We start from the raw sequence: 226,401 nt of genomic DNA, 5'->3' as shown, positions 1-226,401 counted from the left end.
ACACTAGAAAATGCTGCAGATGCTGTGGTCTCTGGTATATTTGGTGCACGCTTTCTGATTATGAAACTAATTTGCACTGTCAAAAATTCTATTTCTTTAATTACAAAAATTAAAAACAAACTGAGAAGAGACAGTCGCTCATTTGCAACTCTTGTTCCCTGTCACTGGCACACGATGGTGGGATAAAAGTAGAGTTGCTAGGTATACCTAGAGCACTGGCACTGAATTGATAACGGCCAGTTGATCCAATCCCAGGAGAACCAAAGTTGCCTGATGGGCCTCCCATTCCAGAGTCCAGTGAGCCGGTAGATGCTGGAGCACATATGGATGAGAGACCCTTCCTTCCACACTGGCTGGAAAGTGAGTCAATATAAGAGTCTCTGTGCTGCTATGGACAACCGTGCTCCAAGTGTTCAGCCTACTTTTGCCTCCAGTCAGTGCACCGGAGGAATTATCCTCACCCACTGGCGCAGAGCTGTTCTGATCAGTCAGTCCCAGATGCAGCTTCTCTCTCTCAGCCAAAGGCTTATGGGCCTCCACCTGTATCCAGTGGTTTGGAACTGGTTGGGGCTACGTGAAGGAGAACTGGAAGTCTCCTGCCTCATTTGTTTCGGACCAGTGAGGTAAAAGTGCACAAGCCATGCTGTTCAGAGGAGACTTTCTCCCTAGCCTTTTAAACAACAAGTGTGATGTGTGTCCACGCTGGCGAAACACCTAGAACCTGACCTTTCCCCCCAATCCTCCCTCTTGGGGCCAGAGAGAATATCACAGGTGCAAACTGACTTGCAAGTGAATGCCCTACATTTTATCTTCATGCACTGACAACCAAATGACCTACAAAGATGGTTAATGAATTCCTGCTCACCAACCTGATCCAGGTCCCACTGAAGTCTGTGTGCCTTTCAACTGACTTCACAGGGAGATGGGTCAGCACCAGGTGCTGGGAGCCGCTGCGAACAGAGAACCAAGGGACGGGGGGCTCTCACACCAAGATAGAATGCTCAGCTCTGCAACTGGTGGAGCTTCATAGATTCCAAAGCCAGAAGGGACCACTATGATCATGCAGTACTAGCCCGGCCAGAGAACTGCCTCGAACTAATTCCTATTGCAAATCTTTTAGAAAAACATCCAGTCTTGATTTAGTAAATTGCCAATGATGGAGAATCCACCACAACCTTTGGTAAATTATACCAGGGTTAATTACCCTAACTGGTAAAAAGGTACTCCAGCTTTCCAGTTTGAATTTGTCTAGCTTAAACTGCCAGCCTGCCTCACCAGGGCTTCTCACTCCCTAGGCTCCAGGTGCCTTCATTTAAGCCCAGTTAATTGGTCCAATTGGCATGTATGGCTAAGAGCCCGGGCTGGTGTCACCCTGTGACAGGGAGATGCGCATCCATTCTTAGCCACAAGCCCAGGGGTCTTAGTCACTTTTCAGCTGGGCTGAGGATGCTGCCCCATGGGCCCAAAGGCAGCAGCTGGTTTCTAACTTGTGAGATGGCTCCAATGCTACTTGCATGCTCCTGACATGGTTCCATGGCTCAGCAGAGGGCTGGGAGATTCTCCTAGCTGAGGGAGACAGCATGGGGGCTGGTCTCTCTCCTGCGCTGTTCTCAGTGGAGAGCCCCTTGCTGGCAGGGGCATAGAGAGGATCCAGAGATCTTTCCTGCACCAGGGAGGACAGATCTTTGGAGAAGGGAGTCAGCTGGGGAGTGTCACTAGTCTGCCCGGCTCATCAGGCCCCAGCAACCCCCAGCACTGGCCCCACAGCACCCAGCCCCAAGTAGGGTTGGCAACTTTCTAATTGCAGAAAATCAAACCCCCTTGCCCCGCTTCTGCCTTGAGGCTCTGCCCCTTCTCTGAGGCCCCACCCCCTGCTCACTCCATGCCCTCCATTGCTCACTCTCCCCCACCCTTGCTCAATCATTCATTTTCACTGGGCTGAGCGGGAGAGGGGGAGGACTCCAGCTGGGGGTGCGGACTCTGGGATGGGGATGAGGGGCTCAGGGTGTGGGAAGGGGCTATGGGCTGGGACGGGGGGTTGGAGTACAGGAGGGGAGTGAGACTTCTGGCTGAAGGTGTGCGGGCTCAGGGGTGGGCCCGGGGGCTTGAGGTTCAGGAGGGGTCTCTGGGCTGGGGCTGAGGGGTTTGGAGTGTGGGAGAGGGCTCTGGGCTGGGGCAGTGGGTTGGGGTGCGGGAGGGAGGGTGTGAACTCTGGGGTGGGGCCAAGGGGTTTGGAGTGTGGGAGGAGGCTCTGGGCTGGGGCCAAGGGGTTTGGAGTGCAGGATGGGGCTCAGGGCAGGGGGTTGGGGTGGAGGAGGGGGTGCAGGGTGCGGGCTCCAGGAGGGATTTTGGGTGTGGGAGGGAAGGGTGTTGGAGCACAGGTTCCAGGCAGTGCAGACCTCAGGCAGACCCGGCATTTCCTGGGGATGGAAGAAGTCTGCACAGCTCCCATGAAGCGATGGCATGTCCCCACCCACAGGCGCTGCTCCCACAGCTCCCATTGGCCGCAGTTCCCATCCACTGGGTGCTGCAGAGCTGTGCTGACCGGAGCTGCCAGGGTCCCTCTTCAACTAGGTGTTCTGGTCAAAAACCAGAAGCCTCGCAACCCTAACCTCAACGGGGGGAAGAAGGGGAGGGGGTGAGTCCTGGCAGAATGCGGGGGGGCGGGAGGGACCAGCGGGTTCGGGAGGCTGGAGGGGGCAATTTTTGTGGTCTGTTGCTGTTTGCATTTTGTTACCAATCAAACAAATTTTTTTTTATTCCCCCACTTTGGAGTAGAGGGTGACTTGCTGGGCCATGAACTGGGGAGGGAGTATGACGTACTGGGGTCCAATCCAGACTAACTGTGTCACCCCAGCCCTGTAAGTGGGGTGCCCTCTACAATGCCTTGCTGCTGTAGCCTTGAACCTGGACTGCTCACAAACATCTCCAGCATGTAAGTCACACCGAGCTATGCCTGGGTGTGCTTCAGCCGGCCAGCCAGGCCTTGGCTCCTGCCAACTTGGGTTATGCTGCAAGGTGATCCCAGCACAGCTCCAGTCCTGGCTCTTCCCCCAGAAATGTATGTCCTGTACTGCCCAGCCCTCTCCTGGCCCGTCCAAATATGTTGACTCCGTTACACTTTTAAGAGCACAATATGCACACAACTTGTCACTTCCCCCAATGGAATTAGCCAGCCACTTTAACGTGAATACACTGAATTAGATAAAATACTAAAACAAGTTTATTAACTACAGAGAGATATTTTCTGTGAGTACAAGTAATGAGGCATAAACGGGTACAAGAAAATGAAAGACATAATGCTTACTGGTGCCTAACTTCGATTCAAAGGAAAGTTTTCTCACCAGATGCTTTCAGCAGCCTTTCTAACTAAACTCTTTAAGTCAAGCCTCCCTGCCCCCAAGTCCAATGGCTGCTTCCTTTATCTCTTCAGGGGCAGTGACTGCAGTGGTCAGGGAGAGCCAGAGGGGGGTGTTTGTTCCTCTTTTTTATAGTTTTAGTTCCCCTCTTGAAAAACATTTCCAGCTGAGAGCTAGCACTAGGAGTCTACGTAGAACACTGTTCCCTGCTTGGTTTTCTACCTGTTTGAACTTCTTTTTCCCCCCCTTTCCTGCTTCATGATGCTGGTTACTGCTTAAACGCAAATTAAGCAGGTGCACGCGTTCCTTTGGCTCTTTGGGCACCATACTCAGGAATCTTATAACTTCCCATACAATGTTGCCACAGATATTTTACCAGGCCACGCCTGACCTGCAAATCATCTTTTCAAGGAAAAAAAAAACCCTCATCAGGCATTCTTTGGACAACAATTATTACAGTACTGTGTAGGATGTGAATACAGTGGTATAGTCTAGCATATGGGGCTAAGGCCAGGAACCCCAAACTCTATCTGGGGGAGACAGTGGCAGCCCCGAAATCCTGCTCTATAGAAAGGGTGACAGTACTTACCCTTCCCCACCCCCATCCTCTGTTTATCTCCATTTCCCGGACCCCCTGTTCCTCCAAAGTTCCCCTGCATTGAGTCAACTGGGGCTGCTTGTTCCCCCCCCCTCCCCAGGAAACACTGAGTGGGGCTGAGAGAGGCAGCACCATTAGTTGTGAATGGTGATCCGGGGTTGGGTTGGGTGTGGGGAGGGGAAGCTAGGTGTACCGTGCTTATTCCAGCTCTTTTGAACTGGCAAGTTTTCAGTGTGCCGGCACCCAACTTCACCCTCCGTTCCTGAGTGAAAAGCCCCAGCTTTCTTGCTTGCCTGGCTGCCGAACCCCAGTGTCTCAGGCAGCCCTGATTTGTATTGGTTCAGCTCACACTTGTGTCCCGAGCCAGCTGAGACTCGGAGCCCCTTTTCCTGAGAAGCTGGTAAAGTTCCTCTTTTTGCTTTGCCTGTTTTTCCAAAAGGCGACAAAGCAGCTCTGTCTCAGCTGTTTCCTGCACTATGTGCTCTTTTCGGATGTAGAGGGCCTCTGCCAAATTCTGGTTTCATGAGGAACACGTTCCCCTAGAAGTGGGGAGCTAGCGGGGAACTGGCCACTCCATTTCTAAGCCACAGTTCATAAACCCATCCAAGCAGTTAGCCAGCTCAGCAAATGGTTCTCAGAGCACGAAGAAGAGCAGAGTGGTTAGTACAAGTTTAAAAATTAAATTGCTGTACATATTTACAGTAAATATTCTAGCTCTATTAATATTAACGTATTTCATTTTAGAAGTTTTTTTTAAGTCTTCTGCGATCTTGCTCTGCCCATTTTGAATAATCTCTCATTTGGCTATTTTGGGAAGGTCCTGGTGGACAGCTCTGCTCCCAGTGAAAGGCGAAGAAGTTACTATTTCTGATATCCCGATAAGTGAAAAAAACACCACGCTAAATCCTGTGGTTGGGGTTGGCTGGCACGGGGAGAGGGGGGGGCAGTGGGAGGGAGAGAAGGTGGGTGGGTGGGTGGGTGGGAGTGTTCAGATGTCTGTCCAGCTCCTACGCACTATGTACACATGAAAATAATAATCCCTATATGTAATATAATCTCTAGAGTGCTGGCACAATACCCAGCTGAGTCCATATGATCTAGTTAAACAAATAAATGGAGATCTTCTCATATTTGTAAATCACATTCTCTGTTGAGTTAAAGGAAGGGGGGGGATTTCATAATGCACAGCCCCAAAATTCTTTAATCCGGCCCTGCAAGTAGGGCCATGGAAACAGGCTGCAAATATTTAATGGGTGTAACCCCCAGCCGCACAAGGGAGCAGTCAGGGCAGTAAGAAGGGTTGTCGGCGCTGGAGGCGGACTACGGGAAAGGCAAGTTTAGGCTGACTATCAGGAGAAACTTCCAGCAGTGCAAGCTAACGCTGTGGGAAACAATCTCCTAAGGGCCGTGGGGGAACTCAGTCACTGGAGGAGCTGTACAGTAGAGCAGACAGAGGAGTCTCTGTCAGGAGTTTGGACTTGGGGACTTCCAGCCATACACATCTATGATTGTATCTACCCTGTTGAGACCAGTCCTGCACCAGGCCCTGGGGAAGAGGAACGGGGAATGCTAACACAACAGAGCTCCTGTGGCGGCATCACTGCTATGACTCTGTGAGGACTCGGGGCAGCCGTGGCTCTCACAGCCATTGCAGGGGCTGACCCCCAGGGAATCTAAGGTGACCTGAAGCTGTCCTAGGCATGGGACTCAGAGGCCTCCCGGTTCCTCATAAATAGGAAAGCAAAACCTTACTAACTTACTAAGTGATGCAACGTTCCCGTAGTTCTCCAGCATGACTTCTTTGGGCAGTGCCCTCTGCATCTCCTCCAGAGAGCCTGTTCTGCAGCACTGAAATGCACCACCGTCTCTGAAAAGTCCCGCAACAACAGCGCCCCCCTCAGAGCCTGCTGCCCAGTGACCATCCATTGCTCAGTCACAGGCTGGTGGGAGGCCGAGGGCTCTGCCCAGGTTAGATCCTGCTAACATCAGCTTGGCTTACTGCTCTTTTATGCTCAGAGGCGCTGAAGGAGGGAGGAGGCAATGATGGGCCTGTGGCTAAGGCACTGGACTAGGAGACAGGAGTGAGTTCCCAGCTCTCCCATGGGCTCTCTATGTGACCACAGCTGAAGCTCTCTGGCCTCATCATACAGGTGTTTAATGATGATGCTCCCCTCCTTCTGAAGGGCTGGTGAGAACATGCTGGTTAACAATGGGCCAATGGTCAGATACTACAGTGATGGGTACAAACACCTGGACAAAAGAAGCGGTGGAAGGAGAAAAGAGGTTGAGGAGCGAGCTAGACAGTGGATTTTAAGTGGGGAGGGCAGGGGAAGATTCCAATTTCACAAATGAAACAGCTGCATTAAACTAGTAAAGAACCTGTTGCTTTGGGGCAAGTTGGTGGAGGTAACATGCCTATATCACTAGCCGCCCAGTGTTCCCTGCGACTCATCTGCTGTATTGGAGAAGTGCCAGGCCATGCAGGAAACGTTTCCCACAGCTGCAGCCTCTTTTCCCTGGAGTGTCTGTGATGCCCAGGAAGGGCAGGGCTGGCGTGGCCTTCCCACAGCCAGGACATTGATAGCTCATTGCTTTTGTGTGGATTCTATGATGGGCACTAGGGGGATACACTGTGCCTGAAACATTTCCCACACTTCAGCCCATTGCTGCCCTCTCTCTGTTATACTCCAGAGGGAATTCTGTACCACTGCGCATACAGAGAATTCATGTCCCCTGCAGACCTACCCCCCACCCCCGCTCCCTGCCCCCCCACAGAAAATACATTCTACCAGGGAGGGACTGCAATTATGCATTTCACCACCAGAGGCTGCTGTAGCACCAGATAAGAGGGCAACCAGCCACACAGAGGGAGGAGGAAAGGCTGCCTTCCTCACAGCAGCCTACCAGGTGAGGCAGCACAGAATATGAGAGGACAGACAGAGTGCAGCTTTGCGGAGGGGGTCACAGACTGGGGTTCAGAAGGGCTAGTGGGGGGGCAGATTGGGACAGGTGCACTGGAGCTAATGGGTGATAGTATTGAGCCAGGGCTGAATGTGAGTAGGGATGCAGGGACACAGATGGGGGGTGGTGGTACAGGGACACGGGGAGAAGGGGAGGGAGGGAGGGTGGCTGATACATGGGTACAGGGGCAGATGTGCCTGACTGAATGGGAGAGGCTGGGGCAGGGGGGTCAGCCAGGATCTGCATGGGGGAAGCTCCCCAACAAGCCTTCCCACTCCTCCCCCCCCCCGCAACGAAACTCTTCCATACTTCGCCTACCCACACCCAACAACCCTCCAGGTTCACTCCACACTACTTCTTCCCTCTCCCTCAGCTCCTTCATTACCCCTGACTCCCCCAAGCCTTTGCACTGCTTCTGAGGGGTGTGGGAAATACATTTCAGTATTGTAGTTTAAATGACTTATAACTCAGAGTTCTGTATTAACAGGGCTGGCTCTAGGCACCAGCTTACCAAGCAGGTGCTTGGGATGGCCACACCAGAGAGGGGCGGCACGTCCGGCTCTTCAGCAGCAATTCGGCAGTGGGTCCCTCACTCCAGCGAAGGACCTCCTGCCGAAGTGCCGCAGATCGCGATCGCGGCTTTTTTGTTTGTTTGGGTTTTGGGGGGGGGGGGAAGGGGGGATGGCCGCTTGGGGCAGCAAAAACCCTGGAGCCGGCCCTGTGTATTAATATTCCCAGTAAGGAATCTATTTGTCAAAAAACATTTCCTGAAGCTTCTTTGTTGTATGTTTACAGACATACTTGCTGATGGGTATTTTGAAATAAATTACCAAAATAATTGAAACTGGCATAATTATACTGTGTTATTTTGACAACTAAAATATGCAGAATTTTAAAATATTGTGCACAGAATTTTTCATTTTTTGGCACAGAATTCCCCCAGGAGTACTGTTATGCTGGCTCTTAGATGCCCCTTCCAGCTCAGAGCATTGGGCATTGTTCCCGGCTTGCACTTTCTGCTAATACCCCAAGCCCTCAGCTGCTCCCTGCACATGCCCTTCCTCCTCACATGCACTCGCAGTCCTCTTGTTAGCTGGGAAAGAGAAAATTCAGCCGTGACTTGCTGGGAAACTCATCCATTCAGTGCGCTGGGGGTCGCCCAGTCACATGGACAATGCTGGCTGCCAGAAAGTGCAAATACCCGAATCATGGTGCATGTAAGATGACCCCCACCAGTTCCTAATGGTAACAGTTTTTCTTTGTAAACCCTTTGCCAGCCACTGCCCATATCCTTCCTGTTATAGCTACTGCTGGCACCATGCGTCACTCTGCCTGGCTCTCAGCCTTCCTGTCCCAGTCTAGCCTTTCTCTGCCACCAGCTTCCAGGCTGCTGCTCCGGTTCTCATGCTCCCTCTGAGCCTGGCCCCCTTGGGCATCACTGAGGGTCCCCCAGGATACTTTAGGCATTATGGAGCCCTCCACTGGCGGGATCCTTTCGCTCCAGCTAAGTTGGGATGGAGGGAAAGTGTCCAGTAATGAGCCAAAGTCATTACTGAGTGTTCAGGCTTCTGTGGAGCAAGCCACTGGGTTCTGAAGACCAGAGGTCTCATGGCAGGTGTATGGCTGCTCTGGATGCTATGGTGGAGAAGTTTGGGGACTGTTCTGGGCCCCAAAGAGGTACACCCCTCAGCAGGAGAGCATCTGGGAGCTGGCAGCAGGGGAAGGGAGTTGGGGGCCCCAGGAGGTCAAGAGGAAACACTGCCTGAAATTCCCAGAGAGGTGGAGATTCCGGAGGACATGTCAAAGAGGGGGCAGGTCCCTGCACTGGTGTGTTTGGGGTGTAGAACAGCAGGACACAGTGGCCCTTTACAGTCAGTGACTTTGGGAAGCGAACTATGACCTAGAGAGCGTCAGGGTCCATGTGACCGGGAGAGCCCAGAGCACTGAAGGGAAGAGTTTGCTCGTCATGAAGTCAACATTGATAGGGTCGTACCTGCCCTACTCCTACATGATACTCCCCTATTTATACATCCATGCACCATGTTAGCCCTTTTGGCACAGTATCGCACTGAGCGATGGTTATCCACCAAGACTGCTAAGGCCTTGTCAGAGTCACTGATTTCTAGGATAAAATCCTTGTCAGAGCCCCAGATAAGCATGTCCTACATTCTTTGTTCCTAGCAGGTGGCTGCATTAAAACAGACATTGTTTGATTGCACCCAACTCACCAAGTGGTCCAGATTGCTCTGTATCCATGATCTGTCCTTGGTGTTGTCAACTAACCCTCTAATCTTTGTCTCATCTGCAAACTTTATCAGCAAAGGTTTCATGTTTTCTTCCAAATCAGTGATAAAAATACTAACATTGGGCTGAAAACTAGTTCCCCCAACAGAACCAGTTGATACATCCCCATTAACAGCTCAGTTTGGAGATCTCAGTTATTCAGCTCGTAAAACATTTACCAGGTTCCATATTGATTTTGTATAATGCTAGGATTTTAATCAGAATCACTTTGCATGCGCCTAGTATGACAGACCTCCTATAGGCAAGTACGCACCAGAAGATGAAGGTTTAGAGGCTTCCTCTATTAGGTGAAAAAAGGCAGCAGCATCCACCCTCATTTACAAGAATTATAATGTTGCTTACCCATAGTTCCACATCCTGCGGTTAGATGGTTTAGTTGGAATTTGTTTGGGTTCTGATTGTGTAGATGGTTACTGTAACTGTACTCAAGAGAGGGTACAGGACTTGTGAAGATCCACATGAACCCTTTTCATCTGGGTTTAGTTTAGTGACCTCTTATAGCCAGCTTCAGGCATAAGCACAACTAGCATTTGTGGGGGAAGTGAATCCCCCCCCCCATTTCCCATCTCAGTGACTTCAACAGAGCTTTACAAAGGAGGAATCCCAGTTCCCGTGAATGAGAGGTGGCATGGTCAGGCTCCAGCTAGCACCCGGGAGGTGAAGGATATTGCAACAGTGTTGGGTTTATAGAGCAAATACTGTCATGCAAATCTTGACACCATGCTGCAGGATTAGTTGTGTAACCACCATTATCTTTGGGGAGCATATATATGATGTGGGAGGGAACTGGAGATGCAAGCTGATGCATAAATAAGGGTTCAGAGAAGTTCATTCCTAATCTGATAATATTATGCAAACCAAGCTAGTTAATAGTTAACCTTTATTTACACAGAGTAACTAAGAGCTGCTACTGGCTAAATTGCTGTCAGTTGCCATTGCACCAAGCAGTATATCAAGTCCAGATTCTGACATACCAATTAACTCCAACTAGAACCCAGAATAATTGCTACATTCTGCAATGGAACCTCCAAGAGCAAGTCTATTTCCTGGTGGCTTGTATCTCTTGTCTTCTTTTCTTTACAGCATGGAGAAAGTTGTCTAGAAATGGGAAGCTGCCACCAGGGCCTGTTCTTCTCATCATTATAGGGAATGCCCTGCAGCTGAAAACCAAGGCCTTGTCCAGAACCCTCCATGAAGTAGGGGCACCTCTGAGCGGTTTTGTTGAAGGGGCAGAAAGCTGCAGAAACCTGTGCAATAGCTGGGGTCTGATGTGTGACGCTCCCATAGTGATGGAAAAACATTGTGTGGAATTTGACTGATCATATTCATCACTGCAGGAAAGGGCCTCTGACCTCTTCTTAAAAGCAAAGACACTTGTACCCCACACCTGAGTCTTTCCAATAACAGTTTGATTCTGAAGATGATCGCTTTCCTAGTAGTCTTGCTGAGAAGGTTTAAAGACACTTTCCAGTTGCTTCTAACACATTCAAACACTGAGAAACAAGACTTAGTCTTAATAATGCCTGGCGCTTTCCCCCAGCAAATCTCAAAGCAGCTGATAAAGGAGGTCAGTATCATTATCCCTAATTTATTGATGGGAAAACTGAGTCAGAGAGGTGAAGTGACTTGCCCACGATTGCCTAGCAGGCTAGGGAGACAGACAGGAATAATCATATGATAATACGCCGCTGCACTTAGGCATTGGTGTGGGTGCTGGACTCGCAATGCCAGAAATGTCCCACCCTTACTAAGCTCATTGCCATGAAACCCACTGACAAAGTGCCTTGCTTTTCAAGTAACAAGCAAATAACTAGTAAGTGAAGAAAAGAACAATCTAAGGACGTATCATATAGAGCTGGCTTTCAAAGCCTTGTATGGTTAGCTTGGAGTGTGCACAGAGAAGCTCAGGTGTGACCAGCTTTCTTCTATAAGCTAGTTATCTTTTTGCTTTCTTAGCGGCCTATGCCATGACCTTGAAATGGTTTAATTTGTGCTGAGCACCTGCTTCCACAATTAGGCGCATGTCCCGCCGACTGGGTTTGATCAACCAATGAGAGCTTGTTCTGATGATGTAATGCTCATAACTTGAGTAGGATAACTATCTTGAAAATTAAAGCTATTCACTTGTATTTGCATGTAGAGTTTAATACCTTGAATGAGTTTTATATAGGTATATAGGTTTCTGCAGCTTATATATAGGTTTCTGCAGCTTTCTGCCCCTTCAACAAAACCGCTCAGAGGTGCCCCTACTTCATGGAGGGTTCTGGACAAGGCCTTGGTTTTCAGCTGCAGGGCATTCCCTATGATGATGAGAAGAATAGGCCCTGGTGGCAGCTTCCCATTTCTGGACAACTTCCTCCATGCTGTAAAGAAAAGAAGGCAAGAGATACAAGTCACCAGGAAATAGACTTGCTCCTGGAGGTTCCATTGCAGAATGTAGCAATTATTCTGGGTTCTAGTTAGAGTTAATTGGTATGTCAGAATCTGGAGTTGATATACTGCTTGGTGCAATGGCAACTGACAGCAACTTAGCCAGTAGCAGCTCTTAGTTACTCTGTGTAAATAAAGGTAGGATTACCATATTTTGAGTGTCCAAAAAAAGGACACTCCACAGGGCCCCGGCCCTGCCCCCAGCCCCGCCCACGCCCCAACTCCACCCCTTCCCCAAAGTCCCCACCCCAATTCCGCCCCCTTCCCTGCTTCCCGCGAACATTTGATTCGCGGGAAGCCTGAAGCAGGCAGCAGGTAAGCTGGGGGGGCGTGGGGGCAGGAGGTGCGGCCCAGTCTGCCCCCCTCCCCCAACCGAGCGGCTCCCTCCGGCGGCCGGCCCCAGCCCCAGCGTCTCCAGCCTGGCTCGGCTCGGGCCCTGGGGTGCCAGCCCCGGGCCAGCCCCCAGCCGAGCACCCCCAGGCCAGCACCGCCGGCCCCCGGCCAGCACCCCCGGCCCAGCACCGCCGGCCCCAGCCTGGCCCTGGCCCAGCACCGCCGGCCCCGCACCGCCGGGCCCGGCTCGGCCCCGGCCCTGGCCCCCGGCCCAGCACCGCCGGCCCCGCACCGCCAGCCCCCGGCCCAGCACCCCCAGCCCAGCACCGCCGGCCCCCAGCCCAGCACCGCCGGCCCCTCCCTATTTTCCCGGACATGTTCGGCTTTTGGGGATTTCCCCCCGGATGGGGATTTGAGGCCCAAAAATCCGGACGTGTCCGGGAAAATCCGGACGTATGGTAACCCTAAATAAAGGTTAACTATTAACTAGCTTGGTTTCCATAATATTATTAGATTAGGAATGAACTTTGCTCTGCTGCCACAGTATCTAAATGATTTTGTGCATGTATATCAAAAACACACACACAATGAAATGTATTTTTGTGTATATATTTTGAGGATGGAATTAAAAAGGAGATATTTACAGTGAATGAATTAAAGATTTTTTTCCTGCGAGTAAGAAATTAAAAACACAGATATATGTTATGTTGATAACCACCTTTAATAAGGCATATTAACATACATGATTTTTTTAATCAATGAGTTAAAGCAGCAGGTTCTCAACCTTTGCTACAGCATGATTCCTTTTCCATATCAGTACCCACCCCTGCGAACTGAGAATCTCTCCCTGGGATTTAGCTTGGATCCTCCTCCCATTTAGCCCCATGAGAAGAGCCTGCTGTCATAGCCTCCCGACACCTGTTCATGAGATCCAGGCTGAGAACCCTTTGAGTTAAATAGAGTTTTGCCTTCTTGAGCCACCAACTGTTTGGAAATCCAAGATCAATTAGTTACTTGCAATTGCAAGGCCAGATCCTCAGCTGGCATAAACTGGAGTTGCTCTGAGTTCAATGGAGCAATGCTGATTTACACCAGCTGAGATATGGCTCACAGTTTCCAGAAAGTTTGGAAATAAAGAGGATTGGATTTCAATAAGAATTTGGAAATTCCTCCATGTCAAAGTGCCTTCTACTTGGGTGTCTGGTTTGAATACAGAAGGGGGACGAGTTATGCATTGATTTGTACTGAGGACTTTATGCAATGTGCTTGTGTAAACATTTATTGCATTCATTTAGGAGAGTCTGGAAAGAGTTTGTGAGAGGAATCCCTGAAACTCCATACGCCTTACAAACTCTGAGGGAGTGGGGGAGAGTGGGGACAAGCGAGGTCTTAATTGGAAAGGGCTGGGTTGCTGAGACAGAGTATTAGTTCATTCGTCCTGACACTGTTCCTGCTCTAAGCAATAAACAACATGTCACATGAGAGATGATTTTATAGCACACGGGCTAAGACTATTAGTGTATTTACCAGATCCTTTGGAGAAACGGGGAAGAATAGAATATAGTGCATGTGGCAGAGCTTTTCTATCCACAGTGTCACTACAAAGGGTAAGCTGCTCTTGATTAGAGTGAATCAACTCAAATGCCATTAAAATTTGACAGATAAGCAAAGTTATCGCTTGTGGATGGCTGGGGGCACTTTGCTTCGGCGTCCTGAAAGCATCAATCCAGACATAGTCCTCCTTCATCTGCTTTCTCTTTGTTCTGTGTCAGTCCAAATATTCACAAACACAAAAGGCCCAATTACCCTCTTTTAAACAGCAGTGGAGCTGCATTGGTGGGTGCGTCCAAGCAGAGCATATGGCCAGTTGATTTCAGTTCCAACCCATACGCTTTTCCCTTTTCTCGATTATGGGGGAAGGTACGCAAGTTTCGTAGACTGCCTCCAGACTTACTTGCGAGGATTTCCGTCCTGTACGACCAGCGTCCTGCTTTATATTCCTCGCCCAGTTGGATTTTCTGGGGATGGGCGCTGGTAGCCTGCGGGGTGGTTTTTGATCCTCGTTTTCATAAGCATTTGTTGGCTCCTTCATCATGGACACACAGGAGACCTAGGAGCAAAACATCACAATAATAGTCATCTGCCACAAAGTACCCAGGCTCTGCAGGGCGCAACATGTGAGACATCCCAGTTTTTCTCTTTGGAAAGGCCCCAGCAATAGGTGGATATAAATAATAATATAGAGGGGAACCTTGGAAAAGGCACACTTGGGGAGAGCGCTTAGAGTGAGCTGTATGTTATTGGCTGTGAGTTACCCTTTAGCCAACCACCAGGGAGGACTGTGCATAATCACTAACTCAGGGTGTGTGCACTATGTTGAGGACTGGCCCATTTGCAGCATATTAGAAAGTGCTAATAAGAATTCTTACTTTCGGAAGCCTTGGAAAGGTCTGTTCATATTTGCATTCTTCAGGCACCTCTTGATTCTGCTTGGCCTGAATGAATGAACAAACAAAATGTCACAGACAGATCACACCCATAACAATTTACCTACCTCCGCGAAAGGAGCGATGGGGAATTCTAATATGATTTGTTGTGGAAAAAAACTTCAGAACTCCGGACACACCTGGGCTATGTCACTATAGTAAATAATGATACTGCGCACTTCTCTAGCATCTCTCATCCAAGAATTTCAAAGTCCTTTACAAACAGGAGGTCCAAGAAGATGCCCAAGATCACACTGGGAGCTAGTGAAAGCTAGGAACCCAAGAGTTCTGGTTCCCAGGCCCCCACTCTTACAATCAGAAAACAAGCCTTCATGCTGAGCTTGCACAAATGAACCTGAGGGCAGACTGTAGTTTACAGAATCTTTTGTTAGTGGTGATACGTGAGCCAGAAACCAGGTGGATACAAATCTATGTTTTTTAAATCAAAATAATCAGATTTTTCTTTATTTTGTTATTCAAATTATAAGAAGTTTTCCTTTAAAAAAATAAATCTGTTTAAAATGAAAATCTGAACGTAATACAAAAGGGAAACGCCAAATTTGCACATTTACATTGACAATTAAATCTCATGTTAAAATTAGGGCTGTCAATTAATCGCAGTTAACTCATGAGATTAATTTAAAAAAATCATGATTAACCGTAGTTTTAATCGCACTGTCAAACAATAGAATACCAATTGAAATCTATTAAATATTTGGATGTTTTTCTACGTTTTCATAAATATTGTATTCTGTGTTGTAATTGAAATCAAAGTGTATATTGTTTTTATTACAAATATTTGCGCTGTAAAAACAACAAACAAAAGAAATAGTATTTTTCAATTCACCTCATACAAGTACCGACTTCTTGTTTAGCCAATCGCTAAGGCACACAAATTTGTTTACATTTATAGGAGATAATGCTGCCCTCTTCTTATTTACAATGTCATCAGAAAGTGAGAACAGGTATTTGCATGGCATTTTTGTAGCCGGCATTGCAAGGTATTTATGTGCCAGATATGCTAAACATTCGTATGCCTCTTCATGCTTCGGCCACCATTCCAGAGGACATGCTTCCATGCTGATGATGCTCGATAAAAAAATAATGTGTTTATTAAATTTGTGACTGAACTCCTTGGGGAGAATTGTATGTCCCCTGCTCTGTTTTACCCGCATTCTGCCACATATTTAATATTATAGCAGACTCGGATGATGACCCAGCACATGTTCATTTTAAGAACACTTTCACTGCAGATTTGATAAAACGCAAAGAAGGTACCAATGTGAGATTTCTAAAGAAAGCTACAGCACTCGACCCAAGGTTTAAGAATCTTAAGTGCCTTCCAAAATCTGAGAGGGACGAGGTGTGGAGCATGCTTTCAGAAGTCTTAAAAGAGCAACACTCTGATGCAGAAACTACAGAACCCAAACCACCCAAAAAGAAAATCAACCTTCTGCTGGTGGTATCTGACTCAGATGATGAAAATGAACATGCGTCAATCTGCACTGCATGGATGCATATCCCCTGGAATGCTGGTTGAAGCATGAAGGGACATATGAATCTTTAGCGCATCTGGCACGTGAATATCTTGCGACACCAGTTACAACAGTGCCATGAGAACACCTGATCTCACTTTCAGTTGACATTGTAAACAAGAAGCGGGCAGCATTATCTCCTGAAAATGTAAACAAACTTGTTTGTCTGAGCAATTTTCTGAACAAGAAGTAGGACTGAGTGGACTTACAGCCTCTAAAATTTTACATTGTTTTATTTTTGAATGCAGTTTTTTTGTACATTTGTAAGTTCAGCTTTCATGATAAAGATATTGCACTACAGTACTTGTATTAGATGAATTGAAAAATATGATTTCTTTTGTTTTTTTACAGCGCAAATACTTGTAGTCAAAAATAAATATAAAATGAGCACTGTACACTTTGTATTCTGTGTTGTAATTGAAATCAATATATTTGACAATGCAGAAAACATCAAAAATATTTAAATAAATGGTATTCTATTATTGTTTAACAGTGTGATTAATCGCGATTAATTTTTTTAATCACTTGACAGCCCTAAATCTAAACTAGCAACAGCCATCAGAAAGTATGTCTCTTGGTAAGATTGTAGGTGCCCTCTCTAAGGCAGCAGGAAATCAAGGTTTGTGTTGATATTAGATGTGGTTGGAAAATGGAGTTTTGGGGGGGTTTTGTGGAAAATTTCAATTTTGCAGCAAAAATTCAAAACCCAAAATATTTTAATTCTAAAAGTGCTGCCATAGTATCTCATGGGAGTTGTAGTTTGGGTGTCTCATGACTGCATTTTCCTCTAGGGGTTGGGCTCCCTGGTTGTACTACCTCTCCCATGAAGCACCAGGGTCTCCCCTCTTGGAAAAAGGACGTGATCCATCATGGCAGTCCCTGATTATGGTGCATCATGGGAAATGTAATCCAGCTGGGGAGCCTGGTCCATGGGGGAGAATGGAAAATGAGGAAACCAAACCACAATTCCCATGAGGCACCACAGCAGCATTCCTAACTCAAAATATTTCAAATTTGGGGCATATTTTTCTTTTCAAAGCAGATACTTTCTGCAAAAAAAATAATAATTTAACAAAAAACTCCATTTTCCACTGAAAATTGTGACCCATCCTAGTTAATATCTCATCCTCTCCCTCATTTCAAGCCTTTTCCTCCTGGATTTTCACCATCAACACATCCTTTAAATGTGAAGTGGCCCCAAGCCATGAATCTGAGCTCCAACTTTTCCATGAGTTATGGAGTGTTTGGATCTGGGGCTCCTTCTAGGGTGGGAGCATATGGCCAGCAGTGACACTTGGATCTGGATCTGAATCCAACTTTCCCCAAAGCTCAATGGAGTTTTGAACCAGGATTCCAATGTGAGCCCATCACCATTTGAAATGTTACAAAGCCAATAGCAATGTCATACAGTCACCTTATTACAGCTGCAGCGTGTCCTTTGTCGAATGCAGGTCACAGCCAGTATGATTCCGAGGACCAGGGCCACAATGCTGGGTATCCCTGCTGCTAGTCCTAACACCAAGGGATTTACCTAGCTCATGAAGAAAGAGTGCAAGGTCAAACACACACACACAGTGGCATCCTCTCCTTCTATCAGGGAAGTGGTGGATTCTCTGTGTCTTAGGCCTTGGCTACACTTACCGGCAAGTTCGACGGCTGGAAATCGAACTTCTGGGTTCGACTTATCGCGTCTAGTCTGGACGCGATAAGTCGAACCCGGAAGTGCTCGCCGTCGACTGCGGTACTCCAGCTCGCCGAGAGGAGTACCGCGGAGTCGACGGGGGAGCCTGCCTGCCGAGTGTGGACCAAGGTAAGTTTGAACTAATTCGAAATAAGGTACTTCGAACTTCAGCTACGTTATTCACGTAGCTGAAGTTGCGTACCTTAGTTCGAATTAGGGGGGGTAGTGTAGACCAAGCCTAAGTGTCTTCAGAGCCAGACTGGATGCTTTCCTGGAAGATGTGTTAGCTACACAAGTTATTGGGCTCAATCCAGGAGTAATTGTGAAATTTAATGGCCTGTGATTAGGGTGGCCACTGACATCCCCAGAACACAGGACAACATCCCCTTAGCTGTCCCCACGCCTGCTGGCGTGACCATGTCACATGGAGGATGCTATTTTGCAGAGCATGCTGCACTGCCAGCATGACCTCACACACACAGCGTGTGCAAGGTCACTCCAGGGGGGGAGGGCCAGAGCAGTGCGCTTTGCCAAATGGCACCCTCCATGCGTGATATTGGACTAAACCATGTCCAGTTTTAATATCTGTACTGGATAGGGGACAAACCATACAACAACAGGACTGGCCGGCTTAAAACCAGATGAATGACTTGCCTACCTGTGTTATACAGGAGATCAGAGTAGATGATCTAGCCTTCCCATCTCGCCTTAAATCTATGAATTATTGAGGGCAAGTTATTAGTATGCACGCATGCCTAAGTCTGGCTGCTGGGTTCCCAGAGCTCGGGCCCTGGCCCTGTTTATAGAACAGCTGACAAAGAATATCACCACCTTGCTCTTATATAGCACTTTTCATCTTTTGCTCGCTAAACACTTTATAAAGGAAATCGATATCATCATCACTCTGTATGGGGTAACTGACACCAGTGCCCCTGCCCCCTGCGTTGAGATTCTTGGGGGCTGACCCCACTGCAGCATTGGGACCAGCATAGCCCAGGGGGCATTCACCACTAGCTACAAGTAAACGCGGCATATTCCTTTCGGCTGAAACTACGCCACAGTGAGCAAAAGACTGAAACTCTGGGTGTTTTTACTGCACTGTCTCTTTAAATCTGGAACTCTGTGCCCAGGTGGGGTTTGATCAGTTTAGCTCTGGGGAGCAGGAAGGTCAGAGCTGTTCCTGCATGGAGCTGCTACTCCTAGATTTTTGCAGGTACTGTAAACTGACGACTCTGCTCAAATGCCATTGTTATTCTAATGTATAAAGATATTACAAAGCTTAAATATTAAAGGCCACATTCTGTTCTCAGTAATATTGGATTTGCACTGGAGAAATCAGTGGAGTTCTGAGTTTACACTGATTGAGCACAGCATTTGCCTTTTAGCATAGAAGTGAACTCTACAAATTCTGGCTTGATTTAACTGGATGAATGTTTCCTAGCCTGAGTAAATGGCTGTGGGTATAAACTGAAGCATGTGTTTGCAACCAGGGAATCAAACTGCCTTTTAGTGGCCTGAAAAGCAATTGTTGCACAAAACATGCGGTAGAGAGACATTTCATTTGGTATAGAACTGCAGTTTCCTAACATTTCTTAGACTTGGTTGCAAGGCCAAATTCTGAATTTCTACACTGCAATTAAACAGTCCCTTAGCCCAAGCCCTGCAAGCCAAGTCAGCTGGCATGGGCCAGCTCTGGGTGTCTAATTGCTGTGCAGACAAACCCTGTGTGTCTATTGTGAGTGTAATACCAGCTATGACCTGACATGGTCGTCACCAATGAGGCCCAGAAAAAGATCATCCTCGTCGACTTCATGGTCTCCTTTGAGAACAGGACCCCGGCATTTCGCGAAGCCCGAGCTCGTAAGCTGGAAAAATACACCCCCCTGGCTGACACCCTGAGAGCAAAGGGCTACGAGGTGCAGATGGACGCCCTGATTGTCAGAGCCCTGGGCACCTGGGACCCCTGCAACGAGCGCGTGCTGCGGACCTGCGGGATCAGTCGACGCTATGCACGGCTCATGCGACGCCTCATGGTCTCAGACACCATCCGATGGTCCAGGGACATCTACATCGAGCACATCACCGGCCACCGACAGTACCAGGAGTCGTGAGCCAGAGTGACGTCGTTCTCCCACTACGAGAAAGGGACCAAGTGACCTTCTCCGTTGGATCATATGAACTGGAACCATAAACTCCCTGAGCATTAAAACTCACCAAATGAGGGTCAATCCATCCTCATCATACCCCACACCCGAACATAGCCACTCTATGAACTTCATACCCTCATATCTCAATGCTGTACTTTGATCCATCAACCTTTTACCCCCAATTGGGGATATTGCAGATTATGTATTCCTTATGCCACTTGATCTTAAACCACACTTTGCACCCTAGATAATCTGTACGTTATTCCCTGATAACCAGAAACTTCTATGCTCAAACGCTATTCACTTTTTTTTAATATCATCTTAATAAAAAATTTTATACCATTAGCATAGGGCTTCCTGCATCATCTAGACACAGCTACTAGAATTGTTAAGGAAACTATTTCCTTAAAAGCCTGCAAGTAAATAGTGCATGTGTTTGCCTTTTTAATCCTATACATGACAAATAGCAACTATATTTTTCAAAAGCCAATACAAGATATTAATCGCTCTTAATAGTAACTTAACTGCTAATCCTGTTACAATACAAAGATATGAATAAAAAAATGTTGCCATTCATTCTGAGGGATCCCAAAAGGCTTATAAAAATAATTGTATATGCACTTCATCAGGGATAGAAATACAGCCACCTCTGGGGTGGAACACGGCAAATACTTAACAGCTGCATCAGCACTAAACAACAGTATTTACAGGGGAAATGGAGGACTGATTCTACAGGGGGAATGTACTATTAGGGAAATGGGAGAATGTAATGAATCAAGTTCAACAGCGAACCAAATCTTACCGTAGCAGAAAGACCTGATTGAACATTTGTGCTACTACTTGCAGGAGGCTAAAAACAAGAAAGAGTTTAGAACAGTTACAATGTTTTGTAAAAATTGAACAAGGGCAGAGGTTGTACGAGCCATGACAAGGTCACATGCAGCACTGGGTATTGTCTGAAACATGGCCACATTCTGTCTATGAGCTGTAAAAATTATCTTCCTCCACTGAGGACAGAGCTGGCATCAGAATTTTAGTGCTGTTCGCATCATTTTTGCAACAAATCTAAGAGGGAATAAATATCGTGTCTGAAAACTTTAGGCCAGCTCCAAACTTGTCTTTGATCCCTTGCTCTTTTCTACAGATGAAGCCCGGATCTAAACACCATAAATATTTTTGGAAAATAAGGATTCAGATCCGAACATGCCACTTCAGGCCCATATCTACACTCTCTTTCCTCTTCTGTCACAGCATGATCATTTCCCCTCTTTACAGTTTTCCACAGGGATTTCTTAGAGGTCGCCTTGCTTGGTGAAAATGTGTGATCCTCCAGCTCTCAGAGCCTCTTGTGTTTCCAGGGTTAAATACTTATTTCCCCAAAAGTGAAATCTTCCCCAAAGTGAAATCTCCACAAAGGCAAGAGAGGAAGTTTAGTGGCTAGGGTTTAGTGGCTAGGGTGCTAGCCGGGGACTTGGGAAACCCAGGTTCACTTCCCTGATCTGCCACAAACTTTTGGCACGTCACTTAGCCTCTCTGGCCTCAGTTTCCCATGTATATCACAGGGGTGTTGTAAGGATAAATTCATTAAAGATTGTGAGGCACCAAAATATTAGGGTAATTGAGGCCATAGAGGTAGCTATGGATAGACTGGTTAATGGAGTGTTAATTTGCTGACAATGGATGAGGCCTGGAAGTTTCTGGGGTGCAGACTTAGAGAGACATACTTACATAATTGATGGGAAAATAACATTTTCCTATAATCTGCCTATTTAAAAACAATATTACTGGGTCCAGGAGACTGAGGTGCATTCCCGGCCAGACAGCTACAGCCCTGGCAGCAGCCGTGTGAACTTTCCCCCAGCAGCAGGGGCGTCCAATCTCCAGGATCCATTGTCCTTTCTCTCTCAGCTGTGACTGCCCTCCAGGGGGATCAGTTATCACCAGTTTTGTACGTGATTTTCATGGTGTGGACAACAATATGCTAGGGCCTGGGCTGAGCCCCACCCACTCACTCAATACAGGCCTCGGGAGATCGCAGTGATCTATGGTCACTACCTCCTGGGGCCAGACTGAAGCTGATTCTCTGAGGGAGATAGGCTCAATATCCTTCCACAATGGCTAACTTCTCTGAGCTGCCCTGTTCACTCACAGGTTTGTGAAGGGAGAATCTGTGGCCTTTGAGCTGCAGTGTGGATGCAGGACCACTTTCCTTGTGATGGAGAGATGCTGGCAAAGTCTCTGGGTAGCACTCAGGGAAGCATTCTGTATAGAGCTCCTTATATCGGCTCAAGGAACATGCAGGGTACCCCTCTCCCCCTCTACCCACTGCAGAGCTAGCGAGCGGGCATGGGAGCCATGACCCATAATGGTCATGTGGCATTGCCAGACACACTAGTGGCTTTTGGGGGAGATTTTTCAGCCTGAAATGGCAGATAGGCAGCTAGAGCCAAGACGGGCTGGATGCAGGAGCCACTGGGTCGGTGTTATGCAGGAAGTCAGACTAGATGTCAGTAACCATTCCTTCCGGCCTTATCCCCATGTATCTGGGACACTTACTGTGATGGTGGAAGTAGAGGTGACCAAGACGGACTCCTGAACAAGACAGAAAATGAAATGATTGAGTCTTAAAGAACAAACCAGACTCCAGTGAGAAAGCAGCATGTAGCTTAATAATATCCAGAGCGGGGAGCCGGACAGGAACATCTTTTCCACTCAGCCCCAGTGCACTGCACGGCTCAGCGCAGTTGGGATGGAAGGAGCTTCACCTTGCTCTGAAGCATCCGGGTGTGGCCATGTTTGAGGCAGGAAACAATGGCCTGGTCCAGCAGGCCAATTCCTGCACTGAGCATAGACTGACGGAGGCTTGACTCAAAAGATACCACTAGCTGATTGGATCGGGAGCGTTTGAAATTCACAGCTCATCTAGACAGATGACCCCTTTGCTGGAAGTGTGTAAAATCCAAATGGCCTGGCCAACTCCAACTGCTACTTGTTAAAAGGAGGCACAGACAAGGTATATTCCTTAAATTGACTCATTCCCAAATGGGGGCCTGGAATTGTGTCTAAGACAAGATGCGTGGAGGGAAACTAGCATGAAGGGACAATCAATACTCCTGTTGGTAAGAATACTCAGCAAAAGACACACGTCCTCATAGTAGATAAACCTGCTATCAGTTCTCATTGTAACTGGGTCCTGTAAAAGGATTCCTTGCCCACAGACTCAGAAATCCTACATCTCCTGCGTCAGCTCTCAGATGCAACGCTAGTACATCCAGCTGAGCGTGTTTGCTTCCCCAATCCACTGCCAGAGACAGAGGTCACAACAAAACCCTTTAACTTCTCTGGCCTTTGTGGTTATGAGCTGCCATGCTCAGCCATGGCAAGGCAAACTGCACTGTGAATAATGACAGTATGTGGCTGATAAACCCTCCCAGGCCGTGCTGTGCACAAGCAGCAGTAGCACCTCTCCTTGCGGCTGTAGCTACTTCTCTGTAATTCAGTAGACCAAAATATTGCCCCTCCCCACCTGCCTATTCCATTTTGGAAAGCTGAGGCTTCAGACTGGATTGTACCTAGCACCTGTAAATCAGCAGCTAACTGTGGCTGCTGGCTGGCGGGGAAAACTGCAACCGCTAAGCCTAGGAGAAAGAGAGGCCACGGTGTCAGGCCATCTTTCATATAATGGCAACTAAGGGTGGGAGGTCTATTAGGCCAGCATGCATGTGATTTTGAAAAAACAGAGGGGGGGGAGGTAAAGAGAGGGGAGATTCAAAGAAGAGGAAATGTGTGTTTTCTGTATTATCGTCAGTCCGAGTGTGCATTTAACTCGAGGTTTGTGTAACTCCCTGCCGCTGATCCCTGTTCTAATGGATAAGCTCACTCCTCACCTTGTTTCTCACTGAGATGCAAATGCAATGATGCAAATGCAAGATTCTAGGCACCCTCACATGTAACTAATATTACAAGGTAACCTCAGCAGCAATAAAACTGTCATTCAGACCGGAACTCTGCCAGCCTCTCCAGAATTCCTCTTCACCTTCATCATTTCAGGAAGCAGATTCTCAACCTTCTCAAATAACCCGAGAGTTGATAAATCACCTTCCTTTCACCCATACCCAACATACTTACAGTTGTGTTTTCAGGGAAAGTCGTGAATTTCGTAGAATTCTGTAAGGAAAAACATTGAATACAAAGGAGCTCGGTATTAAGGACTCGCAGAAAGACAGATGTCCCTGGCCATTTGCTTCTCTCTACCCTGCAATCACAGAAAATGGACTGGGTGGGAAATGCCCACTTGTGACTGATGGATAATCTTCAGTGAGTGCTCCAGCCGAAGACAGCAAAAAATAGGCCCTCAAATTATTTAGAGAAAAATACATAAGAACAAGCTGTGCTTAATTTGTAAAGAAAGAGGTGCCGGGGCTCAAGCAATAACGATAATAGCATTCCTAGAACAAAATGGGGTCCTCCACAGAACATGACCTCGCACACACCATATGTGGCAGGTCATGCCTTGCATACAAGTGTGCCACTGGCAGGAGAGGTAGCCCTGGCATTTAAGCTCTGGGAACAAGAATTAATCTGTATAAAGGCTTGTCTAAACTTAGAGTGCTGCAGCGGTGCAGCTGGAGCGCTTAGTGAGGTCGCTCCCTACACCAACAGAAGAGCTCTCCTGGACACAGCGCCGTCTACACCGGGGGTTAGGTTGGTGTAACTGCGTGGCTCGGGGCATGGATTTCCCACACTGCTAAGCGACATAGTTATGCCGATGTGAGTTTATAGTGTAGACCAGGGCTAACTTTTATACTGTCCTCATCCCCATAGTATCTGAGCACCTAGACTCCTGGATTTTAAGGCCAAAAGGAACCATCATGATCATCTAGTCTGACCACCTGTGCATCGCAGGCCACAGAACCTCACGCACACACTCCTGCAATAGACCCCTAACCTCTGGCTGAGTTACTGACATCCTCAAATCATGGGCTAAAAACTACAAATTACAGAGAACCCACCATTTACACTAGTTTAAACCTGGAAGTGACCCATGGCCCAAGCTACAGAGGAAGGCAAACCCCACCACCCTAGGGGAAAATTCCTTCCAGACCTCATTTATGGTGATCAGTTAGATCCTGAACATGTGGGCCAGACCCACCAGCCAGACACCTGGGAAAGAATTCTCAGAGCCATCCCCATCTAGCGTCCAATCATGTCACCCTCTTTAATGCATTTTTCCTCACAACATCCCTGGAAGGTGGGTCAGGGCTCTAATTGCCACTGTACAGATGGAGAAACTGAGGCACAGAGAGAAACTGACTTGCCCGAGGTCACTGAGGTGAAGCCTGTGGTGGAGCAAGGAGTTGAACCTGGGTTCTGAGCCCTAAACTAGCAAGTTTAATAACCTGACGGATTTCTCTGTCACTGCAATAGATTAAAACACTTAACCCCTTAATGACTGAATTGTTTCCAGGCCTGGAGGGAGAGGTACCCAAAGGAGCTGCTGGCTGCCTAGTGTGCTAGCTGTAGCTGCTGCTGACTAAAGAGTAGTGGGGCATCTGTGCTCAGCCAGGGTTGCAGTGAGCCAGCCAGAGAAGGGGCACTGAAAACCGTTAGCTATTCCCAGGCTTTTCTGTAATCATCATTATAATTTCTGTTGTGATGGAGCTTGTGGACGCCAGTCAGGGATCAGGGCCCCATTGTTCTAGGCACTGTACAAGTAAGTGACACCCAGTCCCTGACTCCAGTGCTCACAGTCTAAGGGGGCACCAGGGAGCTTTGGCTGTGTGTACATTAGCCTTTTCTCCTGCTAATACTAGTGCAGCTAATATTGGGAGAGCTGGTGTAGTTGGGGCTCCAGACAGTTGCTAGCAATAATTAGTGAAACATATGCACAGAAATGTGTGTTCTCTCTCTCTAACCCCCATTGCACGGCCCCTGAGCTGCCTTATGAATCACAATCCTCTGGACGGCTGACCAGGGTACACTGGGTTCCTTATTTTTATCTCTCTCTTTTCTCTGAGGCTCAATTAATTTCTTTCACTTCCTCTTTCTTGATGAATCACTCTACACTTTATGGGCTTTGCAAATGTTTCCAGGAACTGGATGCATAGGTGAGGTACAGGGTCAGAATAAGGTGCATGCAATTGACGCACATTCATATGTGCATGTCTGACTTACGCATGCGACTGAATGAGATAGCAGAAAGATGGTCTTGTGGTTAAGGAATTAGACTGGGACTCAGGAGACATGATTCAGTTCCTAGCTCTGCCACAGACTTCTTGGGCAAGTCGCTTAATTGCTTTGTGCCTCAGTTTCCCAGTAGTAAAATGTTATTCCCTTCCTCCTGTCCTTTGTCTATATCATCTGTTTAAACTGTACACTCCATGTCTGTATGGTGTCCAGCATAATGGGATTCTGATCTTAGATGGAGCCTCTGGATACTACAATAATAATAATAATAATAATAATAATAGAGTAAGGTGGACTGAATAAGGTAGAGATGTGCTGCATTACAGAGAGATTCTGGTTTTGTGGGGAGGGGAAAGAACTGAAAGAAGGTAAAATAAATCCAGGGAGAAGCAGCTAACAGAGCTGGTCAAATCGAATCCATGACTCTATTAAGTTCAGTTTCACAGGCATTTGACACATATTTTGTTGTACTCGCCCTGCTCTATAGCTGGTGAAAACTATTTGGTGAATCCAGATGAAATTCACAGAACGATGTATTAAAAATGATTTGTTCTGCGATTTGCTCAGCCCTGGGTTGACGTTCCCCATCATGCAGGGAAAGGTTCCTTTTCCTCCTCTCCCTTACATTTTTAAACAGGAGCCTCATGTGATTCAATGGCATTCATGCTGCAGGGTGGGAAATCCTCTCAGGGCAGGTGGAACTGTACAACCCCAGGGGCCCAATATTCGTCCCTGCTATAACTCCAGTGAGATCATCATATAGGGGCATAGGGCACAGGCACTAAACTCTGGAGAGGAGCTCAAAACACTCATATGCCCAGTATTGAAACAAACAAACAACTTAAGGAAGAAAAAAGACATAACAGGATGAAAAGTGCAGCTACCTTGCTCTGTTTGCTCAGCTATTGCGCTTACAGGAAGAAAAATTCTCTGTCATTCTTTTGGAGAACTAAAATGACCGAGGTGAAAGCTGCCTGACAATGCAGATGTTTTACCAGATCTTTATAATATCACAGTCTGGGAAATCTCTTTTTAAAAAAAGAATGAAAGGAGGACCTGTGTGAGAGAATTCAATTGTCAGTCGGTATCAAAGCTAGGAGCAAGCGGGCAAACACTGGTGAGGAATTTCTGCACAAACAGCAGGGCTTGCCTGTCTATTAAATCCTCTTTCATTTTCTGTGCCTGTCCGATCAGTCTGCAGTGCAACCCCTCCCCAGAGAGAAACAGAATTATTCTCACTCACCATGTCAGACTGTTACCTGAGAAAGCCTGGCTCATATTCACGCTGACTGGCCGAGTCTGAAGTTAGCACTCTTCTTGTGTGGAGCTTATTGCTCTGTCACAAAGCAAGTTGCAGGTCCAGGAAGAGAACAATCGATGGCATTAACCTAAGCCAGGGACAACCTGGCTGAATCCCGAAGTAGCTGATCACAGCAGTTCCTTAAACTGACTGACGGGGCAGAGCACCTGAAAGCCTGGGTCTCTGGGATGCTGGGAATTTGCTTCCTTCCTATCTTGCTGGTGTCTGGCCATGCTCCTCCTGGCCATGTATATGAATTTATTAGCACCAGGCCCTTCATAAATTCTGCCTCTAAAAAAACAAAACAAAACAAAACAAAAAAAACACCTGTTCCATCCCCTGCCCTTGTACTTTTATGGGGAACAATTTTTATTTATTTACTTACTTTGTATCTGCTCGTGTGGGTTGCCCAACTTTTATGATGTTTAGTGTGTACGCACTGCTAACAAGAACACATGATCCAACACTGAAGGCAACTCCTTTACCCAAAGGCCATCTTTGGGCTTGTGGACCAACGAGCCTTACCTTCAGCACACCTCACTACTTATTATTGTGGGGTTGCTCCTAAGTTCACACTTCTCTGGAAACTAAACGCAATTTCAATGATTGACAGAGGAAACACGTGGACACAGGTCCAGTTAGTGCCTGTGCTGGGTGCGCAAGGTGGGGTGGTGGAAGTTGAGGACACAGGCAGTCTCTCCCCTGTGGTACCCCTGTGACAAAGGGGGCCCCTGGACATGAGAGAGCAACTCCCATTGACTTTTCCCCTTGAGTGGGAGAACAGGGCCTGGACAGCAGGCGAAGTCTACAAGGCTAGTGGCATCTAGCCTCCTGCTAGACCTCTTTGCAGATGCAAGTTCCACACACTTTCTCTATACCTACATGGCATACACTGGCAGTGGCGTGTACGGTATGTGTAGCTACACACCACAGTGAAGAGCAGGCTGCGTCCACATGGTCCACATGACGGTGTGTAGCTACATGCAGCAGTGAAAGGCTCCAGCAATGGGAGTGGGACAGGTTCCCTGCTGCCCACTTCCATAGCTCCCCCCCAAGGCAGGGCTGTGCTTTAGTGCCACAATCTAGCCCTTTAAATTTACAAAGACATTTTCACAACAAAATATTGGGTGTATTGGCAAGTGGAGAGAATGTCAGATCAAAGATTGTCCCCATAGGCGCTGACTTCATGGGTGCACTAGAGCTGAACAAAAATTAATGGGTGCTTAGCACCCTACTGGCAGCCAGCTCCGCCCCCGCCAGCACCTCCCACCCTCTGTCAACCCTGCCAAACAACCCCCCAAGCGCCTTCCACCCACCGCGATCAGCTGTTCCGTGGTGTGCTGGAGGCAGGGGGAGGGGGTGGAACTGGGTGGAAAGAGGTAGGGCAGGGGCAGAGCGGGGTGGGAAGAGGCGGAGCGGGGGTGGGGGTTTGGGGGAAGGAGTGGAATGGGGGCGGGGCCTGGGTGGAGCAGGGGCGGGAAGAGGCAGGGCGGGGTGGGACTTGGGGGAAGGGGTGGAGTGGGGGCAGAGCGGAGGTTGAGCACCCCCGGGGAAAGGAGGAAGCCGGCGCCTGTGTTTGTCCCAACGGAAATCCTTCCTGGGACCTCAGAGTGTATCAGAAAACAGCCCCACTTTAAACTTTCCAAAGGACAGGAATAGTTACAGACCCCTTGAGGCAGTATGTACCCCTATATTCACCTCTTTTACAAGACTATAATATATTTTGTACAAAGTCTGCCTTGTGAGGTATCATTTGAAAACTCAATGTGCTGATCATTATTGTCCTGGTAAAATATGGGTGGCAATCGTGTATATAAAATTATGAAATTCTACTGTGTGACATTACTGAGACATGTTCCAAGTTCAGAAAAGCAGCCACAAACCAGTTCCTCAGAGACAAAAGGCAAATTGACACCTCGGCCAGGTGTCAACGAAATCAAATGGACTAATACCTGGTTAAGTGGCCATTCTTTGGCAGGAAAAAGGGTGTGAATGAGAAATTTCCATCTTGGCAAAGAACAGGTGGTGGTTCCTGTCCCCATAGACTTTCTGTTTCCCGAACCCCAGCTGGAGATGATTCTCAAAGAAGAAGGAAAACACTCCTGAAGTGATTCCTTCCTTTCTCTATATTCATGGCAGCCACAACACCTGAGGAACAAAGAAACAGATTTAGACTGAGGGAGGGATCCTGGCAGAAAGGAATCCAGACAGTAAGGCTGATGAAGCATGTGGTGAGACAGACCTTTGCTTTGTATTCACTTAGCTTTTTAAGTTAGACATCAGTTGCGTTTACTTTTATTTTCTTGTAACCAATTCTGACTTTTATGCCTCATTACTTGTAATCACTTTAAATCAATCTTTCTGTAGTTAATAAACTTGTTTTATTGTTTTATCTAAATCAGTGTGCTTGGATTGAAGTGTTTGGGAAACTCACACCAGGAGTGGTTGCTCTCACAGCAACGCAGTATAAAAGGCACCCCAGGTTGGAGTACTAAGGGAACACAACTGCTTACAAGTCCAGATTGTACCCTGGGGAATGTCACACCCCTGCAAGCACAGCCCGTTTCACTTGGGCTCTGATCCTGCCAATGCTTATGCATGTGCTTGTTTGATTTGGATTTTTTTTTTAAAGCTTTGGCTATTTTCTCTTCACATTCCCTCTTAATTTCCAGCTTACCTTCTACCTGCTATAGGTGGTACAGGACTTCAGGGAATTCAGAAGTGTGCTAATGAAGAAGTGTCCAAACAATTGCCTTCGAGATGCTCCCTGTTTTGAGAGCAAATGAAGATACAAGGCCAAAGATTCTGGAAGTGAAGCGCTGGCTGGGTAAGTGGAGGAGGGTAGAGGGTTTGGGTTTTGTGGAACATTGGTCCACCTTCTATAGGGAGAAGAAGCTGTGTAGTTTGGATGGCCTCCACCTCAGCAGAAGGGAGACCAAGCTTCTCAGGTACTGGCTGGCTAGAGTAGTCAGGAGGGTGTTAAACATACAACAAAGGGGAGGATAAAAAGAGGAAAGATGTGAGCACTTATTTAGCACAAAATCTATATTTTGAGAACAAAATTCATCAAAGAACCAAAGGACACAGAGAAGAAATTCTTGAATTGCTTATACACCTGATGCTAGGTGCATGGGTAACAGTCAAGAGGAATAGGAATTGCTCATTTATGAGCAGAAATTCAATCTAGTTGGTTTTACTGAAACCTGGTGGAATGGTTTTCATGACTGGAATGCAGAAATCACTGGTTATAACCTATTTAGGAAGGACTGAGTGGGCAAAGGGGGAAGAGGAGTGGCATGGTATATCAAAAATGGCATTACTTGTTTCCAAGTCACTGACAACTCAGAAGAAAATCATCTTGAATGCTTACAGATTAGTGTCTTAACAGAGAAAGGATGGGGTATTAATTGGTGTCTGCTACAGGCCATCAAATCACACTAGGGAACAGGATGACCAGCTCCTTACACTCCTATCTGTAATGTGTAAGAAAAAAAGTAGCATCAACATGGGGACTTCAGTTTGTTCAATTTATGCTGCCAGTACTAAAACATCCTCAGAATTTCTTAATGATACAGATGACAATTTCCTAACTCAAAAAATTTTGCATCCAACATGGAGGAATTTTCTATATTAGACTCTCATCTTGACAGATAAAGAGGAACTGATCACAGAACTAAAAATTAATGGTAGCTTAGGTGCAAGTGATCATGACTTGATCACATTTAGAATGTGCAAGCAGAATAAAGTTCAGGCCAGTCATATATATAGCTGATGCTTTAAAAGGGCCAATTTTACAAAGCTGAAAACAATTATGAGCCAAACCAGTAAGGGGGGGGGGGGGGGAATTTAATCAGAAAAATGTGAAATCATTTAAGAAAAATCTTTATAGATTCCCAAAAAACTACAATCCCACAATTGAGGAAGAAGGTCATGCCAGTTAAGAAAAACAATCTGGTTTAGAATGGGAAGTAAAGGCAGTTTATATATATATATATATATATAACAAATGAAATAAAGGGGAAGTTGATAGTAATGAATGTAAATCAGAAGCTAGGAATTGTAGAAAATTGATAAGAGAAGCCAAGGGACACAAGGAGAAATCTATGGTCAGCAGAGTTAAGGACAATAAGGAAGAGTTTTTAACCATATTAAGAACAAAGAGAATCCTGACAAAATATTTGTCCATTACTAGACGAAAATGGTAATGGTAATGATAATGCAGAAAATGAAAAAGTGTTCAATAAATATTTCTGTTCTGGGGAAAAAAATAGATGATGATGTAGTCATATCATATGATAACACCTTTTCCCATTCCACTAGTATCTCAGGAGGATGTTAAACAGCAACTGCTAATGTTACACATTTTAAAATCAGCTCGTCCAGATAACTTGCATCCAAGAGTTTTCAAAGAGCTGTCTGAGGAGTTCACTGGACTTGGGAATTTGCCTTGACTTTTTTTCAGCTGCTTTCAAATATTGATTTTGAATAAGTCTTGGAAAATTGGGGAAGTTCTAGAAAACTGGAAGAAAGCTAATGTTGTGTCAATTTTTAAAAAGGGTAAATATGATGATCGAGGTGACTATAGACCTGTCAGTCTAACATCAATCCCAGGCAAGATAATGGGATGGTTAATACCAGGACTCGATTAATAAAAATCTAAAGAAGGTTAATGTAATTAATCCCAATCAACATTATTTTATGGAAAAGAGATCTTCTCAAACTAACTTGATTTTATTTTACTGAGATTACAGCTTTGTTTGATAAAGATAATAGTGTTGATCTAAGCATTTGACTTGGTATCGCATGACATTTTGATTAAAAAACCAACATATTTTTATATATATGTAACTTATCCTATATTAAGTGGATTAATAACTGGCCAAGTGATGGATCTCAAAATATAACTGTAAATGGACAATGATCAGTGGGTGTGTTTTTAGTGGGGTCCCGCAGGTATCGGTTGTTGGCCCTATGCTATTTAACATTGTTATTAATGACCTGGAAGAAAACTTATACTTATCACTGATGAAGTTTGGAGGAGAGGTAAATAATGAAGAGGACAGGTCACTGATACAGAGCAATCTGGATTGCTTGGTAAATTAGGCCCAAGCAAACAATATATGTTTCAATATGGTTAAATGTAAATGTATACATCTAGGAACAAATAATGTAGGCCACATTTACAGGCTGGGGGACTCTATCCTGGGAAGCAATGACTCTGAAAAAGATTTGGGAGTTGTGGTGGATAATCAGCTCAACGTTAGCTCCCAGTAGCCAAAAGAGCTAATGCTATCCCTGGACGTACAAACTGGGGAATGTAGGAGTAGAGAGGTTATTTTACCTCTATTTGACACTGGTGTGACCGCCGGTGTAACACTGTGTCCAGTTCTGGTGTCCACAATTAAAGAAGGATGTTGATGAATTACAGATGGTTCAGAGAAGAGCCATGAGAATGATTAAATGAGTAGAAAACATGCCTTATAGTGATAGACTGAAGGAGCTGAATATTTTTAGCTTAGCAAAGAGAAAGTTAAGGGATGACTTGATCACAGTTTATAGCTGCCTACATAGGGAACAAATATTTGAAAATATTTGAAAAAATATTGGATTGCTCTTCAAGCTAGCAGAGAAAGGTATAATATGATCCAATGGCTGGAAGCTGAAGCTAGACAAATTCAAACTGGAAATAAGATGTACATTTTTAACAGTGAGGGTAATTATCCATTGGAACAACTTAGCAAGGGTCAATGGCTATTAGCCAAGGTGGTCAGGGATGCAACCCCATGCTCTCGGTGTCCCTAAGTCTCTGACTGCCAGATGCTGGGAGTGTACAACAGGAGATGGATCACTCAATAATTGCCCTTTTCTGTTCATTCCCTATGAAACCTCTGGCACTGGCCACTGTCAAGAGACAGGATACCGGGCTAGATCGACCATTGGTCTGACCCAGTATGGCCGTTCTTATGTTCTTATATTTGAAAGTGGCTGAAGAAGAGTCAAGGCAAATTCCCAAGTCCTGTGAAGTGTTGAGTGGACATGACACAGCATTTAGTCTTAATGGTTGTAGATGAGCAGAGGTGTAGGCATTTATACAAGGAGGAGCTTTGTCTGGCATGTTCCTTAGGAAATGGAGGGGGACAGAAGGCAGCTGTGTAGCAGATATAGGAGGAAAACTATTTTTGATTATAAGCGCTGACTGGCTACTGAACACCGTGCTGCCCTAGGAGAGGAACCTGTTTTGCCTGTTTGTGGAGTGGGCTGTTAGGTTGGAGAAGAATCATCTCAAGGCGCTAAATACAGGGGTAAAAAGTTTCATGGCAACCTTGCTTAGCACTATGCCTGGGTTCTTTTCACTTTGTGCTGCCACCTTAAAGGGCTGTGTGTATAAAAGAGACTTGCCTTGCCTTCATCTTGCTCTCCCATGAGCTCTGCAGGCAAATGCCCTGGCCCAAGAATAGCTTAGTTCAGTTATCTCCATCCTGGGTACTGGGTGTCAATGGTTGTATTCTGGCAGTGACGCTTTGGGTGATCAGGCCTCTTTCCCCACCTCTTCAAAGCCGCTCACGGACTAAAACCTTGTCTGGATGCAATACTGAATGTGCAAGAGGCACACTGGTGTGTTCTCTCTATTTGCAATGCTTAGGAGAGGGAGCAGCTGTGTTTTGGACCAGCTGCCTAACTTCTTCTTTGAGCCCTGCAGCCTTTCAACTGCCCTCATTAATTCAGAAAATTTAGTAATACTTTTAACATTCAAATTCAGCTTTGTTTCAGAAACTGAAGAAGGTATATCCCAACGTGGTGTGACCCAATACCCAGGTGTGACCACTGGAACTGAAATAATTGTTGACAGAGTGACCGTTGTATTAGAGAACTTACCCCAGGCCAGAAAGGGGCATATGCCCAGGCATGCACACAATGTGTAATTGAATCCACATTCTTTAATGAATTTCGAGAGATCATTCTGGGCACAAACACATTTCAGATTATTCTTCCCCTCTGACTTTTTAAAAACTGACTTTATTTCAATAAATTTAAAACTACACAAAGACCAAAATATGTATACACTTTAAAGAGTTGGACTTTTTTTTAAAAAAAGGTACCTTTTAGGCATATAGAATTATTGACTGTAAGCCCAGTCAAGACAGAAGGAAGAGAAATTTTTGCACGCATCCTTGGTGAAAGCACAGAGTAAACCAGTTGCTAATAAATTGTAACACAAAACACCTATTTGAATGCTAACAAATGTAGCAAATTGGTCAAACCACATTGCAAACTTTTGCAATGAATCAGAATATACAATTCAATGTCCAAGAAGAATCAGAAATGATGCTAAAAGGTGGAGCAAAAATACTTAATTTCAAAGGAAGCTTCTAAAGTAACTTTTCCCTCTCCAGACAGACTTCACTCCAACCAGAGAGGTGCTAAAGTATGAATTTCAGCCTGCAATGCAATTCACGACTTTGATTCTATTTTGCTAGAAGCAGAGATTATATTCCTGGCCCTGAGTTCCTTATTCATGCAACAGGCTCCAGTGTACCACAGTGAGAGATCACATACCTTGTCTTAAGCTTTCAAGAGAAGGCCACAAATAAACTTCAAAGAGAAACAAAGCAGATCCAAAAAAACCAAGCAGTAAGTAATATGGTTTCAAATGGCCTGTAGAAAAGCTATGGTCAATGATACAGTATCGTTCACACTACACTGTGTAAGGCTTAGACTACTGGTCTTTTACATGCATTTATTTTTATATATATATTGTATATATATTACTTTGCTTTTCCTGTTTTCAGCAAGAAAATATTTTCATGCATTTGCTTCACCTCCGTATTCACAATACTTGGACACCTATTTCATTTAAGACCCTTTGCAGGGGTGGCATTTTGTTTATAACACATTTGGAAACAAACCTGTCCCCCAAGAACACTTTTGTGCCTGGCATTTGACACCACGCTGCGCTTACTACAGTTCACACCTAGTGAAAAGGCGTCTCTCTGTAGCCTAACAGTACATTGGTTATGTAAACATATTAATCATTCGATTATAAATACTTCATTAAAGCTAACATACCACAGCTTTTAGCTGTAATGCCCACGTGTATCTCTTAAGGAATTGCTGTTCAGGATCAACTCTTTACTAGTCTACAGCACGATGCTTTACAATGATTTGTTAAAAGGCTCAGTTTCTCTCTGAAAGAAATGCCAAACTGTTAGTTAATTCTCCAAACCCATGGCTTGATCGCTGGTTAACCCAGTGGCTGCCATGTACATAGTTATTTTTACAGTGGTCAGATCTAGATCTCAATGTGCTTTAACGAAAATTAAAGCAGCATCAGTAACAGAGGCACAGCAAGGTTAAGTGACCTGCTTAATGTCATACAGCGACTCAGGTGGAAACAGAAGCCAGTTGACCGCCGACTTCCCAGCCAACATGCTCAGTCTGTCCACTAGAGCGTCCATGCACTTGACGTGTTGCCAGAGTTGTGTGGAGTTGAGTGTTGCTTTGTACTACAAGTTCTCTGCCTTGGATCAGTTGGGTCACCAGCAGGGCAGGTGTTGAGTAGTTCTTGAATTCTCCTACCTTGTGTTTCAAGAGAATCAAGAAAACTGGCTGGAAGCTGACAAGTTAATCACACAAAACGATGAGTCAGCGAGGGGAGTCCTTGGAAAGCACCACAGGTGGAAAGAGAAATAGAGAACTCAAAGGCAGAGGTGGTATTATAAAGAAGCAATAATTTAGCGGAGGAAGGAGGGAAGGAATCTGTGCAATAAAACCATCCTGCGTAACCAGGCGTTTTGCAAGCAAATACGGGATGGGGAGATGTGTTCTTATTTAAGAACATAGGGATTGGTAGACAGGCCAGGACAGGGAGCCACCTAGTCTGGAATCCTGGGGGGGGAAGATCGCTTCCTGACTCTGGCTAGCGAGCAGCTGGTGCAAGGAAGGTCCGGGTTGATATCCTTCCAAATTTTTATTCTAGCTAATTCCACAGCAGTTGCTATTAGTCACAACCTTAGTCCTTAGCCATCACTGCAGAGTGCTTCTGTTATGACACATACCCTGTGGGGTTTCTGCACTTGTGGCGCTGTGGACTTCCTGTTGAACATGGTGCAATTAGCTAGCAGTCTTACAGTGACCCCGTGTCATCTTTATACACCGGCAGAATAACCAAAACAATAAATAAAAATGAATCTGGCTATCTGGAGTCACAACTGTGTGGTTTCCACTTATTGCACAGAGCAGTTCGAGCTGGTGAGGAAGGGGTAGGTAGGCAGCCCCACTCCTTTAAGGCCATCCCATTTGGTGGCTATCCACGTCGTCTGTTTCACAGTACGATGTGTTAAGACAGCTATTGTGTATGCTACTTAGTAAGAGCCACCCCAACGGGAGGATACAATAGACTAAGGCTTCTTCCAGTTCAAACTCTTTCTTCATTCAGCCCAGTGGCCAGGTGCACAAAAATACAAAGTTGATGCCCTGGTAGTCACAATTAGGAGAAAATACTGGGTCCTGGGTATGTTAGCGAGAGAGGGTCATGCTAGTAATTTCAAAGGCAAGCCTTCAGGACTGCATTCAGTTTTAGTTACAGAAAAATACTGTGCATTGCTTTAGGTCAGGCGCCCAGGAGTTTAAAAACAATCCCAGGTAGATGTCTCAATCCTCCACCTGGAAATGTCTATGAGGAACATCCGAGCTACTTTCTCATGTGCAGCGCGTCCTGAAATTTGGTACTCGTGTATCGGGCATGAAAGCCTTTCTTATTGATGGTGTCATCCGTATGGAATCGGATCATGATGGAATCCCCTGCAGAGTAGATTTCTTCCAGGGGCTGCAGGAGAGAAAACAAAACACTGGTCAGTCTACATGACAAGTAACTGTTCTCACCAGGACCAGAGGGTCTGAGGTCAAAGCCCTTGTGCTTACACAGCAGGTCTGATGGGCAAGTGTTAGACCCAAATGCAGAATGTTTCATTCCCTTCTGTCCTGCTCGCATTTCCCAGGCACTTTATAAAATGCGAGGAGACATCTTATTTGACGGCTAGAAGGAAGAATCCCATGCACCGCTACAGGCTGGAGACCGACAGGCTAAGCAGCAGTTCTGCAGAAAAGGACCTGGGGATTACAGTGGATGAGAAGCTGGATATGAGTCAGCAGTGTGCCCTTGTTGCCAAGAAGGCTAACGGCATATTGGGCTGCATTAATATGAGCATTGCCAGCAGATTGAGGGAAGTGATTATTCCCATCTATTCGGCACTGGTGAGGCCACATCTGGAGTATTGCGTCAAGTTTTGGGGGACCCCCACTACAGAAAGGATGTGGACAAATTGGAGAGAGCCCATCGGAGGGCAACAAAAATGATTAGGGGGCTGAGGCACATGACTTACGAGGAGAATCTGAGAGAACTGGGCTTGTTTAGTCTGCAGAAGAGAAGAATGAGGGGGGATTTGATAGCAACCTTCAATTACCTGAAGGGGGGTTCCAAAGAGGATATAGCTCGACTGTTCTCAGTGGTGGCAGATGACAGAACAAGAAGCAATGGTCTCAAGTTGCAGTGGGGGAGGTCTAGGTTGGATATTAGGAAACAATATTTCACTAGGAGGGTGGTGAAGCACTGGAATGGGTTACCTAGGGAGGTGGTGAAATCTCCATCCTTAGAGGTTTTTAAGGCCCAGCTTGAGAAAGCCCTGGGTGGGATGATTTAGTTGGTATTGGTCCTGCTTTGAGCAGGAGGATGGACTAGATGACCTCCTGAGGTCTCTTCCACCCTAATCTTCTGTGATTCTAAGTGCAGGTGCCAGCTTTCATTACTCGAGAGCCTGATGGCTTGTACTGATATACAGCATTGACCGAGTGTTTTAGGGAGGGTTGCACAATGCACGCCCCCTCAATGTGGGCTCTATCCCCCTCTAGTGGCTGCTGGGCCACAGACGTTGATGAGCCAGTTGAAGCTAATGAACCAGCGTCTTTCAGTTCAGGCAGCAGAGACTCATGCTCTTAGATCATAACACAAGAACTAGAGGTCACCAAATGAAATTAATGGGCAGCAGGTTTAAAACAAACAAAAGGATGTATTTCTTCACACAACACACAGTTAACCTGTGGAACTTCTTGCCAGAGGATGTTGTGAAGGCCAAGACTATAACAGAGTTCAAAAAGAACTAGATAAGTTCATGGAGGATAGGTCCATCAGTGGCGATTAGCCAGGATGAGCAGGGATAGTGTCCCTAGCCTCTGTTTGCCAGAAGCTGGGAATGGGTGATAGGGGATGGATCACTTGATGATTACCTGTTCTGTTCATTCCCTCTGGGGCACCTGGCATTGGCCACTGTCGGAAGACAGGATACTGGGCTAGATGGACCTTTGGTCTGACCCAATATGGCCGTTCTTATGTTAAGTGGTGCCAGGTTCAGTCCCTGCTGCTGACAGTCCTCCCTGGGGCATGGTGGTACAAGCGATGGCTCAACATGGGGCCTCTGGATGGGGATTAGACTTGCACTGCTGCTGTCCATGTGACTCAGCTCCTCTCTGCAAAGAGGATCTCCAGAGGCAGAGGGTATTTCAGCCACCATGACCTACGCAGCCCTTGGCATTACTGCTAAGGTTGGCAGGAAGGGGGCTCATAGGGGGTACTGTGACACGGATGCCCCATGCCTTGGGAACTATAGTGAATTCCAACATTCCCTTGATAGACATTTCAGAGGTGAATTCTCTGCTTTTAGTCCATGCAATCCCATTAAACTCAATGTAGTTGCCCAACATGCAAGGCACCGTGGCCGAAAGCCTTTATTTATCAAAGGCACAAAGTCACTGCATGTGCAGTTCTACAGACCCTCTGCAGCCCTGCCTCCAGCCTGCAGCTTCCCTGCCAGTTATTTCCAAGTAAAAGTTGTCTCTTTACCTGGCTGTCCACATGCCTCTCTTCTCCCCCAGATGCTATCCTTCATTGTCAGGCTGTGTGCCTTGTTCACTATCTAATGTTTTATGCCATGCTATCCCAGCTCCTAGGCTGGGACCCATTTAAAATGCACCATTGGGAAGATTTGACCAATTATATTTTAATAGCTTCATTAAAATAGGTATGTGAAATCCTCCCAACGGTGCATTTTAAATGGGGCCCAGCCTAGGTGCTGGGATAGCATGGCATAAAAACATTAGCTAACAGTCAATGCAATTCCATCATGAGTCTATTCCAGACAGATGAGACTTCAAGAGCGTTCATAGGGCTGAGCCTCTGAATGGATCAACAGCAGGGGAAATTGAACCTGGGACCTCTGGATCAAACCCCACAATCCTCTTCTACCTGTAGCTGGCTCTTCCATCTCCAGATATTGTCCAGCCACCCTCGAGGGGGACAGAGCCCCATCCTGAGTGGGTGCGGGTTACTTATGCAAGCGGATTCCATCCTCTTCCCCTCTTTTCATTGTGTGACCTCAACGTACTTTGGCACCTTATTCTGCTACAAAGAGGCCAAGGATTAAATGGGTCACTGGATGCTGAGCTTCTCTCCCCTAGACAGCACTCTCCCTCCAGGTTAGGGCTCAGGCACACTGGCTGGGCAGCCCACACCCCCAGCATCACCAATCCAGCACAATGTATAGATTAAGCTGCAGGTACCTCTGCTGGAGGCTGGTGACATCTGCAGGCGGGTGGGTGAAACAGAACACAAGGGATGCTCGTTGCCAGTTCAGGGCAGCTGGTAACGACTGTTGTCTGTCTGACTCAAAAGAGGGTGGATCTTGCCCGCAGTGCATCCCCTTCCCCTGGATACAACTACATCTAAGAAATTAACCTCTCCACGGCTTACCCCTGAGCCACAGAAGCGTCCCAGGCGGGGTGCAGTGCTGTCATAGCCGTCGTAGATCTCCATGTAGTCGTAGCCGCAGTCGGCCTCCTCCTCTAGTTCAAACGTCTGAAATATTAATTCGACTCCGTAGCCATCTTCTGCCACGATAACCCAGTCGCAGTTGGACTGGCCTGGGTAATTGTTATCCCCAAACTGGGCATGGGAATACAGCTCTTTAGTTCGTACGTCAGCCTTCAGGCGCCCGCCGCACTCTGGAGCAAAGAGACAGCATGTTGTATAGTCTTCCTGAATATCCCCACTGCTCAACACGGCCTAGACATCTCCTCCCAGCATCGCTCAGCGGGGAGAGTTGGGGAGCGCCTGTCAAAGGGGCACATTTAACAGTGAGGGGAACCGATTGCCAAGGGATGTGGTAAAATCTCCAGTCATCTGGAGCCTCTGAAACAAGATTGGATGTCTAAGAGATTATTGTACTCTAGATCAACCACGTTTGGCTCAATAAAGAGATCAGTAGGTGAAGATCTACGGTCTGTGCAGGTCAAACCAGATCATCATGAGGAGCCCTTTTGGCCTTAAAACCCGGGGACTTGGCTACACGGGGAAAATTACCACCACAACTGTATGGGTTATATTGGCATAGCTATGCTGGTAAAACTCCCCATGGGGACACTTACCCTGAAATAAGACCGCTTTTTCCTGGTTTAGTTTATGTTGCTTTGAAAGTAGTATAAGCTAAATCAGGGAAAAAACACTCTTATTCCAGGATAAGAATATCCATATGTAGATTATTACTGGCTATAGCGAGGCTGGTAATTCTCCCCATGTAGACAGCACCTAGAAGGCTAGAGGTTAGAACAGGCAAGTCCCATACAGGTAGGGGATGGTTGGCATGAATGGTACAATGCAATGGATGCTCCAGTTGCTTGTTGGTGTAGTCTGTATTTGCTGGTTAACACTCCGATTGGGTCATTTCTTTGGGAACAACTTTGTTGTGACCTGTCTAGTCTTATGTGAATGGGCACTGTCTGATTTTGGGGGGTCTCGCTTGCCCTGGCAATATACACAGTAAGTTGTAGCCTTCCCAGTATCATTGGAGTAGTAGCAGAAAACCCAGCTTACCTGTGCTATGCTTCGCCTGGAAGCCTTTTCTTTGCACAGATGCATCAGAGTAAAACCTGAGGAACATCTTGTTAGTAGACGCCACCACCGGATCCGGTTTCTTGCTGCCACAGAAGCGGCCAAGGATGGGCGACTTGCTGTTGGGGCCGTCGTACATTTCCAAGTGGTCGTAGGCGCACTCCTGGTGCTGCTCAATCTCAAACTCATTGAACGTCTACAACGCAAGCATCAACAGCGAGAATTAGACCTCTCCATAAGACGTGAAAGAAACTGACACTCCTCTGACAGTATTTAACACAGGATGTAGGGCAAAGCAGGATATACCAGGAGAAATGATGCCAAGACTGTATGGTGTTTCTCTCCCCTTGTAGCACCCAGTCAGACATATACAAGGCCTAGTCTAAACTACGAGTTTAATTCGAATTTAGCAGCATTAAATCAAATTAACCCTGCACCTGTCCACACAACGAAGCCATTTATTTCGAAATAAAGGGCTTTTTAAATCGATTCTGTACTCCTCCCCGACTAGGGGAGTAGCGCCAAAATCGATATTGCCATTTCGAATTAGGGTTAGTGTGGCCGCAATTCGATGGTATTGGCCTCTGGGAGCTTTCCCACAGTGCACCATTGTGACCGCTCTGGACAGCAATCTGAACTCAGATGCACTGGCCAGGTAGACAGGAAAAGCCCCACGAACTTTTGAATTTCATTTCCTGTTTGCCCAGCGTGGAGAGCACAGGTGACCACAGAGAGCTCATCAACACAGGTAACCATGCAGTCCAAGAATCAAAAAAGAGCACCAGCATGGACCGTACGGGAGGTACTGCATATGATCACTATATGGGGAGAGGATTCAGTGCTAGCAAAAGTACGTTCCAAAAGACGAAATGCCAAAACATTTGAAAAAAATCTCCAAGGGCATGATGGAGAGAGGCCACAATAGGGACTCAGATCAGTGCCGCGTGAAAGTTAAGGAGCTCAGACAAGCCTATCAAAAAACAAAGGACGCAAACGGTCGCTCTGGGTCAGAGCCGCAGACATGCCACTTCTACATTGCATGCAATTCTAGGGGGGGCCGCCACCACTACCCCACCTCTGACCGTGGATTCCGAGGCGGGGGTAATCTCAGCCATGCCTGAGGATTCTGCGGACGGGGAAGATGAGGAGGAGGATGACGATGAGCTTGCGGAGAGCACACAGCACTCCGTTCTCCCCAACAGCCAGGATCTTTTTCCCAGCCTGACTGAAGTACCCTCCCAACCCCCAGACAATGAGGCCATGGAAGGGACCTCTGGTGAGTGTACCTTTGTAAATATAAAACATGGTTTAAAAGTAAGCATTTTTAATGATTAATTTGCCCTGAAGACTTGGGATGCATTCGCAGCCAGTACAGCTACTGGAAAAATCTGTTAACATGTCTGGGGATGGAGCAGAAATCCTCCAGGGACATCTCCATGAAGCTCTCTTGGAGGTACTCCCAAAGCCTTTCCAGAAGATTTCTGGGCAGTGTAGCCTTATTCCATCCTCCATGGTAGGACACTCGACCACACCATGCTAATAGCAAGTAATCTGGTATCATTGAATGACAAAGCCTGGCAGCGTATGGTCCCGGTGTTTGCTGGCATTCAAGCAACATCTGTTCTTTATCTCGCTATGTTATCCTCAGGGGAGTGATATCGCCAATGGTAACTTGATTGAAATATGGGAATTTAATTAAGGGGACATTCATAGGTGGACTGTTTGCCTGTGGCTGAAAAGAAATCCTTCCCTGCAGTTAGCCAAGCGGGGGGAGGGGAGGGTGGAAATTGGCTCTGAGCTTTTCGCATTTGGATGTATCAACAGGAGAATAGTGAACAAGAGAAGGGAGGTGATTTTACCTCTGTCTATGGCACTAGGGAGACCAATACCAGAATACTGCATACAGTTCTGGTATCCACATTATAAGAAGGATGTTAAAAAATTGGAGAGGATGCAGAAAAGAGTCATAAAACCAATTTGAAGGCTGGAGAAAAATGCCTCATGGTGACAGGCTTAAAGAGCTCAATCTGTTCCAAAAGAAGATTGAGAGGTGGCTCGATTATGGTGTTTCTACGGTACCTTCTCAAGGAGAAAATGCCCAGTACTCAGAGCCGGCTCCAGGCACCAACTTACCAAGCAGGTGCGTGGGGCGGCCATACCAGAGAGGGGCGGCACGTCCGGCTCTTCGGCGGCAATTCGGCAGTGGGTCCCTCACTCCAGCTCGGAGCGAAGGACCTCCTGCCGAAGTGCCGCAGATCGTGATCGCGGCTTTTTTGTTTGTTTGTTTTTTGTTTTGCGAGGGGGGGGGTGGCCACTTGGGACGGCAAAAACCCTGGAGCCGGCCCTGCCGGTACTAAAGGGCCCATTAATCTAGCAGAGGAAGGCAGAACAATAACCAATGGCTGGAAGCTAAAGCCAGACAAATTCAACTTAAAATTAAGGCCCAATTATTATTATTTTTAAAGTGAAGGTGATTAACCATTGGAACCAAGGTGGATTCTCTGTCTTCAAATCAAGACTGGATGACTTTCTGGAAGAGATGCTTTATCCAGACACAAGTTATTGGGTTCATTACCAGCCTGTGACATACAGGAGGTCAGTGGGTGCTCAGACCTTGTGGTCAGGGCAGGAGTCGGAGTAGGGAGTCAAGGCAGGGAACAGAACTGGGGTCAGAGTCAGGAGTCAAGCCAAGGGTCAGACAGGAAACAGGAGCCAGAGTCAAAGGCCAGCGCTAAGACAGAATCCCAGGAGTCAGAGCCAAGGGTTGGAGCTGGGGCAAGAAGGTTCAGGAGCCGGGGATAGGGCAGGGCCAAAGTCAGGAATCGGGGACTAGGCTTGGAGCCAGGTGGCAGACAGCAGGGTCTGTAGCAGCCGCAAGCCAGGATCCACCTTATTGCACAGACAACTTCCTGTGTCTCCTTCTGGCTTAAATAGTGTATTCGGCCCAATCAGGGGTTCTGGGGCTCTTCCAATCAGGTGCCTGTGGGCGGTACCTTCAGTGGAGCGTAAGGCCTTATGGCTCCCAATTCTCCAGTTGCTAGCAGAGCTGTCAGGTGGTAGCAGCCCATGGGCCCAGGGATCAGGACCTGCAGATCCCCACAGTCACACAAGATGATCTAATGGTCCCCTCTGCCCTTAAGCTCTATGAATTAACGAGTGTCACAATTAATCAGCCCCACATCTCTCCCGCGAGGGAAGTCAATATTATCTCCATGCCAAAGAAGGGAACAGCTGGGTTCCCTCCCTGTGCACTAAACCCCTGCAGACCATCTCCTGCAGACTCAAGAATAGAACCCAAGTCACTTGATATTCAGGGCTGTGCTGTAGTGACAAGATCCTCCATCCTCTGGTGTGCTCTCATCACCTCTGGAGCCATTCCAGTGTCTACAGGACATTAAGCCTAGACCTGTGTGCTCTGCAGGCCTGTACCAGTGCCTGTGTTATGCACCAAAATGTCAATCAAGAATCGGTGCCCCCGGTATTCGATATCCCCTGCCACACATGGGACCTCTTGTAAACTAGGCCAATCTCTTCCAAAGAATCCCAGCAGGAGGAGAGAGACAGATAGCTATCGCCACGTTGGATTTTCAAACGCTCCTAAGTCCCATTTTCAGAAGTGACTTAGCCACTCAGGAGCGTGCCCCCCATTGACTTTCAATGAGACTGAGGCTCCCAAGGCATGTCTGAAAATTATACTCTCCATCCCTGTCTCAGGGAGAATCCGAGTTCAAGGCCAGAAGGGACCAGAGTCTAGATCATCCAATCTGACCTCCTTTGTATCACAGAGGGATCCCCTCTCTGGGTAGCATGAGCCACAGTGCCTCCCTGTTCTCATGGGCTGAAAGCTCTGCCCCCAGGGCTCTGAAAGCTGCTGAGAGGTTTTATTTATTTATTTTAAGTTACTCCAGGTCAGGGATAGCTCATCGCCTACACACACAGCCATACTCAGGGGTTCCCATTTACAATGTGTGGTGGGAGCCATTAGCAACCAAGATCAGCCCTACATGGGGAACAGGAAATAACTGCCTCTCCTCAGAAGCCCTGTGTACACTAGCAACTGCTTGCAAATGTTGACTCTCATCGTACCACTGTGTGGCTTGAGATAAATGGCAAACTGGAAATCCTGACTGATGAGGCAAATAAAAGCATCTATCTACCTTCAAGCAATAGGGTGACCAGACGTCCCGATTTTATCGGGACTGTCCCGATATTTGCTTCTTTGTCCCGCGTCCCGACCAATGTTTGGTCGGGACACTGGACAAAGAAGAAATTTTCCCTTCCGCTCTGGCCCCCCTCGCCCCGCCTCCGCCCTCTCCTTCCCCTATTGGCTCCCTCCCCAAATCCCCGCCCTGGCCCCGCCTCTTCCCCAGCATTCCTCCTCCCTCCCAGGCTTGCAGCATGGCGGCGCAAGCCTGGAGGGAGGGGATGGCGGCGGTGCCTGGATCCTGGAGCTGGTGAGTCAGCTCCAGCACCCGGGCACCGGGCGGGAAAAGGGGGGCTGGCAAGGGAGGGAGACTGGGGGGCTCAGCTGAGAGTCCCCCCGCCACGCCAGAGGGCTTCTGCCCGGGCTGCTGCACCCGGGGCCGGGAGTGCAGCCCGCGGGGCAGCGCGGTGGGTCTGGTTGGGGGCAGCGCGGAGCGGGCAGGGGCTGGGTGGGTGGGGCAGGGGCGTGGGCCGAATCCCCACTGCTGCTGGGGAGCCCCGCGCCTCTCCCTCCAGCGCACCCCGCATATGCCCGTGGCGGGCTAGGGGGCGGGAGGCTCTGCGGGGAGGGCAGCGTGTGGGGCCTGCTAATGCCCCAGGCCCCTTAAAACTTTTTTTTTGCTCCGCCCCCCCTTTTTTTTGGCTCCGCCCCCATCCTGATATTTTATACTGGTAATCTGGTCACCCTATCAAGCAATCAGCTACGGTCTCTTTAGCTGCAGTTTCCTGTCACATCCACCATGAATGCCCTGGGTTTGTTATACTATTAACTTTAAAGCACTCTCACCCATTGTACCAGAGACGTGTGGAAAGGTTAAGTAGGGTACATATTGCTGCCAAAGGTGGGGTGGGCTTTGCCAACAATGAGAAAGATAGCCCCATTATTTGAAGAATCCTTTGTGAGAGGAAAGTTGGTCCAGTGGTTAAGTCACTGACCTAGCATTTGGGAGATCTGAGTTCAAATCCCAGTTCTACCACTAACTTCTGTGTAGATTTGGGCAAATCCTTTAATCTACCCTGTACCTCGGAACCTCATCTGTAAAATGGGGTGCCATTTCACACACAGGGATGATACAAGAATAAAGTCCCATTCACGATGGGAGGTGCTCAGATAGTACAGTGAGGAGGGATGCTAAGGGTCTGTTTACACTGCAAAAATGAACTCTGTGTCAAAGCCCCAGTTCAACTAACTTGGGCTCATGCCACAGGCTAAAAAGGGCAGTGCAGAGATTCCTGCACAGGCCAGAGCCTGGGCTCTGAAGCCCGGGCTTAGGGTGGGTCTCAGAGCTCCAGCAGGTTTGGGTTTTTTCCCCTCAGCGCAGACGTAGCCATAAGTACCTGGGCAGATGGATCCTACTTGCAATGGGAGGACGAGCACAGGACAGTGTGCACTTGCTATACCTGTACTCAAGGGGGTGCGCCCCTGACCTCCTCTCCCAACACCTCTTTAGCAGGATGAGCACCCGCAAGGTCACTGTCTCTTCCACCTCCTGCCCCTTACGAGCACAGAGGGGGCCACACAGTCTGCCCAGCTCCATCTGAGCCACTCCACCCTCCAGGTCACCAAGGTCCCGGGTAAAGCGCAGCGTTCACTCACCCCCAGCACACAGCAGATGGACAGTGTCCATAAAAAGAAAATCAGAGTTAATCCCCTGGCCCCTCTCCTCCCAGGGTTACTCACGATTTTCACCCGGTGGCCGGGAGTCGCGGAAATGTTCCAGGTGCATTCCTTCCGGCTGGGGTACTTATCAGGCCAGTTTGGACTCGCCATTGTTCCTTCTGCACTGCTCACTTTGTGCTCACAGCCAGCTTGGGAGAGAGAAAACCCAGTCACCTAGTCAAGTCTCTGTAGCTGTAGTGCGCTAGAGGCAGCTCCCAGGCCAAGATGTGGCAAAACAGGAGAAGGATTTAATCATGGAAGAGACACTCTTTTATAATTGCTGTGTACACTGTGCCCATGGGAGGGCTGTTAGCTGCTAGGACGGGGCAACCTGGGACCTGTGGATCTTAAAGCATGACTCTCTACTGCCACAGCTACAACACCCATCTTAGCCACAGCTGCAGCAGGCTCATGTGTCTCTGTAGCTCAGAGAAGGACAGAGCCCCACCCTGCCTGGGCAGGGGTTACAGTTCTATCTCCTATACCGTGAGCGGGGAGCGGTAGGCAAGTGCACTTCCTTGTCTCTCATGCTGAGCTTCCCCACAGAACCTCTGTGCCTTCTGCTCCCACCCTGGGCAGAATTCTCATCTCCCTCTCTCCCCACCTCGGCCACACTCCCTCAGGCGCCTGCTTGCCCTAGTAGTGCTGGAACACAAGGCGGCATTGGGTGAGCACTGTGATTTGGAGGGCTCAGACCACAAGTGTTCGTGCCGCTCACAAGCGTTCGGAGAGTTTGGCCAAGTACATTTCCAGTCCCTTGGGCTTTGTCTGCTGTTTGCCTTGTATTTGCTGGAGCTGGGTTTCCACAGGCACCAATGGATTTTCATTTCCATCTGATGGATGCACAGGGGCCTGCGTGAACGGAGCGAGTGGTCTCCATCCACTGATGTTGCCCTCTGTTCACAAAACCCACAGCCACACTCTGTTGCCAATCTCAGCAGACACACCAAGCAGCGATGTGCTCTAATTGCAGGCAGCTTGTACTGCCCTGTCTGTGCTTTACCTTTATGTGGCTAAACAGAAGACTCCAGTCTCCGCAGCTCAGTCTTTTACCAGCCCAAGATTTGCTCTTTAAAGATGGTTTATTCCTGCTGTGAGAGTTATTGGACCAAGCCTGTTCAGCACTCTGACTCCACTAAGAACCACTGGCATTCACCGCTGACCCTTTTGCATGGGCACAGTGGGGACACTGGATCAGTTACTCTTGCCAGACAACACTATGGATTGGGGAGATTGCTGAGGAGATGCAAGTCTGAGGTGCCGCCTACTTACGAAGACTGGCTGAAGCAAAACTCCACAATAGCATTAAATGCAAAAATTACCCCTCTCCAGCCAACTTCTGGAAGAAGAGTGAGTGTCATATGGACACAGGAAATAGCTACTCTCCTTGGGCCTAATTAACTACCAGCACCAATACACACACATCCATAGGCTTCAATGGAACTCAGTTTCTTCACTCCGTCATTCCTTATCTCCCACTCCCTCGTGTTCTAGTTTTGGAGCCACTCTCCTCTATATTTGCAGAGGTTTTCTGGAGTCCGATCACTTTCACCGGAAGGTTCAGAGTTTCAAAGGAGACTCAGGGGTCTGTCTACAGAGCCCATGGCAGCAAGCCACTTGGCCTGGCTCAACGGACCTGGGCTCACGCTACCACACTAAAAACAGCTGTGTAGACCCTGCAGCTCAGACTCTGAAGCCTTGGGAGGGGGGTGCTCCTTAGCCCAAACTGCAACTTAGAAGTGTTTCTACACAGCCATTTTTACAGCGCTGGTGTGTGCCCGGCCACCTCAACTCCCTCGACCGGGGCTGGGAAGCTCTGTGTAGAGCAACCTAAATCAGTCCTGAAATTCAATGGGAGTTGCACCCCTACCTCCCTGGGGCTCCTTTAACAACTAAGGGTACGTCTTCACTTACCGGAGGGTCCGGCAGCAGGCAATCGATGTTCTGGGATCGATTTATCGCGTCTGGTTAAGACGTGATAAATCGATCCCGGAAGTGCTCGCCGTCGACGCCGGTACTCCAGCTCGGCGAGAGGAGTACGCGGCATCGACGGGGGAGCCTGCCTGCTGCATCTGGACCCGCGGTAAGTTCGGACTAAGGTAGTTCGAATTCAGCTACGTTATTAACGTAGCTGAATTTGCGTACCTTAGTTCGAAGTGGGGGCTTAGTGGAGACCAGGCCTTAGGCTGAGAGGTTGTCATTGGTGCATCTGCATTATGCTCTGTAAAGAGGCTTTTGTTCACCTGTCCTTACCCATGAATTATCCTTTGCTTGCTGCATTATTTACATTGTTTAGGGAAAATTAAACAGCGGGTTTGGAAATAAATCGATGCTTCCTTGCTGCAGTTAGCGGTGCTCACCTTCTTTGCAATCGTGGCCGTTTTCATGCAGCATGAACCCATTCCTGCACTGGCAGACGTAGCTCCCAAACGTGTTGACACATTCGTGCTGACATCCGCCGTTGTCTTTGGAGCATTCGTCTTTATCTGGGGAGGGGCAAACGAATGACACTTAATTCCGTGTCGAGAGAGAACCAAATCCGATGCCAGCTGGGAGCTCTCTCTGCTAGGGTAGAGAACTACCCTAAATCTCAGTCGCTGGATCAAGTCCAGCCACTTTGTTCTTTCCCCAGTTCGCTGTCCTTCCTCACAATACAACAAACTACATGGGTCTAGCACAGGGGTGGGCAAACTTTTTGGCCCGAGGGCCACATCGGAGTTGCAAAACTGTATGGAGGACCGGGTAGGGAAAACTGTGCCTCCCCAGACAGCCTGACCGCTGCCCCCATCCGCCTCCTCCCACTTCCTGCCCCTAACTGCCCCCGTCAGAATCCCCGACCCATCCAACCCCCCCTGCTCCTTGTCCCCTGACCACCCCCTCCTGGGACCCCCCGCCCCTAACTGCCCCCTGGGGACCCCACCCCCATCCAACCCCCCCGCTCCCTGTCTGCCCCAACCCCTATCCATACCCCCGCCCCCTGACAGGCCCCCCGGGACTCCCACGCCTATCCAACCCCCCCCGTTCCCCATCCCCTGATAGCCCCCCCAGAACCTCTGTCCCATCCAACCGCCCCCTGCTCCTGTCCTGACTGCCCCCCAGAACTCACTGCCCCTTATCCAACCCCCCCCCCCCGCACTTCCTGCCCCCCTTACCATACTGCTCAGAGCAGCAGGAGCTTGCAGCCCCACCGCCCAGAGAGCTGGCGGCGTGGTGAACTGAGGCTGCGGGGTAGGGGGGCCAGCATGGGAGGGGCCAGGGGCTAGTCCCCAGCAGGGAACTCAAGGGCCGGGCAGGACGGTCCCACAGGCCAGATGTGGCCCAGGGGCTTCCACTCTGGCCTAGCACATAAAGTACATTTTAAATGTTTCCTCCAATTTGTAATTAAACACAAAAGTAACAAAGCTTGACTAGATGAGTATAGCACTCAGGAAAACAAACAGGCAAATGTACCAGTCCTGGCAAAAATCCACTGGCCCATCTTTATACTGGCAACCCTGCTTCATGCTCAGCTCTGTGCTGATGCTCCTTTAAGCAGCTTCCCTCTGCTCATTGCCAGCACCTCCTCGGTTCCTCCACTCACCAAGTGTCGAGTGGAAAGAGATGTCTGCTGCCTAGGAGGTCTGTGGCTGGTGCAGAGAAAGAGGATGCAGGCAGGCAGAGAGTTGCTGCCGGGTAAGCTGCCCCCCGTGACTGCAATGTGCCACAGCAGGGGCAGAGAGTGAGAGATTGGGCAAAGAGGCAAGCAGATGCCTTCACCCATGCTCCCATGACTTGCACGAGCCACGAGAGCAGAAAAGATGGGCAGATAGGTGCGTGGCTGCCCGGTCAGCAGGAAGGGGCAGTTTTACGGGGCCATGTGGTATGCTGCACACAGGAGACATTGGAAGAAAGTAAAGATCGAGGTATAAATAGAGAAGGTAGATCAGACCCATCTATTCAGCCTTTCCCATAATACAAGCACATCGGGGTGTGTGACAAAACTGAAAAGTAACATTTAAAACCGATGAAAGGAAATACTTCCACATAGCGCATGTGTGACAGATCTGGCAATTTCCCGCCATATCCTTGGGAGACCTTACTGAGTTAAATTTAAGTATCTTTGGGGTCCATTGTAGTAAATGAATGGTGGATGTATTATTGTGTGTGGAACTGCCTAGATGCGAGACCTGGGGGTTCAAAGGACAGTACTGGACAGTGTGGACTTTTGGAACAAAAAGTGTTAAGTGGCTTTCCAGGGGAATACCTATGGGGAGGTGAATGCAAATTCCTCACTTCTGGTTATGCAAAACCCCAGACTTTTGATGGCACACCCTGAGGAGAGGGCCTCTGTCGGCTGATCACCTGTTACATGAGGCCAAGATCAAAGGTCCAAGCTGTATAAAGGAAAGACTGAGCTTTTCCTGGTTGTTCTGGTTCTGAATCTGAGACAGTTATGAATTTGTAACCACGGGGAAAGCCGGTTGTGAGGGATGAAGGATTGACACCTACCAGAGCCCGACGTTGGAGCTGAGGGGTGACCTCTGGGATGCTTTTTAGCATGCATGTAGGTTCTTTTATTGTTTTTCATATTTTTTCTTTCATACCTTCGAAGAACAAACAAAGTGCAGATGCTGGCCTGCATAGGCAGTCTGGCTTGCTGGGAATATCATAGTGTAGGCAGGGAACTGTGCAGCCTGGAAAAACCCCAGTCAAGAGGGAGATAAATACGTGGGTCTCTGCCCAAGAAGGGTGATGGCTGAAAAGCCAGGAGCCTAGAGTGGGTGGCCTTGGTGGAGTATGGCAGGAGAATACACGTGCACTTGCCCTAAACTATGACAGCATAATTAACCTCTGGAACTCTCTGCCACAAGGTGTCATTGAGACCAAGATCCCAGCATGATTCAGCAGAGGACTGAACATTTATATTATGACATCCAAAGTTATGATGGTAAGGATTGAAGGGATCTAAACCCTCCTGGTTCAGGGCAAAAGCCAACCTCTAATTACTGAGGGCCAGGATGAAGCCTTCCCAAGAGGCAGGTTACCTCAAGTCCTGCCTGCTGTGCTCTGAAGGGTCTGGTGCTGGCTAGTGTCTGAGACAGGACACCGGGTGATCTGCTGCTCTGATGAGTCTTCAGGACTGGATGTCTTTCTAAAAAGCATGCTCTAGCTCAAAACACAAGTTCTGGGCTTGATGCAGACATTACTGGGAGAGGTTTTCTGGCCTGCGTTAAGCAGGTCTGGCCTTAAAATCTAAGGATCTGCAATCCCATATGGCAATTCCTGCATTGCTAGGGTAACGCGCAACAGCCTTTGTGCCATGGAAATGGATTGTGCAGAATTCACCGCCCCTTCCCACTGTTGGGAGACAAAGGAAGAGGGAGAGACGGTACACCGCAATCATGACTTCATACAGTAGAAGGCAGAATATAACCACTGATGCCATGGATGGCCAGACTTAACAGCACGGAGATCCACATTCACACGAAGCACGCGATGCTCCCGTACACCCAGGAAGGACAGCCAGTGCAGAGAGCTTTCCTCCCCGAGGGACACAGCCACGTACCAGAAAAGAAGTGCACTTTGAATCCCTTTTTGGATACTGCATTGTCCGATTTGAACTCCAGTCTCAGGTTGTTGCTATAGGATGTGATCACTTCCGGCTTCTCTAAGCCGCAGAATTTGCCATGGAGCTTGGAATCGGAAGCAAGCCCGCTGCGAACCTCCACGTAGTCGTATTTACAGACCTGCCAAGGGACAGTCAGATTTCATAGCATGGGGGACTTGGACACACTGCATTGCAGATGTAGGATATCAAACAGCAAGAGTCCATTTCCTGAGTGACATGGCAAGTGACACCATACACAGACTTGCCCACCAGCAGTAACACTCCCCCCGACCTGAGTCACTTAATGTCATCAGCTCCTTCACTTCCTGCCCCATCTTGTAGTATCAGAATGGTTTTAGTTACATTTCATGTATCTCTGTACAGCATTTATCTGGCCCCCGTTACCACCTGAGCACCTCACAATCTTCAATTTATTTTTCTCCTCACCACACCTCTGTGAAGTAGGGAAGTGCTATTATCCCAATTTTACATTTTCCTGTCAATCCCCAGTAACGCTCCTAGAGAAGCACTCTCTAGGAAAGAGGAACTAACAGTTACAAATGGAAAATACCCAGGATACCTACTGCTATAGGAACAAGCTCATTTGTAACAGAAATAGCTCAGTACTTCTCCACTCCCTACAAATACATACCAAAGAAAACAGATTCTGTTCTTTAAAGAAAGTCTTGCTAACTACTGCCAGTTGCTCATTAAATCAAGGGCTGAGAAACAATGGGAAGCCCCCAAACCAAGACATAACAGCGGGTCTCCTCTCAGTCCCCCAGGATCTTATCAGGCTCTGGGCCAGTCAACAATCGCACCTACTAAATACATGGAACAGCAACATACATCATTGCCTTCCAGCTCAAAGACTTCAAACTGCAGAGAGATCCGGTACTGGGCTGGAGCGACCACCTGCCAGATGCAGTTTTTGTTAGTGGGATATTCCTTGGGCCACCCAGGGCTCGTGATGGTCCCATTGAGCTTGGTGATGAAGCCCCCACAGGCAGCTGTAGAGATGACAAACAAACACAAAGTTTACTTGCTTCTGTCCAGACAGAGAAAAGATTGTGCCATGTTGTTCGCTAGGAAACAAGTCAGCACTAACTTGGGGCAGTAGCAAGGCAAGGGCACATGTTTCCAATCCCAGCCTTCAGAATGGATTTTAAAATAGCCAGGACTGGGGGAGAAAATGGAAAATCGCTTTCGGGCCACATCCTCGGCTAGTAAAAAACAAGCAGAGCTCCACCGAAGCAGCAAGACCTTTGCCGATCTACTCCAGCTGAGGATCTGGTCCTTAGTACCACCGTAGCCTTTCAGGATTAGTCTCTACTGGACTTTGCACCTCAAGTTCAGTGACAACCAATTAACTTGGGGTAATTAACATGATTGTGCAGGTCAACCTGGAGATTCCTTAAACATTTGTTCTAGGCTACAAATAGTTGCTCTTTATCGTAGAGAGCTGCCTAGAACAAACATTCATAGCCTTCATCAAGCGTGTAGGGTGTGCCCATGCTAGCCTCTGCATGTACTCCACAGAAGTGGCCATCAATTGACTAGAGGTAGAAAAAGTCTAGTAAAGACAAACCATTTACAGGTTTATAATTTACAGGCCACGTCTACGCCAGGGAAAGGTTAACACACACCTTTTTCCTAGTGAGGATAAAGCCAGAGTGTCTTTTGGGACTTGCACTCTCTCATTAGTGGCCCATTTTCTTTAGAACTTCACTAGCTTTTGGCTTCGTCTTACCTGCAAAGGAGGTGTAATTTTACATCAAGACAGCTAACTCGGGTCAGTTCTCTAGATGTAAAACGTTAGTGGGGACAAGGCAAAAGTAGCTTTTACCTTCATGTAACTAGTCACGGTCAACCTTACACACACACACACACACACACACACACACACACACACCTGCCACCACCTGGTGTTGACCCCAGCTAACTCTATCATGGCAAAAACTGCCTGTGTCTTGTCTCCACTAAGGTTTTACATAGAGCGAGCTAACACGAGACAGCTGTCTTGACATAAAACAGACACCTTTTCTGCAGCATAGTTTCATATTTCCCTGTTAGTACTTCAGTGTTTTATGGCTTTATTAGAGTTCAAAGTGTAACAAGGCACTGAATATGTTACTTCTAGAGCCATCTGGAAAACAAAACATCTTATGAAATATTCTGATTTCCATCCAAATGTTCCAACCAGCTCTGCTTATTACCCTGAGGACTTCACTATTTTTAGTAGCTCATCGACAATCCCCACCCTACTGTTGGTGATTATCTTTCTCTGAAGGTCAGGGACTGATATGGCTGGCAGAATTCACATCCTCTACCACCTGCTCATTAACTTAGGCCTACTCTAGGCTGAGAAAGGAAGCCACACTGGCATCTGGCAGTCAGTTTAAACACTTGTCTCTAGGAAAGTCTGAACATGGACCCCCAACTCTGCTAAGGGATCAAGACCCTGATTTAAAGTCTGTTAATATAGGATAGAAATTTTGAGCAGGGTTCTGCTGTGGGTCGTGAAAGCAGGACTGTTTTATTCTTTCTAGATTCAGGTTCTGCCTATGTTCTCTTCTCTGCACTGTCGCTCAGTGCACAACGTGTCTCACAGCAATGCCTGAAAAAGCAAAAGCAATTGCTCTTACATATGCCATTAGTGTTTCAGAGGCTACCATCCCTATTTCCTGTACGGTAAGTGAATTGAGAGGGTAGAATATTTCTAGAATGTTTTTAGAAGTGCCTGTCAAATTATGCACAGGGGCTATCTAAAATACAGAGTGACTTTTAAAAGCCCTCGGCACTTGCATATCTCTGCTGCCATTGCAATCAATGGCAGGCCTGCCAGCTGCTTTAATGGGAGCAGAATTAAAGGAGACCCCAAGGGATTTTGAAGATCTCGCTCATTCTGTTCACCATTTCCAAAACGGTTCTCAAATAAGGTGAGGAAACAAGGGAGAGGAGCGGGGAGAGGAGTCTCTCAATAAAGCTGAGCTTCACAGGCTAACACTTATTTAAAGAGCTCAACCATTTATGTATAGAGCTGATTGAAAAATGTCATTCAACCTAAACCCCAATTTTCTGCTGAAAAACAGTTGAGGGAAATTTTTCATCAGAAGTGTCAGCTTTCCACAGGAAATGTAAATTTTCAGGACAAAAATGGCCACCCAGAAACCAAAACCTTTTTGGTTTCAGCTTCTAACTGAAACACGTTGATTCTGAATTCTGTCACAGTGCCCCGAAGTTCTTTTCTGTGGCCTGGGCACCCCCAGCTGGACCTCATCTCCCACCAGGCACTGCTGCTAGGCGGTGGCCATGTTGCCCCATCTCCCCTCACCCACAGATGAACCTGTGGTGTATCACGGGAGATGCAGTCCAATCAGGGAGCCCAACCTATAGAGAAAAATGGGATAACGAAGCACCATGGCAGCAGAGAAATAAAAATATTTCAGTTTTCGGACAGAACATTTCAGATTTCAATTTGTCACTGAAAATTCGACCCTTTCCATGAAAATTCTGATGAAACCTAATTTTTTGGTTTTGTCAAAAATTTCCACAGGGGGCAGGTAACCATTTTCTAACCAGGTCCACTTAACTATTCTTAACTGTGGTGCCACACACACCCCCCTCCACCAGCCACGCTCCCCACTCTGCAGGCTACTGACCCTCACAGCTCTTTTTATCAGCCGTCAGCTCGTAGCCAGGTTCACAGGCGCACTTGTAGCTGCCCAGTGTGTTCACGCAGCGCTGCTCACACCCACCGTTGTCTGGCCGAGAACATTCATCCACCTCTGTGGGGAGGAAAAGGCAAAAATTCAATTTGTAATGGCCCATCAAATGCAATCAGCTGTACAATGAACCCATTGAGAGAAGTCAAGGGGTATGCTTATGAGTCAGCAGGACACGTAGGGACATGCCTGTGGACAGGGGACTCCGAGAGCTTTTCCATGCCCATGTGCTGTGAGCTTGTGTTTGGGACAAAGGATGTACAAGCCACATGGCAAAGGATATAAAGGCAGCCGCATCTTCTCCATTTTGTCTTCAATCCTGCTTCCCACTTCTGCAGTAATTTCTCTACAAACTGAAGCTTTGAACAAAGGACTGACAGACCTATCCACACTTTGGTTGTGCTCCAGAGGGACTACTACAAGCCAGCAAACTCACCAATGCTGCTAAGAACCTGATATATGGACTCTGAAGTCTTATGTATGTATCTGATTGCTTCAGGGCCGCCCAGAGGATTCGGGGGCCTGAGGAAAAGCGGGGGAGCTGTGGCGCTTGTACTTTGGTGGGACAAGCCTTGCCAACTTGATCTCTTTGGAAGCCTCACCACCGAGTTGGGAAAACACCAGAGGCGATAACCCCACATTGAGAAGAGACAGTTTCCCTGCTCCTGTTTACAGGCTCACTGCTGAGAAAACTCCTCCCATTCGGTAGGTCAGCTGTTCCCAAACTGTTGTCCATGAACGGACGGTGCTCTGTGGCTGGTCATAGGATGCTAGCTCCTGTCCTAGCTATTAAACTGCAGTAAAAGACAGCTAAACAAGTCACCTTTTCTACTCCATCTCAGCGACAGCAGCGGTTGCTGCGGAGATGTATTGGAATTGGGAAGGGTAGGCACCATGAGACATTCTAGTAAAAGGTGGCCCACAATGAAAGTGTTTGAAAAACCCCTACTGATTAACACTGGGCCACAGTGTCTGCGTCAGCCTCTAGAAACCTGCTTCTTCACCGCCAGGCTAAGACAGAATGCCCATGTAGGCTAAGACACAATGCCAGACTTCCTGCTCCACATTAAAATTGGAAGGGAAGTGGGGTTAATTCATTTGCATGAGACAAAACTTAGGTCATGGTCACTGGAGGTCCTGCAGCTATTTTCATAGACTCATAGAACCACAGGGTTAGAAGGAACCGCAAGGGTCATCTAGTCTAACCCCTGCCAAAATACAGGATTTGTTGTGTCTACAAGGTGGGGATGTGAGCTCGGGGTCCTGGTCGTTATACTTCACTAAGAATTTACCCTGGTGGTTTTAATTGGAGAACTATTTATCTTCAGTTCCTGACCTACCCAGCTTTGCACTGTTTAGGAGCAGCAATGTCCCACTCCAGAGATGGCTGCATTTCAGTACAGGTGAGTGTATAATGCTTTGGGATGTTTCCAGGTAAAAGGTACTATATAAACCTAAAACAGCCACATCATTATTAATATTATATGCACTTCAGAGATTGTCTGCATAACTGAGGACTACTCTAGCTTCTCCATAAGAATAGCATGGAGTAGCAAAAACTAGAATAACCCCAATGGTCACATTTCTGGCTTGAAGACAAGATAATCCCTCATTTTTGGGGCCTCATCCCCTAACTGTTGGACCTGAGTAGAAGGCTTAGCCCTTAAGGATTGATCCTGTATAGGTTCATGGCTGGTTTATTCTCAGCATTTAAAAGTTGGTGTCCCATGTTCTCATAAAGCACAGATTTCAACCCACACTTCTACTCAAGTTTTTTAAGCTGTCGTCTGCTTTGTATGTTTCATGTTCGTTCCAAACAATGCAAGACACACATTAAATTCCTGTATCAGAGGGGTAGCCATGTTAGTCTGAATCTGTAAAAAGCAACAGAGGGTCCTGTGGCACCTTTGAGACTAACAGAAGTATTGGGAGCATAAGCTTTCGTGGGTAAGAACCTCACTTCTTCAGATGCAAGACTTGCATCTGAAGACTTGCATCTGAAGAAGTGAGGTTCTTACCCATGAAAGCTTATGCTCCCAATACTTCTGTTAGTCTCAAAGGTGCCACAGGACCCTCTGTTGCTTATTAAATTCCTGGTCATTACAAAATTCATTAAGATAACGGGTGCACCCAGAGTTGACTAGCTGAGGACTACAATGGCAAGTTGCCAAGAAGCTATGGGCCCCATCTGGTCTGCTTAAAATGGAGAGGGGAAAGCAGCCATTTCCTCTTTAATAAGGAGCTATGTAGTCCAGGCAGCTTGTGGTCTTCAGTTTAGACAGAGGCCTTATGTTGATTTTTGCCTGTGGGCCACATTACTGAACTCTATGGCCTGCATTTGGCCCCCAGGCCATCCTTGGAGAAGGGTCTCAAGTGTCTCTGATAGAGAGGTTTCATCTTAATGAAACCACCTTAGGGTCTGATGTGTAATCCATACCTTTAAAGAAATTTGCTGCAAACCCTGCTTTATTGATGGACCCATCAGATGCAAACTTCATCCACACTTTATTTGAGCTGGATTTGATATCTTCTGGCTTCTCGTAGCCGCAAAAGTGTCCAATCAAAGGGCTGTCCTCAGTGGGGCCGTCACGGATTTCCAGGTAGTCATAAGCACAACTGTCGTGCCTCTCAATCTGCAGAGGAAAAGGGAACACGCCAACAGAAGTCACCCACTTCACTCAGCCCCATCAGATTCCGTTTAGCTTTAAAGGATCAAAAAGCACAAATTGAGTCAATACAGTCAGGGCAAAGTTCTCTGGCTTAGCTGAAGCAGGGCTCCTCTTTTCCCCCAGGCTTTTGAAACTGGGGAGGTGGGGAATTGTTAAGAGGGGAACGGGGGGGGGGGGTGGGTAGATTTGTGGTGGATCAGTTTAAAAATGAAATACACCCAAGTTCAGCAATTGAAGTTACGTTAACGGTGCCTGGAGCATGGGGATAAGTGGTCCTAAGTAACATTCCTCTCAATCAAAAGTATAACAAATAAACAAGTGGAACAGAATTTGGACCTCAATGTTACCATCAGTTTGCCAATCTGCAGAGCACGTTATTGGTTGTATGGTTTAAAATGTCAGCTTAATTGAATGTGTAATTTGTGATTACTGACGTAGCTAAAGATCGGTCTCAGCTCAGCTCCCAGGTGACATCACAAGAAAATCCCCATCATAACTGGCCCCTTGCTGTTCATCCAGGCAGGGCTGAGGTGTACGGGCAGGGCAGCATGGCAGAAGTTTGCCTAGTCACAGAATCATAGAATATCAGGGTTTGAAGGGACCTCAGGAGGTCATCTAGTTCAACCCCCTGCTCAAAGAGGACCAATTCCCCAGCCAGATTTTTGCCCCAGATCCCTAAATGGCCCCCTCAAGGATTGAATTTACAACCCTGGGTTTAGTAGGCCAATGCTCAAACCACTGAGCTATCCCTCCCCCTGAAAAGGGTTGTTTTTATCCTCAGAATTACTGCCCTGCAGCCATGGATAGTGTCTCTAAGAATAACTTTTACACATCAGACTACAGTGGAATATTCATCTGCTATGCTAGGGAGCTAGGCCCCCTCTGCACAGGAAGGAGGTTGGCTAAGGCTGAAGAGTAACAAGCAACTGAGGAAGAACCAGTGAGGAGAGTATGAGGCAGAGATTGCAATCCAGGCCCCAGTGAGCGTTGAACCTGTGACCCCTAGATTCTGAGACCACCACTTTAGCCCCTGAGCTGTGGAGCCACATCGTCCCTTATTTCAATGAAGAGGGCCTGAAGGACTGGCTCAGACCCTACTTTCCTGCCCCTCCATTTTCTCTTCAGTTCTTGGATCTTTACGTTTGTTTTTACACACTCCTGAGGTTCAATATCTGCTCTGATCATGGGCCCAAAGCACCCACCGTATCATGCTGCCTCCTCACAAGGGTATTGTGGCCCACTGGATCTCCTGCTAGTAGCCTTGAAGCCTCTTGCCTGCATCACGGGGCTGCCATCGAATCCCTTGCAGCCCCTTGAGCAGGGCCACCCAGAGGATTCAGGGGGCCTGGGGCAAAGCAATTTCGGGGGCCCCTTCCATTTAAAAAAAGTTGCAATACTATAGAATATTATATTCTTGTGGGGGCCCCTGCGGGGCCCGGGGCAAATTGCCCCATTTGCCCCCCCTCTGGGCGGCCCTGCCCTTGAGATGCAGCGTCAGAGTAGTTCTGTCGCCTTCACATGCCACTTTCCAATGAGACTCTGGCTCCTGACCATCTAAAAGAGTTGCCTTCCTCAGGCTCAGCAGCAAGGACGGGCAAATCCAGGGGACGATCTCCGAGCAGGGGAAGAACATCCCTGCACGCCAAACAGCATTGAAAACACCAACAGGCAAATAGCTCAAGAACTAGGGCTCCTTTGCTTTCCCAGCAGGATACCAAAGTCTCTGCACTGTGGCCAAACTCCATGAGTGACAGCAAAGGAGGGAGATGAGCAACAACAAACTAGGCAGCTTGGGGAATGCCCTGGGGTTTCATAGCCAACCCATTGGAGTTGATGGCCCTTGTCTGGACAAAATAAGCAGAAACTGGAGAGAACAATCCTGTGCTGGCCTTTACAAAAGGAACCGATGGGAGCTAAAATGCATGTCAGGAAGACATGGCATGCCACCCCAGATCAGGTTCCGGCCCAGCCTATCTCCAGCCCTGCTACTTCAAAGAGTTAGCAAAAAAATCAATCAAATCAGAATGCACCCAGCCAGTAGCGCAATGTATACTGCAAACACTGGGTGAAAATCCTTCCTGACCTCTGCAGAGGCTGGCTGCTGTCCTGAAACATGAAACTTTATTAGACATTCACAAATGCCACTGCTGGCCCTAAACTGATCTAGGCTCCAGTCCTGCTCCATTGAAAACAAGGGAAGTTTTGCTCTTGACTTCAATGGGAGCAGGATCGGGCCCCTAGACACAATATGATTTGCTAATCTCCAGGCACTGCCTAGTCACATGGGGTGAAGAGGTATCTTCCTTTTGTTTATTCAAAATTTACCGACCATTAAATTAATTAAATAACCCTGGGATCTGATGTTACATGACAGGGTAGTACAGTGGGGCTCGTCAGTTCTAAGCCCCTCTTTAATATTCTTACATAGCTCGGTTATTGTAAATCCAGTCTAATTTCTCCTTTCAAAGCTAAATAATCCTAGTTGCTGCAAACTCATCAAATGTAATCCTCAACCTCTCAGCAACCTTCAAGTTGCTCTCTCTAATTTCTACTTTTCTATGGAAACCTGGCTGGTGATGCAGGGAATGGTCTGTCCCGAGGTCTTTATGGCTACTATAAGATTTACGAGGGGGGGGGGGGAGAGGAAGATATGGATGTGTTCATGGGTGGTGCGGTCTCAATAGATCTATGCAGAGTTGGCTAGGGAATCGATGTCCTGTGCATTCTGCAGTCTGATGCAGGAATCCTCTCTCAACATTCCCCGCATGCAGAGTGTCCTGATGGGTAGTGCAGGGGATTGGGTGCCAGGACTTCTGGGTTGTATCCTGGCTCTGCCACTGCGTGAGCCTAAGTAATTTGCTTCATTGTTACCTTCAACTCCTCATTGTTTGTTTGCTGAATCCTTCAGTTCTCATTTTATACTTTGATTGCGAGGTCTTTGAGGCAGGACCTGTCTTCCTTATATGCACAGACAGAACCTAGCACTGGAACCTCTGAATGCTACCATGATACATATAACCACTAACACGCTGTCAAGCAGTTTGCGGTCCTCAGATAAAAGCGTTATGGGTAGATTATCTGAAGCAGCAGCAAAGGAGGCATGCGCAATACACACTTTTCATTGATGATAGTGGAATCAGGATTGGGTGGAAATAATTTTCTAAAACAAACATTTAGAAGGGAAATTCCCCAGTTTCTACAGATTGTACGTTCTCTATCATACTTCCTTTTTACAGTCTCATTGGCTGCCATGTTAGTTTGGTTTAAGAGCACACACCTCAAACCTCTCACCTCAAATGCTTGGAATGTGAGTCCTACATGAAACCCCTCGGAAACCGTGATCCTCCAGACGCACTCTTTGGAAGGTCGGTAGTCATCTGGGTAATTGGGAGACTGAATCTGGCCAGCATCCTTGTGAATTTCTCCACCACAAATTGCTTCAGAAAAACAAACAGCACATGGATGGGATTACACATTGTGTCCTCACTGAATGCCTGCTCCCAGCACACCCTCTCCCCTTACAAAGCCATTTTAACTTAGGGTTACCATACGTCCGGATTTTCCCGGACATGTCCGGCTTTTGGGGCCTCAAATCCCCGTCCGGGGGGAAATCCCAAAAAGCCGGACATGTCCGGGAAAATAGGGACCCGGTGGTGCTCGGCCGGGGGCCAGTGGTGCTCGGCCGGGGGTGTTGGGCCGGGGGCTGGCCCGGGGCCGGGGGTGCTCAGCCGGGGGCCGGGGGTGCTCGGCTGGGGGTGTTGGACCGGGGGCTGGCGTCCCAGGGCCCGAGCTGAGCCAGGCGGGAGACGCCGGGGCCAGAGCCTCTTGGCCTGGGCCGCTCAGCCGCGCCCTGCCCCAGCCCCAGCTTACCTGCTGCCTCCCTGTTTCAGGCTTCCCGCGAACATTTGATTCGCGGGAAGCAGGGGAGGGGGAGGAGCAGGAGCAGGGGGCAGAGCGTTCAGGGGAGGGGGCAGAGTTGGGGCGGGGCCGGGGCGGAGTTGGGGCGGGGCCCCGTGGAGTGTCCTCCTTTTTTAAAATGAAAATATGGTAACCCTATTTTAACTACACTCATTCTACATGGCCCCCCAAACCATGAAAGGTATTAAAAGCCTAACACGATTCTGCTTAGTGCCTCTTGTCTTGCTGTGTCTGCCCCCAAGGATATCAGCTCTGTGGGGCAGGAATTGTTTGGGTAGTTGTGTCTGGTACACCACTTAATTTAATTATCAAATTAATAATAGTAATCATACATGAAATGGACAATTAAAGCCCACAAAAAAAGCAAAGTGAAATCCTGCCACTAGATGGCACTGATTGCAAACATAATTTGAGTTCATGGGAAGATGTGCCTAAAGATACCGGCCAATCTAAAACAGCTTGATTGCATATGGTCTCATGGATATGCATCCCCAGATGCTCTGTAGACTTAGAATCCAGGCACAGACATTTCTCTGTGCAGGCAAGAAGTTGGGCAACACAGAGGTGGGACTGCGCATTGCAAGTGTAGAGTTGGGACTTGGAAAAAAGGCCACAGAGAAGGAAGTTGCAGTAGACAATGTTGGAGCTATTTTCTAAATAAAACTTTTCATATTGGTAAGAGGATCAAATCAAGGAAAGTCAAAGCTCGACATAGGAATAGGTATCAGCAGTTTATGATATCAGCACCAAGAGCTGCGCAGAGAATGTGTGTTTCTTTTTTAAACCCCCCTCAAAGCTTGGATTTATTTTTAAAAGTCAGCCTAAAAAAATGAAGATACAATTTCAGAGCCCAGCATGACCTCTGCATGGGCTCTGTGGGTGGGTTTATACAGCACCTTGCACAATAGGGGAGGGATAGCTCAATGGTTTGAGCTTTGGCCTGTTAAACCCAGGGTTGTGAGTTTAATCCTTGAGAGGGCCACTTAAGGATCTGGGGCAAAATCAGTACTTGGTCCTGCTAGTGAAGGCAGGGGGCTGGATTCAATGACCTTTCAGGATCTCTTCCAGTTCTATGAGATAGGTATATCACCATATATTATTAATCCTGAAACTGAGCACTACCATAGCAAACATTAAATAACAATATGCACATTAGATTTCCAGCACTGAATCCAAGCAGCTCTATGGAGCTGCTTCTCAGAAACCAGGGTGACAATGAACGGTGGAGCTACTGGGGAGACTTGCCTCCAGATGAGTCATAAAACCAAGACCCTGGCTACCTTGGAGATTCCATAGCATTTCTGTGTTAGCCAACTCTAGTAGCTTGGCTACTCATTGCAACTTAGGTCTTCCTCTTAACAGCCCCACCCACCTCAGTCTCAGTTGGAGAACTATTAGTCAGGCCCACTCCTAAAAATCATCCTGTTGTAGTGGTGCTAGTGCAGAATGGCTGCTGCATTTCTACCCCACCCTCCCTCGTAGCAGCTGCATTTCAGCAGTGGGTTAGTGTTTCCTAAATCATGTGGAGCAGCCATAGCCACTCTATAGTTAAAGCTGAAGCTAGTTTATTATAAGCCCAGTTTTTGAAATGCTTCCCTCCCTTCCCAACGTCCCAACCCTCATAAATTTTACACACATGGTCTCATCCCTGTGTAGATTTAGTCTGGGAAGTTTGGTAAAGTTAGCTAAAAGGGTTCTGAAGTTACAGTATCTTTAAAATGGCTGCACTCATTTTTTTTCAAACTTTTCCTAAACTGTGTTTGGCTGCACAATGACCATGCCTATAAACTCCTAATTTGCTTGGATTTACTGAGGAGCGAGGCCGCAAGTTCCTTTGACAGGTACACAAAACAATACTGAAATTATGAACAGACCTGTCTGACTCCAGGCTGTGTTGTACCAGTTGCTGGTCTGAGCCAGATGTTAAGGAGTGGTGATACATGATTGGAGAGGACTGCAGGGGGACAGGAGTCTTATAGGGCACCAAGGGAACTGAGGGAGAGGTGACTGAAAGGGAAAGACTGGAGGTGGCAGGATGGCATGGAGCTGTGATCCCTGATGTCAGAATTTGGGAGACTCAGGAGCAGGAGGTGGGGATGGATAGAGGGGAGCAGCAGTCTGGTGGAGAAGGAGTGGGGTTGATGAATGGGGGCTCAGGGAATGGTCAGAGGCATAAATGGGGGGCGGGTATGGGACAAGGCTCAGTATGTGTCCAGTTCTGGGCACCACATTTCAGGAAAGATGTGGACAAATTGGGCAAAGTCCAGAGAAGAGCAACAAAAATAGAATCATAGAATATCAGGGTTGGAAGGGACCTCAGGAGGTCATCTAATCCAATCTCCTGCTCAAAAAATGATGAAAGATCTAGAAAACATGACCTCTGAGGGAAGGTTGAAAAAAAATGGTTTTGTTTAGTCTGAAGAAGAGAAGACTGAGGTGGGATATGGTAACAGTTTTCAAGTACATAAAAGGTTGTTACAAGGAGGAGGGTGAAAAATAGTTCTGCTTAACCTCTGAGGATAGAAGCAGCAGCAATGGGCTTAAATTGCAGCAAGGGAGGTTTAGGTTGGACATTAGGAAAAATGTGTTAAGCACTAGAATAAATTGCCTAGGGAGGTTGTGGAATCTTTATCATTGGGAATTTTTAAGAGCAGGTTGGACAAACACCTGTCAGGAATGGTCTAGATAATACTTAGCCCTACCAAGAGTCCAGGGAACTGCAAAACAAAACGCGAGTGTCGTTAAACATACAAACTTGTGTAACCCTCCAGCACCACCAACTAACCCCAAGCAGATCAATCATGCCAATTCTATTCTGCAAAAATATTCTTCTGCTCCCCTATCATCACACTGTGTAGGAACTAACAGTCGTTACTTACGACTGCTCCCTGAGGCTGCATTCCTTATGGAATCTTTATCACCCATTTAAACAAGCGAACAACATACACCCAACATACTTCCACTGCAGAACAAAACAAAGGGGCAAACTTCAGGTCAGTCAATGCCAAGGAGTGAGGAACTATGACGTGGCTGCGGAGAACTGGCTGGATACCAGATTTGCTCAGGTCCGGATTCGCTAATATTTGTTTGAAAGTGCATTTATTTTTTGCTAAGAGCGTACAGTTTGCTGGGCACTAGCCAGACCCAGCTGAAGCACGCTTCCCACCTCACTTCTTTATCTAAGTTTGGTTTGTACCTTGTAGCCTGTCAAGTGCTTTGGAAAGGTGCCATGAAAATGTGTGTGTATTATGTTCTGCCTCTTTTCAAAACACCACCACCTAGGTCTTATCTAGCGCTTTTCAGCAGTAGCTCTCAAACCACTTCCCACAGGAGGTCAGTATCATTAGCCCAATTTTACAGATCGGGAAACTGAGGCAGGCCAGTGGCCGAGCCCACCATGCACTTGGTCGCGTGGAAGAGGATAGCCATCCAGCCCATGTGAAGGTACTTTTCATAGCACCGACTATTCAGGAAAGAACCTGAAACCAAAATCTGATCTGTTCTAAATCCAGAATAACTCCACTGGGCCAGCAGTAATTGAGATCAGCAGGGGGCTGTTTGTGATCACAGCAAACCGAGGGAACAGTATGTCCAAAACTGTCAAACTTGAAAGCTCCACGATCTACGAAAGTGAAGGATTGCATGGATTTGATCCTGCACCAGAACAGTTTTGCCATTGACTTTGGCATGACCAGTCCCTGCAAAGGAGCAGCATAAAAGTTAAGTGCTGAAATAGAAGTGCCTTGATTTTCAGAGCAGCTGAGAGACCTGGGTTTCCGTTGGACCAGTGGGTGCTCATTCCCTCTGAAAACCAGGCCACTTTTCTGTAGGTGTCAGATTTCAGGCACTTTAGTTTTAAAGCATTGGCCTATAGCTTCAGTGAAGGTTTGGCCTGAATCAAGAGTTGGGCCCAAAGTTCTTAGTCTTGCTCAGGGTTGTTTGAGGCCTTCCAATGCGGGGTTCTTTTTTTGGTGGATTTCATACTTTTCGACATTTAAAATCTATTCCATTCTTTCCAAAAGGTTCTTGCTAGTAATAACCTGCTGTAATTGCAAGCAAAATGGATCGAGCTGGACAACAGCATGAACCTGCTCTCTAGGTATTTTCAACAGAGAGAGAGAGACGAGACAAGTGGTGCTTCAGACAGGCAGTAACTGCCAGGGCCAAAAATCCAGCCAAAAAGCTAAGTGATACAAACGAAGATCCATTTGTGTCACCAGTTCTGAGAATTACTTATCTTTCCGATCTCGCTGTTTTTGGTCCCCGGTAATTAGTCTGGCAGACGGGGAAGCGACAACAAAAATTTAAGCAGCAAAATCAATTTTGAAAGAAAAACAATTATGAGGGTAAAAAGCTCTCCAAATATTTAATAAAAAGAAAGGGATGAAAGCTCTGCTAATTGCTAGGAAAAGGCTCAGACTCATACTTGAACTTTAGCTCTTAGCGACATTGCTCTACCACCTCTCAGATGCACAGACCCATGTTACCAAGTACAGGCCTCCAAAACTTCTGTTTAACAACCCACCCAGCAAAGCCGTCATTCACATAAAGCCCAGTGGTGCCCAAATGCTCGTAATGCTCTATTTGCCCCTTTCCCCAGCCTGGCCAGCCCCCTCTGAGCTGCTGATCCTGGAGTTACCCTGCAGTTACTGCAGCCTCTGGGTTGCAGTAAATGCCACAGTCCACTGGGTGGTGTTGGCAAGGAAATCTGTCTTGTTTGCAAACTAGGGAGAGGCCGCAAAATAAAAACCTACTTTTGTGAAAAAATTCTGTATTTTTTTTCATTCCCAAGTGACCAAAATGGACCCTTTTTTCCTATTACTTGTATAAATAACCAGTGGACTTTTCTTCAATTTTTTTTCCCTCCCAAAAGCAGCTATGGACATTTTTCAAACACTTTCAATAACATTTTCAATACAAGTTTTGGAAGATTGTTCATGCAAAACGACATGGAGAATTGTGTGCGAAAAAATGCCTCTCTTTTTAAACATAGGACATTTTTCAACAAAAAGACACTTTTGGTTCAAAAATGTGATCCAACTTCATCGCACGCCCATGAGCCCATGCAGCCACAGCAGGGGCAATGCAAACCAGTGCTCTCTGACATACATGGATAGCTTCTTCTCCACAGCTGTAAAGGGGCTAAGGCCCATAAAAAAGTTGAATCAATAGTGTATCACCAGTGTATCATATGCCCACAGGAGGGGCCAGGACATCAAAGCAAGTCCCTACTCTCATAAGAAATGTTAGGCAGCACAGAAGTGGACTCAGGAATTCATCCAAGAAGCTTCAAGAAACTCACCTGATCTACCTGAAGGACAAAGGGCTGAGTCCATCCTTTGGTTTCAGGAAGGGTAGAAATTTCGGTGCCAGATGCTTAGACCGCTCTGTAATCTCTGAGCGGAGACCTGGCTGGCCAATTAGCCTGCAAGGAAGCGCCAACACCCCAGTGATAAACACTGATTGAACCTCTGCTAGATGGATCATAGCTACAATTGGTGGTTGATAGGGTAGGGGTAAGCAGAAGAGCTGATCTGAGCCCCATGCTCAGATGTGGTCTCCTCACTGCAGTATACCATGTCCTGGAAACGGATTTGTGGACCAGGCTGGTTGATCTGGGCCTTGCATACTGAAGGGGGTCTCCGAATTCTGCAACCCCTGCTAGCCTTTGGAAACATGGAATGGGTTGAGAGCCTTCATTTATGGTCAAACAGGTCTCTGCTCTGGGCCCATTTGTTACGTTCCCACTTTTGATGCCTGGTGTTGGGATCACTGTGCGGCGTGACGTAGGCCTCCTAGCTAAGGGTCATACCTTCATAAACCACAAAGAAGCCTTTGCCCAGGATATTGCTGCTGCTCCGGAACTCGATCCACAGCCTGCTGTCTGTGGAGATAAGAGGCTCGGGGACTTTGTCACCACAAAATCTACCTAGAAGGCAGGAAACAGACAATCAAGATCTCTCCACTGACTGGTGAAAGTGGTTTGTGATCGCAATGGGAGTAGACGGGGAGACATACAAGGCGCCTGCAGTTCAGGAGAGAGTCAATGGTAAAAGTAAACAGAGCCATTTAAAGGGCTTTTCACTCCAACTCCGACTTAGATTTTAAGAAGGGGCCATTTTATTTGTATTTGCCCGGAACAGGGTTCAAATATCATCCAGGAACAAAATCCAGCATGGCTCATTCCCACATGCCGCCACCATTCGCCTGGCTCTCATTTTACCCATACAAAGGCTGGGCCATCTTAAAAAGCATGTAGGTGAAGGCAGTAGGGATTTTAGTCTCCACTTATTGTGAGAGACAAAGTGCTAGGAGTGACAGCCAATACCCAGAAGTCCTGACACTTTACCTTCCATCGTTCTTATTGATTTGTATGACCAGGACTGCATGACCTAGTCATGTGCTGGAACCCATTGGACTAGGCACTGCACAGACACAGAATAAAGATGGTCCTTGTTAATGTTAATTGTATTACAGCTGCGCCCAACCCAGGACAAGGAGCCACGGTACTAAGCACTGTTCCTGCGCATGGCAAGGAGCAGTCCTGCCCCCAGGCGCTTCCAGTCTCACTAGACCAGACAGACAAAGGGTGGGAGGCTGGGTTAATATGGATAGCAGTGCGGTAAAGAGAGCTCCTAGACAGTTTTGAAAATCTCCGCCTCATTGGCCCAGAAGGAAAGACAGATCCATTCCTCCTGTGGATGTAGCATGAAGGAAAACCTCTCCATCACGCCAGCTCTCATGATCATTTCCACCTCTTGCACATGACACAGAATCATCTTAGTTGAGCATCTCTTCCTGCTCAACCCTGCATAGTCCTATGGCCCTTGTTTACACTAAGAGCCTTTCCCCAGCACAAGCTCCTTCACTGGGTGCTTCACACAGCTTGATGCTCATTGGTAAATGTCAGTTCCTGAACTGTACCATCGCAAACTGCAATCCAGCAGAGCAATCGGATTAATAATAATAATGATAATTCCTGATGGTTCTACAGCCTGTTTTGGCCAGACGGCTCCTCAGAGCATGGTACAAACAATAAATAAGTGTTGGGATTAACTAACACAATATGGTTCTTTTCTTCGCTGGACACCAGCGACACTATCTGCTGTATGCAATAGGGTTGGGGTTTGTTCCCCCTTTAAAGGAGTTACTAAATCCCAGCTTATCCAATTGAATCTGCCGGGGAATTTGGCAGAGGCTGAATGTAATTACCTAAATTGGAATTCAGCCAGCACAACAGGGTTATGATTGCTGGACTCATGAGAAGAAAAAAAAAGGTACATCCAGGGGATATGTAATAATGTCCAATGATTGAGATTGGTTTTGTGCCTCACTGGAAAGTCAGCATCTTAGTACCAACCAACATGCTGCATGATTGGTTCTCTATCTACTCAGGCCATGTCAAGACTAGGGAAAAGTTGCATGTTTTAACATGAATTAGCTAACACATGTTAACCAACACGCATTAAAATCCTAGTGTAGAGAAAGCAGTTGTAGTTTTAACATGTTAGCTCGTTGATGTTAACACTAGGCTGCCCTAGGGTTTAAAGGTGTGTTACAAACCTAGTGAAGGCAAGCGCTGTGGCGGAATAACATCTGCTGAACCACAACTCCGTCTTTTCCTTGTGCACCTCCCATCCCAATGCTAACTCTGACCCGACTCTGCTTAACTTATGAAATCTGAGAAAAATCACACCCCAAAGGTGCACAGCTGCAAACACAAGGCTAGTCCAGGTGGGTCAGGAGTCATTGTGGTATGACAAAGACCGGGAGACAGCTTGCTGAAGTTTCCAAAGGTACGGGAAGGAGATGCTGCTAAGTGTCGAGGCTGCAAAGTTATTTAGTTCTAGGGTCACTGAGCAACTGCCTCTTGGATTTCGAATTGGAGTTCAACAAGGATGTCAAGGAGAGGAAATGCAGATGAGGAAGCCAGAATAAGTGAGCTCCGTGGAGTACGATAAAGGGCCCATTCATAAAAAGTTATGCACCATTTAAGGCTGGATTTTCACACACTTCCCTGGGAAAATATGCAGTGCACATTTTTTTCCAGGCAAAATACATGCTTTAACAATTCACGCTAATCCTCTTGCCCACCCCCCTGCCGGACCGCCACCAGCCTGCCTCTTCCTAACTAATTTCATGGCCCGAGCCCCTCTCAGGGGCCATGGCAGTTCACACAAGCCACTTGTTCTGAATGGAACAGTTTGCAAATCCCACTGTATTAAGGAGATTTTTTTGAAGCGCTTCAAATATTTGGCAAAAAAACTGAAGTGACGTAAGGCAAGGCTGCTGGAAGGACGATTCCTGAGGCGTGTGCTCACCCACAGCAAATAGTGACCACGGTACACGGGCACTGACACCACCAACCCCACAGCTCTCCTCCTCGAGACAGCCCCAAAAAAACTGCAGGGAGACCACAGCCTTGCTCCCTCCGCCAGTGCCAGGTACCCACGCTACAGCAGAGCACTCTCCTACCTATACAGCCTTTACCAAAGCAGTCCCGTGGCCCAATCCTGCCCTGCCCAGATGCTTAGCAGGCAGGAAACACATGGGAACCCAACCCGGCATTGATGACGCATGGTCAGATGCCTAGAAGCAGGAGGGAGGTGCCTTTCATACCTACTGAGGGTTATGAACCTGTCTCTACAGACACACCCGCCATCCTCCCTCTTTTAACCTCGTGCTTCTGAGTGGAAGGAAGCCAGCGAGGCTATGCCCAATGGCTGTCCTTGCGTAGCCTCACTTGCACACCCTACTACACAACTTTGCCCTCTGCAGACACAAGCCTTCATACTTTCCCCTGCTCACTCAAAGTACCTTGCCAACATGAAGCCTCACAGCCCAGTACACCGGGCACTGAGTCTGGAAATGGCAAAGAGGCCTAACTAGGAGTTCACTGAAAGCACCAGCCAACAGCCCAATTCCTCATTGGGTCAGGCAGCACCATGCTGTTAACCTCAGGGACATGTCACAGGCTTAGAGCTGGAAAGAATTTGGCATTAATTGTCTCCCCTTGTGTGCTACAGCGGGGATCTGCACCATTTGATGGATGGGGATGCTGAGGGTAAGAAACTTGTCCAAGATGAAAGGGAGTTAGTGGCAGAACTCTGAATAGAACCCTGGAGTCCTGACACCCTGGTGGGAGCAGCAGACTGCTCTCTCCTCTAAAACACCCAAAGGCTCTTCCAGACACCTGTGCTACCTCAAGAGGGACTTGAGGGAATGGCACAGGCTGCAGGAAATAAATGAACCACAAGGAACTTGAAACACTAGCGTTTTCTCACAGTGACTCAGTCCAGACGTACACGCAGCGCACTGTCACATCAGCGCTAATTTATGTTGTTCCAGAGGGAACCTGGAGACGATTACATGGGATCTGCCAGGGATATGTACAAGCAGAGTCTGCAAAGAGTCCTTCCAACCCATGACACATACCAGTCCAAAAGCAGATAACGTTCTCCCAGGTCCCAGCTCTGTTGCCAAAGCAACAGTTGCAGGGATCTGGGTTCTCCCTGCTAGGTCCAGTCTTGCTGTGTGACCCATGTTTAAATGGTTTCAAAAAGGAGCTATGAGTTTAGGTAAAACACCTTAAAGGGGCCTGATTGTCAGAAAGCGGGTAACTCAGTGCTTGCTGAAAATCGGGTCCTCCCTTAACTGTGCCTTGTTGAGCACCCAATAACTAAGACTTTCCAAATCACTAGTCAACCTTGGAAACATGAAGCTAGAAGGCCTGCGGGGTGGGCTGGGAACATAGTTACAACCCAGTTTGCTCCTATCTATGCTGCAAGACTGATCCATGTTCTAAATGCATTGTGAAGGCCCACAAGCCATGAGTGACGTGCTGACCAGAAGTAATATAGCTGCCTGGTTTTTCCTTCTGAAGGCCTTTGGGATGTTTCTCTCAACAGCTTTGGACATGGCCTGCTTGCCTTCTCCTCCCACTCTGGAGAACGCCTAATTGGTGCTGAAGTCCACTTTCAATAATTTAATTGGTTTCTAAGTATTATGAGAGGAGGGAGGGGTTGGATGGCCCAGATGCTTGAGGGAGGGGAAATGCACTCTAAAATCATGTCCTGCAAGGTAGCAAGTTCAAATCCAACTCAAGCTTTTAGCAACCAAAAGCTGCTATCACTTGATGGCTGTTCAGTGGCCTGTATGAAATGACTTGGGTGTGCCCAGCCCTAGTTCCATGTGACAAAACTATCCCCACAACAGCCAGCACTCTGAGGACAACACCAAGGACCGAATGGAGAATGAAGGCTGACCTAGGGCTGAGCCACATTGGCTGGTCAGCGTGGCGCACTCTTCACCAGAGAATGCAATCTAGTGGTGGGAGCAGGGGACTGGGATTCAGGCTTCTATTTCCAGCTCTGCCCACTGACTCACTGTGGGACCTTGAGCAAATCACTTCCCGTTCTCTACCTCAGCTCTCCAGTCGCACAATGAAGGAATATCACTTCCCTACCTCACAAGGCAGTTGGGAGGCTGAACAGCTCCAGGCCTTCAAAAGGATTTAGGCACCTAACCACCACTGATTTCAATGGGAGTTAGGCTCCTAAATACCTTTAAGGATCCAGCCTTAATTATTGTCCATGAAGCACTTTGGGATCCTTGGAAGAAAGGCATTAGCACAGGCACCTTTGCTCCCAGCAGCTGCAAGGGCCTATTTGCATACTTTCCACACTGCGCCTCTTTAAAAAAATGAAATAGCCACTCACCTAACAAGGAAGCCTTCCTCCAGTAGCCATCACGCACCTCCACATAATCATACCAGCACAGGCGACTTTTAAACAAGTCCATCGACGTGAAATTTAAAATGATCTGTGAACAGATGGTGCACTGTTATCTTTGCCCAAGGAGCTATTTCACACTACAGATTCAGTTCCATCAGTGCCGTTATTCTGCCGATGAGGTTTAGATAGGACAGGATGGACCAACTTTATTTTTTTGTAGCATCTTTCATTAAAAAAAAAAAATCTTTCACCTGATGGGTTTTTCAGAGCTATAGAGTACAAGACAGCAGCCAGCACAAGTAACTGGGGGAATTATGGAAAAGATGAAGCAAACTGACTGCACGGGGAATAAAAAAGGCTACTCTTACGTAATTAGGACCAATTTAGGTTTTGTAGCAAAACAAAAAATGGGACCATAGGTTCACCTAATATGAATAAGGGGGAAAATACAAAATTAACATTTTCTCCAGGAAATTTTTTCAGTTTTCTGTCAGGAAAATTAAAATGAATTTTTTTTTTCTGGTTGAGTTAACCCAAATCAAAACATTCGGGATTGTCAAACCAATTTATATGTTCCATTTCCAGTCAATTCAACTTAATCTGAGTCTGCTCCAATTGCTGTGGTGCATCATGGGAGTTGTAGTTTGGGTAACTCATGCCTCTATCCCTTTTGGGCAGGTCTCTTTGGCCAGACTACGTCCTTCACAATAGACCACTGTCTCCCCTCTGGGTGAGCCACTGTGATGCATCATGGGAGATGTAATCCAGCCAGGAAGCCCAGCCCATAGGGGAGAACAGAAGCAGGGAGTACCCAGACTACAATGCTCACGAGTTATCATGAGGGCTGAGGCAAACACAGGTAACACAAAGCTACAACAAAGTGTTTCAATTTGGTTCAACAAACCAAAAATGAAACGTTTCCATTCAGGAATGTCTCAACATTTTCTTTTTGCTTGCAAATGTTTCTATTTTTCCATACTGAAATATTTCAGAGCATCTCACGCTACAAAAAATTTCAACATTTCAACTTTTTGTCCAAAATCGGCACAAGAAAAATGTTGAAATATTGGATTTCCCCATGAAATGGAAATTTTGATTTTTGATCAGCTCTGAAAGTAAGATTGTTTTCATTTGATCATATATGTTCTTGAGTGCTTGACAAGGCATGAATTAAGCTTCACACAACAGTGCTGTCTGGTAGCTATTATCCATTTTATTGAGGGGAAACTAAGTCATGCATGCTGCAGCTACACAAGAAACAAAAACATTTTCCAGCAATGGTGCAGTTCTCTTCATGGTCCAAACTAAGGGCCGTGCAAAAGAGAAACACACAGCACAAGTGATGGAAGGTAACAAGACCATTTTTTTAAAACTCTCGGCTCAGTTACACCAGTGCAATCATGCTGACCTAGTGGGGCTGGCTCTGATAGAAGAGTATAATTTGTCCCATGATTTTTATCATGACAGTGTCCCTTTAAAGTATTCAGTTGTAAGGCCACTAGCTGAGGGAGTATGTATATTAGAGCTAGAGGGCTTATTCCTGAAAAGGGACCCTCCCATTTGCATCAGAGTCCCACCGAACCCAATGGACCTATTCATGGTAGTAAATGTTTGCAAGATTTGGCCCAGAGATTAATTTACATCTAATATCTTCCAAAGGAATACGGCCACGCTAAAACCAGGTTTCTATTCTATATTCTGACCTAATAAACGAGATTATTAAAACTGGAAAGATTTTTAAAATGCGGTTTACTTTTCATGATTTACCCTTTATCACTTTCTGCAGTTCTCTGAACTTGAACAATGAAAACAGACTAGTCAGTTTCAGTTCAGTTTACAGACAGCATCTGGGCTCACACACTAGTTCAAGGGCACCTTAAAGACTAACAGAAGTATTGGGAGCTTTCGTGGGTAAGAACCGCACTTCTTCAGATGCAAGTAATGGAAATTTCCTGAGGCAGGTATAAATCAGTATGGAGATAACGAGGTTAGTTTAATCAGGGAGGGTGAGGTGCTCTGCTAGCAGTTGAGGTGTGAACACCAAGGGAGGAGAAACTGCTTCTGTAGTTGGATAGCCATTCACAGTCTTTGTTTAATCCTGATCTGATGGTGTCAAATTTGCAAATGAACTGGAGCTCAGCAGTTTCTCTTTGGAGTCTGGTCCTGAAGTTTTTTTGCTGTAAGATGGCTACCTTTACATCTGCTATTGTGTGGCCAGGGAGATTGAAGTGTTCTCCTACATATATTGCCATTCCTGATATCTGACTTGTGTCCATTTATCCTCTTGCGTAGTGACTGTCCAGTTTGGCCAATGTACATAGCAGAGGGGCATTGCTGGCACATGATGGCATATATAACATTGGTGGACGTGCAGGTGAATGAGACGGTGATGTTGTAGCTGATCTGGTTAGGTCCTGTGATGGTGTTGCTGGTGTAGATATGTGGGCAGAGTTGGCATCGAGGTTTGTTGCATGGGTTGGTTCCTGAGTTAGAGTTGTTATGGTGCGGTGCGTGGTTGCTGGTGAGAATATGCTTAAGGTTGGCAGGTTGTCTGTGGGCGAGGACTGGCCTGCCTCCCAAGGTCTGTGAAAGTGAGGGATCATTGTCCAGGATGGATTGTAGATCACTGATGATGCGTTGGAGAGGTTTAAGCTGAGGACTGTAGGTGATGGCCAGTGCAGTTCTGTTGGTTTCTTTTTTGGGCCTGTCTTGTAGCAGGAGGCTTCTGGGTACACGTCTGGCTCTGTTGATTTGTTTCTCTATTTCCTTGTGTGGGTATCGTAGTTTTGAGAATTCTTGGGGAAGATCTTGTAGGTGTTGGTCTCTGTCTGAGGGTTTGGAGCAGATGCGGTTGTACCTCAGCGCTTGGCTGTAGACGATGGATCATGTGGTGTGTCCGGGGTGGAAGCTGGAGGCATGAAGGTAGGCGTAGCAGTTGGTGGGTTTTTGGTATAGGGTGGTGTTAACGTGGCCATCGCTTATTTGTACTGTGGTGTCTAGGAAGTGGACCTCCCATGTAGAGTGCTCCCAAAACTTCTGTTAGTCTTAAAGATGCCACAGGACCCTCTGTTGCTTTTTACAGATTCAGACTAACATGGCTACCCCTCTGATACTTGACACTAGTTCAACACAGCAATGTCTTGGCTGCACCGGGGGAAGGTCTATTTTATGTATTTTAAAATGCTGGATTATTTTTTCCTTTAAATGGGACTTCGATTTTATAAACATTTATTTTTCACAGAACTTAAATTTTGGGTCACATCTAACCTAACCCTTGTAACTGAAAAAAGAACAGGAGTACTTGTGGCACCTTAAAGACTAACGAATTTGAGCATAAGCTTTCATGGGCTACAGCCTACTTCATCGGATGCATAGAATGGAACACACAGAAAGAAGATATTTATACATACAGAAAACATGAAAAGGTGGGAGTAGCCATACCAACTGTAAGAGGCCAATCAATTGAGATGAGCTATCATCAGCAGGAGAGAGAAAAAAAATCTTTGAAGTGATAATCGAGATGACCCATAGAATATGTAAAGGTTTTTTTCTCTCTCCTGCTGATGATAGTTCATCTCAATTGATTGGTCTCTTACAGTTGGTATGGCTACTCCCACCTTTTCATGTTCTCTGTATGTATAAATATCTTCTTTCTGTATGTTCCATTCTATGCATCCGATGAAGTAGGCTGTAGCCCACGAAAGCTTATGCTCAAATAAATTCGTTAGTCTCTAAAGTGCCACAAGTACTCCTGTTCTTTTTGCAGATACAGACTAACACGACTGCTACTCTGAAACCTTGTAACTCAGGCAGAGAGACACATAAAGAGCATATAAAAGCTTGAATCATTTTAAAACCATCAAATATCGTTTAAGAGCCTGCACTGTTCTTAGAAATTTTTCTAATATCAGAAGGTTTCTGTTTGGGCCTGATCTTGCAAGGTACTTGCACATCTCAGGACTGGACCCAGAGGCAATGGAACCCAGTGATGCCAGAGCTCAGGATCAGATCCCTCAAAGGTAGAAAGGCAGCTCACTCTGGGAGTTAGGCACCTAAATCCCTTTGAGGGTCTGGGCTTCAGGCCCTGAATAAGGTAGCTCGGCAGAAAGGCAGCTGTAAGCAAATGTTTGCTGAAGTGAGATCTATGGTTTCTTTCTGCACTGTTTTGTTTTCAGGGTGCATCTGAAATGCTTCTCTACAGGGTTTACTGATTAGTTGCTGTGCAGAGGAGCTCCCATGCAGGGCTGCACACCTGTTGCAGCCTGACATGATGCAAAGGGGTTGAGTGCAGTGGTGTTAATAGATTAAGGAAAGATTTCATTTCCACTGGAAGATCCATAAAAACAAAGGAAACTGAAAAGCAAACAGAGGAAGCAACTGATTGAGGCTCAGCAGATCTTGCAATCTGAAGACATCTGAAGACGGGTGGGCGGCGTTCCAGCTGACAGCAGCATTTCCCTGTGCATGTGATGTCCTGGATTCTCGGCCCCCCTTCAGGAACCAATGGCAATTTTGCTCACAACGTTACGGAGCTAGTCACAGTGGTAGGAAGGAAGCTTAGAGAGGTGCGCATCTGAGGTCTCAGCACAGCCAGAGTTAGCAGGCTGTTGGATGGCTAACAGGCAGCTACGGACTACAAGGGAAGGCCAGCAGTCACCTAGAAGAGACACTATACCCTGGATTCTGGCTTTCCACACACATTTAGTATTAGTCCTACTTCTTCCCCCACCCCAAGTGGAAGGACCCATTATTATGTTGCACTGATGATTTCTCAAGGCTGCAGAGGTCCCCTATTGTTCTAGGGACAAAAGCCATTACCTAGCAAATTCCCCAAACAGCAAAAGGCTGCAAGATTGAAAATGCTGGTTTAGAAATCTCACTGATCCCTAAAAACAGATCTGGGGGATTTTCAACACAGCAGACACATTCGAGAAGGAAATGACTTCTTAGATTGTTTAGTGAAGTCCATTCCCCCAGGGACCAATGCAGGGTTGTTCCCCACATTGCCTAGTGCTTTGTCCAGTCTGTAGCATTAAATGAGTTCCTTTCACCACTCCCGTTAGGTGACTGTCCAACAGCTTACTACACCTCGCTGCCAGGAAGTTTCTCCAAATACTCAGGCCCTGTCTACACTAGCACTTATGTTGGCAAAACTTTTGTCGCTCACGGGTGTGTGTGGGGGGAAAAATCCTGAGCAACATAAGTTTTGCCAGCATACGTGCTCATGTGCACCACGCTATGTCGGCGGGAGATGCTCTCCCAGTGACAAAGCTACTGCCGCTTGTTGAGCTGGTTTTATTATGTCAACGGGAGAGCTCTCTGCCGTTGGCGTAACGTGGCTACAGCTGTGCCGCTGTAAGCTTGTAAGTGTTGATATGACTCTCTTTCACTTTTCCCCTCCCTGGTAGCAGTAATTATATCCCGTGGATCATCTTTAATAAACCCTCTCCATCCTTGGTGTAAACCTTGTCTATAATTACAGAGGGCTATCATGTTTCCCCGTAGCCATCACATACCTGGGTTTAGCTCTTATTTTCTCTTTTTAAAACAACCCTTCCTTTTGCTGCTCTTCTCAACTCCATCCAATTGGCAAATGCCTTCCTGGAAACATGGTGCCCAGAACCATGGGCAATACTGCCGCTACGCTCACACCAGAGTTGGATAGAGGAGGACAGTCCCCCCCTGCTCTGATCGTGCCACCCATTTTAATAGTTTGCTGGCAGCAGCTCAGAGTTGTTGCCTGACAACACCCTTTGAGCTCCCCGAAGGCTCTGCACTGAATTCTGCTTTCTTGGGAGAGTAGCTAAAGAGCCTCTGGAGCTTTCATTGTCAGTTGCTCAGCTGGGCGGAGCACAGAGCGCCTTCCTGGGGGCACGCAGTTGCTGCATGTGCCTCAATGGAGAGGAGTGAAGGGGGACAAACTTTCCATGAGAACGAAGAGGCTGGAAAAAACCCCACACAGATTGCCCACTATCTCCTCATACTAGAACAATAGTGAAGAGAAGCACAGCACAACCCACATTGTCCAAATGCTCCCCAGAATCTATTGGGGGGCCCCACAGATATGCAGCAAATAACACTGGTCCCCATATGCAGGGCTCTATTCTGAAAGGAGAGAAGATCAGTGCAGAATATTGTATGTAGAGACCTGAACTCCCACAGCAAATACCTATCCATGGAAGCTGGTACTCCGTGATCATTGGCTCCACCTCCACTTACCTGTGCAAGACTCCACCAGACGAGCCTCCACTTAGATCAAGATGGTGCACAGCCTCTGCATTCAGGATGAAAACAGGTGTGGCCTAGGGCATCCGAGCAAGTTGCAAATGCAACCCTCAGGCAAAACCACATGCCTGTAAATTGCAGAAACAATTTGCAGTTTAACCTACCTTCTCCCCAGGAGTCACAGATATTCTCCACACACAATGGGAATAGGAAGGATAGCCATTTGGAAAACCAGGAGCAGAGAAATTCCCCGTCGTGTCCTGCAAGGTCTCCCCACAAGCTATGTAATTGAAAGACAGCAGCAAAGAGTTACAATCGGAAAGATGTTGGTCAGAGTTTATCAAGCTGTTTTTGATCTTCTATTGTGGGTACTGGTAGCAAGCTAGACAGCCTTGCACCTCTAGATCACTGACTCAAATCCAGCCTCATTCGGTAGTGATCAGTGGTCATTGCCATCTGTCTGTCTGGTGGCCTCGGTGAAGTTCATCCGCATCCGTGGGATAAGAAAGATTTATCCAGATGGGGATGCTGAGAAAATAGATCATTACAAAGGGTAACCTCTCTCCCCTCCCTCTGCACCACACACTTTAATATATTTTTTAATTATCTGAATTGTGGTAGATCTTTTCTTCCTTTTCCACCAAATGCAAAATTATTAAAACCAAAGCCAGTCACTAGAAAAGCTATTTTCCCTTCATTACAATCTGCTCAATAAAGTTCTCCCTAGTTACCATTGTTAATACTCTTTTTCGGGTTAAAACACTGTGACAAAAGCTAGCTGAGCCCCAAAGCACCCTCAGTTCACGGAGTCAACTGTGCATTGTAGCAAGACGTGGCGTAAGATTTTAATGTCGAAGCTTTGCCCCGCTCTCCACCGCAAGCTGTTTGTTGCATGTTGCAACGGGAGAGAAAGTTTTTAAACACCGTTCTTTAGGCAACAGGCTTCCATCATCTGTGAAATCAGCTATGACTAGTTCCTATTCACTGAGCCAGGAAGGAAGGGGCTGGAATGTGGAATGACATATACACGTGCAGAGCAGATGACGACTGACTGGGGCAGAAGACCCCACATTTCAAAGCATCTATTTCACCCGCAGGGTTCAAAAGCTGCATGTGAATACACACAACGTGGAGCAGATATCAGACTGCTGCTCGACTGCTCTGGATTGCTTTGGATTTCAAAAATCTTGTGCCCACTCCCGTTCTAAAGTAGGGTCTGACCCTTGCTTGGTTTCCCCAGCAACTGTGAGGCAGCCCCCAAGAATCCTTCAATAAGCAGGAGCGCTTTGAAAGATTTGACAAGATGGAACATCTGCCTCCGTTTCTCATGCAAATGCCATGAACGCTACTCGGCCTGGCACCCCTGACACCGCCTGACGCTGCGAGTTGCTCACTAATTTTTCAGCCTTGATCACAATTAGAGGGGTGGGTTGGAACCTGGAGGTGAAGAGAGACCAGCCCCATTCAGGACTTAATATATGAAAAAATGTCATCACCCAGGCCAGAAATCCTAATTACCCTACAGTACTTTGACCCACAACTTAATGGGACAAACAGAAAAGATGACTTGCAGGCAGCAGCCGTGGGGATGGGACGTACAGATGTCTTTCTCCTATTGAATGGCTCATAAGGAAGTTTAAAGGTGAGGACACCAAGATGGAAAAGTCACAGATTCCAAGTAGAGATACAAGGTGGGCGAGGTCATCTCTTTTATTAGACTGGCTTCTGCTGGTGAAAGAGACAAGCTTAAAGACAAGAGAAGCTGGTCTAATAAAAGATATGACCTCACTCAACTTGTCTCTCTAATATCCTGGGACCAACATGGCTACAACAAGACCGCAAACAATGCAGGTAGTACGTTTGTACATGCTAGATGCAGGGGCCTCAGAGGGGAAGCCAAACTTCTTGTAAAACTGCTAGAGAGCAGCATGCAGCTTTTGAACTCTGTGGGTGAAATAGGCGCTTTGAAAAGTGGAGTGTCATGCCCCAGTCAGTCATCATTTAAGGGGGAAAGACGTGCCCCTCCTAGGGATGTATTAGAAAATCAGATTCTAAAATCTCCAGCCTGCTCTCCATTCCTAGCGGAAATAGCTATCAGCGCTGAGAAAACAGGAGCCCTGATGCAACCACAAAGGGCCATACACCGCCCTTTTTAGCTTCCAAGTGCTCTATAATGGAAATCAACTTCTCCCCCCAGGCCCTGCCCGTGTGTCTGGCAAAATTATCACTCCATTCCACAGACAGGCGGAGCAAGGTACCCAGAGAAAATGAAAGCCTCAGAACCACACAAGGAGCTAATCTCCCAGCTGGGATTACAGCTCACAAGGGGCTGATTCACAGTACTGTATCTGCACTGCTAGTCCACACACCCACAAATGCTACATGTCCGAAAGGACTGCCAGCTCCCTGGGCCAGACATGGAAGTGCTCACTGGACTGGGTTTAAAAAAATTCACATGGGGGGGAAGGTGCTGGTCTCCTAGTGCCAAAGCCTGAAGGCTTTCACTTGTGGAGCAGGTAAAGCCCAACCCTCATTCTCCAAACATCTGAGCTTTCCTAGCGGTACCTTCTCTTGGGGCTGTTCAGTCTGCGTGGTTTATGGCATTCCCGGCCACACAGCCCAAAAAGGGGCCAGTGATGAAGCATCCACCTTGCAGATCACCCTCAAGGAGACTGACTGAGACCCGCTATTTTTTGTTATGAGAACAGCAAGTCACTCTGGAGCCCGTCATCTTGAATCATCATTGATTGCTGGAAGGTTGGCTCGAGGAATATCTGACCATTTGGGGGCATGTCCCAGGTTGTTGGGCCTACCCACTATGTGGCTGACAAATCAACACAGCTTTTCTGAGTGGGGGAAAAAAGAACACAAGTTGTCTCCCTGGAGAGATAATTACAGGGCACACATATCATATTGCCCTAATTACACAGGATAGAGAGGATGATTGCTCTCAGCTAAACCACAGTGTAGCTTGCAGGGGAATTAGTTTAGGGCTCGCTAAGTGCAATTACCCAGTAATCTGCAGGATCATGTAATTACTGTGCAGATACCTGGTACTTACCAGCGAACACTATTCTGTTACAGTATCAGTAAAGGCGAGTTGGGAGTTACTTCCTATAAGGTAAATATTCCCAGAAATTATATTTGCTTATTAGTCACAAAAGGGCGTGTGTTGGTGTGGGAGGCAGGTGTTGGTCTATTTGTGTGTGTGTGGGGGGGTGTATGTTGAATTTACTTTCCCTTTACAAGTGACCAGCAAATGCTTAAAATAGGAGTGAATGCCGTGCAGAGGTGGTAGTTCAATATCCTAGCAGCAAGAGCCAAATAAGGGATTTTAGCATGGCAGGGCAACAAGGTAGGCAAGTTTGACATTTTTCCCTTTTATCCCCTGCGATTTGGGGTATGTAGCACGTTACCCAGCAGTTTGTTTTTCAGCTTGAAGGGATGTGTTTCCAGGGATGGTACACATGGAATAGTTCTACCTCCTCTCAGACTGTGACCCCGGAAGACTCAAGAATTGCCCCCTCCCTTCTAAACCACCAACATGGCTACTTCAGACAGGAAAAGTGGCTGCTCCCTTAGCAGTGGGAATTTGGAAAGTGCCGGGGGCGTGAGAAAAGACCATGCTTTTAAACTGACTGAGCTTACTCTCCCATTCACTTAGACCCCAAGAACAAGGAGTCAGAGCTCCCCTTCTCTTCACCGGATTAGTAGACTAGGACAGCCTGGCCCGAAGGAAACAAGCCATGGAAAATTGACCCCTACCTGGATAATAGACTCTGAACATGGTGCAGCAATGCATTTTCTCTACTGAAAAATGGTGGGGGAGGACAGCTTGACTTTAGCTTCCTTTTCAGCAAAGCATGCTGGAAAGGGGAGGAGTCTAGGGACCTATCAAATGCAGGCGCTATCACCTCCCAGTCACTGCTGGGGAAGACAGTAAAGAGTCCTAAACCCTAAAAGAATCAGGACTACTGACAAAGCACTAATAAAAGTTCAGTTCCCCCAGCCTGAAGCACTTAGATGGTTCACCTTCTCAGAGCTCTTTCATCAAAGGGATCATTAACATGCTATTGGACTCCGGGGCCTTCCAGATAAAGCACGTGTATGGGACAGAGTTGGAGCCATCTGCACTGGCCATATTTACCTGGGCACTTGTACAACTTCCTTGCCTGAGCAATGTCTCCCTGACTCAGCCGAATGCGCTGACCGATAGTTGGCCGAACCCCATTGTCATCTCGACGGGGAAGGATGGTGTCCAGGAAGACCCCTCTGGAGTGAGAGAGACAGCAGTGAAAATGGCATGATGTGCTGAGGGCAATCACGGTTCAGCAGGAGAATCCCATGACCACATACCCTGTGCTAGCAGGAAGGGGGAATAGAATCTGACTGGGCAATGTATTTGATGAGAAATTTGTGCTTTGATATACATGTTCTCCCAACACCTGATAGCTTCCAAATGTGCAGTCATCTCTGCCAATTTAGTAAATTCCTCTCTGGGACTAACAGAGGCTGTGGCTGCTTCTATTTCAGCACAAACACTTTACTTACCATAAATCAGCGAAAACAATAAAATATCCTTTTACAAGGTTAACATCAACATACGCCCACTGGATCAACAATAGCACAGATTGGACAGCATGGCCATGGGAGCCGCTTGGGATTGTGCTCATAGTGATCATTGTGGACTGAGACTACTATAGACTTGCCATTCTTAGGCCTGGTCTACACTACAAGTTTAGGTCGAATTTAGCAGCGTTAAACTGAATTAACCCTGCACCTGTCCACACAACGAAGCCATTTACTTCGACATAAAGGGCTCTTAAAATCTATTTCTGCACTCCTCCCTGACGAGGGGAGTAGCACCGAAATCGACATTGCCATTTCGGATTAGGGTTAGAGTGGTCGCAATTCGACGGTACTGGCCTCCGGGAGCTATCCCACAGTGCACCATTGTGACAGCTCTGGACAGCAATCTGAACTCAGATGCACTGGCCAGGTAGACAGGAAAAGCCCTGCAAACTTTTGAATTTCATTTCCTGTTTGCCCAGCATGGAGAGCACAGGTGACCACGCAGAGCTCATCAGCACAGGTAACCATGCAGGCCGAGAATCGAAAAAGAGCACCAGCATGGACCGTACGGGAGGTACTGGATCTGATCGCTATATGGGGAGACGATTCCGTGCTAGCAGAACTACGTTCCAAAAGATGAAATGCCAAAACATTTGAAAAAATCTCCAAGGGCATGATGGAGAGGCCACAATAGGGACTCTCATCAGTGCCGCGTGAAAGTTAAGGAGCTCAGACAAGCCTACCAGAAAACCAAAGAAGCAAACGGAAGGTCCGGGGCAGAGCCACAGACATGCCGCTTCTACGCTGAACTGCATGCAATTCTAGGGGGGGCCGCCACCACTACCCCACCTCTGACCGTGGATTCCGAGGAGGGGGTAATCTCAGCCATGCCTGAGGATTCTGCGGACAGGGAAGATGAGGAGGAGGAGGACGAGCTTGCGGAGAGCACACAGCACTCCATTCTCCCCAACAGCCAGGATTTTTTTCTCAGCCTGACTGAAGTACCCTCCCAACCCTTCCAAGACGTTATCCCAGACCATGAAGCCATGGAAGGAACCTCTAGTGAGTACCTTTGTAAATATAAAACATGGTTTAAAAGCAAGCGTTTTTTAATTATTAATTTGCCCTGAGGACTTGGGATGCATTCGCGGCCAGTACAGCTACTGGAAAAGTCTGTTAACGTGTCTGGGGATGGAGCGGAAATCCTCCAGGGACATCTCCATGAAGCTCTCCTGGAGGTACTCCAAAAGCCTTTGCAGAAGGTTTCTGGGCAGTGCAGCCTTATTCCGTCCTCCATGGTAGGACACTTGACCACGCCATGCTTGCAGCAAGTAATCTGGTACCATTGCATGACAAAACCTGGCAGCGTATGGTCCCGGTGTTTGCTGGCATTCAAGCAACATCCGTTCTTTATCTCGCTGTGTTATCCTCAGGAGAGTGATATCATTCATGGTAACCCGGTTGAAATACGGGAATTTAAATTAAGAGGACAGAGGTGGCTGTTCCTACTGGGCTGTTTGCCTGTGGCTGAAAAGAAATCCTTCCCTGCAGTTAGCCAAGCGGGGGAGGGGGCGGCCATTGGCGCTGAGCTTTTCGTGTTTGGCTAGCAGGGATCTTCCCTGATACCGGCCACGCGGTGGGGGGAGGGATAAAGCGATCATCCCAGAGAATTGGATGCGGGGGGCGGTTAGTTTGGTTTCTGCTGCTGCATGTTAACAGGAAAACCACAGCACTTCGCTTGGTATGTGGGAAAGGAGGGTGCTGCTTTTAGGAAGGTTGCAGAAGCCGAAAGACAATGGCTTACCATGGCCGCATGCAAGCCGAATTCTGTTGCCCGGACCTGCATCTGTGATTTCTAACACCAAAGCCGCAGGCACTCAATATTAAGATGCAAAATGCGACCTTGTACCAAAATCACATGTGCTGTGTAATGTGAATAGTGTTTTTCACCGTGAAAGAGCATAAGCATTGTTCTGTAAAATCTATCTTTTTAAATATTTCTCTCCCTTTTTTCCCTCCCGCAGCTGCAAATTTTTCAAGCCTTCCTCCTCCATCCCGAAGGCTATCTCAGATAAGGTGGTGAAAAAAACGCACGCGAGACTAAATGTTCTCGGAAATCATGCGATCGACCCACAATGAAAGAGCTCATCTGAATGAGTGGAAGGACACCCTATCCCAGTACAGGAAAGCTGCCAGTGAATGTGAGGCCATGAGGGACGAATGTGAGGAGAGGAGAGACACTCAAGATGAGAGGTGGCAGGATGCAACGCTGGGGCTGCTGCATGATCAAACTGACATGCTCTGGTGTCTGGTGGAGCTTCAGGAACGGCAGCAGGATCACAGAGTGCCGCAGCAGCCCCTATATAACCGCCTTTCCCCCTCACCATGTTCCATAGCCTCCCTCACCCAGATGTGTAAGAATGCGGGGAGGAGGAGGCAGAGGCTCCTTGCACCTGCCTACTCCACCCCAGTGGACAGCCCAAGCAAAAGGCTGTCATTATTTTGAACTTTTGAAGTGGCCTTTTCCTTCCCTCCTATTCTCCTCCCAAACCCGATCCGGGCTACCTTGTCAGTTCTCTCCCTCTTTTTATAATCAATTAATAAAGAATACATGATTTTTAAATGATAGTGACTATTTCCTTTGAAAACAAGCTGTGATCGAAGGGGAGGGGGGGTGCTTACAGGGAATGAGTCAATCAAGGGGGTGGGTTTTCATGAAGGAGAAAAACAGAACTTTCACACCGTAGCCTGGCCAGTCATGAAACTGGTTTTCAAAGCTTCTCTGATGCGCAGCGCTTCCTGGTGTGCTCTTCTAATCGCCCTGGTGTCTGGCTGCGCATAATCAGCGGCCAGGCGATTTGCCTCAGCCTCCCACCCCGCCATAAAGGTCTCCCTCTTACTCTCATGGAGATTGTAGAGCACACAGCAAGCAGCAATAACGATGGGAATATTGGTTTGGCTGAGATCTGAGCGAGTCAGTAATGTGTGCCAGAGACCTTTTAAACGTCCAAATGCACATTCTACCACCATTCTGCACTTGCTCAGCCTGCAGTTGAACAGCTCCTGACTACTGTCCAGGCTGCCTGTGTACGGCTTCATAAGCCATGGCATTAAGGGGTAGGCTGGGTCCCCAAGGATAACTATAGGCATTTCAACATCCCCAACGATTATTTTCTGGTCTGGGAAGTAAATCTCTTGCTGCAGCCGTTTAAACAGAGTAGTGTTCCTGAAGACGCAAGCGTCATGGACCCTTCCCGGCCATCCCACGTTGATGTTGGTGAAATGTCCCTTGTGATCCACCAGTGCTTGCAGCACCATTGAAAAGTACCCCTTGCGGTTTATGTACTGGCTGCCCTGGTGCTCCGGTGCCAAGATAGGGATATGGGTTCCACCTATCGCCCCACCACAGTTAGGGAATCCCATTGCAGCAAAGCCATCCCTATGACCTGCACATTTCCCAGAGTCACTACCTTTGGTAGCAGCAGCTCAGTGATTGCTTTGGCTACTTGCATCACAGTAGATTTGCCCACTCCAAATTGATTCCCGACTGACCGGTAGCTGTCTGGCATTGCAAGCTTCCACAGGGCTATCGCCAGTCGCTTCTCAACTGTGAGGGCTGCTCTCATCTTGGTATTCTGGCGCTTCAGGGCAGGAGAATGCAAGTCACAAAGTTCCATGAAAGTGCCCTTATGCATGCGAAAGTTTCGCAGCCACTGGGAATCGTCCCACATCTGCAATACTATGCGGTGTCACCAGTCTGTGCTTGTTTCCCGAGCCCAGAATTGGCGTTCCATGGCTATAACCTGCCCCATTAACATCATGATCTCCAAAGCGCCGGGGCCCACGGTTTGAGAGAATTCTGTGTCCACATCCATGTCCTCATCACTCTCGTCGCAGCCTCCTCCTCGCCTGGTTTTTCAGGTTCTGGTTCAGCATAAACTGCACGATAATGTGCGAGGTGTTTACAAAGTTCACGACTGCTGTCTTGAGCTGAGCGGGCTCTATGCTTGCCGTGGTATGGCGTCTGCACTGTTCACCCAGGAAAAACGGCGCAAAACAGTTGTCTGCCTTTGCTTTCATGGAGGGAGAGGTAAGGCTGTACCCAGAACCACCAGCGACAATGTTTTTGGCCCTATCAGGCATTAGGATCTCAACCCAGAATTCCAGTGGGTGGGGGAGAATGCGGGAACTATGGGATAGCTACCCACAGTGCAACGCTCCGGAAGTCGACGCTAGCCTCGGTACATGGACGCACACCACCGAATTAATGTGCTTAGTGTGACCGCATGCACGCGACTTTATACAATCGGTTGCCCAAAATCGAATTCTGTAAATTCGGAGTAATCCTGTAGTGTAGACGTACCCTAGGATGTTAAAACCAAGAGGCTCCTCTGCTCATGTCTAACTCATCCCCACTCTTGGTCCTTTTGAGCTGACCAAGCCTCCGAGCCAATGACTCTCTTTGTATCTTTCCCCCATTCTCTTCTTTGTGCCTGCTTCTACGTTGTCCCTTATTCGCAGCACCCCCTCCCCATGTCTGAGACCTTGATTCAACACAGGATTTAAGCACATGCTTGACTTCCAGCACGCAAGCAGCTCCACTGAACTCAACGTACCTATGGTGCAAGGGTTTTTAAATGCAAAAGCTACTTCAATGTAATGTTACAGGGAGGCAGTGGAGCCTAGTGGATAGAGTGCTGGATAGGGCCTAAGGAGACCTGGGTTCTATTCCCAGCTCAGCCCCCAGCCTGCTGGTTGACCTTGGGCAAGTCACTTCACTGCCCAGTGCTTCACTTTCCCCATTGGCAAAAGGAGGATAATGATACTGAGCTCCTTTGTAAAGTGCTTTGAGATCTCTAGATGAACAGTCCTGTGGAAGAAGTAAAATGTGGGGGGAAAGTCAGAAAATGGAAGTTTAGGGTCTTAAAACTAAGTTAACTCAGCCGTGCTACCCATGGGCATTATTTTACATCACCCCAAATGAGTCTCGCAGTGCAGATTGTAGTGACATGTTTGAACAGAGATTGTCAGTTCCTTGGGATATGGCTTGTCTTCCTAAGGAAAATGACCACAGTCCTAAGGGGAGCCCGAGGAAAGGCAGGGCTGAGAGCAATAAGATTATTGCAATGCAGGTAGGCCCAGGTCCAACAAAGTGTTAAGGTAGGTGCTTAACTTCAAGCATATGAGTCATGCCACTGATGTCAATGGGACTATGCATGGGTGTAAGTACTTTGTTGGACTGGGAATGTTGGAGAGTGTGGAGGTTTTCTTTGTTTTAATTTAATAAAGACAGGCAGAGTAGTAGTGATTAGAGTCGGTCAAAAATTCCATCAATGTTTTTTCAACAGAAAACGTCTTTCGGTGAAACAAGTTTTTGTGAAAAATCTCATGTGTAAATGTTGAGGTTTTTGTAGAAAACAACAATTTTCACATTTAGAATTCACAAACAACGCTACTTCGGTGACATTTCTAAGTGAAGGGTGCCACTGTCTATCATGACACATTTGTCAGCTGCTAACTTTGACCAACTTTAACGGTTCAGGCTGAAATTTTCCATGCCCCGGTGTCTACTTTGCGCTGAATTTGGGTAAGAAGCTTGAGCAGAAACAGTTCCTCCATTTCCAGGAATAAGGTTACTGGGAAAAGAAGGTAGTTTTGCCAATAGAAAAATCTTTTTTGGCCACCTCAGGGGTTTGTAAAAGAATCTGATATTTGGTAAGGGGATATTTCTGGGGTCAGAGAAATGCCTTTTTCTGTCCTGATGGTCAAATCTGGAAGGATTTTAAAGTTATAAGTGAAATTGTCCTATGCACATGGTCAGTAGGAGTCATTATATGCTTGCTCTTAATTGTTTGGCATGTTCCACCTGCAATGCCCATGCTCCCAGGTTCCTCCAACATCATAACACACAAACACCAGCAAAGTCACTGGCAGAATGGAACCATCTCCTTTCAGGGTCATTGTCCACCATCAAAACAACCTTTGGCCTAGAGGAAGGTGTACTGGGCTGGGATCCAAAAGACCATACCTTCTAGTCCTGCTTTTTCCTCCAACTTAATTCTGTGCCATTCACAACCCTTACTGAGCAAGGTCCTACTTTAGGAGATAATCTAGTATAGATTTCTCCCACTTTACAAATGAGGATGTATGACATCGCTTCTGGCAGAGCTCAGAGTAGATCCTAGGAGTTTTATATCACAGACCCAAGTCTCATCCACTTAACCACACCGACTTTCAGAATGAACATGCTACATCTATGTGCTTGGCTACGGTGTTCAAATGGGACTACCCACCCTCAAAGTGCTCTGGCACACAGATTAATAAGCACTATGTAAATGCAAAGCATAGCAACTCAGGAGTCCTAACTCCTAATCCCCTTCTTGAACCACTAGACCACACTCCCCTCCCAGAGCTTGGAACTGAACCCAGGAATCCTGATCCCCTCCTTCCCCTCTCACACATTTGCCTGCTGTCTAGCAAATGTTGTATAACCCGATGGCAAAGAGTGCTGTAACCCTTGACTGGCTAGAGCAAATATCCAATAACCCTCCAATCGCTGGCGCCCACTGCTGCTATCAGCTAATTATTTACTGCTTTAGTTCAAGTGGTGATACTCTTAGGGTTAATGTGAGTATGGTACTTGGCACAATACAATGCTATATAAACCCTACAAAGTTATTAACTACGCTTAAGAAATGAGGAGCATTCACAACCCCAGTTGAGGTCAGTGGAGCTGTGGGTTTTCAGGACCTCTGGAAAAGTCAGTTCTTTAATATTAAGCTGGGTACCCGGAATTATTAAACACTTCTGCAAGTTGTGGCCTAAATCTGCATCTGATTTCCCAAGCGTAAAATGGAGACAATACATCCCTACCTCCTTGGGTCAAGTCCAAAAGGATATGCAGTACTTTATGTTCAGGACTGGGTGTGAATGGCGCGCACAAAACACCACAAGAAGCCACACACTGAAAAAAGAAAACAAATATTGAACAGCTGGGCACTGCCCCACCTATGTACTGACTGAGGCGGGAGTCTCGCGGGAAATAGTCCGAGAACGTAATTAAAGGCTGCACTGTAATGCAAGGGGGCTTAATGAAGGTGGAATGGGAGACCTTAATTCTAATTTTTGACTGTGCAACTTTAATGTTAAGTTTTTGTCTGGAATACAGGAAGATATCTTTGTTGGCTCACTACTTGTGGGTCTTGGTGGGGGAAGACAGCATTGCTTTCTAATCCTGTCTTCCTGAATAATTGGCTTAACACATTCCCGTGTGTGCATCAGCCTGCATACTAGAAAGTACAAATCTGGAGCCACATTGCATATCTTGCACGACATTTCCTCATGCACAATAACTAGTGTCCATTGTTGTAAAGTACCCTTTGCCCTCATTGGGGCTCTTATGCCTGCAGTCAAATTCCATTGCCCACCTATGCTAATTATAACTGGGGATGGAGATGAGGCAACAACCAGGTGGTGTATAAATGGCACTTGCTGACTTGGGGAGCTTTTCAAAGGCCCAAATGGCCAGCAGGTTCTCATTGGGAGCTAGGACCAGATCCTCAATGATATTTAGGCTCCTAACTCTATGGAAATCAATGTGTTTCCAGCTTTATGCTGTGAAGGTATCAAAGACATTACTTCTAGCCTCCTGTCCCAGGAGTTTCTGTCTAGGGTTACTGAACTCTCTGAAGAGCCAGTCATATGCCCTTCCTCCCTTCGCTCACACCCAGAGTGACAGAGCTAGGTTAAGGGGAAGATGAAAAGTGCTTTTTCTTTTTTTAAATAAAGAGGGGTGGTAGCAATGTGGGTATAAAACACTCTGTGTTGTGCTATGCAAGCCCGTCCGGTTGCTGATCCACAGAGGATCGTGTGTCACCAGCCAGAGGAATTACCCCATTAGTTCAACTGACAGCAGCTATTGATTGTAGTGCTGGAGTTCCGGGGTTCAATCCCCAGTGACACCCACTAATGGCAGCTGTTACAGGGTGACACAGATTCCTACTGTCTGGCACTGTCCCATGCAGGCCCACTGACAGCAATTCCCATCCCTAGGGCCAGGGCTGTCCCTAGGGTAGTCCCGGACCTGGAGTGGAAATGACAAATCCGTCACTTCCAGGACCGACCACACTGGCCAATCGCGCCAGCCCAATCCCCCCCTCCCCAAAGCACGTGGCCCAGAGCGGTCACCCCAATTCGCTGTACCTTAGGGATGGCTCTGCCCAGGGCCAAACAGGTCCGCCTAACATTTGGGCAGTGCTGCGCCTGCGCTGGCTGGTGCTCAGTGAACTGCCAGCTGCACTGCTGGGCACATTCTTCTGGCATGGCCAGGGCTTCTATATGTCTGCCCAGCTGCCTTTGCCACCGCCAGTACCACCAAGCACATGCCTAGCAGCTCTGTGGCCTGCCTGGGCAATTTAAAAGGGCCCTGGGCTCCTGGCAGCCACTGCTGCTACCATGGCAGTGGACAGGGCCCCCAGGCCCTTTTAAATCACCCTGGACAATTGCCCCCTTTGCGCTCCCCCCACCCATTGGCGGGCTTGGTCCCATGCTTCCTTTCACAGTGGCTCTGACAGAGCGGGATATGCCCATATCAGACTGTGAACTCCCACAACCTCCATCTTGGACTGTAACTTTACTGTCATAGTGTGACCTCCATTTGGGGTGAGAATATGCAGTTTGGATTAGGGTTTAGAACCTAGTTGAATGACTATGACAGAGAAGCATCATAGAGCAATCTAGGGCTATCAGCTTCGAATGTCTCTCACCTAATGTCTCATTGCCATAGGAAAATGGACTCAACACAGGAGCTTGACTGGGAGAAGGGTCTGGCAGTTCCCAGCCAGCACACATGGGCAAAAAGGGGCTAAACGTATTTAACAAGGGGTTTCTCTGAGCAAAGTGGCAGTGGCCACCGTCACATGCCAGAAGACTGGGCTAAGGAGAGAGAGAGAGAGACCAGGCCAAGCCTGAAATGCTGACCAGATCTTGGCCTCACTAGAGTGGTGAGACCAGGCGGAGGTGGGGCGGTGCGTCTCAGGACCGCCCATTATTTTGCAAAGATCGGTAAAGGTGCCTGTGGTTAAGAAGTTCCTTAGCGGAGTCTGCGTCCCTTGCTTGCCTGCCATGTTGTCCCTGAGGGGGTTACCTGAGAAGCTTGGAGCACCCACAGAGAGGTGGAACTCTGAGGGAGCACATATAAGCAACTGGAGGCTCTGGAGGGTTCGGGCACAGGTTTGTGGGTTCAAGGTGGCTGGGCAGGGGAGCCCACATCCTAAGAAAGGGTGTCAGACACTGGGTCTGCACCTGGGAGTGTGCCTCAGAGATTCAGAGCCGGCAACAGTGGCCAATCACCACCTAGACACAACAGGCGCAAAGGACTGTAGGATACAGTGTTGGGTCCCCTCAGCAGCATGGTGTCCATGCAGAGAGGAGGCCTTGGCCAGGTTGTGACAGAGGTGTATGGAAATACAAGTTGTCCCTGGTCCCCAGAGAATGTAGCCATGTGAATACAGAGTTCCTGCTACATTATTAATAAATATCCCATTAAAAAAAAAACCACAACAACACTAAGTACTTGGAAGTGAAGAAATCAAATTCCAGATAAATGGAGTCATGACAATCATTAATGACAAGTACCCAGTACATTGTACTTACAGAGCATCCTACGGATTAGGTATGACAAAGTAACAGGGAAAAATGCCTCTCATATATATGCACTTAAATTCAGAGCTAAATTACTGCGCTAACTCCCTCATTGCTTGCCTTGTGCCTAAGGAAGGATGTGTGACACTGGCTGTGCAACTAAATTAGCAGCATCCTCTAAACTACACCAGGAAGGCTGGATGACAAACTGCTAACTAAACTATGACAATACAGATTGTGTAGAAAAGTCACTTTAAAATCCCAGGAAACAAAGTCAATCTTCAGAACATGAATATTAGAACCATTTCAGAGAACGGAGCAGAGATCGTTTCACTCCCCACTGAAGTGAAGCCACCACTGGTGGGGAACAGGGCAATTTTCCAGCAGTGCACAGCAGCACCAGGCAGTAGTTTAGGACCAGAGGAGAAAAATCCCAATTAAACTGCAGGGGAAGTTCAGCAAAGCAGAATGCAGCCATCCACCCTGAAATTTGCTCAGGGCACTAGGGTGAACACACTACTCTTGAAAAAACAGCAGTGTGAGCAGGATCTCAATGTTGTCCGGTCTAAAAGAAGGTGCTTGCAGCATTAAGTAGGTGTCATGTGGCGAGTCATAGCAGTTCCCACAGGCCCAGGGCTGCAGTAGCCGCTGCTGTATGGCTATTTCATACCCTGGCTCCAGTCTGGGATGGGAAAGCAAGGATTCCATTTTCCAACTCTCAGCCACAAAACACAGGTCCCCTCTGCACAGCTTCATGCATCAGCAGAGAATGTGGGCCACAATTTGCCTGTACCTTTTTATTGCATTAAAAACACACACAGGATATGTAAAACTTGCATGCCAGCGCTGCCTGCTTACTGTGGATACAAAACTAATGCCCACAGAAGCGATTAGTGCTCACTTGAATTATTGCAAAAAGACCATTGCTGGGGGGACAATGGGTCAGGGAGACAAAAGGTTTAGAGAACAGACGTAAAACACACAATTATATTCAGAAGTATTATTGCCATTTTTGGCCCTTCAATAGTCTGAGGAGTTCTGGATTTCAAGGGATGCAGACTAAGGCATCTACAGTATAAACGGAGGTAATATCTTAATCCTGCTTTTGTGAGAGACAATTCTTACCATTTGAACTCCACTGAACTCTGGTAGGGTTTAGCAGATGCCCCAAGGGAAGAAAAACTGCCTGCTCCAGGTTATCTGATACAAAGACATCTCTGAATGCAGTAAGCACCTTCCCCACACCCATCCCCAGAGTGGGCGACACTACAGCATATTTCATAATTCTTCCTGCCAATAGGGTGACCAGATAGCAAGTGTGAAAAATCGGGATGGGGATGGGGGTAATAGGAGCCTATATAAGAAAAAGCCCCAAATATCAGGACTGACCCTATAAAATCGGGACATCTGGTCACTCTACCTGCTGACCACAGTGGATTTTAATCCTGCATCAACAAGAGAGCAAAATAATAGGTGTGGCACGTCCATAAGACTAGAGAGGTTAACAAAAATATTTGTGTTCAATTTTAGCAATGAAGAGCACACATGAAAAGGGTCCTCTTTCCAAGTGAAATGATGCAATTAATTAATTCAATAATTAATTAATAATATGCAATAATAGTAATGCAATAAAAAGGTCTGCAGTGTGGATGTGCTTGAAAGAAATGGATTCCCTCTTGCAAACTCTGGTGCACTGGAGTAAATGGGAGTTCCAGGCACACCAGCTGTGCAGAACTGGGAGTTAGGGGAGAGCTTTCCAGTAGGTCAGGCACTTCACAAGTCAGTTGCAGAGCTGAATTTGTGAGTAATTTTTAACACTGGCTAAAGATTCCAGATCAACAGCCCAATGAATAAAATCCTGCATTCATGGAATGGGCAGCAGGAACACAACTTTTCCAGCATTGCCCTCAACTCTGACTGAAAAGACCACCTATAGGGGTGAGGTGGGAGCTGGGTATGTAAGGCCCATGCAAAGATGGACCCCCTTCTTTGCAGCCTTATATGATAATTAGCTGGAGCAGGAACTCAGACAGAAATCCTCAGCTCATTCACAAAAGCCACTGACCACCATCATTTTGGGTCACTGTTCATATGGGCTGGATTCAAAGGCTCTGCATCCCATCCCCAATCTCATCAAACCCTTGCTTCCAAGCCCTTCAACTGCTTCTGAGAGAACCTTACACCAGTTCAGGTCTAACTCCATGACAATAGGGTGGTTAAAAAGTCAGTCATCTTTGCATATTGTGCACTGTGCAATCAAGCGTTCTGGCAAGACAATCTGAATTTAAGTCTCCCCCAGGTTCAATCAAAGGATGAGTAGATCATCTCTGCTGCCCTAAACATATGGCTCTGGAAATTTAAGCGGTAAGAATAGCTCCTGAAAGTGTGCTTGGGATGTGACCTCTTTGGGCAGCACAGACAGAGAACGTGATTCTGAAAACACTATTGAATATAGTACGTACTACCACGAGATGTCCCTATTCAAATCAATGGGACTGAGTATTCACAGCAACAGGCACAACACACAGTAGAAAGTGTTTACAGAACAGGACCTTTAGAAGGGAAGCTGCTCAGGCTAGGACCTGCAACCTGACCTGTCTGTAAAATGCCATGCACACCTAGTGCAACTAAACAACAGTGATCTGATTTTCAGTGGTGCAGAGGACCTACAGCTTTGGTGGAAGCTATGGGTGTTCAACACCTGAGGAAAACTTTTAGCCTAACTTTAAGCACCCAAGTTGGAAATGTAGGCCAAAGATGCTTATATTCACCTCTTTCCAACTAACCATTGAAAGGGGAAAGGAGTTAGCAACTTCCCCTCTCCTTTTATAATTCTACAGTCCACGGTCATAAGTCTGTAGTGAATAGCACAGGGTAACTTGGTCACATACCGCAATAATAAAATAACTGAAGTTATTGATTGGTATTTACAACTTAACTTCTATCTTAGCAGAGTTGTTTGTCTGGGAGTGTAAAGGAAATAAAGCTTAATGCATTGCTGCAATTTAAAAGCACAAGTCTGAAAACCAGGAAGCTCAAAGCTAAGTTCAGAATTATCCTCACAAACAACCATGCTGTGTAACACTGAAGTCCCCTGTACAATAAAGGAGTTGGTTGGATTGTGAGAGCTGGCATCACACGCTTATCTACATACTCATCTCAGCATCTGACCCGCAAATACTCAGCTCAATACTTTCTAAAAAAGAATTTTCCTACCATCTTCCACTTACAGTGACAGGAGGGGTTTTTGGAATAAGTCCCTTTTCAGGCAGAAGAGATTTTGAGTGTACGCAGTCCCCTGATCCCTTTACTGTGAATGTCAAGGTTTACATTACTAATCTAAGTTTCCTTGCCAAGGGAGTGGTGTGGCACTGCTTTTGTAGAATCAATGACACTGCTCAGAGCTGTGTGAGCAGGACAATTACATCAGATCACCGCTTGTTTGCATACATGTAAATGGCTCTTCTTGGGCAGGGACGCTTGGCGCTGTCTTGATTAACTGAGCTGAAAGTTCCCCAGAGATACCCCCCATACACGGCTCTCATCCCACCCTGCTCAGAGCACAAGTAGGTAAATTTCAGTCATCAGCATCGTGAACCTCCCAACAAGTTCTATTTTTTAGTTTGCTAATCACGACAGAAGGATAAGCCAGGATTCCAGCTCCTAAAAATGGTTGTCTCTTGTCAGCAGCATCTTTCTTTGTATTGTCCTGTAACATGGATGGGAATTCTGCTTCAAGGACAGAGCTGCAATTAATCAACTTGATCCCACAAGCTTCAGCTACATAAGGACCCACTATGGACTGCTCCACCAGTGACAGGCATCCATTCTAGCCTGCACCAGTGGTGAGTTGCAGGTCCTAACGTCTAGACAAGACCAGTGGGGGCAGAATTGGGCCCAGATATGTGGGCCCAATTCCCACTGACATTCACATTTTGACCTTCGCTATCCATGCGGTGGGAGGAGCAGGCCAGGAACCCTCAGAGTCACTTCAATAGGGGAGGAAGGAGAGAATGCCGACAGCAGGCAGGAAGTACCTGGTTTCGCTATAGTATATTTGGAGGTCAGGTCTTATGGGTATTTGTGCAAGGTGGAGGTCAGAGTAGTGGGGAAGAGAACAGGATTTCCCCATGTTTCCACTGAGTCATTTTTATTCTTCTGCTTTATGAAGCTTGCAGAGCAAATTCCTGCAGCTTGATATATCCCTCAACTGAAATCATTGCATATGCCATGCTTATCTGCAATCAACTCACAGCTTTCCTTCTAGCCGCTACACAGCCTGGGTAGCCAGGCACTATATAAAGTAGTAAAGAGAAATAACCTTGGATTCCGACCTTGAGAAGGTGTTCCGGGCGTAGTGCATGATGCTGTCAAAGTCATAGGTCTCTCCCAGAGAATTCACTTCCCCGGCTTCCATCTTTAAGAAGTTGTACTCCTGACCTGCGACACAAGGCTCCATTAAAAGGAAAAATGTTTCTTGGAAATCTGAGAGCCTGGCTCAAAAGAGCACTCATAAGCTGAGCTGTGCAAATAAATAATTTTTGGTTTGGTGGCCAAATCACCAAAATAAAAATTAGAAAATATTTTCATTTTGGGTCAACCCGAAATAAATGTTTCAAATGTTTTGTCTGCAGTGTTGTAGCCATGTTGGTCGCAGGATATTAGAGAGAAAGTCGGGGAGGTAATATCTTTTATCGGACCAACTTCTCTTGGTGACCAAGACAAGCTTTTGAACTTACTCAGAAGAAGAGCTCTGGGTAAGCTCGAAACGCTTGTCTTTTTCACTGATAGAAGTTGGTTCAATAAGAGATATTATCTCACCCACCTGCTATCTCAAATTTTTAGGCAAAATGAAAAAGTTGAAAATAAAATTGGTTTGGGTGGAATGAAACATTTCGTGTTTTTTTAACCTGTTTAAAAATAAAATCAAGAGTAAATTTGAACCAAATTTTGAATAAAAACAAAACATTCCGTTTTGAAAATGTCACAAGAAAAACATTGACTTTTTTTTTTGCTCAAACAATTTGGTAAATTTGACACAAATTCACAGCATGCTTCAGGTGACCTAAATCTATATAGGTTTCAGTGTAGCAGCTGTGTTAGTCTGTATCCGCAAAAAGAACAGGAGTACTTGTGGCACCTTAGAGACTAACAAATCTATATAGTTCAGTGAAAAAATGCATTGTCAGAAAAGTTTCACCCAGCTCTACTCAAAAGGGGCATTTCTGGGTGGTCTACATAAAACGTATTATACCCACTGAGACGTACAAAAGGCCTAAAATGAAGAACAAGTCTCTGTTGGACCCAACCCCCTTTCCATATCGGTTTCAAAATGCATTTTATCCTATTTCACCCATATAACTTTACCACAAGAAATGCTCTGGAAAAGTCAGTCACAGTCTAGCGCGTGTCCTGTAGTGCTTGTTTTCATACTGGAACAGTTAAAGAGAGCTCACAATTACCACTAGCTTACACAGCTCTCGTCCTAATGTACATAACCAGACAGGTAAAGCAATGTCTGGCATCAAGGGAAGCACCAGTACCATTTACATTTCTGAAGCCAGCAAAATAATGATGGGGCTTCTCAGCTATCTTGTAAATTCCTTTAATATATTTCTGTTTAGTAAATATCTATGGCTGAGGATTCCAGAAGCAACTAGAGACATTAAAGGGGACTGGATCTTACCCTCTGAAAATTCCCCTCCCAGTGTATTAAAATCGCTAGTCACTTGAATATTTTGGCCCTCTTTCTCTGCAATGCCTGGCATTGTAGTTTGGTTTCTTTTTGCAATAACTGAGGCTATCCGCTGTAACTCTAAGCTGAAGAGGAGTTGTGCACAAGCCCAGGGAGGTCTGAGGTTTCCACCACACAGCATCTGAAATTGGTATGAGAGCTTCTTCTTTACCTTGCTGTATGTTTTCTCTGATGATCGTGACATGCTGGTCCCGGTCGGGCCGCGTATGCTCATGCCAAAACCCAACCACGTGGCCCAGCTCGTGGGCCACGATGCCAAACTTATCACAGTTCTTGCCGATGGATATGGCCTGGGGACCACCCCCTCGGCGACCCACATATGAGCAGCAACTGAAAAACAAACAACTGAATGAATGACTTTAATGGGTGAAACCATGCTGGTATGGCTGGAGTAGCATGTGTCTATCAACTGGCAGAGTATGCACCACTGCCCTGCTGGATGGAGTCAGATCAACTAAAGAATTTAGAATTACGTAGCCAGGATGGCAGAGATGGAGTCTCTGTATGCCAGAAGCTAGGAATGGGCGACATGGGATGCATCACTTGATGACTGCCTGTTCTGTTCATTCCCTCTGGGGCACCTGGCATTAGCCACTATCAGAAGACAGGACACTGGGCTAGGTGGACCTTTGGTCTGACCAGTATGGCTGTTCTTATGTTTTATTGGCTCAAGGTGCTCCAGAGAAGACAGGTCTAATCTTATTGAGAGATCATGCATGCTGTCTCTCTCTCTCTCACACTCACATCCCTTTTAGCCTTTTTATCGGGGGTAGGTTTTTGGAGCAGAACAGCCTCGGGTCTCCCTACACTGCATGCTAGAGTTTTTTGTTTTGTTTGGTGTTGGGTTTTTTTGCTGAAGACCATGGTATCGCTCTCTATTGAGAGATAGGCCTGGGGAGTTTGGATTAGATCTGGACTCCACCAGGTTTGGAGATGTTCAGGGGCAGCCCCTCTGTGATGAGGAGGCATGAAGCTGGAATCAGATATGAATTTGGAACTCCCCCAAACGCTCAGGCCCATCTCAGCAAGAGCATCCAAGATGGCAAGACCCCCTATCCAGAGAGGTCACTAACTTATGCTGGGTTCCTGAAACTGAGGCTATGTCTCCACTTGGAGCTCAGGGTGTGATTCCCAGCTTGTGTAGACATACGTTGAGCTAGCAAGCTAAAAATAGTAGCAGACCCATGGTAGCATGGACAGTGGCAAGCAGGTCTAGCTGCCCTGAGCACAAACTCACCTGGATCCCATGACCCTGCTGCCACTCACTACCACTTGTGCTACTGTGACTACATTACTATTTTTAGCGCACTGGTTTGATGAGTCCTAGCGTGAGTATGTCTATGTGAGCAGGGAATCACCACCCTCGCTCCAAGGGTAGATGTATCCTGAATGACAGAGGGGGAATGATTAGAGGGGACCAAGCACATTCACCAGCAATAGATTTCCTAGGCAGAAAACCATGGGCCAGAGTTATGAAGGTATTTAGGTGCCTAAAGATGCACGTGGGAACCTAGTGGCATTTACAAAAGTGCCTGAGTCAGGTGCCTGAGTCTGACATTCCATCCAGCAGAGGGCAGGCACGCACCACCACCCCCGCCCCTGACAATGCCATCTCCCTACCTACCCACCTTCCAACAGTGCTTTGACACACCTTGGCATATAACACTTTTATCACTTAAGGAAAGCCCTGGTTTAAAGAACTAATAGGCCCAACATTTAGATTTTGTTTTTCCTCCCTTCCCCGAAAATCTGACAAAATTCTAAAATATGTGCATGACTTTTTTTTTTTTTTTTTAAATAAACAGGTATTACGGGGGCAAGTGGTGGGGAATTCTGACATTCTCCTGCAGCATTTACCTCCCCAAACGACCTATAGGCTACTGAATGAAGCCAGAGAGTGAAAAGAGTCAGAAATTAACCATAAACAGAGAGACACTGTCCCATTTACTTCGACTATAAGTGCTTTGGGGACAGGATTGTCTTTTTTGCTATGTGTTCGTACAGCGCCTAGCACAATGGGGCCTTGGTCCATGGCTGGGGTTCCCAGGCGCTACGTTAATTAATAACGGATACTTTCATTGTCAGAACAAAAGCGCAGATAGGAAACCAACAGCATAAATACTGAAAAGGAAAGTGGAGCCTTCAAGAATCTATCCATTTGAACTACACAAGGGCTCGTTAATAACGTGGCACAGAATTCAGGAGCTCTGACATTCTATTCCCAGGCCTGCCACAGCCTACCTGTGTGATCTGGGCCAAGTCACCTACATGGAGCTCCTTACAGGACTGGGAGCTCAACTTCTCTAAGATTCATTCTGCCATTTGTAAAATGGGGACAGAACCTCCTTTGGGGGCACTTAGATGGCAAGACATAGCCCCAAAGGGCTTACAATGTGTTTTATAGTGTCTGATCTGTGAAATACAAAAAATGGGTGTAGGACACTTTCAACATGTGTTTTATCAGGGAAGCGAAGGTCTGATCTTGCACCCTGGCAATCAATCACTGATTTTGCTGGTACGGGATCTGGCAAGATGCCAGCAGGCCATGTAACTGGACACTATTACGTGCTCCGGTGCATGTCGCTTACCCACAGGTTCTGTACGTGAACACAATGAAGCTCTCCTCGTCAGTCCTCTCCACAAAAGTCACGCAGGTGTGCTTCTCCCAGTGCCTCATGGCCTGTTTAAAAATAGCTCTTTGGCTGCCTGAAAAAGAAATCAGAGCAGAACAAACATTTAGGGCCCCATTTTTCCACTGTCCCCATGTGTGATGTTGCACTCCATATGTTTTATGGAAATATGTTTATGAGTGTGAATATGATGTAACTGGAATATGCTTAATAAAATCACTTTTGTTTATTGATAAACCCAGAGTAAGTGATTAATACCTGGAGTAGCAAACAGCTGTGCGTATCTCTCTATCAGTGTTATAGAGGGCGGACATTTCATGAGTTTAACCTGTATACGCTTTATGCAGAGTAAAACGGGTTTATTCGGGGTTTGGATTCCATTGGGAACTGGGTGTCTGGGAGCTGGAGATAGGTAACCTGCTGAGTGGTTTTCAGTTAAAACCTGCAGCTTTGGGGGCGTGGTTCAGCCCTTGAGTCTGTGTTGCAGCAGGCTACCGTGTCTGGCTCAACAAGACAGGGTTCTGGAAGCCCCAGGCTGGCAGGGAAAACAGGCTCAGAGGTAATTTCAGCACATTAGGGGACAGTCCCAAGGGGGTCTCTGTGACCGAACCCGTCACACCATGGACTCCAACTGCAGCTGCAGAAGCTCAGCACCTCTGAAAGCTGAACCTTTAGTGCTTAGTATAGTAACCCAGGCTTGTCCTTCCTCATTACACTCGATGTGTAAGGGAGGTTTAGGTTGGACATTAGGAAAAACATCCTAACTGTCAGAGTGGTCAAGCACTGGAATAAACTGCCTAGGGAGGTTGTGGAATCTCCATCATTGGGGATTTTTAAAAGCAGGTTGGACAAATACCTGTCGGGGATGGTCTAGATCGGGGTGGGTAAACTTTTTGGCCTGAGGACCACATCTGGGAATAGAAATTGTATGGCAGTCCATGAATGCTCAGAAAATTGGGGTTGGGTGTGGGAGGGGGTGAAGGCTCTGGTTGTGGTGAAGGCTCCGGGGGCGGGGCAGAAATGAGGAGTTCAGGGTGTGGGAGGGGGCTCTGGGGTGGGGCTGGAGATGAGGAATTTGGGGTGTATGCTCCGGGCTGGGATCGAGGGGTTTGGAGGGTGGGAGGGGGATCAGGGCTAGGGCAGGGGGTTGGGGTGCAGGAAGGGGTGCAGGCTCTGGTTGGGGCATTTGGTGTGTAGGAGGGTACTTACTCTGGGCTGAGATCGAGGGATTTGGAGGGCGGGAGGGGGATCAGGGCTGGGGCAGGGGGTTGGGGTGTGGGGAGAGGCTCAGGGGTGCAAGCTCCGGGCAGCACTTACTCAAGCAGCTTCCAGAAGCAGTGGCATGTCCCTTCTTCAGCTCCTACACAGAGCCGTGGCCAAGTGGCTCTGCTGCATGCGGCCCAGTCAACAGGCTCCTGCAGCTCCCATTGGCCACAGTTCCCGGCCAATGGGAGCTCCGGGGGCAGCACATGGGGTGGGGGCAACGTGCAAAGCCAAGCCCCCTGGCTGCCCCTACACGTAGGAGCGGAGGGGGGGCCATGCCACAGCTTCCGGGAGCCGCATGGAGCAACCCCTGACCCCGCTCCCCAGCTGGAACTCAAGGGCCAGCTTAAAACAGCTGGTGGGCTGGATCCGGCCTGCAGGCCGTAGTTTGCCCACCCCGGTCTAGATAATACTTAATCCTGCCTTGAGTGCAGGGGACTGGACTAGATGACTTCTCGAGGTCCCTTCCAGTTCTATGATGAGTTACTGTATTAAAATGACTAATGAACATGATTAAGCATTAACAGTATATTTCATGCATACATAAACCAGTAAAGTACAGATTCTCTGCTTCTGCCATCAAGAGGCACACGTGCAAAAGGGAGAGGCCAAATGGCCAAAACGGCATGGTGCTTTGTTCTGTATGTGACTACAGTCTCGCAGCATTCATTCCCATGCTAGCATAGGGCAGGAAAGCAAAAGATGTAAAGCTCAGGTAATTACAGGTCTGTATTAGGTGTACATTCCCTCAGATTCAAGTGAATAAAGCAAAATTGCTGCCAAAAAAAAAAAATGTCCTCAAAGTAGGAGCAAAAGATAATGAGGAAAAAAAGCCGGAGGGAGAGATTTCTGAGGCGAGATTGAAAGGTACATACACGGACAGATGGTCTGGCCCTGGCTGAGTGCGCGACACGGAATGCACGCTGAGCCCTTACACAGGAGCCAGGAGTAATTGCTGTCCTTTTGCCCGGTGCACAAGGACGGCTCCAGGCTTACACCTACACCCAAAGGGACAGGTGAGAGAGTTCTGCACTGCCAGCTAGAGAGAAGTTTATTGAGGAGATGGTATGACAAGACTGCCTATAATGTAGCCGATTTGTGACTGCTAGCAGCAAATATCTCCACGGGCCGGTGAGGGGACACTGGATGGGGAGGGCTCTGAGTTACCACAGTGAATTCTTTCCAAAGTGTCTGGCTTGTGGGTCTGGCCCACATGTTCAGGGTCTAACTGATCGCCGTATTTGAGATCAGGAAGGAATTTCCCTCCAGGTCAGATTGGCAGAGACCCTGTTTTTTTTTTCACCTTCCTCTGCAGCACGGGGCATGGGTCACCTGCAAGTTTAAACTAGTGTAAATGGAAGATTCTCTGTAACCTGAAGTCTTTAATCATGATTTGAAGATGTCAGTAACTCAGCCAGAGGTTAGGGGTCTATTACAGGAGTGGGTGAGGTTTTTTGGCTTGCAATGGGCAGAAGGTCAGACTAGATGATCATGATGGTCCCTTCTGGCCTTAAAGTCTATGAGTCTATGAATGCTGCCATGCTGAAGGGTGGCACTGCACCTGTAGCACCCAGGGATTGCTGGAGCAGTTATGCCCACCTGAGTGGCACAATTCCTCCAGGAGCTCCTGCTAGGACAGCGCCTCTGCACCGCCCCCTCCTGTGAGCTCTGCTGCAGTGCAATAATTGAACCCTCCCTGGGTAGCTTGGTTAGGAGAAGGAGATAGAACCATGGAGAAATATTTGAAGGGAGTAAATCTCAAGTAGAAAGCACACTAAGCTCTGGTCTACATTGGGGGGGGCGGGATCGATCTAAGTTAAGCAACTTCAGCTACGTGAATAACGTAGCTGAAGTTGACATACTTAGATCAACTTACCGTGGTGTCTTCACTGTGGTGAGTCGACTGCGGCTGCTCCCCGGTCGACTCTGCCTGTGCCTCTCGCGGTGCTTGGAGTACAGGAGTCGACGGGAGAGCGCTCGGGGATCGATATATCGCGTCTAGTCTAGACGCAATAAATCGATCTCCGCTGGATCAATCGCTGCCCGCCGATCCGGCGGGTAGTGTAGACATACCCTAAAAGAGGCCACAAGGGGCCACAAGGAGTATAGTGCAGAGTACTAGGGTGAAATTGGGTTGAATATTAGGAGAAATATTGTCACAGTGAGAGATTAGACTGGAACAGTCTCCCAAAGGAAGTGGTAGAAGTCTCATCACTGAAGTTATTTAAAGCGAGGGTGGACAGACCACTGGGGGATTTATTGTAAGGAAGGATCTTGCACTGGCCTGTGCAGGAAAGGGGGGGATGGTCTCTTTCCCACATCTAGGGTTCTGTGGAAGCTGTGACTCCCCAGTCTTTAAACCCTTTCCCAGGCTGCTCTGACTGAGGATGGCAACCGGGCACCTCTCCTGTGGCTTCCCCCAACAAAGCACAAAGCACTGGGAAATGGCAGGATCCAAATGAATGTTTTAAGATGCACATGGCTGGTAACAAAACAGCAAAAGACACAAGGAAGCATGGCCTGGCAGGGCTGCACTAGAGAGGCAAAGACATCCTCTCAATGGATATTGCAACACAGTAGGCAGGACACCTGCCCCACTCCAGGCAGCTACTCTTGGAAGTGATGCTCATTTGGACACTGCGCAACCAAGGGTCTCTGAGCTGTACTAAGAGATCCCCCATTCCATCCAGGGATCCAGCTCAGAGCTCCCTGTTCCTCCTCCCCACGCAGCTGCTTTGTGGCTCGGCATCACACTGACCAACTGTGCAGAGGAGAATCACAAGGCCCAGTGGTCTCGGGGGTCAGCTGACCAGAGGGATCACAAGAGAACAGCCCAATGCACTTTCTTCCCCATGCCTGTGCGTCAGAGTGCCCTGCCTTTTCAGCACTCCCATCCTGGAGACCCAGACAGCAAGGAAGCAAGCTCAGGTTTCAGATTCTGACCCACCACAGAATAGGAGTTTTAAGCTGTGTCCAGCTGCAAAGAGGTAGGCTGGACTGACTGCCGAGGCCTTTCTCCAGGAACTTCAGGGGTGGGGGTTGGCTATTTGTCCAGCCGCTTCGCCATGCAGCCAGCCCTCTCCAGGGAAGGGCTCCCAAAGATCAGGCACTCTTGAGTCAGGAGTGGAGAAGATCTCCTAAGAAGGGGTTCCCCAAGCCACAAACAGCTAAGCATTAGGTTTTGCTACTGACCAGTGAAATTTCCTCCAATGACGTAGGGTATGACCCCTCCGGGCCAGATTCTCTCTGCCCTGGATGTGGTTGCCCTGCGGATTCTGAGAGAGGAGCCAGCGGCTGAGAGAGGCAGGTCTTTACCCTCCTCCTCCGTCGGCCTCCTTGAGAGCATGGCGTTCCTCCTGCCATCTGCAAGACAAAAGTTGCAACACTGTTTAAATCCTCTTGCTTCCCAGGGCAGCCCCAAGGCAATACCCTGGCCTCGGTGCACACAAAACAGAACAAGCCAAACTGTTAATATGAACCAGAAGCCATATCTAGGTCTGCCCTTGTTTTGTTCAGAGCTATCATAGAGCTAATTTGTAGCAGATGGTCTTATCATTTAACCTTCCCCATCTTCATCCTCAATGCTAAAGCAGAAGGGGAATCGCCATTCTGCTGTTTCTTCACATTAAGATTCAGCAATCTCACTGACAGGGACATTGAGTTAGAAGTTTGAGTAGAGATGGGACCAAACCAAAATCCCAGATCCGAACACCACCAGAGAGTTTGCCTCTAGACCCCAAATTGGCAGCTTGGGCTCCTGGCATATTAGATGAATGTAAATTCCATTGCATTGCATCTCAGTCAGTCAAAGCACAGGGAGGCTGAACAATTACAATCATTAGGCCTTCCAGTGTAATCACAACTCTAGGGTCCTTCATATAAACTCATAACTATATCCTTGTCCTTTTGCCTGTGACTTTATTCCACTGTGAAAGCAGTTATTGATTTGGCGTGTACTCTCAATTAATCGACTCATCTTCATTCTAACATGTTTAGAGACTGAAGTCTATTCCACAACATCTACATTTTTATAATGGTAAAAACATCCAAATCTACTTCTACTTAGAAGTGGAATCTGCTCTCCCAAACTGAAGGAGCAACCTCCTAAATTCTAAGCTGAATAGTTTTCACATGTAATTTTTCAGGCACTTGGGAGGGTCTGTGAATTGGGCAGTTTCTGCCAGGAGGTTGCAGATTTTCAGCATGGAAAATGGAGAAATTAGATCCTCAGCATCAGTTACAAATCTGTGCACATTCAATCTCTTGTTTTGGTACAAAAAGAACAAAAAGTTAACAAGCGAAATGAGAAAATGTCTCCCCCTTACTTGCTAAATGGGCAACAACGTTAATTTCCATCTGCCTTGGTGCTGCTGCAAACACACTTGCTCCAGTTCTCACAGTGATTTATTAACTCTGAGGGACAGTCCCTGCAGATCCTCTTTCATTAATGACCCTCAGAGCACCTAGAAATGTGCCATTTACTGCACCCCAGACAGCTTCCCTGCTGTCTGTTTTATTCCTCTGCCTTGTTTTAAAGAACACTTACACACAGGCTGTAAGGCCCACACAAATTTCCAACTGGTGAGTCTCACGATAGGTCTACGTTGCTATGAAAGCATGGAATTGCAGCAGGTGTAGACACACCTGAGCTAGGTTTAATCTAGCTAGCTCAGGTACTGATAGCAGTGAAGCTGCAGCAGCATGGACTTCAGTGGGGGCTAGCTGCCCAGTGATTACCCAGGGTTCCAGTGGGGCTTGTACAATCCGTGCTGAAGCCTGTGCTGCCCTGCTATTGGAACCTGAGCTGGCTACATTAAGGCTTGTGCAGGTAAGTCCACACCTCCTGCAGTCACATACCCCAGCTGAAGCCTGGACAGACCCTCAGTCCAGTACCCAGGGGACAAGTAGACCCATCACAAAGACAAGTCAGTGACATGACTCAAGCTAACCGATACCCCGGCTGACAGCATCAGCGCTGAGGCTGAGGGCTGAATGAATGGGCCACTGACAACTCCATTTTCACCCTGGGATGGGGTGTCCATCCCACCTAGGCAGAGTAGGTTGTTAGGACAATTAACAACCTGGGGGAGAGCCAGAGACTGAAATACCAATTGATGGTGAAGCCCAGCTCAGCAGGGACAGTCTGAGCTTGTATACAGCCAGCAGGCTAAGAAAAGAAGGGGATGGCTGGGGACGTAGTCTGCAGCCGCTCCCAGAGAGAAGGGAGGTGAGTTTGGGGCTACAGAGGAAAGAAGTAGTAGTCCGCAGTTAGTCCCTGAGAAGAGGACATTTGGGCCCATGAACTCAGAGGCGGTCCAGAAGATAAAAAGGGAAATAGGAAGGCATCTAGGAAAGTAGCCCCAGGGCCTGGGAGCTGGTTGCCAGGTGTAAGGTCCCTGGACTGGAACCTGGAGTAGTGGGCCAGCCTGGGTTCTTCTACCAGCTGCTGGAAAAGCGGCACTGGATCTGGCCTTGGCCCGGAAGGCTGACTGGGCCGGCAAGTGGGTTGCTAATCCAATGGGACTCTGACACCCTGGAAAGGGAGGACTATGGTGAACTGGCTGGAGGGGTGAGTCATGAAGAAGGAGCACCCCGGGTCCAGATACATACCCTTCTGCTTGTGCACCGGGGGGCACAATCTGGGCTCATGGATCGCTTAAGTTTTGCTGAAGCTCCAGGCAGAGGTGCCTTTGCGCTGTTGTCAGCATCACTGCTGTTGTGGAGCCAGTTACCAGCCTCACTTCTTGAATCAGTTACACACACAGGGTTTGGGTTTTTTTTTAAAAGCCTCATTATAAAAATACTCAGAGCCTGCTGAGCCTTACTCTCCATGCAAGAGGGGTCCCCATGGCCCACCGTGATTAGCAGGGGCTGCAGACTGAGCCCCACTCCCATTCATCCTCCTGGCGGAGACGTGAAGCAGCAAATCAGCGCTGTCAAGGCTGAGCAGTGCTGCACAATGAGAAGGAAATTAAGGCAGAGCAGAGGGATGGAAGGATGAACTTTCAAACTCCCTGCCCACCTCCTGCAGGGCCCATGCTTGCTTGTCAAATGCCTTCCCTGAAGCTGCAGGTTGAGCGAGGACACAATGCCTGGAATTTGCCTTTTGTTCGTTTTCATTTGTCTGAAGGGGTCTCATGTGGCTGCAGAGGGGAGCAGGAGCATCAGGCATTTTAGAAGCATAGGAACGGCCTATCCCAGAACCAGCCCATGGGCCAGCTAGTCAGACACTCTGGTTACTATAGGGGTCAATGCCGGGTGCTTCAGATGAAGGAGGATCCACTTTCTCCACTTGCCTTCTCACCCACCCCCGACACATGTACTTGTGCTCTACAGCATTATGGGCTAGACTGGGGGAGCCCTCTGCGGGTGCAAAGAGGGTGAGGGAGATGGAAGGAGACTAGCACTCGGGCCCTCAGAACTAGGCACATCTCACCATGCAAGGACTGGGGGACTCTGCAGCAGACAGTGGGTCTAGGAGCCCTATAGGGAAGAAGCAGGACAAGGGCCGGGTCATGGCTCATCCTCTCTGCACCAGCTGCCATCGAGGTAGGACCTTTAACAGGGTGCAGTGACACTCTCTGGGTGAAGTCCACGGGCAGCAGCTTGCAGCATTCAGATGGCTGCCTGGTGTGGAAAGGGGAGAGAGGGCCCCCTGGACACCTTCTCCCAGCCACCATTTTGCACCATCCTTGGCCTACCATAAGGCTTAGTGAATATGCACATGGACAATTACCACCATTCAAGCCAAGCTAGTTGCCTTTTTCCCCACTCTCCAGCCCAAGCCTGCCGTTTGTGGCACATGAGGAGTTCCACGGGACAGATTCTGTAGCTGTGCTCCTGTGTCAGCTGGGAGACCACAGGGAGAGCAGCCGTAGGTGCTTTCCCCTTCCTAGAGATCCCAATGCACCTTGCTGGGGCAACCCCAAGCTCAGACCCCATTGGCAGCTCCTGGTCCTTTCCCTGCTGGCAGCTCCGAGATTCTGCCCCATCCTCTTCTATTTGTGGCAAGGCCCTAGAGGAGGCTGCCCTTCCTTATCAACAACTGTCTCGACAATGTCCCAACTCTTCCAGCAGAGAGCTGGGGCTGCTTGTGGAAGCGGTAGCAAGTGAGGCAGCATTGTGCGACCAGCAAGGACTATAGAGTTCATGGCTTTAAGCAATGGTCCTCATATCTAGCCATCAATGTGAAGGGAAGTTCTTTCTGAGCCCAGTACATAGAATATTAGGGCTGGAAGAGACCTCAGGAGGTCATCTAGTCCAATCCCCTGCTCAAAGCAGGACCAACAGCAACTAAATCATCCCAGCCAGGGCTTTGTCAAGCCGGGCCTTAAAAACCTCTAAGGATGTAGATTCCACCACCTCCCTAGGTATCCCATTCCAGTGCTTCACCACCCTCCTGATGAAATAGTGTTTCCTAATATCCAACCTAGACCTCCCATATGCCACAAAGAATTAAGACAGAGGCTAAAAATGAGAGAGGCCCTATCTTTTGCCTAACGGCAGTGGCTGTTCTTATTCAAAGAGTTGCTGGCCCCAGAAAGGAAAACTCTGTGTGGCTTTGAAAGCTTGTCTCTCTCACCAACAGAAATTGGTCCGATAAAAGACAGTATCTCATCCACTTTGTCTCTCTAATACCCTGGGACCAACATGGCTATGACAACACTGCAAATTCTAGTCTGGACAGTTATAGGAGTCCACCTCTCTAAAGTTCCTCCTGCAGTCTCAACTGAGTATAGCTTCCTTCTTTACTTTCTGTCTTGAAACGAGTAAATGTCTCTGTGAGCTGTTAGCTGCCACAGCCACCCCAGAAGTGGCAGCATTTCAGTGGTGATGTGAAGAGATTCCTCGTATGCTGACTGTAGCTCATGAAGTGCTTTGGGATAAGAGGAGCTGTTAAATGGTCCCTGCTGCTTGTGTACACACACTGTATGTTCTAGCCTCAGGTGTCTAGATATGGACAGTTTGTCAGAAAGGTTGAGCTCTGTTTTAAACATGAGTATCTGCACCGGTGTGTCTCAAATGGGAAGTGGGTGGAAAGACCAGTAACACTATGCAGCCTTCTGGATAACAAGGCCCTACACAATATCCATTAACTGCTCTTCCTTGAGTTAGTGAATTTAATCCTGAGGCCAGATGGCAAACACTGGGTAGGTCAGCAGGAGCTATTCTGAAGCTACATGGTCCAGGGGACCAAGCACTGGACTAGAAACCAGGTGCTCCTGAGTTCTAATCCATGGACTTGGTATGTGGCCCCGGATGTTGCTTGAGCTCTCTGCCTCAGTTTCTCCACCTGTAAAGTGGGAAGAATGATTTGTAAATGCAAAGCATGTAGCACCTGTAGGAATTACACCAGCCCCAGAGACTGATGTCCTGTATTTATCCACAAATCAGGTACAGTCTAGGCAGTGGTAGCTCCCTCTTTTTGCTCTCATTAGTGTTTGAACTCTGACCTAGGGAGGGAACCAGTCACTGACACAGCTCCTGCAAGCAAGAAGGCTCATATCCCTGCTTCACAACATGGTGCATGTCCCCAGTTAGCTTAGCTTTTGGAGAGGGGCAAAGAGTCTCACAAGCACCCACCCAACCAGTGTACCCTCATTGAGCTATACTGGACCAAACCCACCCCTGCTGAACCTTCACCCAGGTACGAGAAGGTGCATCAGGGATAAAGCTGGTCTGATCAGTGCAAGCACACATATACAGGACAAAACATTCTTTTACAGTGGATAAAAAAGGAAATAAAAGATACCCAAAGGTCTGGGCGGGGCACCACATTACCCTTTTTAACTTTTTTGCTACTACGACTGGTTGCCGTGGTGTTCTGGCTGGCCCCGGCAGACTGCTCCCCTAGGCCACCTGTAAAGAGAGGAGAGAGAGAGAGAGAGCCCATTGTGAGCAGGCAGGGAGAGCAGACGCACCAAAAGGATGACAACGCACATCGATTTCTCAGTGCGATCTCTGGAAGGGGACCTGCCATGGGGATGGAAAGTGATCGCTCTCCTTACAGGTGTGGGACCTGGTGGGTAGCGCACAGGACTGGAGCTCTGCCATTAGCCTGCTCTGTGATCATGGGCAAGTGACATCACCTCTCTGCACCCCAGTTTGTAATGGGGAGACTTACCATCTTTGTAATGTGATGTGTGAATGGAAAGCGCTATTTCAGAGCCAGACATTCATTACGGTGGCTATTAAATACAATAAAAGGCACTGGTATGATAAAGAAATAAGCCACTTATCATCCCTGGTCACTCAATTGATTGATTTCTACCTAAGATGGATCTGTCCCCACTTGAAAACAACAACCCTTCTAGGTGTTATTACAATACTGAATATAAAGAACTGCACAATTCCACTTTATTTCTTGCAGTTCAGTCAGAGCCAAATTCCCTGTCTACTTCCAATACTTGCAAATCCCACAAGGTCTCACAACCAGAGGCAGGAGCACTGCCAGCTTTTCTGCTGCCCTAGGTGGCAGAAGGTCCCACCCTGAAATGCTGCCCCCCACAGAGGCAGCAGAAGCTCCCGCCGCCGAAATACTGTCGCGGTCGCCGCCCCCCAAATTGTAGTGCCCTAAGCGACCGCCTAGGTTGCCTAATGGGTTGCACCGGCCCTGACCAGAGGAAAGGTTGTCCCTTAGCTCAGACACTGAAACTACACTGGTCAGTTTCACTGTGTTTTTTCCCATTAGCTCAGCATCACTGCCTGGCTTTCCCGCACTAGATTAGCATTGGTGCTACTGGCCTCAGAATGCTGCAGGGGAATGTCTGAAGTGCCCTTCTATGCTAGAAAATGACACAAAAAACTTGCATCGTGGGATTGCATGCTTCTGTCTCAAAGGACTCCAGAATGAAACTGCTCAGTTTACAAGCTAAAGCCAGCCCTGCAAACTCAGCTGGTGCTCTGAGAGCCAAGCTGAGATCTTCCCCACTCATGCGATATTGCCAGTAATTAAGTTTTCAGGTTGTGTCCACGGTGACACCTGTGCAACCCCAGTGCCCTCTGACTAGGTTCACAGTGATGCTAGGTGTAACTGGATTAGAACTTAGTAAACAATTCGGCTGATAATCATGAGAAGGAACAGAATCCAGCTCCTGCTTTCTCCTGCCTGTGCTGGTTCTACAGGGCTAAAAGGTAAAACACAGTAAAAACGTGTCACCAAAGTATTGTTCTGAATACATACAGGCAGGTGCTCTGTTGTAAAGAGGTGCTATTTTTATATAAGCAATTTTCCGAACTGTCCCTGTATAGCCCCCAAATTGTGTCCTATTTCATAAGTAAACTTTTCTAGTCACAGTACACTTCCTAACTCGCCTCTCTTCCCCATCTGACCGGGAGGCCAAAGCTATTAGTCCGCCTCTCTTTAAGAGGCCACTTCTGGGCTTATTTCAGGCAAAGCATGATAGATAATTACAAGTCAGCAAAACCAACAAAACCAGAACTAAATAAGGCAAATGACGGAAATGTCAAAACGGGTTAGAAGTAGAGGAATTCGCTCAATGTGTTTTGATCTTTTTTAGCTTCTTAAAACAGACCCAAAAACGTTGAGTGCTTAATGATCTTTGGTGCCCAACGTGAGACCCATTAAAGGGGCCTGATTTTTCAGAGGGTGGGTGTCAGAGGGTGGGTTGTCTCAAGTTGAGTACCCCAAAAATCATTATGTACTCTTGAGAAATTTTGGCCTAAGTGTTGATCCAAGTTTCGGAATGTGGGACCAGGACATCCTAGTAAGACCCTTCACATTTGAAAATAGGCCTTTTTGTCATGGAGGACAGTGCTACTTAGATTGTCAGAGCTTTTGGGGCAGGGGCTGTCTTTTGTTTTGTGTCTGTACAGTGCCTAGCACAACGGGGTCCTGGGCCGGGACTGAGGTCCATTACCCACAATACAGGAATACAGATATAAAATAATAATAATGCTGGCTCCATTTATATAGCACACACCCCAGCCTCCCAGTGTTACAGAGGTTCCAATCTACAGATCAGAGATGCCAAATCCATCCTTCTCCCTCTGGCTGTACCATAGAGCAGTGAAAGCTCCTGTGACATCTAAAGACTGAGGGATATTCCCAGTATCCTGTCTATCCCTCGGTATAAGCGTGACTACTGGGTGGTATAAGCTTGACTACTGGGTAGTACCAGCAGCTCGGGGAGCTTGCGGGAACAGAGCAAGAATGCTCACAGGGTGGGAGAAGACTCCAAAAGGAAATCCAAGAGGAGAGCAGCAGAACATGGACCCTGGACTTCAGAAAGACAAACTGACTCCTGCAGGAAACTGATGGGCAGGATCCCCTGGGAGGCTAATATGAGGGGGCAAGGAGTCCAGGCAAGCAGGTTGTATTTTAAAAGAAGCATTATTGAGGGCGCAGGAACAAACCATCCCGATGTGCAGAAAGAATAGCAAATATGGCAGGCAACCAGCTTGGCTTAACAGAGAAATCTTCAGTGAGCTTAAACACAAAAAGGAAGCTTACAAGAAGTGGAAACTTGGACAGATGACATGGGAGGAGTATAAAAATATTGCTCAAGCATGCAGGGGGTGTAATCAGGAAGGCCAAATCACAATTGGAGTTGCAGCTAGCAAGGGGTGTGAAGGGTAACAAGAAGGGTTTCTACATGTACGTTAGCAACAAGAAGGAGGTCAGGGAAAGTGTGGGACCCTTACTGAATGGGGGAGGCAACCTAGTGACAGATGATGTGGAAAAAGCTGAAATACTCTATGCTTTTTTTGCCTCAGCCTTCACAAACAAGGTCAGCTCCCAGACTGCTGCACTAGGCAGCACAATATGGGGAGGAGATGAACAGTCCTCAGTGGCAAAAGAATAGGTTAAGGACTATTTAGAAAAGTTGGACATGCACAAGTCCATGGGGCCGGATTCAACGCATCCGAGGGTGCTGAGGGAGTTTGCTGATGTCATTGCAGAGCCATTGGCCACTATCTTTGAAAACTCGTGGTGATCGGGGGAGGAGCCAGACAATTAAAAAAAGGCAAACATAGTGCCCAACTTTAAAAAAGGGAAGAAGGTGAATCCAGGGAACTACAATCCCTCCCCTCAATCCCTGGAAAAATCATGGAGCAAATAATCTATTTTGAAGCACTTGGAGGAGAGGAAGGTGATCAGGAACAGTCAACATGGATTCACCAAGGGAAAGTCATGCCTGACCAACCAGATTGCCTTCTATGATGAGATAACTGGTTCTGTGGATATGGGGAAAGCGGTGGACATGATATACCTTGACTTTAGCAAAGCTTTTGATATGGGGTCTCCCACAGTATTCTTGCCAGCAAGTTAAAGCAGTATGGATTGGATGAATGGACTATAAGGTGGATAGAAAGCTGGCTAGATCGTTGGGCTCAACCGGTAGTGATCAATGGCTCAATGTCTAGTTGGCAGCTGGTATCAAGTGGAGTGCCCCAGGGGTCTGTCCTGGGGCCGGTTTTGTTTAACATCTTCTTTAATGATCTGGATTGCACCCTCAGCAAGTTCGCAGATGACACTAAGCTGGGAGGAGAGGTAGATACGCTGGATGGTAGAGATAGGGTCCAGAGTGACCTAGACAAATTGGAGGATTGGGCCAGAAGAAATCTGATGAGGTTCAACAAGGACAAGTGCAGAGTCCTGCACTTAGGACGGAAGAATCCCATCCACCGCTACAGGCTGGGGACCGACTGGCTAAGCGGCAGTTCGGCAGAAAAGGACCAGGGGATTACAGTGGACAAGAAGCTGGATATGAGTCAACAGTGTGCCCTTGTTGCCAAGAAGGCTAACGGTATATTGGGCTGCATTAGTAGGAGCATTGCCAGCAGACTGAGGGAAGTGGTTATTCCCCTCTATTCAGCACTGGTGAGGCCACATCTGGAGTATTGCGGCCAGTTTTGGTCCCCCCACTACAGAAAGGATGTGGACAAATTGGAGAGAGTCCAGCGGAGAGCAACGAAAATTATTAGGGGGCTGGGGCACATGACTTACGAGGAGAGGCTGAGGGAACTGGGCTTGTTTAGTCTGCAGAAGAGAAAAGTGAGGGGGAATTTGATAGCAGCCTTCAACTACCTGAAGGTGGGGTTCCAAAGAGGATGGAGCTCGGCTGTTCTCAGTGGTGGCAGATGACAGAAAAAGGAGCAATGGTTTCAAGTTGCAGGGGGGAGGTATAGGTTGGATATTAGGAAAAACTATTTCACTAGGAGGATGGGGAAACACTGAAAGGGGTTACCTAGGGAGGTGGTGAAATCTCCATCCTTAGAGGCTTTTAAGGCCCAGCTTGAGAAAGCCCTGGCTGGGGTGATTTAGTTGGGATTGGTCCTGCTTTGAGCAGAGGGGTGGACTATATGACTCGTGAGGTCTCTTCCAACCGTAATCTTCTATGAAAGAGGGATGGGAGAACTGCGGGGAAGGAAAGAAGCATGGAGAACAGGCAGTGACATAGCTACAATGGTGTAGTCGCACCAGGACCCATGAGGTTATGAGGGCCCAACCAGCAGAGGCCGCTCTACCTATAGGCAGACTAGGCAGCTACATAGGGTGGCAAATTTTTGAGGGGTGGCAGATTTTGGGACCTCTCCCCAGTCCCTCCATGGGCAGCAGTGGGGGATGAGGCTGCTGGGAGAGGGAGTGGCCACCAGCCAAGGAGCAGGAAGGGCCCCCAGCTGGGTTGCTGGGGAAGCGGTCCCTCCCCAGCTGCTCCCTGTCCCTGGCACGGGTAAAATTGCAGTCACAGCTCAGGCCTACTCCTAGCAGCTCCGCCAGGTTTTCTGCTCCCCACGCAGGCCCCAGCCACCACCCTGGATTGCACCGAGGCCTACGCTTCAACAGCAAGGAACTCATCTGGAAAGGCACGGGGGGGACAGGCTGGGTTGGGTGCGGGGGTTGCTGGGGGCCAGGGTAGAGGGGCAGGGGACCAGAATTGGGAAGGGGGCACAGAGGAAAAGACAGCGCTTAGAAACATGGGCAGTAAACCACACACTGATTCAATTTGGGAAAGCCTCAGCCCAGTGCATCTTGGGAAAGATGTTTTGAGTTCAGTGGGAAGAAGGCACCTAGGGTTACCATACGTCCGGATTTTCCCGGACATGTCCGGCTTTTGGGGGCTCAAATCCCCGTCCGGGGGGAAATCCCCAAAAGCCGGGCATGTCCGGGAAAATCGGGAGGCTCGGCTGGGGCCTCTTTGTCCGGGGCCGGGGGCATGGTGCCGGGCCGGGCTGGGCGCGGGGCCGGGGGCGCGGTGCCGGTCCGGGCCCGCGGGGCCGGGAACCGGGAGCCGGGCCCGGGGGGCCGGGTCGGTGCGCCGGTCCGGGCCCGCCGGGCCGGGGTCGGTGCGCCGGACCCGCGGGGCTGGGAGCCGGGCCGGGGTCGGTGCGCCGGACCCGCGGGGCTGGGAGCTGGGGGGTGCGCCGGGCCTGCGGGGGGTGGTCGGTCGGGGCCGGCACCCCAGGCCCCGAGCCAACCCAGGCTGGAGCCACCGGGGGGCCAGCCTGGGCCGCGCCTCCTCCCCCCCCGCCCCCCTTACCTGCTTCAGGCTTCCCGCGAATTAAATGTTCGCGGGAAGCAGGGGAGGGGGCGGAGACTTTGGGAGGGGGCGGAGTTGGGGCGTGGGCGGGGCTGGGGGCTGGGCCAGGGCCCTGGGGAGTGTCCTCCATTTGGAGGCACAAAATATGGTAACCCTAAAGGCACCTGGAGACCAGAAGTGCTGAATAGACCAGGGGTGAGTGTGGCTGACCCAGCATGCAGCAGTCTGCAATGTGGTATGACAGCAAAAAAAAAGGCTTGTGTGATTTTTGGGCTCCAGAGAGACACTGAGCTCCCCCATAGGTGGCTTTGGCATTGTGTCCAGTTCTGGGCACCTCATTACCAGAAGGATATTGACAAACACATGGGAGTTCAGAGGAGAGAAACAAATGATCTGAAGAGTGTAAAGACCAAGAGAGGGGAGGAATCTTACGTTCATGTCATACAAAACAGAAAAGTTAGATAAGAATATAAAATACTCTTGCTCGAAGATTGCAGCATAATACAATTTTATTTCTTAGAATTCAGGACCCTACCACATTAATAACCCAAAATTATTTGTATTACAGTAGCTCCTAGGGCTCCCTGTGCAAACATAATGAAACAACTCCTTACCCAGTCAACTCACAATCTAAATAAACACAACAAAGAGTGGGGAACAGGATGTAACATTCAAGCAGAGCAATGGTTTGCAAATGCCATATGTGGCACCATTTCTTTCTTTCTTTTTTTTTTCTTTCTTTTTTTGCAGGAGGAGCTAAATTTTATTAGAATTGATAGGAGGGGATTAGACAGACAAAGGGAGGAAGGGGGCACACTGCAGGAGCAGTGGGGGATGCTGAAAGACATGGGCAGGGGAGAAGAGGAAGGGGAGCACAGAGGGCAGGTGAAGTGAGAAGGAAGGGTTGGAGCAATCAGCCTGTTAGTTACACATTTTTAGATGGCTTTGGATTTTGCTAAGTTGTATAACTATGAACCATACTCCCAGCATGCCTTGCATGGATGTAAAGCTTTACTATGAAAACTTATTAGCAGGTGGACTGTACGTACCCTCTGCTGTTTGAATGTGCAGAATCTGTTAGAAGATATAAATATAAACAGTGTGCTAGGTATGGCTGGTTATCTTTGAGATAATTGGTATCAGTGTCTTTAATTAGATAAGATGCTAGAAATACTGGGTGCAGATTATCTTTGTACTCTGAACAACAGGCATGGAACTAAATAAAGAAAAGGGATGAAAGGTATGCATTCACAAGGTGAAATCTGGGAAATTTTCTATTTGTTGTACACAAAGGAGGTATAAAAGAAAAACAACTTGATGTCACTTCTTGGAAGTGAAGATTCTGAATATCCAATACCAGGTGTCTCAGAGGGAATGAACAGAACAGGTAATCATCAAATGATCCATCCCGTCGCCCATTCCCAGCTTCTGGCAAACAGAGACTTGGGACACCCTCCACGCCCATCCTGGCTAATAACCATTGATGGACCTATCCTCCATGACTTTATCTAGTTCTTTTTTGAACCCTGTTATAGTTTTGGCCTTCACAACATCCTCTGGCAAAGAGTTCCACAGGTTGACTGTGCGTTGGGTGAAGAAATACTTCCTTTTATTTGTTTTAAACCTGCTGCCTATTAATTTAATTGGGTGGCCCCTAGTTCTTGTGTTATGAGAAGGAGTAAATAACACTTCCTTATTTACTTTCTCCACACCAGTCATGATTTTATAGACCTCTATCATACCCCCCCCCTTAGTCATCTCTATTCCAAGTTGAAAAGTCCCAGTCTTTTTAATCTCTCCTTATACAGAAGCTACTCCATACTCCTAATCATACTATTCATTACAGAGCACCAGTCACATTTAAAGGACAGTGTTCAGATGTTAACGCAGAGTTCTTATGGCCTGGGGATCTTTGCTGGAGTGGAAAATAATTTTGTATTTATAAATAAAAAGCAGCTTGCTTCCAGAGTCATGAACAGATTGCTTCTTAATTGAATTTGGGAGGTGAATTATATGGTGAATTAGAAAAAAAGAACAACTCTGCATTTAGTGAATTGTTCCCCTAAAAGGGGGCCGCATGGGATTGAATTGCAAATGATGGCACCAAGCATTACAGCCGGCACCCCCTCCATCCCAGGCTGCTGACCTCTGCCGTGTTTCAGCCATCACTGGAACAGGCTTCTTTTCAGAGCTGCAATTGCATTCTTTCCCAGAGATCAGTGCAAGCCTTGGTTTCGTGTGCAAAAGAGATGTTTGAATAAACTACTGAGCCTAATGAAATCTACAAGCTCTTTGCGTATTTTCTTTCATTGTCGCCAGTGAAAAGGGGGATGATTACACAAAGGCTAAATATGGTTGCGGTGGATATACCAGATATTTTCAAACATTATTAATCTTGCCACCACAGCCACGGAACACCCACACTCCTGCCTAAACAGATGGATGGTTTTATTGACACATGCCAACTTTGGAAGACCACATTCTAGATTTTTGGGGCTCTTAGGCCTTACCTCAACTTGGTATCTAAACACCTTCCAGAGGTTCATTAAGCAATGTGATGCCCCTTCTCTGTTCTTCTCCCCAGGGGAAGATAAAACATGATTTTGGAGAGAGAGCGAGAGATAGGTAAATTAAGGGGTTTTTTTTATTAGTGAAGGTGAGGTCTAAGAAATGCACCTTTCCTTTGGAACAGAAAGTGTAATGGTTCAAGGTGATTCTTGGTTCCTGTGACAGAGAGTTCCACAGTCTCTCTTGCCAGCCCACTGAGAAGGTAAAAATGAGCGTTACCTTCGTGATGGACCATCCCCAGGAGCGCCAGAAGCTTTTCTGCCGCCCTAGGTGGCGGAAAGTCCCGCCCCAAAATGCCGTCCCCCCACAGAGGCGGCGGAAGGTCGCTGCAACCCAAATTGTACCACCCTAGGCGACCGCCTAGGTCGCCTAATGGGTTGCACCGGCCCTGACTATCCCATTGTGCCAGAGGAGCAGAGTTGCTGATGGCAATTATAGTTCCAGAGTATGAAGTGATCACGTACATATTTCGGCCCAGTATAATTAAGAATGCTGAAGAGGAGGATGGAGATCTTGAATCTGGCGCAACGTTCTATTGGAAGCCAGCATAGCAAGTGGAGGAAAGGTTTATGCTTGCAGTAACCTGTGCATTATGTATTGGCTGTATGTGTCTCATGGCTGATTTCTCACACCTAGATAGATTGCATTGCTGTAGTCCAACTGAAATGTAACAAAGGCATGTGTTATCAAGACCAGGTCAGCATCCACAAAGATGGGACGCAGCCTGCTAGCCAGCAGTGAGAGCTTAACTTTGGTGAGGAGTCCAAGAGAACTCCTAGATTGCAGCCTGGCTCTACTAGCTGTGGTGTGCATCTTCAACATGTGCAGAAGGCACTACAGCTGCAATCCCTCGGTGTTGTCCTCTGCTAGACAGCTTTAAGCAGATCTTCCTAGTCCATTCCATAGTTCTGATCTCAGCCAGTCACTGGGTTAGCCAGATGGCTCTGGCATCCTTGTGTGTTGTGAAGGATATCTGGAGCTGAGTGCCAGCTGTGGTTGGTGTTTGGGCCAAAAAATCTCACTGGTTCTCCTAGTGGTTGAGTGTAGATGTCAAAAAAAAACTGGACAGAGACCTGATCCTTGGGGAACCTGCAAATGAGGGGTCTGTGGCAGCAGAAGTCCAGGTTCCCATCACTGTGTTCTAGTTTTCTGTTTTTAAAGGAGAAGAAAAAGGAAGTTTAAAAAAATTGGGGGGAGAGGGGAACTGTAAAGAACTGGTTAGAGCAAAGCCAGAAATCATGATGGTGACATTACTCCTGTAGTGGTGGGAGGCCTGGAAAGGAGCACCTGCACAGTCTACCATAGCAGGGCTAGGAGCTGTGCTGATGGTCTCTAAGCCAATTCCCATCAAGTCCTCCTTAGCCGAAGAAGGTAACTGAGTGACTGATACAGGATCCGAGGGAGAAGTAGGAGGACAAGGGGACGCCCCCCACCCCTTTTGCAGTAGCCTCTCAGAACCTGCCATCTTCTCCTTCCCCACATGAACACTGATGGTCCTTCAAAAATTGCTCCAATAGGACAGTCATGGCCTTCACGAGATAAACGTGTCTTCCCTGGCTCCTCTCCTAGGCTGAGAAATCAGCCCAAAGATGTGACTGTGACTGTACCAACACAGCCATTTCTGAGTGGATTCGCTGTTCACAGCATCCAACATGACTGCTGGCATTCTGGGTAGATCCTGTCTACAGCAGATATGAAGCTTAATGCCCTTTATTGATCCAAGTGCTGCCTAAGTGCACATAACTGGAGCCAAGTCGTCCAATGACTGTTCTTTCTATTGATCAGGGAGATGTGATACTCATATAGCATCACTCCCTCACCAGCTGCACAGTCAATACAACAAGACTTCCTGGTTCAGAGTATTGGGTAACATGCCAGAGAGTTCTAGAGGACAGGGACCTCCTAGATTGATTAATCTCAAGCATCACACATGAAAGGAGACACTTCACTTCCCAGAGACGTGTCCAATTTCACCTGAGGCACCTTTAGCTGAGTTGCCATGGCTACCCATCTCCCCCATTCAGCATTTCAAAGAGTGACAGCACTCATCATCTAAGGTTCTGTCTGCTTTCTTGGGAGGACCTGACTAGTAGCAGCAGAAATACCCTAAATGTGTGGGGGGGGGGGGCATAAGCACCCATGGCCCCACCTTCGTGCTGCCCCTTCCCTCTGAGGCCCCACCCCTACGCCACCCCTTTAGGTTGCCAACTTATTAATTGCATAAAACTGAACACCCTTGCCCCGCCCCTGCTCCACCCCTTCCCTGAGGCCCCGCCCCTTCTCTGAGACTCCACCCCTACTCACTCCAGGCCCCTCTCTCTATCCCATCCTCACTCACTTTCACTGGGCCGGGGGAAGAGGTTAGGGTGCGGGAGGGAGTGAGGGCTCCAGCTGGGAGTGAGGGCTTTGGGGTAGGGCTAGGGGTGTTGGGGTTCAGGAGTGGGGCTCCAGGCTGGGGCCAAAAGGTTTGGAATGCAGGAGTGGGCTCAGGGCTGGGGCAGGGAGCAGGGGGTTGAGGTGCGGGAGGGAGCGCAGGCTCTGACTGGGAGTGTGAGCTCTGGGGTGAGGCCAGGGATGAAGCATTTGGGGTGCAAGTGGGAGCTCAGGGCTGGGGTAGGAGTTCTAGGAGGGAGTTTGGGTGAGGGAGGGGGTTCCAACCTGGGGCAAGGGGTTGGGGTAAGGGTGGGGGTGCAGGGACTGGGAGGGAGTTAGGGTGCAGGAGGGGGTTCTGACCTGGGGCAGAAGGTTTGGGGTGCAGGCTCCAGCTGGGTGGCGCTTACCTCAGGTGTCTCCCGGTCAGTGGTGCAGCTGGGCTAAGGCAGGCTCTCTGCCTGCCCTGGCTCCGCGCTGCTCCCGGAAGCCTCCGGCACCATGTCCCTGCAGCCCCTAGGCGGAGGGGCCAGGGTGCTCTGCACACTGCCTGCCCCCATAGGCACCGACCCTGCAGCTCCCATTGGCCACTGTTCCTGGCCAATGGGAGCTGCAGAACCGGCGCTGGGGGTGGGGGCAGCACACGTTGCTTCCCTGATTGCCTCTGCACCTAGGGGGCGGCCATGCCAGATGCTTCCAGGGAGCTGTGCAGAGCCAGGGCATGCAGGGAGCCTGCCTTAGCCCCACTGCGCCGCCGACCTGACTTTTAATGGCCCAGTCAGTGGTGCTGAGCAGAGCCGCCAGGGTCCCCCAGCTTCCCCCCTCTCCCGCTTCTTCCCACAGCTTGATGCGTTCCGGGCCCTCCTCCTCCCCCTCCCTCTCCCTCTCCCTGCCGGCGATGGCCTTTGCGAGGGGGAGGGGGAGCCGAGCTGAGCCGAGCGGCAGCGTGCTCGCTGCTCTGTAGAGCAGGCAGAGAGAGGTAGGGACAGAGCCTGGGGGAAGGGGGTGGAACAGGGCATATGCCTCCCAGCCCCCTGCCGTGAGCCGCTCAGGGCAGGGGGCTGGGGGCTCTCCCACGAGCTGAGCACCCCAGCCCTCTGCCCTGACCTCCCCCCCCAACACCCAGCCTTTTGCCCTGCACCCCCACGCTCCCCCAGCCCTCTGCCCTGACCTCGACCCAACACCCAGCCTTTTGCCCTGCACCCCCATGCCCCCCCAGCCCTCTGTCCAACACCCAGCCTTTTGCCCTGCACCCCCACACTCCCCCAGCCCTCTGCACTGACCTCCCCCCAATACCCAGCCTTTTGCCCTGCACCTCCACACACCCCCAGCCCTCTGACCTGACCTCAAGTCCCCCCCAACACCCAGCCTTCTGCCCTGTACCCCCACACACCCGCAGCCCTCTGCCCTTATCCCTGAACCCCCCCCACATCCAGCCTTCTGTCCTGCACCCCCACACCCACCAGCCTTCTCCCCTGACCCCTGAATCTCCCCACGCCCCCGGCCTTCTGCCCTGCACCTCCACACACCGCCCAGCCCTCTGCCCTGACCTCAAGTCGCCCCCAACACCCAGCCTTCTGCCCTGCACCTCCACACACACACCCAGCCCTCTACCCTGACCTCGAGTCGCCCCCAACCCCCTGCCTTTTGCCCTGCACCCCCACACTCCCCCAGCCCTCTGCCCTGACCTCCCCCCAATACCCAGCCTTTTGCCCTGCATCCCCACGCCCCGCCCCCAGCCCTCTGCCCTGACCTCGACCCAACACCCAGCCTTTTGCCCTGCACCCCCACACACACCCAGCCCTCTGCCCTGAACCTCCCCACACCCAGCCTTCTGCCCTGCACCTCCACACACCCCCAGCCCTCTGCCCTGACCTCGAGTCGCCCCCAACACCCAGCCTTCTGCCCTGCACCTCCCTACACACCTCAGCCCTCTGCCCTGAACCCCCCCCCACACCTCAGCCCTCTGCCCTGAACCCCCCCACACACCCCAGCCTTCTGCCCTGCACCTCCACACACACCCCAGCCCTCTGCCCTGACCTCGAGTCGCCCCCAACACCCAGCCTTCTGCCCTGCACCTCCCTACACACCTCAGCCCTCTGCCCTGAACCCCTCCCACACCCCAGCCTTCTGCCCTGCACCTCCACACACCCCCAGCCCTCTGCCCTGACCTTGAGTCGCCCCCAACACCCAGCCTTCTGCCCTGAACCCCCAAACCCCCCCACCCCTCTGCCCTGCACCCCACCACACACCCCCAGCCCTCTGCCCTGCACCCCACCACACACTCCCAGCCCTCTGCCCTGCACCCCACCACACACTCCCAGCCCTCTGCCCTGACCCTGAGTCCCCCCCAACACCCAGCCTTCTGCCCTGCACCCCCACACCCACCAGCCTTCTGCCCTGAACCCCCCACATCCCCATTGCCCTCTGCCCTGACCTCTGAATCCCCCCACACACACCCAGCCTTCTGCCCTGCACCCTCTGCCCTGACCCCTGAACCCATCCCCCAGGTCTGGGGTCCCACCTGCCGGCCCCTTGCCAGCTGGCATCCCAGCCACAGGCCCTGCTCAGCCCGCTGCAGGCCTAGGTGAACAGAACCCCAGGCTGGAAGCAGGCTGAGCAGGCTGGCGGTGTAAGATCAGCATTTTAATTTAATTTTAAATGAAGTTTCTTAAACATTTTGAAAACCTTGTTTACTTTACATACAACAATAGTTTAGTTATATAATATAGACTTAGAGAGAGACACCTTCTAAAAAACGTTAATATGTATTACCGGCACGTGAAACCTTAAATTAAAGTGAATAAATGAAGACTCGTCACACCACTTCTGAAAGATTGCCTGCCCCTGAATTACAGTCTTAAGTTTTGAAAGGTAACAAAAGCTTCTATAATAAGCAATGCTATAGATCCTTTAGGGCTAATCCCCAGACACTTAGCCTGGGTCTCTTGCTTATGCCTAGAAACAAGAGTTTCTTGTTCTTCTTCTAGAAACAAGAGAATGCCCCCTAGAGTCCAAGCTGCTAGTAATACCAAGTTCCTTCTGTTTGGGGTTTTTAATCCCCCTCCTGCCATGTGCTTGGAGCTGCAAACTCAGCTGATGGGAGGTATCTGCTTATGACTCATCTTCATAGGAAAGACAGCAGAACAACAAAAGTCTTTTGTCCTCTTGTTGATGGTATGTAGGGAAATTACAGATGCAACATCCAAAACCAGTTCATCTGGTATCAATGGACTTTTCCTTTTGGGAAGGGCATAACTCCTTCTGTTGAAGATCAACACTTCACACTAGTTAATGTCTCTCTCCTGTCTGGTAATTTACACAGTCACAGAGGCTCATAATACAACTGCTCTAATATTACCTTACAATACGGGGACAGATATTATAAGTCAGATTAAAGCCAGCAGCAACTCACAAGCATTCAATAATGTCTAAGCACCAGACACATTCTTATAATTCTAGTACCTATTTTAACAATACTAATGCACAACTGACCCAGACAGACTCCAGCTATGTTTCAGCTGAGACATGGGAACTTTGGTATGAGCTGGCACCTGGCCTCCCAAAGTCAAACCAGCTTCACAGCTTCATTCATCTTTAAATCTTTTTTGTTCTGTCTTTTTTCACCATGTCTAATCCAGCGCATCCTCAGTCTTCCCCTATTTCTAGTTTCTTGCACTCTGGTATGTACTGCCATGTATGGTATCTTTTCTGGATCCATTTTTGACTTGTGTCTAAATAACTGCAGTCATCTTTCTTCAGTCTTCTGTAACAGCTTATTTCTTGCCCTAGCTGTTTTTGTTTTTGTTTTTTTTTATTTTCTGCAGTTTTGAAACTCCCAGTATTCCCCTCACCCAGTTCATTTCTGCAGTCCATATCTTTAGTTTGCCATCTTTCCTCATACTCCAGCATTCCGACCTGTACAGCAGTATCGGCACGACAACTATCTCATATATGCTAATTTCCGTTATCAGAATGTCTTTAGATCTTGCAGAATTTTCCAAATGCAGTAGCAGCTAGTTCAATTTTTCATTTTATGTCATCTTCATAATTTCCATTCTCCAATACCTGTCCTCCAAGGGAAATAAATGTTTCCATTTGTTCCAGTTCTGCATCTCCAACTTCAATCTTTATGTCTTCCTTGTTTTCCAATTGCAATAGTTTGTGTCTTCTCCATGTTGATCTTAAGTCCAAATTTTCTGCTTTCCCAATTAATCCTGTCAATTATTCTCGGTAAATCCTCCTTAGTCACTGCTGGGAGGTCAATATCGTCTGCGAATCTAAGGTTATTCACTGTCCTCCCTCATAACATGACTCCTCCTATTTCATCTCTCAGTGCTACAACTATTACTGCTTCCAGTACCAAATAGAACAAATCTGGGGATATCGTGCACCCGTGTCTCATTCCTACAGTCATCCTGCACCATTCTATCAGCTTCTTTGTCTACTCTCACCACACCCATCCACCTGCTGTAGATGTTTTCTACCAGCTTGTTCAGTTTCTTGGGGATGCCATACATTCTCATCACTTGCCATAACCCTTTCTGCCAAATGCTATAAAAAACCCATTTGAAGTCTATTCAGTTGTTGTAGCAGCTTTGGTTGCCTTCTGTGCACTTCTCAGATATCTGTCTTATCGCTGATCTAGTCTATTTCATCATGGTCTAAATCCACCCTGTTCCTCTGCAAGCTCCACTTCCTCTCCACTGCAACATCTTGGTGAATGCTTTTCCTGGAACACACAGTAAGCTGAATCCTCTGCAGTTCTTGCACTCACTCGTTTCCTTTTTTTATAGATCAGAATTATCACCACCAGGGCCGGCTCTAGGCACCAGCAAAACAAGCTGGTGCTTGGGGCGGCACATTTTTAGGGGCGGCATTCTGGCGCGGGCCATGCCGCCCCTAAAAATGTGCCCCGGCCGCCCTAACTCACCTCCGCTACTGCCGCTCGCGCGCCGCCGCTCGCCTTCCCTCCAAGGCTCTCAAACCCGGGAGGGAGGGGGAGATCCCGAGCGGCCGCAGCACACGAAACAGCTGATTGGCGCGCCGCAGCGGCTCGGGATCTCCCCCTCCCTCCCGGGTTTGAGAGCCTGTGAGGGAGGGGGAGCAGCGTCGCGCGAATCAGCTGTTTCGCGCACCGCGGCCGCTCAGGATCTCCCCCCCTCCCTCCCAGGTTTGAGAGCCTGGGAGGGAGGGGGAGACCCCAAGCAGCTGCGGCGTGCGAAACAGCTGATTTGCGTGCCGCGGCCGCTCGGGATCTCCCCCTCCCTCCCGGGTTTGAAAGCCTGGGAGGGAGAGAGAGACCCCGAGTGGCCGCGGCGCACGCACTGCTTCTCCCTCTCCCTCCCTCCCTCCTAGGCTTGAGAGCCTGGGGGGAGGAGGCAGGGCTGGGGATTTGGGGAAGGGGCGGAGTTGAGGCGGGGCCGGGGGGTGGAGTAAGAAAAAAACGGGGGGTGGGGGGGCGGCCAAAATTGTTTTTGCTTGGGGCGGCAAAAATCCTAGAGCCGGCCCTGATCACCACTTTCCCCCATTCGCTTGTCCCTTGTTCTTGTTTGTACAGGGAGGGATAGCTCAGTGGCTTGAGCATTGGCCTGCTAAACCCAGGGTTGTGAGTTGAATCCTTGAGGGGGCCACTTAGGGATCTGGGGCAAAATCAGTACTTGGTCCTGCTAGTGAAGGCAGGGGGCTGGACTCAATGACCTTGCAAGGTCCCTTCCAGTTCTAGGAGATGGGATATCTCCATTAATTTATTTATTTACTTATTATTATTTGTATGGCAGTATCACCTAGGAGCACCAATCATGGACCAGGACCCCATGGCACAATACGCTGTATAAACACGGAACAAAAGGAAAACCCCCTGCCCCACAGACCTTACAATCTATGTTTTATTGGTTAAATCTTCATGTCTCTCGTTCCTAGTCGGGGGGGATTGATCCCGAGTGGTGCTGACCATTTGCAATTCCCGTTAACATCTGCTGGAGTTGGGGGTTGGACTCTCAGGAGTGGGCCCTAAGGCAGATTCCACTTCCCCTCCCATTCTCAGTAACCTGTCTTTGAATTGGTTTCCAATAAACTCTAACAGCACAATGTCAAATAAAATTGACACTTATCCTACTTCGGCGAGTTCTTACAAACCCAAATTAATCTGGGCGTGTTCTTTATCTAGAGGAGCCCTCTGTAGCAGGAGAAAACCAAGGAGGCAAACACAGTCAGGCAACGTCTACACACACACACACACACACACACTGAAGGCCAGAGGGAGCCATTCCCTTGCTCTTGCTTAGTCCACTACAACAAGCTGACTTTCCAGCTCCTTCTTGTGAGCAGCGTCCACACTGCCTGCTCAGCAGAGGATTTGGCCTCCAGCAATGTCCACTTGCAAAAACTCTAGTGCCCTCAGGGATAGCCTAGCCACCTGGTTTTACCCAATACCTAGGAAACTATAGCTACAGTTTCCTGGACCTGAGGAGCAGCCCCTGGGTGGCTGTGAATTGCCTCTCATTCATCAGGAAAAAACACCGATGAACCTTCAACCCCAGTGACTGATTTGCAACAGTTTAAGGCAGCAAAGCTTTGTTGTAAAGTGAAAACTAAGTGTCTAGCTCTTTCCCATGCAAACAGTCCACTAAGATTCTCCTCCCACCTTTCCAGGTGAGTAGGTGAGGCACATCAGATTGGGATGAGTAGGAAGCAGCCAGGGCCACACATTTCATGGAGTTGTCTATGCTTTGCATGCACTATGTGCCAAGGCCACCCAAATGAAATTCCAGTGGGACAAAAGACCCTCGCTACCAGAGAACGGAGCAGAGCCAAGCGCTCCATGTGCCAGGGGGCATGATGGGACAACAGCAGCCTCAGATCAGATCAGTCAGATCCTGCTGCTCAAGCTGCTGCTTGCCTGGATTTGCAGATCTACCTGTGCACACCGATCACTCACTGCTGTACGTGAACAGTAATTAACATTCTTAAAGGGAAGCTGTGCTGGCAAAGTGGCCCTGTTAGCTATTCTTATGTAATATGCCATAAGGTTTGCATAATTCTCCCTGGGAAATAACAGATGACAGCTCTCTGTCTCCAGGATTTTACAGACCTAAATGGGGTTAGATAGAGAGATTCCTGGAGGCAGGTTAAACGCACAGAAGAATTTTTGTTGATTACCACAGTGCTCCAACTTTTGTTTCCAGCTGAATCCCTTCCGGGGGTGAACAAGCTGCTATCTTAATAGAATTCTACTCTGAGCCTTTGCGGAATCAACTAACGGTAGCAACAACTACTGCCAATTGAGCAATGGCACATTTGTGACCAGCCCACAAGGATCCAAAGATGGGACAGAACCAAAACCCTGGGGCCAAGCAGCCCTGGGACCTGGCTGTTCGAAATGCATAACGGAACCTTCCCAAACTTAGTACTGCCAACCACAGGCGTCCAAAAAGCATGAGTCATGTTTCAAAATCTGATAAGATTGGCTTAAATCAGGAGATTGTTTTTATTTGTGTCTGGTTTCTGAGCCTGGAGGATGCACCGGGGTTACCTTTTCAAGCTTTTCTCTATCACCGTGAAGGATAGAAAATTCCTTTTTTAAATCAAAGCTGAGATTCTTATGCAGTCCCCTGACTCCAGGAGCAGAGGATTAAAAAAAAAAAACCACCAAATTTTGCGAGATTCATGATAAAATCATGAGTTGGCAACATTGGCTGGGGTGTTCAGATTCAATCCATTAGAGAAATATCTCCAAGTTTGCAGTGCAGATCATGAACTGGATGGAGAACCAGCAAATAATTTCACATAGAAGCCACCAGAGGCCTTCAGACATTAATTATTTCCAGTCACTACTGACTAGGACTAGAGTTTGACCTGTTGACTTAGCCTATGAAGCTTTACCTCGAACCATCCATCCCTCCCTTGCAATCAAATAAAGTAGCAGCCCTGTAACAGCTTATCTGCAGTGTCTCTCCTTTTGGTTTTACGCTTGTTCATCCTCTGGCACAACATTGCTCTGGGTGCGAGAGCTGAAGATGCTTCAGTGCAGGCTCACTTTTCCTATATTTCATTTTGGGTTTGGGCCCTATGCAATTAAAACAATAAATATTGACGTGTGAACATGTGCTCAGGGGTAATCAGCCCTGAATTTCCGAAGATATTTTACATTAAATTTTGATTGACAATTTACAGGGAGAGAATCAGGAACATTCCCAGCCACTGGAAGTACTTGGATGCTGGACTATCAGTTCTCCTGGTACAGTCATGGTGAAGAACTAACCAATTTTAATGTTGGAAATGTATTTAAAAAAAAGTTTGAGATCCACTGCTCTAGACAAATAGATTGTGCCCGGCAAACTGGGGTGTTGATCTACCTCGCGTTAGTGTGCCGCACACTGACTGTACATATGGACCATGCTGCCATGCAGTAGCAGCTCCATAGTGAGCACTGAACGACTCCGGTTTCAAAGGCGGGTAGGTCAAAGCACACTAGGGAACTGCCAGTGCACAGCAGGCCGGTGCGAGGTAGGATTACACCCCAGCCTGCCAGGCATGAACTAGACAAGCCGTCTAGACAAGCGTAGTAGCCAGCGTTTTTACACTGTTCTCCTATTTATCTTTCCTCTCTACTGCTGCCACCTTCCATTGCACCTAATGTCCCTGCCACAGAGAGTCCGACCTCCCAGCAGCCTCTGCCGGATCAGCTGGGTGGGGGATCTGGTGTGTCAGAAAGGAAGAGAGATGGTGCTGGCTGCATTTGAGAGTCCACCCCAAATGAGAACTCAGAGAACACCATCTGGATGTTGACCAGGCAGCTAGAGCCAAATGAAGAGGAGAGGGTATATATATATATATATATATTTCTGTACTCTGGGTGGATGTTCAGCTTGGTTCAGTAACCGAACGCTCTCAATGGAGCTAGGCCTCAGCAGATGCATCCTAGCGCCATGAACATCATGACACCCTGGATTTGACAAGACTTAACTACAAAATGCTGCCCAATCTAACCACGGTGGGGCCTTTACTAGACTCCAGTGGATAACTTGGCTCTCACACACAGGCCCAGAAACATACAAAAGGAGCTTCACAAAGGTCAGATCAGCTCTGTGTGTTCAACCTACCGCAAGCTTGTTAAATAACTCAACTTTTCTGTTCCGAGAACACCAAAGCGGCTCCGCGAGGACCTGCACTGCAGTGCCACAGGGGGAGCTTTGCTGATTAAAGGAGCTTTCAGCAGCGCCAGTGCGCCAGAGAGCCAAGCAAAGCCCACAGCGCTCCCTGCCCCTACGGAACAGCAGGTGTCGAGATTGTCTGCGCACACTACAGAGGGCCTCGTGTGATGTGTGAGGGCCCAGTGAAGCAGAAAGCGGCAGCCTCTGGAATCAGTGGGAAGAAAGTGTCCCGTGTGACTCTTACAGTAGAGGAAACTCAAAACCCAACCTTGTTCAAAGAAAATCTAGTTGCTCAGCCGGGACCACAACAAAAGGTAGCAGATTAAGAGGAGAGCGCAAAGCATGCCAAAGAGTCAGAACAAAACTGTACTGTTTTCAGCTCTTTTGTGCCTCTACTGTGAGCTGACAAGGGGGGTGCACTGGGGATGAGTGGGAGGTGGAACCAATTTCGGCACAGGAAAGAGGGTGGGGGAGAGGGACACAGCTTGTTAATTTATGGGACTTGCAAGTTTAGTTATCCTGCAACATGTTGGCACTTACTTTTTTTTTTTTTATCCCAAGTAGTCTGAACTATGAAGGAGCTGGGTGAACCTCTCACTAAGTAACACTTCGCCCTTCTCTGGAGCCTCCCATCCACAGATCTCAAAGTGCTTTATAAACACTGGTGAACATCAGCTCAACGCCCCTATGAGTGGTGTCTAAGGCTATGTCTACACTACTGTGGTAAGTCGACCAACGCTACGCAACTCCAGCTATGTGAATAACGTAATTGGAGTCAACGCACCTTAGGTCGAGCTACCGCGGGGTCTACACTGCGGGAGGTTGACAGGAAAAAATCTCCCATCGACTTACCTTACTCTTCTCGTCAGGGTTAGAGTACAGGGGTCGACTGGAGCTCGATCTGCTGTCGATTTGGCGGGTCTTCACTAGACTCGCTAAATCGACCACCGGTGGATCGATCTCAGAGCATTGATCCCAGCTGTAGTGTAGACCTGCCCTTAGACAAGAGGCAAGTGAGGCAAAGCAGACAAGTGACTTGCCCACGGTGATACAAGCAGCTTGTGGCTGAGCTGGGAATAACCACGGACACCAGTAAAACCTTTGCAGTCACCCCAGGGCTCTCTGTATGGTCTATACTGCATTAGAACTATTTCACAAATGTTTGCATTTTAGAACAATTTAGAATCACAGAAACGTAGGGCTGGAACTATTTCTTGTATCCCTCTTCCGGAAAAGCCAGGTGCCTCATGAATCATCGCTGAAATCAAGGGGAAAAGTTCCTCTGACTTCCCTGGGTTACCCTCGGCCTGATTTTCAGAGGCACCTGCTACTCTTATTGACGTCTCCCAGCTGAAAATCGGGCCCAAACACTAAACTGCAGTCAACCAGAGTTTCCTTCTGAGTCGGACACTCTGAGTCCAGCTGTCCAGATTCCAGAGAGAGAAAAAGTAAAGTTCAACTTAGACCACCACAAACGATAACTTTTCTAGACAGGAAAATGTCAAGGTTTAACACCTGCTATTTCAGGTCCTTCCAGAACTAAAAGGGAGTGCCCTGGATCTCATGAAAAGCAGCGTGTCCCACTTTCTAACATTAGACCTATGCATTGCTGTTCTAGAACTTATTTTTCCTCCCATCTTGGGCCACAGCAGGTCCCCTTCTTTTCCACAGGACTGCAGGGCAGGAGCTCTGCTCCAGCAGGACTCCATTCAGTGACGGTTGGTGGGCACCACAGCAGATTCTGGGAGGTGGTTAACCATGTAAAGCTTGTCAGCCTTCATCTCAAATCCCTAGGGATAAATCGAGCCCCAGGAATCTGCCAGACTTGGATGTGCCATTCTGACATTCTGAACTCAACAGGGAGTGATCTGCTAGATATGCCTTTTTTATTCTTTATAATTGGTTCTGGTGCACCTACTCACACCCAGGCCTTTCTAATAAATCTCATTGCATGTCTCTGGCACAAGCCAGGCTGGAGCTATGATATGCCGGGCCTAAAAAAGCATTAGAAGAATTTTGGGGAAATGATTAACACCATTTTCCCTCTGCGTCCCAGATCTTCAAACAGCTTTGCCCAAAATGACCTCAAATTCAGTCAGTGCATCTGCTGGTTGCGTGCCACACATGCTGCAGAACAGAGCCCAAAGACCGGGGTTATAATGGAAGCCATAATGTAACCTGAGCTACGGAACTACCACCACCGCCTAAACACCAACGCAAGCTTCCCTTGTTTCATGACTAGCGTTAGAAAGAGTAAGAGCAGCAGGTAACAAGTGAATTTCCAACTTCATTGGATGCTGCAATTCCATTCTGATCCATCGCAACAGCATCTGTTAGAGCAGCTGCTGTGAAGGGAGAATAAGAATGACCCTGCTTCTTTTAAACCTCTCTCATTAACAACGGGCAACAACCAGAGGCAGCGACGTTCTCATTTCCCCTGGGGGGCTCGACTCCCGCTGTACCCCAGACCCTGCCCCCACTCCACCCCTTTCCCCAAGGCTCCAGCCCTGCCCCACCTCTTCCCACCCCCACGCCGCCCCCTCCCCTAAGCACACCACGCCCTTGCTCCGCCTCTTCCTGACCTCCCTCATTCCCCCTCCTCTCCAGCACCTCTTGCATGCTGCTGAACAGCCGATCACCAGCGGGCGGGAGGCGCTGGGGGAGGAGTTGATCGGCAGGGTTGCCGAGGGGTGCTGAGCACCCACTATTTTTTTCCATTGGTGCTCCGGCCCTGGAGCACCCACAGAGTCAGCACCTATGGCAACAACATATTGGGGGGGCCAGACACTTTTTTAGTTTGTACTACGGCAGAGAAAGCAATGGTTTTAGTCACATGAGGCCTCTGTAGATCTAGCTGGGAAGATGAGGTTCAGGCACAGGAAAAGATGTTTTCCAGAGCCACTATCATATCTATTCAGCAAAAAGCTTCTGTACACCTTGGGCATGCCATGGAGAGCTGAGCACATTATTTGTGATCAACTCTGTATTTGTATTTGGCATTTCCTGCAGGTGGAATTTCCAGAATGCAAAAATATCATGCAAAAAAAATCATGGCATAACTTTGAACTTCGAGGACTGATCAGTAATAGCTCACTGCCAGCCTGGATGGATGGAACCCAGGCCAGCAGCGGGCTGAGCGGGGCTGGCGGCCGGGACCCTGGCTGGCAGGGGCCACGGGACAGAATCCCAGACCGGCAGAGCTGGGGTACAGCCAGAGTGGCTCAGCCCGCTGCCAGTCTAGGGTTCCGTCTGCTGCCTGCACTGCCGGTCTGGCACGTGAAACCTTAAATTAATGAAGACTTGGCACACTTCCCAAAGGTTGCCGACCCCGACCTAGTGCAATGAGATCCTGACCTTACTGGCCTCTTGGTGCTATCTCAGTATCGACGGTGATATGACAAGTCACCAGATGGCACAGTTGCATAAGTTCACAAGTTTTTCCTTCACATGCAAGCACGGGTCCTGTCTTTGAGGAAATGTTGCACTGCTTTTGTTTTACAATGATGTTTCTTATTGAGAGAGCTATTGCAAGCAATAGGAGAGTTTGCTCTCTGCCCTAACTCATGTAACTAGAGTCAGTACTGCTTCCTGGGAACCTGCAAGTGGTATTTTGGCAGAGATTTCTGGAGGAGGGGATTGCCCTGTGTGCTGTTTGTGGCCACCTTTGTTCCAGGACTGGTGTGTAGAAAGTGTAAATAAAACAAGTTATGTTAAGAAAATACTCAGACTCTGTGCCACGGATTTCTCTTCCATTGGGAAAGCAACCTGCAAGTCCCTGACTTCTGCTACAGCTCAGCAAAGTGGAAAAAATAATGTAACAATGTGAATGAATGCGAAAATCATCTGTATTAGTGCCCCAGATTTACCATGAGGTTTCCACCTGCAGCACTGAATTGTTAATGTGCAGGCTCACCAAAGACACTAGCAGTGTAACTAGCACATGCAAAACACGGGATGTCCTTTAAAACGTAATAGGTCCAGATCTGGCTTCTGGGAGGGCAGTGGAGAGCAGCAGAGCTGTGTAGGGCAGCCCAGATCTAGAATAAGGCAGAGTCCCTATGCACATCCTCTCCTCCCACAAACTTTCTATTCCCCTTGTTTTCCCTCACTTGTTTATGCTGGATAAAAATTAAACCAAGTATAAATGACACACTGGAAATTAAATTATTATTGGATGCAATTAACAAACTCTCTCTATGGACCCCAGCCAATAGCCATGCTCTCTGGCTTTGTTTCCAGGCAGATTTTCACTCAGTCCTGCCCTGGGGGGAGGAACTGCCATCTGTTTTAGGGTTTTCTGTGGCACCCATCATTATAGCATTTGAGTATCTGAGCTATGCATGTGTGCAACTTTCAAATGTACATTACAAACAAGGAGATTGTTAAAACAAATCCTAGGGTGTGTCTGGAAATTAGAGACCCAGTACCCCGCCTATCCTCCCAGCTCTGCATCTGGTCACTTCAAGGACCCTTGGTGCTTATTGCTCTGCAATCCAATCCCCAAGGACCAATCAAAGAGGACGCATATGAAGTATTATAGTCTCATTCTCAAAGTGCTTGATGCACTGAACATACCTCCCCAGGCGCGGTAGAACAATATTAGCCCCCACGTTACAGATGGGGAAACCGAGGCAAAAGCTAACAAGAGTAAGCATCTCTCTGCGGGGGACTTATGGAGGAAAGCTGAAGTCACCTGGGGAATGGGAGCTGAACGTGGACGCTGCCTGGATTGTTTCAGGGCAAAGTCCTGCTCCCAGACCCAACGCAGAGCTGGCGAAGAGCAACAGCTGCCACTCGCCACACCTGTAGGAGCCGTGCAGCAGGGCCACTCCATCAGCCACCCTCTGGTCATTCAGAGAGGCCCTGAAAGCCCTGGAGGATGGGGGGGAACTGAAACCAGGACAGGCACCAGCCTAGCAGTCAGGGAAAGTGGAAGAGCCGGTAACAACCAAATCCCATTTCTCAGAAAGCTGGAGAGGATCCAGAGCAGCTGGCTAAAGCTTCAGCTAGAGTCATTCAGCGAGGCTTTCTATACAGGCCATCAAAGGAGAGGGGGCAGCATTCTCAGCACACGGGGTAACTCTCATGCCAGCATTTCAAACGCCTTGTTTTACACACACACACACACACACACACACCTTGGAGACACTGATGCACAAGCAGCAGTCACTCACCTAGCCTCCAGGTCACACACCACAGTGGTCAGCAGAAAGCAGAGACACCAAGGCTCTGACAGGCTGACATTCCAGCCCCCCAATGTTAGTTTTCTTCCTGGCTCTCCCAAGCCTATCTTAAATAGATGGTTGGACAGATCAGAGTGAGAAGCTAACATGCTCAGACAAAGCCTGGTCGGGGAGGGACTTCCCCCATCACACAGATTGGCTGCATTCACAAGGAGGATGTGGATCCAGGTACGGATTTCCCTCCCAGCCTGCAGCCATACTGGCATGGGCTGTGATCTTGTCAGCACCCAAACCAGCAGCATGAGTCCTGGGATGGCAGACTGCCTGTGAAAAGCCAGGGTACTGCTGGCTGATTGAGCAGAGGCCACTCTTTAATTCCATACAGAACCAATGCCCCAGCATGCTAGCATGACCGGTGCTGTCAACAACGTCAGCTTTCAGCTACTACATGAAACAGATACCCTGATTGTTTGAAGCGATTCAAAAAACAGCAGGGGAGTTATTCTTGGTGTCTTGGCCAAATCCCTACTGGGTTATTACCTCTTCACCTCCCGTAAGCCCCCTTGTGGTTTTAACTGGCTACACTAGCTTTCTTCACTTCAGTAAACTATCATGCTACCGATGCTGTTCAAAAGGCTGCCCCACTCCAACCCAGAGACGGCTCCAGGCACCAACTTCTCAAGCAGGTGCTTGGGGCGGCGGCTCCGGAGAGGGGTGGCACGTTCAGGTATTCAGCGGCAATTCGGTGGACGGTCCCTCACTCTGCCTGGGAGCGAAGGACCTCCCGCCGAATTGCCACCGCAGATCACGATCGCAGCTTTTTTGTTGTTGTTTGTTTTGGCTGCTTGGGGCGGCCAAAACCCTGGAGCCGGCCCTGCAGAGACGGTTGCATTACAATGGTGAATAAAACTAAGTGATTCACATAGAGCTTTAGATGGAGATTTTTAACGCTGACTTTGGGATTTAACCACAGCATTAATTTCATTGGGAACTGTATGGCTAACTCCCCTAGAAAGCTTTTGCCAATCTCAACTGTTTACAAGTACTGTATAACTTAAGCACCCCGAGGCTTGATCTGAAATATTTTCTTTTTGCTTTCCTATCACAGACTGCACAAGCGGACATCCAACCTCCAGCTCTAGACGAGATGCCATTTACACCTAAAGATCAGATCTTTTCAGTTGCCAGAACTACAGCAGGGACACCACGCTGCATTTAAGTCTAAGACTAATTTGCTTTCTTTCCCTACTTGACAGCTGAATAAATACTTTGTCCTTGGGGTTTGAAAAGGGGAGCTGCAGCTTTTTTGTCTGCTGTGGCTAAAAATGTCTGTCCTCTCTACAAATTAGGCCTGAACAAGCAACTTGAAGCTAACACTTTATTCCACAAATGTAACTCCTTTCTCCTCACAATTGACCACGAACAGCTTAACGACCTTCTCTAAATGTATTTGTTGTTTGGCATTATTTCCTCAAATAATTTTGGTGACTAATTCTTGGAGCTACAACTCATTTGGGAGCAGTCTGCTGAGAGCCTTCAATTATTTCAATTGAACTTTGATGGGACAATCGTGGGCACATGGCCAGGTGGCATTGGTGACTATGATGGCTATGATATATAGATCACACTACATGACCCGGTGCTCCCGTCTGGCCTTAAACTCTATTCTGGTCCCGATCCCTGATTGGATGAAGACAGCTTTAAAGTCAGGTTTCTGGGGCAAATCTCATTACAGATTCAAAGTCTTCTTTCTGAAAGCATTCTTCAGCTGAAAACTCCTCCGTTCCCGGACCATTACTGCCTATGAGCTCCTTTGCCAAAACATCCTCGGAAACTAAATACACAAAGGGCAGCCTACGCAGTCAAGCCAAATTCAGATTTATTATTTGAACAAGTATTCAAAGAAATAAGGCATTTTCCCAGGTCCAAAACTGATGCTGGATTTAGGTAATTCCAAAACTCCTGGCTAAGCAGAGTCTAATATTACAATTAGTATAATGGATTTAACTTCCAATGTACTTTTCTAATGGATACGCCGATCCCCTTAAGTACATTTGAAATGTGTTCTCTGCACAACAGCTAATTAATATAAAGCTATTTAACAATCTCCATTCAAGCACAACAGACTGTGTTCAGTCTTTCTTGGCTTCAATAAAAGGGACACACCCTTCCTACCCAAACTGCAGACCAGAACAAGCAAGAAGTTAATTAAGGATGGCCAACAGCAAGACAGCAGTGGACAAGAATCAGGTGTTCGACAAGTGCTCTGTGCAGTGCATAGACCACTCCTAAAGTGTTAATTAGTTCTTGGCGTATTGTGCATGGGTTAACGAGAACACCGGGAACCAAATTGTGCTCAGTTTCATCTGTGCAACTGAATGCAGAATTTGGACTTAAAGTGTTTGTAGAAGAAAAGTCTGGGAAGACGCATTTTTGCAACCACTATTCCTGCTTGCATCTGTGCTCAAGTCTGAAGACAGCTGTTCTGCACAGGGAGATGTACAAAAGAGTTCTGCTTTTATGATGCTTAGACTGCTGTATTGCCCCGTACACACTTTGGAATCTTCTTTGTGTGTTTAAAGAAAGATAACTGCTCATGAAGAAAATCCAAGCAGACTAATCTGTAATATGCAGCTGGGAATCATTGACAAAAATAAGTCTGAATTTTTTTTCCCTATTTTATTCCCAAGAGAATCAGTGGATTGGATCCATAAGAGAAACACCAGTAAATTTCCACAAAGAAATGTTGAAATGGCTGGGTTTGGAGTAGTGAAGGATTTTCGTTTTAATGAAAAGAGCTTTCGTGCTTAACTGGAGCAGTATTACAGAGCTTGTGAAACTTCTAAAGAAAAACATAACGCCATATTTTTGACTGCAACCAGGAAAAAACCTAATATTGACAGACTGGACACTGCCACCCAAAAACAAGGGAGCAACTCACAGCGACATCGTGTTTCTAGAACAAGCTTTATTGGTGCATATCACCAGCTGCACCAGTGGCTGAGCGGTTAAGATGCTCAACTACAATCCTGAAGATAGTGAGTTTGAGTCTCGCTCGGTCTCACACTTAAAGGCCAGCCCACTCTACCAGGACCTGATCCCTTGCTTTGGGCAATCAAAGGCTGCCATATCACTCCCTGGCATACCACTGGCTATGAAACTGGTGGGCCTTAACTTGACTTTCACCAGCTGCAGTTGTGAAAGCAGAGGAAAGGGCAAATAGAGAAAATGCCAGGGCTACATCACTTCAGGCCACTTCCAGATGGAGTACAATTATGGCAGCTTGTGGAGCTGGTGCCCAGACAGCTTACTACAAGCTGGACCTGGACCGAGCAACCCTCCACAGAATCCATTGTTCTGCAGTGTGCTGGCTTTGGAACACCACATCCTCCCAATTCCTAAACCTCAGGGAAGGTTCTAGGCATCAGTGGCCATCAGACTCATTTTGGTGCAAATCAGAAAGCCAGAAAAGCCCAATTCAAAAGAAAATCAGCCCTGGTGCTGCTGCCTGCTGCCATCTACAGTCATCAGAGGCTGCTTCTTCACTTGCTGTGTAGGGAGATTGCGTAGCCTGGCAAAAGTCCTATCGACTCCTACGGAGAAGGATCAGGACCAAAGGGATGCTGCAAACTGGAAGCAGGCTCCAATAAGACACAGGAATTATTTCCTCTTGTTCCCAACAGGAAGTGCACTGTACCTCTTGTGCAGAGGGTGGGTCTGAATTTGTGGAGACCATAAAGCAATAAATAAGCTTTGTTTACATGGAGATCAATATCACTTTCCTCGGTATTTTTTTTTTTTTTAAATAGGAGGGAAAATGCTCACATTACACCTCACACAGGCTAAACAGCAGGAACCCAGCTGACAGTATTACTTCAGAGTAACACAAGACCCCTGCCTCATTCAGTGCAGAGGAGGCTCTTGGGAGGAAGGTGGGTAATGTAGTGAAGGATGTCTGTAGGACGACCTCCACCCCACACCAGCCATGCCTCATTTGTTGCACAAGTTGGAAGGCATGTAGCAAATGAGGCAGGGGATCACAGGAAGGGGAAGGATAGCTGCATCATTAAAGAAGCTGAATACCACCATGGAGAATTGAATTCTACCCCTGCTTCTGCCACCAAGTCACTTAAACCAAAATGTTCACGTTGACCACTAATTATGAGCTCCTTGTTTTCTGGGTGCCCACCACGAGGTATCTGGCCTCCGAACTGCAGCCGTGCTGAGCACTCACAAGTACAACTAACGTAAACTATCAGGCCCTAGATGTGTCAAGTTGGGCACCCAACCTTAATGGACACTTCTGACAATTATGGTCTTAATTCCTCTACCTCAGCATGTGGTGAACCACTCGTACGCTAGTGAGAGTGACAAATATCCAGGAGGAAATGAATCATTTTGCATTCAGTGCAGGCTGTGTGGGGTACACATATTCATATTTATTTTCACCCATTTCAATCAATAACCATCCATTCATTCAGGAAAACACTTCCTCTCTGTAAGAACAGTAGGCCAGTGGAACAGACTGCCGAGGGAAGACATGGAAGCTCCTTCACTGGAGGTTTTCAAAAGGAGGCTGGGCAGTCATCTGTCTTGGATGGCTTAGACACAACAAATCTTGCATCTTGGCAGGGGGTTAGACTAGATGACCTTTGCGGTCCCTTCTAACCCTATGGTTCTGTAATTCTATGATTCACTGAATGACACAGATCCCATGGGAAAATAAAGTGTGATCATGTAAATAGAGATCATCATGATGCATAAGCACATGGGAGCCAAAATAAGGTTGCAAAGGTAACCTGAATTCTGGCATTGCCTAACATTGGAGTGCTTGACCTTGAAACCTTAATGTTCTTTTCATGTTGTTTTTTTGAGGCAAGATTTGGGAAAAGAAACCTGAAAAAAACAAATTCTGTCATGTAGAACCATATTGACCCCATACTTGGGACAACTGTAGGGGTGAAGTGGTTCTCAACCTGTGGCCTGCGGGCCGCTTGCAGCCCAATCAACACAGAGCTGCAGCCCATGTGACATCCTCAAGTCCATACACATAGTACTGGATGTGACCGCATAACACATTGTAATGATAAATAGGTTGAGAACCACTGCTTTAAACCAAAGCACAGTCTTCAACTACCAGAGCTGAGTAACTGGTAGAAGGAGGAGGTGGCTATCTGTGTGGACTAGGCACTAGAGCGGGATGACACACACTTTGGAGTGCGTTTCACAATCATCTACCAACAGCAGAGGAATTGAGAGACTCAGAACACTTGGGTTCCATTCCAGGCTCGGAGGAAGGGAGTGTTTTCTAGTGGTTATAGACCCTGCTGCTCCCACACCCCTTCCCTCCAGTTTTCAGCCCTCTACATTCCAATTGTTTCCTTCTCCTACCTGCTGCCTGAGTGCGAGCAAGGGGGCATTGAGATAACCTGAGAGACCATCTCCATGCTCGCGATTTCAGCGCCCCCTAGCAACTAGGAGCAGTAATTACTAGGAAAGTCAGGCTTGTACCCTGCAAACTTGTGCTTGAGCATGTTCAGTTCAGACTGAATCTTAGGAGAATTTAGCTGCCAAACTTGAACAAGGCTTTACTCAGCATGTGAAAAAATATTTTTTTCAGACCTATATCTTTGCTAGACTTGGGCGGTGCTTCATAAGAGCTGCCAAAGGCAAGTAACAAGGGCAACCCCCCTGCCAATTATCAAGCCCTTGCTAAAAAGCACAAGAGCTTCCCAATGAACAGGCTGCAATAATTTTTCTTTTAATGTTGGCAAAACAACATTTTTCACAAATCTCATTCTCAGAAATGGCTGAACTGCTTCAGCTGAAACTTTATAAATAAATTCAGCCCGAGGAAGACAACCAGCATGGAAAATATCAGCCCCAGTGGTTCAAATCTGCCAAAGTTATAAGCAATTGAAAACAGGATCCTGTAATGAAAAGTGTCAGGAAACCAGCATCCACAGGGTTCGAATGCTATGTGGACAATATCTTCATGTGGGAAGAAAATCTAGAATTGTCCATGAAAGCTGTAACAAATAGACTGCAAGACTATGGTTAAGGAGTAAAGAGAATTAAATATTCATTTTTCCCCCACTCCACAAGATAATGTCAATTGCCCAGTGATGTGTCCAATTCTGGTGCCCACAATTCAAGAAGGATGTTGATAAATAGGAGAGGGTTCAGAAAAAAAGCCACAAGAATAATTAAAGAATTGGAAAACATGTCTAATAGAGCTCCTGGAGTCTAACAAAGAGAAGGTTAAGAGGTGATTTGAACACAGCAGGGGGGGACAAGTTGGGCAATTTGCCCCAGGCCCTGGGCCCCGCAGGGGCCCCCACGAGAGTATTTCGGGGCCCCTGGAGCAGGGTCCTTCACTCGCTCAGGGGGCCCCGGAAAACTCTTGTAGGGCCCGGGCCCCCGGAGCTTCTTCTGCTCGGGGTCTTCGGCGGCAATTCGGTGGCGGGGGGTCCTTCCGCTCCAGGACCCACCGCCAAAGTGCCCTGAAGACCCGCGGCGGGGGGTCCTCCCACCCCGGGACCCGCCACCAAAGACCCCAGACTCCCTGAATCCTCTGGGCGGCCCTGGATCACAGTCTATGAGTATCTACTTGGGTACTAGCAGAGAAAGGTCTAACAAGATCCAGTGGCTGGAAGTTGAAGCTAGACTGATTCAGACGGGAAATACGGTATACATTTTAACAGTGACACCACTTCTTGTTGGGATAAAGCCTCTGATTTTACATGGATGGATTGCAGTGAGAAATCAATAGCGCACGCACCACGCCCAGGGGCAAACAGAAAGCAATTGTGCACAGGTGGAGGGAGACTCTCGATACAGAGCTCTGGATTGATGAAATTCCATGCACACATGTAGAGGTCTTTCTTACCATACATTTCTCCATACACCTTTACTAACTTTTCAAGAACTCTAGTGGGGAGAAGGGGGGGACCTTAAGTAGCAACTGCCAGGCACCAGCACTGATCTTTCTATCAATGACATACCGGTATGATATTCAGTGTAAATCCCCCTTGGAACATGGTAACCCAGATACTCTTTCCAGGTTGCCTAGAAAAGTCAAGGCACCTGAATACAATCCAATACACAATGTGACTTTCTTTTTTAGTTAAGAGGAGTGAAGAAAGGACACAAGTGGAGATGACACTGGAATCTGTTTGCAAGAAAAGGAATTCCTTGGTCCGGTAAGATGCTTGGTAGAATTAAGTGGGTGATGTGGGGATTCATGTGCCTGCTAGTCATCTACCAATATTTACTGAGCAGGGAGTTTTCCTTGCATTAATGAACTACTGTACTATGGGAAATTCATTCCATGGTTGTCTGCTCTGGTATAACCCCTGACTGAACAGAACAAAAAGGTAAAAACTGGGACTGGTCATGGGAAAGCATTTGGTGTAGCTAAATAAGCATTGCCATCTACTCAGGTATTGGTGCACTTTGCATCTGCCGTTCCTGTAAGCTTGAATTGTGAAGACCGGATTGGTCCTCAGCCAGTCCAGAAACCAGAGGACACAAAGCCACCTCCTCCTCCATTGTCTCCGCACTCCTCCATCTATTCCTGAGCAAAGCATGACTACAGCCAAGACTCAAGGCCAGAGATGCATACAAGATTGGTGTGAAAAATGAGCTTTGAGTTTTAGGGCTGGTTTGAAACCATCAACGCCACTGAGTTTCACAGGCTCGTCTCCAAATCCATAAATCAGTCCTTTTCTTCTGGCATCTCAAGCAACCAAAAGTCCTTTATTTGTGTTACAGAAGTTTTGCATAACTCTGGACTCCAATAGGAATACCAGGATGACACTGAACAAAGGGAATTTTAGACTATCAGGGAGTATTGCCTAAAGATGAGACCTAATTGAATGTGCAACAGCTTCTGACATGAAGCAGTGGAAGCCCTGTTGAATGGGACACTTTGAGCTAGCACAGGCAGAACACTGGAAAATTTGCATTAATTTTGCTGCTTTAGCCCAACCATGAACTAAGTGTTGCCTTACAGAATAAATGTGTTACTGAGCATAAGTTGTACTCTGCTGATACACTTTACAAGAAAATTCACACTGTTACTATTCTAGCTAATGTACCATTGAACGGTTAACTTTCATAAAGTGAAATAATAATGTAATTGGATAGCAGTGGCGCATGCTCTAACAGGGAGCTCCAACCACATTTAAAGGAAAAGCTTTTTCAAGTAATGAAAGCGTCATGGATATATCTTTCTCTTCAGAGACAGACATTTCAGAGATGCACTCAGCTATACCCATCATTTGTCGACCAGAAATTACACAGAGTCTGTACCCTGGTGACACCATACACAATGTGTGTCTGCACACAATTAAGACTAAGATTTTGTCATGGGTATTTTTATTGAAAGTCAGGGACAGGACATGGGCAATAGACAATAAATAATGGAAGCCCAGAGCCCAGCCACCCAAAGCTAAAGTCACGGAGATCATGTAAAATCATGGAATCCGTGACCTCTGTGATGGACTCACAGCCTTACACACAATATATCCAATCCATGATTCCTTAAGTGTTTTGACCCTGCCAGTGAGAGGGGCTATAACTAGGATGACCAGACGTCCCAATACTATCAGGACCACCCCAATATTAGGGGCTTTGTCTTACATACGCAACTATTCCCCCAGCCCCCGAAAAAAAAGTGTCCCAATTTTTCACACTTGCTATGTGGTTACCCTAGCTATAACCTAACTTCAAGGCTATAACTAGGTTCTAATTATAGTCAGGGCCCTTCGTTTTCGGTTTTTATTTTATTTAATTTTTCCCAGGAATGTATCTGTGTTTATTACTACTACTACTACAACAAACAACAACAACTGAAAATTGGTACAAAAGCAATTAATAATTTTTCTGTGTAAATACTGGGGTTTATTTTTGTGGATGGAAGGACAAGGGGAAAAGTATTCAGTAGATAAATGCTTTCATGAATGCAATTCAATGTGGTTTGTTGCAGAACTAAAACAGAACTCAAAACACAATGCTAACAGCTTGAAATGTGTACGTGGTGGGCGTGAGATTCATCAGTACATTCAAATGCACACGCACTTCAGAGTTTGCGTGCGTGCCTGTTTATTGTTTGCATCTTCTAGACTAATACATAGCCTTACTTCAACAGGCAGCTTTGCATATACACAGACTAATGTATTATTGTAATACAGCTCTCTGATGCAATGTATTGTATTTTCCTAATAAAACAAGTTATTTTTTATATATTTGAGTGATACAAAAGTAGGGTGCTGTGGGATAGCGGCCTGAGTTTTTCCAACATGCTCAAGCACGAGCAAGGCTGGGGAGTCTCGTAGGTGCAGACATGCCAAGATGGTTGTTCCACTGATGGGTGGATGTGCTAAATGGGGAAAGCTGTAATTGTGCTAGTTAAAAGAACAGGAGTACTTGTGGCACCTTAGAGACTAACAAATTTATTAGAGCATAAGCTTTCGTGGGCTACAGCCCACTTCTTCGGATGCTAATTAAGTGTATCCAAGCATGGCTTACAGTCAACAAAGTTCTATCCACAGCGTAGACTAGAACGAAAGTATGATAAGGCTGACAGGGACCTACCATAAATATGTAAAACAGATCCCTATCTCTCTAGCGAATTCTGAATAGGTGCTATAGATGATTGGATCTTAAGATGTCTAATGAATTTTATGTCACAGCCGCCTTCAGCAGTTGGCAACATCCCCTTCCTGACTGGTAAGTTAAGTTCTGCACTTTGAATTTTTTCTTATTTCAATATTATTATTAATTATTTGTATTATGCTAGGTGCTGTACAGACAGGAACAAAAGGTCCCTTCCCCAGAGAGCTTAACAATCAAAGCAGATAAACCTATGGAGCAAATGCATCCCTAGTCCAACTGCACTGACTTCAGCTGAGAGTTACACCAGAAATTAGTCTTACTCGTTATTTGCCTGCTTATTAACACTAGGACACTCCCATTGCTTTGTGCAAGTCTTACAGGCTTTGTCAAGGTTCACAGGCCAGGAATCTAAAACCCCCTCGATATCAGAGAAACCCCATTTAATACGCTCTTGAAAAGCATTCTTGGCTTCAGCAGGGCATAGAATTGCCACCTCTGCATTAAGCCCAACAAAATCTGGCTTCAGCCACGACCACCAGATTCCTGCGTCTTCTGAGCCCTCAGAACCACAGCCAGAATGAGGGAGAGAGCCTCTCTCTCTTTCCCTCAATCATGGGAGTGTTTTTTTCTATCTGGAAAATGTCTGAGCTTTATCCTCTCCTAGAAATCACAAAATATGTCCCAATCTTTGTAAAAGTAGCCCCTCTATATTTAAGAGACCCCAATTGCCCAAGCTCTTTCAGAGAATTTAAAGGAAGCCTTTGGAAATTAACCAAAAAATGAATAAGACATTTAAATAGACACATTCATTAAAAGATAAAGAAAAACAAATCATTTCTCCTGCGTGGCTAACACCTCAGATGATTCAAACAAAGGCATTTACAAATCTAAATTACATTTCCCCATTTCTGCTGTTTTATTTTCTGTCCTTCGCTCAGATTGGACAGAGAAGAGACCCTAGTCAGTTTCACTTCCCGTTTACAGACTTTCTGGTTCCCTTTCACCACCATGCTGGGTACTTGGGTTTCTAACAGCACAGGAGCATCTGTAAGACTTTGTCTGAGGTTTTCTTTAAAAATAAAAATTTAGTATAAAAATAAATGTTTTAATGAATTTTTAAAAAAAAATCCTTGAAAACCTTTAAAAAATATTGGAAGTTCTTTGACAAAACTTTTATGGAAGTTAGTAAGAGTGAGCAGAGTAGGATTCCTCTATTTGGCTTGAATTTAAATCCACCTGACAGAATTATCTGGATCTCTGATTTGCATAAGTGTATATTGAACATTATGGGGCCAGATCCTGAGGATCCTGATGCAGGCAAAACTCAAAAGAATGATGGGAGTTTTTACTGCGTAAAACAGGGCTTCAGAATTTGATCCCACGTAAATTTGGGCAAATTACTCACAAAGGTCTGGTCCACATTACAATAAGCCATTGTTTTTGCTAGCACTGTTGCTAACAATCATATTAGCTAAGAGAATTACCAACCCTAAGCATTCAAAAATTATGACTCAGCCCCTCCCCCCCAAATCATTAGATTAGTTTAAAAATCAGACAAGCTTCTCCTTCAGAGATCTCATCCCAACACCAATCCCTGGTTCCCAGGAAGTAACTGCCTCAAAAAATGAAATAATCAGAGACACGCTTCCTCCACCCAGAACCTTGTACTAAAAAAGGCTATGTGAGGGGCAGCAGCAGTGGGCGAAAGGGTTTGGGGGAGTCGTCCTCTCTGGTACTAGCCCCGGGGCAGCCTGTCTGCACCCCAAGCTCCTCATCCCTGGCCCTGCCCCACCCCAGAGCCTGTGCTCCCAGCCAGAGCCCTCACCCCCTGCACCCCAACCCTCAGCCCCAGCCCTGAGCCCCTTTCTACCAGGGCCGGCTCCAGGCACCAGCTTAACAAGCAGGTGCTTGGGGCGGCCAAGGGAGTGAAGGACCTACTGCTGAACTGCCGCCGCCGATCGCGGCTTTTTTTTTTTTGCTTGGGGCAGCAGGAATGCTGGAGCTGGCCCTGCTTTCTACACCCCTGCCCCAGCCCAGACCCCTCACCCAAACTCCCTCCCAGAGCCTGTCCCCTCCACCGCAACTGCCTGCCCCTGCCCAGGTCCCACACCCCAACTCCCTCCCAGATCCTGTCCCCTGCCCCAGCCTAGAGCCCACACCCCGCACCCAAATGCCCTCCCAGAGCCCAACACCTCCCGCCTCCTACACCCAAACTTCCTCCCAGACCCTTAGGAAGGTGGGGGGGAGGGCACAACTTGGACCCATTCTGGGCACCACCAAAAATTATACAAACCTGCTTCCCCGTCTCCCTTAGGGTGTAGGGGTGGGGCATATGTAACCTGCATCTATGCCTCTGTAGCCAGAGTCAATATACTCACCGCTGTTAGTAGGGCAATGAGGCCTAATGGCCAAAGTCAATGGATTTGCCCCAGTAGGCAGAGCAGTAAGGCCGAGTGGCCAAAGTCAACAGATTCACCTCAGTCCACGGGGCAGTAAGGCCTAGTGGCCCAGTCGCCTCAGTTGGGGAAGGGGGCCAGCATGCACAAAAAGGTGGGTGGTGGTGGCCCGGTTACGGGGGCCCAGGCCCTCCTTTTCCACCAGGCCCCAGCCCAGTGCCCTGGTGGTGGTGGTGGGAGTGTGCGCCACTGAGTCAGCAGGGGGTTCTGACTGAAACATGCTTATGGTGTTATTAATTATGTTATTATTTATTAACAATCTGGAGGATGGTGTGGACTGCACTCTCAGCAAGTTTGCAGATGACACTAAACTGGGAGGAGTGGTAGATACGCCTGAGGGTAGGGATCGGATACAGAGGGACCTAGACAAATTAGAGGATTGGGCCAAAAAAAACCTGATGAGGTTCAACAAGGACAAGTGCAGAGTCCTGCACTTAGGACGGAAGAATCCCATGCACTGCTACAGACTAGGGACCGAATGGCTAGGTAGCAGTTCTGCAGTAAAGGACCTAGGGGTCACAGTGGACAAGAAGCTGGATATGAGTCAACAGTGTGCTCTTGTTGCCAAGAAGGCTAACGGCATTTTGGGCTGTATAAGTAGGGGCATTGCCAGCAGATCGAGGAACGTGATCATTCCCCTTTATTCGACATTGGTGAGGCCTCATCTGGAATACTGTATCCAGTTTTGGAAAAATTGGAAAGAGTCCAGCGGAGGGCAACAAAAATGATTAGGGGTCTGGAGCACATGACTTATGAGGAGAGGCTGAGGGAACTGGGATTGTTTAGTCTCCAGAAGAGAAGAATAAGGGGGGATTTGATAGCAGCCTTCAACTACCTGAAGGGGGGTTCCAAAGAGGATGGAGCTCGGCTGTTCTCAGTGGTGGCAGATGACAGAACAAGGAGCAATGGTCTCAAGTTGCAGTGGGGGAGGTCCAGGTTGGATATTAGGAAACACTATTTCACTAGGAGGGTGGTGAAGCACTGGAATGCGTTACCTAGGGAGGTGGTGAAGTCTCCTTCCTTGGAGGTTTTTAAGGCCTGGCTTGACAAAGCCCTGGCTGGGATGATTTAGTTGGGAATTGGTCCTGCTTTGAGCAGGGGGTTGGACTAGATGACCTCTTGAGGTCCCTTCCAACCATGATATTCTATGATTCTATGGTAAAATCCTGAGAGCTGGCAACACTGCATCTGTAAAAGGAGGATAATGGTTCCCGACTTCTCCGGGGTGTTGAGGGTAAAATCCATTAGAGAGAAGGCATTTTTGTACTCCAGTGAATGGCTCAGGATACAGTACCGATCAGTGTTTCCCAACTCTTAGTTTGAACAGCCTCCATGGTCTGTCAATACTGTGTCTCTCTCGTCTTTTTCCTTCTCTATTCATCTAGCATTGGCTTTACACAATCTGGCCACTTTTGGTTCAAGAGCATTCTCTCTGTGATCCAGGAAAACCTGTCATATGAAAAGAGACTAGAGGAGCTTGTCAAGTATCAGGGGGTAGCCGTGTTAGTCTGTATCTACAAAAACAACAAAGAGTCTGGTGGCACCTTAAAGACTAACAGATTTATTTGGGCATAAGCTTTCGCGAGTAAAAACCTCACTTCTTCGGATGCATAGAGTAAAAGCTACAGATGCAGGCATTATATACCTCCTTTGTAGAGGAGCTTGGGTTGTTTAGTCTGACAAAGCGAAGGCTGAGGGGGGATATGATTGCTCTCTTTAAATATATTAGAGGGATTAATACAAGGGAGGGAGAAGAATTATTCCAGCTTAGCACTAATGTGGATACGAGAACGAATGGATATAAACTGGCCGTGGGGAAGTTCAGGCTTGAAATTAGACGAAGGTTTCTGACCGTCAGAGGGGTGAAATATTGGAACGGCCTTCCGAGGGAAACGGTGGGGGCGACGGACCTGTCTGGTTTTAAGATTAAGTTAGATAAGTTTATGGAGGGAATGGTTTAATGGTAAAACATAGTAGTCAAGGAAAACCAAGCAATGGTAGGTAAATAGTATAATGGCTAACAGGGGTCAGGCTGGAGACTCTTGCCTATATGCTCGGGGTCTTACTGATCGCCATATTTGGGGTCGGGAAGGAATTTTCCTCCAGGGCAGATTGGCTGAGCCTCTGGAGGTTTTTCGCCTTCCTCCGCAGCATGGGGCAGGGATCACTAGCAGGAGGGTCTCTGCCGATTGAAGTCACTAAAAACAGGATTGGGGACTTCAACAGCAGAGTCCAGGGAAGGGGTAGGGATGGTTTTATGGCCTGCAGCATGCAGGGGGTCAGACCAGATGATCATAATGGTCCCTTCTGACCTTAAAGTCTATGAGTCTATGAGAATCTTCCAACTCTCTCCTCCACTTCTGATTTCCACTTAGAACTTCTCTCTTCTTGTCTGAATTTCTCTGTCATGACTGAACCCTTTAACTTAATCAGTCACACAGTGACTTGGCACAGTCCTGTAATTTATACCATATGCCATCTGCTGCCCTGGATTACTTAAATCCTTTTGGGATATAGGGCCTTATCTGGCAACCTTTACTCACCCAAATAGTCTTGTTTGTTTCAACAGAGCTACCTTTGTAAGGATTACTCACCTGAGTAAAAGTTGTAGGTCTGAGCCCACAGCTTGTGTGAAACTATACAAAGCTAAGCTTTGTGTTCTTTTATTTATTATAGTAAAAGTCAATCTTTCCAAACACCGCTGAGAAGGACAGTAGAGGCAAGGTGCCTGCTTCAAGCTAAACATCTTAGCCATGCGTTTTGTCACTAACATTTTTAGGTGTCTACACGCTGATTTCTATCAGCCCAGGTTAAGTGTGTTAGAACGCAGAGCCTTGAGAATATTTGCCAACAGCAGAGATTAACTCTATATCAAAGTGATGAGATATATTCTTGTAATAGGAATAGCATGATCGGAAGCCACCAATTAATTAGTTATATTTTATCCAACCCATGGAGACCATTGCAGGGGGTTCATATATTGTGATTAAAGAGCTGCAGGAATTTTCTAAAGCCGAGGTCTTCCAGAACTCCTCTTATTTACTTAGTTTTACAACAGGAGCTAGCACACTGCAGCAGGACTGGGATGTACAAATGGCACTGACCTACTCAACAGATCTGTTTCCGGTGTGTTTTCACAGTCAGATACACCCACTTTAGACTGAATTAGTAATTACTGCTTTTTTATTTCTATGTCACCTGCAGAGCCCATTCCACTTTAGGAGAAGGAGCTTAGGGTTGCCAGGTGTCCAGTTTTTGACCGGAACTCCCGATCGAAAAGGGATCATGGTGGCTCCGGTCAGCACTGCTGACCAGGCCATTTAAAGTCCAGTTGGCAGCGCAGCATGGCTAAGGCAGGCTCCCTGCCTGCCGTGGCTCCGCGCGGCTCCTAGAAGCAGGGGCATATCTCCCCTCCGGCATGTCTCCTGCCCCCGCCCCAAGCACCAGCTCTGCAGCTCCCATTGGCCGGGAGCTGCAGGGGCAGCACCTGCAGATGAGGCAGCACACAGAACCGCCTGGCCGTGCCTCTGCGTAGGAGCTGGAGTGGGGACATGCCATTGCTTCCAGGAGCTGCTTGAGGAAGTCCCCACCGGAGCCTGCACCCCGAGCCCCTTCCCATGTGCCAACCCCCTGCCCCAGCCCTGATCCCCCTCTCACCCACTGAACCCCTTGATCCCAGCCCAGAGCACCCTCCTGCACCACAAACCCTTCAGCCCCAGCCACACCCCAGAGTCTGCACCCCCGGCTGGAGCCCTCACACACCCCCCATACCCCAACCCCTGCCTGGAGTCACCTTACACATCCTAACCCCTCATTTCTAGCCCCACCCTGGAACCCAGACCCCCAGTCCAGAGCCCTTACCCCCTCCCACACCCTAACCCCTTGCCTCCGCCTGGGGCCCCCTCCCATACTCTGAACCCCTCAGCTCCACCCCCCAGCCTAGAGCACCCTCCTGCACCCCATACTCCTCATCCCTGGCCCCACCCCAGCCAAAGCCCTTACCCCCTCCTGCATCCCAACCCATTGCCTCAGCTCGGAGCCCTTTCCCACACCTCAAACTCCTCATTTCTGGCCCCACCCTGGAGCTCCTAACCCCAGCCGGAGCCTTCATCCCCTTCCACACCCCAACCCACTGAGCCAGCCGGGTGAAAATGAGCAAGTGAGTGAGGGTGGGGAGAGCGAGCAACAGAGGGAGAGGGTGATGGAGTGAGCAGGGGGTGGGGCCTCAGAGGAGGGGCAGGGTAGGGGGCGGGATAAAAGTGTTCGGTTTTGTGTGAGTAGAAAGTTGGCAACCCTAAAGGAGCTGGATCCTTCTTGCTTACCCTTAACAGAAGACGCTACTAAGTTCCAGTCAGCTACACCTGTGAAAATTCACTGAAGGCAATGGGCTTGCACGGGTGACACTAAGGCCTGCAGGACCATTAGTAATAATGCAGCTGTAGAAGACAATAAGTACCCAGCAAGCCCACATGAGGTTTCAAAGATGACAGTAAGGTGAAAAAAATATTTTCATCTGTAAATTGATCAGATTTGATTTGCAGTCGCAGCCAGAACAAACACACAACTCCAAAATAGCAATGTACAGTCACACTTCAGAATAGACGCACACAGTGCGAAAAAAGAGAACTGAGGTTGAATAGTAAGAAAAATATCTTATGGTGAAATGCAACAGACTGGAATAGGAAGTCACACTACAGGAGCCATTTAAGATTAACCTAACAAAGCACTTTGGAACATATGTTGGAGTGAAGCCTGCAATGGTCTCCATGGGTTGGATAAAATATCAACTAATTAATTGGTGGCTTCCGATCATGCTATTCCTATTACAAGAATGTATCTCATCACTTTGATATAGAGTTAATCTCTGCTGTTGGCAAATATTCTCAAGGCTCTGCGTTCTAACACACTTAACCTGGGCTGATAGAAATCAGCGTGTAGACACCTAAAAATGTTAGTGACAAAACGCATGGCTAAGATGTTTAGCTTGAAGCAGGCACCTTGCCTCTGCTGTCCTTCTCAGCGGTGTTTGGAAAGATTGACTTTTACTATAATAAATAAAAGAACACAAAACTTAGCTTTGTATAGTTTCACACAAGCTGTGGGCTCAGACCTACAACTTTTACTCAGGTGAGTAATCCTTACAAAGGTAGCTCTGTTGAAACAAACAAGACTATTTGGGTGAGTAAAGGTTGCCAGATAAGGCCCTATATCCCAAAAGGATTTAAGTAATCCAGGGCAGCAGATGGCATATGGTATAAATTACAGGACTGTGCCAAGTCACTGTGTGACTGATTAAGTTAAAGGGTTCAGTCATGACAGAGAAATTCAGACAAGAAGAGAGAAGTTCTAAGTGGAAATCAGAAGTGGAGGAGAGAGTTGGAAGATTCTCATAGACTCATAGACTTTAAGGTCAGAAGGGACCATTATGATCATCTGGTCTGACCCCCTGCATGCTGCAGGCCATAAAACCGTCCCTACCCCTTCCCTGGACTCTGCTGTTGAAGTCCCCAATCCTGTTTTTAGTGACTTCAATCGGCAGAGACCCTCCTGCTAGTGATCCCTGCCCCATGCTGCGGAGGAAGGCGAAAAACCTCCAGAGGCTCAGCCAATCTGCCCTGGAGGAAAATTCCTTCCCGACCCCAAATATGGCGATCAGTAAGACCCCGAGCATATAGGCAAGAGTCTCCAGCCTGACCCCTGTTAGCCATTATACTATTTACCTACCATTGCTTGGTTTTCCTTGACTACTATGTTTTACCATTAAACCATTCCCTCCATAAACTTATCTAACTTAATCTTAAAACCAGACAGGTCCGTCGCCCCCACCGTTTCCCTCGGAAGGCCGTTCCAATATTTCACCCCTCTGACGGTCAGAAACCTTCGTCTAATTTCAAGCCTGAACTTCCCCACGGCCAGTTTATATCCATTCGTTCTCGTATCCACATTAGTGCTAAGCTGGAATAATTCTTCTCCCTCCCTTGTATTAATCCCTCTAATATATTTAAAGAGAGCAATCATATCCCCCCTCAGCCTTCGCTTTGTCAGACTAAACAACCCAAGCTCCTCTAGTCTCTTTTCATACGACAGGTTTTCCTGGATCACAGAGAGAATGCTCTTGAACCAAAAGTGGCCAGATTGTGTAAAGCCAATGCTAGATGAATAGAGAAGGAAAAAGACGAGAGAGACACAGTATTGACAGACCATGGAGGCTGTTCAAACTAAGAGTTGGGAAACACTGATCGGTACTGTATCCTGAGCCATTCACTGGAGTACAAAAATGCCTTCTCTCTAATGGATTTTACCCTCAACACCCCGGAGAAGTCGGGAACCATTATCCTCCTTTTACAGATGCAGTGTTGCCAGCTCTCAGGATTTTACCATAGAATCATAGAATATCATGGTTGGAAGGGACCTCAAGAGGTCATCTAGTCCAACCCCCTGCTCAAAGCAGGACCAATTCCCAACTAAATCATCCCAGCCAGGGCTTTGTCAAGCCAGGCCTTAAAAACCTCCAAGGAAGGAGACTCCACCACCTCCCTAGGTAACGCATTCCAGTGCTTCACCACCCTCCTAGTGAAATAGTGTTTCCTAATATCCAACCTGGACCTCCCCCACTGCAACTTGAGACCATTGCTCCTTGTTCTGTCATCTGCCACCACTGAGAACAGCCGAGCTCCATCCTCTTTGGAACCCCCCTTCAGATAGTTGAAGGCTGCTATCAAATCCCCCCTTATTCTTCTCTTCTGGAGACTAAACAATCCCAGTTCCCTCAGCCTCTCCTCATAAGTCATGTGCTCCAGACCCCTAATCATTTTTGTTGCCCTCCGCTGGACTCTTTCCAATTTTTCCAAAACTGGATACAGTATTCCAGATGAGGCCTCACCAATGTCGAATAAAGGGGAATGATCACGTTCCTCGATCTGCTGGCAATGCCCCTACTTATACAGCCCAAAATGCCGTTAGCCTTCTTGGCAACAAGAGCACACTGTTGACTCATATCCAGCTTCTTGTCCACTGTGACCCCTAGGTCCTTTACTGCAGAACTGCTACCTAGCCATTCGGTCCCTAGTCTGTAGCAGTGCATGGGATTCTTCCGTCCTAAGTGCAGGACTCTGCACTTGTCCTTGTTGAACCTCATCAGGTTTTTTTTGGCCCAATCCTCTAATTTGTCTAGGTCCCTCTGTATCCGATCCCTACCCTCAGGCGTATCTACCACTCCTCCCAGTTTAGTGTCATCTGCAAACTTGCTGAGAGTGCAGTCCACACCATCCTCCAGATTGTTAATAAATAATAACATAATTAATAACACCATAAGCATGTTTCAGTCAGAACCCCCTGCTGGCTCAGTGGCGCACACTCCCACCACCACCACCAGGGCACTGGACTGGGGCCTGGTGGAAAAGGAGGGCCTGGGCCCCCGTAACCGGGCCACCACCACCCACCTTTTTGTGCATGCTGGCCCCCTTCCCCAACTGAGGCGACTGGGCCACTAGGCCTTACTGCCCCGTGGACTGAGGTGAATCTGTTGACTTTGGCCACTCGGCCTTACTGCTCTGCCTACTGGGGCAAATCCATTGACTTTGGCCATTAGGCCTCATTGCCCTACTAACAGCGGTGAGTATATTGACTCTGGCTACAGAGGCATAGATGCAGGTTACATATGCCCCACCCCTACACCCTAAGGGAGACGGGGAAGCAGGTTTGTATAATTTTTGGTGGTGCCCAGAATGGGTCCAAGTTGTGCCCTCCCCCCACCTCCCTAAGGGTCTGGGAGGAAGTTTGGGTGTAGGAGGCGGGAGGTGTTGGGCTCTGGGAGGGCATTTGGGTGCAGGGTGTGGGCTCTAGGCTGGGGCAGGGGACAGGCTCTGGGAGGGAGTTGGGGTGTGGGACCTGGGCAGGGGCAGGCAGTTGCGGTGGAGGGGACAGGCTCTGGGAGGGAGTTTGGGTGAGGGGTCTGGGCTGGGGCAGGGGTGTAGAAAGCAGGGCCAGCTCCAGCATTCCTGCTGCCCCAAGCAAAAAAAAAAGCCGCGATCGGCGGCGGCAGTTCAGCAGTAGGTCCTTCACTCCCTTGGCCGCCCCAAGCACCTGCTTGTTAAGCTGGTGCCTGGAGCCGGCCCTGGTAGAAAGGGGCTCAGGGCTGGGGCTGAGGGTTGGGGTGCAGGGGGTGAGGGCTCTGGCTGGGAGCACAGGCTCTGGGGTGGGGCAGGGCCAGGGATGAGGAGCTTGGGGTGCAGACAGGCTGCCCCGGGGCTAGTACCAGAGAGGACGACTCGCCCCAACCCTCTCCCCCACTGCTGCTGCCCCTCACCATAGCCTCACTGGGGGTGGGAGGTGGGGCTGTCCCTTGCCCAGCGTGGGGCAGAAGCAGTGACTGTGGGTGGGGGGGTGCAGGGTGTCACTATACTCACCCAAGCCCCAGTGCTCAGGTCCAGGAAACCCCCCACCTCCCCTGTGGTGGGTGGGTGCTGGAGTGGGAGTCGAGCTGGGGGGGGAAGTGGGCACATGGTGCACTCAGGGGAGGAGGCGGAGCGGAGGCGAGCTGGGCAGGGACCTGCCGGTGGGTGCTGAGCAGCCACCAATTTTTCCCCGTGGGTGCTCCAGCCCCAGAGCACCCACGGAGTCGGTGCCTATGGGCAGGATCACAGGGTCAGACACTCAAGGAAGCCCCAGCAGCTGCTCAGGTGAGTGAGGTCCAGAGATCTCTTCCTGCGTCTCCTCCCGGTGGGTGCCGGGGGAGGGGAGGGCTGCCAATCATGTGTGCACCTCCTCCTCTCCTCCCACGCAGCAGCATCCAGCTGCCTCAGCCTGCTCTTGTGCTGTAGCAACCACCCGCTTTCAATCAGGCAGGGACGCTCCGGGGCCCGGGGGAGGCGCGCAGAGGGGCGGCAGGTGGGGGCCAGGGGACGCTCCAGGCAGGGCCGGGGGGAGACCCAGCTCCAAACATTGGTGGAGCTGGCCAGGCCCCCGGGTAGGGTGACCAGAAGGCAAGTGTCAAAAATCGGGATGGGGGTGGGCGGTAATAGGAGCCTATATAAGAAAAAGCCCCAAATATCGGGACTGTCCCTATAAAATCGGAACATCTGGTCACCCTACCCCCAGCCCTGAATATTGCTGGAGCCCGGGCACCACAAGTCCATGTAACTCGCTGCCCCTGAAGGGAGATGGGGCGCACTCACCCCGCACTGGAGGGGGTCTAGCCAACCCTGTCACAACATCTCATGATTTTTTAAGACAGTCTCGTCATTTTTGGAGTGGTGGCTCATGACTTCTGAATGTGTGGGGCTGACAATGCTGCAAATGGGGAATTCAGGCACAGGACAGATTACGTGATTTGCTTATGGTTGTGCAGGAAGCCTGTGGCTGAGTCCAGGTGGCCTGAGGGGCCAGTCTAGTGCCACATGCACTAGGCCAGTGGTTCTCAACCATTGTGGGCCGCCTATACAGCTCTGTGTGTTATATGGGCTGCATCCACACAATAGATATACTACCTGCATGGCCCTGAGGATGTCACATGGGCCATAGCTGTGTGCTGATTGGGCTGGAAGCGGCCCACGGGCTGAGAACCACTGCACTAGGCCACCCTTCCCTCCCAGTGGAGGGTGATATGGCTGTGACTCTTGATACACACAAGACAGGCAGCAGCATTCTGTTCTGAAGTCTGAAGGGCTGGGGTTGGAATGGTAAATCTTCAAGAGTGGTGGACACAGGCCGGCTTGCAATCCATATCAGGCAGAGCTAATACATGACTTATGAGGCTCTATAATCAGAGAGCTGATTGCATTTTAATTAAAGAGCTATCGATAGGAACTTGGAAACTGCAGTCCCCACCAAACATCTGACAGCTGGGCAGAGATAAATTAAATATACCCAACAATCACCAATTGTACATCCCCCCCGCCCCAGCCAAAAAAACATCTTCTGGGAGAGGTAAATCCAGGGAAAGCAGAATGCAGGGCCTGGTAGTTTGTTCAGGGCTGTAGCTCTCTGATATGAAGAGTCTGGGTGTCTGTATATACGTATTAAGTACTTCCTCCTCTAGACAACTAATCCGATTAGCAGCTTTAGGAAAGTTGGAAATGTTATAATTCAAGGGGTCCCATTCATAAAATGTCTTGGGCTGTTTCTGCACAGAGGTCACATTCTTCCCACTAGAAAGAAAAAGCCCAGAACAGGACTCTCCCCCAATAGAGTCCCTCTCACCGGTTTGCTGTCATTCACCCTCCTCAAGTGGACCACCCTCTTTCACTTCCCACAAGGGAGGAGTAAGCCCAAAATACAAAGAATCAGCCTCTTCACCCACTGTAAAGAACCCACAGCATGTCAGATTTGTAACACTCTGGGGTAGATACAGACAGGCTTCTACGTTCTCAGCACAAGAGCAAAACAAAATAAGCCCACTAGAAAACTCACAAGATTTACTAATCTGCAGTAATGGGGATGCAGGGATTAATGAATGTTGAGGTGGGTGGGGCCAATGGAATGATGTCACACTCCCCATTGGCCAATCCTGGAGTGCTCTGTCGTGTATTGGCCCTGCCCCTTGTAATAAACAAACGGAACACAGCAGCACTGGTATAAGACTGGTCTTTATTATCAGGCCCCAGTCACTTGACATGAGTTGAAAGTCACAACAGACCAGTATTCCTGTCACATGACAGACGAGGGTTACAGAAGGTCAACACCCCTGTCACCTGGCCAGGATCAGCATCCACTCACTGCAGTGACTATTGTCACATCCCCCGCCCCCTTTTTTTTTTAATTAAATGCAAACAGCACAGTATCCATAGAAAAGCCCACAACCAGACACTAGCACAGCCAATTGCCACATGTGGTTTGTTCCTCTAATACCTTAGCAGCATCTAGCCCAAGCAACTTAAAAATAGGGTTGTGGAGAACAGAGCCTCCACCTTCTCCTCCAAAATCTACTTACCATCTGCCCAGGTTCACCACTTACAATGGTTTGCTTTGCAAGCAAACCCCCAGCCATGCCTCACAGCAGGAATGTTCTTCTACCAATCCGTAACCTCAACTTAACATGTTGAGTAATAAGGAGAAGGAGGATAGGGACATTGACTGGGAGAAATTGACAAGATGGATAGTACTGCAGTCTAGCAGGAATAGTAAGTGCCCGCCTAACAGTCTAACTAGGTATGTTGGTGGCAGGAGGGGGGGCGGAGTGGAGGAGAGGCATGTTCTGCCTCCACCACTCAGTACAACTGGGCTCGGGGGGGGGGGGGGGGGGGAAGAGGAGGGAAATAGGTGTGAGTGGGCTGTAGGGGGCACAGCTTGGCTCTGGGGGGTAGGGGGTGTGAGTGTCTGGGCTGGGGAGCCCATGGCTGGGTGCTGGGGGGGAGGGGCGTGTCTGCCCCTTGGGCTCTGGGGGGTAGAAGGGTGAGTGTCTGTCCCTGCCCCAGCTAGGCTCGGGGGGGGAGAAGGGGGCAGAGAAGGAGGACCTGGATTGTCGTAGGGGTTTCTTTAACTCTCTACTCCTGGGGGGGGGGGGGGAGGGAGGGAGAGGGAGAGTGAGTGAGTGAGTGTGTTACAGACATACTCGCTGACAGGTATTTTTAAATAAATTACCAAAATAATTGAAACTGGCATGATTATATAGGGTTATTTTGACAAATAATATTTTAAAATTCTGCAAATTTTATGTGCAGAATTTTTAATTTTTTGGTGCAGAATTTCCCCAGGAGTGACCTCTCTCTTGCCATGGCACGGAGCTCCCCATAAGCAGTAAGGACTGAAAACAGCCAGGCTCGTGCTGGAGTGCCGAGGTGCCCCCATTTTAGAAGAGCAGGCTCTTGGAGACTACAGCGATAAGGGTCACACAAGGGGAGAGATGGATCTGGAACTGATCATCAGCTGTATGTACCAACGTCAGCCTTCCTGCAGGGTTTGCTGGGGGAATTGCCGCATTGAGACACGCACACTGCAGAAATGGCACATTAAGAAATGTGGAGGGGGCAGCCTCATCAGGAGAAGAGGATGTGAGGAAAGCAGGGATGTGCACAGGCCTGATAAGGAGAAGAATTGTGTTTAGGAGACTTGGGTATAGGAATTGGGGAACCCTTTCCCCAAGTCTCTGAGCTCAAGGATTTCTCCCCCATGCCCCTCGGGGAACCTTCTGAGCACAGACACCCAAGCCAGCATGCGGCCACAGAACCTGTAAGGAGCAATGAGAGTTGGGGTCAAGTTACCTACCAATGAGAATTCTTGACACGAATCCCATCTCGTGCCACTCACTCATTCCAGCCAGCAGTATCGTGACACACACATTGGCTGTAGAGCAAAATTGATGACTGTTTGAGCTAATTCTGACCCACGTAAGCTATTCAAGTTGGTCCCATCTGTTGTCTTATATAAATCATAATATAAGCCATGACCACTCGGTGCGGCAATCTCTCCCCCTTTAGTGCTGGCTAGGCTGCCTAAAGGTTACAAGCTGCTACAAAGTTAGCTAAGTATCAGAGGGGTAACCGTGTTAGTCTGGATCCGTAAAAAGCGACAAAGAGTCCTGTGGCACCTTATAGACTGAAGTTAGCTAAGTGAGCAGAGATTTTTAGCTCAGGCAGTGGAGGCTCATCTATTAGGATCCAGAGGTCCCAGGTTCAATCCCCGTTGCTGACAACCCACCCGCGAGCACTGGCGTTAAACAAGAACAATTGTTAACTGAACTGAATTACAACCAAACTTCCAGGGTAGCCTCTGCACATAAGACTACAATGATTTAATTATACGGAAAGTGTGAAGAAGCTACATTATTCCATTAAGATTGTTGAGGACAAAAAAGTGACTGTGAGGGCTAAATCTCAAACGATCCATTTTTATAAATGACTGAGTTCAAGCTAATTAACAGATCTACTTGTAAGTGTTGTGGAACATTCATTCTGCACTCTACAAGTAAGGGCTGTACATTTGCGGAGGATATTCTAGTTTTCATACATGACAAAGCTGAATCTCGGTTTAAGTGCAAAAGCTGAGCTCAGTCTTGACCGAGCTTTCATAATGGTGCAGAATCCAATCCTTCTCTGATTGGAATAAGTGGCAAAACTGCCCATGCATTTCAACAGCTGCGGGATCATGCCAATCCTTAGCAAATGAGATTGAGGGGCTGCTTCTTCAGATCTACTCTTGCAATAAAGCCAGTGTAAATAAGGCATTGTCTCTCATATTGTCTGCACATACCTGTAGTGTGTCTTGTATTCTCATCCAAATGCTTTGTTAAATCAATAGTTCTGTCTATCTGAAACAGCTTCAAGTCCTCTTCGTCTAAAGCAATATCTCCCCAGAAGGCAGCTGGAGACAAAGGCAAAATAAATTACAGTTAGTTCAGCTCTGTTTTGGAAGGCAAGCGTCAGTCCTACAAAGGACTGTATATGATCCACATTGCAACCAGAATTACCCTGCAGACTGAAAGATGGCAGGGACTGGGAAAAGGTCATAAATGACACTAGCTTTTCAAATGGGGCTGGAACCGTCAGACTAATAGAGGCCAGATACAATGTTTAAATTAAGCCACTTTTGCTGAATAACCAGAATGGAGTCAAAGGAACTGAATAGCTAGGATTCCTCATGCCCGCCTTTGTTTTATTGCTGGCTCCAAACCAGGGGCTTAAGTGGTACAATTCGCCCTTTATCCACATCTCACTCTACAACTGGGGCAATTAACCAGCATTTCCCCCAGCTAAAAAAAGAAAACGTCAGCCAGTTTGCAGCTCAGATTTAGATTTGAACTGTGTGTTAAAAACTTGCACCAGATACTGTAAAGTGATGCTGTAGAGGGAGTTTTGTAATTGAATCCGGCTTGCAATTTCTAGAGAGTTTTAATTTTGTTAAAAGCCTGGAGTTTAAGACAGGTGCCATAAAAATAATAAAACAGGACAGATCCCTCAACGTTTGTGACATGGAGAAATAAAGCCTATGAAATCCTTTCCATGGAAAAAAATGACAGCCAGATTAGAACCAAGATGACTTTGTGGTGTACAGTTACTGTTTTCGGAATTTCAACGAAAGGAACACACAGATAATGAGAAGAGGTTGACCAAACACAAATGGCTTTTTTAAAGAGAACACAGGTTTTGAATAAGATTTGTTAGTATTTGCATGGAAGTTTGTGTATGTTAATGATAAAACAAAAGGTAAAATAAGAAAATGAGGCAAATTTGTCACAGCTGTAATTCAACTAAAGTCAAGAAGTTATACCAGGGATGAACTTGACTTACTGTCGCTAAAAATGCTGGATTCCCCCCCACCTCCGCTGTCAATTTAATGCAAGTGTTTACATCATTGAAAAAGGTTCCCTGCAGCATGGGAAACACGAACAACCAAACTGTGCTAGTGCCCAGACGACATCATGCTTAACTGACCACTCCAGTTTTGCTGCCAAGACCATGTGAAATGCAAAAAGGACCCAAACATTAGAATGAGTGAAAAGATACACAGCAAAAAAACATTTAGTTTTTTAAATATAAGCTGTTAACTTGGGTAAGGGATTTCTCCCTAAATATGTTTATATTTTAAATCTCCCTTTAAAATGCAAGGTGGAGGGGGAAAAGCCACACAGCTGAAAATAAAGGGAATTCCCTGAGCCATCAGAATGGCCAAGGAATAAGAGGACAGAAACCATGCAACGGGACACAGAAATGTGTGACTGACTTTACTTGATTAACAAACAGTAGCGGTTCACATCTATACAGCCCCACCCCCCCATCCCAAAACCCTTAAACTTGCACATGGTTACTACTGGGGGCGGAGAGCAGCAACCAAACTGCTCAGGGCATATCAGTGGGAGAAGAAGCCGTTCTGTCTAAACCCCTTCTCATAGGAAAGTCCCACAGAGCAGAGAGGACTGCAGCTTTTAGAGTCTCAAATGAGACATCCCGACCCTCTATGCTGTATGTGTTGTCCCCTGTTTAGATTTGAACCTGTGACTGCACTGAGCCTAGGGCCAACTCCCACTCTCACTGATGTCAGCGGGACTATACTTGTAAGGCAAGCAGAAGTTGGCTGCTGGTGATTAGACCATTAAGCTAACCCCCCTCTCTTAATCAAAGGGAAATTTAACTGCACTATGGGTGGTTGCTGGCCTCTGCACCAGCTGCCCTGTAAGCTGAGGAGATCAAAAGCTGTCCCCAAAGGGAGATGATCTCTCTCTCCCCGTTATCACAACCCACCGGACACAGCATCCCAGTTTGCCCCCTTCCCCTGGCCAAAATCATCTCCGACTCTGCCCTGTGGAGCTGTCAAGCATTTCCTGACTCCGCCATAGATTCGCTGTGTGAGTTCCTTCACCTGTGTCCCAGGTCCAACCCTGCCCCGCCCTGTAACACTGTGATAAGACAACATTTTCCAGCCAGCACTAGAGGGGATGTAAATATTTTCCACAGATTTCACACTTTTTTTGGTTTGTTTCATTTAAAAATTTTCCTGGATTTTTCATTTGTGAGTAAACGATTCAATATGAAAGTTGTCAGGGGATTGGTCTTCTCCTGGCCCTTTTTCCAATGGAGAAAAGGGGAAGAGTCCAAGGTGTGGGGCAGGCGGGGGAGGAACCAAAATAAAACCAAACCTGAAAACAAATTTTTGTTTCCAAACAAAATGACAATGTAATTAGTTGAGAAATCAAGGTAAGGAAACCAAAATTTCAGTGAGAGTGTTTAAAAAAAAACAACCCATTTTCGTCTCTGCTCCTTGCCTTTGTAAGCTACATACCACAAACTCAATCAAATGGGTCACAAGCGACAGAATCTCATCTACACCATTTGCTAGTCATTATTATTTGTGTTTCAGTGGTACCTAAGAGTGCCAGTCATGGCCCACGACCCCCTGGTGCTAGGTGCTGTACAAACACAGAATGAAAAGACAACCCCTGTCCCAAAGAGCTAACACGCTAAATAAATACAATGCCTAGCACAGCATAAGCAACGTGTAACTAGGGTGACCAGACAGCAAGTGTGAAAAATCGGGACAGGGAGTGGGGGGTAATAGGATTCTATATAAGAAAAAGACCCTAAAATCAGGACTGTCCCTATAAAATCGGGACATCTGGTCACCCTACGTGTAACCAACTAGAACAGTGTCAAATCTCAGCCAGTCAAGCAAGCTTTGCTGCAAGGCCAACAAGCAGAGCTAGCTGGAACTTACAGAAAACTTTGAAGTTGCTCCTTGTAACACAGATTAGCCCACAAAGTCAGACATTACGAACAGAGTGAATGTCCATCCTCAGGATGAAGGGCCGGAGCCCAGCGTCAAAGCACTGGCCACACAAGCTTTCGGCACAGCTCACCAGAGTGCTCCCAGATTGTTCTGCCCAATGCAGCTCAGCAATTCATCCTGTTCCAGTCCTGCCATCCTGGGGCAGACCAACGGCCCGTCCCATCAGGTATCTCCTCTCTCTGGCAATAAAGAACAATGCATGCTTCACAGAAAGTCAACAACTACAAAATACAGCTATTCTACTTAGATGGTCAGATCCCTGGGGGACGGGCCCCAATCCCTAACTGAGGCCTTTCCTGTCCTCAGCTGGTAATTATCTTATTCCACAAACGAGTAAGTGGATGAAGGATGGGCTTGTAGTCAAAGCTCTAGACAAGAACTTGGGAGACTTGGGTTCAATTCCCAGCTCTACCACAGACTACTAGCGTGACCTCTGGCAAATCATTTTAATCCAGGTGCCTTAATTCCTCACCTGCATAATGGTGCCAATAATTCTGTCTTGCCTGTTTACACTGTAAGCTCCTCCAGATAAGGACTGTCAGGATCTATGTTTGTATAGTGCCTTCCACAGTGAAACAGCTTCAGTCTCAGTTGCGGTCTCTACCCAGCACAAATGAAGAAAACAAGATGTCTAGCCTTTGCAACGTGTGTCTTATATACTGTACTGGCAGAAGCTGTGATTCGTATAAATTGTTCATCTTTTTTGGAGTGTTACTAAATCACTTGGAACAGTCCAACATCCTGCGTTAGAGTGTTCCACAGGGGAGTTCTTATGCCACACAAAAAAAGACATTCCTTGTGCTCCATGTCTCCTCTCCTTAGCCATTCTTAGTATTTGTTTGTTTCAATTTACTCTGCTGCTCTACTTCAAAACCTCAAACAATTTTCTTTTATCTACTTGAAATTGCCTTTCAATTACAGCAAGCACCCTCATTCTCTGTTTATAGGAGCTCCTGGAAAGCCTAGTCCACGCCACTCTTTATTTTAATACCTCCCCCCTTACATGGGCACTTTTCATCCATACTGTACAGCTCAAAGGACACAAGTAACATCCCCATTTTACAGATGGGAAAACCGAGGCTAAGGTCTTGCCCAAAGTCACATAGCAGGATTAGTGCTAAGAACAGACCTAGGCCCTCTGACTCCCAATCCCTATCCACTGAACCACAATTTTATTCACCTCTACTCTATTTCCACCCTCTTTTCCAACCAAACAACCCTATCTTCCCCCCCAATTTCACGAAACATATGGAGGCCCCAATGGCTCCAGTTATTTTCATCGTCTCTTTCTCAAGAACTTTCCTATTTCTGCTGTGTGTTGTTTGGTCTCTTAGAGGAGGCAATCAGCACCAATCACAAGAGTCAAGATGAAGCCAGGCCATGGATTTACATAACAGCCCTGTTGCATTTTCCATGTTATTCTATATCCCCAGGCAGAGGTTCCTTCAGCCCCAGTGACAGGGCCACCCAGAGGGGGGGGGGGGCAAGTGGGGCAATTTGCCCCAGGCCCCCACGAGAGTTTTTCAGGGCCCCTGGAGTGGGGTCCTTCACTCGCTCTGGGGGCCCCAGAAAACTCTCATGGGGCCTGGGATCCTGGAGCTTCTTCCGCTCCAGGTCTTCGGCGGCAGTTCGGCAGCGGGGGGTCCTTCCGCCCCGGGACCCGCCGCTGAAGTGCCGGGTCTTCGGCGGTGGGGGTCCCCTGCCGCAGAAGACCCCAAGCCCCCTGAATCCTCTGGGTGGCACTGCCCATTGAAGGAATTTGTTTTTGCTCTGAAGTCGTACATGATTCTGAAAGATAGCCTGTGACAAAAGCAGAATTGCTCCAACTTTTATTTCCAGCCGCCAGCAGTCCCAGAGTGCCGTGGGGGAAGCCACCATCCATCCTAGTCCAGCAGGGGCTGAGTAGCTTTCCTTACTGAGGGTCCCAAATGGAAAACTTCTCCTCTGCTGTCAGTGGTTATTTCCTCACATTATTCAGCCTGAATGATGCTCAATTCCCATGTGTAACCCAGCAGTTATCACCCACCAAAGAGCTCTTCTGTTTGTTCAGGCATTTGCAGGGAGCTGTCCCCGAGTGCAGGCCAGGTCCTTTTTTCTAAGAGGTTACAACGAGTTCCAAACCTGTCAGCATACGAGTTGTATGAAGCATCTCAAAAGCATCCAGAAATTCTTGCTTTAACTTTAACAGGAAGATTTCCCAAGAAATTCAGACTAAACAGCAGACTAAAAGAAGCTTATAAACCCACATCTCTCAAACTGACTTTTTGCCAAGAGCAGGCTCAAAATTACACACAGGTACAGGCTACATTAATTGTAACAATGTCTAGCTTTTGTTAAAAAAAAAAAAAAAGACAACTTCTAACCTGCAGTCAATTCATGTGGACTCCAATTTAACCCAGGTGACATGAGATTGAAAAGCTGGGAAGAAAAAGCTTAACTAACAGTTTCCTTTTTGGTAGAGGCCTCGGTTTGAAAATGTTCTACACATTTATTCATATCTTCATTGTGTGCAGCACTCAATAGCAGTATCACACTTGGCATATGCTGCAGAGATGCTGCACTGACAGAAGATGAAAATAAATCCTCCTATTCAGGGAAACGCAGAGCTGTTTCCCCATAAATTTCACTCACAAGCAGTGATGCCAAAGCACGTGAGTTCCTTAACATCCCATACTTTACCCACAGTAACATGCATGGCTCTTCACCAGTTTCAACCGCAAGCTACATCATTAGAACAAGCAGCTTTTCTAGCTTGTCATTCCACTTCCTCTGCCCCTGCGATCAGTAACCAGCACCTGTTGGTTAACAGAACATACCTCTCTGGCTCTTTCTGTTTTTCCTGTTGGTCTTTTCTCCTGCAACTGTTTTGAGAGAGAAAGTTTGCTTTTTAAATAGTGCAGGTTGGAATTTTTATGAGTTTTCCTCAACAAATTTTCAACAGCTATTTTTTTTCTTTTTTTGGTGAAGAACTGTGCCTCTTTTTGAAAAAAATTCAATTTTTTTCCAAACCATTAACAGAATTGTTCATTTACCTAGAAGCAGGTTTTGGGTAGAGGAAACATTCTGATAAAGTCTGAAAGTTTCCACACACAAAAAAATGTGGAAAAAAAACCACCAAAACAATTGGAAAAAAAAGAAAAACAGGTCAGATTCAGACACTTCATAATAAATATAGCTTCATAGTTACAGGGTTTTTTTGCAAAAGTAGAAATATTTGCACAACTATCTTGGAATCTCTTTAAAGACTATGGCTACAGGACAACTTAAGTGGACATAAATTATGTCACTCAGGAGTGTGAATTAGCCACTCCAAGTGATATAACTCATGCCAACTTAAGCACCAGTGTGGACAGCGCTCTGCTGGCAGGAGAGCATCTCCCTCCCACATAGCTACCACCGCTCGGGGGGGCTGGAGTAATTAAGCCGACAGGAGAGCTCTCTCCTGTCAGCGTAGAGCAGCTACACTAGAGAGCTTACAGCAGTGCAGCTGCACCACTATAAGCTCTCTAGTGTAGTTGTCGCCTCAGATTTCCTTCCTGCAGTTTACAGAAGTTTCAGTCATTCAATCAGGGACCAAACACACTAAATGTCACTCAAGCGACCAGTCCCACACTCTATAAATCACACAGGCAGACAACAGGTGGAGTGCATGCTTTGGGAACAACCCCATGAGCTCATACAGGTTCAAAGTAACAAACTGATGAAGATCAAAGTCTTTTCCCACATAATTCGTGAACCGAAAGAAAGCACTAAATCCACCAAGCAAATCATTCACTACAACTATTTCACCTAGCTCTCGCCTTGTTAATGTATTTCAGTAACACACAGAAGCTCCAACTGAGACTGGGGCTTTATTAATTTGTATTACAGAAGTGCCTGTAACCTCAGCTGACATCAGGGCTCTATTGCACTAGCATTGTCCCAACACATAGTAGGAGACAGGTCCTGCCCCTAGAACTTACAATCCCAATAGACATGACCGAGTTAGAGGGGGTCCCAGAGGCACAGGGAAGTGAAGGAATTGCCCATTCCTGTGTTCCAAAGATCAGTGACAGAGCCAGGAACAGAACCCAGGTCTCAAGTGCCAGGGCAGTGCTGTGTGCACCAGAGCATGCTGCCTCTCTAGAGTTTCAGCATCTCACGGCTGCAGCACGTTCCTCATTCAAAACATTGTGGCTTAGTGAATAGAGCACTGGAGTGGGACTCAAGAGACCGTCTGTGTTTCACAGGAGGTCAGACAAGGTGATCACAATGGCCCCTTGTGGCTTTGGAATCTATTCCTGGCTCTGCCACTGAACTGCCGTGTGACCTTGGGCATATCAGTGTCCCCAGCTGTAACATGGGGATAACGATACATAAGCGCTTTGATACCTAGTGACAAAAGCGACGTAAGAACTAGGTGGTTATTATTGATATACACTCCAGTGCAATTTCTTTGGCAGAAACAGGTTGTTCCTCTCTAAAGGAGATAATGAGAGCAGGATTTAATTGCAGTGGATTTTTCAGCATTCATTTCCCCCCATACATACAGATTTATATTGTGCACCTGTCAATTAAAAGGCAGTCATGCGCATCGCCAGCACAACCCCCCCCAAACTTTAAATACATGGCAAAAAAACAAAGACACACTTCAAACTCATCTCACATTCCTAGAGGTGGTAGCCCCAGAGCAGAACAGTGCAAGCAAAGATTGCCATGCCACTGCCTACACTACCCCTGCTGTGTTCATTACAAAGGTTTATATAAAAGAGGTCCCTGCGTATAAGGGTGTCTGTTCATGGTCAATATAGAGAGTGCCATCGACTGGCACATAATATAACATTGTTATAACAATCAAGTTAGTGCGGTGCACAGCAATTGGCTTCCCCATTATACAGCTCTTAATACTATGGACACAGAGGACATACATTTTCAGGGCTGTCTCTATCTTTCACTAGTGCTAATCCTCTTGCATTTTTAAAAATAAACTAGCAACTAAGACAGCCATTTGCCAAGGGCCTCCATGTGTCACGAGTGTGTTGGTCACTCACTGAACCAAAGCACCCAGCTGATATTTCTGCTGATGATCTGTGCAAACGCCACCAACTCAGGAATAAGAGGATAATGATTTTGGATGAGTGGGCTGAAAAATTCCCCTGGTTAAAAAAAACAGAAAGCACTCTTCAATATAAAGCAATCACAGTGCAGGCAGGAAGAATAAAGCACAACAATAAGTCAGCAAAGGGCCCAAGAAACCTGGTGGAAAAGGAGAACACCAAATGAGTACTTTGGAACCAAAAAGGCCAGGCCCTGAGCTTCCTTAACTCCCTCTGAGTCGACTGGACGTGGCAGGGGCACAGCACAGCTGTTCAGTGCTCAAGCATAGAGAGAGGGAGCAAAGAGAATGCTACATTCAGGCATTATTCCTTCCCCACATAGACTGTGCTCTCTCATCATGCACTTCCGAATGTGGAGATCTTTAAATTCCTATACATAATCCTACTACAACGCCCCCTACTGGGAAGCTATTTATACTAACACCACAGGATCAGGCCGGAATTAGCATTCATTCCAGTTGGCACTCGATAAAACACTTTCGTGAAAGATGACAATGCGTTAATGAACGAGCCTCTCATGCCTGGGTTTGTCCAATGCTGCGATCAGGCATCTGAGGATATACAATGACCCGCTTTAAGGAACAATACATGCTCTCCCCTGGCTGAATGCTGTGTTATTTTAGCTGAGAACGGCGCTATTCAGTGGCATGGATTATATTGTCTGCCATCATTAGGTTAGCAGAAAGAAGATACAGGCCTTTTTAATATTCAGAACTTTCCTGCTGCTTGCTGCCTCTTAATCTTCACAGACATGAAAAGGAAGAAGGATTCTTGTGTATCGTCGTGACTCCAGTCCGGTCAACTACATAATCCACTCCAGGGTGTGGTGAGCAAGTCTAGAAAGGTTTAGAAAGGGCAGAGAGCCCATATTGTACTCAGGAAAGCAGCTCCTCCTACGGACTCCAATGACTGAACACCCGCACTGTGGCTTCTTTGTAAGAAAGAACATGACTATGGTATGTCCACACCTTAACAGCTCAAAGTTTAGGAATCATCTTTAAACAATTAGACAGCAGCAAACTGGGGTGTGAATCTAGGCCACGCTAGCTTGCTGTCTTATAACCGTCCACGAGCACCATGCTGACACGTGCCTGCTAACAGTTCGTTAAAGCCCCTTGAGCTAGAACTTGATCAAGGTGCTCTAACGAACAGTCAATGAGCATCAGACAGGTACACATGGACTTCTAATCTGCAACAGGCTACTGCAAGCTAGATTCACACCCCAGCTTGCAGTGGTCTGATTGTGTAGACAAGCCTTAAGTGAAGTGGGATGGCTCAATGGTTTAAGCATCTGGTTTGGAATACTGAGTGTCCAATAATCACAGGCTCAGATCACAACTGGGTTAACTCACTGCTTCATTCTTCCAAGTCTATGCAACTGAGGGCTGGTCTACACTGGGGGGGGATCGATCTAAGATACGCAACTTCAGCTATGAGAATAGCGTAGCTGAAGTCGATGTATCTTAGATCGACTTATCTCGCGTCCTCACGGTACGGGATCGATGGCCGCAGCTCCCCCATCGACTCCGCTTCCGCCTCTCACTCTGGTGGAGTTCCGGAGTCGACAGGGAGCGCGTTCGGGGATCGATTTATGATGAGACACGATAAATCGATCCCCGATAGACCGATTACTACCCGCCGATCTGGCGGGCAGTGAAGACGTACCCTTACTTACTTTTCAGAACAAAGGACTCCTCTGCCCTGGGTGAACATTCAACGCCCACTGGTGTCCTTCATAAGAGCAAGGATTTTGATCTGGCCTCCTTGGCCGAAACGTCCTTTCCCCTTCACTGTCAGACAGTGTGGTGATTGCCAACCTCCATCAAGCCAGCAGTGCATGCAGGGAGTTTTAAAGGACTTTGGGATGAAGGTACCGTCAACATGCCAAAGTGTATATTTAAATTGGTCCCTCCCTACCACCATCTTCATGCATACCCTAAGTCAACAGTTTACGCTGATTTGGAAAGCTCGGCATCTTATGGATGAAAGGTAAAACCCAGGCCCTGGATCAAACTGAAAATGTCTCCATCCCTCCGTACATACACATCTCTCCATGTGCTACCCCTTAGCATTTAGGGAAGCAGTTTGCATTGAAAGGATTATAGAAAATGAAGCTGCGTTTGATTGCATTGACTTAATGGGTCCACAGGCGACAATATCCTCCTTGAAACACTCAACCTTGATCAGACTACAGGTCTCACCTCTTGTACTACATGGGTTAACGTGTCTTGCAGCTGGCATTCTCAGTCTGTAGGTGCAGGGACACTGTTTGTATATGGGGCTAACCTGCTGTCTTGGTTACATGCAGTTAAATGCCACACAGAAGTCAACAGTGATTCCAGAAAGGCCTGAAAACCTCCTTCAAAGCCAACTTTCTGGCAAAATGTGCCCCCTTTAGGATGTGATGGTTAAACAAATTATACTTTAACCATCTAAATCATCGCTTATTCTAACCTACCCAGAATAAGAAATGTGAAGACTAGAATTTGCATTAAGCTCACATTACTTTGTCTCTCTCCTGGCCTAGGTAATTACACTTGATCTTTGGAACATTTAGTGCTGGCCTAGCACCAAGGGACTTTAAAATGTTCTTTTCTGCAGTATTCCAGAGTCAGGCCCTGCCATCCATCACTATAATAAGGCACAGCAAACGAAAGCCACGTACCGCCACTGCGCCCGTATTACCAATGCAGGCTAGGGCTGCTGCAGCCAATTAATCTAAAGCCTCAGCCTGCCGTAGATCTTCTGGTTCCTGCAATCTCAGGCATATTCATTCATTTCTTATTGATTTCAATAGAGAAACAAAACCTCCAGGGTTCATCCCCAGAGGCTGCTGAGCAGGAGCCAGCACTTTCCCATTATACAGACACTGGGCATAAACTCCCAGCTGCATAGTGAGGCATTTATGTCTAAATATAAATAGCCAATCAGCAGGCGGGAAAAACTGCTTTTAGAGGAGATGGGTGTGAGTCTCCATTCCAAGCCAGCCAAACATACTGTCACAGAACCCGAGATGGAACTTTGAGGGCAAAACCCAAAGGTAGGGAGGGTGGAAAGAGAGAGACAGAAACTGGACACAACCCGGCAGTTTGGTCTGCACTTCTATTTACATGTTTCCCTTCCTTTTGAACTAAATCCCAGAGAGAAACTCCAGGCAGGTTCCAATCCTGCCCCAAGTGGATAGAGAAGGTTACACAACACCCCGCACACCACAACAGGCAGGACGTGCACAGCTCTGAAATGCCTCGTGAGTCACAGCCTTTGAAACTGTCTTACGAGGCACACCAAGCTTCTGGGTCACCTAGCTCCCACATAGGGCTTTTTCATCAGTAGACCTCAGAGTGCTTTGCAATGAAGGTCAGCATCATACTCCCCATTTTACAGACAAGGAAACAGGCACACTGAGGGGATTTGCTCAAGGTCACCCAGAAAGTCAGCAGCAGAGCTGGAAATGAAAGTTTCCTATGTCCCAGTCCAGCCTCCCACCGCTATTCTCTGATTTACCTCAAAAAGCCAAGGGAGCTTTCTTCAGGAACAACATGACATTATGAAAGTTAAATGAGAGTCCAATGGATAGAGCACTGGGTTGGGACTTAGAAGTTCTGGGTTCTATTCTGGGCTCCCCACCTGTACAATAAGGATAACAGCACTCGCCTACCTCCCAGGAGAGAGATGCTAAAGACTGTGAGATGCTCAAAAACTATGGGAACGGAAGCCAGATGAAGATCAAAGATAAAAGGCCTTTGGGAACCATCTACATGAGCTGCACCATAAATAAATTCAAGAGATTGTTATTAGACAAAGAGGCAATACCCTTCCTAACTCCCCACTTAGTCTTCACAATGCCTTTTCCCCCAAGAAAGCTGGAGATTTACATTCAAAGCTCTTTATTCACTACTCTGCTCACCGGAAGAGAGGATGCGGTGACTCGTGAAATACTGCATCCCTTTGACTGCCCTTTAAGACCGGAAGACAGCATGTTCTGGGCATTCAAAGCCAAGGATGTATTTGTCAATTAATTATGGACAATCATCCCACAAGCCCCATCGGGGACCCTCCATCACTTCTGCAGCTCAATATAATTTTAATTAATTTTTCCTTTAGCAATTTGAGGGAAGAATGATACAGCTGCAAAAACACCAGTACATTAAATTGATTTCCTGGTTTATAGCCTTCCTTCCTTCTCGCCCCCACCTCTGCCTGATTTGTGGCCCTTCACTACATGGCATTTGTTCCATGCTAATGTAATCCAATGCTCTAAGTGACAACCACTTTAAGATTGACTTTTCTGAATAACAAGGTGGGGGAGGTAATATCTTTTATTGGACCAACTTCTGTTGATGACAGACAAGTTTACCCAGAGCTCTTCTTCAAGTCTGGGAAATGTACTCAGTGTCACAGCTAAACACAAGGTGGAACAGATTGTTCAGCGTAAGTAAACACATATTGTAAAAGACCATTCAAGGTGAAGTGGCCCATTAACACACCTTTGCAGTTATTGGGTGGGGGAGCTTAGTGGATTACAAACTGTTGTAATAAACCATAAATCCAGCAGCTTTATTCAGTCCATGATTTTTAGCGTTTAGCAAAGTTACAAATTTTACCTCCCAGGCTTGTCTTCTGTAGATGATGTGCAGGTTTCCTCTGTAACTCTAGGGAGCGTACCTGGGTACCTAAGATGGAGCAGGGCTGGGGGAAGGCAAGAGGAGCTAGGGAAACCTGGCCTGGAAACCACCCAGGCTACAGGCCTAGGGTAAGGCCAACTGGGTACTGGGGTTGCAAAGGGGCAGCCACGGGTAGGCAGAGGCAGCAGGTCCAAACCCCTTTGCCTGTGATGAGTGGCTGATACACTGCAGTCTGCCCCAGTAAACGGGGGCTAAGTGATGACTGGCAGTAGCCAAGACTGAGACGAAGTGGGGATAGTGGGTGGGGGGTTCCCCTGGGTGGGGAGACCCCGAGACTGAGGGGTTACTGCCAGAGGGGCAGCACCCCAGAGAAATGGGCACCGGGTCCTGGGAGAGACACGGGGACCAGCGGTAAGGCGGATCACCAGCCTGCAGATGGCGCTCCGGAGGCTGGATGAGCTAATTCCCTGAGAGACCAGCAGGAGGCGCCGCAGGGGTGAGTCCCGCACGTTTACACTCCCCAACAAAAGCTGGCCCAATAAAAGATAGTATCTCACCCACCTTGTCACCTGGGAGAACACTGCTACAACAACACTGCAAACAGCTTTTCTGAGTTTTCTTTGATGACAAAAGACTAAGGCGAAGATCAGACACTTGCTCCTTCTCATTGCCCTCCAGTGAGCAAGTCACTAATGTCACCCGACTTACCTCTGTACCTTCAGTATCTTCTACTAACAAAACCAACAGTACATGCATGTGCATAAACCGAGTAACCAAGTGATCCTATTCCTGTAGCTCCCTGCCCAACCTCGCGCATCATGGCCCATCTAATTAAACATAGTAATAAAATGCAGCGGAAGCACACTATTTGCAATGTGACGGCTCTGGGTAAGTTGCCAACAGCAGGGATTGAACCCAGGACCTCTAGATCTAAAACCTCTCCTGTGTGAAGTAAGGGTCTACCTACACAGTGAAGAAAAACCCGCAGCTGGTCCATGCCAGCCAACTCGGGCTTGCAAGGTTCCAGTTGCGGGGCTGTTTCATTGCTGTGTCGACTTCTGGGCTCAGGCTGGAGCCCGGGCTCTGGGACCCTCCACCCGACAGCCCAAGCCCCACTAGCCTGTGTCGGCTGGCATGGGCCAGCTACAAGTGCCTAGTTGCTGTGTAGACATATCATACCATAAAGAGACCCAGTTCTGTTAAGCAAGGCAGGAGCTGGCTCACCCAGCCACTAGAGGGCGACAAAGGCTCATATTTACTGGGTGTAGGTTACCCAAGCAATCTCTTTAGGGCAGGTACATACAGCCTACACGCTAAACCTGTGTTAGAGGGGAAGGTACGACACTTCCACACAGCAATAGAACAAGCTCAGGTGACTTATTGTTAAGAGAATGATACAGTAATCCACTGACAAGTCACAGAATGAACAAAGTAACTGGGCGAAATTCTGTTCAGTCTTGCCCATGGGAATCCATTAAAGAGCAGAATTTGTACATGTACACGCTGCAACGAGTATCCATGTAACAGCCACACTTTTCAGAAGTGATTTGGGGTGAGCATGTGGAGAGCCCTTGGAAAGGGACTTCATTTGCAGAAAGTGCTGAGCAGTCACCCTCTAAAAAAAAAAAAAAAGAGACTCACTTAAGTGTCTCTCATTGTGTTCAGAAAATCTCTAGTCATGCCTGAAAATCTTGGCAAGGTACCGTACATAGTAGCTGTTCTTGAAAAGCATTATCAGGTGGTCCATAGGACTGTATTTGACAGGGTCGCCTCCGCAAGGCCCCATGGGACCAGACCGTAGACATTTCCTGGTCTCTCTGCCCAGCAAGGGGTATCACAGCCACCATATAGATAGGGATCAATGAGCCATTCCAGCCTAAAGCCCTACTTCCAATTCCTCAGAAACACGCCTTGGAGCCGGAGATCACTCACCATCAGTCTCTGCCTTAACGGGGGATTTATTTCCTTCCCTTTAAAAAGGTCCAATAAGTTCACCAGAGCCATTTAAGAGATACAGTGGGGAATCAGTGACTCTTAAGTTGGACGTTGGGCCTGGATCATGTCCTGTGCTGCTTCTTTGAGAAGAGAGGAGAAAAGTCTGCTCAATCGTTCCCCGAGACCATGGAACACCCTATTCGGATACATCCTGGGTACTGTTCTCAGGTTTAAGGGACAGGACGGGGGAGTGAGGGACCAGCCGCTCAATACACCTCTCCCCGACACACCCAGGATACACCTGTGGGTCAACCATCAGGAGTTTTTTTAGATATTTGTATGGTTCCCATAAGATCTGCACACCCCACTGTCTTCTGTATATCACAACACCCCTGTGGGGCAGGGCAGGGGTATTATCTCCATTGTACAGATGGGGAACTGAGGCACAGAGAGACTAAGCGATTCGCTCAGGGTCACCTGGGAAGCCTGTGGGAAGAGCAGAGAACTGAACCAGAACCCCTCCTTTCCATCTGGAGACAATTGCCAAGGCACTGAAGCTTGCTACGTTTTCTAGATGTTCTGCTCCCATCTTGTGGAAGGGAACAATCCAAGCCACTGTTTCCACCCAGCTAGCTAAAATGCCTTAACACAGGCTCGGGGCTTATTCCTCAGTGAGGTAAAAGGCCTGAGACGTGGCAGAAGAAAGTTTTAAAGACAATAAGCAAATTAACATGGAGGTGGGGGAGCTGGTGGCTTAGAATTCTCTTCTCATTACCCAGAGGTCAGGCTCCTGGGGCTGCTTGTTGAAGTGTATGGCTTGATAAGGGGTAGTCATTTTTGTTTGCGCTCATGGGTTTCTTTAGGAAAATTGTGACAAGCTATGGCCAAATCCTAGAACTTTCTTGCCACAGAGCTCCAGTTTATTGGAGAGGGTTCAGAGAAGAGCCACGAGAATTATGAAAGGATTAGAAAACCTGCCTTACAGTGAGAGACTCGAAGAGCTTGATCTATGTAGCTTAACAAAAAGAGGAGGAGAAGGGGTGACTTGGTTATAGTTCCCAAGTATCTATATGGGGAATAAATATTTTATAATGGCCTCTTCAAGCTAGCAAAGAAAGGTTTAAGACGATCCAATGGCTGAAAGTTGAAGTTAGACAAATCGAGATGGTCAATAAAGCATGAATTTTTAACGGTGAGAGTAATTAACCATGAGAACAATTTACCAAGTGGTGGTGGATTCTCCATCACTGACAATTTTAGACTTAAGACTGGATGTGTTTCTAAAAGCTCTGGTCTAAGACTTATTGTGGGGCAGGCAGGTCTCTAGCCTGCGTTCCACAGGAAGTCAGACTAGATGATCACAATGGTCCCCTTCTGGCCTTGGAATCTATTAGTCTTAATGTTGGCACTTAGATCTGGCCCCAGGTTAGCGGGAAACTTTCACTGCTGAATTAAATCTGCCTCATCCCAGGCAAGGTAACAAATGAAAATCTCAGCCCTGAAACTTTGCTATAAGGTCGTGAGCTTGTGCCCCATTTCAAGCAAACTTTGGGAAGGTCGGTGGGTTTGCCATTCAACACAGATGAAACAGCGCGGCTCACGATGAGTTACGTGCATTCAAGGGACAGGCACTAAGAGCAAACACAGGATCATTTTATTCATTATTACTCATCCAACAAACATAAAAAAAATGTTTCTGCCTGGCTTGAGGATTTTATTGACAGGCAACGCGCAGGACACAAACGAGAGCTGTATGCAGACGATAGCTAATCTGAGCTGTTTACGAACTTCCCCTCTGAGAGCCCGGGGATAAGAAGAGGGGGTTTTGGCCATTAAAAATATAACGTGAGAATCCATTAATTTTCCATAGAAACAATGTCACCATAGAAGCGAGACAAATCCAATCAGTCATGCAAATGTGCTGGAGTTAAATTCTCAGGCTGGGCAGAGAATTTTGCCTGCCCAAATTGCAACAATGAAGAGATCAGAAGGAGATTACCGGCAGTGGCAGCAGGAGCATATCATAAGGTGGGGGCACGATATGGGCCCAACCAAACACAGCAACATTTCAGGGTATGCTACGAAGACCAGAGTGTATGTGTACACATGCACTACAGAGTCAATCTACCCCAACATATACGTGCAAGATTTAAGGTCCCAGCACAATTTTGATGTTTTTGTTTCATGACATAACACAGTCTAGTATTAGCCACCCGTTTAAAGAGACGGACAGGAAATAGTACATCCGTGCGACCTGATGGAGCCAGCACTGCTGCTGCAGTCTTCCTCATGCACTTGCTGGGGTTTTGTCATTTGAAACACACAGCACTAACGCAGTCTTTCGGGTTGGTTTACAATGGGAAGTGCACTTCTCTGCCAAAAAAACGCAGGGAGTTTCCCGCAAACTTTCCAAAAGCTCCTCTGTGGGATGAGATCAACCCGAGAACATTTTAGTGCCCACAAGGTTACACGCCTGCATGGACACTGCAGCGATCACTCCCCGCCCTGGGAATTCAAGAGACTACAGCAGCCATTCTGGGCTAACACCATCACCCACTGGGCTCTTAGAGGTGCGGAATTACCACTCAAAACAAAGCATTCCCCCTCCCCCATCCCCTACCCCCGCCCCCAGAATGTTACTAAGATAATGTGACACCAAGATTGCCCTGAAGGCCTCAGCTCTGGTACTTTTTGCCTTTCTCTGACCTCTCAAGTCTGTGTGTTTTGTTGTATATGTGATTCCAAAGCCTGTTTGCCACCCTCCTGGAACAAAGGGACATATCCTCTATGTTTGTCCATATGCAAAAATATCGAACTGTCACAGGTAAAGCGGCACTATTAAAAAGCTGTACGTTTAAAAACAAACCTCACCTTCCATTTTTGAGTGTGCGTTCAGTCCCTGGGCTATTCAGCACCTGCTCGTATATCAAAGCATTCTGCACCAGGCTGGAGAACAAAAGTATCTGTGGTCTAGCCAACATGGAGAAATCAATTGAGGCCTGGTCTACACAGCTGCCTTATATTACCTAGCTGTGGAAGTGTCTTCACTTAAATTTGGCTCCTGCCGCTGTAACTGCCCCTCTTGGCTGATTTAGTAACAACACCTCCCCGAGCAGCATAGAGTCATGGTCGATGTAATGAGGTCGATACAGTGTTAGCATAGACACGGATTGCTTATGTCAATTGATACTGGCTTTTAGGAGCCATCCCACAATGCCCCACACTGACAATACAATCGATACCAGCGCTCCTGGCATGGACCCGCACTGCCAACACAAGAAGCCAAATGTGCGCGCGCACACACACACACACACACACACACACACGAGATTTAATAACTGTGGTGGCTGTATGCCGATGTACATTAGATTGACACAATTTTGTAGTATAGACATGCCCTGGAAAAGCTACTGCTAAATACTCCGGAATAGCTCCCTGTGTGGACACACTATTCTGGAATAACAGTGACTTTGTTATGGAATATTAGTGCATTTTGTGAACATAGTAATTATTCCAGAATAAAGTGACTTATTCCGGAATAGCATCCACACTAGTAGGGAGCTACTCCGGAATAGCTATTCTAGTCAATTACCCCATCCAGACAAGCCCCTACAGGGTCTGGGAATCGTTTAAAATTATTCGGTTTGACAGCAGCTCTGCAGGAAAATTATAAGCTCCCCCCATCCTCCATCACGACCGTTTGATCCACAGCAAAGGCACAGACCACATTCCCCAATAGAAGGCTGAGTCTCATCTGAGCACACATGGCTGCAATGACCAGTTATAATTGTTTAATATTTGTGCCGCAATAACACAGAGATCCCATCCACCACCCATAGCCTCCAAGACCAGAAGGGCCACTGTGATCATCTAGTCTGACCTCCTGCATAGCACAGGCCAGAGAACTGCCCCCACAATAATTCCCAGAGCAGATCTTTTAGAAAAACATCCAAACTTGATTTAAAGATGGTCAGTGATGGAGATTTCACCACCTTGTGCTCAGTGCTGGGCACTTAGCCCATCACTCCCCTGAAGAGCTTAAACTGAAATAGACAAAGGGTTGGAGGAGAAAACAGTCACTGAGGTGAAGTGATTGGCCTAAGGTCACAGAGCAGGTCCATGTCTGAGCTAGGTCTCCTGACTCCCAGTGCAGTGCACTACCCACTGGGCCACACAGCCTCTCGAAAGGAATGCATCTATTTGGAAGAATGACCAGGTACCACAGTGGCAGGAATCTCCAAATGCTTGAGGCAAAGGAATTCATCAGCATAGACAAAGCCTTGGAAAGCAGTCACACCCATGCAAAGTGGTCAAAATGGTGTAGTTGGAAGGGATGCAATGTCAACTCTACGCCACAAGCTACATTCCCATGCAAACACTAGCACCCATGAGTAACCTGACACATTCCAATTCCACGTGACTATTTACATGCATAAATGTATGAAAGTCTGGGGCCAATATCTGCTCCTTGACAGTAAGATAGAACTCAATGCCTTTAGAAAATCTCAAGTAGGAATATCAGGACCATGGCTATTACCCACAGGTCAGGTGCTCACCAAGTAACTCATCTTTGATAATAGAACACCCTTCCCAGATGCCAGATTACCTCCTCTGCACCCAAAGCTAAATGCTTTTGTGTAAGAAAATGGGTAACCCCAGTCCCTCTAGGGAAAGCCAAGAAAAACACTGCTAGTCTCAGCTCTCCCGCATGTGCAGAATAGAGAAGATCTCCTGCTTCTTCCTTTGGGCAGCTCTTTCCATCAGCTCTTCATACCAATCTCCCCACCCTTTCATGCAGTCCCACCAGTGTTAGCCCTAGAACTTTCACATGTGTCAATTCTGCCACCAGGAACCTCTCTCTACCTCACTGCCCCTCCATCATCTCAGAGCTTACCTGATCTCACATGACCGCATGCTTCCCCACGCTTCTGTAGCTCTCTTTGTTATTGGCTTTTTGAGTTAACTCTAATTTACTCGCCAAACAATGTCTTTATATGCCACAGGCTAAAGAAACCCACTTGAACAGTCATACCACTCTCATCACTATAGTATCAGAGTGTCTTGTACCTCATACTGTCTTGTAGTTAGTGCTGTCAAGATTGCAGGGGTATCAGCTACATGAGTCTACATAGCTCTATCTTTTATCATTGTTCCATTTACTCACATTTCATTTGAGCCTCCTGCAGCCAAACAACCACAGCCTCATGTTGCTTAAAGTAATTACTTGGCAGGAGAACACAATGTATGTAGGAAGTGACCTATCCAGACCCTGCTGCCCCCTGCTGGGCAGATGACAGAGGCACTCCCATCAAGAGATTATGGGATGAATTACAAGGACACATAAGAGCGGCCATTCTGGGTCAGTGCAATGGTCCATCTAGCCCAATATTCTGTCTTCCAACAGTGGCCAATGCCAGGTGCTTCAGAGGGAATGAACAGAATAGGCGATCATCAGGTGATCCATCCTTTGTCATCCACTCCCAGCTTCTGGCAAGCAGAGGCTAGGGACACTCAGAGCATAGGGTTGCGTCCCTGCCCATCCTGGCTAATAGCTGTTGATAGACCTGTCCTCCAGGAACTTATCTAGTTCTTTTTTGAACCTTGTTACAGTTTTGGCCTTCACAACATCCCCTGGCAACAAATTCCACAGGTTGACTGTGCGTTGTGTGAAGAAGTACTTCCTTTTGTTTGACACCTACTACACACACAAATCTCTCTTCCTGAACAAAGTACCTATGTGGGCAGGGGGAACTATTATGTTCATTTGGGTTTTTAATCTTTCTAAATTATAAGCCTTTGAAATCACAGCTGAAAGGCCCCAACAAAGGGCAAAGTGTTTTAATGGCATTTCTTCATTAAGCCTTACAAATACAGATCAACCCAAACCACAAATTTGCATGCTGATTTCAACTTTAGAAGATCTTTGGTCCATCTCCTCTCACAACCTCCTGTGAGACACAAAGAGGATCAGACTCTCTTATAAATCAGTAAATAGAGGCACAGAATGATTATGTGACTTCTCCCAAGTCGCAGAGCCAGGAATCTGGACCACTCACTTTCCTGCTGTAACTTTTACTAAGCCACAGTCCATCAACAGGCAACATTTTTAGGGCAGATTCCGCCTCCCTATTCATGCTGAGTAATGAAATCGGTGGAGACTCCTGGTTGCGTAAGGTCTTATTCAAGGTGACTAAGCAGCAGAATCTAGCATTCAGTCAATAGACCCCTGTGTGACCTTGTGACGTTATTGACATGAACTGTAACCGTATAAATCATTGTTGTAACCAAGGTCCTATAGTTGCACCAAATCTTGTACAAAGGAAGTCAAGTAAGGTGCCTATAAAAAGGTTGTAATTTGCTGGTAATGATTATGCTGTCTGTATGTGTGTATCATTTTTGTATTTGAAGTTATGAATACTGGCTATATACTTGTATCTCAATGTGTTTAATTCTAAGTAGCAACAGTGAAGCATTTAGTCAGCTTCTTGAGAAAACTATTCTGAGTAAGTGCTCAATCAAGAAACACTTAACTGACAATGGACCTTGGAAGACTCCAATACACATCTGAGGAGCCTTCCTGGGAACGTTCAAGGTAGCATGTGAGCAATGGCTGCCACCTGCAAACTGAGTCATGCATGGACATGTGACTTACCTATGTGACTCCAAACTCCATCTTGCTGCTGTGATTTTCCACAGTAAGAACAAAATGGTCCTTCCACATGGCAGAGGATATAAAAGGCCCTGGAACCCCCTCCATTTTGTCTTCAATCCTGCTTCTGACCTCTGAAGGAACTGTGCTTGAAACTGAAGCTCTAAACAAAGAACTGAATGACCCATTCAGGGACTAGATGGGATTAGATGGGATTACTGCTGATTTAAACCAATCAAGCCTGAAACAAGCCTGAACTAAGAAATTTGCAATTGGTGTATGTATTTGATTCTATTTAACCAATTTTAACTCTCATCTAGATTTCTTTTTATGAATAAAAACCTTTAGATTTTAAATTCTAAAGGATTGACAACAGCGTGATTTGTGAGTAAGATCTAACTGGTATATTGACCTGGGTCTGGGATTTGGTCCTTTGGGATCAGGATAACCTTTTTTCTTTTACTGGGGTATTGATTTTCATAACCATTCATCCCCTTAAGAAGTGGTGCTGGTGGTGATACTGGAAAACTGGAGCGTCTGAGGAAATTGCTTGTATGACTTCTGGTTAGTCAGTAGGGTAAAACCGAAGTCCTCTCTGTTTGGCTGGTTTGGTTTGGTTTGCCTTGGTGTGCCAAGGAACCCCAGCCTTGGGCTGTGACTGCCCCACTCTAAGCAATTTGTCCTGAATTGATACTCTGTTATGTCCCGCCAAAGGCTGCTTTGTTACAGACCTCAATCAACTCTTCACATTGAAGCTCAGGAAGCTACTGCATCTCTACTTTGTGAGTCAAAGTAGCATGGTAGAAAGCTGGTGATAGGTAAGGGAGCTCAAGGGCTAAGTGACATTGTATGCAGTTAAAGATCCAACTTATTTATGCATTAATCACCCATGAAGAGTTGGACTTTATCAACAGACATCCTATAGCATTCCAGCTCTGTTTCACTCCAAACACTTACATTCATCCGGGCGAGGACATGCTCCCCAATTTTCAAGCCAGCTGCAACCTTCACTCAGTCAACTATAAATGACAAAAGGCTGCCTAAGAATATGCATCTGTTTCACTTATGGCTTATATGGCCAATTTAAACAGCTTCCATATGTTGACAGAAAACTGGGACCAAGTGCCACTTGCACATAAATGCAGAGATTGTGGAAGAAAAACAGAGGACAGTTTCATTGCAGACCTCAGCATATCGGTTCATTTGCTCCCAGGACTACGTTTTCCTAGGGTCTTGGCACATTTAAATTTTGCTGATCATTCTAAACACTGCCTCCTGCCGCATGTAGCTGGGAATTACTATAGTCCTACAAACAACAGCCTCCTTCACTGCACAACCCTGGTTCATCCCCAGAGCAGGACCATCCTCTGCACTAAATGAGGCAGGGCATCCGGTGGGAAAACATAATATGTGATCCTGTAATTAAAGACTATCCTAATGCATACACACAAGGGGGCTAAATTAAGGTTGCATCGGCTACATTATTCTGTAGAAACACTTGATTGAGAAGGGATCAAGCAGAAAGCAGGAGGGGTAATACCGAGCCATTGTTTCCCCGGGATGCTGGCTTTTCTTTACAAAGCTCCACTCCTTGAGAAGGCTCTGTGGGTGAAGGGCCTTAGGTGCAACCAGTATGTCTAACACCAATAACCTGCCTGTAGCCCAGTACACAAAGGGCATTCCATGTCTCCCTCTGTTAGGAAAGATCTGGTGGGACCATGTGGGGGGTCTTACCAGTGAAGTAGCTGCAATAGCTAGCATGGATGGCAATGACACAGGGGTAAGGAAGGGCATGGGGCATTCCTGGGTAGAACAGAGCAGATCATTGATTTTTCAGTTCAGGGGCCAAACCAAGAAATCAAAGGGAAAAAATTCAGTTTGTTTCAACCCCCCCCCACAAACACACAAATATTCATTTTGATTGAATGAAATGTTTCAAAAGTTAATTCAAACGAACATTTTCTAAAAGTGTCAGACAGTTCATCTCACAAATGTCAACATGAAACAGACAAGGGGGGGGGTTAATATCTTTTATTGGACCAACTTCCATCTCAGCCCCCTTGTCTCTAATACGTGGGACCAACATGGCAACAGCAGCACTGCAAACAAACACTGACATTTCTGAGTTTTCCCATTTTTTTCCAGCCAGAATTACTTGCTGGACTAACCTGAATTTGCGAATGGTTTCAGTGCCCTGAAAAATGCATTTTTCAGCAAATTTGCTATCCACCAAAAAAACCCTTGCCCAGCGCTATTCAAGGGCAATTCTGTTACCAGTGATCAAAATAGCATAGGCTGGATATCGCTATTCTGTGGTTCCTTTGCTAGGGGAATTTAGTAGCATAAGCCCTGGCATGCAGCCTAGCAGAATCTCTGATAAGGGCCAAATTTGACCCCACTGAGACCTCCCAGGAAGCATTAGCCCACTGCCAGATCCAAATCTGTAGAAAGCAGAACACAGCACAAGCCACTTGCACTTTGCAGATGAGCAGCCTACACCATAAGCAATTTAGAGCCGCTGTACTTACACTGCCATCAACCAAATAAAACTCACTCCTGCTACGAGTTATACTTCTACAGCCTCTGAGCTGTCCAGCAGAGAGACATAACAGCATAGCCAAGCTCTAACGCTTACAACGCTGGCATTTCTCAGAACTCGTGACCTTTCATAAGTAGTATGTATAGTTTGCTTGTGCCCAGTTTACCAAGCAATCCAGATCAGTCTGAATAAGTGACCTGTCCTCTTCATTATTTACCACTCCCACAATCTGTGTGAATTTTTAATCCATTGAATGTGTGCCATGCTAATTTTATATCATTCTAGTTTTTTAAACAAAATGTTGGTATGAAGTCAAATGTGTTATAGAAGTCTATGTATATTACATCAACACTATTACATTTATCAACCAAACTTGTAATCTCATGGGAAAAAAATGATATAAAGTTAAACCCATGTTGTCTTGCATTAATTACATGACCCTCATTTAGTCCTTATTAATAGAATCCTGTATTAGCCGCTTCATTATCTTGCTTGGGACCAATGTCAGGTTGACAGGCTTCTAATTATCCAGGTCATCCCATTTACCCTTTTCAAAAATTGGCACAACATTAGCTTTCTTCCAGTCTTCTGGAACTTCCACAGTGCTCTAAGATTTATTGAAAATCAACAATAATGATCAAGCAAGTGCCAGCTCTTCTAAAACTCTTGGATGCAAATTATCTGGACCTGCTGTTTTAAAAATGTCTACCTTTAGTTGCTTCTGTTTAACATCCTCCAGAGATACCAGTGGAATGGAAAGAGTTATCACCATATGATGAGCTATCATCTTCCCTCCCAAACACAGAACAGAAATATTTATTGAAAACTTCTGCCTTTTTGCACTATCATTGATAATTCCTATCTAGTAATGGATGAAAACTGTTGTCAGGATTCTCTTTGTTCCTAATATATTTAAAAAACCTCCCTTATTGTCCTTAATTCTGCTAGTCATAGATTTCTCCTTGTATCCCTTTGCCTCTCTTATCAATTTCCTACAATACCTAATTTCTGATTATATTCATTACTATCAACTTCTCCTTTCTTCCATTTGTGTAATACTGTAGTTAATAGATAAAGGTGGCCATAGGTGGTGAGAATATATATAAATATTATAGCTGCCTTCACTTCCCCACTAAACCAGAATGTGGCTTTTTGGGCATCTAGTAAGGTGTTCTTAAATTATTCCCAATTGTCATTCACATTTTTCTTATTTAGTTCTTCCTCCCAACTGATTTGGCTCAGAATTGTTTTCAGCTTTGTGAAACTGGCCCTATTAAAGCACTAAGTATATACATTACTGCTCTGGACTTTATTCTACTTGCACATTATAAATGTGGTCAAAGTCATAATCACTTATATCTAAGCAACCCAAATTTTTTATTTCTGTGATCAGTTCCCCTTTAATCTGTTCCGACAAGGGTGGGCAAACTTTTTGGTCTGAGGGCCACATCTGGGTATGGAAATTGTATGGCAGGCCATGAATGCTCATGAAATTAGGGTTAGGTGTGGGAGGGGATGAGGGCTCTGGCTGGGAGTGCGGGCTCTGGGATGAGGCCAGAAATGCGGAGTTCAGGGGGCATTCTTCCAAACTCTGCCCACACAATAAGCTCCGCCCCTGGGGGCAGGGCCGGCTTTAGCAAGAGCGGGGCCCGATTCCTGGGGGCGGGGCTTGCTGCAAGCCCTGCCCCCAGGACCCGAGCCACGCCACGCCGCGGGGGGGGGGGGGGACCCGAGCCGCGCCGTGGGGGGGGGGGGGAAGGGGGACCCGAGCCGCGCCGCGCCACGGGGGGGACGGGGACGGGGACACCCGAGCCGAGCCGCGCCGCGGGGGGGACGGGGACACCCGAGCTGCGCCGCGCCGGGGGGACCCGAGCCGCGCCGCGCCGGGGGGACAGGAACGGGGGGGGGAGACCCGAGCCGCACCGCGGAAGCTGCGCCGGGGGGGGGACCCGAGCCGTGGGGACCGGGCCGGGCCGGAGCCGGGCCGCGGGGGCCGGGCTGGAGCCAAGCCGGGCCAGAGCCGCTGGGGCCTGCGGGAACGGGCCGCGCCTCCCCAGAGCCCTTCTCCCGCCCCCACCCCCCCACCCCAGCTTCATCTCAGAAGCAGGGGAGGGGGCGGAGCGTTCAGGGGAGGGGAGGAGGGGGCAGTGAGCTGGGGGCGGGGCGGATAGCTGCAGCGCGGGGCCCTCTTGGCGCGGGGCCCAATTCAGCCGAATCGGCTGAATCGGCCTAAAGCCGGCCCTGCCTGGGGGGTACCAAAATGAGACACTGTGCACAGTAGATCGGGTAGCTGTTCAAAATACAGTCACACTCTCACTGGGCTTCTGGAACCTGGCTCCTCTTCGTGGGGCTTGAATATGCCCATGGGGTCTGCTAGGTCAAGCTCCTTTTCGACTGCAGCGGGTGGGAAATTAAGTGAATTAATTCATCCAGACACCAACGTGAGATGTCGCCCCCAGCCAAGGGCATAGGTCTGTGACCCACCCTCTCCTATCTACCACGACCAACGAAATAGTTAACAATGTTGGCATTTCAAACACTGGCTGTGGGCATCGGGGATGTATGGAGCAGTTCACACCTCCGAGCGCTCTCTCCAAGCTCTCTCTGTTCACATTGAAGTTTTGAGGTTTGCTTGGCAACCATAACAGCTGGAGACTCTTGTCTTAACATGCAAAATGAGATTCAGAAAACAAGGGAGTAGCCTCAGAGTGCATGGGTGCATGCCAGCTGTTTGCAATCCCTGATCAGCACAATACATATATTAGTCCTCACGAACCTTCCCCGGTGGCCTCACAAGGAAGGTGTCAGACTGGAACTCTCCCAGCACCCTACACGAGTGTCATTTGGGACAGAAAAATTGCCCCAAGCTACCCTCAAAAGCCTCTCAGAAGGAGGAGTATAACCACTCAAGAGCAACTACATCGGGGTGGGCAAACTTTTTGGCCCAAGGGCCACATCTGGGTATGGAAATTGTATGGTGAGCTATGAATGCTCATGAAATTGGGGTTGGGGTGCAGGAGGAGGTGAGGGCTCTGGCTGAGAGTGTGGGCTCTGGGGTGGGTCTGGGGATGAGGGGTTGGGGGTGCAGGAGGGTGCTCCAGGCTGGGACCGAAGGGTTTGGAGGACAGGAGGGGGATCAGGGCAGGGGCAGGGGTCAGGGGTACAGGCTCCGGGCAGCGCTTACCTCAATCAGCTCCCGGAAGCAGCGGCATGTCCCCACTCCGGGTCCTACACGGAGGCACGGCCAGGCAGTTCTGCGCGCTGCCCTGTCCGCAGGCACCGCCCTGGCAGCTCCTATTGGCCGTGGTTCCCAGTAAGTGGGAGCTGTGGGGGTGGCGCTTGGTGTGGGGGCAGCATGCAGAGCCCCTTGGCTGCCCCTATATGCAGGAGCTGGAGGGGGAACATGCCACTGCTTCTGGCAGCCACATGAAGCCATGGCATGCACAGAGCATGGCAAGCCCCCACCCCGCTCCCTGGCGGGAGTTTGATGGGCCGGATGCAGCCCGCGGGCCATAGTTTGCCCACCCCTGAAGTACATCCATTCCAGGAAGGGTCTACAGCTGATCAGGGGTTATCACAATACACATAATAAATGCCCCAGTCAGAATGGGACTTCCAATGAACGGTGTTCGAACCCATCCCTGCCCAAAGAGTTTGCAATTAAATCTGAGACAAGCCGCAACCAGTGTGACCAAAGGAGCCAAGAGAGGAGAGAGGGTTAGGGTCAGGGTCAAATAACGTGGCTCCATAGGATCATAGAATATCAGGGTTGGAAGGGACCTCAGGAGGTCATCTAGTCCAACCCCCTGCTCAAAGCAGGACCAATCCCCAACTAAATCATCCCAGCCAGGGCTTTGTCAAGCCTGACCTTAAAAACCTCTAAGGATGGAGATTCCACCACCTCCCTAGGTAACCCATTCCAGTGCTTCACCACCCTCCTAGTGAAAAAGTTTTTCCTAATATCCAACCTAAACCTCCCCCACTGCAACTTGAGACCATTACTCCATGTTCTGCCATCTGCTACCACTGAGAACAGTCTAAATCCATCCTCTTTGGAACCCCCTTTCAGGTAGTTGAAAGCAGCTATCAAATCCCCCCTCATTCTTCTCTTCTGCAGACTAAATAATCCCAGTTCCCTCAGCCTCTCCTCATAAGAGATGTGTTCCAGACCCCTAATCATTTTTGTTGCCCTCCGCTGGGCACTTTCCAATTTTTCCACATCTTTCTTGTAGTGTGGGGCCCAAAACTGGACACAGTACTCCAGATGAGGCCTCACTAATGGCAAATAGAGGGGAATGATCACATCCCTTGATCTGCTGGCAATGCCCCCACTCATACAGCCCAAAATGCCATTAGCCTTCTTGGCAATAAGGGCACACTGTTGACCCAGGATTGTGCAGCCTCCCTGGCTGGCTAATTTCCTGTAGGGGTCGCAGCAGAGGATGGATTCAGAAGAGGGGAGCTGCCTTCCAGATCTACGTGTGGTTTCTATTCACATGCAAGCAATCGCAAAAGCGGCGGTGGGAGACGCTAACAAATGGGTGGAGAGTGGTTGCAGCGAGCAGGACCGGGGAGGGGCGAGCTGCTGAGAGACAGGAGTGGATCACGGGGCAGGGTGGAGCTGTGAAAGCTCTCGAAGGGGAGGACAAGCTGCTTGGACCTGATCCAGGGACACAGGGGGAGCCAGCTGAGGGGTTCCAAGAGAGGAGTGGCAGGATGGGAGCAAGGGACTAGCTGGCTCTCCAACCCCCGTTGAACAACATAGAAGGCAGCTGGGAGGAGGATTGAGAAAGGGGCAGTGCAGACACTCGCTCTTCATCCATCATGAGATCGACCAGGGCAGCACCTGCGCCCTACCTGGGTCTGAAACCTGAGTGACTGGGGGTGAGAAATCTCAGGGCCCCACCAGGGGTGGGGGGCAGAACAGGGGGCTGGAAATATGCGGGGGGGGGGGCTGATCTAAGTTCTCACCCCTGTGCATTGTTCTTAAGTGAGTTGTTTTGCAGGCTCAAAACAGGCAGGGTTCTGTGGCTGCTGGGAGAGGAGAGAGAGCGGGACCCGGAGGAGCTGAAGCAGCCGCAGTGGCACCCGGGATCGGGGAGCAGATAGGAACTGGGGTGATCAGGAGCAGCTACGCCCAGTGAGAGTCATGAACTGCCAGCACCCCCTTTTCCCAGGTGGGAGCCAGCTCTCTCCCCCCACCCCTCCAAATCTCAGCAGCTCCCCATGCAGAGCACCAACCCTGCTGCTCGACTCCACCTGCTCCCCTGCCTTTCCGACACCTGCACTACCCCCTGCTCCTAATGCACAGCACCCCACCCTGACTCCCCCCCCATCCCACTTCCTCTCCCAGCGCCCATGCTTAGGATGCCTCACCCTACCTATTCAAAGTGAGCTTCTGCCCGCTCTGTCCCACCCCAACCTCCTCAATGCCTCTCTCCGCAGGGGGTGGGGAAACAGATGGGTTAATAGCCAAGATGACTGTGGGCATCAAGGGATAGAGTCTTGACCAGAGAGCACGCATAGCTTCCTTACAGACAGCTGGCACTTCGCCCCCTTCCCTCCCCACTCCTCAGGAGCAGGAAAGTGTTGTGTAATTACCCTGGTGCTCATATCACATCTTGGAGACAAGCACTGCAGGCCCTTCAGCAGCTAGGCCTTGTGGGCACTACTCCTGGTGTAGGGTTACCATACGTCTGGATTTTCCCAGACATGTCCGGCTTTTTGGGCTCCAAATCCCCGTCCGGGGGAAAATCCCAAAAAGCCAGACATGTCCGGGAAAATCCGGACATGCGGGGCTGGTGGTGCTGGGCCGGGGGCCGGCGGTGCGAGGCTGAGCGCCGGGGGGGCCGCCGGTGCCGGGGGCCTGGGGCCAGCAGTGCTGGGCGGGCCGGGGGTGCTCGGCTGGGGGCCAGGCCCGGGGCCGGCACCCCAGGGCCCGAGCCGACCCAGGCTGGAGACACCGGGGGGGCCAGACTGGGCCGCGCCTCCTCCCCCCCATGCCCCCCTTACCTGCTTCAGGCTTCCCGCGAATCAAATGTTTGTGGAAAGCAGGGGAGGGGGCGGAGACTTTGGGGAAGGGGCGGAGTTGGGGCGGGGGCGTGGGCGGGGCTGGGGCCCCGTGGAGTGTCCTCCTTTTGGAGGCTCAAAATATGGTAACCCTACCCTGATGGGGCCCAATACCACTCAGACACACAGTTCAGGGAAAGGGAATAGGGTCAGGGCAAGTAGCAAAGGGGAAAGAGCAAATACCCTAGGTACAGAGGCTTAAACAGTTACAGATCCCAGTGAGGCCTTGTGGTTGCTGTTTGGCCCTGGGGCAGTCCAGCTCGTGCCTGGCGCACCCTCTCCAGTGCAGTCTCTGTTCAAACAAATAGGAGCTTTCAGGTTTCCAGGCCAGGCTCCGTTAGTGTCTCTCCTTGGGCCCCTCTGCATTAGCTCCCTGCCCAGCTGCTGCTGCTCCCCCATCGACCTGCCCCCAGCTGTAATGTCCAACTGGCAGCTTGTTCCACAACGGGGCTCTGTCCACAGTTCCTGGAGCTTCTCTGCAGCTCCCTGTGGCCACGTGGCTCCCACTCCCTGGCTTGGACCCTTCCCTGGCCGGGGAAGGGGCTGTACAGTGGGAAGGGGCCCATAGGAGCGGTACACCCCGCTCCGTACATCCCTCACAGTGGTTAGACTCTCAGGAGTTTCCCTGTGAGGGTGGGTGGAGGGGGACACTGCCCTCCCCGTCTGCACCCAGCGGAGGAGCTCTCCCCTTTCAGGATACGCAGGGAGGCAAGGGATTCTGCACAGCCCGGGGCACACCCTTGCTACACTGGCATCAGCTGGGCACACACAGTTCAGCCACGCTTACTCTCACGCTGAGCCACCCAAAACCACACCCTAGATCCACCCCACACATACAGCCCGGGACTTCCACAGGCTCAGAACGTGGCCAAACCCACCAGAAACACCCCAGGGCCCATCTTTCCCTTTTCCCTGCCAGTTACACTTCCTGCCCCCAGCCACTGGGGGGCTGGAGCAGTTAAGGAGACGGACCCAAGAATTTCCTTCCAACAGGGAAAGGATTTTTCCCCCTACTCAAACAGCTGAACCGCTCTGAATCCCCGAGGGGCAGAGACCAGGCCTTGAAAGCAGGTTAGTGGTTGTGGCTGCTGCTGCCACTATATCACTGGAGTGGAGAGAGGGGAGCAGAGAAATGAATAGGGATGCCAGAGGTCAGCATTAAAATGCCATGGAGAAGGGGCAAATTTGGGTCCAGTGACGCTGGCCCATGACGATGAAGGACCTGATTTATAAAGGTATGTAGGTGCCTAGAGATGCAGATAGGCATCACACTAGGTTCCTATATCCACCTCTAGGCACCTAGGTACCTTTAACCATCTACCCCAAAGAGCCGTCAGTGGCCAAGCAGCTGCTAATCCTGGGCTCTACAGAGCTCATTTAAACAAAGGGTCTCCAAGCACCATCACAAGACGCATGTTATCATCCCCATTGTCCAGGTGCAGCCAATCCTTTGGGAAGTTCCTAGAGAGCGAGAAAGCCATATTAACCATATGCCTTATCGTAATACACACAGCACCTGTCAGTGCAAACAACAAGAGTATCCATAGCAGAAGAGGGGAAATTCATTCCCTGACTGGGAAATTACTGAACACGCAGAGTCCTGGATTGGAGTTTAGAGCTGGAAAATGTCCCTGGTTTACCTCCATTAGCAATAATCTACTGCGTGCTCCTGGAATCATCGGAGCTTATTCTTACCAGCCACGTTCTTAGTGCAAGCACTGACACCGATGGAAAGGATCCTTTCTGGCAAAGCTGTTTCAGTGGAAGCATCGGGAATGGCTACAGAAAAAACAAACGTTCAAAACGTTTGCCTTACAAGGCACATTCCTGAGGCAGCAATGGGGTGGAGGGGACACCCAGAAACAGTGAGACAGAAATCACACACCAACCCATTGAGTTCATTTAAAGCCTCCAGCAGGGGGATTTAGCCAAGGCTTGAAGCAGTTTTCTGTGACGCTTTGTCACAGGAGTGTAGGTACAAACAAACAGGAGCTCAGACAAAGGGAGTCAACACACATTTTATTAGTAAAAAGTTAATCGGCTTAAAGTGTGCGACTAAATAAGCAAAGCTTACATTAAAGTGGCCCGCCAAGAAAGGACTCCATGGAAAGAAAGTTCTAGGAAATACAATATAGTCTCTATGTTCCTTTGTAATCCAGCACTATAAATATTCATGATTCTGGGTTAATGGGGTACCCAGCTCTCTGCCACTACAATAGTTTTTTGTTTATTCTCAGTACCATGAACTTTGGAACCATGAACCTAAATTTCAGGCCTTTGCATTCGTGCATGTTAGCAAACCCAGGGAGGGGGCTGGAGCGGAGACAAAGCAAGGAACACGTCATGGAACAGTAACAAAGGTCTGCTTGCAGGTTTTGAAAAACAGTAATAAGGGCCTTGGGGTGCACAGAGCTTCCTGCATGTCTGCATCACAACTGCCCAGAGCAGCCTGGGAGAGCGCACTGGTTCCACAACTCCCCTCCCCTGCACCGCCTCAGAAACCAGGTAGATTCCAGCCTTTCACTCATTCACTGGGCAGGAAGCAGAGGAGGCTTTAAGTGAGAAGCAGCCACGGGCATTCACGACAGAGCAGAGAATGGGGCATCCCCCTCACAAGCCTCTGCAAAGGGAAGGTCAGAAACAGCTAAGCGTAACCCCTCGGCCTACCACCCAGCCTGTACCACTTGTGCATTGATTAGGCATGGTCTAGTGGTCTGAGCACAGGTCTAGTGGCAGGATCTCCCCCGAGTACTAACTCTAGTGCTCACCGCTGTCCTTGCAGAAGTCACATATGTTAAGAGGTGCTGAAACCCTGCAGCCAGCCCTGGCTTCAACTGGGTCTTAGGACACACTTCCTCAACACTGCCCAGTGCCCCCAGGGAATCAAGAGTCTTGCCATGTTTGACATTTTTCTGAAGCCCCCAGAGTCAGGTGATTATGTGAGAATTTCTGCTTTCGTTTTCTTTAGCAGTAGTTTGCTGTCCTCACAGCTGGGGGAAGAAAAAAATGAAAAACATGAATCCTAGAGGTTCAGAAATGCAAATAAAAAGAAATCAACACTTTTTTAAAAAAAATCTTGTGATTTGAGACACTGTTTCCATGGGCCTGGTTCATCACTTTCGAATCCTCAGGGCTTGGATCACAAGCACTGAATAAATAAGGCCCAGACCGTACAACGAGAGCGATACACATAAGTCAGGCCGTGCAGGATAGCATTTCCTCACCTAGACCCACCATGATAACATGAGTCAAGGTCAATAAAGCACTTAGAAGGCAACAAGCACTGATATTTTCCTGGAACAGCTTGTGCTCGGTGCAAAAGAACAGCCTCTTTCCTCATTCAAATCACCCTTCAAAACTCCCTTCTCGCACCCGGCTATCAGCTCCAGCCCTCCATTATAACAACTTATTCCTTCAGCTTTCTGATTCCTGCATGCACTCCTGAACTGCCCATCACCATTTCATCTGGGCGCTCAGACAGCCATCTGTCTGGGACGGGAGAGCACAGCTCCTCATTCTGCCCTTCTGGACGGCAGAATCTCCAGGCAAAGCTTGTCTCTACATGTCCCTTAGGAAGAAGGGAAGCTCACAACAGCCCCTAGTAGTGGTCCAATGCCACACTGCTGGCAGAAGCTCTTTCTAAAAGAGCACCCATGGAGTGAGAAAGCTCTGCCCCTGCCCCCCCCCAATAAATGACCTCCGCTGGAGCATCAAGGCTGAATGAAGCTGCCGTTTCTGGAGTGCGGACTGGGACACCTCCCTGAGGTGCCCCCCAGGACACACACATCACAGTGGCATCAGCAGCAGCTCTGTAACTACCGCTGTGCTGAAACATGCACTTCCAGCAGGACCGAAACCCCTTGTACACACACTAATGGCTGAATTTGCTTTCCAAATCCACTGCAATAGCACTGCAGGAGACAATTACATCTTCTACGTGCGGTCGGGTTAATTACTAACTTGGCACAAAGGAGCAATTTGGCCTGAAAGTCTCTCACAAACGAGTCCCCCTTCTGTAACCAAATCGTAGTCCCCAAGCTCCGATGACATCTCAGGGACAGGCCACTGTCACCCTTAGTCATCAGAACACATCTACGCAAGGAGAAATCAACAGGACAGCCTAGACCAACCAGCCACTTCCATTCTCCTTTGCTGCCTTCTGGCCCCAGTAACCTGACCGCTCTCCCTCCCTAGCTCCTGCCTACAGCCCTAGAAAGCTCCTAATCCGATTGTGTTCTAGGACTACCCCACAGCCACAGAAATGTAGGGCTGGAAGGGACCTTCAGAGATCACCTAGTCCATCCCCTATGCTGAGTCAGTAGCAAGTAAACCTAGACCATGCATGCAGGTGTTTGTCCAACCTTCTTAAAAACCTCCACCGACGGGGATTCCACAGCCTCCCTTGATCGCCTGTTTTAGTGCTGACCTACTCTTAGGAAGGTAGGTTGTGAATTGAAGGCACAATAGCTATTCTGGTTAATTTCCCAGTCTGGAAGTTGAAAGACGACCATCCCCCATTTCATTTTAGTGACAAATGGGGGGAAAAAACCCAGAACTGTGGCATGTGGCTGAGTGAAAGAGGCATGTGAAAGTCTAGGGCGTGGCTGGGGGTTGGATTTGGGGAACTAATATAGAATAGCTCGAGAGAATGCAAGCAGAGTCCCGCTGACCAGGTGGAAAAAAAGTCAGCCACGGAGATGAATGCTTTTTGGAAGAGCTAAGAGTATAAACATGGAAAAAGTTCTGCAGCATCAACTGAATGTCACCGTACAGAATGGAAAATTGGTGCGCGCTGGTCCCGGTGTTAGAACCTTCAAAGGACAGACAGGACTTAAGGAAATTCTGATGCTTAGTCACCAGGAGCCAGCAATACCCCAGCACATCCTGTAATGTCTTGTTACTTAAATACAACAACAAAGGGAATATAGTGCACAAGGCAGCAAAAAAAAAAAATCAATAGTATCTAACTGAGCGTGATGAGAACTCACTTCCCCCCATTAAAAGAGGTTACTTACTAGGCTACTAATCTTTCCTAAGTCATATTTAGGTGCCCAGAAAAATGGACAGCAAGCAGCAGGTCACAGTGGTGGCGTGGGTGGGAAATGCTAACCGAAGAGTCCATGCTTTCAGATCGGATCAAAGGTTAGACATTACATGCATTCAGTTCTCACAGCTACGCAACACCATGCGTGCCTTGTCTGAATGGTCAACTGCAGGTCGAAGTGTCATGGAACAAAATCTCCTCCTAACACTAACAATACAGCAATAAAAGGCCTACCTTCAGTTACACGGACCGCCCCACTAGGCACCCAGTGGTGATCTCACCAGAGATTTGCCTCTGCTCTCCTAGACTGGGTAGGGCTGAGGGCAGAAAAATCACAAACATCATCGTGGTAGCACCTAAGAGATGCAGTCATAGACTGCTCAGGACTGAGCACTGTACAGACATCTCAAAGACAGTCCCTGTCCCTTACTTATGTAAAGATTATTGCAGCGTTGTCAGTAGAACTGATCAGTGATGGTCGGTCACGACCTATAAGAAAATAGTGCTTAGCATTCATTTATGAAACTAAACATTTCTTGTTAAAAACTATTTTCTTCCTGGTGGACCTGGCTATAGATATAAAAATATGACCCGCTGTTATTAAAAGAGAGATCTTGGCATTTTGCTTTTGTATTGGAATTACACATTGTATTTTTCTTTTTTCAATAAATAACGAAGTCCTGTTAAAAGCAAAATGTACTCATCTGCACCACAAAAACTACTTCAATATTAAAAGCTAACTGAATTTTTAAAATCCAATGTATTTTTCACCACTGATGTATGTTTGCTTCCTTTGCAGATTTCACTCTGCTTGGACAATGGGATTGTCTTCACTGCACCATTTAGCTTGAGTTCGTACATTCGAGTTATTGCCCAGCTCACTTGAGAGTAGCCACACTGCGAAATAACACCGGAGCTACACAGAGCAATTGGATGAGCAGAGACTGGATTAGCAGCTGAGTTGGAAATCAAGTTGTTGCTCCCACACTGCGTTACTTAGCTGGAGTGTCAGCAGTAACACCTCCCAGACAGGCCATCTAGCTCAAGTTTACAGTACCACTTAACTTGAGCTAGAGATTTGCACATGTGGACAGGAGTTGAGTGGCAAAACTTGAGGTATACCTCAAGCTAACAATGCAGTGAAGACAAGCCCAATGAAACTGGTCAGTTTTACTTGGCTCATAAACAAGCCATGTCAGAGTCTGATTTCCCTGCACTAGCACAATGCTGCGGTTTTGGGGTTACAAGCTCCAAGGTAACATTTAAATAAAAAGCAGCTTTTTTAAAAAACCCTCTAAATTTGGGGGTTGAACTGTTGCCTGTAAGACACAAAAAACAAGGGAAGAATTACAACTGATCAGAAAACAGAATTTCCACCCAGCGGGAAAGGTTGACATGGAAATTTGGAACAAAAAGTTGAAACATTCAAGTTTTTCACAGAATGGGAATCCCAACATATTTTGATTCAGAAACTTTGAAACATTTTGATAAGGTACAAACATATAAACCTATTAAAATATTATCCTCCGAGTCAAAACGAAACTTTGACATTATCAAAATGAAACATGGCAAAATGATTTGTTTTGACACGTTTGTCAAATTGTTGAAATAGACACATTCCCGTGAAACATTTCAACCAAACCACATTTTCTGATGGAAACTGTTCCAAAATTTTTCAACCAGCTCTAATTAAGGCCACGTCAACTCTCCTGGGATGATAGGGGCATAGCTAATGGCATAACCATGTAGACACAGACTACAGTGATGGGAAGGGCATTTCTGTCACTGTATGAACCACCTCCCCAAGCGACAGCGGCTAGGTCAATGATGCTTCCAATGACCTTGCTGTGTCTACGCCTGGGCCTAGGTTGGCATAGGTCCATTGCTAGGGGTGTGGATTTTTCAGATTTCTGAGAAATGTCAACCTATCCAAGCTTAAGAATTTATTTACCCTTAGCACCACCTTTACTTGAGCACTACTACATCATCGCTTGGTGGGAATGCTTGCATCCGCCCTAATTACATCCCTCAATGAGAATGAGGAGCACTGCATTACAGTTGCATCTAGCAATCAATACAATAATAGAGCACTGGACTGGTGGATCACAGACTCAAAACTTTAAGGCCAGAAGGGACCTTCATGATCATCTAGTCTGACCTCCTGCACAATGAAGGCCACAGAACCTCACCCACCCACTGCTGTAATAGACCCCTAACCTCTGGATGAGTTACTGAAGTCCTCAAATCATGATTTAAAGACTTCAAGTTACAGAGACTCTACTATGTACTCCCAATGGTTTTAGTTGCTTATAACACTGCCAAACGTTAACCATTTGGGCTGAAATTTTCTGACTCAGGCTGTTTTCGGTTTGTTTTGTTTTTTGTTTTTTTGAACATTTCAGATAAAACACTTCAGCTGTTTCTGAGACTGAGCTTAAAGAAAAAACATGTTTTAAAAAAGTCTTACACACATTTGGCTGAGAAATCAGTGACCCCATGGTTTGGAGCAAGGGCTTGGAATTTCATGGGGGAAATCACCCTGGTGCCAAGGATGTGCCTTTTGCCATCCCTCTGAAAATTTGCCCAAGTTACAAATCTTCACAAAATTAGTTGGCACGCATGGCTGGAGCACCCACGGAAAAAAAATAGTGGGTGCTCAGCACCCACCAGGAGGCCCCACCAATCAGCTCCTCCCACTGCCCCCCAGTGAGCCCCACTGATCAGCTCCTCCTCCTCCCTCCCAGCACCTCCCGCTCACCATGGATCAGCTGTTCAGCAGCAGGCAGGAGGCACTGGAGGGGAGGGAGCAGAGTGAGGGTGGGAGGCACTGGGGGGGGGAGTGGGAGGAGCTGATTGGTGTGGCCCGCCGGTGGGTGCTGGGCAGAACAGGGCAGGACCTTGGGGGAAGGGATGGAGTAGGGGCAGGGCCAGGGCCAGAGCAGGACTCAAGCACCCCTGGAGAAATGAGAAAGTAGGTGCCTGTGTTTGCACATGCTCAGTAGAGGCTTGTTAGAGTTATTTATCCAAGGTTCTATCTGCCCCGAACATGCTCCAGGAGCCTGGGGCTGATCAGGACTTCCCTTGCAATTGTTACTCCTAGCTGCTGTGGGATGCTAGTCACCAGAACCAAGAGACAGGAGACTTGCCACTACTCTCACGGCCTCCCCTGCTGGCACCCAGGCAGTGAGAAGGAAGCTGGCTAACTAATGCAGAAGGGACAAGAACTAGATTTATGGGGAGGGGTACTGGAGGGTAGTAGATTGGGACAAGGAGCCTAGAGGGAAGACGACTGGCTGTGTAGGGAGATTGAAAGCTAACGGGGCAAAGGGGAGGAGGAAGACTGGGACTGGCATGAAAAATCTGGGGGTGGAGAATGAGAAAAGACAGGACAGGGCAGAAAGATCCAGGCCTGGGGGAGAACTGAGGAAGACGATTCTAAGATGTGTGAATTCTGCAAAAGTAATTCTGAATTCTTCCCAGCACTGCATTAAAAAAAAAAAAAAATCAATTGGCAGTTGAGAAATCTGAGCTGGTGGGTCACCGGTACATCTTATTCCAATGCAGATTTTGACTGGAATAGAGTAAAATAAAACATTCAGCAGTCCTGCTCCTCGCTCTCACATTTCTTCTAGAGTTTTCTCGGCAAACAGTTCATTTCCCACTTTGTTATATATTCTGAATTCAGTAACTTTGACAAGGTGCATTTTCCTGGGGGCCAAAGTTTATGAGGATTCAAAACAACTTCTGGGGCAGAGTCTTAATGTGATGTTGAGCTGCTGCAGACCTCAGTAATAAAAGGCAATTTATATCAGTTAAACAGGAAGAGGCTTTTTTTAGACCATTAAACAACTCTAGGAGTGCCGAGCTTGCCTATAGTAAACATGCCCAAGTAAAAAACAACAAGTCATCAGGATTTCTAAATCAATAACCAATCAACCTCCCAGTCAGCCACTCCCTACCAGGGGATCTTTCAGCCTTGCAAATGCTGGAGTGGATTAAAATGCTGAACAAGGTATCCTCTCTTCTGCCAGGGAAGCTAAACATTTCTGTAACCTTAACTCAGTCGGAGGCTCAGATAGAAAAGATGACAAAAGCCAAAAATCCTGGTCAGTGGGATCAAGCCAATCTCTAATCAGCATCACGGGGCAGTGAGGGCAGATTTCAGCCCTAGCCAAAGGCAGCTAGGCTGCAGACTGACCCCTGCAACCCTCAGGATCCAAGGCAGAAAGATTATTTGGTGTCCCCACAGGGAAAGGATATAGGAACCTACTTACCTGCAGGGAAACCCTGTACTAAGCTGTGCAGGAGGACTCCGCATAAGAAATCATACAGCACCCCCAGGAAGAAATCGAACAGACTCTCCAGTGGAGAATGGCATAATGAATCACAGCACCCTCTTCTGGCTAGATACTCATCTGGGTCCCTGCTCCTCGGGCGGCCAGATCTTCTCCAGCTGGGTTGCGGAGAGGAAAGGGGAGATTAGTAAGGGAGCACATTCATTACAGCTGGTACCCTGCTCCAAAGAGCTAAATGAGACACAGCAAATAAAGCCATGGCACAAAGTAACTCTACAGCTTGGGTAAGTGAGAACATGGGCATTAATGATGGGGGGGAAAAGACACCAGGGCCAGATTATAGGCCTGGGGGAGAGGGAGCATGGACCTGCCACAGAGAGAGAAAGGGAGAGAGAGGTCAGAAGGAAAGATTTACACACAGGCAGTGGGACAATTGTCCAAACATCAGCACTGCCAACTCTGGTGCTATTTGCAGTTTTTCTTAAAGCCCCAGCTGCTGGAGTCAAGTGATCACAGGAGAATCTCTGCTTCCATTTAAAAAAAAAAAAAAAAAGTTTCCAGACTTCATGGTTAGAGAAAAGGTTGAAACCTGACCTCAGCGCTCTCTAACAGCACAGAAGGCCCAAAGTACAATAGGTAATCCTTTAAAAAAATTAATCAATTTTTAAACCACTTGGGGGAGGGATATTCTGCAAGGGGGGGCTGACTTGTGAATTTGCAACACTGACATCTCCAATGACCTGTGCTGATCCCACATTTAGACATTCAAGCCCACAGCAAGGTCCTTGATTCATAAACCCAAATGCAGACTTGGATGCCACCCACACTGACCACATGGCTCTTTGTCCCCCTCTAGTGATTAGGCCAGGTAGAGACATTTCTGAGTCTGCTACTGCCTGCAAGCTAACAGCCTGGGTCCCTTAGCTCTGGCAATAGAGGGAGATACTTTTAGATCTAGACACACACACACACGGCCAGTTCATGCAGATTAAGCCTGCATTCCAATTCAAGCATTAAGTCTGAGTAGTGGGGCTTGCGATGCCTGTAGGAAACCTGTGGATCGTGAGATTAACCCTGGCCCATTCTTAAACACATGGCTAGAAGGTTGGTATGACCTAATTTAATTTCTTTTCTAGTTCCTAGACCCTTGACACAATTTTATTCTTGTTGCACTTATAGATTTTCTTCTAATGAACTTCCTGTTAAATAGCTCCTATTTCACTTATGATGTAGTCAGGAGCCAATCAAGAGAAAAGCCCTCAGTATGGTTAATTAACTCACCTTTTAAAAAAAAATCATGCTGCAGTTCCTAGGCTCCCAGAACTTACACAGATCATTTCAGCCATCAATGAAATGTGGCCACTTCTGGGGTAGAACATGACAGCTATTTAACAGTGTACAGCAGCACTGCACAGTAGTTTAGGACAGGAAGTGAAGTCTAAAATAGCCAAATAATTATGTTCCACTCATTTCAACCTGCGGACTGAGGACTCTGGGCATTACCCTGTGTGGCGCGGAGTACCCTCAGCTCCAGATCAGCCTCTCAGGGGTGCATGGCCCAGTGTGTGTCAGACGCTCACCAGATAAGGATGCCATGGTGGCCATAGGGTGCATCTTACTGAAGCGGGGAGCTCCAGATAGCTTTGAGACATCTGACCTGGCCTCATGACACAGGTTAGCATCATCTCCGCTTCGCAGACAGGGCAGAGGTGGAAAATGAGAGGTCAGCCAGTGAGCAAGGAGTAGAAGTCAGGTCTCGGGACTCCCAGTCCTCTGGCCTTCACCAATGGAGCAGCCTTGCTTTGTCCCTGCTCGCCCCAAGACCTTGTCCCCATCAGGGAAGCACACTTTTATCGCAAGGGGAGACCCTAAGACGCATACAGGCTGCAGAGCCTAGCACTGATGCAGATATTGCTGCAAGCAAGGCAGAAAAAGCCACAGTGTTGGGGTGGGAAGCTCTCGAGTTGCTAAATGCAACAGACTAACCCCTTCCCTGCTGTTTCCCCTGGCAGGTTGCAGGAGGGCCTGGTTGGCTGTCTCCCCACGGTGGTCTGGGAATGAACTGACTATTCATTGACCTGGTCATGGTGAATGAGGACAGGTGGATAAAGGCTGCTGGAGACAGTGTGTACACAGACAGTAGTGATCTCGCTGTTTGCAGTTGGAGATGCAATGCAGCAGAGCTGGAGTCATGGAAAGGGTTTCAAGGCAGTTTTCTCTGTAAGCTCTATTGGACACTCCCCATCTAATGTCTATGGTTTAAAAAATATTCCTGAACTACCTACTTCTTGTTTGAAATTGAGCATTTGGGATCTCGTGGCATGGAGAACTTTTGTGGGCAGGCTTAAAATGAATTGAGCAAAGGTCTCTAGAGATACGTGCGTGAGGTTTTTCACTTTGTGGAGAGTCTTCTAACTTCTCTGGGAACAGCAGGTCAAAACCAGCTCAGTCTAAGAGCACCTACCCGTAACATGGTTGATACATTTGTCCTATAGAAGACTTAGTACACTGGACTGTATCTGGACTTCAGAATTTGGTGCGTGTGTTTGGGGTGGGAGAGGAATGAGGTACAGGTGGATTTAGGGCATAAGACTTACTAAAAGAGGCTGGGTGGTTAATTTTGGAGTTATTTGCCATGAATCCTTAAACCTTTTGCAAGCTCATTGAGGTCTCTGTGGAGGTTATAAACTTCTTGAGATCTGGTTGAGTGTATAAACCTCATAGGCGTGCAGCTACTGTAACCCCAGTAGCGTTGGTTGATTACTAATTCCACAGGGTTCTTACTGGGTCAAATCCTTCAGTAAAATCGACCTGCATGAAGGAATTTAGAACCCGCGCAATGTTTCTGCAAATCTTCTAATTTCCACAAATTAAACAAGGTGCTTCCCAATCCCACATGTCAAAAATTCCATTGTTAAAACTGCAGTGAGTGGAGCAGGCTGGGTGGGGCTGTGACCTAGGCTAGCTTCTGACCATGTTGTACGTTCCTTGCCAGGGCGCCAGACTTCCTGTGCTATGTTTGCTGCACTTGGGCCCTGGGCTGTGACTTTGAGTTACCCAGACATCCCACCCCTTTATTTCATTTCATTACCGCTTCCAGGGCATTAGCAAGTCGCTGTGGAATGGGCGCTGTTCTGCACATGACTGTCAGAGGGCTGTAGCTTGGTCCAATCAAAACCCATTTCCTTTGGAACAAACAGCACAGCTCCTCGATGGAGGCAGAGCCAGGCGACGGAATCAAACAAAGGGAAACTCCCCTCAGGGTGAAATCAATTAAGATGTGGCACCATCTCTATGGGGAAGGGGTTTAACCCCATTACTTGGGGCATTTAAAATGGGACAGAATGAAGTACTGAAGAAGAGACTGGAGGGAACAATCCTGCTTGGGCCCCACTCAGCTCATGACTCCATGGGAATACCCACTATTCCGTGCCAGGAAACAAGCAGGCTACCTTCTCCCCCATTCCAGAGAAAGTTTCTAGGCTGCCTGGCTGCAGGAACAACCTTGAGAACGTGAGCCGAGAGGAGCCACTGCAGTGATGCCTGCCTGAGTCTCCAGGGAGCCTGAAACAAACAGAGGTGTGAACTGTTCCACTCACCTCCGTTCAGGCCCTGTGGCCTCGGAAGCAGACATTTCCCCAAAATGCGACAGAACGCAGCCTTTTGCTGCAGCACTGGCTATTGTCTTGTCTCCTTGCCCTGCTGGGACTTGCCCGCCGCGGCCTTGCACTCTCCATCTTTACCCCCACAAGGGGGGGGCGGGGGTCCCAGCGCTAGCTCCCTGCTCTGCTCCAGGCAGCTGTGAGTGAGAGCTGGAGTCTAGCTTGCCCCTGGCAGGAGCCAGAAGCACAGGCTAGCGAGCGGGGTTGCCTGGAGGAGTGCAACTGAGGCCTGGGGAGGGATGAGTGCTGAAGCAAGCAACGAGCTCTGGACTGCCCTGGCACATAGGGGGGAAGGGGGGAGCAGGGGAGGGTTTGGAACTGGGCCATTTCAACAATGCGGGAGCCAAGCCCAACAGTTACATCAGTGATTATTTTCTACTATGAGCCAGGGAACCCTGTGATTGGAGGTGGAGGGCGGGAGGGAGGAAGAAGGCAAGCTAACATTTACACAGAGTTTAGTCTCATTGCTCCATGGAGAACAGGGCCCTGCAGACATGTATGTGCCAGCTCCAAGATTCCAGAAGGCTCACAATTTCCTGCACTGCAGATTCATCCACTCATGCACTGCGCTGCTCCAGCACAGCTCTCCTCCTCCCTTGTTGGATCCTAGCCTACACCACCACCACTTACTCCATCTATCTCCTTAGCCCCACCTGTGCAACTGCTGTCCCAACTCTCTCTCCTCCACTCTATGCCACAAACCCTGCCCTCCCCAAGTTTCCAGTCACATCTTCCTGGCACAGCAGCATTCCCATTCTACAGACCAGGGAGATGAGGGGCAGAGAGGCTTAGGGACCCACTTAAGGTCACTCAGCATCAGAACCCAGGAGTCCTGGCACCCAAGTCCACGCTGTAACGACATGACATCGCCACGTCGCTATTACTAACAGAGTGAAAGCAAGCGCTACAATTCCATCAGACGACAGAGTCCCAAAGAAAGGAAATTAATTACTACTTGCAGGGCAATAATTAGCTCATATTTATGCCCCTAGCCTGTCCCCTTTCAGCCTCGGTCAGCACATGTATACGGCATGTCCCCTACCCTACATTGGACACATATGGATAAGAGCTCAGAGTACACACAGGCAACTGGACTTCTGAAGACCCTGTTTGATCATATAACATTGGGCAGGTGAAATTTCCTCTCATTCCACATGGGAGCGAGGCACTGGGACAAAGGTACAGCACTCCTCATTCAGCCGGCAGTCTGTTAACGCTTACACCTGCCTCCAGTTCCAGGGCAGGGAATGAGACACACCTGCTACAGCTGGAGGGGAATGAGACAAATCTGGTACGCCTGTGGGGCAAAGTGCATCTGCCACCAGCCAGGGAGATAAGCTGTCACCCGGGGGCAGGCAGCAAAAATGGTGACAGAAACATCGCTGTACCTGCCATCAGTTAAAGGAGTGGGAGGAAGTGGGACCTGAGATAGATCTGTATGGGCAGAGGGGCACAATGCATCTGCCACGTGGCCCCGAGTGACAAGGATGCAGATGCAAAGGTAACACACTGGGCTAGATGACTCAATGCTTCTCCCCACCTGCAGTATCTCTGTTGGTAGGACCAGTCTCCCAGGCCCCCTGCTGGAAGGAAAGGTACATACTTACCACATCAGGTACTGTGCCATTAGAAGAATATCGATCTTGTAAACACCTGAGTCTCCGTCACACAGGTAGATTTTTTTTTCTTTACAGACATAAAATCAAAATAGGACACACAAGCCAAAATACCTGTGCACAGAGACGTGTGCCGGAATAACTAGAGGTGAATTACAGCCTATTTTGTTATTTTGATTCCAGTTTGTGAGCAGACAAGTCCTTATGGTTTAAGGCCAAGCATTTCAGAAGTGGGTGCCTATTCTGTTTGCGATCCACAATCGCTCCCAAAACTGTTTAAATGGATAACCTCACTCTGATCTGTGCCCAGGTTTCGGCAGTTTAACCGAGTCAGTTAGGACAAACACCATTGGTTTAAGGCAGATCTCGAGGTTATACATTTCCCATTCATAACTGCACAGAGATCTAGCAGAGAACATTTGCTACATTCTCTTTAAAAACCTTAGTGACCCCGTGTAGATCCTGATGAGAATTGTTAAGCACAGCCAGTTCTGTAAATTACACTGACAATTCTAACCAAGCAAGATGACTGTTCAAGACAGCCAGTGGATTCTCTTTCTTGTTAAGACATTGTTGTGTTCTCCTTCCTGTGCGATAGATAAGTGCTGAAATATTAACTGTAATAGTCCAAAATGCAAGTGCTTATAGTAGCAATAACAGTGGTTATATCCTGGCATTTCAGGCAGCCAGATGCTTTGATCCCTGAAACATTAAGTTTTGGGAAGGAATTCCCACCCTTTCCCTAATAGCTTCTCTCCTACACTCAGAGCTGCCCCCCGCCATTTATTTGTCTACAGAGAAGCATACATGGAATTCAGCTGGGTATAAGCCCACAGCCCTGACTGATTTAATTAAATAGCATTTCTACTACAGCACTCTTATCTACAGGTGGATAAGCCCGATTCAACACCAACAGACTCGAGCCTGGACATATATATTTAGGCACCATCTGAAAGTGGCCCGATTTTCTGAAATGCTGAGCACCTGCACCTCCTGTTGAAGGTGAGGTGACTCCCATGGTTTGAAACCTCTGTTTCCAGAGAGGACCCACAACTGTTAACCTTTACAAAATATTTTGCACACTCTAATCACTTTACAGATAGTTACGCGTCTGGTAGATAAGTACTGCTGCCAATTTATAGATGGAGAAATGGACACATGGACAAGTCTTGACAATACTCCTCAGTAAAACTAAAAAAAAAAAAAAAAACACACTGGAGCCTGCACCAGCAGTAGCACAGACCTGGGCAGAGGCAGCATGTGCAGGGAAGGAAGCAGTGAAACTAACAAGAATTACATTGGTTTCACTCTGCTGCTGCTGCTGGGGGAAGCTCTGAGCAGAGAGACATCACACACGGGGAAAGGATCGCCCACAAACCATGGCTACTGGAGAGGTGTGACAAGACCTACCCCACCCGCCGTTCACACAGAAGCCTGGAGTCAGTGGGGCAGATAGTGAACTGCCCCATCCCAAAGACTAGTGCATGGAGTGTGGGGTGGAGGGGGGAAGAGAAGAGAAAACCTCTTCCCTGTTCCACCAGCCAAGAGAGGGCACTCGCTTCAAATGCCTCAGACACCTGGTAGTCGAAGGCTGATAGGAAAGACAGTCCTTCCAAACAAGGTTGAGGGTCGGCATCCTGACGGGAATCCTGGCTCACAAAACACAGAAGCATATTAAAAGCAGAGACACGACAACTTCCATACCCCAATTCTGAAGTTTACAAGGGGCAGCCGGGCCAACGTGCACTGAAATGATTTTGGCGTCGCCTTAACATTGCTACTTGTCTCTGCGGGAGGTGTGAAATCAGGTCAGGCGAGTATATTTATGCACACGTTCTGTTGTTAGAAACAGACAGAAGTAAGCTCAGAAAACATTTCTTCATTACCATTGGATTCCAGAATGGAATTTCAGACCCAAGAAAGCCCATAATTAATTTAAATTCCATCGCTAAGCACTTCAGTCAGATCAAATCTCTAACTGCCTGGCCTAGCGAACAGAAGAGAATACCACACTTGGCAAATATAAATATATATATATATTTTTTAAAAGGAATCGGCCCCAACCCATCAACCTGAATTTCCTATTTTGATCACAATTACAAATGAAGCAGGCGAGCTAGTCATAAAACCCATCAGCAGAGTTCTTGCAATCGGTGTATGTAACAAATGCACATAAGAGCTGTACAACTCCCCGGCAGCGTCCAGATGCTTCAGTGCTTCCAGAATACTTGTAGATGCAAACCCAAGTGAGCAGCCTACAGAACGCCAAGCCGTAGATGTTCAAAATGCCCCTGGGTCCTATCCCCGTCCATCACTTGCTGGCTTACTGGACTCACCCGTCTCCTTTAATTAACGGGAATGAAGGAGTGTGCAGCCCAGGATGAGGGGAGGCGAACATGGGCTCTCCTGGATTTAGGACCTGCAGTAAGCTTCAGTCCTAGCTGGTTGCTTCTACCCCCCCCCCCCCCACTCAGCTACAAGATAAACGAGGAACTTTTCATCCAAATTGGGGTAATCTCGGAGCCGGGAGATGCTGCTTCAATCCGGAAGCAAGATCCCCGCTTTATTTCCTACCAGCCCTGCCTGGGGTGGTCCCACTCCCTGCTGTCACCTTCCCCAGCTCAGCCTGGGGCGATGCACTGCCCAGAACCTCGACAGGCTTCTCAACCCCCCGTTACACTAACGCGTTCTGCTCGGGGAGCGCAGCCGGAGTTTGGCTCCTTCGCAGCCTCCAGCGCTGTGCAGCTGTTTGCCGCACCTGGAACGGGACAAGCCCCCCGGGGCAGCTGCTAGCTCCAGCCCGGGCCAGGACACGGGCGCAGGAAGCGCTAGGCAGGGAAGTTCTTGCAGCAGCAGTGGGGAGGCGGATCTGCCCAGCCAGGCGCCGGCAAACTTGGCCCGGGAGTCCCCCCCACTCACACCTACCGGCTTTGCAGGGGTCGCGGTACCCCGGCTGCTGCTCCAGGCTCTCCTCCTCCGCCAGTCCCCAGGAGCCGGGCGCTCCGCGGGCAGCCGGCACCCGCAGAAGTAGCAGCAGCAGGGTCCCGAGAGGGGCAGCCCAGCCCATAGCGGCTGCAGAGCGAAGCCCGGGGCGGGCTAGGGGCGGCTGCAGCGGCCGCCGGGCACTGCACGGAGCTCCCCGCGCCGGCTGCCTCTGCCTGGGGCGATGCAGCTGCGCTTGCAGCTGGGGCAGGGCAGGAGCAGTGCCGGGCTCCCGCCCCCGCCGCGGTCTGGCTGGGCTCGGCCCCCGTCACTCAGGGCACGAGGAAGCCAATCCGAAAGCACCCGCGCCCCGGCTCCTCCTTCCAGGGGAAGCCCTGCGAGCCGCGGGGGCGGCGGGGCAGAGTCGGGAGGGAGGGAGGGGGGCGCTGCGGGCTGGAGGTTCCTTCGCCTCCTCGGAGCTGCTGCTGCGAAGCAGGAAAGAGGCAAAGAACCGGACCCAGGAGCGCACCTGGGCTCAGCCAGCCAAGCCCAGCCCGCAGCCCCACCTACGCATCTGCCCCCAGGGCTGGCCTGGGAGCCCAGACCTGCCCGCAGCGCTATGGGAGATCCCTGGCTTCCCCATCGCCCGGAGCAGACCTCGCCTGCAGCGCTGCAGCCGGTACCCTATTCTCCCAGCCCTACCTACCAAATACCCTGAGAGAAGCTGCTTCCATTCAGAAATACCTCCCGCCTCTGACCACACACTTCTGTCACCTACTACCCCACACTGAAACTCATACAGGGTAACAAACAGCTACAACCCATACTGGATGGGGATCCCCCCCCCCCCCGAAACATTTTTCTTGAGCCACCTCTTCTGACCTTTAAACAACCACCCAAGTCTTTCCAAGCTCATTTCCAGAAGCAAACTCCCTGCCAATCAAGACACCCCCCCCCACACACACAACCCCCCCCACAACACCCCCACCCCCAAGATCCTTGGGTTCACATGCTTATCACAACATGTGATGTACTTCAATCAGTGCGCTAGATGCCCCAACAGCAGCTAAGGTGGGTGAAACCAGACAATCACTACACTCCAGTGAACTCACACAGGAAAACGATAAGACAAACACCACATCACCTATGGGTGAGCCCTTCTCACAAAGAAGTGATCACTGCATATCTGACCTCTCAGTCCTCATCCTCAATGGGAACCTGCACAACACTTTCCAAAGACAAACTTGGGAGCTTCAGTTCATAACCTTGCTAGATACTAAAAACCAGGACTGAACAGACACACTAGATTTATGGCTTATTACAACAATCCATAACTCACTAACAACCTCTGCCTCCAACTCACTATGACTGGAGCAGTCTTAATGGTCCACTTCACCTCCAATGGTCCATTGAATGACCATTCATACTACTTCTAAGGAATCATTGCCACCTTGTGTTTAGCTGTGACACTCGAAGTACCTTCCCCAGACCTGAAGAAGAGCTGTGTGTGAGCTCAAAAGCTTCTCTCTCATCAATAGAAGTTGGTCCAATAAAATATATTACCTCACCCCCATTGTCTCCTATCACTTACAGAGAGGGAAACTGAGGTTAAGTGTCATGTCATAGGTCACATAGGAAGCAAAGGACAACACTCCAGTCTTCCCAATGCATACTTCTCTGCACCAGCCACTGGAGTCTCACCCAGCAGCCCATCACTTGCTCCAGCCCAGGACTCTCAGGGTTCGCCCGGAACAGGTTCAGTAGTTACCCCAATGCCCCTTTAAAACTATTCAAACCAGCCTCAGGAAGACAACTGAGAAAAAGTAGCCAGCACTCAGATAGTCCTTATGGAAGTGGGGTTGTGATCCAGAGCAGTGAGCCAACCTATGAGCCTCCTAGCCCTGAGGACCAGCAAGGACTCCCACAGGATATTCGTCAGCCTCTGGTCAGCCAAGCAGCCATCCTAGGTAGACTACCCTGACCATCCTGCATTTCTCCAGGAAATTAACCTCAGAAGTCAAGCTCTGCTCCAGATGGACCAACACAGGAGACTGACTAGTCACCTCTGCTGCCAGCCACATGCAGTAAGAGCTCCTCCCTTCCTAGTCTATCTAGGCACTCCTCTGGCATCAGTATTAGCACTATATCCCTTTGCCCACACCTGTACAATCCCATCCAGCAGGACTTGCCTCTTGCAGCAAAATCCCATCCTTTGTGCCTGGTACCTCTAACTGTAGAAGAGGCAGCACTGATTTTCTGCAGCAACCTGGAAGCAGTTTAAATGAACAGCAGAGTCAGGTTTTGAGAGCTACAGATAGGCACTAGCTGTAGAGCATTTTTATAATATCTAGTATATACTCGTTACCTTCTGACAGGAGTGGAAATACATGGTTTGATACAAGTGTTAGTAACGTGCAGGGATCCAGTTAAGCATTATTTTACATTACAATTCTAAACCCCATAGCTTTCCTTCCTTTGGGAAGAGAACTGGACTTGTAAAACCATTAGCAAAAGAATGAAACATCAAAAAAGTCCATCCCCTCCATCCACTCAAACAAGGTTACTGCAGTTTGGCCATTTTAAACTACAACAGGTAGGCTATTTTACAGAAACTTGTGTCCTGAAATAGTTTAAATAGAGCAGAGCCTGGCAAAACAGGAAGGCTGCTCATTATACTGGCTGTAAGTGGGACACGAGCAAAAAGCGATATGCACCATACTGCTGGATCTAATATCAGTTGTGAAGGGCTACAGCGAACAGCGTTTGTGCATTGGCTCTTGTCTACACTAGACATGCAGGCCCCTAGTGTAGATGCAGCATGCACAGACATGAGTTTTTCAGACAGCGTAGAAACACCACCTTCCTGAGCGACATTAACTATGTCGACAGAAACACTGTCAGCACAGCTGCATCTTCACCGGGGTTTTGCCAACATAGCTATGTGAACCAGTGTTTTTTCACCAGCGATGGATGCCATAGCGATACCAACAAAACTTTGTAGCGTATACCTGGCCTTAGAATCATAGACTATTAAGGTTGGAAGAGACCTCAGCAGGTCATCGAGTCCAATCTCTTGCTCAAAGCAGGACCAACACCAACTAAATCATCCCAGCCAGGGCTTTGTCAAGCCGGGCCTTAAAAACCTCTAAGGATGGAGATTCCACCACCTCCCTAGGTAACCCATTCCAGTGCTTTACCACCCTCCTAGTGAAATAGTGTTTCCTAATATCCACCCTAGACCTCCCTATAGCGAGGTGAGACTCACCGGCACGGCGCCTCCTGCTGGTCATCCTGGGAATTAGCTCTTTTCCAGCTCCAGAGCACCTGCTGCTGGCCGATGTCCCGCTTGCCTCAGGCCCCCGTGTCCCTCCTGGACCCCGGTGCCTCTTCCCTCAGGGTTCTGTCCTCTGCAGTCTGGATCTCCCCTCCCAGGGGAACCCCCAACTAGACCATAAAGCATTTTTAAAAGCAATAGTGCCTGCAACAATGCACCGTGCAGCACAGTTTGTTTCCTGGCTTGTGACGGCCATATTCCATACCGAAGTTGCTGCCCCTCTGTTTATTTTAAGTCCTTGCTGGAGAGATGCACTATAAGAACAGCCACCTTTCCACATGTGAGGTGTCTGGTGGCTGTCTCACAGGGATCCATTCTCTCCCTGATCTTATTCAATATCTGCATGAAGCCTAGATGATATGGTCAGTCAGTATGGTCTAAAGTGGCAGCAATCACCATATATAAAGATGCTAGCACCACCAACCTGGCCCAGTGCTTGAAGATCAGCTCATGGAAAACAGGAGCTGGCTGATGCTGACCTGGAGAGAGAGGTTATGCTGGTGGGTACAGGACAGCAGGTACAGGATACAAAAGCATTTTAAAGAATGTGCAGCCATGATGCAAGTTTTTTTTGGTTGAAGACAAACACCCATCATCTGTCAATCCATTCCATAGCTTCGGAGTGCTCCTGAATTCTTCACTAAGCTCTGAAATAGCAGCTTCCAGGAGTGGCGCACTCCACTATCTTGCAGCCAGCTAGATGACTTCATCCCATCCTGGCCAGCGAACAGCAACCTAGCATCAGTTATACACTCCTCTGGACTATAGCACTGTGATACACCTGGGTATGAAGAAAAGAGCCCTTAAGAAACTCTGACTGGTACAGAACACTGCAGCACAGCTCAACAACATGACCTACTGCACATCACACCTGCCCTTTGCTCCCTACACTGGCTTCCCATAGAATATCGCATCAAGTTCAAAGTCTCAGTCCTTATCCTGAAGGCACGTCAAGGGCTGAGCCCAGGGTAGCTAGAAGATGAACTAAAGCTCCAGGATGAAAACTATGGCCTTGTCTACACCATGTGGCTAAATCAATGCCACTGTGATCAATGCCTTAAGCTCTACGCCTCTTGCGGAGGTGGAGTTAGGTCGATGTAGTGGGCGACTTACACCAACGGGAGCACTACTGTAGTGCAAGCACTTACATAGTTAGGTTGCCTTGCATTGATTTAACTCTGTAGTGTAGACCAGGCCTTAGTCATGAAGCTAGATTACTGCTACTGACTTTAGCTGGGATTTACCATGAGCTGCCCTCCTTCCCCTCTGCACACAGTACCATCTCCTAGATAAAAGTCAGGTTAGAGCACATAAAGCACAAGCACACTCCCTGCCCATACTGGCTTCACATCTGACTCTTGACCTGGTTCTGATCTTTAAAAGCTTCAATGAGTTAGGGCCTAGCTGTAGCTAGCTTTGATATTGCCTCTCTTCACAATTTACTAAACAGCTGCACTCAACAAGGACTCTGCAATCAAGCATCTTCATTGTGAAACTCAGGGACTAGGAAGGTCCAGTGAAAGGCCCTGGACTGTGGAATTCCTTACCAAACCACAAAAGAACAAGCTTGGCCACCATTTGGGCAGGCTCCATCAAGTAGTAAGATGGTCTACAAAGTAGACCTTGTCAGGCTAACAAATAGAATTCCCATTGAAGAATGCTGTGTGCCCAGGGAAGTGTTTGTGCATGTCCTTTTTGGACATAATACTCATGTATGGCTCAGATACTGCAATGATGTACACACTGGAAATGCATAATGCAACAGAAATTACACTGTGGAAATGGAAGAAAATACTGACAGTATCTTGACTTCTGCTGTGAGCAGAAAGGTTTAACTGCTGCTCTTTGGTGTCCCAGCTGCAGCGTTGCAGATGCAGTATTTTCTTCCATTTCCCCAAACACAATAAACTCCAGCTCCACAATTTTACACCTTCCAGAAAGTGGCATTTCAAGGGGAACGGGAAAGTGGATGAATAATAATTGCTTTAATCAGAATAAATGTTAAGAGTTTATTCCTGACCTTTGGAAGAATATCTTTGATAGAGGTATCATCCTTAAGGAGAGCTGCCACCTTGTTTTTAAGGCATCTGCTAATACAAGGAGTTCTCATCCTTATTCCTTCTTCTGGAAGTTAATCTCCCACTTCCTATGGCACCACATGCCAAAGTTATCACTGGTTCTAGTGGTAAATCAAAGGATGTGCCAATTCCCCTAGCACTTTGCTTTTATGAGACTAGGCACATTCTCCCCTCCTGCCTACTTGAAGGGGTAGCTGCTCCACTCCCTCCAGGATGGGTCCTGGCAGCACTGTTCTCCTGTGAGGGGAGTAAATACTTGAACATCTCCAACACTGGGAATGCAGCCTCTCCTGCTATCAGCACTATGGTTCAGCAAAGCTACCTGAGTGCTCATTAGTGGGATTCAGCTGTGTGCCATCAAGGAGTGGGAACTGTCTTGTGACCACATGGAAATCCTCTGCTGACCATCTTCAGGGTGGCAGCCCATAGGCTGGGAACTCTGTGCTAAAACAAAGGTCCCTTTGTAGAAATTAGCACTCAATACTTGCTTCAGGTCTGAATAAATAAGTCAATGAATGTTTGTGGTTTCCTAGTTCTGTGGATTAGTTTGTGCAAGCCCAGCTAATTGTTCTAGCCAGGTGATCACTGTTATCCAGATGAGTGAATTTACACATACATAGCAGCAAAGTCTCTTTGTGAGGATACAACTTCTAGACTTCTAAAACCAAGGGAGCTCAACCCTTCTTTGAAGGCCCGTTTGGCATTCTCCCAAGCGGGAACATTCTTTAACTTGCAGCCAAGTGATGTTCAAGGAGTGACATTTCTTTCCCTCACTGAAAAAGATGACTTAATCTTTACAGCCAAGTGCCCGGATCAGTGCAAGGCACATGCACACACATCAAACCCCAACAGAAAAAGGCTTGTGAAATGTGGTTTTTTTTATCCAAGAAGCTAAATGGCCCCTGAAATGTAAAATATAAACAATGTGATTTGGTGAGAGACAGAATCTTGCTTCCAAATGTTTGACAAGAAGGCTAACGACATATTGGGCTGCATTAGTAGGAGCATTGCCAGCAGATCAAGGGAAGTGATTATTCCCCTCTATTGGGCACTGGTGAGGCCATATCTGGAGTATTGTGTCCAGTTTTGACACCCCTCCCCCCCCACCCCCCGCTACAGAAAGGATGTGGACAAATTGGAGAGTCCAGCGGAGGGCAACGAAAATCAGGGGGCTGGGGCACATGACTTACGAGGAGAGGCTGAGGTAACTGGGCTTGTTTAGTCTGCAGAAGAGTAAGGGGGGGATTTGATTGGAAGCCCTCTTCAGGTAGTTGAAGGCTTCTAAGATGATGGAGCAAGGCTGTTCTCAGTGGTGGCAGATGACAGAACAAGAAGCAATGGTCTCAAGTTGCAGTGGGGGAGGTCTAGGTTGGATATTAGGAAACACTATTTCACTAGGAGGGTGGTGAAGCACTGGAATGGGTTACCTAGGGAGGTGGTGGAATCTCTATCCTTACAGGTTTTTAAGGCCTGGCTTGAGAAAACCCTGGCTGGGATGATTTAGTTGGTGTTGGTCCTGCTTTGAGCAGGGGGTTGGACTAGATGACCTCCTGAGGTCATTTCCAACTCTAATGTTCTATGATTCTATGACTACCTGTTTTCCTCAAAACTAGTATTCTAAATTCTGGAAGTTCAGAATCTCTCTACAAGAAAAAACATGAATACAAGTCACTTTGGAAACCCCAATGTGGGATAAGTAAAGTGGGTAAAGATTTCCACCCATCTATTTCAGATTAGTATTTGTGAACTAAATAGAAATTCCTTATCCTCAGTGGAATATGTTGTACAAATAAGATTGCAGGGCCAAAACCAGACCACTTGGTTCATCCAGGACTGCTTCTTATCACATTTCAACTCCTGTAACTATATTTGAATCTTCAAAGAGATGATGCCTCAGCCACTTCCATTAGGAGTCTAGTCCACTGTCACAGTCCCAAAGTACTCTGACAGTAAAAGGTGAGATTTCCTTCCTTGGCCTCCACTACTGCTCATTTCTACCTTTGCCAAATGTGTGAATATTTTTCCTCCTTCATTTATAAAATTATAAGGGTATGCATGGACTTTGAGTATGGATGCCCTCTGAACCCCAAGCACGCTCTCCTACAGATTTTCAATTCCTTAGCTCCCTCATTCTTGTTTTTCTCTTTTCTTCCTAACTATGGGGAGCAGAATTCCATGGTACTCCAGATGCACTTGCACTAGATCAGGGGTAGGCAACCTATGGCACGCGTACCGAAGGCAGCACGCAAGCTGATTTTCAGTGGCACTCAATGCCTGGGTCCTGGCCACCAGGCCGGGGGGCTCTGCATTTTAATTTAATTTTAAATTAAGCTTCTTAAACATTTTTAAAACCTTATTTACTTTACATACAACAACAGTTTAGTTATATATCATAGACTTATAGAAAGATCTTCTAAAAACGTTAAAATGTATTACCGGCACGCGAAACCTTAAATTAGAGTGAATAAATGAAGACTCGGCACACCACTTCTGAAAGGTTGCCGACCCTGCACTAGATTATGCAGGGCATCAATCTTTACCCTGGCTTTGCCATGTATTGTAGCCTATAGTGATGATGCTTATGTTTATATAGTAATGTTAAAATATAAGTAGGGCCAAAAATGTATTTCTCAAAAATTGGCTTGACCATAGTCAGAAAAGGCCGGTAAAGTATGAGTAAAAGTGAAGTGAGACAATTCAGAAGCAAGTTGAAGATAAGTTATGTTGTAACTGGCTTTTACAAGTTTTTTAGATAAAATGTTAATGTTTTGGATGCTTAATGTTAAAATGTCAATAAGAAAGTAAAAAAATAATTATAGTAAAGGTGGATTTAATGTTAATTAAGGGACATTCTAATTGATAATTAAAAGGTTAGCATTTTAGATTAGGCACGCCTATCTCCCATCAAGGTACTGTCAGAGAAAGGGCTATACCTATTTTCCTCATTTAAGGACTGATCTCCCCTAAACGTAGCATTTCATCTTACAATTTAGTATAAATCCAGTGTAATATTGTAACCTGTTTGCTTAACTAACTACTTTATATTAAGTTTTTACTTTCATCACTCATTGTGTCATTCACAACCCCTCACTAAATTAAATTATCTATAGCCCCCCTGAAGGCAGGAACTGTAAATAATTCAGTTTGTTTTTATTAATTATTTTTAAAATTACTGTCTGGGAACACACAAACCAAAGGTTACAATTGGTGCTGAAACCCAGGTCTGGGCAATGCAGGACTGAGTGGATTGTGGGGGTTATTGGGGAGTGAAAAAGTCAGGAAAGCTTCAGGGAGCAAAACTTTTCCTTCTCACTTAGGCTGTTTACACTGTGCACCTTACAGCGGCACAGCTTTATGGACAACGCGCTGTCCACACCGTTGCTTTTCGTCGGTAAAACTTGTGTCGGTCAGGGGGTGGGTTTTTCCCCGCCCACACCCCTGACTGACAAAAGTTTTACCAACAAAAGTGCAGTGTAGATATAGCCTTAAGTTTCATACTGTAGCTGCAAAACTGTTTTGAGCAGTCTGTGGAACTGTTTTGGGTACTGCTTTTATCAATCCATAGTACTTTCTCTCCTAAGCAACTGCAGTTAAAACATTGGTAGTGTTACACAGGGGAATTGATTTTTTAAGTATATGGTTTGGTTGTTGGTGGTACTGAAGGTTACAGAAACCCAGAACCGGCTCAAAGACATAGGTGCAAAGCCATCCGGGAATTACCAGGATACAGCCAAGCAGTTACGCCTGGGCCTCATGTCTGTCCACAGCCCTAAATAGCATATTGTCTACATTGCAACAATACCCCCACGGCTGCCCCGTGTCAGCTGACTTGGGCTCGCAGGGCTACAAAAATTGCCGTGCAGATGCCTGGGCTCAGGCTGGATCCTGGGCTCTGGAAACCCCCCTTGTGGGATCCCAGGCTAGAGCCCGAACATCTACGGTGCAATTTTATAACCCAGTGGCCCGAGCCCAAGTCAGCTAACATGGGCCAGCCAGAGCTGTTTTAATCGCAGAGTACACAAACCCTTAGGCTGTAGAGACTGGACAGAGAAGTAATTTTCTTCTGGGACTGCCAAGGCTGGTGACAGTGCACTAGCCTTTAATTCCAGTGCCAGAGGGAGAATAGGGCTGACTGTGCTTCCAACTTAACTGTTAATTCTGGCTCACAGGTGTGGGGAGTTGACAGTGCTTCTCCCCTCACCTGTCAATAATCCCACTTCTCAGAGAGATCGAGGACTCCCAGTAAGGGTGTCCTTTTAATTCTGGAACTGACAGTGTTGTTTGGGAAAGTGACAGTGTTTTCCCCCATCGTCTAAAAACTGACTCCAGGCCAAGGTGACTGAAGATCCTAACACAGATAGTGGGAGGTGATTGAACAGCTTTCGAGTCCCAAAAGAATCCAAAGGATCACTGGAAAACTTCCACTAGTGATTCCATTCAGGAGGGTGACTGTGCACCTATCCTCCACCTACATTGATTCTGGTCCAAAGATAGGCTGAATATCCTTACTATCAGGGAAATTGAGTCGGGTTGCAGACATATAAACTTTAACATGCTACAAGTACATAATATTAAATAAACTGTTTTTTACACTAGTAACCGTACTCCCATGCACTGCTACAGGCTGGGAACAGAGTGGCTAGGCAGCAGTTCTGCAGAAAAGGTCCTGGGGATTACAGTGGACGAGAAGCTGGATATAAGTCAACAGTGTGCCCTTGTTGCCAAGGCCAACGGCATATTGGGCTGTATTAATAGGAGCACTGCCAGCAGATTGAGGGAAGTGATTATTCCCATCTATTCGGCACTGATGAGGCCACACCTGGAGTATTGCGGCCAGTTTTGGTCCCCCCATTATAGAAGGGACGTGGACAAATTGGAGAGAGTCAAGTGGAGGTCAATGAAAATGATTAGGGGGCTGGGGCACATGACTTATGAGGAGAGGCTGAGGGACTTGGGGTTATTTAGTCTGCAGAAGAGAAGAGTGAAAGGGGATTTGATAGCAGCCTTTAACTACCTTCAACTACCTGAAGGGGGGTTCCAAAGATGATGGAGCTCGGCTGTTCTCAGTGGTGGCAGATGACAGAACAAGAAGCAATGGTCTCAAGTTGCAGTGGGGGAGGTCTAGTTTGAATATTAGGAAACATTATTTCACTAGGAGGGTGGTGAAGCACTGGAATGGGTTACCTAGGGAGGTGGTGGAATCTCCATCCTTAGAGGTTTTTAAGGTCAGGCTTGACAAAGCCCTGGCTGGGATGATTTGGTTGGTGTTGGTCCTGCTTTGAGCAGGGGATTGGACTAGATGACTTCCTGAGGTCTCTTCCAACCCTAATATTCTATGATTCATTGTTGCAGTCTATTGTTCTCATCTCTCTTGGTCACTACTTGGGTTGGTTCCCACTTCCTTTGTGTTTGCCTATTCTTTGGTTTGGGCTTTTCAGCAGGATTTGATTATGCTCTAAGTTACAGCTCTAGGTTGTTAATGAAATTAAATTGAATTCCATTATTGATCCCTGTTGTCTCTCACTCGATGCTACTTTTTACCTCCATAACAAATTTTAAGCATGCCATAATATTTTTATGTGGTTAATAGTTATCTGAACTTTTCTATAGGTTTATTATCCCAACGTTTCTTTCTGTGTACTAAATCGGTAAATGGGCCAATACATTTGTTCTTCAGTGCAATACTTGAGATTTTGGTAGCAGAAAAAAAATTTATTCCATTTGCAACCAGACCCATTTATACATTAAAACTTAGGAAACATTTGAGTGATCTAGCCCTATTACTCAAAAAAGTGAAACAGCCTCAACAACACTTTGAGAAGTAGGTCGTAGTTTGCAGAGTGCTTTGAGATCACTGAATTTAAGATTTTATGTAAATGCAAAGTATTTTAGAAGTCATTCCATTTCCCCCGTCCCAAAGAAACATCAAATAATACTTCCCTCCATCGATCAGTCCTTGAATCTTGGGCAAATAAAGCAACTTCCTGCAATATTTCTTAAAACTTGTATTTTACTCAGAATAAGGGCCCCAGGTAGAAACAAAGGACCTCTCTCACAAAGGAAAGAGCAAAATGGGCTAAACCAGAAGTCCCCAAATTGTGGTATGAGAGCTTGATGCACCATCAATTCACTTCACAACCATTTAAGAAAGTGGTTTGTGAACCAATAAAGTTTGGGAACCACTGGGCTAGTCTATTGATTCCAATGATGCCAACTGCAATAGGGTTAAGCAAAACCATACAGGCCAACTTTGGCAAGATTCCTCTGGTGTTTGGAATTCTGTGAATGTGTCCGTTGGTCTTTCCAAAGAAGACTGCCATAAAAAAAGTACAGAAGAGAAGTGACACGCTGGAAATTAACAGCACCCCTCTAAACCTCTACCATCAGGAAAGAAGAGTTGCATTCCAACATCCACCCTGAGTTGTCCATTGCTGAGGAGCCTGGTGGCATATACTACCTGAATTTGTTACTAATTTGATGATTCACAAAAGTGTTTTTGATTTAATGAATTAGCAAAAGGAAAGTGGCTGCAACCCAAAGGAGTAGATCCTTCTTAATTACACAGAATGCACTCCTTGTCCATGCTTTATCATGAGTTTTTTGAGTATACATGATTATCTAAAACTTCTAACCTCAACCGCAGTGGCAGAGTCTGCTATAATATCACTGACCACAGAACATGCTAAACCTTTATCTAACTTTCAAGACTAAGACATTCTTAGCTTTAAAATATTTTAAACCTATTTTTAGTCTTACTTTGATCACTGCTACAGTTTTTGATTTATTGCGCTTTGTGTGGTTTAGACAAGGAAGCTTAACTGGCCAGTTTCAGATTTTCAGACAATGCTGCTGTGTTTTGGGTTGCAATTGCAAACACTTCTTGAGAGCAAGGCAAAGAGAAACTAAAGCTCAACTACAAACTGTTTTCAGCTAATGAAAAAAGGTTCTAATTACAACGGTTTAAAAAGCTTTTACAGAGCGTAAATACTGAATGTAAGGTTCCTAACTGCATCCCTGTAACACTGAATGAATGTATTAGAAAGCAGAGTTATTGACATAGGATTTTCTTCAGTTCTTAGGCTTGAAGGTGTTCCTGCTCTGGTAAAAGCATTAAACCTCCTTTTGATTAGACCTCCAAATAAAGCAGGAACAATGCTAATTAGTTCACCTGCCAACTGCTGGCCAGACACAAGAGGGAAACAAATAGAGTTTCCATTCCATTGTTGCACTACATGTGAGGGCACATTGCTACAGCACACACTAGGATAGCAGCTTGCAGCAATGGATACGATACACCACTTTCCTAGCAAATTAAAGTGATATAGTTAAACCAAGATGCTTGTAATTCCTAAGCAGCAAAACCATCAGATGACCCAAAAAGTAAGTCTTCCCTTCTACTAACTAGGCCAACAGAAGCCATGCTTTATCTATTGTTGAACCTTGCGGTCCTTTTTAAGACTATGATTCTATTGCCTTGGTACATTACAGGCATTGGAAATTTACAGATAAAAGAAAAAACTTGAGAAAATGGAAGTACAATAGACTGCAAACAATAACTTCCCTTTAAGGAAATTAAATATTTCCTGATATTCTCTGATCTTAATGCTTGGAATTATTCTCAGCAATAAGTGACTTTAGATGTAGACACCTCTGCATACCAGGTAGAAGATCAATTACCACTCTGGACTTTCAGAACAACCTTCTACAAAGCTCTACCAAAACTTTGCCACTGCACATCTTCAAATCCTTCTCCAAGAAGGAAATCTATTGTTTCATTAGCCAGCCTTTTTGCAACAAGACCTACTGCTGTAAAAAGCATCCCTACTTGATCAGAGCAAATTTGTTTGTTAGGTTTATGGGCTGAAATACAAATAAGATTTGAGAAATTCTCCAATTCAAAGGATGTAAGTCTTCAGTATCCTACCATTTATCAACTGTTGGCTAAACTAGCTTGTGGCATAAAGTATATTGCCTCCATTTATAAAACTTTTCACTTGTACGCCTTAAATAACTTCCTCACCTGTGAAGTTTCCTCACTTACACAGAAAGAAGTCAAAAAGGATACAAGGGGTCTTTCTAATGTCTCCATTACAAGGATTTTTTTTTAAAAGTTTATTGGCCTCAATGTGACAGATTCCTGCAGTGCAGATCAAACTTCCATTTAATCATTTTTTAGTAAAAAGAATTTTTGTAAAAATATTTAAAATTTTCCAAGTTTGTTCACCCTTCTACTTTTGGGGTCCAATTCAGCAAACCATCCCTATTCAGCAAAGCACTTCAGCTTGTTCTTGGACATGTCTACCTTTTTAACAAAATGATCAATTTACGTGATAGTACCATGTTGTAATGAACAAACTAGTTCATCACAACAGGAACACGCTCTAACCTGTACTACAAAAGGTGGAAAATGTAAGCAATATTCTACTTGTGTATTAATCTGCTATTATAAAAACACAGCACATGTTATGTGTACTCATGCAAAGGAGCCTCAGATAGAAGTTGCTTTTTGAAAATTACACATGAACTCTTGTATACTCTTATGAATCTTCTGTCTAGAATATAAAGAAAGTATCTGGGGGGTTAAATTTAATTATTTTTAAAAAATTAAGTTACAATGCATAGAACTTCAGCAAGTACCCAATACATGGCCTTGCCTTGATAGTGCTGCTGGTTAGCAAGCTACTGTTTCCACAGACAAGTGCTTACAAGATGAATATACCAGCAAGTAACAATTTTCCCCTTGTGTTTTGTATCAACCTTTCCTCTGTAAGAATCTTTTGCAATTCTTATACTCTTATCAGTATACTTATGAGAATGAAAAGGAAAAGGCTTGAAAATAGACCTTTAGAAAGCCTAAACATGAGTTCACCGTCAGCAGGTTTGTCTTCAAACATAGGCTAATTCAGACTAGCCTCTCCCAAAACAAACAAATGGGCACACCCTTTTTTTGGTCCTCCCCCCAAATTATTTAGATTTTCTCCATGCCTTAGAACTCGCTAATGTCACTTTACAAGATACTGCAAAAGTTGCAATTGTATAGACCAGTGGTTTTCGACCTTTTTTCATTTGCAGACCCCTAAAAAATTTCGAATGGAGGTACAAACCGCTCTGGAAATCTTAGACATGGCCTGCAGACTCCCAGGGTCCGTGGACCACAAGTTGAAAGCCACTGGTCTAGACCATTTGGTTTTCTTTTGCTATCTCATGACCCCAAGGTTGCAACAGAAAAGTTTCAGGATCACTTCTACCTAGCCATGAAAAAAGAGCAAGTTATCACCTCCAGGTTGAAAACCCATGCCCTAGGTAACTCCCAAACGTATGACAACGAAACGTTAGCATTAATTCTAGGATTTAAATGCATCTCCCAGAGAAAAAAGCTACCTAGCTTTCTAACTGCATGCGTTTTTCTCTGGAAGGAAATCATTTCTATTCCAAAAAGACACTTTGGAACTCCCACGTTGGGAAAGATGAAAGAACTGAAGAGCTGCTCCTGAAGGATGGAAATGCATCAGCACAGAGTTTTGCATTCTCAAGTCTGGTTCTAGTCTAACAGAATGACAAACAGCATTACATTTGTGCCTCAAGTCTTGTCCACGTTTGGGGGAAAAAAAATCGGGAAATCTGATTCACTTGGGAGCCCTTTCCGATTCAGCTGAAGTGATTATAGTAATGGAGGGGGGGACTCCCGCTGTAGCAGGTTTAGCAAAAACAATGATAAAAAGGAGTCCATCTATCAGATCCTTGACTATTATACAGGTCCCACCTGTGCTAGCACTGGACCAGAGACAACGCTTATAAGAATTTAAGACATTTCAGCGTGTAGACTTGAGTCTAGCTCAAACACACTCAATTTACAAGAGTTGCCTCCAGCTGTAGTCCTAAGATCTGAAAGTCAGGCTGGGTTCTTTTTAGTTTATACATCATTACCACTAACTTTCAGCAGACCAAATTCTGTCCTTAGTTCCACGTCCTTCAGTAGGACTGCATACATGTAATTGAATGGGTCGTGCGACTGGAACTTACTGTTGAGAGAACCAGAATAAATTCCAATTCATTACTGTTGCCTCTGCAGTGCTGACAATAGTAAAATCTAAATTTGCCACTAAATGAGTAGATCCCTCTGAACAGAGACAGCGAGCTTTCAGGCAGGCATGATCAATTTTATCTAGTCACTTTTGCAACTATAACTGCATTTTAAGTTACACTGCTGCTCCTATGCAACCAGATGTCAAAAGTCCAATAAAAATGACTACAAAATAAACAACTCCTTTTTCCTGTACTAAGTACTACAGCTGCATTCTATTCACATTCCTTTCTAAATTCAAAACATTCACAGTTGAATTTATCCAACACATTTGGCTGAGATGGGCTATTGCTATGCATCACTGTTTAGTAAATTCAACAAAAGTAATCTGTACCAAAATAGGAAGAGCCAAACTGAAGAGTTCCTAACAGATGGCTTTAAAGCCTATTCAAAAACTGACAAGAGGCCATGGTAGGAGAAGTATTAGGTGTAAGATCTTTATTTCATCCACAACAGAGGAAGGGCTATGTTGCCTAAGCCAAGAGCTTCCGCATCCTATTACCTGAGATGGTTCAAGCGGTATCCATAGTACTTTGAGCT

The 226,401-nt window shown here is 47.6% G+C and overlaps 1 protein-coding gene across 3 annotated transcripts; it reads right to left on the bottom strand.

The window, feature by feature from the left end:
• Nucleotides 1-34,321: 34,321 nt before the first annotated feature.
• TLL2 (tolloid like 2) lies at nt 34,322-211,291 on the bottom strand. Of its 3 annotated transcripts, XM_065551583.1 has the most exons (21): nt 210,369-211,290; nt 162,884-162,994; nt 112,623-112,700; nt 107,034-107,204; nt 102,537-102,654; nt 100,100-100,278; nt 98,528-98,633; nt 84,127-84,251; nt 80,144-80,259; nt 73,740-73,842; nt 68,834-68,950; nt 62,395-62,540; nt 58,872-59,067; nt 56,372-56,497; nt 53,559-53,719; nt 52,668-52,848; nt 49,483-49,608; nt 47,144-47,271; nt 41,242-41,455; nt 40,123-40,373; nt 34,322-37,146 (listed from the first exon to the last, which is right to left on the bottom strand). In XM_065551583.1, exons 1-21 carry the CDS (start codon nt 210,508-210,510, stop codon nt 37,012-37,014), a joined length of 3,030 nt encoding a protein of 1,009 aa, XP_065407655.1. In that variant the 5' UTR covers nt 210,511-211,290; the 3' UTR covers nt 34,322-37,011. The 3 variants fall into 3 exon arrangements, with proteins under 3 accessions (XP_065407655.1, XP_065407657.1, XP_065407656.1); XM_065551585.1 differs by lacking the exon at nt 68,834-68,950 and having other exon boundaries at nt 210,369-211,291; XM_065551584.1 differs by lacking the exon at nt 112,623-112,700.
• Between the last annotated feature and the right edge of the window lie 15,110 nt (nt 211,292-226,401).

Source organism: Chrysemys picta, chromosome 7 (genome assembly GCF_011386835.1).
Source record: "Chrysemys picta bellii isolate R12L10 chromosome 7, ASM1138683v2, whole genome shotgun sequence".
In the NCBI taxonomy this organism is placed as follows: Eukaryota; Metazoa; Chordata; order Testudines; family Emydidae; genus Chrysemys; species Chrysemys picta.
This window is presented reverse-complemented; position numbering and strand designations above follow the sequence as displayed.

Coding starts and splice junctions, on each gene's coding strand:
- TLL2 (XM_065551583.1), bottom strand. CDS start 210,510: ATGGGCTGGGCTGCCCCTCTCGGGACCCTGCTGCTGCTACTTCTGCGG. Junction 107,205..112,622: donor TAGCAAAAAAGTTAAAAAGG/GTAATGTGGTGC, acceptor TTTGTCTTGCAG/ATGGCAGGAGGAACGCCATG. Junction 37,147..40,122: donor GACGCTTCTGTGGCTCAGGG/GTAAGCCGTGGA, acceptor TCTCTCCTGCAG/CCCCTGGAAGAAATCTACTC.